This window comes from Podarcis liolepis (genome assembly GCF_965112155.1).
Source record: "Podarcis liolepis genome assembly, chromosome: 10".
Taxonomy (NCBI): domain Eukaryota; kingdom Metazoa; phylum Chordata; class Lepidosauria; order Squamata; family Lacertidae; genus Podarcis; species Podarcis liolepis.
In genome coordinates, this window is record NC_139562.1 from 71,688,119 (window position 1) to 71,902,332 (window position 214,214).

Here is a 214,214-nt window from a genome sequence, read left to right on the forward strand (position 1 = left end):
ATTTCTTTGATGAAAATAGGGATGGTCCTATTCCATCATCATCTTATTATTATTTATACCCCACCCATCTGACTGGGTTTCCCCAGCGACTCTGGATGGCTTCCAACATATATAAAAACATAGTAAAACATCAAACCTTTAAAAACTTCCCTATAAGGGTTCAGATGTCTTCTAAAAGTTATATAGTTACTTATCTCCTTGGCTCGGAGTCACATAACTCCATGCCCTCCAACATTTATCCAATGAAAATAGGGGTGTCCTAAGGAAAAACGGGACATTCCCGGGTCAAATCAGAAACTGGGAAGGCTTCTGTAAATCTGGGCCTGACCCTGGAAAATAGGGACACTTGGAGGGTCTGATTTCCACCTTGGCTACCCAAGACTTGGTGCGAGCTGGTCTGCAAGTTAAACAACAACAACAGAAAACATAAAATATGTTCGTGGCAGAGCACTGAATAGCATTTGGCCAGAAGTAATAGAAACACTTGCTGGAAATGATTCTGTACAAGAAATGGTTCAATGACATGACAGCCTGACGTTACCAATACATCAGGAGTTTGGCAGGAATAAAGGACTTTGCCTTGCCTGAAGTGTCATGTTGCCTAGTTGCATTACCTTGTGCTATATTGATCACACAGTGTATATCAAACAACAGACGGTTGCTATGTTGCATCAATGAGCCACTTGTCACAATGAATATGGCCTTCCATTGAAGCAAGCTAATTACCCATCTTGTCCAGATCTGCTATAAGCGATGGGCAAGGTGTTGTGAGTCTCAAATAGCCAGTGTGTCATAGTGGTTATAGAAGCCTTCTCCAAGCACTGCCTGGGGGTACTAGATGGGTGAAGGTGGATATTGAACTAGCACTGGGGAAACCCAGCATCAAAGACCCACCGAGTCATGTGACCTCTTGGCCAGTCACTTTATCTCTCGTCTTAGTCTAACCTACCTCAAAGGGTTGTTGTAAGGATAAGTGGTGGGGTGAACTAAGTATGCCACGTTGTGTTTTGGAGGTTATGCTGGGTAATAATGTGATCAGTAATAATAATAAATACAAAAATTCAAGGGTCCTGCAAACTACCTTGACTGAGACACACTCTGGACCAAGAAACCAGATTCCTCAGACGAATTTGGAAAATGCGCTAATTTAGAAAGTCAAATTTTCCAACATTATTTAAAAAGCTGACCACAGCTGTTTGCCTGTTAAAGGCAAGAACTGTGCCGTTCGGGGAACATAGGAATCAACGTGCTTGTTTTACAATCCGTGGCAAGTAACCTCTTCCAGACAAAAGGAAAGCGGAGCAGCAGGCCAGCTTAAGCTGTGACGTCAAGGCTGCCTCTTCCTCAGCTGCTTTGTGTTTAGACAGTTCCATAATAAGCAAATAAGGTTCCTGCCCGGCAGCTGTTCAAGGCCTGCGGGGAAAGAGAGAGCGGCCTCCGGCTTCCTCCGATTAGGCAGATGTTCCCATAACAGTTGTCACCATAGCCATTAATAGACAATGGTTTAGTCTGTAATTTGAATTACACATGTTTGGAGAGGCACCAGGACAGGAAAGGTCTTCTGAGCAGGAATAATCAAACTCTGGGGGAAACATGGAAATGAACTGCGCTATAGACAAAATGGCTTTTTCCACCTTTGGCCTCAATGTATCTTGTCTATTAACCTTATTAACTAAGAGCTTGTTGATGTCATTCATGCTTTTTTAAAAGCATGTTTAAATAAGCCCCTTTTATTTTGCCAGAAAAACTGCTGGGCGTGCCTCTGACCTGCTCCTGATCTGAAACCACCCCCTCCTTTTGCTTCCCTCACAAAAAATGGCAGCACCTTCAACAGAGGTGGTCCATTCTGCTTTGCCACTTGAGGCGAAACATGAAGTGCCGCCTTGCCTTGTTTTGCTGTCACTCCCTCCACTCCCTGCCTGCTCCTGCCACCACTTGCCCATTCTGCCTCCGCTACACACCCCACCATATCCGCTGACGGCAGAGAAGAAGTGCCATCACCAGCACCCATTTTGGGCAAGATCACACTGCTTTTAGGTGAGAGCTTGAACAAAACGGATACAATCTTGCCCCAAATTAGCAGCGTGTTTCTGCCGCTGGCAGAGGTGACGAGGCAGACAATGGGTGGGCTGCCTGAGGGGTTTCTGCCGCCTGAGGCAGTGGCCTCACCCTGCCTGATGGCTGGCCCAACTCTGTCTTTCCTATTCAGTTTTAATTCTCCAGATTTCCACCTCAGTGTGCAATTAAAAAAAAAAAGACATCATGAAAATTCACTAGCATTTTAGTGTGAATTTTGCTGAATATATATTTAAACTGCAATTTTGCCTAATATACACATTTCTGTGAATCAATTTCTCCTAAGATAATGCAGTTTTGTATGTCATTTCCACCAATATGTGCACCCCACATACCTTGACACCTACTTAAGCATTTTGCTACAGTAAAATAAAAAACCATTGGGCTTGCAAAGAAAGATTTGGCAGTGGGAGACTTACTTAAGGAACGTAAAGCAGCCTGCATGTTCTGAGGGGGCCATTGCTCATAAATCAGGCCCAGGGTGTTGCGTAATCCAGGAGAGAAGCAGCCTTTACACCAGAAATATATTGGCCATGCCAGAGGTAATTAAATTTCACATTTCACACAGTCTATACATTTCTAATGGCATTAATTTAAAGCAGATCAATAGATGCAGAAGAAACTTGCTTAGAGTACTTTAGGAGCTGCTCTTTAAAGTATGACAAATGTCCCTTCTCTCCAGGCTCTCCCCCTCAGGTCACACACAAAAGAACTCGGCTCAGCATTCCCCCCACCTCTGAATGCTAAATATCTAGAAAATGGAACTTTAAACACTGTAAGTCTAAGGAAATGTGTTCTTTTCCTCTTACTCTGTGACCCAAGTCCACATTCTTTCTCCTGCTGAAACTTGTTGGAAAAGCATGATGTAGGGCTATTCACTGGCGGGTTTGCACAAAATGCTAAACTATAGTTTAGTACACAATGATTTATTTCATTGTCAAAACCCAGGCCAGTGGCTTAACCATGGTTTGTTAACCACAACTGAACCACACTTGTCAGCCATGAGTTGTTGGTTTATAGGCCTTGGATTAGGTTAACCATGACTTAGTGCTATATGCAAATGTGGCCCTGTCTTTCTGGAGGGTGAAAACAAGTGAAGAGTCAGTTGTGGGTAGAATTGCTCCCTTGAAATCCAGTATATCGTACATACTACAGTATATAGTGCAGGGACGCGGGTGGCACTGTGGTCTAAACCACTGAGCCTCTTGGGCTTGCCAATCGAAAGGTCGGCGGTTTGAATCCCCGCAACATGTTGAGCTCCCGTTGATCTGTCCCAGCTCCTGCCAACCTAGCAGTTTGAAAGCATGCCAAAAAGTGCAAGTAGATAAATAGGTACTGCTCCAGTGGGAAGGTAAATGGTGTTTCATGCACTGCTCTGGTTTCGCAAGAAGCAGCTTAGTCATGCTGGCCACATGACCCGAAAAAACTGTCTGCGAACAAACGTCAGCTCCCTCGTCCTATAAAGCAAGATGAACGCCGCAACCCCAGAGTTGTCTGCGACTGGACTTAACTGCCAAGGGTCCTTTACCTTTTTTTTTTTACAGTATAAAGTACAGATTAGACTAGTACAGGGCTAGGCAAAGCCCATTTAGGCGTCTGTGAATTTTATGAACTCCAAGATAACCTGCATTTCCAAATAATTTTATGTTGACTCTTAATCATTTGAAATATTTATCCAGCCCTGGGCTGGGATATTTATGACCTTTCTCTAGTTATGCAGAAGTACATTTTGCCACGCTCTAAATTCCCCTACAACAGCAGCCTCCAAATTTGCCTTAATGTTTTTGCTCAGGCAACATTTGTTAGCAACATGGATCCTAGATCTTATCAACTTTGCCCACTCAGTGGAGAGTTTCTTCATCAGTGCCACATTCACTCCCATCAGAGTATCCAGTGCCGGTGAGGAGGAAATTACACCCAACACACAGCTTGACTAGCAATCTATTATAAAAGTACCATAAGACTCAGTTCTTTCTCCACTCAAGCAAAAGGCTGCCTAGGGAACATCTGACTTCCCAGCAGAGAGGGGAGTGCAAAACAGGTAAAATCAAATCTCTCAAAATAATGTTTAGCCATCTGCAATTTCTCAGTGATGGAAAACAGCCAACAGTGTTGTTAACATTAAGTAGAATATGTCATGCTTAAATTGTTCGGGGGGGAGAAAAAACTATCCAGCCCCTTTAATTACAAAAAAACACCACCATAAATTCGCCAGAAATCTAACATGTGGTTTAAAACAGAATGTGGGAAACAGCAGTGACACTATTATTGCACTGAATCATTTTTATGAAGATATGATAAAGCCATAAAACAAAGAACAAACAAGAAGGCAGTTAACAAAGCAAAGCAGCTCTTTATGTACTTAGCACGACAGTTTTATGAGCGCAATACACCCAAATCGCCATAGCAATAAGAAATCTAATAAATGTAAGTTATACTAAGGCAAAAACGCACCTCCGTCTATAGCTCTCTGAGATTTTCATAAAATGTGCCTGGTATAGAATGATACCATTTCTCTGCTGGAAAAATGGCAGCAGGCATATGGAAAGGCTGCAATATGTGGGCATTTTACTTGAGATCATAAAAAAGCTAGATGGTGCTCACCTTGAAGAAAAGAAGGCAGGCAAAAGCTTTACACATAAAATCACATTCTTTTTTGAAAATCAGACCAAAAGACTGCCTTCCTCGCACAGTAAGCGCCCCAAAGGACTGTTATTGCTGACCTGCCATCTGGCCACCAAGCATAAGCCTCGTGGGTTCCATTTGAACTCCATATTTGAACAGCATATGCAACTTTCTTCCACAACCTTCAGCGATGACTAATCTACCCCAAGTAGATGAGGGTACCTCAAAAGCATCCCAGTCTGCTGACTATCTCTCTAGGGGTATAAAAACATTCTCAATTCATGGTGCAAGGCTATGTACGTTTCTGTTGATCTATCCCTTTGATCTGGAAGGCTTTCTCAGAGAAATATCCATAGACATGAAGGCCTCATTTGAACATACCATGAAACTAGTTTAATGTCATGTTACATACCACTCCCAGTCTCCAAGAGTTGTGAGATTCCAGGGGTTCCAGGCTCGCTTTACCCAGAGTCTGTGCTTCCTTTTGGAAAATGAGACACAGCATATACGATCTGAGGCTATGATGGAGCACTATACATCAAGAGGTTGCGGTTTCCTCCATAGACACAGCTGCCTTGGATTTAAGCAGATCCCATGTTATGTACTAAGCTTGGATGCTAGAACAATAGGCAAGTAGGATCCTAGAATGCAACAACTGATTGGCTTGCAGCAGCAGCCCAATCAGACCCCAGGAGGAAGCTACTCAGCCTATTAGGCTGGTAGGATCCTAGAATGCAACAACTGATTGGCCTGCAGTAGCAGTCCAATCAGGCTCCAGGAGAGAAGCAGAATCAGCCAATCAGACAGGACTCGTTGTGTAAAGAATGTATATATAAAAGCCTGAGGTTTGGGGGGAAATTTAATAACTGTTTTACAAGCTGCAATAAAGAGCATAATATCACTGTAGGACTCTGAGTATATTTCACCCCAACCATTGCTCTCAAATGTTTCTCTCTGACTCACTCTCCAGCCCACTCCATACTAAGTCTGTTGCATAAATCCTTACTCTCCCTCACTAACCAACGCTCTGGCCTTTTCTAACATTGAGAAGCCCCATTCCTTTGATCCTTTGTTGTGCTGACAGATCATACCCCCCCCATCACCTCCAAGGAAATTAATTAGGGCTGCCATATTTTGAAGAGCAAAAAAAGAGGACACATTTGCAGACTTCTACCTTTAACTATAGGGACGCGGGTGGTGCTGTGGGTTAAACCACAGAGCCTAGGACTTGCCGATCAGAAGGTCAGCGGTTCGAATCCCCACAACGGGGTGAGCTCCCATTGCTTGGTCCCAGCTCCTGCCAACCTAGCAGTTCGAAAGCATGTCAGAGTGCAAGTAGATAAATAGGTACAGCTCCGGCGGGAAGGTAAACAGTGTTTCCGTGCGCTGCTCTGGTTCCCCAGAAGCGGCTTAGTCATGCTGGCCACATGACCTGGAAGCTGTACGCCGGCTCCCTCGGCCAATAAGGTGAGATGAGCACCGCAACCCCAGACTCAGTCACGACTGGACCTAATGCTCAGGGGTCCCTTTATCTTTACCTTTACTTTTAACTATGGATCCCTATGACAACTCTACCCATGAAAATGAGGACATGTCCTGGGAAAAGAGGACATATGGCAACCCTAGTAAACACATGTTGATTTCCTTGGATCTGATATTACAGTGGTACCTCAGTTTAAGAACAGTCCAGTTTAAGAACGATTCAGTTTACAAACTCTGCAAAACCGGAAATAGTGTCCTGGTTTGAAAACTACCTCAGTCTAAGAATGGAATCCAAACGGTGGAAGGGCACCGGCGGCGGGCGGCCTCTTTAGGGAAAGCGCACCTCGGTTTAAGAACGGTTTTGGTTTTAGAATGGACTTCCAGAATGGATTAAGTTTGTAAACCAAGGTACCACTGTATTATTATTATTTATTGAATTTAAATACCGCCCTATACCCAGAGGTCTCAGGTTGGTTCACAGAACAGGTTGTGTCTAGACACTTCTAGAAATGTCTTGGCTTAATTAGCTTTACACACATGTTAATTCCAGAGAATTAAAAACATCTAACACGCAGCTCAAATACACATTGGTCTTGAATAGATTCTAACACAAGGGAGTCAGATGCACAGTTTTAACACAAGCCTTCATTAAACTCTGGCACATAATGGTTCTAGAAATTTAGGGGAAGTCCAGGACCCACAAGCTCATTAACAATAAGAAAATCAGAAGGGCCTATCAAGTCCAGCATCCTATTCTCACAAGGGCAAACCTGATGCTTATGGGAAGCCTGCAGTTAGAACTGAGCGCAAGCCCACTCTCCCACACTGTGGTTTCCAGCTACTGATAGTTTAGCATTATGGGTTTCCCCTTACCGTCCTCTGGCATGGCCATGAGAAGGAGATCAGAAACTTACGCAGATAATTAAAAAATAAAAGTAAAAGCTTCTCGTCTGCTACTCGTGGCCATGAATGATTGCTTGGGCATTTTTATTGTATAGCATTTTTCTTTATCCCTGATATACAGTCACCCATTTCAGAGATCTAGGAGAACAGCTACCTTTAAATGCCCAGAACACTGCAGTGTTGAGAGTTTGGTCTTCTGTGCTTTTTTTGTGGAGAATGTTGACAGCTTCTTCTGAGCAGTGCTTTGTGAGGGCCAAATGCACCAAGGGTTTAACTTTGCTTGATTCTGGTCTAATTTACACAGGGAGCAAATTTGGCCAGATGTGATTAAAAACTGAACAAAATGCAAAGGAATCAAGGGAAATCAAGAATATTCAATGAATTCCTGATGCGGGTGTATCACTTTATATCCTAGAGGGCTTATTACTGATGCACACTTTTTGTTTGAAACTGAAAGATGTTCAGGATTCAGTAATGTAAAACAAAGAAGGAACCATACCATGAAGGATTATAAAAATTATCATATATATTAATCTTATGCAGTTCTAGAGACTTCTGCCAACTTTGTAAGCTGGTTAAGTAACTGTTCTCTCTTTGCCCATCAAATGAGAAATATTTTAGGCTTCACTGATTGTGAGGATCTCAAGTTGCAAGATGTTCTGCCGTATTCACATTATTCTCACATTTCATCTAGCAGTCTGGTATTCTTGAGGGATGGAACTGGGATAATAGCATCAAACGTGCTGCCAGTAGCAGCCAAAAATCTGTTTGCGACAGTTGCTGTGACCAGCTAATCAATCTCAAGCTGAAATCAGCCATATATTTTCCCCAAATACCCTGAAAAATAGAAAAACTAAATCCCCACTCACCGGAGAGCCAAGAAGGCAATCACAAGAGAGCCCGCCCTTCCTAACAAGAAGTCAGAGACTTTATTGTTACAAATGATACTGACATGTCAGTTCTAAACACATTTACCGGGAGGTGGGGTGGGGGACCCCTACTGATTTTTGTGTTATTTAGAGCCAATCCACGTGCTTGGAAAAAGAATGGAACACAGCCTTCCTGGAACGCCTGACCCAAGAATGGGAGCAGGGCAGCAGTCACTGGCAGCCATTAGAACTGGTAGGGTGGAAGGCAAGGAGTCCAACAGCAGGTGGCGCCAGAGCCAATGCGAGGCAGAGTCAACTACTCCAAGATTCGCCCCATCCTCCTCCTGGTGAAGTTCTACTCTTCTCCAGCAACAGAAGAGGAGCTGGGAAGCAGGGAAACAGAAACTCCTCTCTCCTAGCCTTCCTTTTCTCTCTAGAAATTCACAGCTCTAGTGCTGCTGTTAACCCTTGCAGAGCCAAGCAGCAGGAACCTCTTGGCTGCTCCAAGCAGAGAGCAAGGAAAGGCACTCAGCTTGCAGGGTATGCATTAACTTGGGGGGGGGGCTCTGCCCCCTCAAATATTTTATTCAGGGGAGATGAAGGGGGCTCAGCCCCTAGGAGATGGTGTCTATGGTGAGAGCCTTAACCTTGTGCTGTATACAGTGGCATAGTGGGGGGGGGGTTGAGGGGCCAGTTGCCCCGGGCACATTTTTTGGAGGGGGACGACTAGGTGCCCCCAAAACAGACTCCTACCAGAGTCTGGCTCTGGCATGTGAGGGTGCTGCCAAGCCACAGCTCCGCTCCCAGGTTAGGTCTGACCTGGGGGCGGAGTGGAGCAACAGCTTCCCTGCCCCTTGGTGCTTCTGGGCACTGGTGGAGTGAGGGGTGCTGTGGGTGCAGTCCACCCAGGGTGTAATCCTGAAGGGGGGTGACATCGCCACCCCACCCCCCTGGGACACTAGTCCCGCCCCCAGGTGTACAGCATGTGTTCTGCTCCAGGTGCTGGAGCTGCTAGCTCCGCCTCTGCTCCCAGGTCAGGTGTGGAGGAGAGTAGGGGGCAGCGCTGACACCCCTCTCCTCTGCTGGGCTCCACGCCCTGCCCCTCTTGAGGGTGCACCCTGGGTGGTAGACACCTACACTCCACCACTGACTGTATACAGTGTCATTGAATGATGGTGTCAATCTGTGTTTGGGTGTCTGTGTTTCAGGGAGTTCCAATGATCTTGCCTCAGTTTTGCTGGTTGTAGGGAGAGTGAGGTATAGTTTCAGTGGAGGGGATGACTACCATCTTGGAGGTCTAGATGTTTGGTGTCCGTCTCCCTTCTCAACCCCTCTGCTCCTCCGGACGTTTCCGGTCGTTCATCCACTGGGCTCCCTGGTATGGAGGTACTGTGATATAATGCCAGGCCAGTCTATAATGAGACAGTGTTCATCCACAAGGGGCTGACCTGGCATGTATTACTGAGACTTGTATGACTGATTTGGGTGGTCATATTGCTCACTCCTGCCTATCTTGGTACTGGCTACAGCCCTGGAGGGTCGAGCGGGAGGGTGCTGGCATTGTCCACAGAAGTACCATCTCACTTACCAGAAAACATCTTGATCTTGGGGTAGATGGGTGGTTTGCCTCTCGGGTTGGGCCAGAGAGACATATTTTGAAGAGCAAAAAAGAGGACACATTTGCAGACTTCTACCTTTAACTATAGGGACGCGGGTGGCGCTATGGGTTAAACCACAGAGCCTAGGACTTGCCAATCAGAAGGTCGGCGGTTCGAATCCCCACGATGGGGAGAGCTCCCGTTGCTCGGTCCCTGCTCCTGCCAGCCTAGCAGTTTGAAAGCACGTCAAAGTGCAAGTAGATAAATAGGTACCACTCCGGCGGGAAGGTAAACGGCATTTCCGTGTGCTGCTCTGGTTCACCAGAAGCGGCTTAGTCATGCTGGCCACATGACCCAGAAGCTATACGCCGGCTCCCTCAGCCAATAAAGCGAGATCAGCGCCACAACCCCAGAGTCGGTCACGACTGGACCTAATGGTCAGGGGTCCCTTTACCTTTACCTTTACCAGACATAGTCTCAGAATTAAGTTACACTGGGGTTGGTAGTGTGGCTGGGATTTCAGGATCATAGGAGTGTTCCGCTCAGCAGATTTAAGTTTGTAATGAAAATGATTAATTAAAAAATATATTACAAACAAGTTAAGTAGCAGCTGATCATCTGCCAGCTTTTAAACAAATCCATTCTCCTCAATTAATAAGTTTTTTTTTAGCTCTTTCTATAAAGTTAGCCATGTTAAATTCTGAGATGATATTTGAAGGTTCATTATTCGAGAAAGAAGCAATGACTCAAAACTGCAGAAATGTGGCTGCAATTCTAAATCAAGCAATTTAGCCAAGTGGGAATAAGGGCAAGGTAGCAGCTCCTGACTATAAAGTAATTACACTAAAGTTTAAGGGAAGCATCGTAGCAAAAGGTTAAAGCTCATTAAAAAGTCACAGTGCTATTTTTCTAGAAAAATAGGTGCCGGAACTCACCATGAACATCTCTCTTATTCGCTTATAATGGCAAAAGTGCCCACCTGAGAGAGGACGGAACTGAGTTCCGGTGAGTTCTGGCTGGAAAAAAGCCCAGGTGCAAACTTTCATATTCTCCACACTAATGAATATTGACATATATAGTCTTCGTTTCAGAAACAGGAATGGTCAGTTTTCACATTAGAGGTCAGAAATGATAAAATTGGTCTGCTGGAAGCACAGACTCAGATTTTGTTGGTGTTGAAGATGCTTTACCTTTCATAGTGCATCTGATTGCACATGGGTGATCTGCTTATAGAGGTATGAAGGAAAGCAAACTGTGCACAGTTCAACACCCCCACACCCCCACCATTATAAAGGGGACAGGATTGTGCTGGGAAACAATAACATTAAAACACTCTTCCAAATAACAGTGGGCTGTAGCGAACACTGGGTGAGCAGCATTTCCTTCACACAATGAGAGATCTCTCCTCTCCTCATGCCACCCCCATATCTGTTCCAGTGGCTCCCCTCACGCTCGGAGCAGATTTTGAGGGTGCGTAGGGGTGGACTGCATGGGAAGAGAGAAGGAAGTTGTGTTCAGCAAAAGGAAGTCTCTTGAGCAAGTGAAATGGCAATGTTGAATACATCATACTACCCAATGAAAATATAATAACCTTATTTTAAAAGTTTATACCAAAGACAAACAACTTCTGTATTCCCAAGGATTATTTGTGGCAAGCATCCTGGTCCCGTTAGAGGTGCTAAGCTTTGGTTTGGGGGGAAAGTTTGTGCCCATTAGTAAAGGTAAAAGGTAAAGGTATGGTGCCCATTTGTAAGGGCATCATAGTAATGACACTGAAATGTTTTGGCATAATTATCATGGCATTATAATCATGGGATGAATACATTAGCATGGCTAGGCCAGGCCATTGTATGCAAGCTCAAATACAACTCTAACATGAAATTCGTTTCTTTTTCCTTATGAGTGAGTCTGTGTTTGATGGGACAGGTCCCAGCCAGCAGGAGGCTAGTTGGCGATTCCCTGTTGAATGCATGCTTTAACGAAGTCATTCAAAATCTCTCCAGAATATATAAAACAGCTGCTCATTTTGTTGAACTCTAAAGATTTATAGATGCTGTACAGATGCACTTTTAATTCCTCTTTACATTTATAGAGCTCCATTATTTGCGTATCTTTCTTAGACCCCTGGGGTATGTCGAAAAAAAGCGGGTTGAGAGTGTCACTGACTTATATCATGCAGTTAACACTTAGAGACAGAGGGATGAGAATTGTCTAATTTGCCTCCAGCCGTGTTTAAATTAGATTCCAGATGGAAATCTCTGATTCCCACTTTAAAAACCTGCTAGCAGTAATCTAGGTCAGATGGGATGAATCCCACAAATCAATATTTAAAACATATTGTGCTTTAAATTTTGTAGGTGTTATTCAAGATGAAAAAAAGCCCAAAGTCTTGATTGCAGACAGAAGCCTTTACGGAGGAAGAACAACATTTTACTCCCTATATATAATTTCACTATGATTACTGTAGAAAGAGGACAAAACAGGCAAGGTGATATAACATTTATTCACCCAAGCCTCTGAACTAGGTCTAATTCTTCCTTGGAATGGTCCCAGACAGGGTCTGAGTTTTCTGTTACATGCATTTGGCACGTGAGCTTCCACATATTCATGTTTTGTTCATTCCTAATATTCACTGTTATGTTTGCCGTCTACATCAGTTGCTGGAGTTTCATGGAATATATCTGGGCTCTGCGTGTCTTTTGTCCCTCCTCTCCACCTGTGCCCTCCAAAACCGGCATAAAGGTGTCTGTGCACACAGAACCTGCCTATTAAAAACTAATAATAAAAAGAATCCCAGGAAGAGTCAGTGTTTCCAGCCTCATCCAGCCAGGTACCATGAGGCTCAGGCTTTTAGGTTGTTAATATTAACCTCCTATCTATAGCTATCTATCATCTATCTATCTATCTAATACTGAGTCTTGCAGAAGGGTGAGTGTAAGAGTGATAAAGGGGTATTGTGCAAAACCTCTGGAGTATGTATATAATTTTTTTAATGCCTGATATAAATATTGTTACAAAAGTTGGGTGCCTCGCCCACTTCTGCAGACACACTAGTCCTCACGCTGCTCCTGGGCACCCTCTTCCACTAGGGGAAATCCCACAGGAGCCAGCTATTCCCCTGGTGATGTTGGTGTTCTCCTCCATTGAAGAAGGCACCATTTCCCCTGGCACACAGGAAACCACTGTCTTCTCCTTGGGGACGCAGGAAACTGCTGCCTTTTCTGTAGATGCTGGCTTCTCCTCCAACTCAAGGAACAGTTTCCAAATCAGAAGGACCCCTCTTCTCCCCTCTTTCTGGTACCTCTGCAGGCACTGGTTCCTCTGGCAGGGTCCCTGACACCTCCATTTTCTCCTTTTTCTTCCACTGCCGGCTCCAGTCTTGGAGTCACACTTCACTCCCCAAGGAAATCTCTTGCTCTGAGCACCCACCTTTGGTTGTGGTTCATCAGTTCTATTGAAAAGCTGCCTCAGCTGTTCTTACAATTGCAGAAGCTGCTCCAGCCTTTGGTTACTTCACTGCCTGTACAGTGGTACCTCGGGTTACATACGCTTCAGGTTACAGACTCCGCTAACCCAGAAATATAGCTTCAGGGTAAGAACTTTGCTTCAGGATGAGAACAGAAATCGTGTTCCGGCGGCGCAGCAGCAGCAGGAGACCCCATTAGCTAAAGTGGTCTTCAGGTTAAGAACAGTTTCAGTTTAAGTATGGACCTCTGGAACGAATTAAGTACTTAACCTGAGGTACCACTGTACTCCTCCCTTGCCTGCTTCTGGTGCTGTTCCAGCATCAACATGGACTGCTCAAACGTTGTTGCTGTTTTGCCCTCCATTTTCTTTTTCTTTCTTTCAAGTAAATTTTTATTGTTTTCCTTCTTTCCAACAAACCATATTAATGCCATTCCCTTTGACTCTGCCGAGTCGCGACTCCCCTCCCTGCAGTTGGTATATTTAACCCCTTTCTATCGCGCACCTCATTCTCACAATAGTACTATCATACATTGAAGGTATTATGTCAGTCCTGCTAGTGTCTCAACCTCTTTACAATTCTCCTTTAAATATTCAATAAATTTACTCCAGTTGTTTTGGTATCTTTGATCTTCCTGGTCCCGGATCCTCCCTGACAATTTGGCAAGTTCTGCATATTCGGTCAACTTCACCAGCCACTCCTGGATGGTTGGTATGTCTTGTGTTTTCCATCTTTGGGCCAGGAGGGTTCTTGCAGCGGCTGTAGCATACATGAACAGATTTTGGTCTCCCATTTTGATTTCCATTCCTATTAAGCCTAATAGACACGCTTCCGGCCTTTTGGGGAAAGTACAGTGGTGCCTCGCAAGACGAAAAGAATCCATTCTGTGATTCTCTTCATCTAGCGGTTTTTTCGTCTTGCGAAGCAAGCCCATTGACGGATTAGCGGATTAGCGCTATTAGCGGCTTTTAGCGGCTGATCGGATCAGCTGATAAGCGGCTTAGCGGCTTAGAAAAAGGGGGGGAGGGAAAAAAACCAGCAGGAACTCGCAAGACATTGTCATCTTGCGAAGCAAGCCCATAGGAAATTCGTTTTGCAAAGCACCTCCAAAACGGAAAACTCTTTCGTCTAGCGAGTTTTCCATCTTGCGAGGCATTCGTCTTGCGGGGCACCACTGTATACCTAAATTTTTTTTTTGAGTTCATTATAAATTGATTCCCAAAATTTTTTAACCTTATCACAGGTCCTTTCGCCCTCCATTTTCAACTTCAGGCACACGTTGCTCCTAGTCCTTCTCTCCAGGAAACACAGATCCCACTTCTGACACCAGTGTTTAAAAGTTGGGTGCTTCCCCCTTTCTCTTCTCTGCAGAGCAGTGGCAAAAGCCCTTGGGGTTCCAGGCACTCACCCAGGGCCTGTGTTCCTTTGGAGAATAGAGACACGGCAGAGACTGTTGTAGCTTTAAGAAATATGGTTTATTCACCTATTTATACATTCAGTCTGCATGGAGTCCAGATCTTACAGGATGGTCATTTCAAGAGGGGCTTGTAATTTATTATTATTATTATTATTATTATTATTATTATTATTATTATTATTATTATTTCTACCCCGCGCATCTGGCTAGGTTTCCCCAGCCACTCTGGGGAAACCTTTTATGTTAAACAGAACATAAAAAACAGAATAAAACTTCAAGCATTAAAAAACTTCCCCACAGCAGTGCAGCCCTGGAGTCCTACAGGCAGGCAGCCCAAGATTCCAGGCTCTCTTCCTGCTTCTTCTTCACAGCAGTCCTTGCTCAAAACTCTCCTTTCCTGTAAACTCACACCCAGTTACCCTGGCAGCCTCCCAAACCCCTATCTCTCTTCGCACCACAGGGTAGTGGGGAGGGCAGTTCTCTTGCATTGCCAGTGGTCCAGGTCATTTTGCATAGGCTAGCCCTCTGCAGCTTGTATTTCTCCCTTCACAACCCAAATCATCAAAAACACACCATTTATTAATTTATAGGGTTTAGGGGGTCCCCCCAATCTATAACACAATATATATCATAATTGCCATCTCCTAGGCAATCCTCTATACAGTGGTGCCCCGCAAGACGAAATTAATTCGTTCCGCAATTTTTGTCGTCTAGCGAATTTTTCGTCTTGCGAAGCACGAAATCCCATAGGAATGCATTGAAAATCAATTAATGCGTTCCTATGGTCAAAAAAAGTCCAAACAAAGCCAAATTTGGTACAACAACAGTTTATTAACTGCTCTTTAAAGTCACACATACTGTAAAGAGCAGTTCAAAAATTTAAGGGAAAATAAATAAACTTTATAAACATGACAGAAATACATTTAAAAATCAACAAAGTACAGTATACAGACATTTTCTAAGACTCTGGGGGAGCACTTGAAGAAGGCTCCTCTTCCACTCTTTGCTTCTTGGTCAAGAACCTGTCCATTGTCTGCTGCTTCATCCGCCTTTTCAGCAGCTCCCTGAAATACGACATGACCCTCGTATCATAAAAGTTCCCAGCGTCATGTGCCACGTGCTTCTCATGGTGGTGTAGATCTGCAAAAGTCTGCACCTCCTTCCACCTCTGGCAAATGTCCCTCAGTCTTTCGGAGGACAGCCGTTCCCCAGTTGCTTCCTCCTCTTCCAGTGAGGCCTGCTCCTGCGCAGCCTCTGCCTGCAGTTCGACCAGCTCCTGGGTGGTCAGCTCGTCGTCGTGCCCCTCTACCAGCTCGCAGACGTCCTCCTCCGTGACCTCCAGGCCCATGGTCCTCCCCAAGGCAACAATGTCCTGCACCACTGTTGACTCTGGTGCATCAGAGTCACTTGGTGCCACACAGTCCGGCCACAGGTTGCGCCAAGCGCAATTCAAATTTCTCTGGCTGATCCCTTTCCAGGCCGTGTTGACCATCTTCAAGCAGGTGGCGATGTCGAAGTGGTCCTTCCAGAATTCCCGCAGGGTGATGGTGGTGCAGTCAGTCACCTCGAAGCATCACCTGAAAAGCTCCTTGGTGTAGAGTTTTTTGAAATTGGCGATGACCTGCTGATCCATCGGCTGGAGCAGTGGCGTGGTGTTAGGCGGCAGGAACATGATGTTGATGAAGCTGAACTCCTCCAACAAGTCCACCTCAAGGCCTTTAGGATGGGCAGGAGCATTGTCCATCAGAAGCAAAACCTTCAGCGGCAGGTCGTTGTCCAGCAGGTACTGCTTGACAGCAGGGCCAAAAGCAAGATTGACCCAGTCCACAAACAGCACACGTGTGACCCAAGCCTTGCTGTTGGATCGCCACATGACACTCAGCCGCTCCTTGTCGATCTTGTGTCTCTTGAAGGCCTGTGGGTTCTCCGAGTGGTACACCAGCAGGGGCTTGATCTTCAGGTCGCCGCTTGCGTTGGCACAGAAGAGCAGGGTCAGACGGTCCTTCATGGGCTTGTGGCCAGGCAGCCTGGACTCCTCCTGAGTGATGAAAGTCCTTTTGGGCATCCTCTTCCAAAACAGCCCGGTCTCGTCGCAGTTGAAGACCTGCTGCGGAACGTAGCCCTCCGTCTTCACAAGCTCCAGGAACTCCGCTGCAAAGTCTTCAGCCGCAGGAACATCAGAACTGGCAGCCTCTCCATGCCTGACCACGCTGTGGATGCCAGATCTCGTCTTGAACCGGTCAAACCAACCTCTGCTAGCCTTGAAGACTTCTGGCTCGGCTGAGGTTCCTGGCTGATCCCGGATGAGGTCAGCATGCAAGGCCTTGGCCTTCTCACAAATGACGGCCTCAGACACTGTGTCCCCTGCACGCTGCTTCTCTTCTATCCAGATGAGCAGCAACTTCTCGACCTCCTCCAGGACAGCTGGGCGGTTCCTCACGATCCTGGTGACTCCCTTGGCTGCATCAGTCGCCATGATCTTCTCCCTCATCTTCAGGATGGTCCCGATGGTCGATGGGTTCCTGCCGTACTCCCTGGCGATGTCCGTCACACGCATTCCGCCGTCGTGCTTCCGAATGATGTCCTTCTTCATCTCCAGCGTCACCTTCTCCTTCTTCCTCTCGCCGGCCACCGCAGGAGCAGTCTTCTTGGGTCCCATGGCAGCACAGGTCCTACCTTCGTAAACTAAGAAACAGGAAAAAAAATCAGTGATGTGCTTCAAACCCAAAAAATACAAAAGCACCCAGCCACCCACCACACAGAAATTAAAACCCAGAACCAAGGCCTTGAATCCCAAGCACCCCAACCCCAAATCCAAAATCCCAAAAACCCCCAAAAAAGTTTTAAAAGTTGAGCTTACCAAATGGATGAAAGAAGTTCTGGAAAAGCTTCAGCAATCAACCACCGAAGTCCTCAGGAACCTCAAATGGCTGTAAAAAAAGTTTAGGAAAAGCTTCAAAAATCACCAATGTCTTCAAAAACCTCAACTGCTCCCACAGACACGCACCAACCCACCCATAACACAGAAATTGCAAACCCCTCCTCAACTGCTCCCCCAGCCCCTCCCCTACTGCTGCAAACCCCTCCTCAACTGCTCCCCCAGCCCCTCCCCTACTGCTGCAAACCCCTCCCCAACTGCTTCCCCACCCAGACAAAAAAAAATTCAAAAAATAACAACATGGCCAGCACTCAGAAATTCAAACTCAGAAAAAAAATTTTGAAAAAAAACAGCCATGCCCAATGGTCACAGAAAATCATAAAAATTCCCAAAAAACCCCCACAAGCCCCCAGATTTCTGCAGAAACCTCCCCCACTGTTCCCCTAGCCAGCCAGCACTCAGAAATTCAAACTCAGAAAAATTTTCAAAAAAAAACAGCCATGCCTAGTGGTCACAGAAAATCATAAAAATTCCCAAAAAACCCCCACAAGCCCCCAGATTTCTGCAGAAACCTCCCCCACTGTTCCCCCAGCCAGCCAGCACTCAGAAATTCAAACTCAGAAAAAAAATTTTGAAAAAAAACAGCCATGCCCAATGGTCACAGAAAATCATAAAAATTCCCAAAAAACCCCCACAAGCCCCCAGATTTCTGCAGAAACCTCCCCCACTGTTCCCCTAGCCAGCCAGCACTCAGAAATTCAAACTCAGAAAAATTTTCAAAAAAAAACAGCCATGCCTAGTGGTCACAGAAAATCATAAAAATTCCCAAAAAACCCCCACATGGTCACAGATTTCTGCAGAAACCTCCCCCACTGTTCCCCCAGCCAGCCAGCACTCAGAAATTCAAACTCAGAAAAAAAAATTTGAAAAAAAACAGCCATGCCCAATGGTCACAGAAAATCATAAAAATTCCCAAAAAACCCCCACAAGCCCCCAGATTTCTGCAGAAACCTCCCCCACTGTTCCCCTAGCCAGCCAGCACTCAGAAATTCAAACTCAGAAAAAAAAATTTGAAAAAAAACAGCCATGCCCAATGGTCACAGAAAATCATAAAAATTCCCAAAAAACCCCCACAAGCCCCCAGATTTCTGCAGAAACCTCCCCCACTGTTCCCCTAGCCAGCCAGCACTCAGAAATTCAAACTCAGGAAAAAAAATTTGAAAAAAAACAGCCATGCCTAGTGGTCACAGAAAATCATAAAAATTCCCAAAAAAACCCCACATGGTCACAGATTTCTGCAGAAACCTCCCCCACTGTTCCCCTAGCCAGCCAGCACTCAGAAATTCAAACTCAGAAAAATTTTCAAAAAAAAACAGCCATGCCCAATGGTCACAGAAAATCATAAAAATTCCCAAAAAAACCCACAAGCCCCCAGATTTCTGCAGAAACCTCCCCCACTGTTCCCCTAGCCAGCCAGCACTCAGAAATTCAAACTCAGAAAAATTTTCAAAAATAAGCAACCTGGCACAATGGTCACAGAAAATCATAAAAATTCCCCAAAAAGGCCCACAAGCCCCCAGATTATCGCAAACCCCTTCCCAACACCAAGTCCTTGAATCCCAAACACCCCAACCCAAAATCCAAAACCCCCCAAAAAAGTTTTAAAAGTTTAACTTACCAAATGGATGAAAGAGAAGTTCTGGAAAAGTTCTGGAAAAGTTTTGGAAAATCTTCAAAAGTGAGCAAAGTCTGATAAAAGGCTACCAAACCACGTGCTAACAGTTGCTCCTCGAAGCCAAGTCGCAACTGCAGCTGCTCAAGCTAAGCACCCTTGGTTTTAACGGTTTTTACACAAAGGAAACAATGTTGCGAGACGTTTTCGTTTTGCGAAGCAAGCCCATAGGGGAATTCGTCTTGCGAGGCAAATCGCGGACAAAAAAACCTTTCGTCTAGCGAGTTTTTTGTCTTGCGAGGCATTCGTCTTGCGGGGCACTACTGTATTTACTGTGGAGAGAGACCTTGGGATAGTATCTCCCTCAATGCTCATATGTATGCCTTGGGCCTGTGGCAATAAGTGGAAATAACTTTCTTTCCTTTGGTACAGGGGCTGCTGGCAATGAAATGGTGATGATGTTGTGCTCAGGTGTCCTCAACAGATATCAGACATCTACTATAGTGCATGCAATCCTAAGCATGCCTAAATCCCATTGGTAAGCACTTAAATTCCAGTTAAACCCATGCAATGAGTTTTTGACATTCATGTTAAAGAGAAGGTGCTTTAGTAATCAAAGTACCTTGACAGCATGAAAGTAGAATATGGTGTACTGTCATAGCTGATAGGAATTTGTTTCATATTGGACTTCAGAATTAGAGCATAAAGCCCTCAATAATCTCTAAATACATAGTAAGCATTAAGATGGTTGGGGAAAGTGCCGGTAGCCTCCCTCAGAGCAGCGTATTCAACAGCAGCCACAGGGGCCAGTATTTCTCTTGAAGCCAACAGTAATGTCAGAACAAATCAGCCAGTTTGTGACTGAGAGAAGCAGAATAAGCAAATAAGACAGAAAGGGGAGGGACTTCAGAAAAGTGCAGGGCCAGGATGAGTAAAGTTTGTTTACAATTAGTGCTCGTCATAGTGACGAGCCCTTTGTTAGTAATTTAATAGTTCAAATGTCAGAAGAGTAGTGGTGTTAAATATGTAGTAGCAGATTTACAGAATCTACAGAAATTCCCTTGAAGGGAAGGATGCAGAATGGGAGTGGTCCTTTTTGAACCTGTAGATGCAGCTGAACAGCAATCTTCTGGGATGAAGGGGAAAGCGTGTGGACCCTTGGTCTAAAGAAAACACAATACAGTGGTGCCCCGCACGACGAATGCCTCGCAAGACGGAAAACTCGCTAGACGAAAGAGTTTTCCGTTTTGGAGGTGCTTCGCAAAACGAATCTCCTATGGGCTTGCTTCGCAAGACGACAATGTCTTGCGAGTTCCTGCTGGTTTTTTCCCCCTTTCCCCCCTCTTTTTCTAAGCCGCTAAGCCGCTTATCAGCTGATCCGATCAGCAGATAAGCCGCTTAAAGCCTCTAAAAGCCTCTAAAAGCCGCTAATAGCGCTAATCCGCTAATCCGTCAATGGGCTTGCTTCGCAAGACGAAAAAACCGCTAGACGAAGAGAATCACAGAACGGATTCTTTTCGTCTTGCGAGGCACCACTGTACTAGCACCCTGAGGCTGCATGCATGGAGTTGTTCCTTCTTTATGCCTTGGGCACAGTGGCAGAGTAAGCCCTGACGGTACCAGGGGCGTGTGTGTGCTTGTCAGCTTGTGGTGCCCCATGGAGTGGGGCATGTGGGGACAGGGCATGCCACCAGGGTTGCGTCTCTCCCCAGATCCCTCCACCTGGAGGGTGGCGTGGTGTGCGTGTGCTGGCCCCACGCTGCCCACAAAAGCAGACTGCCTCACTCCCAAGCTCCCTCTTGCTGGAGGGCAGCTGAGAGGGAGGTGGTGGGCAGAGGCCCTACACTGTCCGAAAAAGCAGCACGGGGGCTGCAGGGAGGGTGCCCAAGCCACTGCGTCAATCCCAGATGCCCTCCAGGTGAATGGCGCCTGGGAGGGATGTGGTGATTTGGACGTGCTGCTTTTGGGAGCAGTGCACTGAACTCGGGGGCGCCTGGGCTTGCGCACCACCCTGGGCTCCAGTGTGGTGTCCCCAAAGGTAAGTGCCGCCAGGGCCCCCCCCACCTGCCCCCTTCCTATGCTACTGCTTGGACACTTAGTGTTCCTTTGTCTCGAGAACAAAAATGGAGATTTATGCATTTGATACGTTGGTTTTAAGGAGAATAAAACTGTAGGCAAACTACTGCTGTCAGCCTGTTAGCTTATGGATAATGGAAAGTGATTGTTTTCTTGGGAGCATCTTTTAGAAGATGCCTGGTGAAAGGGTTGGAAGCCTAGCAGTGTTCCTCTGAAGGGGTGCCCATTCTTTGAAAATCTACCTCAGGGAGCTAGAGACTTGCTTTTATGCGGCTTTGTTCACTGGGTTCCCTCAGAAACAGCAATTTGCATGAGAAAATGACACCGCTCTTATCTTTTTAATTAAAGTGTGTAATGCATCAGTGGCTGGCTAAAAACAAGCACCACAGTCATCAGCTTCACAGCCACACATAACATGTGGAACGAAACACCAGGCCTTCTGCTCTAGACTGCATAAAGCAAAGCATTGGAAGGCTGGATTTAGCATGCCAAAAGCCGGAGGAATATTTTTGGCCTGCACTTCCTCAGTCTCCTCAAATGCCACCGACTTCTGCCTACACAGAAATCTCCCAATATGCTCAGTAGGCCTCGTCCAAAAAAAATCACTGAAATCAAAGGAGAATAAGATGATAGGTCTGTTTGTGTGGAGGGCATATTTCTGCTTGAATATGTAGACTTTGCTCTGGGTACCAAAGCTCATGGCTATGAGGAGGAAGACCATATTGGTGGAGGTGCCAGGGAACTCCCTGAGAGAGGCGCATCTGGCTTGCTCTTATATGTTTTCAGCAGCCTGTGGTGGGTTTTTTGTGGGGGAAGCGGGGTGCAAATCTGAAATGGCCATTATTTGGTGCATGTATTGATATAGTGATACTTGTGTACTTGGCAATTTCCAAAGAAAGGTCTGACAGTTCCAAGAAGAGGAAGGAAATAGAGGCAAGGTCATCAGGGGATGAGTTTCAACTGCACATACTTCTCTGCAATAGGCCTATGCAGAGGTGTAGCGTGTGCTGCTGGTGCCTGGGGCGGGCGCATGCCCCCAGGGGCAGGGGGTTAATGGAGCCTGCGCTCAGCCCTTGCCATGGACACCCTGCCCACCAGAGCCTAGTGGGGCTGAATTGTGCCCCTGCTCACTCGCAGCCATTGGCGGGTGCAAAGATCACACACACACTGCCCTGCCAGCCCCGCGCTGCTTTGCGATTCTGCAGGGCTGCCCTTCAGAGCACAATCCTGTTGCACTCTCCTCACTGTCCTGATCCCCTGGCCCACCAGGCAGACAGACAGTGTGCCAAGATGAAGTTCCAAGCAAAGTCCAAAGATCAGGAAATGCAGTCCAGAGTCAGTCCAAGTAAGGCAAGGTAGAAGCTCAGCAGTCAGGATATAGTCTGGAAACAATCCCAAAGTAGAATCCCAGGCAAGGTCCCTCAATATGGGCAGTTGAGCAGACACAGCACCTCAGCTCTGCTGCCGTCTGACACTGTGCCTGCTGGGCTTGATGAGACCTGCGACCCTCACCTGCTCTCAGCTTGCCTCCTTCGTCACCTCGCCAGCTAGTGAACTAGGCTGCAGGCCCTGGCCTGCCTCTGCTTCCTGGAGTGCCCCAGCCATCTTGTCACCCAGTGGGTACTACCTACATCAACCTCTCCTTTCCCATCCCCAGCTTGCTCCCGTGTGACCCACTCCCAGCTGCACCCCTCACCAGAATCCTCTTTCTCCTCTTCCTTGTCCCCAAAGTCCTACCAGTTCTTGACACTCACGCAGCCCTGCGGCATCATAAAGTGGCATGGGGCAAGCGGGACAGCGTGAGTGTGCCCCTTGGGTGCCAAGGGCCACAGATGGACAGCGGCACAGCAGTACAGAGCTGACAGGGTGGCAAGCAGCAAAATGCACACACCCCCCAATGCTCCCTGGGCCACCGCCCCTCTGGCCCTCCCCATGCAATGCCCCTTTCCCCATATCCCCCAGGTGTTTGGTGCTACAACTCCAGCCAGCACTCCACTCTGCTTTCTCCCCTTAAATGGGGGCCACCAGGTCTGTGAAGATGGAGTGGTTCCAAAAGCTTCCTAGAAAAAGTGCACTGTGGGGAGGCATTTGAAGGAAGTAAAAGAGATGGTGGCGACCTGTGAAGTGTAAGGAGCAGAAATGGAGAAAGGGGAGGGGAGAGATGTTTAAGGGAGCAGAGAACCTTCAGGCTGCTGAGGAAGGTGAAACTGGACATGCTTAGACCACAGGTGTGGGGGGATATAAGAGCAGAGAGATGAGATAAAAGGCAGAACTGAAAGTAATGATGAGAAATGCATGATTATGTTGCTGGCAATTGTTCAGGTGTCTATTGCATTTTAGTGACTGTTTTAACAGCTGCTTGGATTTGATGCTGACGTAGTGGTGGGTGGGGCCAGAGGCAAAAGCGGCCAGAGCAATGAATGTCAAGTTCGCCTTTGCACAGTAGGCTACTTATGTCATAAGTGGACTGTGGTCTGTTTTCCCTCTCCTCACCTAAAGGGGAAAACCATCAAATACCAGCATTCCTAGCAGGCAACCTTTGATGCAGATACAGTGGTGCCCCGCAAGACGAACGCCTCGCAAGACGAAAAACTCGCTAGACGAAAGGGTTTTTCGGTTTTGCGTTGCTTCGCTAGACGAATTTCCCTATGGGCTTGCATTGCAAGACGAAAACATCTTGCGCTTTTTTTAAAAAACCGCTTGAAGAGGCGCAGTTGCGACGGACCATGCTTCGCAAGACGAAAAACATCGCAAGACGAAAAGACTCGCGGAACGAATTCTTTTCATCTTGCGAGGCACCACTGTAATGTTTAACAAAGCAGCCTAAGGTGCACTTGATTTTTTTTAAAAAAACACTGTCAAGAATAAAGAGATTATCTTTCAGCACAGTTTACAGCACCATATGGTGACTAAGCAAGTGGGAAGAATTGATGCTTAATATGCAGGTCTACTGATTTATGCTTACCAAGCTCCTGTGGAAAATTACAGTTCCTTTCATAAAAAACTCATTACTTTCAGAAGGATGTGTTTGCAGACAAAAGTTACATTGACAGTGTACTGTGACAATATATTAATGGTCTGTAAACTACTACAGTAGAGGCAAACGGTGAGATCCATCTTGTTCTGTCCCATTAACTCCCGGTGCCAGGAGTACTGTTCAAAGCAAGTGCAAAAGGTTTTGCTTTTTTTAAATAATAATAAAAAATCACTTATTTAATGTCTTGCAATCAAGGGGTAAATTTAAGCCACGGGTCAGCCTCAAAGTCTGTTTTTGAAGCCTGGACTCTAAACTCAAACATGAAGAAGAGGAGGCTTCATAACCTATGAACACTGATGTCCATTGAGATCACCAAATGGGGCCTTACTTCTTGACATACCCAAAATAACAATAGCAAAGAAATAAGTATGGTAGTACTGTAGTATAATAGTCCTGTTGCACACCACCCAATCTCCAAAAGTTCCAATCTGTTCAAATGTTTATGTAGCAATGAAAGTCATAGAATATAATTCACAGTTAGAAACCATTTGGCGATTAATCAGGTTTTCCAGGATCCACGCATATCCCCTCCCTCTGGGCCCGGGGGGGCTGCTAGACACCAGCTTCACCTTCTCTTTCGCCTTTCATAATAAAGAAAAACATGCAAACAAATGCACTGTATATTGTGAAGCATTTGCCATATTATAGTCTGACAGTTTGCAGTCCAACAAATGTTTCCCACTCCCTTAAAGAAGGGAGGGATTCGCTTTTTTCCCTTTCTGCGGCACAACTAACAAACGGCATTTTGTCCACTCCTTCATCTTTTGTCAAGTCCAATTAAAACATCAAACAGGGGCTGCGCAGCTAAGTAACCAATGGTTGATAGATGTCCACCTGTACTCCATTAAAAAAATAGTTCTTTCTTAGTGAGGTTCAGCATATAAAAGCAAATGTAGATATAAGAGAGGAACATACCGATCACCTCCGTAAATCAAAACACCACGATGAGAATCCATTGAAGTCCAAAGCTTGGGCTCCAGTGACTGTGCAGTTCAGCAGATGCCTTCCTTCAGTCCAGAACATGCCTTTTTTTAGTCCAAATCTTGTTTATTTTTAGAAAACAGGTGTCCCTGCTTGAGAGATTGACTCCGGAGAGTTCCCTGTCTTCCATGCCAGGCTCGGCACCCAGTGTCCTCTGCCCCCACATCTTGTTGTGGGTGACAGATAACGGACGGTCTGTGGGTGAGACAGCCCCCTTCTACCCTGGAGGGGTTGGCTGGACTACTTACCCTCATATTAGCCCTGAATTTCTGGCACGACTGGGGGTCCGATCTCATGGGAGGCAGCCATTTCCCTCGGCAGGAAACAGGAAGTCCACGTCTGGAAAACTCAATACGGTAACAATGTGGCATGTTCAGCTTCCAAAAAGTGTTCGAAAATTGAAGCAGTTCCTTCCAGGTTTTCAACTTCCGAGATGATCAAAAACCAAGGTACCACTGTACCACCCTTCATCTGAAGGGAGTGGCTCACAGGGTTCTCTCTAGCTCTGTGAGCTTCAGCTCCTATCATGTGTCTATCTAGCAAACATGTGTTATTGGTTTGACTACCTTGCATATATCTCACAAAAATCCTCTTGGTGGTCAGTTATGGTTAAGTGATTGGGAAGTAGAAGCAGTGGCATAGTGGGAGAAGCATGAGATTTGTAATTTCAGGCTTGTGAGCTTGAAAGAGTCCTACACTGCAGGAAGTTGGACTAGATGAACCTCGAGGTCCCTTCCAACTCTACAATTCTATTCTCCTACTTGTAATAGTGGTCTAGTGGGGGCGGGATTAATAGTTATTTCTTCTGTTGTTAGTTGATGTATTTAATTCATCAAACTTTTCAATAACTGTTACTGACTCAAAAATGACAAACATATGTACTGTTGAAGACATTTTTATTATTCTGCACCTAGATATTATTCCTGAAGATAAATAAAAATATGCAAAAACAGAAAAAAGTGTGCACACTTATTCCCTTATCAACTTATCCATTCTGTAAGGCCATCTGCCCAGGTGCTTCTCTGTGTGCCTTTTCCACCAAAAGTATAAAGACAATCTGCAAGCGGGAGGCTCTATCAGCCAAGGCATCTTGGTTAAGGAATGCCTTCCTCAAAGGGGTCTGCCTGACCCCAGCGCTGCAGCTACAGATCTCTATCCAGCTAGGAATATACACTTAAATCCACTGCTGTGCTTTGGTACCTGGATCAGGATGTAAACCTAGATAGGACAAGGTAATTTATTTGGGCATAGCTGAGTGTGAATGCCTGCTGTAATCTGGGGGATGTTGCATGGTATATAGGCCATTATTGTATGGCAGGCCAGGTGTTTGACAGCCCTTTTCGGAGTCCTGAGCGAAACAGGAGAGTCTCTGGTTGGCAGCAGGACCTAGCTAGTCAAGTAATCTAGGCTTTTGGCAAACTGAAAGTTCTGCAGGCCTGATCTAGTGCTTCCATTCTAAAACTTTATAATTACAGGATTAAAATCAAATCCAAAGTTGTTGTTTTTTTAAAAAATAGTAAACAAATGTTGATAAAATATCAAGTAAAACTACTCAGTCCCGCTGGAAAACACAAAGATAATTAAGCCTGCTGTTGTCAATTTTCTAGGGAAGAAAGTTACTGATCTCAAGAGATGTTTTTGGCAGTTATTTTTCATCATCTAAGAAAAATTACACAGGAATAAATATATTACTGAGCATATTCATATTTTAGGCATTAATTATCATCAATACAGAAAGGCAACAGTTTCCAATTACAATTCAAATACACACCAAAAGCGTTCTCTACTGATTCCGATCTGCAAAGTTAGTTCTTAACTTTGCAGCTCAGGTTTACTTTTCATAAAAAGACATTCCCCAAAGTATCTTAAATCAGAACAACCCTGAACCTTCTGGCAGTTATTCTGCAAATACTGTTAAGTGAGCATTATAATATTCTGAAACCATCTTGTCTCCATCCAGTACAAACACTTTTCAAGGTTTGTTTTTCTAGCTAATGTGAAACGGCAAAATAATAAATGTGTTTTGCTGCTTGTATTGTGGGAACTAGAAACATCAAGGAAAGTTGTCAATGGCTATCACAAACAGGTTTTTAGCATAACATTGCTGTTGTTGTTTTTTGTATTTTTAATGATAGACTAACGTGCAACAGGAATGATATCCCTGATGCTTAGGACAAACCACAGTGATTGACAAGTCCACTTACCTTAGACAGGCAACATTGAGCCTAGCCCAAGCCACAGCCATGGGGATTGCAGCCTGCCTGCAGATTGACCAATTGTAGGCAGGCACAGGTGCAAGACATGCTTGGAGGGTAGACCCAACCGGCCATAGATGTTGCATGCGTCCGCTCTCAGGGGATGTGGTTTACCCTTAGATGCACTCCCAGCAGGTGGGGTGGAATGGGAAACTGCTGTATCCTGTGCCTAAGCCAAACCATTCACATCTGTAATCAATAAAGTTGTAGCCTATTTAATCCCAATTTATATGTTGTCATCCTGTCTGGTTATTCATTGCTTCAGGAGCAACGGGCTCATGGAATCTTGGCAAGCAATGACCATCACTGCCTGCTTGTGGTTAGACTAGATGTACCGTATTTTTCGCCCTATAGGACGCACCTTTTCCCCTCCAAAAATGAAGGGGAAATGTGTGTGCGTCCTATGGGGTGAATGCAGGCTTTCGCTGAAGACTTGAGAGCAAGAGGGGTCGGTGCGCACCCTCTCACTCTCCAGGCTTCAGGAAGCTATCCGCAGGCCCTGGGAGCCCGGTGGGAGTTCCTGCCGTGCTTCCTAGGCTTGCGGATAGCAGCCTGCATCCTGAAGCCTGGGGCGCACTGAGTAGCGTGCCCTGGGCTTTGGGCAGATATCCACAAACCTGGGGAGCCCAGCGGGAGTTCCCGCCGGGCTCCCAAGGCTTGCAGATATCAGCCTGTTCTGGGGGCAGGGGTCGGGGGAAGTTCGGGCTCGAGCAGGGACCGAGCAACGGGAGCGCACCCCGTCACGGGGATTCAAACTGCCAATCTTCTGATCGGCAAGTCCTAGGCTCTGTGGTTTAACCCACAGCGCCACCCGCGTCCCCTACATCAGTGTTCCCCAACCTTGGGCCTCCAGCTGTTTTTGGAGTACAACTCCCATCATCTCTCGGTAGCAAGACCAGTGGTCAAGGATGATGGGAATTGTAGTGCAAAAACAGCTGGAGGCCCAAGGTTGGGGAACACTGCCCTACATGGCCTTTAAGCATAGGAAAATTGAAAGTTGCCTTATGCTTGTGCTAAGCTGCCATTGCTCCATCTAGCACAGTATTGGTGAAACTGACTGGCAGTGGTTCTCCATGTAATATGGAGTTATTCATTAACCTATTGCCCATTATCCTATTGCCAATTACAGATAATCTGTTTGCTGAAAGAGAAATGGACAATGATATGACCATTCACAGATTGAATTCTATGAGCTTTCCCCAACGGAGGGTTTAATACTGTTGTTGGGAGAAAATAGAACGTAGCAACAGAGATGCCATAAAGATGTAGGTCATGGCTATGATACTCTGTTGCCAGTAGTCGTTTGATAATGGTTAGTTAACGGCACTCGTGGTTATTAACTTTCATGTGCCATCTTCATAGGTTCATTGGACTATGAGAAAGCTCTCACAATGCATCTCCTCTTGGAACTATTCTGTGGCTAAAATTCCAGGCCAGTTTTCCAGCAAAACATTGACATCACTAACTAGCCTCCAGATTAGGTGGTTAGTTGGCTGTAGCCTGTGAGAGATGGTAGCAGCTGTGGTGTTCTTTGAGATGCATCCAAATATCGATCCGATGAAGCACTGAAAATGGGGAAACAGGCTGTCCTGTAGCCCAAGCAGGCAACTGAGTTGAGGGAAAATGTTATTACATGGAACAGGATTCTGTTGTTTGGATCAGTTATCTCTGGTCTCAATGTGACTTACCTGTACTGTATACTTCTGATGAGCGGTGTCTAGAAAAAGAGTCATAAATACCAACTTTTTCATAGACACAAAAACATATTCGACTTGTAGATTTGGTTGAGTGTTTGTTCAAAGCAACAAGCTAGGCTTGAGAAAAAGGAGATTTTATAACGTGAAAATTAAGAGCTTCCACTGTAATGAACAGCATAGTAGATTAAATGAAATCTGCTTCAACATTTCACAGATAAAACCAGAAATTCACATGCATGCTTGTAAAAAAACAACCCTTTTCTCACACCAAGGATCACTGCTCTCCCCACCCGACACATTATTGCACCTTGCTGAAGGCTCATCTCCGCTTGATGTACACTATATGCGTTAACTCAGGCACTGACCACTGCATCAGGTCTATTGGTAGGCTGACCAGAATGCCATGGAATTATGTACTGTAGATACTGATAGATTGCAGCCCTCATAATCCCTGGCAACTGGCTATGATGAGGGGAGCTTGAGTCCAATAACATCTGGAGGGCCACACATGCCCCATCCCTGATAGAATCATAGAATTGTAGAGTTGGAAGGGCCTAACGTGAGGTTCAAACCCACGCCCTTGAGATTAAGACTCTCATGCTGTTCCATCTGAGCTCTGGAAGTCGAAAATGATGACTGCCAAGAAATATCTGCCACAGCAAAAAGAAGAAAAGAAAACAAGTGAAACAAAACTAATGTGAATGCAATTAATGAATAATGAAACAAATGTGATTTTAATCAGTGAGGTATTTTTTGAGCAATACAAAATGAAGCATGAGCAATACAAAATGAAGCATGATCCCCCCAAATAAGTCTTGCACTCCTATTAGTGATTAACTTTGTAAAAGAGCTCCTTATACTTTTAAAATAATGGAATAATAGGTATAATAGGCCTGATAAGTATAGTAGCAGAATCAATTACTTCATTGTTTATGTGTAGAAGCAGGATCTTTAGCAATCAAATGCTGCTGATATGTGCAATGTATGTGCCAGATATCCAGGACTTCCCTTGCATGCAAAGACAGACTCTGGCAGATTGTGGGTCAAGAAGGCAGTTTCTGCTGTAGAGGGAGGTGAGGGGCAGGTGGGGCTCGTCAGCCTGGGAAGGTAGCCCATCTAGGAGAAGAAAAACTCTCCTCCTAAACCTCTGCTGCCTTCAGGAGATATTTGGGAGAGAAAAAGGCTGAGTAAACCATACACAAATCTGGAGGGGAGTTCCTAAAATGGTTGGTGCCTTGCATGCCTCCTTCCAGCAACTCTTGCAGCCAAGCTGGTGCCAGCTGTATTGCTCTGCTTTCCTTTGGACCACATCAGGAAGGCCGAGAGGGGGGTCTTATCGTCTGGGCAGCCTAGGAGCCCCATACAACTGCCCACGCTTGCACCCTGGGAGGTCACTTGGGTGCTGCTAACACAGCAGTTTGACTTCACCCTGGAAGCATGTTCCATTGTCTCTCAAGACAGATATATGCCAGCATATGTTCATGTGTGAAGGGTTGCATTAACAAATGGGTAATTGGCTCAACTCCTAAGAATATGTCACGGCTAAAATGGCCGCTGTTTCTTTAATGTGAATAAAGCTGGGTCAGCATGACTCAGCGGCTTGCAGCAGGCTGTATATATATGTGAGAGATGTTGGTTTGGGGGGTTGGCTGGTGTTTGGGTTGGTTGGTGCTGGTGTGTATTCAGTCGTGTTTTGCACAAAGACTTTTAATAAAACTCTGCAAGGATATTCCCGTGGACTCTTTTTGCGCTGACAAGGAGACTGAGAAGATAAAGGGAGGTCAGAACCCTTTCCTTCTTTTTTTTTTTTGCTTTTTACAAACACTGACAGGTTATGGGCCCAGTGTTTCTGAGCATGTGCAGAGTGCAAAACGACTAACAGCATTTCAGCAAGGAGCTGGTGAGTCCTGGTGGTGTACGGAGACAGTGGCTGTGCGTTGGAGCAGTTGGTGGCAAGCTGTAACTGTCTGCAGTGACGCTGGAGCGGCTAGGATCTGAGGATCAGGAAAGCACTCAGCATCGGCTACTGGAACAGTTTGAACTGCTAGAGGACCACAGTAGGCGACTCACAGAGCGGCTACACCAGTTGCAGAGCCAGGTGGGACCTGAGGGTCAACAGAGGCAGCAGCTAGAAGCCGGTGAGTGCCAGCCAGGACCATCCAGTTGGACTCTAAAGAGAGAGTCAGGAGAGATTGCTGGAGACCCCACAGAAGGGGCTCAGCAAGCACCAGCAGAGATGGCAGATTTCCAGTCTTCCCAAGTTGTAAATATTGGGGGAGGCATCCCTTTTGAACTTCTCTCAGAGAGCAACTGGCTGAGTTGGTCAATTAAAATGCAGCAGTTGTTAAGGAGAGATGGACTATGGGACTGTGTTGAAACTGAGGTTTTGAGAAGGGACTCTGCTGAGAAAAAACGGCTAGATGAAAGGGCCCGTGCCCAAATTATGCTGTGTTTGAGCAACTCTCAGTTATTGCATGTAGCAAATGCCAGCACAGCGTTTGAGTGCTGGAATTTACTAAGGGCAATGCATGTCAGAGAAACTGCTGGAACTATCATTTCTCTGACCAGAAGGCTGTTCAGGACTGTTATGAAAGAAGGTGAGAGTTTGGCAACTCATCTTCAAACGCTGAAATCTCTGTTTCTTCAACTACAACAGAGAGGTAAGCGTTATGATGAGACTGACCAAACCTACATTATCCTTTCAAGTTTGCCTGAAAGCTGGTTGCCTGTGATTAACAGCATGGAGAGTATGCGTCCCCGAGATCTGACCCTTGAGTATGTGGTTGGCAGATTGACCGAAGAAGCAGAAAGAAGGTCAGATAGACAGGCTGAACTCCAAGAACGGAGGAGTTACAGTCGAGGGGGCCAGCAGCAGAATCTGCCAATGGAGCAACGACAAGGTTTGGACTTGGCCATGGCGGTGAGGAGGTGCTATAGATGCAACCAACCCGGGCATCTCCAACGTCAATGCAGGGCAAGACTTCCAGGAGACGACGTGGAGCAGAGACAGCAATCGACACAGAAACGTAAGCAGAAGGGGTTCTCTTCAGGGAAGAAGAACACGCGTTCTGCTCAGTTTGTGTCTGCATTTTCTCGGGAGGAGAGAAAGATACCTCGGGGAACATGGTTGCTGGACTCTGGCAGCAGCAGGATTATCTGCAATAGTCGGGAGGACTTTAAGACCCTGGAGAAGCCAGCTGATGGAAAAGACTCAATTTATCTTGCTGATGGTCGTAGAAGCAAGATTGATGGCCAGGGAACATGTTTCCTGCAGTGCTTGAACACTACTCTACCAGAGACTCTGTTTGTCAGCAGTTTGGACTATTGTCTACTGTCTGTAAGCTGTTTGATTAATGCAGGGTATAGTGTTAAGTTCACGCAGGATGGCTGTCTGATAAAGAATGGAACTCAGGTATGTGGCCATGCAAAGTTGGAAAATGGGTTATATGTAATGCAGGACAAGCCTGTTAAAGCAGCCCAGGTGGTTCAGGATAATTTGCCAGTTCATAAGGGGTGTGTACATCAACTGCACAGAAAACTGGGTCACGCCAGTTTCCGTGTGCTTTCAGAGATGCAAAAGGTGTGCAAGAACCTAAAAGTAAATAGCTGTAACTGTTTCCTAGATTGCAATGTATGTAAAATGGCCAAATCTAAGAGGAAGCCTGTGGCTTCTAAAAGCGACAGAGTATCTAAAGAGGTTTTAGAACTTGTCCATTGCGACGTGATAGGCCCTTTTCCACAGAAGACTGAAGGGGGCGCCAGATATGCTTTTCTGGTAATAGATGACAAATCAGGTTTTAGTTGGCTGTTTTTGTTAAAGCAGAAATCTGAGTGTTTCCCCACATTCAAAGAATGGGTTGCCCAAGCTGAAAAGCTCTTCGCTCGCCCTGTTGTGCAGTTGCAAACAGATAGGGGCGGAGAATTTCTGAACAAACAATTTGGGGCATGGTTGCGACGTAAGGGGATCACTCACCGTTTGACTAACCCTTATAGCCCTGCTGAAAATGGTCTGTGTGAAAGACGTGGGGCTGTGATACAGTCAGTAAAGGACTGCCTGCTAGTGGATGCAGGATTGGGCCACAACCATAGGCTGTGGGGCGAGGCTTTTCTGACTGCGAACTTTTTGATTAATAGAACCTGGTCTAGCTCTATAAAAGATATACCATATCGTGTGTTGTTTGGGAAAGAACCAGAGTGGACAATGCTCCATAATTGGGGTTCTTGGGCACATGTAAACATTCCCAAAGCTCAGCGTCAGAAAGGGGGCGCTAGAGCGCAGAAACTGCGGTTTGTGGGATATCAGTCCTATGGCAAAGGGTGGCGTTTCAATTTACGCCCAGGACGCGTGGTTCTGTCACGAAGCGCAGACTTCGCTGACCAGGACAGATGGACTGCGATCCATGCCAACCCTGATTGCCTACTGCCCCTGCAAGTAAGAGAAGAGGCTTCTTCTCAGCCATTGGCAACACAGGAGCAGAATGAGGAGGAGGCACAGATTTCCCCAAAAGATGTGGCAATAGATAATACTTCTTCTCTAGAGGAAGAGGAAGAAGAGCCAGAGATAAGGGGGGAAGAAGAAGTAGTTGTGCCTAGGCGCTCCCAGCGTTCAAACAAGGGTGTACCTCCTCAGCGTTTGACCCTAGGAGGAGTGAGAGTATGCAATGTGAGTTGTGTGGAACCACAAAGTTATAATGAAGTCTTAGACTTACCCCCTGGGGAACGTGCTTTGTGGGAACAAGCTATGAAAGAAGAAATGGACTCTTTTAAACGTAACAAAGTGTTTGAGGTCATAATGCCGCCACCTGGTGGCAGAGTGGTGTCATGCAAGTGGGTTTACAAAAGGAAAACCCTTGCATCTGGGGAACCACGTTTTCGAGCCAGATTAGTAGCCAGAGGGTTCACTCAAATTAAAGGGGAGAGTTATGATGAAGTGTTTTCTCCCACGGTAAAGAGTGAAACTTTTCGTTTAATGCTTTCCATTGCTGCTGTAAGACAACTAGCAGTGCACCATTTTGATGTTGATGCTGCATATCTGCATGCAAATTTAGATCATGAAGTGTTAATGAGACAGCCCCCTGGGTTTGAAGAGGGGAATGGTGCAGTCTGGCGTTTGAGAAAGGCTGTTTACGGTCTCAAACAAAGTGGAAGGTGTTGGAACCAGTGTTTAAATGAAGCCCTTGTAAAACTTGGTTTTAAAAGGAGTGTGGCTGATCCATGCCTGTACACTAAGGGGACAGGCAACAAATATCTAATGCTCTTAGTCTTTGTTGATGATTTGCTTGTGGCAGGGAGTTCCACAGATGAGATCCAGAAGCTCACAAGTCAACTGGAAAAGAGGTTTAAGCTTAAAGCCTTAGGGCCTGTAAGCAATTACTTGGGAGTAGAAGTAAGGCAGGAAGCAGATGGAAGCTTCCTATTGAGCCAGAAAGAGAAAATTCTTCATTTAATAGAGCAGTTTGGTATGGAAAACTGCAAGCCAGTTCAGACTCCCATGACACCAGATTTCCCAAAGACAGTGTGTGATGATGAATTTGATCAGCCTGAGTTGTATCACTCAAAAATAGGATCCCTGTTGTATTTAAGCCAGTGGTCTAGGCCAGACATTGCATGTGCTACAAATGTTCTGAGCCAACGTGTATCTAAACCCAGTACTGCCGATTGGTGTGCTTTGAAAAGGCTTATCAGATATCTAAAGGGGACATTAAATGTATGTTTAAAGATATCTAGTACACAAGATGAAAAACTAGAAGTATTTGTTGATGCGGACTGGGGAAGCTGTGTAGCTACCAGAAAATCTACAAGTGGAATGGTTATGATGTTTGCCAATTCCATAATTGGATGGAGGTCAAAGAAACAAGGATTTGTTGCGACCTCATCATGTGAGGCAGAATATGGGAGCCTGTCGCTAGCATGCAATGAAATCATGTGGTTTATACAGTTACTAAAAGATCTAGATTGTAAAGTAGATTTGCCTATCCAAGTGTATGAAGATAGCCAATCGTGCATTGCATTAGCGGGCTCGGAAATAATGAAATCCGCATCAAAACATATTGCTATCCGTCATGCGAATGTGAGAGATTGTGTACAGAATGGGGTAATCAAACTGGAGTACTGTCAATCACAAGATAATATTGCTGATTTGTTTACCAAGCCTTTGCCAGCAACATGCCATAATGAATTGATGACAAAACTGGGTTTATGTATATAATGTATTGTTGTATTGTTGTAATGTATGGTTTCTGTTGGGGTTTTTCGCATTTAAGAAACAGAAGGGGTGTCACGGCTAAAATGGCCGCTGTTTCTTTAATGTGAATAAAGCTGGGTCAGCATGACTCAGCGGCTTGCAGCAGGCTGTATATATATGTGAGAGATGTTGGTTTGGGGGGTTGGCTGGTGTTTGGGTTGGTTGGTGCTGGTGTGTATTCAGTCGTGTTTTGCACAAAGACTTTTAATAAAACTCTGCAAGGATATTCCCGTGGACTCTTTTTGCGCTGACAAGGAGACTGAGAAGATAAAGGGAGGTCAGAACCCTTTCCTTCTTTTTTTTTTTGCTTTTTACAAACACTGACAGAATAATAACCCTGTTCCAATCAAACAGTACAGCTCTGACTGTGTCCTTACATATCCAAATGTGAGTCACTCCATTTCTTCAATGTATATTTAACAATGACATAAAATAAGCAAGACAATAGTTCACACTGATTTAATATCTTTCTTGTGCCAGCCATTTCTATAAAAATTTAATGGGTGAATACAAAATGAAATAGTTTAATGTATTCTAGAGAATGTAGACAACTCTGTAAACAATTTTTGGGGGGAGGCACTGTAACAGGCACTGCCAGCAGCATATACAAACTTTATTAAAACAATATATTATTTTAGGATTATGAAAATAGAAGACTAAGGAGTCATATCACTATTTTATTGGCTAGCAGTTTTGAAATGTTCATTGTAAAGTGAAGCAGCAGAAGGTCAATGGGATTAAATTCTATAAATTTTCTTTGCCTTCAGCCTTTACCAAAAATTTCAAAGTCTGCTTGAAAAAGCTAGTGTGATAGAAAGAACATATTTCCCTGTTCTCAGCTGCATGCAACCACTGGGAGTGGTCATAGCTATAGAAAAAGGGATGGATAACCCTTAAGATCAAAATAAGGCAAAGATCTGCACCAGAAAAACCAAACAGAGGTATTGGAGTCCCTGATGTGGCACACATGGGGAGCTCCCATGATATCAAAAATTGCCCTCAGCTTTGAAAACACAGAGTGACATTCTTCACCCCGCTATAACCCTGGAGCACTACCACCAACCATCAAAAACAATCAATAGCTATTTAAACAAGCATCTCCTAGAAACATAGCTGTCAACTTACAGATTTGAAAATAAGGGACCAGCAGCCTCAAAAATAAGGGATCAGCAGGCAAAATAAGGGATTTTAGTCAACCAGCTGAAATACGAAGTTAAAAGGAACTAGGTAATTTGGGAGAGCAGCGCCGATTTTTAGCCCTTCGTTTCCAGAGGTTGCTGCTCAAGACACCAGCCGATGAAACACTGCAATTAAATAACTACAAGCAGCAACCACTTTTCGCGCAAAACGAAGTCCAAGCTACGAAGATGCTGCTGCAGTTCTGTAGCTTTTCTCTCGTGCTCCATCTGCAGCTCTCAGTTCCATCAGGTGGGGCGGGAGGAGGGGGGGAATAGCGCCTGAAGTAAACCCGCAAATCAGACCATCTATGCTAGTCTACCACTACAAATGTATGGGAGAAGCGCTTGCGGTCCTTCCTCCGCTTTCCCCCAATATGGTTAGCCCTTGGAACACCTGCCCCCGCCTCCGCCTCTGCCTCCTCTCTCTGAACTGCTTTCTCTATGGTTGCCCTCGCTCTCCTCGCAAGGCTCCTCAGCAATTCATAGGCCGCGCCAGGCTGCCCATCTCATCCGGGTCCTTTGGCGGTGCAGCGCAGTACAGCCTAGCGGGAGCGGCGGCGATGGGCAGAGGGGAGGCCCCGGGCAGAGACGCTCAGTTTGGCGGCTGCGAGGAGGATGGCGGCGGAAGGGCCCAAGGCTCCCGCCAGTCCTGGTGGGGAGGGGCTCCCGGGGGCCGAGACTGGTGAGAGGAGGCCGGAGGGGGCAGTCCGGGCAGCCATGCAACACAGTTGGAGCCTCCCTCCTCCCTGGCCGGCAAGGAGGGAGGGAGGGAGGGAGAGGATCTGCTTCCTTTGAAACCCGGGAAATTTAAGGGACATCATCAATCCAGGACAGCAGCGAGACATGGCGCTGGGATAAGGGAGTTTCCCGCCAAATAAGGGACGCTTGACAGCTATGCCTAGAAACCAGTGCTTACAGCCCCAGCCAGTATAGCCAATAGTCAGCTAGCATGTGTACTCACTTGCTTAATTATTCTCTTACTTTGCTGGTTTACCATGCACCTCTTTACATGTCTACTCAGAAGTAAGCACTTGGAAAATGTGTACAGAACTGCAGGCTCAGTAGTCATAGCTAACAAAAAAAGGTACCTGTGAAAGCAACTTTTTTTTGATGGGCCTTTGAACTGTACCCATTGGCAGTATTTTCCTTTCCTCTTCTGAGGCGTGTGGTGCAGTTTGTACCTGAAGAAAGTGAAGATTCTATGTGTTGAGAGAAAAACAGTTTTTTCCTCCCTGGAAGTTTCTAATCAGCAATGCTTTTGAAATATACTTATTACAAATGAGCAAACTATCTGTGCTATACAGTAATCCAAGCAAAGTACATCCATTTGGCATATTCAAAATGGCTGAGCGGTTCGAATGGATTGTGCACTTCGTTTCAATTTTCAGACCTTTTTCTCTGTCCTCATGTTGAGGAATCCTATGTAGGTTTCCTTGGAAGAAAGCCCCCCCCCCCCCGGGAGCTTGCTCCCACATAACTATGCATAGCATTGCAACCTTAGCCTTATCCAGTTCCCTTGACTCCAGAAATTCCAAAGTCCAACAGCCACTTTTTAAGAGACATTTGAGGGGGGGGCAGAATACTCTTAAGATGCTTTGGGTGCGGTGGTGCCAAATGCGTTCCTCAACTTGTCATCTATCTGCTCCAAATCTCTACTCCAGTTTGAATGCCTCCCTCTCCACACCATAGTATTCAAAATGCATACCATCCAACATTTCGCTGATGAAAATAGGGACATTCTATTCAATAATAATAATAATAATATTTTTTATTACTCTGGGTGGCTTCCAACATATATAAAAACATTAAAAAATTAAGCATTATAAAAACTTCCCTATACAGGGCTGCCTTCAAATGTCTTCTAAAGGTTGTATAGTTACCTAACTCCTTGGGTTGGTGATTGCCCAACTCCATACCCCCCAACATTTCTCTGATGAAAATAGGAACATCCTAGGGAAAAGTAGGACATTCTGTGATCAAACCAGAAACTGGGATGGCTTCTGTAAATCCGGAGCTTCCCCTTGACAATAGGGACACTTGGAGGGCCTGAAAGTGCTGGTTAAGCAGCAGCCCTTCTCCCCACGCCTATAGCAAATCCCTCCCTCCCAAGACTGCTCTCGGAAAAGAAGGGGCCAGACTCCTAAGACAGACATAAACCAATAATGTGCCGTTCTGCCTTCTAGTTTTGCAACACCACATAGCCAACTGGGGAAAAGAAGTGTTACGGTTCTTGCTCTGAATTGTTAATTAATTGGGCAAACCTTGAGGAAGTTTAAACAATGTGAGTCAGATGAGAAGTGAAGTGACATCCTTCCTCGTGGCACATTGCTTGTCTAATCAAATATTGTTTAATGAATAATCAGTGTTCTCACTTAATTGGTCTATAATTAGGGTGGGCATCTATAAATCCTTTGTTCTGAAACATTTACAACAAAAATTTAAGGCTAGTATGCAAACTGGATTATGTACAGTGGTACGCTTCAGGTTACATACGCTTCAGGTTACAGACTCCGCTAAACCAGAAATAGTGCTTCAGGTTAAGAACTTTGCTTCAGGATAAGAACAGAAATCGGGCTCCGGTGACACGGCGGCAGCAGGAGGCCGCATTTGCTAAAGTGGTGCTTCAGGTTAAGAACAGTTTCAGGTTAAGAATGGACCTCTGGAACGAATTAAGTACTGAACCCGAGGTACCACTGTATATATATAACATAATAATAGCAATCATATTGAAATGAATCTTAAATACTATTATGATGATTAAGCTATAGTAAGCCCACAATTTACATGCATTTAACTTGTGCACATTCAGCTTTATGTGCTTGGCAAAAAGAGAGACAGACGGGGGAGGGGCGGGGATTGAAAAGGGGGGGCGAGGGGCAGGCATTTGAGGGGGGAAACTTTGGTAATTGCACCATTGAACTCACCATGTTTTGATTATATGCAATTTTGACTTTAGGCACGATTTCCTGAACGTCTTCTTCTTTGGCGATCACTCATAGCCGAGTAAGATTGTCTTCCATAAACACGTAACCCCCGTGTAAGCTGCAGGCATCACTTACAAAGTTTTAAATTGTAGGTCTGTCATGTGGTTCCATTGAAAACTATTTTTGTATTATTGGGAAACAAGTGACATCTAGTGGTGATTCATATGACTGAAAATGTTTTAAGAAGGCACTTTGTCTAGTGTCTCCACAATAGCCATACTCAACAGGTGGGTCAGTCCACCTCCTCTTGCTGTTGCAGCCTCTGCCCATTCACTGGTCAGGTGTGGAGAGACCCATAGAGGACCCCCCCTTCTCCTAAGCCTGGCCATTGCTTGCCCATTAAGAGAAGGCAGGTGACAATAAGGAGGAGGCATATCAAAGGCAGATGACTCCAGGGGTTGGCTTGAACAGAAGTAGCATGAATTTAGGTGCCTGGCAATACTGACTTTAACAGGAGGGCTGCAGGTGTCTGTATGTCTGTATAATTGGCATTTTACGTTGTGCCCAAAAAATATAGTTCTGGGAGTGAAGACACAACCAATGAGCTGGTTCACGAGTCAGAACAGCAGACTATCGGTACAAGGGGAGGAAGGAATCCTTTCCCTGACCTGTAAGTGACAGAATCTTGCCCTATAAGCAACTTGAACAAATATGGCCTCCACTGGACCCATGAGGCCATTTTCAGAAAGCTTGAAGGAGAAATGCAAGGGCGGGGGCATGTGGAAGCCCACTGTTAACTTTTCCACATGAGGATGTTTACAAAGAACTATGGGAAAGCCCCAGGGTTCACCTTGAACTCCCGGCTATCATGAAGAAACCCTTTCTTTTATCTGTCCCAAATCTTCCAGCATTCAGCTTTGTTGAAATGTCCATGAGTTTTAGTGTTACGAGACAGGAAGAAAACCTTTTCTTTAGCTACATCATGCATAGATTTTTTTTTTATGTAAATGTTTTTGGCAGTTCTTATTTTTATATCTGTAAGCTGCTTGGAGCCTGTCAGGGAAATAAGTAATATATATGCATACATCCTCGTCGCTTGAGGCTCAGGTTGCCTCAGTGGCCCAGAGTGCCTTCCATTAGCTTCAGCTGGTGGCCCAGCTGCTTCTCTATCTGCACAGGGACAGCCCAACTTCTGTTGCCTCTGCTCTGCTAACCTCTAGGTCAGACTACTGAAACGCATTATATGTGGGGCTGCCTCTGAATATGATCTGAAACTTCTGCTGGTGCAGAATTCAGTGGCCAGGATGCTCTCTGGGGCAAGATGGTTTGAGCATATTATACCGATCCTGCTCCATCTGCACCTGCAACCAATTAGTTTCCGGGCCCAGTCCAAAATGCTGATTTTGGCTTATAAAGCCTTAAATGGCTCAGAACCGAATACCTCAAGGACCACCTCTTTCCATATGCACCTGCCTGGACCCTGTGCGCATCCTCTGAGACGCTCCTTTGTGTGCCTCCTCCATGTGAGGTCTGGAGGGTGGCAGCAGGAGAACAGGCCTTTTCTGTGGTGGCCCCCCACTTGCGGAATGCTCTCCCCAGGGAGGTTTGCCTGGCACTTTTAGATGCCAGATCAAAGCGTTCCTCTTTAGCCAGCCCTTTGGCTGATTAACATTCTACTGCATTTTATATGTGTTGTGGGGGAGGTGGGGTTATTGGTTTGTTTTTGTTCTTGTTTTATGTACTTTGTGTTCTCATTTTGTACATTTATGTTGTGCACTGCCCTTCTTATGAATATACATATAACATAACATAATGAAGTTAGTTGTGACAACTTTCTTCAGAGAGTGGCACTTATTTCTGAATGAAACATTGCATAAAATTGAGGCGCGCACTGACATCTCTGATTCAGGTAAAAAAGTAAAGGGACCCCTGACCATTAGGTCCAGTCGTGACCAACTCTTGGGTTGCGGCGCTCATCTTGCTTTATTGGCCGAGGGAGCCGGCGTACAGCTTCCGGGTCATGTGGCCAGCATGACTAAGCCGCTTCTGGTGAACCAGAGCAGTGCACAGAAACACCATTTACCTTCCCACCGGAGTGGTACCTATTTATCTACTTGCACTTTGACGTGCTTTCGAACTGCTAGGTTGGCAGGAGCAGGGACCGTTGCGGGGATTCGAACCACTGACCTTCTGATCAACAAGCCCTAGGCTCTGTGGTTTAACCCACAGCGCCACCTAATTCAGGCAGCGAACTCCAATTCCCAGCAGCCCCTGCTAAGCGGGCACGCCCTCCCTCCCTCCCTCCCTTCTTTCCATGCGTAAAGAGCTCCCTTCTGGCTCCTCCACAAATCAAGGCGCAGTCGGTATCCAAGCCCCGCCCGCCGCTTCTTCCCAGCGAGTCAGGCTGCGACATCCTTGTGATGGACGGGCCTCGGAGGCAAATGGGCGCGCGAAGGAGGTGCGCGCGCGCGGGGGCGGGCGGGCGAGAGGTTTCTGGGCTGCGCTCTTTGCCCGCTGCGTTGCATCTCGTGGCTGAGGCGGCGGGACCCGGAGGAAGCCATGGGGGCCTATCTGAGCACCGTAAGTACCCTCCGGGGGTCTTTCTCCCGCGCCTTGCAAAGCGCTGCTCCCCGGGCACCGGCCGAGGCAGGGGGCGCCCTCTGCAAATGGCAGCCCGGGGGGGCGCGGGCGCCTCTTCCTGCCCCGCTGCGCCCGGCGCTGCAGGTTCCCGCTGCGGACGCTCAGCGCGCGTTTTGCAAGGGGCTCGCCTGGGCGCCTTGCACGGAGAAGAAGCCGGAGGGCAGCAGCATCTTCCTTCCCTGCACGTTTCTAAGATGGTCAGAAGGCGCTGCTTGGAGGTTGCTGCGCGTTTGCAAGGGGAGGGGGCGGAAGGAGGGAGAGATCCCCCGCGCGCGCACCTCGTGAGTGCATTAAGAAAGAGAAAAAATAGTTGGGGGGGGAGATCGAGATCGAGAGCGGACTGGTATGCAGAGAGAGGCCTGTTCTATCAGCTGCTCCGAAGCTTGCAGGGCGGGGTTTGTGACTCATCGTGCTTTGACAACTCATAGGAAAAACACTCCAGACTTTCCTGGCGATCACCACACTGGAATAGAAAAGGCTTTTTGCCTTCTCTCTGTTGCTAGCCATCAGCAATGGATGGTTTTTAAAGTTATTTATAGAGCTTTGAATCTTTTTTTAAAAAAGGGGGTGTGCCTAATGTACTTTGATGTGTATATATAGACATCATAATGCTGACAGTATATTTTGCGTTATTACATTTTGGTGAGAGGCAGTTAAGAGAACATTATGTACCCCCAGCAACTTCATCTAAAGAAAATTTTGTTTAAGATCAATAGCCCAATTCAGTACATGTTTAATAACTCTTGGCAAGTTGTGTTTTACTCCCAAGTAAATCTACATTGCGTCAGTAGTGATGTAGTAGCACTTACTCTTAAGTAAATATGCATAATGTAGGGCTGCACATCTTGATGGTTTTTAATAGCTCTTACTTTAGCCATTATCTTATTTACATTCAGTGGATTTTTTTAACACATAATTGGTGCCTTTGGAAAGTGAGCATAACAGAAGGCTAACTGTCTTGCTTACAAAAGCACTGCAGTCCTTGGAGAAAAGTGGTGGAGCACATGTTTTGCAGGTGCAACCCCTGGTAGGCCTTGCGCAGCAGGATTAGGACAGACCTCGATGAAATGCAGAGTCAGGCTATGGAGCAAGTTGGACCAAGATCAGAGGTATTTTATCTCTTACCTCCTGAAGAAGCAGTATACAGGAATGGCACAAATGGTGGCTTTGGGAAGGAAGACCAGCCACACTCTCTTCATCCACCTGCAGATCTCTGAGGTTCCTGCTCCCCAAGAGGGGCCTGGCTCCATCCATTGCCCAGAGAACTGCATGCTCCCATACTGTTTTGTATTATTGCAACTTGTAAATCATATTGAGGATTATTCAGTCAGAAGGCAGAGAATTAATCTTCACAATTCAGAGAAGGAAAAGTTACCATCACAGTTCACAGTAATGGGGTTTAATAACTGATCTCAGGGGTTGTTTGTGCATCAGCTCCAGGGCAGATATTTTTTGGTGACCTTTGACGGGGTTGTTCTGGAACACCCTGTTTTGGGGAGCATCAACACAGTGCTGGTCATGAAGGTTTCTGCTGGCATAATGGGGAGGCCACAGCCTATAGAATGGGAGATCCACAGCATCCTACAGACTCTCAGCCCACCCTCCCAGGGAGCATAGGATTACTTATGTATTCCTTTAATTAACTGAAATTAAACATTTACCAGATCTTCAGTATAGGTACTTGATAGGTGATCAACGTGGCGCCCTCCAGATGTTGTGGACTCAGCCCCCATCAGTTCCAGCCAGCTTGGCCAATGGTCAGGTGTCAGGTCCAGCAACACCCAAAGGCTGCCACATTGCTTTGCCTGTACAGTAACACACCACAAGCAAATTATTTTCTGAGAAATAAACTGCTGTAGCTCCTCAGCCATCACCATTTAATATTTGTCCTCAAATATTAATATTAAAATTAAGACTGAACGTTCCATAGAACAAATGGGCACTTATATATAAGTACAGTAATTCTCTTTGTTTTGATTCCGCCTGGGTCTCTCTATGCTAGAAACTTGAGTTATCATTATTTACATCTCTCATAAACATTTTCTGTGTCTTTTGAAGTTCTACAAATCAGAACTTAACACCACCACTTAAAACTTGGTTGAAGAGATGGGTGGTGTCTGGAGAAATTTAATTGGGTACTTCTGTATTGTTTAACTTTCCAATATATATTGTGAGACAACAGCGTTTTCATGAGAGTTATAAATCCTTGTGTAGCCTACTTGCAGTGGATATAATATAGCAGGCTTCCTCAACCTTGGCCCTTCAGATGTTTTGGGCCTACAACTCCCATGATCCCTAGCTAGCAGGACCAGTGGTCAGGGATGATGGGAATGATAGTCTCAAAACATCTGTAGGGCCAAGGTTGAGGAAGCCTGTAATACAGAGTTCAGAGGGAGCACTGTAGCTTCCCATGTATGCGGTTCAAAGTTTTCCATCCTGCATGTTGGGGGCTTAGGCTCCAGGCAGCCCCCAAAGGGCCCACCGAACTTGGCAGGTGAGCAGGAAGGGGCCCGTAGCTTAGGACGGGGTGTCAGAGGCGGGATGGCAATTCTTTTTGCCTGCCTTGCTCCTTATGCTACCCTGAAGGCCACCAGCCTAGAGCTTAGATTCTAACTCTCTGGGCTCTTGAGTGGTTCAGAGAAGCTTGCTGAACTTCACAGCTGATACAGATAAATTCCTATTCAGTTTGTTTTAAAAAGCTAAACTAGGTCACACAATTGTATAAAATGAGTGAGACACCAAAGTTGCAATATATATGTGTTGGAGGAGTGGCACCTTCATGAAAGGGAAGTGTGTCTTCTTGATGGGCTACGGTTCTGGGTTCCTCAAGAAAACTACAGACCCCCACCTGGTCCCCTTCCCTTCCCATCACCTCTGTTGTTCATCTTCCCTTTCCTTTCCCTCCCTACTCCTGGCTTCCAGATTTCTCCTCCTCCTCTCCTTGTAACTTTCTGCTTCCTCTCCCTTCCAAGTCACAACTACTCTTGCATTTTTCTGTTGATTCTTACCAGCAGCTCTCACTTTCGTTCCTAGCTACCTTTAAAATAGCATTTCAGCATGATTCAGGAAGTGACTTATTCAAGGCAGCGAGATGGTTGTTTCTGCCTTCCTTGTAGTTGTGTGTCTCTTCCTCTGCCCTGCTTCACTCCATTTTTCTACTTCCCTTTTCTCTGTTCATTAAGTAGTCAGTAGTGGGAGAAAGTGAAAGAGAAAGGCAGCTGAGAACAGGGCAAGAGAGTGGAGATCACTGCTCCTTCCAGTCTCTTTTCTTAACCCCCACTGTGGTTTTTGCTGTCTACCTTGGCTAGCCTCTCTGGCATGTCCAGCAGCTGAACAGCAGCATTTTAAAGCCTCCTGGTTTTGTGACTATGTCCCACTGTTCTCTGGCTACTTCCAGCCAGCCAGTTCCTTACCCCCTCGCTCCAGCGTTTTCCAAAGGACTGTGCTCCGGGGCAGCTGAGCATGCATAGCCTCCATTGCTATGTGTTGGGAAACCCAGCTGGATGTGCGGGGTATAAATAATAAATTATTATTTTTCTTTTTCTTTTTTGCCCCATTAGTTTTGATCTTTAGTTAGCATTTTGCTTGTACTTCTGCAAACCTTGGGGTTTTCCTGAGACATTCCTCTTGTTTCTTGGTGACTGCTTTGACTTTCTCTCATATCTTTATGTATCCCTGTCGGTAACCTTTGCTTCCTCAAATCCGCCTGAGCTCCCTGTTCACCTTTGATGTCCCCTTGTGTATTGATGGCTCTGTATGAGGACTACATTACACTGAAAATAAGTGTGTCCTTTTTGTAATCAGCTGGATGTATAGAAGGAAAGAAAAAGATATAGAATATATCAGTTATGCATGCTAGATATTAGCCACATGTTTGTAGGAGAAAGGGTTCCATTGCAGAAGTGGCTTGGGAGGGTTGCATCAGTTTGAGACATTTGCAAGACATGGTCTGTTGCAGTTGGCTTGACAGGAGGAACTTGCTGTTTTCGTAGCAGGCATTGTTGGCGTCTTCTTCCCACCATTTTCCCTCTGGCCAGTCTAACTGAATTCCTCAGAGGGCTAAATCTGAATGTGCTGCATGCTGCCAGTAATCCATAGCTGACCAAGGTCCTGGTTAAAGGCTTTGAGAACAGAATGCTAACTGCTCTGCGTTTGTTTCTTAAGAAGACTAAATTCCAAATGAAGGGAGAGAAGCCATATCGCTTTTTCTTCCTTGACAATAATATTCTGATGTTTGAGATGTTGAACGTCTTCCAGGAAACTGATGCAAATATTGTGTGTGTTTTTTGGCTTCCTTCACTGGTTCTTGGTCAGGAAGAACTACTAATCTGGAAACTTCAGCTGGTGGGAATGTGCTGCTTATTCTTTTAACTGAATCTCATGAGGCTCTTAAACAAACTGATTCCATGTAGCAAAACACACATGCCCTCTTCATTCATAAAACAGATAATATAGTAGCAGTGCTTGAAATTTACACAATTGTATTTTATTTATGTTTGTTTGAAGTATTGGTCATCCAGCATCGACTCAAGAATCCCAGGGTGGTTTTTAAGCAACAGGTTTATGTGTTGTAAGTTATGTTGTTAACTTGGAATAACTTGGAAGTGCCATGATACCATATCACACATTTTACTTGCTAGACACAATGAAGGGGCTTGGGGAGAAACATATTTAGAATTGCTGCCATTTGTAGCAGCCATGCAGCTCATGCAACAGTTTGTTGTACTCTTAGATGTTCCAGTAGGATCTTAAGATGTTAACCATGCCTTGGTTGTCACGCAGGCTGCAGTGCTAATCCAGTGGCAATGGCTGCTTTCCCTGCCTTATGTTTGAGAGCCTCTCAACAAGAGGATAAACCAGCAAGAATGGATAAAAAAGTCATTGGCCATTCAAAGTTGACAAAACAAAATGGTTCCTCTGGCTTAAAATTTGAATCATAGAGTTGGAAGAGACCACAAGGGCCATCGAGTCCAACCCCCTGCCAAGCAGGAAACACCATCAGAGCACTCCTGACATATGGTTGTCAAGCCTCTGCTTAAAGACCTCCAAAGCAGGAGACTCCACCACACTCCTTGGCAGCAAATTCCACTGTCGAACAGCTCTTACTGGCAGGAAGTTCTTCCGAATGTTTAGGTGGAATCTTCTTTCTTGTAGTTTGGATCCATTGCTCCGTGTCCGCTTCTCTGGAGCAGCAGAAAACAACCTTTCTCCCTCCTCTATATGACATCCTTTTATATATTTGAACATGGCTATCATATCACCCCTTAACCTCCTCTTCTCCAGGCTAAACATGCCTAGCTCCCTTAGCTGTTCCTCATAAGGCATCGTTTCCAGGCCTTTGACCATTTTGGTTGCCCTCCTCTGGACACGTTCCAGTTTGTCAGTGTCCTTCTTGAACTGTGGTGCCCAGAACTGGACACAGTACTCCAGGTGAGGTCTGACCAGAGCAGAATACAGTGGCACTATTACTTCCCTTGATCTAGATGCTATACTCCTATTGATGAGGCCCAGAATTGCATTGGCTTTTTTAGCTGCCGCGTCACACTGTTGGCTCATGTCAAGTTTGGGTCAACCAAGACTCCTAGATTAGATGGTAAAGACAGCTGAAGACGCTGTATCGTTGGCTCTAGTTGGGCAGCCTGGAGAAGGTAAGATTGGAAGAGCATAGAAAAGCAGTGCCAACTCCACTAGCCTGAGAAGTGGTTGACCCAGCCTCTGAGACTATGATAATATGTTGGGGGTGGAGTGGTAATAGTTTCTGGCAGTATAGCATAGAATGTTACTTGGACCAGGGACTACTGGATTGGAGACCCAAAATTGGATGCCATGTCTGTTGCCTAAACTCCCTGCAGGAAAGGATTAGAACAAAAGTAATAAAATTTAAATTGTATCTGGTTTTCTGGGAGAGACAGGCTCTAATGGGTCACAAACATAGAGTGGTTCACTAGTATTATGCGCAAACGCACCATGTCAACAAGACTGTGGTCAGAATATTGACAGAGAGCTCTCAACTTGTCTTTTTCAATGGGGCATTCGGAATAAGAGTGTTTTTATGTTCTCCTTAAGAACCTCCTGTATTAGTGATTAATTAACGTTAGTGCTAGCCCTGGGAATATCTGATATTGCGGCTAGAGCAAATTGATATTTTTTTATTGCTTCAGCACCATCAAATGGTGCTCTGGATGAAATATATGTCTGACTTGGTGGAATTAATTTCAGCTTATGTGCCCTGATGTGTACAGGGTAGAATAACAGAATGGTAGAGTTGGAAGGGACCCCAAGGGCCATGCAGTCCAACCCTCTACAGTACAGTACTTGCAGACTAGGAGTCTGACTACATCCTCTCTACATCCGTGCCCAGCAGAGCTAGTGAAATCTAGCCTGGCGAAGAGAGGAGGGTTGAGCAGTCCAGGGGGTGGTGAGCGCTTCATTGCATAAGGGGTAGTTGCTGCCTCCATAAAGGTAGCCACTCAGGGGCAGGGGGAACGGCTCTGGACTTAGTAGATTTTAACAGCTATTACCCAGTTGCAGATACCTCCTTTTGGGGGAAGGTGATTGAGGGAGTCATGGGAGAATAACTTCAAGCATGTCTGGATAGGATCTGGCTGACGAGAACAGGGCTTTAAATGTGGTGATTCCAAGGTCCTGTCTTCAACGCTGCACCCACAGTTAAAATAATCTTATATAAAATAAATTGGGCCACTTGAAACCGTATTGGTCCCACACCAGGACAGATAAAGAGAAGAAAATTATCTTCCATTAGATGAACTGGGAGAATGAAATATTGCAAGATACTGAACTTCAGGGTCGTTGTTTAGAAATGTTTTGGGGTTTTTTTAAGGAATACTAAATTACAGTACTGTAAGATAGACTGTGTGCTTCTAAATCTGCAGCACCTTTAAACAAATCATTCCATGAAGTTTGTCTGTTGTATGTGGGGATATTCTCTAGTTCCTTTCCTTTCTCTCGTTTCATGATGACAGATTATCTCTCCTGCCCCTCAGCAGTATCTTATAAGGAATTATAAACCACTAAGGTCAACCAGGCAGTTAGATAAGTTGCCATCGTGTATAATGTTCAAGAGTCACTCATCCAAATCTGAGAAAGAGCTTCCCTTGGAATGAAGAGTGGAAACAAGTTGGAGCAGTCCAGCTGCTCTAGGCTCCAAGTCCAGATCTCATCTTCTGAGAAATGCCTGCTAGCCCTCAGATTACTTCTTCAGAGGAGAGCAGTGGCAGGGTCAGCCCACCCATGAGGCAAGGTGGGGCAGCCATCTCAAGTGGCAGAATCCACAGGGGCAGCAGATCCTGATGTGGATCTTTATTCCCCTTTGTGCCTGATGTAGATCTTCACTCACGCTTCTTCCCTGGTGGGGAGGTGGGAACCATTCTGTGGTTCATCTCAGGTGCTGAAATATCTTGGGCCAGCCATGAGCAATTGCGGCAGGACATGGTGTCAGTCCACCTGAGCAGATGGAGATACAGTCTTGACCACTGTGCATCTTTCCCTCAGAGTGGCCTTCTTATAAAACTGGTTACTGAATTATGGATAATAATGAGCAGCTTGTTACATGATGCACAGATATCTTACACTTGATATTCATACAACTTAGCATATACCCACAGATGCCCTCCTTGTGTGCATTGCTGTAAGTTAGATACTGTGATCGAGTCACACGCAGCTTCACTTCTCATCCTGTATGAGCTGTATTCATTCATTTATTTATTTATTTATTTATTTATTAAATCCATCCAAGTTATTTTTAATTGCATCCTTTTGTATTGTGCAAGTCCATAATGTTTGTTTGTGCTTAGGAAGTTTTGATCATTTCTTGACCCTTGGCTCTGATTCTGGCTCAGAAAAGCAAAAGTCCTAGTTAACACAAACAAGACCTGTGTTTGACATATTTACATCATGGCTGCATAATTACATCCACCATTTGTTTTTTAAGGCAAGCTGCTGGTTCATAGCCCATAAATGTTGGCTAATAGTTAGGAAATCTATGTGTGTGAAATATCAGTTGGGAAGATATGCAGCATGCACACACATTGCGCCGCAGGGAGGGATCAGGTGTGGATGTATGTGAAAAACAAGGGCTGCTGGTTGGGAAGAATCAAACAGCTATGAATTAGCAGACTGTACCTTGGGGATTTGGTGTGCGGTGGTGGATCTCCTGTTTGCTTCCATTTGTGCTAGCATTTTCATTCCCATTCCCTCTCCCTCTCAATGTATATAGGTGGGTAGGTAGGTAGGTAGGGAGATAGGTATTCGTAAATAAAGCAAATATTTTAAAATGCCATAAATCTCCTATGTGCTCTTGGCCAGCTAAACACAGGCACCTGTTAGAAGTAGGAAACTTGCAGAACAAATTACATTTGTGTGTGTTGTTAGCTTCATAATATTTGCCAGAATGTTTATGAGTGTGAGCTGGGAAATCCCCTTGGCCACAAGTTCACTACATGGCTTTAAATAACCCTCCGTTTTTCATGTTCCAAATATTGGCACAACTCATGGGGTTATTGCAAGGGTTTGTGGAGTATTGGATGTGAAGCACAGGACTCTAAAAGCCACTTACCTTCACAGTACAGAGGTGCTATATTTTACTTCATCCCTCAAGAAAATAAGGATTACTTGAACTGTTGTTTTAAAAGGAAAATTATAATATATTTAATGTCTTATGTATTGCTTTGTGATATTATGCTACTAATGTGATGTTACTTGCTATTTTATTTTTTATTTTGCTCATAAATGTTTACTGAAGTGGGCTGTTCATATTTAGAGTCATGGTAGTGATACTGTCCTTTCCCTTTTTGTGTTGCAGTTGGGAAGAGTTGCGCTCTCTCCAGTATATTTCGTGATCAGCTTGATCATGAGAATTTTCTCTAAGCCTCTGCCTCCCATTACCCTGGAGAATCCAGATGTGAAATATGCTCTGCGACTGATTGACAAAGAGGTAATAGTCACCTTAGCTCAATTTTCCCTCTTCTCCCCCTGCCAAGTTAAGATAGAGAACAAAATGTACCAGGATTCCCAAACAATCCATGGAAAACTGAAATGTGTGTCTCCCACTATCCTTATAAGCATGCATGTTTATTTTCTAAGCGAACAGGCAGTTCTGAAACATGGCTTGGCGCTGTCATCTAAACCACCAAGCATCTTGGGCTTGCTGATCAGAAGGTCAGCAGTTCGAATCCACACAGTGGGATGAGCTCCTGTTGCTCTATCCCAGCTTCTGCCAACCTACCAGTTCAAAAGCACACCAGTGCAAGTAGATAAATAGGTACTGCTGTGGCGAGAAGATAAATGGTGTTTCCATGCGCTCTGGCTTCCATTACGGTGTCCTGTTGCGCCAGAAGCGGTTTAGTCCTGCTGGCCACATGACCCAGAAAACTTCTGTGGACAACCCAGATCCCTTGGCCTGAAGTGAGATGAGCACCACACCCCATTGACAAGTTTGACTGGACTTAACCATCCAGGAATCCTTTTCCTTTACCTCTATCTTGGTTATAAATATATGTGGTAGAAGAATGTATAATACTCAAGCATTTGCGCCTCCCTTCAAAGAACTGACTTGCCTGCTGTTCCTTTTTCAGGAGATCAGTCATGACACAAGAAAATTCCGTTTTGCCTTGCCATCCCCAGAACACATTCTAGGCCTTCCTGTTGGTATGTTTTTATTTGAAGAAAATGAACACTTTTTGCAGTGCATCTATCTACCTGTCTGTCTGGGGGTTTTGTGTGTGACATTTGGTTGAATTGTGGGGCTTTGAAAGGAAAGAGCCTTATGATCAGCCCGCCCACCCACTCCTGTACTAAGCCTGTGGCTACGTTTCTCCATTGGCAGATGGAGTACAGCTCAGGGGGAAAGTATGATCTTTTAAAATTGTCACAGCACCCAGAAATACTGCTGCATCACTGAGCTAGATCTGGATCTGGTCAGTACATGAATGGAACATCTCCTGGGAGCTCATGGCTTTAGTTTCAGTATGGAAGGAGATAAAGTCAGAAGGCAATGCCAACAAGTGCAAGAAGAGTAGCTTTCAACATTCCTGATTCTTTATGGATCAGTGTTTTTCTCCTGGAGAAATTGAGTCTTTTATACATTTAGCTAATCGGAAAGATGCCCCCATCTTGCTCTTGGGACACAAGTGGTGGTAAAGGCAGAATGGTACTGTGGCTTCCATTGTCTTCACACAACTAGTTTAAGGACTTGATGAGTTGGTTTACTATAGCCCCTCTGTCTCTGGTTGCAACACAATTTCTTTTCCTTCTCTGGTGTTGGGATGATTTGTCCAGGAGAACAGTTGTACTGTTCATCCACCTCTCTTACCACCTGGGAGCAAGTTCTAACATCTGAGCTTGCAGAAAGCAAAAGTATCACAACAAAGCCACTTGTTAGTCTAACTTGTTAATATTGCCCACAGATTAACCATGAAAATAGGTATGGCCATATAGATAGTACTTTGTGTTATTGATGTGTAGTATGACCATGGGGAAAGTTATCCATTCTGAATACCATAAAACAAGAAGAGTCAATTGTTGGTCCACAGGTCACATTCTGTTTAGTTGATACTCCTGAGGACCTTGGGAAAGTGTTGGAAGAGCCAGAGAATAGTCTCAAGGTCCATAGTTTAGTTCTTCTTGTGCCTTGTGCCCACCTGGGTAGGAGACCCCCTTGGGGCTCAGTGCAGATGTGGGCCATTCTGGTAGCACATGTCTACTGAGAAGTAAGACCCATTGAGTTCGGTGGGACTTAACTCCCAGGTAAGCAAGTGTAGGATTGCAGCCTGAATTCTATGTGTAGGAAAGAAGTACAATAAATTCTTGAGCTGGCTTTATACTGTAAATGTTAAATTGAAAATGTGGAGAGGGTAAGTTGGGAAATCTTTAGTTGTGGATCATTTTTTAAGAAAAATGAAGCTCCACAGATGCTTTGCTGATTTGATCTAGAACGGCCATAACTTAACATAGCATTCTGGGAGAGCGTAGAGTGGTACCAAGTATGCTAAAGGGATGCCAATATCAAGGAAAATGTAAGCATGTTCTTTAGTCTCTTCAAAATATGATGTATTTTTAAAACTTACTCATTTACCTCTAGGGCAGCACATCTACCTCTCTGCAAGAATTGATGGGAACCTGGTGATTAGGCCCTACACACCAGTCACCAGCGATGAAGACAAAGGTTATGTGGATCTTGTTGTGAAGGTAATGGCTGTTGAGAATGATCGCTTCAGGGCAATAAAGCAACAAAATTTGAAAAATCTTGTGACACTCCGTGAAATATTCAGTCTGATTTGAAACCCTCATGGATGGCCCCTATACAGCCATATGCTTGCAGTGTGGTGGTGAAACTTTGTTGATAATTAGTCTAGATTTGCAAAGGGTGTGAAGTGAGACATGTTTCTTATCCTTGCATTGCCCACATAGAAAATCTTAAAACTAATCTGATATATACACTACTATTGTTTTTTTGTTTTAAAGCTATCGTTTTTCTATTCTTTCTCTTTTAAATAGATATATTTCAAAGGAGTTCACCCAAAATTCCCTGATGGAGGGAAGATGTCTCAGTACTTGGAAAACCTAAAAATAAATGACACGATTGAGTTTCGTGGACCCAGTGGACTGCTTGTCTACAAGGGGAAAGGCAAGACTGGTTTTTATAAATAGCATGGGCTCATAAGAAACATCTCATTCCTTATATTCCATGGGTTACCCACATGTTGCACTTCAGATGTTGTTGGAACTCCAGCTCCCATTATCCCTGACCATTGACAAAGCTGGCTGAGACAGATGAAAGCTAAGAGTCTTGCAATATCTTGTTGGCTGGCCCTGCTCTATCCTATTCCTAACTTCCTCTTAAGTGGAATAAGACACCAGTTGCTTTCTTAAGGAAAGCCGGCAAAACAATAAACATGCTTTTAAAAGAAAAGGAAAAACCAAACACTTTGTGCTAGCAGCAGAGTAAACTGGATAATTTGGCCAGATGGAAAGAAAGTGAGAGGGTCTCCTACACGATGGAAGATGTGCAGAATAGGGTTGTGTGGGGAGTGTGCTGCAGGTGCCGTTTGTTACAGACTTGTAACTCTCTGCAGGGAGTTCTTTGTGCACATTGGAGCCCATTTGATACTCTGAATGGGGCCAATGTGCATATAATGGCACACAGCAATACTTCAGTCATTACTGAACAGGGATTAAGAACATCTACTTCCTAAATCAAAGCAGAATTACCAGAGGAACTCTGGTCGCTTTCAGATAGCTGAAGCACAATTTAGTGCTCATGTGCTGTGGTGTCTTGAGCTCAAATGTGTCTCCTCCCCTTGCTTGCTTGCAAGAAAAGAACTTGCCAGCCGTAGCAGAAGCTATGCAACCAGTTTCCTGGTTCAGAATAAGGCTAGTATTATTACAAGCCATGATGTGGTTGGCATCTGTCTATCTCGGGAGACAATGGAGTGCGCCTCCGCGGGCAAAGTCAAACTGTTGCATTAGCAGCCCTGAAGTGACCTCCCTGAGATGCAAGCCTGGGCAGTGTCCAGACAACAAGACCTCCCTCTTGGCCTTGCTGATGTGGTCCCAAGGAAAGCAGCAATATGTTTGGCACCAGCTTGTCAGTCGGAGTGGCCGGAAGGAGGCGCGCAAGGAGCCATCTTTCATATTCTTGCACATGGAGGGGGAAAGAGCGCATGGGCCCAGCTCCTGCTACAGCACGTTCTCTCAGTGCTAAACCCTGGTAGCGCTGTGCCTTCATGCAGCCCCTCTAGTAGAAAGGTGCAGGGATTTCAGTAGTAAGTAAAGCACCACAAGAATTGTGGATTCTAATGGGAATTCTAGCAGCTGCCTTCACTCTTCCTATCACCCTGCCTTTTCTTGCAGAGGAGCACTGGATTAGGTAATGAACTGGTTGGCAGCTCTCAAGATAGCATTTTCCCTAGCTTATGTTTATTTTCTCATAGAGGGCAGCAGAGGGTCTCTTCCTATTCTGCTGAGGCAACGGGGTCTCTAGATGTTGTTAGACTCCCGCTCCCATCATCCCTGGCCATTGACCGTGCTCACTGGTGCTGATGGGAGTTTCTGTGTAGCAGCATTGGAGGGCCACAGGTTGCACATCTCTAGGACAAGGTTTTCTTCCTCCAGTCTCCTAGTTAAGGGTGGGGAAATTGTGGCTCTTATCAACTTCTGCTTCTAGCCATAAAACCACTGTTTGATGTTTCCACAGGCGTATTTGCTATTCGTCCTGAAAAGAAATCTGAACCGGTTCTTAAACATGTCAAATATGTGGGGATGATAGCAGGTGGAACAGGTACAAAATAGATTGTTTGCTATCTTTTGTGTATTGAGTTTGTTTGTGTTCTCTAAGATGTGGCTTTCTTTCTTTGACTCTGCTGTGGCTGATTTTCCTCCCCCCCCCCTTTCTCTAAAGGAATTACCCCCATGTTGCAGCTCATTCGGGCTATCATGAAGGATGAAGAGGATCCCACCATTTGCCATTTACTCTTTGCTAACCAGGTAAATAGATGTCCCTATTTTTATTTTTTTGTGGATGTTACTCTGAAGGAAAGGCAGGATTTTGGCAAGGCTAAGAAAAGCAAGGTGGTGGTGTTTTTTTAAAGGGACATATTCATTGATGTTCAGTGCAATCCTACACGTTTACTCAAGAATATATTCTATAATTTACATAGGACTTTACTCCCACATAAGTGTGCATAAACTTGCAGCCTTATATCCCCCCTTTTTGTACTGCACAGAACAGCTTGCACTGGGTTCCCACAGTGTTCCATCTCAGAAGGTTTCTGGACTCCTCCTTGGCTTCAGCAGTAGAACTAGGTCATGTTCCTTCAGACCATGCCATGGGCCAGGAGTGGGAATCTTTGGCCCTCAGGATATTGCCAAACTGTAAGCACAACCAGTGACAACGGGAGCGGTACTTCAGTAATATCTGGAGGTCCAAAGGTCCTAGATCAACCTTGAGTTTCCAGACCTTGTTGGCCTTACAACTCTTGGCCAGTAGATGAGATGATGTAGTTGAAGTGCAGCAACATCTGGGAACACAAAGTTGGGGAAGCCTGCTCTAGACCAGGGTGGAGAACCTCAAGCCCAGGTGCTAAACGTGCCCCTCCAGGCCTCTCTGTTGGCCCTGGGACTGTGCCCCGGCTGCATTCTCTGCATAGGCCACATCATTTGCTAGTGGCACCATTTCACATCTTCAGTGCTTTTGCCTGGATGGAATGTGCTCTTGAACTGTGAAAGGAGGCCTTGCCTGAGTGGAGAGAGGTACACAGAAATCTCAGCCTACCATGCAGAGGTAAAAGTTGCACTCATTGCTCCACCTAATCTTCACTCAGACCCCACCCAGCGTGGTCATGGCCCACAGAAGGCTGCCCACAAGACAGGGTTGCCCTTGGACTGAAAGTGGTTTTCTACCCCTGCCTTAGATCTTTTGTATCCTTGCTGACGTGAAGAGACTGAATCTAGTTGTGATTTGTGGTGTTTTCATACTCAGTTGTGCTTGATGTCTGTATTGGGATGATATATCAAGCTACATGTGTTGTTAGTCCATCTTAAATCTTTTTTACACCAAATTAAAAGTAGCCCCAGCACTAAGTAAGTGTGCCCTTAAATTGCAACCTATCCCCAATAAACTTACCCTAATTTAGTTTTCTCCACAGGGTGATTTACCAATTTAAATCCTGTAACGTAACCTTCATTGATTTTTAATAACGTGCTTCTGTACCTCCAAGATTCCTTCTGCATTATTTACCCTCCATTATTTACCCAAAGCATCTGCTTTGAGATAATCCCATCCAAGAATAGCTTTCTTTTGATAGAGACAGCTCCAGAAATATGTGTCTTCTCCCAACAACAACAGGTGCAGATGAATCTTTCCTTGTAACCCTAAATATAGCCTTTTGTTTTGTGCCAAATTCCTTTGGATGGGTAATATTGCTCCCTTTCATCAGGCAGTTGCTCTAGTCACTTGATCATTTGGGTTGCTCTTTTTTCTGCACTTTTTCCAGCTCTACAAAATATGCATGTACTATATACAGATGTGCACATCTATATTATATTGATGAGCAACTGATGTGTGCCTAGCTGCAAAAGATACTGACGCTGGGATGGGAAGAAGCCATGTGATATTTATGCGGCTTTTCTGTAAGGAGTTCCTGTCCCCTCAGAATGACTTGTCATCATTAGCCTTCCCTGAATTCCTTCTGGCTGGCTAGAGGAGGCCTCTCCAAGTCACAGTGCACCGAGCTGAAGGGAGCCCACCAGGCAGAAACCAAGGCCTGCCTGGAGCTGCCTTAGAATCATAGAATGATAGAGTTGGAAGAGACCACAAGGGCAATGGAGTCCAACCCCCTGCCAAGCAGGGAACACCATCAGAGCACTCCTGACATATGGTTGTCAAGCCTCTGCTTAAAGACCTCCAAAGTAGGAGACTCCACCACACTCCTTGGCAGCAAATTCCACTGTCAAACAGCTCTTACTGTCAGGAAGTTCTTCCTAATGTTTAGGTGGAATCTTCTTTCTTGTAGTTTGGATCCATTGCTCCGTGTCCGCTTCTCTGGAGCAGCAGAAAACAACCTTTCTCCCTCCTCTGTGTGACATCCTTTTATATATTTGAACATGGCTATCATATCACCCCTTAACCTCCTCTTCTCCAGGCTAAACATGCCCAGCTCCCTTAGCTGTTCCTCATAAGGCATCGTTTCCAGGCCTTTGACCATTTTGGTTGCCCTCCTCTGGACACGTTCCAGTTTGTCAGTGTCCTTCTTGAACTGTGGTGCCCAGAACTGGACACAGTACTCCAGGTGAGGTCTGACCAGAGCAGAATACAGTGGCACTATTACTTCCCTTGATCTAGATGCTATACTCCTATTGATGCAGCCCAGAATTGCATTGGCTTTTTTAGCTGCCGCATCACACTGTTGGCTCATGTCAAGTTTGTGGTCAACCAAGACTCCTAGATCCTTTTCACATGTACTGCTCTCAAGCCAGGTGTCACCCATCTTGTATTTGTGCCTCTCATTTTTTTTGCCCAAGTGCAATACTTTACATTTCTCCCTGTTAAAGTTCATCTTGTTTGTTTTGGCCCAGTTCTCTAATCTGTCAAGGTCGTTTTGAAGTGTGATCCTGTCCTCTGGGGTGTTAGCCACCCCTCCCAGTTTGGTGTCATCTGCAAATTTGATCAGGATGCCCTTGAATCCATCATCCAAGTCGTTGATAAAGATGTTGAATAAGAACGGGCCCAAGACAGAACCCTGTGGCACCCCACTAGTCACTCTTCTCCAGGATGAAGAGGAACCATTGATGAGCACCTTGTGTCTGGTGTGTCAAGAGTCTTAACAGACGAAACCTGAAGAAGTGTCCCTTATGGTGCTTTGAGAAAGTAGAGGGTTATGGGCAGGGCTGAACATCACTATATAATTTCTTCCGACTTCTGGCATTATCAAACCATGATATCAAAGTCGATGGCATGCATCACAACTAGACCTGTTTTGTTATTCCTTGCTACCAAGAGTCCAGTCAGACCTCAAACCATAGCCTCATGGAAAAGTGCGGTGAGATGACAGCTTTCAAATTTACGCCCGTTACTGAACTTCCTTCTTCATTTACTGGTTTGGGAGTGGCTTTTACCTAGTCTTTTAAAAAGGTTTGTACAGTGGACAGCACAGAGCTACAAAAAACCAACAAACCTGTTGCTCCTTTTTTTTCTTGGGCAGACTGAGAATGACATCTTGCTACGCCCAGAACTTGAGGAAGTGCAGGCTCAACATTCAAACCGTTTTAAACTGTGGTACACGTTGGATAGAGCACCTGAAAGTAAGTCCCTTATTCCATGATGGTTATTATCATCTTAGTTGTCCATCTAAAAATATGTTTGTATCTTTGCAAATTTATGTATTGTACAAGTACACCTGTTAAGTGAGCTAGGATTGGTGGTGGCTCGGTGTTGAGTGCATGCAAGAAAACTCCAGTTTGCTGCGACAAATGCCAGGAAAAAACAGACTTCTGTGGAAAATGTCTTCCAACTGTAATCACAGAATTGTAAGCTGGAAGGGACCCAGAGGGTCATCTAGTCAAGCCTCTGCAATGCAGGAATCCTGCCCACAGCTATCCCTGGGTGGACTTGAACCACCAACCTTCTGGTTAACAGCCAGATGCACTGACCCATTGCACCACTTGAAGACGATTGGAAATTCATGATGTAATAGAGATGAGTCAATGTTTGTGACTAACAACCTTTTTAAAGTTAGTTGACAATAACTTCGTGCATTAGCACAATGACTCCTGAATATGTGAAGAGGCTCATTAGAAATGGGTTTTGGGTAAAATGAAATTTCTGCCTGCAGCGTTGGACTCATTCATACATGCTCACGATCACCTGGTTCACAAAATACAGTGAGCCCAAACTATGGCTTACTGAGACAAGAACAAATATGGACTAGTGAGGAGAGAGCTTACTCGTGAACTGTTCAGACAACAGTTCAGTTAAACCTTGGCTTAACTCAGTGTCGTGTGTGAATCAGCCATTCTGTTCTTCAGCACCAGCATAGGACTTTCTCCGCATTGACTGGGAATTAAAATCTTCTTCAGAAGCCCTTCTCTGGTATGCCCTCCCTTGGTAGTAACTACAGAAAGGGCCTCTTCGCTGGGGCACAGGATTTCCTCCGTGTGTGTGCTCACCTGATTCCTTATTCGTCATTTTAGGGACTAGACAAGGTTTGCCCTCTTAGGCTTTTAATGGCATTTAAGCATTGTATTTGTTCTTACACTAAAACAACAAGAATTAGACAGTATTTGATTTTTAATCACCTTGAAGCTGCTTCTTTTTTTTGACAGCAGAATAAAAATCCATGAATACAAAATGTATATATGCATTTATTTTCTTTGGTGTCTATAGATACTACAGTGTCTCATTTTTAAGAGATAACTTTGATTGTGGTCTTTCCTAATTAGGTTGGGATTACAGCCAAGGATTTGTGAACGAAGACATGATCAGGGACCACATGCCCCCGCCCCAAGACGACGTTCTCATCCTGATGTGCGGCCCCCCTCCAATGATTCAGTATGCTTGCATTCCCAATCTGGATAAATTGGGGTATTCCAAAGAGATGAGATTTGCGTACTAAAGGGGAATGGAAGCATGATAAAATCAGAATGTGTAAGTGGGGGAAACAATGGATGGAAGTGCAGGGAACAAGGCAGAAAAAGTGCCTGGGGCCTAGAGGTGTGAAGCTGCGTTCAGAGAGACGGCCAAACTCTCTATACAAGTTTGGTGTCTTCTTATTAGTGACACGCTGAAAATTCTGTAATGGATATCTGTGTTGTATATGGTATCTTTAGCTTCGCTATGCTTAACAAATCTGTTGTAAGGCCACTGGATTAACTCTTTCACAATAGATAGGCAAAATGTAGCTGGCCTCTTGCGTCACCAAAGAGTTTCTTACTGATACAGCAGGCGTGCGTGATATGCAACTGTCAAGCACGCTTGTGTGAAGGAAGAGTTTTCTTGTCACGAAGCTATACAACGAGCAGTTTAAGCATAGCTGTATTAAATACACACTGATCAATAATTGAAATTTCATTATTGCCTTTATTTGAAGATTGGTGGTTTAGCCAGTTTGGGGGCGGGGGGAGTGTTGCTTAGTTAATGAAAATACATTGGAAACCTCTGTATATTGAGAACACACAGCTGATTTATTGTCTCACTACAGAGCAACGTCTTCCTTGAGTTTCTCTTGCTAATCATTCCCAAGCAAAGCTTTGTACACAAGTGTTCCTTAAAATGCTTCCAACCTTCTTTAGTAGTGAAGTGTGTAAAACAGCCCAGTGCTAAACACATTTCCATGGAAATAAGTCCCACTGATTTTTTGAAAATGGTATTTCAGTTGTAATTGTTTTTGGGATGTCGGTCACCTTTGGAATGCTGTGGGACATCGGACAATTACTTAAAGCTCTAAGTGTGTGTCGTATATATCTTCTTAAACTAAGCTTTACAACTGCCAGAAGACGACTTCTACAGATTCCTGAGAGATATGCGTAATACCTATTAACTGCAGAGGTATCGTGTGCATTTTAACTAATCTTTTTATATAGATCTTTTTATAAGTTGCTAAATAGCGTTGTTAAATAAATTAAAATTCTGTGGCCAGATTCCCCCCAAAATTAATTCCACTGTGTGTGTGATGAGGTCTCGCATTCCTGAATGAGTAAGTTCTAGTCTCTTCCAGATGTCCTTTTTTTTTATCTGCATGGGGTACTATCCCACTGCGACATTGGGATAAAAAGCCACATTGAAATGAAGGGAAAACTCTGCAAGCTGCAGCTCCTCTTGGGTGTCTTCTAGTTATTTCGGGGGGGGGGCGGATTGTGCATGAACAACTTTTGGCAGACTCATTAAAACTAGAACTGCCGCCTAGCATCCCTCCCTGTGCTTGTGTAATGAGTGTTTGCGGTTTCTCCTTCCACCTAGAGAGAGCAGGCTCCTGGGTCTACTTGAGCATGCTTCTGTCCTGTCCTGTATGCTGATTCTAAGGCTTTTCTATATCTTGCCCTGAAGCATCCTGTGGGTTCAGTTGATCAATTCCAGGACTCCTGTGTGGCAGTACCATACTTGCCCTTGTTGGGAGTGTTTTGAGGAACAAAAGTAAGCCACTACATATATTTGCTGAAATCTTTTGAGAAGGGAGTGGGAGGGGTTGCAGCCTGATGGAATGCTAGTCAGGTGTGCACAACTTAGGATCTGGAAAGTGCTGGTGGAAGAGCAAGAGGCTGAAGAAGATAGAACAAAACATTAGAATGGTTTTACTTCTGTGTGTGCTAAATTCCTTGACTGAAACAACTCTTGCGGCAGAAAATAAGCAAAGTCCATGTAACTATCTTTTTGCTTAATATTTTTGTATATCACTGTGGGCAAAAGGAACCTTAACTTTTTAATAAATGTATTATTTGAGGTGTTGAACAGCTCTGGCTCGCCTCACACAAACTGTTCTGTAGGACACATCCTACCTGTTCAGCTATTAAATTTTCCAACTGCGACGTGGTAGAAATAAAACTTTTTTTGCTTATCGTTTACTTATTTCATGGATGTCGTTTTACCTTAATGTTGGACTAAATGCTTTAAAAAAACAAAAACCAAAGGTGAAATAAATGTTCTCTTACATGGCTCACAAAAGAGAACACAAAACAATAATAATAATTTATTATTTCTACCCCGCCCATCTGGCTGGGTTTCCTCCTGGGCGCTGCATCCAGCAAGATAAAATAATAGAAGAGTTGGAAGGGGCCATGGGGGTCATCTAGTCCAATCCCTGGCAAGGCATTGAGTCCCATGCTCTACCAACCAAGCTAAGTCAAGAAGTCAAACATATTAATTCTGTAATGATGGGAGATTAATTCAGCAACAGCAGGAGAGACCAAGGTTGCTTGCAATGTGAACCACCCTAATGAAAAGCTCTAGATCACGGGTGTCAGACTCAAGGCCCGCGGGCCAAATCCGGCCCGGCAGACCTCCTCATGCGGCCCGTGTAGCCGCTGCCGGCTGCCAGCGCTTTTTTTTTATTCTCGCTTTTTTTTTAAGGAGAAAGCTTGTGTGTATTCATTGAGGGAAAGACCGGGGCGGGGGCGGCAGCACCGCACATTCAGAGAAAAGGAGGACTGCCTATTTGGCTGCTGCAGTGCCGCCTCTTCACTTTAGCGCGCAGAAGGCGAAGCTCACGGGAGTCCGGCTCACGCCTGCTTAGCGGCTCGCTCTGCAGAGCTCTGATTTCTAAAGAAGTCTCGTTCCTCCCAAGGCACGTGCTCACTTTTTGCAGAGAGGCAGTTGCAAGGCGAGGAAAGCTCCTGGTAATCATAAAAATCCCATAAGGGTAATTAAATTGGGATGGGGAAACTACTGTCGCAGGGTCTATTGTTCAAGAAGTGGCAGTTTAAACTATTTGCAGGCTACCGATCCACATCAGCCGCTAACGCAATGTAAGGAGTTTGTGGATTGGTCTGAACGTGACCATTTGTGCTCTGCGTGACCATTTGTGCTCTGCGAGCAACCCTCGCTGGGGAGAGGCTGTTTAGCGCAGGAAAGACTCTTGCCTTAACCCTTGCAGAGCCGTTGCTAGTCAGCCGTACTCAACCCTGGGAAAGACTCTTGCCTTAACCCTTGCAGAGCCGCTGCTAGTCAGTGCCTGGCAGTGCCAGGCTAGATGGACCAATGGTCCGAATCGAATTGTTACAATACTGATGAGACAAACACACCAGTCGATGGCAAACCTTTATTCTGAATGTGGCGGTGATTTGGAATCACTACCCTGCTCCAGTTTCACCTTGTCAGTCACTAATGTGGATTAAAATGCCACCCACACACGCGAAAGCACGTATTGGAAATCAGACTTTGGTAGTTACAGCACGTTAACCAGTCTTGAGTAAGGTACCAGTACTTACTGCCTGGAATAAAATTGGCGTGATGCATGTGGGTACTGGGAAGACAAAAGCAAAATACTGCTAGATACAGGACTCACGGGATAAATAATAATAATAATAATAATAATAATAATAATAATAATAATAATAATAATAATAATAATAATTTATTTATACCCCGCCCATCTGGCTGGGCTTCCCCAGCCACTCTGGGCGGCTTCCAAAAGAATATTAAAATACATCAAACATTAAAAGCTTCCCTAAACAGGGCTGCCTTCAGATGTCTTCTAAAAGCCTGGTAGTTGTTCTTCTCTTTGACATCTGGTGAGAGGGTGTTCCACAGGGAAGGCGCCACTACTGAGAAGGCCCTCTGCCTGGTTCCCTGTAGCTTTGCTTCTCGCAGTGAGGGAACCACCAGAAGGCCCTCGGAGCTGGACCTCAGTGTCCAGGTAGAACGATGGGGGTGGAGACGCTCCTTCAGATATACTGGACCAGGGCCGTTTAGGGCTTTAAATGTCAGCACCAACACTTTGAATTGTGCTCAGAAACCATCTAGTCAGAAAAGTTAAAAAAAAGTTAATGCCTTGTGTTTGCCATATGTGTAATAAACAGTGTTTGGCAATATTTGGATGTTTAAAAAAAATTACTGTCTGTTACCAAAAATCATTTTTCAGTAAATTGTACAATAATTGTACATTTGAATATCTACTTGCCATTATTCTGACTATGTTTCTGCTTTCAGAGCTAGTTATTACTTACATTATTACAAAAAACAGTAATAATTGAATGCAGTGACAATAATTTATGATAATGAAGAGTGGACACATAGTCCTACAGATACAACCGGCCCTTTGAGGGTGACCAAACTGCTGATGCGGCCCCCGATGAATTTGAGTTTGACACCCCTGCTCTAGAGAATTCAAAGCTTGCACAGACCTTGGTTGACCTAATAAACAGTAAGTCAGATGAACAGACCTTTCTGCAGTATAATTAACAGCAGGCATTGGAGACCAAATGGAGCTACTCAGAAGGCAATTATTCTGTTTCAATTAATTAAAGCTCTTTCAAGCACATTTTCTTAATCCTTAACTACTCCAAAGTACACCAATGTGATTACCTCTGTATTACTACTAGCTAGATCATGGGGGGGGGGGTTGAGTTACTGGAGTCTGTCCACATATAAGCAGTTAGTCCATCTGCACACATTGTTTCTGTTCCAGGGGGTTCTGATTCATACACCCTCCCTTTGATAGATATATGATGAGGTACCAAAAACCCTACCTTTAAAAACATGTTCTTCCACGCAATGGGGACTGGGTGTATTTATAAATTGGAAAATGTCTGGTCTGGCAGCCTCTTGCATGTGGTCTTTGCCCCATCTTGCAAATAGCTACAATATCCTTTAGACTATGTGTACATTGACTAAGACGTTCCCAACAGGGGGACACAAATTCCATTCACAGTATTAACAGCTCCTACATTCACTCCTCCATCTGCCTGCAGGGATAATGGCAGGATCAGCTGAGTCAAGCAAGAGCCATTTCCTACTCCCACCTCCCCCTTTTTATAGCCTTTAGAGCAGAGGAAATGTTTTGCCAGTGTGCCCCAGGCTAGCTAAAAATGGCTCTCTTCCTGGTCATCTGATATTTCTAGGTAAGCAGTACAGCTTAACAGCTGCCATTTATATATTAATTTGGCCTATTACTGTGAGCAGCTGTTGACTTGCACCATGATTTGGCTTAACCAGAGAGGAAACCTGACAACCGGATTGAAACTGTCTTGCCTGTTGCAGCATGCCTTACGTGCAATAGGATGATGAAATCAAAATTTGCAGGGAGCAGATAATCATTTTCTCAGTCCCAGTTCCTTGTATACAAATAAAAAAGCATATAAGAAGCCACAGAGCAGTTATAAAACACACATCACACAAGGTTTGTAATGTAAAAAAGGAACATAAACAAAAGTAGTTTTGAGGTGCGCTTTTTTAAACCCTCTTGCTTCACGAGTGTCAACCATGAAGAAAACGAATGAGGGGATTAAACCATTTCATTAGTCCTGCACGCTGATGGTAAATCAGACACTTGGAAGTATTTAAAAAGAGGCTATCAGAGGTTTGCCATATGCAAAGAATATCCAAGAACTGTCCAGTGGTCTTGGTGGAATTAACAGCCCCCCAACTACCTCGTGAGCGAAAGGGGTTGATAGCCAACAGGCCACCATAAAGTTACCCCCTAACCTGGACTGTAGCCAGATGGGCTGCATTTACCAGGAACACCTGTTCCACTGATTTTCTATCACAGTATCACATCTTACTGATACAGGAAATGGACCAGGGATGACATATCATTAAATGGATACCTCTCCTTTATATCTGGAGCTGAACTGGGGAAGAGGCATCACAGAGCAAAAGGGGAATTAGGGCCCCACAAGATGGTCAAACCTATCCATTCTTAAGGAAATCAGCCCTGAGTGATCACTGGAAGGACAGGTCCTGAAGCTGAGGCTCCAATACTTTGGCCACCTCAGGAGAAGAGAAGACTCCCTGGAAAAGACCCTCATGTTGGGAAAGAGAAGGGGATGACAGAGGACGAGATGGTGGGACAGTGTTCTCGAAGCTACGAACATGAGTTTGACCAAACTGTGGGAGGCAGTGGAAGACAGGAGTGCCTGGCGTGCTCTGGTCCAGGGGGTCACAAAGAGTCGGACACGACTAAACAACAGTTTCTAACAACATCAGCTCCACACCAAGGCCCCTCCCTTCATTTAAGACATACATCATGGCTACTTTGTTCCATCTTAACAAGCAGGCTCTGTTAATTATCATTGAAAGATGTTAGTAGAGTGCACACACAAGTTTACCAGAAAAATTTCATTTAGGGTATCTGTGGCTAGGTGGGATTTGCTTTGTGGATCTTCAAAGCCAAGATACTCTTTTAGCTTTTGAGACGCATAGACCCCTTCTTGGCTAAAAACATCTCATATAACCAGGACATCAGCCTTATTCTCTTGGTTTGTTTCCTGTGATACTTTTTGGCCCATCTTCTTGTCAAGGGTGGAGCTTTCATTCAAGATGCCCTCAAAGTAGTATATTTTTCCAGGCTAACATATAAGTGGTATTTCCCCATTGTTTTACAGCAGAAAACTCTCACTAGACACAAAACCTTGCCATGCAAATTAGTCACAGCTTCCTGAGTGCCAGCACAAAACTGGGTGTCCCCTGCTCCACCTCAGCTAACAGAAACCAGTTGAATGGGCCAGGTCATTTTCACTCCTGAAGTTCCAATACTTTCTTTGTGCTTTATGCATTTTCCATTCCCTTTGGCAGTGGCAAATTTACTCTAGTGTTTAAAAGTCCAAACTAGGGAGGGTGCAAGAATATGTTTCAAAGCAGCAATCCACTTTTCTGTTGTGAGGGTAGTTCCATTTCATTGGGCTGGCCCGTCAGACACACAATGCTTTATTCAAACCAGAACGCTTAAGATCACCAGAAGTTATTTAAAGCTTTATTCCTTGCAATTTTACACAGTTACTTGGGTGTAAACCCCTAGAAATCAGTTGGACTTCCTTTTGGAAGATTTCAAAACTAGGGTGGCAAGAAACATCTGAGTTAAGACTACTACACTGACGTCTGGGACGTGGGTGGCGCTGTGGTCTAAACCACAGAGCCTAGGACTTGCTGATCAGAAGGTCGGCGGTTCGAATCCCCACGACGGCGTGAGCTCCCGTTGCTTGGTCCCTGTTCCTGCCAACCTAGCAGTTCGAAAGCACCTCAAAGTGCAAGTAGATAAATAGGTACTGCTCTGGCAGGAAGGTAAACGGCGTTTCCGTGCGCTGCTCTGGTTTGCCAGAAGTGGCTTAGTCATGCTGGCCACATGACCCGGAAGCTGTACGCCGGCTCCCTCGGCCAATAAAGTGAGATCAGCGCCACAACCCCAGAGTCGTCCGCAACTGGACCTAACAGTCAGGAGTCCCTTTACCTTTACACTGACGTCTGCCAATTTCTACTGTTTCAGACAAACAATTCCATGACCTTTGCTTCAATCCATAGCAATTCTGAGAATGATGATGAATCAGAAACCAATGTCCTGGCTATGCAACACAGTATATACAATAAATCCAATATGGCTGAACTATCCACACCTGTGATGTTGCTTATTTTATGCTAGCAATAACAAATGACACAAAATATGCAGCTGAATCCCCACTGTTCCTTTACCACACCAACTTATTACATGTCTGTGTGTGTGCACATCTACTTTAAAAAACTTATACGAAAAGGAAGATACAAAATGAACAAACATATTTAGCCTAACAACAACAAGAAGCCTAAGGGTGTAAAAAGCGTTAATGACTATTTAAGTGTTGTATCCAACAAATTTGCCCTGTACAGGCAAAGACTTCCACTTGTGCAACAGGAATTTCCCCTCCCTCTGCTCTCCCCTCCCCCATGATCTGGTCCAGAGGGTTGGGGGGGGTCACCCTCAGAACTGATTTGGTGGCATGTACAGGGGCAGGATGAACAAAAGCCGTGATCTAAATAGGTACTTGCATCAGATAAATTCATTACTTAGCTTCACTATACCTATTCCTGTTAGTATCAATACCAACATCAGCACAAGAGCTACGTGATGCATGAGGCAGGACTTGTGCACTTGTTCCCCATCCATGTTCCAGTCATTTCCTCACAGTAAGCGTCCTTTCCTGTGGTGTAACTCACAATACACCATGGCCACACAGGCCTTGTTTACATTTACATAATCGTGGAAGTGCACCCCTCCTGCCATGTGGGCCAAACAAGCCATGCTGTGGAAAACTGGACTTTTTTTTATTCAAAGAAACCCATGAATGAGGAAGCTTAAAAGGAAGCAACTGAGACATCACCAGCTAGTCAAAGCAGCTTGCTAGAGCATGTTATAAACACCAGCCAGTGATCACCAGTGGACAAATACACTGAACGGGTTAAGATAGCACTGGACCATCCACAAGTGATTTGCCACTGCTCTTCCACAAGCTAAGCTTTTTAAAATTGAGACGCCTGTCCAAGCAATATATAAGATTTCAAAGAGGGCTTCTGCACCCCACATATTGATTTCCTGGCCCAGATCTACACAACTTTCACAGGCACAGAGGTCTCTGTTAGCAAATATTTCTCTAGTTAGTGTTCAATGTGAGCGTTCCACTGAATGTTTGCTGATTTGCACCGTCAATGAAATTATCAGAAAGGGTCAGTTGCACATAACTTCTTGGGGGTCTGGACAAGAGAAAGCTTGAGGAAGCTTTGTGCTGCATAAAAACGTCAAAAGGCTGATCTTTACAGTTACGGGCAAAAAGGGATTATTGAAAACCTTGTATATAACTTTTGCAAAGAAAAGATTATATTCCAGAATCTTTTTTACTTCTCCCAACAGGTATTTATTTATCTAGCATGGCAATACATATGTTTATGCTGACTACTTTGTACACACGCATCCAAATAAAATATCATTTATAGCACCCATTTATGCTAACTGCTTGGCTGAATCATGAGTGTTTTATATTATTCTTCCCTCCCTCAATCCCGTAGAAATAATAAAAGAATATTCTTCTAACCAGCAAAATGATGATGATGTTCATCCAACTTCCATTTACATCAGCGTTAAGAAATGAGAAGTTGATGTTGCTCATATGTGCAAGTTAGTGTTTAATTCACTTAATGTTTGTGCATTTGCACTCGCCCTTCTTTGATTCTCTAGTCACAATTTTATCCCTTGTATTTTATTGCGACCCGTGTGTGCCATTATACAAGGTTTGCAGTGTTTTTTATACAAAGGTGAGGCTGCTGGCAGGTGATCTCCTTAATTCATAACTACATTTATTCACAATTAATGACAAAGTAATTGTTCTACCAGGCATGCTATCTGCATTTATTCAAAAGAGCCCAGACGCCAAGGTGGCCATGAACAAATTTGTGGAGTCCATGTTATTAAGGACAGTCAGTCCACACCTGTATATACTGTATTGGCAAATCTCTTTGGATTAAACAGATACCACAATCTGATAAAATATTTGACAACTGTAAATAAATGTGTGTGAAAAAGTGCATACTTCCAAGGATCAGCACTGGTTTATGAAATCAAACTGAGGGGCAGTCTATACATGCAAATAAATTACATGATAGAGGGTTCTATTTTATGATACAATCACTTGCTTGAATGGCCCCCATGGTGGTTGTTTTTTAAAAAAGATTTCTTGCAAGCAGAAAGCTAGCATGTCAGGAAGCAGGCAAGGCCAAGCTGCACATTCAGCTATATATTGTTGTACAGCTTTCAACAACAGCTCATAATAGCTGAGCACACACCAAACACCCAACTTTAAAACTCCTGCAAAGGTCTCTGGATTACTATTTTCAAACTTTTGAAGGACTAAATTTGAAAAGAATTGCTTACATTGTAGATGTCCGAATGTTTGCCACATCATCATTTTATGCAGTTACTAAATTAGTCGTAACTATTTCAGGGTGATGGTGAACTGGAAAGAGAGAGACACTCACACACACACAACACAAGAGTCAGTGTATTCTGCTGAAAGCATCAGCAACCATTTTTTGACTGGCTAATCTGAATTTTACAAGTTTTTAAAAAGTCAATACAAGATGTGCTTTACAAAAAACCAAGTACTATATAAATATCTGTCAATATGTTATATTATGGTCAAATATACTTAAAAGGCAAGATTCCATATCTAAATTCAATACTGTAAAATAAAGTGAATTCACTAATGCTCCTTTTGGTATAAATTTAAAGAACACTTCCATTGCATCAGGTGAGAGAGAGAAAATGGATCTTTCCAAAGGCTGTTCCTCAGTCTCAAAATTTTAAAATGTTATTAAAATCCTATTTTAATGCTGGAAAAGGGACAGCTCAGAGATTTTTCTTAATGATGAAAAAAATCTCGATTTTTATAACTCATTCCTAATGTAAGAATGCAGGCATCACTTGGGGGGTGGGGAGGCACAAGTCATTTATAAGATCAGTCTGACTTCTCCAGTAACCAGCTGGTTTTCAAACTGGAATTCCTCTCTTTAAAAAAAAAAAGTAATCAACTTACACTACAATATAAAATTCTGATTTGTATGTACTCAATACATTTTTTTTCTTTTAATAAAAATTGTATAAAAATAAGACAAGATGATTCTGATTTTGTGGATTATATGAGCACTGGTTTAGCCACCAATGAATACTCTAGTTATTTACTTTTGAGCAATTTGTTCAAACGGGAAACCAGGATTTCCAGGATTAGTTTTTTGCCCTGCTGAAATATATACAATGGATGCCAATTCCAGAGGTCTCTAGTTGAATGGTTTTCTTTTCTTCTTGTACTACTTGAAGAAAAGTATGAACAGAGCTTTCTTTAAGGCGGCATGTGCCCATCTGCTGCACAGCCTCCTCTTTCCCCCTGCCACCACCTCGCCATCGCCGCTTGCCCCCCCATCCGCTTGCTCCCCCCCCACACACACCTTTGCCGCTTCGTTCTCCACCACCTCCTCCAGAGGCTGCCGGCATGGGCTCCTGGAGGTGCTTTGGCACAATGCTTACAATCGCCAAAGTGCCTTCCAGGAAGGTGCCTGAGGAACATAAAAAGGTCACCCCAGAGTAGAGGTGCTTTGGCACAACCTTTTTACAATTGGGAAGCACCTTCCTAGAAGGTGCTCTGGCTCCAGCCTTGGGAAGTGGTGGCCGAGGAGGAAGGGAGGGGGGGTGGCGGTGGAGAGGGGGCATGGGACGTACCGGCACCTATATTTCTTTTTTAAAAAAACACTGAGTAAGAGAAATACAGATATATGATATGGCACAGCTCTGTGAAGGAACATTACAGCAGCAGAGTCATATTAAATATGATACTTGAAACATGTCACAAGTTTCAACACAAGAGAAAAAAATATACATATTTCCCCCACTGGTGTGGATCTTATGGCAACTTTAGAATTGGCAAGTCTTCTTATTGTCTCCCAGGAAAATATGACTTCTAACAAACAGAAGCAAAAGCGACCTTCAATTACATGACGTGGTGTCTCCATCGCATCTAACAGTGGCACTCTGAGGACGATCAGAAAGCAGAAGTGTCCAGCGCCGACCCTGTCACACATTTGAATCCTCATCAGTTATGCTGGCACTAGGGGAGCAAGCAGCAAAGTCTTTGAACATTTCGTCTTCTTTTAACATGTACTGGAAACAGAAGAAAGGCAAGAATTGGGGAACACTGACTGAAACTCGAAGAGCCAAAAAACATCAATGAATTGCACATCTAGCAGCAGGCAGACAAGAGGGCACCGTTCTCTGAGGGCAATGAGGGAGACCTGGGTTACACGACACACTGAAAGCACATGCTCTGCATGGACAGTCTCAGGCAACAACAGGGAGAAGGTCCCAGACAAAAGGGGTGCTGCCAAAGAGACAAACAACCTAGATCAGTGGTGTCCAAACCTTTTTCAAAGAGGGCCAGATTTGATGAAGTGGAGGGCCGACCAAAGGGCCAACCAAAGCTTTTTTTCTTTCTTTTCTTTCTTTAAGATTGATGTTGTTAAGCTTTTTTAGGATTGAAGAGATAACAATGGTTTGGTGCAGTTTAAGATAGCTTCATTTTTCAACCATATCTCAGTGGCAGAACACAGGCTTTTCAGGCAGAAGGTTCAATCCACAGCAATTCCAACTGCCAGTCAAAGTATAGTGGACAATTGTGGACTACAGTGGTACCTCAGGTTACGAACTTAATTCATTTTGGAGGTCTGTTCTTAACCCAAAACTGTTCTTAACCTGAGGTGCTCTTTCGCTAATGGGGCCTCCTGCTGCCGCTGCACCGCTGGCATGCAATTTCCGTTCTCATCCTGAGGCAAAGTTCACAACCCCAAACTTCCAGGTTAGCGGAGTTTGTAACCCGAAGCATCTGTACCCCGAGATACCACTGTAAATGGATCAATTATTTGTATAGAAGACAAAATCATGAAGGTGCTGAGAAGTGTGTCACAAAGCTTAAGCAGCCTCAAAGAATAACCATTCTGAAGGTTTCACTGGGGAAAGCTATGACTCACACCAGTTTAAATTTGCAGTGAATATTTGCCTCACCAGTGCATTATATTGTGTGTGTGTGTGTGTGTGTGTGTGTGTGTGTGTGTGTGTGTGTGTGGATTCAGTGATGGAACTTGGCAGGATGTGGTTTTTGATGACAAGTACAGATGCTACACAGAAGCACAAAGAAGAGAACACTGAGAAGTATATGAGTTCTCCAACAGCCTTGGCTCTCCCTTTCCTAAAAAGGATACTTCTGTACCTCAAAGAACTAGTGGAATGACTTAAGATACAGAAATGGATAATCAGCTCCTTAAGGGTAAAGGATGTCTGCTATATATCTGAATAAGTATGTTTATTAGCCAGCACTAAGCTGGTACTAATGGGGCTTCATCTGGGGATTATCATCTTGCTGCATTTTATTCTTAAATATTTTAGATTATGAACTGGTCTGAGAGAAACTTAGCACAAACATGTGGCTTTCCAGAGAGGTGGTGGCCACTGCACTCCTCCTCCTTGAGCCTAAACTCAGGCTCAATGTCTGTTCCATTCCAGACAAACCATGCGCTGTAAATCCAAGAACAAACCTTGGTTACAGGTCATGGTTTGTCTAGAGAGGGGCAAACTACAAACACAGGTCTGGACAACAAGCTAAGCCAAACTATGACTTGGCTTGCAGCAGTGCCACAGCAGCTGCAGAACCAGAGGGAGAGCAAAGCAGCAGTGATCTCCTCCCCAGGAGTCTTCATGTGTTTGCACTAGGCAGTCGTTTATCCTAGTGTTATGCAGTAACCAGTTTACAATCTTTTTTTGAAATATATATATATGTTAGCATGCACTGTCCCAGGGTGGGACAGATACATAAAATGGAAATAAATCATTTTCACTGGGCATATGCTTTTGTAATAGATACATTAATAATGACACGGATGAAGGCTGCTTTGAAGTTGTCTGCTTATACACTCCTTATTTCTCATTTTCTGGAACCAAACTCAGGAAAGTCTCTTTACTGTGGATGGACTGTGCGTCTTCATGTCCATCTGACAGCATACTCCAGCATGCATCATTGCAAAGCATTCTGGTGTGTACTCCTGACTCAGATGCAGTTTTTCCAACTTGGCTGGGCACCATTAGACTCTATGCTAAGTGGATTGGTCAAAGGAGATTGTTCAAAAATCAGTCTATCACTAAGATGCAATCTCCAAGCCACCAGCCGAACACCTTTGCCATGTATCCTACTACTGAGAATCTCTGTATTGGTCCTAAAGCAGGACTAGCAACATTTTAGGGTGTGTCCATTATATCAATAAGGGCTTACAGTCAAATTGTTGATGCCTTCAGAAAATGCCCCTATTTGCCTCACGGTACCTTCTGAATCTTCCATCTACAAGAAAGAAATAGTTAAGGTAATAATTCATGTAAATTCTTCCCTTTTCATACAAGTGTATTAGCACATACAAATACAACATTAGGCTACAGCAGAACCCTAGAAAGGAACTAGTCAGCTGAACACTTTATTGTAATGTCAGGCAATGTTTGGCTAAGGAGGTGAGGCTAAGAGAAGACTCTGGGAGAGTGTGCAGAGTACTAGCATCAGCCTAGTTGGTAGCTCAGCTGCATCAGCCAACTCCACAGTCTCTGCTCCTATTGGAGAAACCAGATAGTTGAACACCAGTTTATGGCCTTGCCTTTGACCGCTCAGATGTTAAACAAACAAAGAACTCAACAGATGCAGCAGCAGCAGCAGCAGTGCAGGCCAACAAGGAAGACAGAGACCAAGAAAATACTGTACCTAGTTGTTTAATAATTTCACATTAAGGGCACCCCACAAAAAAACGTATGCAGAAGCAAGCACTGAAAAGGGAAGAGAAACCATCTGCGCCACAGTACCTTTTATAAGCTTTGAGGGAGAGACGGGGAGCTGAAGAAAAGAGATGACTGCTGCAAGGGGAGGAAGGCTAAGTGTCAGAATGTCATGAGCAAGAGGTGAGCAGGAAAATGCCACAAAGGTTGAAGGTGGAGCTTGAGGAGCTGTATAGGGGGAGAAGGGCATGCAAGTTCAACTAGAGGATGAGCTGACATGAGAGGAAGTATGGTGATGTGGACAGAATACAGGACTAGGACTGGAAAGACCTGGCTTCAAATTGCTGCTCAGCCATAAAGTTCTCTGGGTAGCCTCGAACCACTCAGGCTCTGTCACAGCTGTTATGAGGGTAAAATGGAACACTTCCCCCACAAAAAATACACACACCCCTGTGGTCCTTAGCAAAAAGAGAGACCATTAATATAAAGAAAGAACTCTCAATTACGCCAATAATTCTGACTGTGGAGAAAACTGAAATCCAGGTTTCTCTTGTTGGTTGATAGCTAAAATCTAGATGCCCCTAAAGAAGCCCTGAACTGGTTTATCAAGGGTTAGATAACAATTTTTAAGTACTAGTACATTACAAGACTGCTAAACACAAACTGCAGAATATGAAAATATCAGGAGGGGGAGCACATGCATATGGAAAAACCAATTGTTTCAACTTACTGCAACAACCATTACCTGCTCCAGTCTGTCCAGGTCGTCCTCATCATACACTCTGATATCTAAAGCAGGCTTCATCCCTTTCTTTGACCCTATTCCAGATGCCTGTCCCAAATCCATCGAACAAACATACTCTTCCCCATCTTCCTGCTTCTTCTTCCTTAAATTTCCAAAATTACTAAAAGCAAGTTTCTTTGGCTGAAAAATACAGACCAAAAAAACTGCTATGAAGACAACAACCAGATAATTTATTTTCCTGATGACATATCTAAAATCTTTTAAAATCTATAATAAAGGCACCAAAACAATCAAGAATTCCTCAAACATATATTCTCACAGAAAGCTGGTTGAAAAAATTGGAGCAAGATTTCCACATAAAACAGAATATAAGATAAAAAAATTAATCTATCATGTTAATTAAGAAGATCCATATTTGACAATTTTGGTTTTGTGGGTGTGGGTGTAATTCACTGTTTGTAATTTTAGTTTTATTTGTACTTAAGCTCAAATACAGTATCTGAGTTATGAGACTTCAAAAAAAGAGGGTTTTTTCCCCAAAGGAGGTTACAAAAAACGTTTGATGAAAACTAATTTTAAAATCTGTATTTGTAAAATGAGGCTTGTAAAAAGCCTATTGACAGTTTTCTGCATGGGGTCATATCTGCCTCTAGCCTCCCAGGAGAAGCTACTTAAAGAGGTGGTTGCTGTTTTTCTTTCATGGACAATGATGCACCACAAATGACTAACGCAGCAGATGGGCTACTAAAGATTTTGTTAAATAGGTTACTTACTTCTGTAAACTTGTTTTTATCTTTCAGTTTTCAGTGAAATTTGAACTACCTGACAAATTTTGCAAGCACCATTGAGACATTTTTTAAAAAATGCATTGTAAGAGGCCGACAGAATTCATATCAGTAATTTTTATAGTGATTAATGTAAGCCGATATCAAAGGCCTATAAAACACACTCTTAAAAAAATAAAATAACTGTTAACGTAGTTTTGTAGAGAGGATATGTGGCAATGACATATATAAGAATTACTGTCTATGCTTTACCGTGCAGCACCTCTCTACGAAACCAGGAAAACTACCATCAGAGTCATAAAACTGTAGCACTGGAAGAGACCACAAGGGTCACCTAGTCCAACCCCCTGAGATTGAGAGTCTTATTCTCTACCAGTTGAGCTACCCTCTGTTCAGAGATTAAATCAAGCCAAGCCAAGTTCTTTATCACCCAACTCATTTTCTATTAGCCCCTTAAAAACCACAACAAATAAAAACATCCTGAAGGTCCCAGGCCTCAGAGAGGTTAGGCTGGCCTCAACTAGAGCCAGGGCTTTCTCGGCTGTGGCTCCAATCTGGTGGAACGCTCTGTCACAAGAGACTAGGGCCCTGCGGGACCTGACATCTTTCCGCAAGGCCTGCAAGACAGAGTTGTTCCACCAGGCCTTTGGTCAGGGCCCAGCCTGACTCCCTCCTCTGGCAACCTGCACAGAACTTTGCTTAACGGTTGCCATTAATCTGATTTTAATTAATTGTTATAATGAAATGTTTTAGAATGTTAGATTATTTGATTGTTTGATTATTTGATTGTTGTTAGCCACCCTGTGCCCGGCTTTGGCTGGGGAGGACGGGATATAAATAAAATTTATTATTATTATTATTATTATTATTATTATTATTATTATTATTATTATTACAATAGGAAGCAACACTCTTGACTACCATGCAAGTCTGTTCCATGTAATCAAAGTACTTCCAAGGCTCCGGCCGTACCTTCACTTTGGCAGTAGCTGTTAAAAGGACATAATCTGGAGATTCCATGGCTTCACGCTTTTGCTGCTGGGCCTCTTGACCAATCAGCAAATTGAAATGGGTTGCCAAGTGCCGCCTCAGGAGGGTCTTGTTGGGTGGGATGTTCAGCAGCTGAGCCATGGTCTCGACATTGAAACGAGGTTCCAAAACCTGCGGCGCAAAACCAGCATTTCAGAACCAAGATTTGTATTACATTTTGATTAAGCAATTTCCCCAACTGTTCTAAAGATCTGAACCACTAAGAAAGGTATGAAAGGCGTGGGTTGGTGGGTGTTTTTTTGGGAGGGGGGTTGGGGGAACGACGAGAAGGCCTGAATATTTACAAAATACCTATGACACAATTGCCATGACTTTTAGAAAACCCTACTGTCAGGGAACTGACATCAGAGCAGAGGGGAGAGGCGAGGCTCCCAGATTCTGCAGGAGAGGGAACGAGTAAGGGAAGAGAGAGAACGTCATCTGGGGAAGGAAGTCCAGGTGACACCAGGAAGAAGGGAGAGGGAGAGAGCATCTCGGAGGTGAGGCTCCGAGACTCTTCCAGTGAAGTCAGTGAGGAGGATGGAGGACCACCACTCGGCACGCCCCCTCCGTGCAGAGAGGCGAGGCGAAGGTTGTCCATTAAGGAATTCTTATGCTGGAGGAAATTTAGGAGACGCCCACTCACGGATTCTGCTAGCGACTGAGCAGCAGCGCAAAAGGGCTGCTCAGTCAGGGAAAGATGCAACCCCCCCTAAGCAGTTTGGAACAGCTGAAGGTTTACACACAAGCAACCCCAATTCCCTTGACACCTACCTAGGAACAAACAAACAAAACTGGAAACAAAACCAGGCATGACATTTCTCTTATAGCACGATTAGATTATTTATTTACTGCCTGTGTCTGAAAAAGAAATATAAAATGCCACACACTCTTACCATTAGCCCTCCATGAACGCCACTCCCTCTCAAATTAGGAGCATATTCTGCAAGGTCAACTGACCGCAACCACTCCATCACCCGATGATTGGTCCACTGTGAAACCTCTGATGGTGTGATGTTATTCTACCAATAAGAACCACATTTAGTTTAGAAACAATGCACTGCTTTTAGTTCTTTTTCTTTTAGTTCTGCAGTTAATCCAGCCTCCACTTTTCTTATTTCAATTGACCTTTCTGCCCCAAAATGCTCAGAGCCAAGCTAGATCAAAATCAGATGATCTTGCAAAATGTGTCCCCCACCCCAAGTTAAGGGTTAAAGGTGTTGTACTGGCTGCTTATAGGCTACCAGCCCCAAGTCAAGGTGTTGACTAACATACTATGCCTTAAATAATTTGGGACCCAGATTCCCAAAGGAGCCCCCCCCCCAGCCTGTCTATTAAGATCAGGAGGAGAAGCCCTCCTTGTGGGTCTCCTGTTGATTCGGTCAGCAGTGGCCGAGGACAGGGCCTTAGCAGAGGTGGTGCTTGAGCTGCCAGCTCCCTCCCTCCTGGGGTACAACTGGTGTCTACGTTGTTCATCTTCTGTTGCCAATTGAGGACCTATTCACCCAAGCCTTTGTGCACGACGATATGGTATAACAACCCTGTTTCTGCAGTCCTAGGGTACAGAAATAGGTTTTTTAAAGCCCCTGGTGGCCTGAAAGATGCCAATGTAGCGTTACATGTGTTGTGCTGGACTGACATAAAAGATGTACCTAATAAAGTTACTATGGAACACCTTCATATAAGTGATGGGATTAATGTGAAACTGCAATTCATATCTGCATTGAGCCATTCTTCCGCCTCCAAACCAAACAATCCTGTATTTATTTATTTTATTTTATTTTATAATAATATTTTTATTGGGTTTTCTTCAAAGGTAACAAAATCACAACAAAACAAGAAAGCAAACACTAACAAATACTACTACAACAAACTAAAAATAAAGGGGGGGGAGAAAAAAGTTTGCATCAAAACAATAAAATCCATAAAATGGGATTATCTGAATCCCATGACTTCTCTTCTCCCCTGGTTCCTTAAAATTCTTTTTAAACTAAATATAATTTCTATTCCAAATTTCTATTTTGACCTCAAGTTTCTTGTACCATCTCTAAAACTACAAGTGTTTTTAAATTCCTGCCAAGGTATTTAAGATGTTCGCAATACTTTTGTAAATATATAATAAATATTTCTCAGCTAAAAGAGCCCTGATCATATGACTTCACACACACACACACACACGTGTGTGTGTGTATGGAAAATAAGGGCTTGGGGCTTTTAAAATTCACCCACTTACTTCCCACATCTTTCAAATGGACTCTCTTGCATTAATTAAATTGTAAAGAAAACAAATCTCCAGGCACAAAGACAATTAGAACAACATGGAGAAGCCAGGAATTCCTCATGCAGTGGTCTAGTTCCCCACCTTCACTTTCACGCCTGACAGTCCATGAAGGGCTTCTCATGGGATATTAACAGCAGCAGCAGCAGCAGCAGCAGCAGCAACCACCAAAGCGCTAATATAACATTCATATTTTCATAGAAATACTAGTGAGCAAATACTTTGCAGAAAGATAACACCAAAGGAGGCAAACTAAATGTTGATCTCAGTTCTAGAGGTTTAAAACATAATAAGGAATAAGGATATTAATCCATACAATGAAGCTGATGGTCAGTGATCAATGTATGGCCTGCTAAACAAAGGAAGGGATCAAGAGTCAAAGTAGGGCAAAATATTCTAGGCAGGAAAACGAAGGAAACACACAAGCACTGACTGCCAGAACAAACATTGCAACGAATCAATGAGATAAGTAAGTAAGTAAGTAGAAGTGGTCACCTCATCCGATGGTCTCCTGCGCAGACAGTTGGGCTCAAAGTTATTTATTCTTAGAACTTGAATGGCACGTTTGATGCTAAGGTGGTGGAGGACACTCACAACTTTCAAAGACAGTAAGTCATCCTGGGAATGGGACAGGACACATAAACGAGATCAAGATCAATAAATGAGACCAAGAAGACTGGAAGAGTCAGATACCAACATGAATGCTGTCCTTAGGATTCCCCTGTATAAGAACATTAAAACACTTCTGTTGTTTAGGCAAAGGGCCTATTTAGACCAGCATCCTGTTCTCACAGTGGCCTACCAGAAGCCCAGCGGAAGCCTGCAAGCAGGACTGAAAGCAACAGAACTTTTCTCACTTGATATCCCACCACCTGGAACTGGTGCCTGCAACTGTAGAGGCAATATTCAGCTTCATTGCCTGGCACTGGGTTAGGAGGCAAAACGGCTCACTATCCATTTTCTCCACATGGTGCCTCATCTAATACACCTCTATCATGTCATCCTCTTACTTGCCTTTTTAAAAACTCAAACAAGTAAGATTGCACTATACTACTACTACTACTACTACTAATAATAATAATCTGTACCTCATCCATCGGACTGGGCTGCCCCAGCCACTTGGCGGCTTCCAACATATATAAAAGCATAATATACCACTTCCTGAAGGAGTGGAGTTGGAAGAGTAAATGTTTTGGGGAGGCATATGGGGCGGAGGATTAGGATACACATGTTTCAGTGGAGAAGGAAGTCAAAATTATGGTACTCTGAACGAAAAAAATGACAGGAAGAAAAGGACACTTGCTTACGATAGTCATATAATGAAGCATTCGGCCATCAACCTTTCCTTCATCGAACTGGGTCTTATACTGGGGTAGTCCAATATCATCCAACCACCCTGAAAATAAAAAGATACAGTCACTATGCAATGATTTGTGGCAATCTGAAGGCAGGCTTTTTCAGTGGTGGTCCCAGTGCTGCGGAATGCCCTCCCTGTTGGAATATGAGAGACCCCCATCTGTACTGGCATTCCAGCGGCTCTTGAAAACACACTTGTTCAATGCAATTGTTTTATTATGTATTTTAAATGTGCAAGAATTTAACATTTGATTTTCCACTTGTAAATTGCAAATTTGCTTAACTAAGTATTTCAGCTTTTTCTCGGACAGAATGTGTGTTACTTAGGTGCACAAGTACACTCTACCTTTCGTTTGTAACAGAAACCGCCCACAAACCTGCCTAGAAGGAAGCTTAAAAGAAAGCATGCACAATGCTACCCTGTGAGCTGCAAAGGGCACACCAGGCTTCCTTGCAAGTGGCTGGGGGACGTACCCAGGCAAACTCTTCACTGCATGGGGGTGAAATGGCAAAAGAAATGAGAAGACATTACTTGTAACCCAGTTGTAATCCAGTTTTCCATGGTTGTTCTCTTCTTCTGATCCTAATGCCTGAAGAGCGAGCTGAAGCTTTTTCCGGTGCAATGGATGCTTTATTCCAAGTTCCTACATGTGGGACAAAAACCAGCCTGCATTTAAAAGATACTTGTATTTGCTGCTAAAACCTCAGTGGAGATAATGGGAAACCTTGTTGAGTATCTCTGTAAAAATGAACTTTACGTGACAGTTGCCCATTTACTTTTATCCCTCCTGCAGAACACAATGGAGGGAAAAGAAAGCTTCCCTCATCCCAAAGTGGGGGTTAACTGCCACCTCCCATCCTGGCCACAGCAAATGGCCCTTAGTGGGGCAACCACTACAGCCAAGGAATCTTCCTCACCAACACCACAGGAGTGCCCTGCTAATTTCTCTACCCAGTCTTGTTTGACTATTTTTTTTCTATAATAAAAATGTATTTTGTTTCCACTGAAAAGGAGCCTGAACGCCTTGTAGCTCCAGTGTTAGAAACTCAGCTACATAAGGGAGGCGTCAAGTGGCTTCTTAAACCAAGGTGGCCGTTACCAAACCAGAATGTCCAGTTGCCATTTGGAGGCAAGACGGCTCTCAAGTCTTATTTTTCAAATGACGGACTGATTGTGATTAATTCTCAGTTAAACATCTGGCTGGTTCAGATGACCACCTTGAGCTAGATTAAGAGCTTTGAGAACTTGAAGAAGAAACGTCCCTTGATCCAGGGACACTCCACATACATATTGGCCTATTCCGACCTCTTTTTCTGAATGGTGACACGGACCACTCATAATGTGTGATATTCTTCACAACTGTGAGCAGAGTAGTGGGATGGGGTAAGTGAAGACAAGCGATAACAATTAGCTATAACATTTTCCACTGTTCCTGCTCAGGCTGCACAGAAGAAGCACTTTAGTTCCTGAAATTCTTTCTGATTGTGCAGGTAAAATATAACGGGTAGAATTCTACAGGATGTGGTCTTAGTGTGTGAACACAGTCCAGAGCCAAGGATCCACAGGCATGCAACTCCAGGTGGAGGTGATGTGAGGCACCATCCTGGTGCCCAGGAATCTTCACTTGGTCGCAAGTGGCTAACAGCCCAGCGCAAAATGTGCCTGATGCCTGGGGAATTTTGAACACTGAGTACCTCCCGTTCACATTTGATTGGAGCAATTGGTCATATTGGTTCTTTTAAAGATGCAAGCATGGACCAAAAAGATTTGTTGAAAAGCAAATGGAGCAGGGAGACCAGGAACGGCTCCTCCATAAAGTCTGGTCCAATGAAACAAAGTGAAGCTGGGGGGAAAGCACACGCTCATTGTGGGGACAAAAAGTGAGAGGCATACATGCTTTGCAACCAATTTGTCACCAATTTCACAGTGCCTTTGCACAGAACCCAAATGGACTGGGGCTGCAATACTCAGGCTAGGGTTTTTCAGTAGCAGTGTTGCAATGACAGAAAACTCTCTTCAAGGAAGCTTGCAGGTGGCCGTGCTACTGCTCAGTTTCGTATGGCTAGTGATAATTGTTTGTTCCAGGCATTTTAAAAGCGTGAGGGTGCATTGGAACAATCTGCATATTGCTGCTATTCTTACATTTTAATGGTTTTTAAAATTTTAATTCCAATCATTCTTGTACAAAACCTTGAGCATTTCTATAGAAAAGTGATGGATCCATTTTTTTGTTTTTCAACAAAATGCAGCTTGGAAAAAGCAGCCCACATCCATTGCACTGCATTTTCTCCTAGCCCAGGCTGCTGTCACTGGCTGATAAAAGGTAAAGGTACCCCTGCCTGTACGGGCCAGTCGTGTCCGACTCTGGGGTTGCGCGCTCATCTCGCTCTAGAGGCCGTGAGCCGGCGCCATCCGAAGACACTTCCGGGTCACTGGCTGATAGCACACCAGTATACCTATCCAGGGTAGTTTCCTTCTGTTAAACAAATACTTTAGCCACCATTTAACATACACAATTGGGTGATTTGACACGATGTTGTAATTGTCACTCAAAATGCATATGCAAGAAACATACCGGATCCTTACCTTTTCTAAATCAGTCTGAGAAGCTTGCAACAGAGTCTGACCAGAAAGTATCCAGTGTTTGCCATGACCTATGTAAGAACCCAAGCCCTGTTCATGAAGCCAGTTGCAAACTTGCTCCTTTGTCCATTTAGCAAATGGCATGTCCAATTCACTAAAATTAAGTTGAGAATGTTAGAGAAGCGTGACACATTTAATGCATTTTCCTCCAACTGCATGCATAAACATAATCTAAAAATTTAAAAGTATTTGTGTCTTACTTATTGGTTTGTCCAAGATCTCTCGACCAGCCTAATCTTGGTCCTGCTGTTGCTCTTATTCCTCCTCTTTTGAACTCAGTCTCTGTCATGTCATCTGGATTAAATGTGGTAGACTGGCTTCTCCTGAGTCTAAGCAAAGGCCAAGATAAGGGAAAGCCATTAAAAGAAGTATACAATTTGCAGTATGAAGAGTGTAAGAAGATCCATCTAGGGCAGATTCCTGTCTGGCACAGACACCAACCAGAGAGGGTGAAAAGCTCACCTGCAGCACTTAAAGCACCGTAAAGGTAAAAGGTAAAGGACCCCTGGATGGTTAAGTCCAGTCAAAGGAAACTATGGGGTTGTGGTGCTCATCTTGCCTGCTTGGCAGGGGGTTGGACTCGATGGCCCTTGTGGTCTATTCCAACTCTATGATTCTATGATCTTGCTTCAAGCCAAGGGAGCCAGCGTTTGTCCACAGACAGTTTTCCGGGTCATGACTAAACCGCTTCTGACGCAACGGAACACTGTGACGGAAGCCAGAGCGCATGGAAGGGGGCAGGCAATCCATCCCTAAGTGTAGTTAAGAAAAGCCCCAACATCATGTTCACCTCGGCCTCAGAGCGGAACTCTGGACTGGCATGCTCTACTTAACAGCATAATGAATTGAGTCATCTCCCAGTTACCTTCCAAACAACTTCATGATTCCTCTTGCTTTCTTTTTGGAGTCAGGAGAAGGTGGAGTCAGAGGCCCGTCTGCTGTACCTTTTGGTCGAGGCGGCAAGCCAACCAAATCAAGGTGGTCTGCAAATCCTTTTTCTGTCTCAGCTATTAAATAAAAGCAAATCTCAATTAATAGTATGTCAGTCTGTAGTTCTTCAACTGGATTACATTAAGTTTCCATTTCTAATTTGTGAAACAACCTTGGCTAAAAAGTCACATGAATGGAAAGAAAGGTAATTTAATTGTGTGCTCCTTGGCATTTAAAGTATCATTCAATTAAAGATCTTCTTAATAAACTAATACTGATTATTATCTCTGCTATGACTGATCTTTATCCCATCGCCCTTTATTACAAAAGTATACAACACACTAACTATAGCCCTAAGGCAAACACATGGTAAAAATGTGTATAGCTTTCTGTGACTGTCTGGAAGGCAAAGGCTTTCAGCAATTGTGTTTACAGCCCTTCATATATCTGATAAAAGTCCAGGAATAAGGAGATATAGTGGATACGGTTAGGTGATCATCAGCAATTAATAATGTAACACTAGATGTGCAAGAGATTGATACAGTGCAACTGTAAAAAACAAAACAAAAAACCATACCGCCTTTTAGACCTGATGTGGGGAATTCATGGCCCTCCAGATGTTGCTGAAGAACTCGCTGTCATCCCTGGCCATGGACCATCCTTGCTGGGGGGCTCATGGGAGTTTTGTACTTCAGCAGCATCTGGAGGATGAAAACTTCCCCACACCTACTTTAGGTGAAAACCCACTTTAGGAAGAAGCTGAAAACATTTTTGTTTTTATAGGCTTTGAAATGTCTAATTTCTGTTGCTATTTTGTTTTTATAAAATGTGTCTGCTGCTTTTAGACTACATAGTTCTAACTTGTATTTTGCGTTGATCTTGATCATTTTTAACTGTAGTGATTACATTTTTGTTTCTTTGCTGTAAGCCACTCTGGATGCTCTATGAACAGAAAAGGGGTTTAAAAACATTAACACTAATAACTCTTCATTGACATTTATGTTGCTCTAGCATCAGCGAAGCCAATAAAGTAATCCAGGACTGGAACTATTTCGGAAGCTGCTGACAATCCCCCTACTACTGAGCAAATAATTTATAAAAGATCATAACATTTAGGATTGGGCAAACAACTTATTTACATACATTTGTGTGAGGGTTTGATTAGCTGCTTGTGCGTGAAAACGTGCTCCCTCAGAGTTTGTGCGACCCCACAAACCTCCGTGTGTGACGGAGCTCCTCAGACATGTCTGCTCTAGTCACTAGTAGAGTCCGACAGTGGCTGTCTGCGGAAGCGTTTCCAGCAAAGAAGTTCCTTAACGGAAACGCGTCTCCTGGACTCACGGCGTGACAGTTTCCTGCGAGGTGTGGGTCTCCCTATGGGAGACTCCGATACCTCCCCACTGTTCTCGCTGGAAGCCTCCCTGAGCCCTCCCTCCTGCTCGCATTCCCTCAGAGACCCACTCCTCCCCCTGCTGGTCCCTGCTTCAGCAGTTGAGTCTCTTTCATCCTGCCTGAGTCCCTCCACCACCTGATGCTCTGATGGCAGTTCCCTGACATCCACCTCCCCTCCAGGGCCCCCCTCACCCCCTCCCAATTCCTCCCCCCTGGGAGGTGAAGGGCTAAAACCCCGAAACGAATCTTCCTCATCTTCTGACGTCTCGAACAATTCTCTCCATCGATCGTCGTCCTGGCCAGCTGAATCCTCCTCCTCTTCAGAATCTGGGAACCCCTCCAACTCCTCTTCCTCGTCGGTGGTGGCAAAGTATTCCCTTCGGAACCTCGCTACAGGCTGAGGTTTACGTGGGAACCTCTGATGAAAAGTCTCTATTAAAACCTCGTCATTGACATCCTCTGCCCTAACCCAGGTGTTTTCCGACTCCGGTTCCCCTTCCCACATTACCAAATACTCTACTTGATCTCCCTTCCACCTGGAATCGAGGATCTCCGCTACATGGTAGCTGTGTTCCTTCTCCTCCATTGCTGGTCCCCTAGTGACCCTCCCCTCACTGTCTCCTCTATACGGTGACAGCAACGACCTGTGAAAAACTGGGTGCAGCTTCATGTGGTTCGGTAACCGGAGCCTGAAAGCCACTGGATTGACCTGCTGTATGACTTCAAACGGACCCAGCCTTTTGGGTCTTAATTTCTTACAACCTCCTTTGAATGGCAACCCTTGGGTTGACAGCCACACCTGGTCCCCCACCCTGATGCTTTCACCTTCCCTTCTGTTTTTGTCTGCCTGCCTCTTATATTCCTCCTTAGCCCTGTTTAAATTGAGTTGGAGCTGGCGATGGATCGCTTCCATTTCTTCCACGAACTGTTCTGCAGCTGGAACGCTCCAGTTCTCCCCCTCCCCCCCTGGGAAGGCTCTGGGATGGCACCCGTGATTAGCCAAAAAGGGGCTCATCCCCGTGGACACGTTCTCTGCATTGTTGTAGGCAAATTCTGCCAACGCCAACTTCTCCACCCAATCATTCTCTCTGTCATTAACATAACACCTCAAATATTGTTGGAGAACCCCATTTGCTCTTTCCGCCTGCCCGTTGGTTTCAGGATGACGGGCCGTCGAGAAATTAACCTCTACATGCAGTAAGCTCATGAGCTTCCTCCAGAACCTGGAAGTAAATTGTTTCCCTCGGTCTGAAACCACCCTCAAGGGGGCGCCATGCAACCTAAACACATTCTCTACAAACAATTTGGCGGTTTCTTCTGCTGTAACCGCATGTGAGCAGGCTATGAAGTGGGCCATTTTAGTTAACAGGTCTACTACAACCATGATGGCTGTTTTCCCTCTAGACCTTGGCAGATCAGTCATGAAATCTATTGCCACTGCTTCCCACGGTCTCTCAGGTGTGGGCAGTGGTTCTAATAAACCAGCCGGCGCCTGCCTCTCCCCCTTGGCTCTTTGGCATTGTTCACACCCTCTCACATACTCCCGCACATCTTCCCTGACCTTGGGCCACCAAAATTCCCTGGTAACCAGCCACATGGTTTTGTGTTGCCCAAAGTGCCCTGCTGTGGGGCTATCGTGCAGCTGCTTGAGTACCTTCTCCCTCAATTCCCCTTCAGGTATATATAACGCTCCCTTATAATACAATGCCCCATTTCTCTCCTCAAAACCACCGGATTTGTCTTCCTCCCCTCTGAGATCCCTGAGTTTCCCCTGGGCGTATGCATCCTGCACCGTACCCTCTACCAATTCCCTTTGCCCCACCAAAGTCGCCCCACACACCCAGCGGTCCTCTGGAATGATATGGGTTTCTTCGGGTGCTCCCTCCCCCTCCAAATATTCAGGTTTGCGTGAGAGAGCGTCCGCCCTAACATTCTCTGGGCCTGGCACATAACAAATCTCAAAGTTAAATTTGGAGAACTCTTGGGCCCATCTCAACTGCCTTTGGTTGAGCACTCGCGCCGTTCTCCAGTACTCTAGATTTTTATGGTCCGTGCACACTTGCACTTTATGTTGTGCACCAACTAGCAGATGCCTCCATCTCCGGAACGCTTCATGAATAGCAAGCAGTTCTCGGTCGTACACCGTGTAGTTCCTCTCGGATTTGTTCAGCTTCCGCGAGAAGAAGGCACACGGACGCCACTCTGACTCCTCCTTCCCCGGCTGCAGAAGAAGCACCGCCCCTATGGCTCTGTCAGATGCGTCTGTTTCAACCCTTAGCTTCTTTCGTAAATCCACATGCAGAAGTTGTTCTTCAGAGGCGAAGGCCCTTTTCAGTTCCTCAAACGCTCGCTCCGCCTCCGCCGTCCATACAAACTTCTTTTTACTGCTGAGACAGTCAGTGATGGGCGCCGTCAGATGGGCGAAGTTGCGGATGAACTTACGATAAAAGTTTCCAAACCCTAGGAACCTCTGCACATCCTTCTTGGTTTTGGGTGTTTTCCATTCCAGCACTGCCTGTACCTTGCCGGGATCCATGGCCAATCCCTTGTCTGACAGGCGGTACCCCAGGAATTCCACCTCCTTGGTATGGAACCGACACTTCTCCAGTTTGACCCACAGCCTGTTGGCTTGCAGTCTGCTCAACACTTCTCTGACGTCTCTCACATGTTGCTCCTCATTCTCAGAATACACCAACACATCATCTAGAAAGGCAACGCAATTCTTGTAGAGCAAAGGGCCCAGCACGTGGTTCATAAAAGATTGAAAACACGCGGAGCCTGCTTGTAATCCAAATGGCATAACGAGGTATTCAAACGCCCCCAAAGGGGTAAACATGGTGGTTTTCCATTCATCCCCTTTCCTTATGCGTATCAGGTTGTACGCCCCCCTTAGATCCAGCTTTGTGAAAATCTTTCCCTTCCTCACCCTGGTCAAAATATCATCAATTCTGGGCATAGGGAACGCCACCGGTTCAGTCACTGCATTCAGCCGCCTAAAATCACATACAAGTCTCGGCTTGTCCGCATTTTTTTTGTCCACAAAGAACACTGGGCTCCCCCCTGCTGCTTTGGACTCTCTGATGAAGCCTCTCTTCAGGTTCTTGTCAATGAACCCTCGCAACTCCTGCATTTCCCTGTCTGACATGGCATACAACTTGCCCACGGGAAGCTGTGCTCCTGGGAGTAAATTGATCTGACAATCAAAGGGTCTATGAGGTGGTAGTTGGTCAGCTTCCTTCTCGCTGAACACGTCGCTGAGATCTGCATACTGTGGTGGTACCTTCACCTTCCCCATTACTTCAGTCCCTGCTAGGGTGGCTTGGGCCCCTGCTGAACCCTTCTCCCCTTTGCAGTGTTCTAGGCAATGTGCTGAACCAAAGGACACCACTCTTTGATGCCAGCCAACCAGCGGATCATGTAGAGCTAGCCAGCTCATTCCCAAAATAATGGGAGCGCCTCCCAGGGTGGCCACATTAAACGCTATCAGTTCTGTGTGCCTTGCCACCCTCATTATCATTGGGACAGTCTGCAAGCGGACTCCTCCTCCCAACAACTCCCTGCCATCAATCGTGGTCACCTGCAGGGGGTTGCTTAAAGGGATGGTCTGTATCTGGTGTTCAGCAGCAAACTCCTTGCTCATAAAATTGCAGGAGCTGCCTGAGTCCAATAGCGCCTTTATTTTTAGGGGGTGCCCATTCTGCAGCTCTAGCGACACTTCAATCACTAGAGCAGGTCGAGGAGCTTCTGGCACGGGCACTTTCACTGCTCTTTGGCCTGGCTGCAGTGCCCCAATTGTGGCAACCAGGCGTTGGCTTTTACCTGCTCCGCTCCCCCTTCTTCTCCCCCCTCAACAGCTCCCACCATCCCTTGCCATTCCTTCCTCTGGGGGCAGACTCTGGCAAAGTGGCCTGGCTGTTGGCAGAGATAGCATTTCCGGGGGCCCTTTCCCTCCTTCTTAGCTCCCTCGCTGGTTTTTGAAAATGCGCGCGCGCGCGCTGTTCCGATTTCCATCGGCTCTGCCGGCGGGAAAGCTGGCTCAGGAATGTCTGGAATGCGGAACTCCTTCCAACGTTCCCCTCTCCCTTCCCGCCTCTCCAAGGCTCTTGCCTCCTGCCGCGCTCCTATGGTCAGCGCAGATTTGGTCAGCTGATCCATAGACTCCGCCCTGGGGCTCCGTGCCAGCTCGTCTTTCACCCCCGAAGAAAGACCTTCTTCAAATAGCATTTGAACGGGTGCCGCCGATAAATCCCAACTCAGTCTGTGAATCAGCATGGTAAACTCAGTCCAATATTCACGGACAGATCGACTTCCCTGCTTACAAGCCATTAGCTGTCTGCGCACCACCCCTTCCTCAATATCGCTGGAAAACATGATATCCATTGCACGAAAGAACTTCATTGTGTCCTTTAGTATGTCATTGTGCGTTGCCATTAGGGGTCGAACCCAGTCTCTAGCCCCTTTCTCAAGATGCCCAATTACAAAAGCAACTCGCGATTCCTCATCAGGGAACTCATCGAACTGCACATTAAGGGCATATTGCATCTCTGTCCTAAAAGCATGGTAGTCCTTGGGGTCCCCCCCAAATTTCTGCACCAATCCTGGTACCTTTCTGGGGAATTGCGTGGCTCTCCCCTTCTTGTCTGCATCCTGAGCCCTTCTCTCCTCCAACCTCGCCGTCTGCAGGGCCAGTTGAACCTCCAACGCTCGGTATCTATCTTCCAAGCTTGGACCAGCTCCAGCCCCTGCTCCTCCGGTTCCGGTTGGTTCGCTCATGATGCCTTCTCTTGCACAGGCAGCGTACAAAGACTGTCGGACTGCTGTGAGGGTTTGATTAGCTGCTTGTGCGTGAAAACGTGCTCCCTCAGAGTTTGTGCGACCCCACAAACCTCCGTGTGTGACGGAGCTCCTCAGACATGTCTGCTCTAGTCACTAGTAGAGTCCGACAGTGGCTGTCTGCGGAAGCGTTTCCAGCAAAGAAGTTCCTTAACGGAAACGCGTCTCCTGGACTCACGGCGTGACAGTTTCCTGCGAGGTGTGGGTCTCCCTATGGGAGACTCCGATACCTCCCCACTGTTCTCGCTGGAAGCCTCCCTGAGCCCTCCCTCCTGCTCGCATTCCCTCAGAGACCCACTCCTCCCCCTGCTGGTCCCTGCTTCAGCAGTTGAGTCTCTTTCATCCTGCCTGAGTCCCTCCACCACCTGATGCTCTGATGGCAGTTCCCTGACAATTTGTTTATTTTTTTAAAAAAAGCTAAGGATATATCAGCAATGCAATGCTTCAGCAGAGATGTGCCAGCAAATGCCATACAAACAGGGACAGAAAACAACAAACCAACAAAATGCCAAGTACCTCTTTTCACATTACACAATAGAAAACCCGGGTTTGCCAGTAGAAGGGCACTCACCAGAGAGCCACAGCACTAACTCCCAAATGACCGCACATGTATGATATGTGTGTTTGCAAACACGTTTGTCCTCACCTCAAGCTCATAGTTTACCATTTTACATGGGACTATTAGCTGCATAGCTAAACATATATGTGTGAACTCTCTCTACAAGAAGCTTAAAAAGAATGCTCAAAAGCAATGACAAGAACGCTACCATATAAAATTATTCAAAGTAATAAACAGTAATGGCCAAAAATGAATTATAATGCATTTATTTGCAAGTTAGCCAGAGCAGCTATGGAAACACTGTGATTGTTTGAAAGAAAAAGTCATTGATACCCGAGATAAGCTATATAGATAAGTCAAGCAGGCTGCTTGGATTATGTGAATGGAGGCCATGTTACATTGTGAATATACTTCACTGTTTTGATTCTTTAAAACCTGGAATTCTTACAGTGGGTCCTAAATATACTGGTAGGAAGCAAGTTCCATTGATTTCTTTGCCCCATGTTGCCTTCTCATTTGTTATACTACAGCAACATGGTTGCTGTGGGCTGAAACTCCCCACAGCTCCACCCAACACGGCCAACAGTGAGGGCTGATGGGAGCTGGAATCTGACAACATCTGGAGGGCATCAGCTGGAGTAAGCTGCACAAGAGTCTGCAACCATCCCTGTGGGAAGAAAGGAACAAGTAAACTGGTCTCAAGGAATACTTGGACTTGCTCTTCTTGGGGCATGATGCCTGAAGCATCTCATCTCCTTCATGCCAAGGTTGCCTCTAGGCAAAAACACATTTAGTCCCTCTTATGTCAGAAAGATGCTGCAATTCACTTGGTTTGGATTTTCTCAAACACTTTTCTATGGCAGTTCTTGTTAGTACAGGCCATTACAACTAAACAATGCAGCCAGATTTTAGTAGTGTGCATGAGCGGCAAAGACATGGATGAGCGTTCCAGTACAGAGGTCTGCATGGCTGTGGCTGAGCAATAGCAGCTCTCAGAACATGGCGCCAATCATGCATGCAGGTCTACTATACCTAAGGTGGGTGCACTTGCACTTCGACTGCGATCTTCAGACATCCAAATAACGCACATATCACACGCAGCACAAGGGGGAGGAACACACCCGGGGCAACAAGATAAGACAAATCAAAACATGACAATGGCAAGGGAAGGGAAGAAGAATTCCCCCCCCAAAACGATGCATGCATAACACAGAGAGCATAACACAAATAGGCCAAATGAGAATTAGCACTTATTCCATTGCTCAAACCAAACAATTCAGGAAGAGTTTTTAGATCTACAAATTTGTGGAAAGATGCATGAAAACAAGCTAACCATAAGAACAAGGTTGAAATTTTGATTAACAGCAGGTTAAACTTAAATATCTAAATATTTGAAAACAAAGTTCAAAATTGGAGATATAAATTCTGAAAATTACACAATAAGATTTGAAAGAAGGTGAAGTACTGCTGAATATAATTTTATAAATGGGAACGCAGGAAAGGGAGATGTGAGGAAGTCCGAAAGGAAGGTTTATGGAAGCTTGGTTTAATGAAAAGTAATTATGCTGTATTTTATTTGTTCTGTGTTTGTTTTTTCTGTTTTTTCTTTTTTCTTTCTTTAAGTCGGTGATGGTGTTTTATGTGTTGGGTGATGTATTGTTTAAAACCTTTAATAAATATCTTTTAAAAAAAACAGAGAACAATGTGCAACAATTACTTTCCCACTACTTCACATTTAAATATTTCCTTGCAGGGTTCTTAAATATCTCTTTCCAATATGATTTGTTTGCCACTATTTGCAGTGGAAAGGCTGCATGACTAGCACATACAGTGGTGCCCCGCAAGACGAATGCCTCGCAAGACGAAAAACTCGCTAGACGGAAGGGTTTTGCGGTTTTTGAGCTGCTTCGCAAGACGATTTCCCCTATGGGCTTGCTTTGCAAGACGAAAACGTCTTGCGTTTTTTGCAAGTTTGTTTCCTTTTTCTTAACAGCGTTAATACAGTTGCGACTTGACTTCGAGGAGCAACTCATGGAACGCGGTGTGGTAGCCTTTTTTGAGGTTTTTGGTGATTTTTGAAGCTTTTCCAAAACTTTTCCGACACCGTGCTTCGCAAGACGAAAAATTCGCTAGACGAAAAAACTCGCGGAATGAATTAATTTCGTCTTGCGAGGCGCCACTGTACTGGCATTTCCCTATGGCAGGCTAGGAAGAAAGGTGAGAGCTGTTTCCTGGTTCTGCTGGATCTCTCAGCGGCTTTTCATACCACCAACCATGACATCCTTCTGGACCATCTAGAGGGGCTGGGAGCTGGGGACACTGTTATACAGTGGTTCCACTCCTTCCTCCTGGGCTGTGTTCAGAAAGTGGTGGTAGGGGATGAGTGTTCAGACCTCTGGGCTCTCACTTGGGGGGTGCCCAGGGCTCCATCCTCTCCCCCATGCTTTTTAGCATCTATGTGAAGCCGCTGGAAGAGATCCTCAGGGGGTTTGGGCTGGGTGTTCACCAGTATGTGGATGATACCAGCTCTTCCTCTCTTTTAAATCAAAACCAGTGAAAGAGGTGAATGTCCTGTGTGAGTGTCTGGAGGCATTGGAGGATGGAAGGCAGTCAATGGATTGAGGCTGAATCCTGACAAGACACAAGTACTGTTTCTGGGGGACAGAGGAATGGCAGGTGTGGGGGACACCCAGGTCCTGAATGGATTAACTGTGCTCCTGAAGGACCAGGTGCGCAGCCTGGGAGTCATTTTGGATTCACAGCTGTCCATGGAGGGACAGGTTAATTCTATATCCAGGGTGGCTGTTTACCAGCTCCATCTGTTACGCAGGCTGAGACCCTACCTGCCTGCACACTGTCTCGCTAGGGTGGTACATGCTCTGGTTATCTCCTGCTTGAACTACTGCAATGTGCTCTATGCGAGGCTACCTTTGAAGGTGACAGCTAGACTGATAACTGAGAGCAGCCATCAGGACGTATAATGCTGGCCCTAAAAGACCTACATTGGCTCCCAGTATGTTTCTGAGCACAATTCAATGTGTTGGTGCTGACATTAAAGCCCTAAACGGCCTCGGCCCAGTATACCTGAAGGAGCGTCTCCTTCAGCTCGGACACTGAGATCCACTCTGGCGGTTTCCTCACTGCAAGAAGTAAAGCAACAGGGAACCAGGAAGAGGGCCTTATCGGTAGTGGCACCCACCCTGTGGGGAACCCTCTCATCAGACATCAAGGAGATAAGTACAACCTTTAGAAGACATCTGAAAGCAACCTGTATAGAGAGGTTTTTAATGTTTAATACTTTATTATATTTTTATATATGCTGGAAGCTGCCCAGAGTGGCTGGGACAACCCAGTCAGATTGGCATGGTACAAACAAATTGTTGTTGTTGTTACCACACAACATACCCAGTTTGAAACATGTACAATAGGTTTTGCGCCAAATTACCACAGAGAATTTACAAGAGTGCAGGAGATTACATGCTTTACTTGCCCATTGTTCTGCGAAAGAACTGGAATCCATAGCATTTAAAATTTTGTTTCATCTACTGATGAAAGTGGTTCTTGTTCATACGTCTGCATCTCCCCATGAAATATGCCAGCGGAGAATATCTTCCCCTAGTTGAAATATACATTGTGAAAAAACTCTGCCTTTACTGAACCTACCCAAGTTAGGTGCACTTGCTGTCCTTTTGCTACTTTTGATCTTGAAAAAGCCTCGCCCAAAAGAAGACCGGCCTTTCCGAGTCCCAAAGGCATCTTCTTCACCTGGGGATTTGGGAGGGAGGGTTCCATATTTGCTACTCTCCATCAATGCTTTGCTCTGTTTGTTCAGGAAAAGAAAAGTTAAAAATCTGCCATTGTACTCAAGGGATCAGCAACACATGTGATAAATTAGTGTTTGCAGCTGGGTAGCATACAAAGTAGCCTTATACTTAATCAGACCATTGGTCCATCTAGTTCAATACTGTCTACCCTGATTGTCAGCAGCTCTCCAGTATTTCAGGCAGGGGTTTCGCAAATTACAGAGTGATATCTTCTGTTAAAAACTATTTTGAATAATTTTAAAAGGCAAATTGATTCATAAAAATGTAAGTCTTTAGAAGAGGGGTTGCTAATCTGCAGGTGTTGTTGGATCCCAACTTCCATCAGCCCCAGCTAAAATGGTCAACGCTCAGGGGTGAAGGGAGCTGTAGTTTAGCAATATCTGAGGGCCACAGGTTAGCTGTCCCTGCTTTTAAAAAAATTAGTAAACAGGAGTAAAAGATACGTCTACTGGGCTTAAGATCTCCACTCCCCCACCCTCGTTCTATGTATGTTCAGAAGGCACAAACACACAACTCAAAGAAAGAAGGCATTGTATACTCTGGTGGTTCAGAATGTGCTTTTTACCAGCATGCTGGTACTGTGGTAAAGGGGAGGAGGTGCTACCAGGATGCTACAGTAATTTGGAGTCAGTGACTGTTTTCTATCACCCAAGGCTTCATAAACTATATGAAACAGTGAAAGAACAACAGTTTTGGTGTGAAGATCCTGGCTCACATTAGGCCAAAATTGACCACTGCACCAGAACTGGGAAACTCTGGCTTAATATTGATGAACAAGCCAAGAAAATGAGCAAGGATATAATCTAAGGAGCATCTAATTCCATCTGCTTCATCGGGATTTAGGTGAGTGCAACTTTCTCTGGATTGCACCTGCAATTTCTTCTTCAACACACAGCACAGAGAAACATTACCTCTTCCTGCTTCTGCACAGACTCTTTGTCCTGCTAGGGAAAAGTTTGAAGCATTAAACACTTTAAATAAACTTTGATTCAATACATCCAATTAATTTCAACTAAAACATGTTAGTCTACTTACAACATTTACCGGAGTGTATTAATTTGGCTGCATTCAGGGCAGCCTATAAAAGCATTTCAGAGGTTTCAGAAACTCCTTATTTGAACAAAACTGAACTGCAATTATTAGAAAAGGGTAAGATAATATTTTCTTTGAGAGAGCCTTTGAACAGAGTCTAAGTCATAAGGATTTATTGAACAAATGGATATATACATCCAAAGGAACGTACAGCCCCGTTTCTTTCCCCATGATTTGAGATCAGACAAAAAGAGCTTGTTTTACATATGCAAGTCATCAGCTGATATACTGCAATCATCATGTGTGAGCTACACCTCAGAGGAAAGAACTGAACGAGAGGGAAGGACAGATGATATTCAACTCAATAGTTGCGCTAGTCCAAGGATTAGCACCAGCGCAATTAGGTTTTCCCTTTCTCCTTCCTCTGTGCCCCACCTCATCGCCAAATCTGCTCCAAAGGTTGGGGGGGTGGAGTCAGAACAGATATAGGGGGAAGATGTGGGGAGGAAAAGGGGGGAAGTATTAATTGCACAAAAAGGAACTCTTGAACTGATGGAACATTTTGCTTAGTGCTATGCTGAATACAACCTACAAGTTGGGTCAGCATTTTTAAGAAACAGCTAACGGTTAATTTAAACAATGACATAGGCCTACGCACATCAGAGACTTCTTTCTTCAAGTTTCCAAGACTGCTGGATTTTTGCAGAGCTGAAGTTCTAGAATCACAGGAAAAGAATAAAAGAAAAATAAGTAACTGATCTTGCATCGTGTACACAATCTTTTAATAACAATAAAGGTTAAAGCAAGATGCAACTTTCTTTAAACAGAGGAAAGGGGGAAGAAAGGGCAAGTTAACGCAAATTTTGTCTCCCTCTCAGCTATAGTGACACCTATATGAATCTGAATGGTTGTACAGTCGTACCTTGGAAGTCGAATGGAATCCGTTCTGGAAGTCCGTTGGAATTCAAAATGTTCAAAAACCAAATCACGGCTTCTGATTGGCTGCAGAAAGCTCCTGCAGCCAATCAGAAGCTGTGGAAGCTCCACTGGACATTTGGGTTCCAAAAAAATGTTCGAAAACCGAAACACTCATGTCAGAGTTCCAGAATGTTCGGGATCTAAGGAATGACTGTAATACCATTTCATTGACCACTACCAGTAGATTACACCAGAAACTGACTTCTAAACCAAGAAACGCCATGGTTCAAATCTTAATTTGTGCATGAACTGAGTAGATAGCTATAGACCTATTATCTTTCTTACCCTCCATCTACAAAAATGAGGATATTAAGGGCTGAACTGTACATGACAAGGAAAACATGTGATTTTCTACTCCCACATATTATTTATTGAAGATGCACGCTGCACCCCTCCAAGACAATTTTAATCATTTCCCCAAAAACTGAAATAAACCTGGCTGGGAGCAGCCTTTAAAGGTGATAATAGGCATGGGAAGGGTTAAGAAACCCTCAGTCCCAGTTCACAATAAAGAAATTCACATGAAAATTCATCAACATCTTTCCTAATAACTTTGTATGTAATTTTGCCTAATATATAGTACACATTTTTGCAAGCAATTCTCACTAATATACACATTCCCCCTTAATATATGCATTTTTGTACAAACATTTTCAGTTTGAGAACTGCATTGCAAAATTCAGGGAAGTGTGAATTCCAAAGAATTGCTGGGTTTTGATTCACATATTGTTGCAGATTGTGGGTGAATTAGGTAGGTGTACATTAAAATGCATACTGAACCATATTTCTTTCCCAACACTAACTTGCAGTGATACGCGCACACACACAGCATTCAACACAAATTTCCCATTTTTCAAGCTACATGCTGATAATTTATACACCCAAAACATCAAATTGCATGCTATTTTTCAGATTGAGGGTATGAATGCATCCAAAACTGTAGCTGTTCAATGTTTCAGACATGCGGTCAATGAGCATGCTTTTCTGTTCTGCATTTCATGTACTTTAGAAGCCATAGCGTCATTCAAAAAGTAAACCACCATTTCATTGATTACAGAGGCTGAAGAAATGTATTCAAAATTGCAACCTAAGTATAATACACATGCTTGAAACCCAGAAAATTGTGTACTTAGCTAATGTAATTGCTTTTTTCAGCCTCTCTTCTCCCCACTGCGATGACATTTGTGCACTTTCCAAGTAACTTAGACCTACAATCCTACACATACCTATTTAGGAGCAAGTCCTGCTGAACATAGTGCAACTTACTTCTGAGTAATTGTGCACTCTTAATTATGTAGCAGCAGAATTGGATTAATGCTGATGTGGGCCATTTTAACTTTTCTGCAAGAGCACCAGCTCAATTCAAACATGATTTGTGATAATCAGGTCGCCAAATATATCGGCCAGCTCAAAATCAGAACTGTTCATCTGGTTTTAGTTTCCATCTGTTCTGCACTCCAGCCTGTAGGGGTGGTAGCCTCCAGAGATGTAACTACAATTTGTCAATTCAGATATACACTAAACCTGTAGTAAAATCTCCTTTCACCACGGTTTGCTTTCAGTTAATGGAATGTTGTATTACCCAGGGCTGGTTCAAATGGTAGTTACAGAGTCCAGTATTTGGCTCATCACACAAAGGGGGTGAATGAATGTGCTTGTTTGTGTGGGAACAAGCAGTCCCAATCCCACAGCTGATTTCCATATCTGAGGAATTGATGGCAGAATTCAGGCCTAATTGCACAGGCCACAATGTAGACACACCATTCCCCCTTGAATGTGCAGGTCCAGCAAGAAGGCCTCATGCACCTCCATGGGATGGGGCCTTCAAGTAACATAGCCCTCTCTTTAGCATCTCCCTAGTGCTGTATTTAGTAACCATTAAGACTTCCCTCCAGAGCAAGTTATTATGATTTCAGCCTCTGTCAAATGCATTCTGAAGGAAATAAAAGTCCACCAAATGCCACTGAAGTACCTCTTACTAACCGCAAACTGCCAAAAGGCACACATTGTTCAGTACAATATTCTTCTCATACTGTCCATTTCTGCTCCGATTCTTTACTATGAGAGTCTAGTAAGAATATTATACTGAAGTAGTCAGTGCAGAACTTTTGGGTTAGAAATTCTGTTATAAAAAAGTGCACCCCAATTCAGCAAAGCATTTAACTAAGTCATTAAATTACGCAAGGGTGATAATGATTAAGAATTTGGGCATACTAGCAGTCCACTATGCCAGCCAATCTCTCCTTTGTCTTAGTGCAAAAGGCAACCACATATACTTTAGGAATATATTACAAAATTCTGTAAATTCCTGGTGCTATATAGCTTGTTTGAAGGCGCTTCATACTGCAATAGAAATGGAAAACTGAAGTAGATTAAAACAGCATCAGGGTGAGGGAAGGAAGCAAGAAACAATATAAACAAGGTATCACATTAAATTGTTCTCAGCTTTTAAACTATCCCTGTGCAATATCACAATTACAAAATACTTACAATTTTGTGTCGCCTAGCTGTGTTTCCACAGACGCCATCGGTGTGTGTTTTTCACTGTAAAAAGCAACAAGTTAGAACATGGTGGATTTAAGGCATCAAATAAAAATATGCCCTCTAATAAGGGTCTGCTTGGGTTACTGGGCACAAAAATAGCTTTTCAGCTCCCCCTCTTGCTTGCTGGCGCAGAGCGCAGGCTCTGGGAGTGCAGGGGATTCTCTCTCCCCCCCTCCGCTGCTAGCTGCAGAACAGCTCCAAGGGTTTGTGTATATGTGATTTTCATGTATACGCAGAACACTTGGAACCAAAATCACCATGTAAGATGTGTTCGTAATTTACTCCATTTTGCCATTTCATTGTCTTAACAACCTTGCATTTTTGGAAAACGTACCACCACCGCCACACTGTTGCTGAAGCTGTAGACCTTAATCTGCTTTATCAAACAGACATTATGTCATTATTCAGCACATTTTTATCACCACAAGTGGCTTTCTTTCTTTCTTTTTCAGGTAAAGTATCCATACCTGGCATCACTTGCAATAACTTTATCAGTCGATTCTGTTGAACGTCTGGATGCTGGTGAAAAAGAAGGAATGGGAACTTGCAAGACACTAGTGTGGATCTGTGGTGAATTCTACAAGGGGGGAAAGCACATCAGCACTCCCATGAGAAGGCAGCAGAGATACACATTAATTAACTGACAACAGGCACACAATGCACTCAAGGCTCAACAGCTTCAAGCCTTCACATTTTATCATTCAGGTTCATCATACAGCCTACACTTGATAGTCATAAATCCTCATAGCCAATTTATCTATACAGTCGTAGATCCTTTGGAAAATACAACTGGAGCAAGACCTCCAAAATGAAATGTTACCTATTGCACAAAGCAGAATACAAACAAGGCATACAACACTTTTGCATCACCCAGAACGCACTCTGAGATCACCTGAGCACTCATCTTAACTACCAAACATTTAAAAGGGCCTTCTGCTAACACACACCCCTTTTCACTTCGCACATAATTCTAACGTAACACCCATCGGTCTACAAGGCAAATGCTTTAAACTTGGTAGGATCAAATCCTCCTTAACTCTATTGTAACATTTGCCATGTCCTATTAGACAAAGCAAAAAGGTAGATTTTAAATCCTCCATTTAAAATCCTCCCCAAGTTATGCTACAAACTGCTTTTGAGGGGGGAACCTTTTTAAGAGCGCTTGCCGTGCAACATAGAATGCTACTATTTAAGAAACCAAAGTCAGAAATCCCTTCTTTTTTCTTTTTGATGTGAGCCATGGCAGTGGGGTGCTGGGGGGGAGGGGCTTCTAGACCCAAAAAGTGACACATTAACTTTTATTTATGAGCAACAATAAATATAGCTAAGGTAAGGCAGGCAGCCTCTTAAAAATCAATTGGCACATGAATTTTTAAAATCCACTGATACACTTTTTTTGTTTTTAGGTGATGAATGCATATGTTGCAGCAGCCTCTGTCTTAGCAGTGGTATCCTTTTCTGCGATGGAGGAATGACTATGATAGCCCCAGATACTTCCATTTTAATAACTACTTGTATTAAAAATTAACCAACCACTTAAAAAAGATCTGCCTTGTGATAAACCAGGTACCTTTTTAAATCAATGTTATTCATCAACTTAATATTGCAGTCCTCCTCTAAATTGGTTCATGAGATTCAATCCTATGCAATTTTTGCACTACTGTGTCCCAAGGCGCTTACTCCTAGTCAAGTGCACAGAGAATTGCAGCCTTAAGTCATGGGACACTTTCGTAATATAAATCATGGCTTACTAAACCAGGAGAGGGCTGTGGAATCATTTGCTCTCTTTCCCCATCTCCACTCACACTCCAGTTTCCTTCCCAAGTTTCCTCGTTGCAGTTAATGGAGATGGCGGGGGATGGGGAATCTGAACATTTGATCCACAGTTTACTCTTTGTTCGGGATGCGGGTGGCACTGTGGGTTAAACCACTGAGCCTCTTGGGCTTGCCGATCAGAAGGTCGGCGGTTCGAATCCCCACAATGGGGTGCGCTCCCGTTGCTCGGTCCCTGCTCCTGCCAACCTAGCACTTTGAAAGCACGTCAAAGTGCAAGTAGATCAATAGGTACCGCTCCGGCGGGAAGGTAAACGGCTTTTCCATGTGCTGCTCTGGTTCGCCAGAAGTGGCTTAGTCATGCTGGCCACATGACCCGGAAGCTGTACGCCGGCTCCCTTGACCAGTAAAGCGAGATGAGCGCTGCAACCCCAGAGTCGGCCACGACTGGACCTAATGGTCAGGGGTCCCTTTACCTTTACCTTACTCTTTGTTGCTGACAAGGGTTAATGCTAGATCTACACTGTCACTAAACGTAACAATAAAAATAATTTAATCCACAAATCATCATGTAGCTATTTCACCTCAAAATCACAAGACCCAGAAAGGAAATATATCTATGTAACAAGGAAAACTGTACTAAGTTAAGCCTTACATTTAAGTCTTTTACAAGTACAAAGTTTAATTTCTAACAACAGCTGGGATACCAACTAAGTTTACAAGAAAGCAAATCTAGAAGCAGGGAGAGAAATATTAAAGAAATACCTTTTCAGGAGTTTGTGTTCCAAACTCTTCGTAGTTTGGAGAGCCTTCTCCTGGTGTAGGGGATGGACTTTTCTCAGATTCGTTTAGAATCTGTTCATCTGACAAAGTCATTGAAAGAGATCCTGAGTTTGCAGACTCCTCACATTCATCATCCTTTCCTAACACCACAGAAGAGAAATTCTATATGAATATTCTCACTCTGAACACTGACTTAGCAATACTCAGGCTGACATTCTAGTCTAGCGATTATGGTTTTGTAACTAAAACAACTGCTGAACATACATTGGTGCTTAAAAGCTAAATCCAATTCCAAGGGATGCATGATATATTGATTTCTTCCTTTGGGCACCTGCACACACACTGCAATTATGCAGCTGCTGACACACAAGGGCTGTGATCCTAACAGGCAACTGCAAACATATCTACTCAAAACTAATTCCAGCTTGGGTTGAATGGGGCTCCCCTTCCAGGTGAGGAGGTACAGGAATGCGGCCTAAGTGTGATAAAAATAGAGGCAATCAGGGGAAATGGTCATGCCAATAGTCTTCCTAACTGCACTTGGGTAGACTAGCTCAAGGGAAGAAATCAACAACAGACGCCCTGTTTTGATTTAGATGACATTATTTCAGCCTGGAAGGACTTTCATATGTGAATGTATTTGCCGTTTCCAAGAATGTGCCAGACCACTTGCAAGTGATAATGGACCGTGGTCTAGAAGCCTATGGGAAGGGATTGCTAGAAGCTTCCACTGTAAAGCACAACCAAGTTATCAAACAGAAACATATCAACATATCAAACAAAGAACTAGGGAAAGAAACACGTACGACAAGGGAAGAAATAAAGGCAGGAGATTGCTATTCTACAGCAGAGACCAGGATATGATGAAGCAAGCAGCACACAGAAGTTTTACATTTTACATTTGAAAAGTTTTATATGTACATTTTTGCATTTTGGTAATATCGCAAGCTGCTTTTATCTAACAAGATTCCCTAAAAAGTTGAGGGTTCGTTTGTCAAAGCACAAATTCAAAACCTTGTTTGAACATTTTAGCTGAATCATCTGTCGGACACCAGGAGGGTTTTGGTCTCATCACCTTTCTCTATTTGAACGATCCCCATTGCAGAAAATGGACGAGGGTAATAATTAATTGGAATGGAGAATGGCAATCAATTACTGAAGAAGTTGAATAAGAAAAAAAGACATTCAACTAACTCATTCAATCCCACAAAAACCAATTGCATCTCATCCTGTTGCTTCACTTCCAAATTAAAGTTTGTAAACCCCACTCTGCCAATCAGCATTTGTCATACAGATTACAAAAAGGGAAGGTTGTGGATTGCTGCAGCTGTAATAAAGAGTAGGTGATTGCTTTGAATACAAGTGGCTGTGACTAGGAAGGGCATCCAGACCCACAGAACACTATAGGCACCATACACAAAAGTTAAGCATTTTAAAGTGTCATTGTATTTAAATGGGAGAGGTAATTAAGCACTGTTCTTAGTCTTCCCATTACAATTAACAGAACTTGACCAATTAATTCTCAATGAAATGTGCCATTAGTGTTTTCAGATTAAAACATTAGCCCCAAATAAATGACTATCCTGAGATGCTAACAGGCAACTGAAGAATCCTTGAGTATCCAGATCTACCAGTTCTTTTTAGGAATGATTTATGTCTTCTGCATGTAAACAAACCTAAACTTGAGAGGTTACTTGGCCATTTCATTGAAAACAGAATGGTGTTACTCAGTTAAGGAGAACAAACATATGGTAAAACATTGTAAAACGACCCATGTGAAAGCTCTTGAGGTACCTTTTTTGACTTGAGCCAGAATCACCATGTCCTGCACTTTCTTATATCGATTGAGAGACTGTCGAAGCTCCTCAATCTTCCGATCCTGGAGAAAGAGAGACTCTTATCTGTTGTAATAAAGATTGGTCTTTTGCTTCCCTGCACTTCTAGGGAATACTGGATAACACCACAATTTCAAAAAATAAAAAATAAAAATGGTGGTGGCAAACAATGGAGAATTGTGAGTTAAGAAATCCAAGGTGTTAGACAAAGAATACTTTAGAATCACTCGCACTAATCAAGCAAAGTCCCACTTGTTGTATTACACTCTTAAACTTTGCCATTTTCATTTTGGGGAATTGAGATTGATTCATACCACTTAATAAGGGCCATAATTTGGGCTCCCATCTTATTGATTCTCTGCAGAAGCCACAAGTTCAACTGCATAAACAAATGTGATAAACATTCCGGTACCTTTTCTTCATTTGCTGCCATTAGAGATTCTACAGCTTTCTTCATTTTCTGCACCTCAATATCTAAAACACAGAAACAACCAAAAGTCAACTGAAGTGCAAGCAGAAAGCTAAAAAGAACCATTTTTAAAAAGCAAACTCTAAAGTTTATAATGTGTCAGAAGCAATCACTTCCTTTTCATTTTAGAACAATCTGAACATTTCAAAAAGAAGAAAGCAAATCAAACACACTTCTTATGGAGCAAGTTATAAGTGACTTTCACACACCTATGATGTTTTAAGAGAGTCTAAAGCACACAAACATTGTTTCCGCACTCTTTGCAACATAACCTTGAAAACCGAATCATTTCCTCCTCCATATTCAAGCACCTCAGGTGACAGTAGCCTCCCACCCAACATGACCATGGCTGATCTGACTAAATACTTTCTTATTCTTAGGCACTACAATGCTAAAATTCGATAAAAATGCAAAGCAACACTTGCCCTAGATCTCTCTCTTAAATTATTAAATGTTATAAACAAGTTCTTAGAGATTAAACCAATTTTAATAACATGAAATGCAACAACACTTCATTGTGCCAGCAGCCAAGCATTCCTTTGAGATACCAACAAGTTCAACAAGAGCAATGGATTTAGGCCGTTGATGGTAATGATAAAAGAAACTGATGGCATAGCGATGCTTAGCCATAACTAAGAATGGTTGTAAAAATGAGAGAATCATGATGGGATGGTATATATATATATATATCTGTTGTGATGAAAAGTCATGCTAAAATGTATAGTTGCAGCACAAATATAAAAAGAGGTTAAAACTTGAGTTCATTATAAACTCTGCTTCATCCTTTATCCTCATTAACAATGAACATTCATACCATTCAGAGTTATAAATTAGAAAAACGTATTACATATCACTCCCTGATTAAAACCTTACAATCTTTTAATTTCCTACTAAATATCAGCTGGGTTAAAACTTATTTCCCTTATGTCAGTTGCAATTCATTCAGAATTTCCTATGTTCTCTCCAAAAACACTCAAGTATCAGTGGAGCAAAGCTGAATATCATTGTATTCCAGGGTCACAATCCAACTGCAACTTGGCTCAGGCGCAACACCAAACCATGGTCTGGTATTACATGAAGAAGTTCTGTGCTCCCTTCTCCCTCCCACCTCATGTGTAAGAGGTGTACTTTCCAACTCTACAATGCTATGATTCTATTCTATGTGCTCCAGTTTAGTTCCTCATTGCCAATTTAGTAGCAAATCATAGGTTGTAGTTACATGCAAAGTAGAAAAGCTATAGTTTGTGCACAAATGACATTCAAACTATGGTTTGTATGACCTAGAAGAGAACTTAATGGACCCAGATGGACACATTCCAAAAATAGGAATGAGAAGGACCCCCTTGTTGTTATATGCTGATGACGTGGCCACCATCTCACGTTCCAGACCGGGTTTAAATTATCTGCTGAAGAAATTTTCTGATTACTGTTCTGGAAATGGTTTATCCATTAATTATGAAAAATCTAAAATTTTAGTTTTCGAAAGAAGCTTCTCCCAGACTAAATGGGTGCTGGATGGCCATAACCTTGAACAGATAAAATACTTCAGTTACCTAGGGCTCACATTCCATCATACAGGATCTTGGACGCACCACTGGCAAACCTCCCTTCAAAAGGCAGAGATTACAAAGCTAGCCATACTCAGATTCTTTTTCACAAAGGGCGGCAAATATGTTCCAGCAGCCTTAAGGGTTTTCAACGCAAAACCCGTTTCGCAACTCCTGTACGCAGCAAATGTCTGGCATAATGGGGACCTGCCAAAGCTAGATGGCTTTCAGGCAAAATTTCTATGATCTCTGCTGCAGGTACCCAACTGCGTCCCCAACTCCGTACTTCTGCTAGAAGCTGGTGAATGCCCAATTTCAACTAAAGCGTGGTGGGCTGCCCTTAAACCTTGGCTCAGGATTTCAGTGTTTAATCTAGGGAAGGGTTTGTACCAACACCTGACCGATGAGGAATTTGTCAGCAAATGGCAGAAAACCATGGCTAAAAAAGCCACCTCTATTGGTCTGTCTCCCCCCCCAACTGTATTACCTGGGTTATGAAGGCGCCCAAAAGATGTTAAAGCAAAGATTATGGGATAATGCACACAGTGACTTGCAATCACAATCACACGCAGTCTGTAGTCCGCTGTTCGATATGGGCATGTCTTTAAGTTAACATCTCACATTAAAAACCTGACAGTACCAAACTACCGAAGGCTTTTCACCAAAGCCAGACTAAATGTCTTTCCTTCTGCAGCGTTGGATGGCAGGTTGAGAGGAGTTCCCTACCAGGACAGACTTTGCTTGTGTGCTCAAAACATCAATTCCATATATTTTGCATTGTGCAAAATATGAGCAAGCCAGGGCTGAACTGATACTACCCTTGCTGGTACCTTTCCTGGGAAAATCAGAGGCTCACTATGTCAGGTTCCTACTGGAAGACCGGACAAATGTTAGGACATTAGCAGTGGCAAAGTTTTTATCGGTGGTTGCAAGATCAAATAAGCCCTATATTCTAAACAAAACGCTTGTTTAACCTGGAGGTAGGCTGTATGAATTGTGTATTGTTTTGTAATGATTGTTGGGTCTCTGGACCATGATAAAGATTGATGATGATGACTATGGTTTGCACAAAGAATTTGTTTGCCCTGTTTTTTCATTAAATCAGTAGTGAGAGAAAGCACTGGAACACGCAAGCACAGGATTCATTCATGCAATGCCAGATCATGGTTCTGCATTAGGTGTGAAACTAACCCACAAAGTTAGCCTGCTGAAACCAATGTCTCTTGACAGCATCCTTAATTCTGAGTGGCCTTATGGCCCAATTGCTTTTCCTCTTAGAGGGAATAGAAAATATAAAATAATAGAAAATAAACCAGAAAGAAAATAGATTGTTCTTGTGAGAATAGAATATATAGATATAGCCTATGCTAAGATTAATCCTGGCAAATAGATTAAAATAGAAGGTTGTTTATTAAATATTTAGTTTATTTCTTAGGCAAGAAATCAATGGATCAAATGCTTTCTAATTTGAAACAAAAAAATTTACTCTTTCCATTTTGATTTCCGTTGAAAATGAGGATGGAAGATGAAGCAGTCTAACAGCATTTTGTTAAAATTGTTTTATATGACACATGCAGAAAGCTGTACTGGAAAAGTGTGTCAAATGTAAGTTCTTGTGGAAAGACACCAAAAACCTTACTTTTGTCTTTGAGCTTCTTTTTACAATTTTCATCTGTGCAGGAAAACCCATTGAATTTGAAGTTAGATGGAGTTTATAAGCAATAAAGCAATTTCAACAGTAATGAAAATAAAGTCATACATAGCACAGTTCTTATTCATGATTCATATAATAAAGTAGTGTTTGAGCTGCATCCCCTTACAATTTTCATAAAAGTGACTCTAGGTTTTGTATCTTATCCCACAAATCTCTTCGCAGATGGAAGAATTCAGCACATTTTAACATACATCCCCATCCCTATCTTGAACTTGCCAAGATACAACTATTTATAATAATTACTATGGTAATCTTCTTATTTATTTATTTATTATATTTGCAAATCATCTTTCCTTTCGAATGCTTATATTCCAGTGGTCTCCCATCCATGTACTTAGGAGATTCATGCTGCCGTAGCCTCACCGTTAATTAATTTTTGAAATATATTGTTTTAGAATCTGTCACTGACACACGATAATACCCAGGATCTCTCAAAACTGCTCAACTTGGGGTTTGTTTACATAATAACTTATCCTCAGATGGCAAAGCTGTATGGATTTCAGTGTCCCTTTGAGACATTTTTATTTCAGCGAGCATTTTAGGAATGTTAATTTTTATCCGCTCGCTCTTAAAACTCTGCTGTTCTGTCTATGATATGTTATTCTGTATTTTATTTTGCTTTAAATCACTTTGAGAGCAATGATTATAGGACAGTCATCAGTATTTAAAATAAATAAATAAGCTCTATTTTCTCTCTTGATTGTATTTTACTCTATCAAGGAATTCATCCCAATCTGAAAATGTGAACATATCTTTTATACCTAGTAATACATCTTAGAGGATAGTAATTTCCTAGAGTAATTTTGCAGATCCATGATCATTGAAACATAACCACTCATGTCAAATAAAGCAGTCCTATGTGGAAATAAAATGCAGACCATGGAGAAATGAATTTAAATATATGTTAATTGTTGCTGTTATGCTTTGTTATGTTGCTAAGCAACAAAGAGAAGCAGTTATACATTGTCCTGCCAGCATTCAGCCAACTTAAATCTCAAATATGCTACTATCTTAGCCATGCAGAAGTCAACATTCTCCAGGTTTGTTCCCTCATTACTTTCCAGAAATAAATTTTAACCTAGTTTGAGTCTTGTGCACCTGTACATAACCTCTCCCCTTTACAACAAACAGAAAGCAACGACCAGGCCACCTATAGTTTACCATGTTTATTGGAGACTAGTATTTCCCTGAGAACCTGACCCATCCATGGGAAAAAATCAGGTCCTAAGGAGATGCCATGTGCAAATGAAGATGGTATGACCCAGTCTGTTTATTACTTTTTCTATGAAGGGTGTCTTTTAAAACGCATATGGGTTGAGATTTGAGAAGTGGTAGCTTCTGGGATAGCTCAGTTGGTAGAGCATGAGACTCTCAATCTCAGGGTTGTGGGTTTGAGCCCCACGTTGGGCAAAAGATTCCTGCATTGCAGGCGGTTGGACCAGACGACCAACCCCCGGGTCCCTTCCAATACGACAATTCTAATTCTTCCTGCAATTAAACAGCAGCAAATGGCCTCAAGATGCATACATCTAGGGTTGCCATACGTTCAATGGTAATTTCAAAAAAATCAGCAAAATGTCTGGGTTTTTGCCAACACAACAAGGAAGTGTGTGTTCGATTTCCCAAAAAAAGCTCAATCAACAACTTTTGTGTCTGGATTTTCACTTTTGAAATATGGTGACCCTAATACACCAGCCTATGTCTGTAGGTTTAACTGAGCCTTTTTCTAGAACGGACAAGTCATAAACCACAGACCACAGTAGATACACCATGGCTTTAGGGAGCCTCAATGCCGGTTTCCTTACCTCTGTCATTTATGTCCACCCCATCTCCTTTCATCTGGTGAGCCAATCTCTCTTGCAACTGTTTTATCTCAGTTTCCTTCTGTTCTAATTTATCTTTTAATGATGACAGTTCTTCCTGCGCAAACAGAAAATCAACACATCTGTTTAAAAACTAGCTTTGTGTTCTAAAAGGCGGTCCTAAACTGAAGTTAATCATTTAAGTTAGAGATGGTCTTCAGATTAAAATTCATTTTAGAAACTAATAATAATAATAATAATAATAATAATAATAATAATAATAATAATAATAATAATAATTTATAACCCTCCCCTCTGGCTGGTTTTCCCCAGCCACTCTGGGTAGCTTCCAACAGAATATTATTATTATTAATAATAATAAAGTGATAAAACATCAAACATTAAAAACTTCCATCCGCCTTCAGATGTCTTCTAAAAGTCAGATAGTTGTTTATTTCCTTGACATCTGGTGGGAGGGCATTCCACAGGGCCCTCATCAAACCTTTTACAGTCTTTACAACAAACAATTTCTCCCTGCATCACAAAATGCATGGGCAGCCTGCCTCCCAATCATAACAATCCCATCTCCAATTTAAATGTTTAATAATGTCTTCATTTGAATTTGAAAAGTGACACTAAAAGGATTTTATTCACCTTTTAGACATGCATGAAACACTTTCGCCAAGTGTTGCATTAAGCAGTCCTAGGCATGTATACCTCTGAAATGAGAGCCACTTACTCCCAGGTAAGTGTGCACTGGATTTCAGCCTTAATGCGGTAAACCAAAAAAACAACTCGAGGCATGCTCATAGCATAAAATCTAATTTAACAGTGCAGTGAAATAATGTATGTATGATATTTTGGGTAGATGGAAGAGGGAAGAATACATATGAAACTGCCATGTACTATGGAAAGATATGGAGATTTCTTGTAAGAACAAACCCCATGTATTGCTCAGGCCATAAATAGTGTTATCCACACACACAACTGGCAATTGTAACATAGGAAGCAGCCTTATATTGGGTCAGACCAGTTCTGCTGACACTGGCTGGCAGCCGCTCTCTGGGGTTTCAAGCCAAAGACTTTTGCAGCCCTACTTGGAGGCACCAGAGATGGAACTGTGGGCCTCCTACAAACAAAGCATATACTTGACCATTGTCCTTCCCACCAAGTGCTGAACAGGAAACTCCACGTGTGTGTGTGTGTGTGTGTGTGTGTGTGTGTGTGCGTGTGTATATGGCTATGGGTGGGTGTATTCATATCCATATCTACAATACTGTCTTATATTAGTATTATACCACTTTCACCCAGTACTGCTTCCCCAAAACACCCTGGGAGCAGGGGAGTAAAAGCAATTCCAAGGATTCTCTGAGAAGACAGAAGTGCTAAACCTCTTTAAGTCTTTAGTGTAGACATGCCCACTATCAATGAATGATCTAGTCAACACATTCATGTTATTGAGGCCGTGGTTAAAAATTCATCCTGGGCACTGACTGCCCTCATTACAGACCCAAATGAAAACTGTTTTTAAAAAAGCAAATGTGCAGGAAAAACACACAAACTCCAACAACAAGGCGGAAACACAAAATGGAACAGGGGGTCACAAAACGCTGTGGTAAAGAAATGAGTTGAAAACCAGGCCCAACCAATCTACCACACCTTTAACATTTGGCATTTTTGTTCCATCCGCTGCTTTTCATACTGCATCTGGCCCACTTTGATTTTCATGCTAGAAAGTTTGGCCATTAAAGACTGGTAATAGAGACAGAGGAGTGAAAGAGAAGTAAAGACAGAAAAGAAACAAGGCTAAAAATGATCCCCCATGAAACACATTTAAGTCCAAATAAACCAGAGTGGATTTCATGAAACTTTCTTCCAGTTTGTCAAAGGATTCTTGCATAAGCTGTGCAACGTTCTGTGCAATGCGTTCTCTATGAGCTGGCCCATAAATACAGCGGGATCACCTTTGGGACTGCTGGCGTGGCTCAAAAATACACTACAATCATGCATGTTGGGGCTGCCATGATGCGACTTCCTATCTGGATGCTCATATGAACATCACCTGTATGTGATCCCAGGTGCAGAAGTGACTTCCCGGCAGTGGGCTACTGTTGCTATCCAGGAGGAGCAAAGTAGCAGGAAGGTCCACATGGCGAAAATGCAATTCAGGAGCGCCTGAGCTGGCTCTGCTGGTTCATCTGCACTACTCCAGCCTTCCTGCCACCTCACCTCACCTCATCCGACCTCAGCTGCTCTCCCTGCCAGCAAGAAACAGCAGTCCCTCTTCCAGGACGATACCACAGCGACTCCACCCTGCCTGACAAGCAGATTCTACCTGGATTTACGACCCTGCACACCTCTAAGGCTACAGTTTGTGGACTGCCACATCAGTGAACCACCCCTTTACAAAATGCCTACAAATATCAAAGTATAATAAAGTATGATGTCAAGCAGTATTGGTGCCCCCGTGATTCTTCTTTCAAAAGCAACCCTCTTTTTATAGGTTCGGGTTTTAAAAACAGCCTTTCAACCTCTCACACACAGCTCACATTACTTACTTTGGTAGATTTAAGCTTTTTCTCATACTGAAGTCTCTCGCTGTCCATTTCTCCTACTTTTAGCCGCAATTCATTAATTTCTTGCATCAAGCCCTATTTAAAAAATATAAGGCAGGAAAAGTAATTGTTATTTTAAACTGAAAATTCATGGGAGAGTAAAGCAAAGCAGTTGGAATCCTCTTTCTAACTGTTCTTACTGGCACTGAAAGAGATCAAAGTTGAATGAGATAGAAATGTTCAAGCAAGCCAACTTTAGTGAATACACACACACACACACACGTGTGACCATGTGTGCACACCCTGGGGCACATAGACACACACACACACACACACACACACACACACACACACACACACACACACACTCAGCCTACTTGAGAGCTTTGTTTTCCAAATGTAGTAAGTTACTAGGTAAAAAAAGATAAAGGTACAGGACCCCAGGATGGTTAAGTCTAGTCAAAAGCGACAATGGGGTGTGGCACTCATCTAGCTTCAGGCCAAGGGAGCCGGCGTTTGTCCACAGACAGTTTTCTGGTTCATGCGGCCAGCATGACTAAACCTCTTCCAGAGCATTTGCTTGCCTGGCATAGCTCAGTCATGAGACTCTTAATCTTGGGTTTGAGCCCCACATTGGGCAAAAGATTGCTGCACTGCAGGAGGTTTGACTAAATGACCCTCCAACTTTACACTTCTATGAATCTATGAACCTAAACCTCATTATTTCAGAGACCTGTGGGTGTTGGGAGTGTGGGAACTCCTGGCAGACAGAAATTATTCACAGAAGTACTTAATCTATGAAGTTCATGGACACCTAATGTGCCAACGGCCATAACTTTATATAACTTTGAATCTAAAAGACAAATTTGGTTAGGAGAAGTCTATGGCTGCTATTGACTATGATGACTAACTGTTCAGAGGCAGGATCCCTCTGGGTACCAATTTCCAGGAAGAGGGAGAAACATTCTTCCTGCCCTCCCTAGAAGCATCTGGTTAGCTGCTGTAAAAAGCAGGCTTGCTAGAGCAGCCCTAGGAGTCGCGCCCTTGCAGCTTTCTGTTTCCCATAGTGAGCAACCAGATACTTCTAGAGAGCAGACAAGAATGGCATGAAAAAAATCCTCTATCTTGTAATAGGTAAAAGTACTTTGGGAAGAGAATCTGAACAATCTTGTCAATTACAAGATACATGAATTCCTTTGTAGAAGCTCCCAAGCAAACTGCTGTTGTACCTTTTACTATTTCTGATTATTCCGATTTCTTTTCTTGATACTTATTTATTACACTCTGTTATTCTAGACCGCATCCAACATAAGAGGGACTGCAAGAAAAATTCCAGTACTTTAACTTAAATGACTGATCAGGCTGAATCCTGGCCCCAAATGCTTCAACTGAACCTCCGGTTTTTGTGATTTGCATGGGACCAGCAGCTCACAATGCGGAACTGGTGGACAACAGTTGCTCTGGCAGGTCACAAGTTGTGCATGTATTTTTGTGATGGCCGATGCCAGTGGTCTTCAACCAGTGTGCCGTGGCACGCTGGGGTGCCCTGAATGTTGATTGGGGTACCATTGGCAACACCGGCTTCTCTCTCTCTTTCCTCCCTCCCTCCTTGGATGCCCCCTCACATCTCTGCCTCCCAAAGGTTTACATAGCTGTTTATTGCAGCAGCCCTGGCTAGAAGCTCTGCAGGCGAAGGGTGCCTCTGGGAGAAGGGCAGCTCAGAGACCAGGGACAGCAGCAGCAGCATCTGCCTGGAGGACTCCCAAGGAGAGGGGAGGGGCAAGGAGGCTGAGGAAACACTCCACAAGGGAGGGTGTTTGGAAAAGGGTGAGAGGCTCCCAGGCAGGCAAGGGGGGACCTAACTGGGCTCCTGAGTCCCACAGGGGTGACGCAGAAAAAATGTGGTTGGTTAAGGGAGCCATGGACTCAAAAAGGTTGAAAACCTCTGGTCTAGGCAAATCCTAAACGACTAGTTTCATTTTTAACAGTAAAAAGGATATAAAAATATCACTCCTCCACCACAAATATCAAAACAAACTTTTGTTTGAGGAATTACAAGATACAAAAGTTTCAGCCATGAGTAATCTACCTTACCTCTGTGTCTCTATATCTGTCTTCATAATCAAGTCGATCCTTTTCCACAGCTGTCAGCTTGAGCTTCAAGTTGGAAACTTCTGCCATAAGGTCTAGCTTTTGAGTTTCAAGGGATGTTCTGCTTAAGAGCTCCTGATAAGAAGAGTTGATTCATTTGAGAGCTGTTCGTTGGATTTTTATATGACCATAAACGTAGACCTCCAAGTTCAAAACAAGAAAAAACCTATGGCAACAGCACACTCCTAAGTATATCTACTCAGAAGTCAGTCCTACTGAATTTAATGGGCTTACTGTCAGTTGTGTGGCATTAGGACTGCAGACCAAGCAAACCAAAATAGCTTCTTGAAAGAAAATTTAGTCAGTGACAACTATTACTACGATGAGATTAGGAGTTTTTAGTTTACTGGCCAGTAAGCAAATGGAACATTGCTCCTATGCTAATCCTATGGGGATTTCAGCAGGTGCAACTGGTTAACTGTGGGTGTTGATGGGTTTCTTGCATTTTAACACATTTATTTTATTGATAATATTTAGAATTTTGAAGGGCAGTAGTGTTTTAAATAGACAAATAAATAAAATCATAGCCTGCAGGAATAAAAAGTGCTCTGGTAAAAATCCCAACATCCCACTTTGCATCTAGTCACAATGCGGGTCTAACATGTGAGTGAATGCAGAGCCAGTGTGGAGTAGTGGTTCAGAGTGGTGGACTCGTAATCTGGTGAACCGGGTTCGATTCCCCGCTCTTCCACATGCAGCTGCTGGGTGACCTTGGGGCAGTCACACTTCTCTGAAGTCTCTCAGCCCCACTCACCTCACAGAGTGCTTGTTGGAGGGGAGGAAGGGAAAGGAGAATGTTAGCCGCTTTGAGACTCCGTAGGGTAGTGATAAAGCAGGATATCAAATCCAAACTCCAAACACTTGCCATTTTATTCAAACTGGTTCACAATTTGAATAGTTTTAGGGCAGGAAAGCCCCATTTTCACTTCCTTTTACATTTTAAATAGACCCATTAACAAAAGCAACATAATAATTAATACTAAAATAGCTGCAAAAAAGCAACAAAGACTGATAGAAAAATGAACTTTTAAAAAAATTACTATTTCCATCAATACCTGCTGCAGCATTTCTTCTGTGGCATTCAGCTTCTCTCTGTGTTCTTCTAGGCAGAGCTCCAGATCTCTTATCTTTTCTCCTTGAGCATCCACCTGGTCAGTAAGGACACTCACCTGCACAAAAACAGGATACACAGATCTATCAATGCACCTCATTTCTAGGTAGGACATTTCCATCTGGAGTTACTTAACTAACTAACTAACAAACAAACAAACAAAAAGATGATGATGGGTATGTTTTATATTTCTGATTATCCGAACAACTACCAGATACAATCAGGGCAGACCTACATAGACAAATCTATAGCAATGGCAAAGGACAATCACAGGACGTCAGGACTAAACTTTCCATCCACATACATAACCAGTTCCCTTAGGAGACATAATTTTCCTACAGACTTGAGTTAACTTGTTCTGATAAACTTAAGTCTAATATGGGAGTTCTTTTAACTTTTTACTTTCCTCTATGAGAACCGCCTATTTATTCTTGTTCTGTGCTTTCTGTTGTTTAAAGGTAAAGGGACCCCTGAACATTAGGTCCAGTCATGACCGACTCTGGGGTTGCGGCGCTCATCTCGCTTTATTGGCCGAAGGAGCCAGCGTACAGCTTCCGGGTCATGTGGCCAGCATGACTAAGCCGCTTCAGGCGAACCAGAGCAGCACACAGAAACGCTGTTTACCTTCCCGCCGGAGCGGTACCTATTTATCTACTTGCACTTTGACGTGCTTTCGAACTGCTAGGTTGGCAGGAGCAGGGACCGAGTGACGGGAGCTCACCCCATCGCGGGGATTCGAACCGCCGACCTTCTGATCGGCAAGTCCTAGGCTCAATGGTTTAAACCACAGTGCCACCCACGTCCCTCCTTGTGTTGTTTAGCCAGTAGCTAATCTGCAAAAATAACCTATCCTTGTTTGCATTACTGCAAAGTTTATTTATGTTGAGACTCTCAAATATAAACAAGGAGGGACTTCCTTTTGCAGAAGCTATGCTGATTCTTCCTCAGCAAGGCTTTTTCTTCTATGTAGTTAATATTTTTAACTTGAAGAGTCCTTTCTACCAATAGTACTTTCCCCTAATAAAGCAGGTTTCATTTACTAAAGACAGAACAGGGGCACAAAAGTTACCACAGCAATTCTTACCATATAACTAAGAACGATTATATTCACCCTTCCAGCAAATTCCTCCATGAGAGTTAAGGGGGAGACAATACTTAATTTACAAATAAATATACCCTGCCACTGGAGGCTCCACTAAGAATACAGTTTGTAAACATTAAATGGACATGGGAACAGCATGCACAGTCATACCGAAAATGTGTCATGATGGACTGCATCATTTTTTATTTCCATTATTATTATTATTATTATTATTATTATTATTATTATTATTATTTCATTTTATCTTGCCCAGAGAAAGCCAAAGCAGCTTACAAAGAAACAGACAGACAGACAGAAGCCCTATACAGATACATTAAAACAAGAGGAAAAAGAAACACAGTCGTACCTTGGTTTTCTAACAGCTTAGTTCGCTAACATTTTGGCCCTGCAAACCTGGAAGTGATTTTTGCGAACTATTTTTTGGAAGCCAAACATCTGACGGGGCTTCCTGCAGCGAATCAGAAGCCGTGTTTTGGTTTCCGAACATTTTGGAAGTGGAATGGATTCCATTCGACTTCCAAGGTACGACTGTACATTAAAAAATCACACCTACTTTTAAAAGGCTACAGTTAGAGGCCAAGGGCCTGGTTGTAGAGCAAAATTTTTGCCAGGTGCCTAACAATAAGTAATGAAGGCATCAGACAAGCTTCCCTGGAGCGGCTCCACAAGCGAGGAGCCACCACAGAAAAGACCTGTTTCTGTGTTGTCACCCTCTTGACCTCTCATGGAGGAGGCACACAAAGAAGCCCTCAGATGACATGAGGAGAGGTAATCCTTTAGGTATTGTGGTTCAAGGCTTTTTAGCTCAAAACCAGCACTTTGAACTGGGCCAAGAAACTAACTGGCAACCAGTGCAGTTGGGCCAGGATCAGTGTTACATGCTGAAGCCATCTTGCCTGTGAGCAACCTGGCCACCAAATTCTGTACCAGCTGAAGTTCCTGAACCATCTTCAGAAGCAGCCCTATGTATAACATGTTGCAGTGATCTAACCTAGAGATTATCAAAGCATAAACAACAGAAGTGAAGCTCTCCTTGGCAGATAAGGGCCACCAGCCGGAGTTGATGGCAGCTGAGAAACGTAGTTTTTTTCCCCTCAAGGAAAATTCCCTTTCTTCTTCCTTTCAAGAACATTTTCTCTACACCTTGATCCCTGCACATCTGATACAGTTTTAAGGAGGGGAGAATATAAACTTGACTGCGTGAACCCACAGTCAAGAGTGATCAAATTGACATCAAAAGCTCTATTCTTCATAGAAACAAAGAAGGAACGAACTTGGAAAAGAACTTACTTGAAGTACAAGAGATTCCTTGTCATTTTCCAAACGTGCAAGCCGCTCTTGATACACATCTCCATTTGTGGAGATATGTCCGTTGGTCTGGAAAACAAAATAAAGGACACACTAATCTGCTGTTAAGACTGTTCCATCAGAACGACTCAAATTATAGAACCAAGTAAAATTCCAGATGAGTGCAACAAATGCTTCAGGATGCAGCACCAATGCTACACTCTCTCTCTCTCTCTCTCTCTCTCTCACACACACACACACACACACTGCATTATTCTATGTGAAAAGGAGCATTCAAAGGCTGATAATGCCATACCCACAAACATTTCAATAATCTAAAAAGCAACAGAGTGATTATGTCATGCGCCTAAATCATAAACTAAGAGGAAGCTAAATGCTGGATGACACATTTAAAAAAAAAAAACATAGGCCAATGCTATCACATGCTTCCCAACAAACTAGAAATAATTAGTGTGAGAATAGCCCTAGACCAGGGGTCTGCAACCTGCGGCTCCGGAGCCGCATGTGGCTCTTTTACACCTTTGCCACGGCTCTGGGGCAGATACTAGTGAGGGGAGGAGGCGCATTGTGCGCCCCGACACTCCCCACTGTGGCGGGCGCTGTACTGGCTGTGATGTCGCATGGGGGCAGTGCGTGCGTTAGACAAGCACTGCCCCGACGTCACCTTCCCGCCCGCTGTCAGATCGCGGCTCCAGAGATATATGTGTTTTAAATGTTGCAATGGTTTTGCGGCTCCCAGTTTTTTTTCCCTTCGGAGACGGGTCCAAGTGGCTCTTTTTGTCTTAAAGGTTGCAGACCCCTGCCCTAGACAGTAGAGTTTTTGTATGTTACCTATTCAAATTTATTCTTCCATTGAGCTAAAGATAAGAATATACGATTTCCCCCCCCCCTTCCCCAGTTTTATTTCCATCTATCCAGAGAGTGTAAATTGAGATTTGTAGTTGAGCAGGTTCCAGACTGGGTCTCCCTAGTCCAGTGTTTCCCAAACGTTTTTGGGCAACGGCACACCTGTTTACCGGGAAAAAATCTCGCGGCACACCACCATTAAAGCCCCGCCCCGTGACGTCAGCGCGCAGCGTCACGCCGGGAGGGACGCACAAAAGTGAACGTTTTTTCCCTTCCCCTTGCCGGGGTGGGAGGAGGCAGCAGAGCGAGGGATTGAGGGACGGCGGCAGCTGAGGCGGCGGCGGCTGTTGTGGTGGTGGTGGCGATAGCGGGCGGAGGAGGAGCCGTCGCCGGGAGTTGCTGCTGCTGCTGTTGCTGCCCGGACATGCCGGCCTCCTCCTCCTCCGCTGTCTCGCGCTCCTCCCTTTTGCGCGCGCTGCCCCGCCGCTCGGCACCAGCACCGCGGAGCCGCCCCCGGCTCGATGCGGATCCTCGCCTTCGCCGCCTCTCGCCGCCCGACTCGCCCGCCTCCCTCCCACGGCACACCAGCCGGTGTCTCACGGCACACTAGTGTGCCGCGGAACACCGGTTGGGAAACACTGCCCTAGTCTGATGAAGAAACATTGCCAAAATTCATAATTAGTTGGGTTGGTACCTGAATCTGTCCAGCTCGTAATGAGTTATTGGGAGATGGGAGTCTTGATTCATGGAAGACCGATAAAAGATACTGAATGAATGAATGAATGAATGAATGAATGAATGAATAAATTTATTACGGTCATAGACCAGAAGAGAAGAAAAAAACATAAAAGGCAGCAATAATTTACAAGGGAATGATGGTGTCAATTAAAAGTTGTAAATTTTACATAAAAACAGTACACATATACACACCCACCCACACACATATACATACTCATATATGCACTACAGTATATGTATGGGCTTAAAAAGGGGGGGGGGGCTTATCCAGGGGTCAGATCTTTTACTTTTTTACAGCTAATGCCCTCCGCTTGATCGCGGCCGCAGAAAACTTGGCCACTTTCAGTGTTACTTCTGGGTTTTTGTCTCCTAGTAGGATTTTCAGCCGCTGAGATTCAGATCGACCTGGAAATTTCTGAACGATAGGGGAGATAAACAGTAACCTGATATCCCCGTAAAGGTCGCAGTGTAACAGCACATGTGAAGCCGTTTCCACCTCCTTCAGGCCACATGGGCAAACTCGTTCAGCATAGGGTGTGCCCTCGTATCTGCCCTTTAGTAAGGCAGATGGCAATACATCAAATCTGGTAAGGGTAAACGCCCGCCTATATTTTGCGATTTGTAGGTCCAGCAAATATGGGGTTAGATTAAACCCTTTTCCATAGTCTTGGATAGCTGGATATTTATCTATCTTGCTCATATGGTCCTGAAGCTCTACATCTCCAATTCGCTGGCTCACCATCATTTTAGCCTTCTCAAAGCCTGAGGCTATGAGTTCTTGTGAGGAAAGCCCCAGGCCCCTCAATTTTTCATAAAGCGACAATCTCCATTTAGACTGGAACGGGTCTAGTAGAGTCAATGGAGCCACTCCCACTGGGAAAAATATGAGTTTTAGCCAGAAGTGAATCTTCAGGATCCATATCCTGGCATTAATAGGGAGTTGGCCAACCTCCAGCCTAATGGCAGTGTTAGAGACACAGGTAGGTAACCCTAGTAGGGAACGATAAATTTTAGTTTGTACAGATTCCAGGGACTTGAGTTTTTGACAATTAAATATCTGGGTGCCATACGTCAATTGTGGAAGTATTTTTGCAACAAAGACCTGGGAGGCAGCAGGAACATATTGACCTCCTTTTCTGTAAAAGAATCTTATGGTAGCTCTGGAAGATCTTTGCGCATTTACAATGGAATTCTTAATCTGATGGCACCAAGATCCCTTCTCATCAAAAATTATTCCAAGATATCTAAAAGATGTTACTTGCTCAATAGGTTGGTTATTAATTTTCCATTTATGTCGGAATTTTCTCTTGGAGAACACCATAATTTTTGATTTAGTGTAATTTATTATTAGGTCTTCAGCTTCGCAATACTCTGTAAGAGCTCGTAAAAGTTTTCTTAGGCCCACACAAGAGAAGGAAATAAGTGCCGCATCATCCGCGTACAAAAGGACCGGGATTGGTGTATTATTTAGATTTGGGGAATGAGTACTTGCTTCCTCCATCTTTCCGACTAGGGAGTTTATATAGAAGTTAAAAAGAATAGGGGCAAGAACACAGCCTTGCTTGACACCATGGGAACTTTGGATTTCCTTTGATAGGTTCCCATAACGGTCGCATCTAACACGGATCCGAGTATTTTCATGTAGTCTACGGATAAGAAGCAAAAGACGTCTATCGATGTTTGTGACATTTAGTTTTTCCCAAAGTCTGTGCCGGGGTATCGAGTCGAAGGCTGATTTGAAATCTATAAAGGCTACATAGAGAGAGCCTCCTTTCTTTGAGGTGTATTTCTCCACTAGATGTTGCAATACCAATCCTTGGTCTAGAGTTGATCTATGTGCCCTGAAACCAGCCTGGGCTTCCTTTAGGATGTGCTCCTGTTCCAGCCAGTTCGCAAGCTTTTCACGTAAGTGAGTTGCATAAAGTTTGCTGATGATGCTTAAGAGACTGATTGGTCTGTAATTGGCTGGATCAAGTTTACAGCCTTTCTTGAATATGGGAACGATGATTGCCAATCCCCAGTCCTCTGGTATTATTGCTGTTTGATCTATGCTTTGATCTATGCTGGTGAAAAGGGTGGCAAGGACTGGGGCCCACCAGTCAATATTGGCTTTGAGAAGTTCAGGAGAGATGTTATCTGCTCCCGGGGCTTTTCTGTGTTTGAGTGCCTGAATAAGCCTCCTAATCTCCGCGACCGACACCGGAGGCCACTCATCACCTGCCGCACACTGTATTAGTGGCTGTGTCAAAGGCAGAGCTGAATATGAAGATTGGAAAAATGCCTCCCAAGTCCCTGCAGGTATAGTATACTCCACTTCTGAGGAAGTAGGTCGCACTCCATTTGCTACCAGTCTCCAGAAGGTGGCCGAATCTCTCTCTCTGGATGCATCTATTAGGCATTTCCATTCTCTTTTCTGTGCCAGGAGTTTTTTGTTTTTGATCAAAATTTTATAATTCCGTTTATCTTCAAACCAACCCGTGGGGAGTTGGGGTAAATTGGCAGATCTATAATTCTTGTATTTTTTCAGTAAATTTAGCTTCATATCCTGACATTCTTGATCAAACCAGGGTTTGGAGTTTTTATATACTGAGGGTTGCCTACTTGGCCTGTTCCTTTTTTCCTTCAGGGGATCTTGAAGGAGTAAAATTAACTCCTGAAATAAATTTATCTTTAATTCATGGCTTGAGGAAGTTATAAGGTTTTCTCTCTTAATGAGGAATTCCTTTGAGCATAGCCTACTTGAAATTTCCTTTTGCAGTTCATCTGTCCATCTAATGCGCGAATATCTGAGCTCCAAAGCTGTAGGGCTCGAATGCTCGATTTTTTCAGCGCAGGATAAATCCTTTCCCGCAGCTACGAGTGCACTTAATGGCAGATGATCACTGTCTAAGCGCTCCTCCACTTTGCATTCCAGAACTTTGTTTTGAAGATCATACGACACGATTATATAATCAATTGTGGAGGCGCCATTGTTAGATATAAATGTGAATTCTCCGACCTTCTCCCCCTCTGTACGGCCATTTAATATAACCAGGTCCAACTTATTGACCAAGTGTAGTAGGCATAAGCCGGCATAATTGCAGCCTTTATCCTTTGAGATTCTAGCTGGTATTGGGTGGGTTTCCTCTATAATGGGGACTGTTTCGTGGAAATGGGCACACAAAGCCTCATCAGATTGTCCAGTTCTGGCATTTAGGTCGCCTGCCATCACTACAGAGGCATCAGGAAATTGATTTAGTAGTTTGTCAAGATACTGTTCTAACTGAGCCCAAGTATTTCTTATCAATCTTTTCTCTCTTTGTGGGGGTAGGTATACATTAATCAGCAGCCAGCTGTGGGTTCTCCACTGTACTTGCACAGCTGTGGCCAGATGGTCTAGTGGGTCTAGTTTTTTAAATGTGGCCCTTAGCCTTGTTGAGATTAAAGTAACTAACCCACCTTTAACTCGCCCCCCTCTAGTACTTAAAAGACCTGGGAGGGAGAACGCAGAAAAGCCATTTAACTCCACTTCACTTGTGCTCCAGGTCTCCTGGAGGAACGCAATGTCATATCTCTGGATATATTTAGCGAAGGATTGGTCAGAAACCCTCTTTTGCCAACCTGCAATATTCCAAGTTAGCAAGGCAAGGTTGCACGTTGTCTTGCCAAAAATTGATCTTAGTCAATTTGCCTTTGAAAGATTTTTTGGGCCTATCTTTTTATCTGTTGGTTGGATTTCATTCATTTTGGCAATGTCCATAGATGTATTATCGCCCAGGTACTCAATGGAATCAGTTGAAGGGTGCAGCGTGCTAACATTAGTGATCAGTACTCCTTTTTTTGGCGAATCTACCTTGAGGTGTTCTATTTGACTGATACCAAGTTCATCCTCATCCAGGTATCTCATGCTGGTCCAAGAGCGTGTTGTGGTTGTCATAGGGATGGTTTCCTTCTTAGATGGTAGGTTGTTGCTGTCCCTTACGCACTGTGTTAGATCTGTTGTTGTCAGGTTTATCTCTGCAGCTGCAGAGGTAATATAAGGGTAGTCTTTCGTGGTTGCCATAGGGATGGTTTCCTTCTTAGATGGTAGATTGTTGCTGTCCCTTACGCACTGTGTTAGATCTGTTGTTAACAGGTTTATCTCCGCAATTGTAGAGGTATTATAAAAGTAATCTTTCATGAGGTCTGTCTTGGCTTTTTCAGAGAGGCTCTCTTTCTTCAATTGGTCCGTTGCCGGTTCTTTTTCCTGAGCATTCATCTCTGTTAACTTATTTCTAAGGGTCTCCAATCTTCTCAAGATCTCAGATTGGGCAAAGAAAGGCAACAATCCAAACTGGTTTATTAATGCCTTTTCTTCTGGATAGAAGTTATCCATCCCCTCATTAGGCAATCTCATCTCCTGTCTTAGTTTCAAGGGCCCTTGCTCAGTATGTTCCAGTTTGTCTTTTGAGTGTCCTCTCTCCTCCTTTGGTTTACAAGTAAATCTTATCTCAGCTGTCGTAAACTCATCCGGGAACAATTTCAAACATGTGCTGTTTTCGAAAAATCTTGTTACCGTTATCCTTTTCTTTGACAGCAGATGTCTTGATCTATATATATATTTAGCCAAGTTTTGATCTTTGAAGGAGGCAATCACTCGCAGAGAATATCCATTGTAGAATATGAAATCTACTGAGGTAATGTCATTTAATTTTATTTTCCCTGGCAGCATATCATCTAAAATATTCACAAAATGCACCGAGCGTTCTTCCTGTGTAAGGAAGCCCTTTGGCTTCGGGTAGTTAAGAAAAGCTAACTTCCTATCTGCCAACATCAGTTTCCATCCTTTATCCTGGGGCAAGTCTTTCCTTGCTACTGGCTCATCTTGAAATCTGCCATAATCAATAGTATGGGGTGAGTCTTCTTTAATATTTATGGATCCTTGGGGTTTCAGCATAGAGCACCCGGGTAGTGATTCCGTTTCCTCACTTGTTTTATTAGGCAGCAATGATGTTTCTTTCAAAGACTTCAGCTGGATCTTTTTTCCTGGATCCACACTGTTGTTCTCTCTGCTGCCATGTGTAGCAGGTTTGTTAGAGTTTGTTTTTGATTTTGTTGGAATCAGCTTATATAGTCTTTTCCAGCATACTTTGCATGCACGTCGGTTTGTAACAGATTTCCTTGCAGTTTTTATGTTCTTACTTTTCTTTTTAGTTTCAGCTTTCTTCTTATGGGATCTCTTACTAATGCCTCGCTTCTTTTGATTTACTTCGATAGGAAATTCAGTTTTAGGGACAGATACATACCGCCCTATGTCCTTTCCTTGGTGTAAATGATTTTCCGCTGCTGATCCTTGTGTGCACTTGTTGGTTGCTGGTTGCTTTGTATATTCTGGCTCTTGAGGGGTGGTTTGTGGATCAACACCATGAGGTTCTGAGCCTTTAGCTTGGAGGGGATAATTTTCCACTAATGTCAGGAGCAGCCCATTTGTTATTGTTAAGTATTTTTTCATAGCTGCCAGATCCAGATTTATAGAGAGCAGCCAGTCTTGAGGATAGCAGTCATTGTTTTCCGTCTGGGAGCCCATAGATGAAGTCTGGGGTTTCTGGGGGTTTCGGGTTTCTTCCTGTAACTCTGAAGATAATATCTCAGCCAAGACTATTTCATGGGCCAGGCTCATTGTATTTCTATTTTGGTTGTTATTCTCTGTGTCCTGTATTCCTCTAGAGAAGGTTGAGTGATCTTGAGCAGCAGAGGGAGGAAGAAGAGCCTCATCCTGCTTCAACTCAGCCATCTCAGCCATCTTTTGCTCATTTCCATTTCCATTTTCGTTGTCCCTTGTGTGTAAAAAGTATTGCGTGATTTTACTCTGTTTCTCATAACACTCCTGGAGCAATGGACTTGTCACTATCCCCAGGTCCCTACGTTTCTTTCTAGTAAGTACCATTTGTGAATCTTTGTCCACCCAGCTATGGGCTAAGGTCCAAAATGAGGCAAGATTTGGGATAGCTGTTTGTGATTTGTAATTTGATAGCTTATAGTTCAGAGCATAACACGGAGTTGGCAATAAATCAGCTGTCGCCCGTTTCCTTATTGTCGGTCAGACTTGAGGGGCGCGGCATCGCGGGGAGCAAAACCCTCCGGGCATCAAGATAACAAGGTAACGAGGTAACAAAGGAGCTCTTTCTTTAGAAGCAACAAACTAAAAGGACTATTAAACTACTTAAAAACTCTGGAGGAGTTAAAATATATTATAAAGGGAGTTTCAAAGGTTGGCTCGGTGTCGAGCCTGTTTAAAAAGCAGATTTAGAACTTGCCTCAGATAACCTCCAGAACTCTGCAGCTAGTTCGGCGGCCATCTTTTCCTGTCGATAAAAGATACTGTACTGCAAAGGTTACACCCCCATCTTATGCACAGGCTTGGATCAGTTGGAACTGCCTGAGCAGTGTATTATGAAGACAGTCTGCTCACACAAGAGCAGGATCCTACATATGATTCTGAAAATTAAGAAATTTCAGCCTGAATCTTATGAAATTTAACCATTTGTGGTTAAATAATACATTTTCCTTGTTGAACGGGAATGGAATTTTATTCACCGTGAAGCACATTTTTATATGTACAAGCAACATCTAAGTGCAAGTGAGGTCATTTCCTAGTTTTTGAGATGCTGAAATATAATCAGCGAGACTGAGGAGGCCTGAAGCAATAACTATATAATTCAGCACCAGAAGGTTGAAGGGGATCTTGAAAATGAGAAGTGAGAAACTCGCCTCCTATGACCCAAATTCATTTCTTGCACATTCAGCATTTCCAAAAATGGCTGCAAGGCAAAGAAATGCAGCTGAGCAGCAAGACAAAATAAAATAATAATAATAATAATTTAAAAACTTCTGAAGCAAATCAAATTGATATGAACACACAAAGGCTGCCTGAAGGCATGACAGGGGAAAAATATTGTTAAATTGATAATCATCATACTGTGTTTTTGCTCTGCAGCTCAATGCTCTACATCTCTTGTTGAAAATGTGTGAAGTTCAATCTAGGTATTTTATTGCTAAACCACACTTAAATTCACGCTAAATTGGATTAAAAGCAAATTTAACTCCAGGCTGAACTGCCCCTACAAGCCTGCTAAACTCCTCAAATTTTATTTCTCCCATTTTTACAATAAAGGACACCTGTGAAAGAAAAAAATAACCAGTGTGTGATCTCCCCTCTCCCATGGCCCTTCCTTTTAAATGGTTTATCAGTATCAATGCACTCTACATACCGTATTTTTTGCACCATAACACTCACTTTTTTCCTCCTAGAAAGTAAGGGGAAATGTCTGTGCGTGTTATGGAGCGAATGCCTGCGGGTGGGGGGGGGGATCTGCTGCAGTCGTGAGCAGAGGATCCATGGTTCCCCTTCCTTCCCTCCTCCGTGCTTACAAAGCATGGATCCACATGGATCCTCAGGATTTTTGCATTGGGCTACTCCAAACTCACTGTCAGATCACATGTCTGTGGCCACAGCATGAACCACAAAAATCATATATCCACTATTTCGTTTAGAATATTTTTTTCTTGTTTTCCTCCTCTAAAAACTACGTGCGTGTTATGGTCTGGTGCGTGTTACAGAGCGAAAAATACGGTAATTGCATGCATGTTTGCATCCTATAAGCTTGACATCCTAGAAGTTTGAGGCGATTCTGAGCTGCGGTTGCACAGACACCTGTCTTCCAGCAGATGGCATCTTAAGGCTAATGAAAAGCAAATCTATTAAGTATTTGCAAGATTCCACTTTGAAAAAGAACCCTTCATGTTTATTGCCACTCAGGATTTGTTCCACATTTGCAAGGAATCCATATTTCAGTGTAGCAGAACCCAGAACTCCCTGTCCACTGGGATTAGGCAGGACCTTGGCTCTACTGTTTTTGGTGCCTGCAATAATTTTGGAACTGAACTAAAGCTGAGGCTGGGAAAGGAAGACAATTCTCAATAACAAGTTGTCCTTACCAAGGGGAAGAGGAGACTGACATGCTCTGCAAAGGACTTGGTTTGCCCTCAGAGGAGCATGAGCTGTAAAAATAGTTACAGGTCTCACAAAGCGTGCAGCAAGCTGTCTTAGTTTAGTCCGGGGGGGGGGGGATCCAAGCAGCAACAGCAGCGCATTATATTTGGGTGCTTCCAGACTCTTGTTAATTTCAAGTGGGATTCAATCACATGCTGGCACATTCAGGGCTATAGGAGATGGGTCATGTGGAAACAAACTCACTTCCCCCAAAGACTGCATTTTGCCGTGAGGAAAGTGATGGGGAAATGGCGGTGGAAAGTTTGGGATAACGCTGCAAACCAGTCGGGATGAATGCTCAATAAAAGGTCATCTGGGGAAATGCCCTTTATTAGGGCCAAGCAGAATAGTCACAAAGTAGGGAGCAAGCTTTTTTGCAATCTCTGGAAGTTGTCTTCAGCCTGGATGTTAAATACCTTGAATAGCAAAAGGAAGGAAGAGCAAAATACCTTGCTTGGCCTGCTAAAATGCCCAAGTCTGTTGTTTGTGAGGGTCTTGAAGTGGAAGGGAGAAGGAGTTTTGCAGATATAGTCAGATTAGACCACGCCTGCTGCAATAATCTCCATTCCCAGCAAGGCATACTGGGACAGAGAAACAATGGCGACTTCCCTTTCAAACTAGAATGTGGTGTATCTAACATTTATGGACGGTGCATTTTTTAAGTGCTTCAGAGAATTTCCACACTCGGTCATCAAGGGGTTGGGGAGGAATATCTCTACTCACTAGGTAACACACACTACTCACTTTTGGCTTTTATTGACTTTAAATTATGCAACATAACTTTTAACCTAGCTTATTTCTAATAAATATTGGAACATCAAACCAGCCCTTCAACAAAACAAAACAAAAAAATCCCACTGTTTTTATTGATCCTAGTTGCATCAGTTTATTGCTCAATCATTAAATGACCACCACTATGTTCAAATAGGCACCAAATAATTAACTACCTTTCATAATAGTGCTAAATGCTTAGAACTGCCTAATCATATATACCATATTTTTCTATGTATAAGACGCCCCCATGTATAAGACGCCCCCTATTTTGGGGGACTCCAAATTAAGAAAACACCCCTCAGCACTACCCGTGTATAAGACGAGCCCCAATTTTAAACCCTTTTTAAAAAAAAAAACAAAAAAAACTTCATCTTATACATGGAAAAATACAGTATTTTTGTTGTTGTTGAATTACATTCACATTGTTTCTTTGCCCTCATTTAACACTAACTATGTCACTAGTACTGGGAATGGTCTCACTGGACCTTGCACACTGTTGCTCCATTATGAAACAAACAGGCTCCTCTTCTCAACAAATTTATTCTCCAGCTGCTCTTCTTCTTCAGTTAACTTAATATAAGCTATTTCCCAGATTCTTTTTAAACAAGCTACTATTGTAGGAGGTTCTAGCTTTTTTCCATTTTTGGCAAATGCCCCTTCAAGTATCTGTTGGCAGATTCATTGCCATTTCTTGATCTTGGGATACCAGTCTTTTAAGATAGCCAAATAATGCAACTAAAGGACCTTCTGGCAGTTGACATCCAATTTTGTTATTATTATATCCAATGACTTTTTTATTATTTCTGTCAAGACTGCATTCCAGTATTCTACCATTTTTGGACCTGTCTGAAGAATATGTTGTGCATGGATTGCCAATGTGTTGCTCGTAGGCACACTTGCACCCTGTGGCTTTCCCTGGTACCCACAGGGTTCCATCGACCCCCCTGCCCTTCTTCCATACACTGAAAAAAGCCTTCTTTTTTTACACTGTAAAGATGCCGTTCCCCCATCAAGTTATCACATGAGTAACTTACGCTGTGAGTTATTCCCCATATTTCACAAAGACCAACCTCTTCCAGAAGAAGATCCTCCCAACCCAAAATGCCAAGTTTCTTACAAATTAAATCCCACAAAGATTCAGTACAGCACTGCTATGTAAAAACACTGTCATGCTCAAGAACAGCCACAAGGCAGATCGAATCAATTGAACCAAGACTGGCGCATGAATTCTTAAAAATATCCAACAGTTTTACCAGGAGTTTCGGCTTTGCTAGGGTTGCCATATTCCAAAGAGCAATAAGAGGACACATTTGTAGGTGGGCCAGGAAAGAGGGGGGAGGAAGAAAAACAGTAGTAATAAGTTTCTGTGCAGGTGTACTGAAATATTTAAATGACATATTGAAAATGAAAATGAAAATGACATACCCTCTAGCATTTTGAGAGAGAAATTCAGTGGCAAAGCTTCGTGCTCTGGCACCGGGGGGGGGGAGAGCAGGCGGGGGGGTGGCGCACGTCCTGGGGGCGGGGCACCCAGCCTGAGTGGGGGGGGCAGCCGCAATGGAACCCTGCTAGGATTGCGCTGCAGGACACTCCCCCCGCACTCCTCTTCCTCCCCTCCAGTGCCTCCCCTCTCTTACCTTCCATTTTACTGTGTTTAGCGAGCAGCCATTACACGCATAAAAACAACAACAATCATACTGCTAATAATCGTGGTTTACATTTCTACTCTATTTCTACCCCCTTTATTACACGAATTTGTAAAGCCTTGGCAAGAAATCTGGATGTTCTAACAGATATATGCCTCTCTACAACAGACTTGGCCTCCTGCTCACGAGACGCTGTGTCTCCAGACGGAGGCGCTGCCAGGCCCAGCGCGACCCCTGAAAGGTCATGGCAGGCGTGGCAGCCATTGGAAACACCACAAAGCCTGGAGCAGCCCTGGAAGGCTGCACGAGGCCTCGCCACTGCGAGTCCTAGAGCGGCCCTGGTAATAATGGTACAGAAAATAAAAAGCCGGACGTTCTGCAAAATATTAAAAATCAGCCCGGATGGTGATTTTACCTTTGCAAAAGAGGACATGTCTGGGAAAATCTGGACATTAGGCAACCCTAGCTTCACACCTTCAAATCAGAAAAATTTGAAAAAGAATGCAGCATTGCTTTTCAAAACAGGGATGAAGACAAAATTAAGTAATATAATGTATTCTGTATCATTGTGAAAGGAACACAGAAAGGAAGCAACCTGACGAAACAGCCTAAGGGAATCAAGCAAAAACACAGCGTGGCAACGTGGGGCTTTGATATGCATTTAGCAGCACTGCAGTATTTGACAATCATTAAGCAGTGCACATTAAGATCAAACACAGAAGCAGTGCACATATATACCCACATTGTATGACTACATACATTGTATTTGCCAATAATCCATGCAAATGCCTTACCATTTGGCTCTGCAACCATTCCATCAAAATCTCTGCGGTCGAATCTGGGACTTGACACCGCAATCCTTCTTTTTCATCCGCTTCCATCATCTCCAGTAAGCCACGCAAATCCTCCACGAGATGCAGCGCTCGCAGGCTCCCCATGAATGGAGAAGTCGGGGACTGGCAGTCAAATATGCCATTTGAATATTCCAGAGCCTTGGAACCTGGACAGCACAAATATTTAAACACTTGACTACAGCACAAGTAGGGAAACAGATTCAAAATAATGAAAGAGCTGCTACAAAAATGGAGGTTAAAAATCAACCCAAATGGGTGATCATATTGCCTGATGAAAGTGGTAGCTTTTGAAAGGTGTGACCAATTTTGTACTGACATGAAGAAAATATTCAGCTGTTTATTTATGTATTCCTCAACTTTGTATACTACGTTTCTTCTAAGGTCTTAAGGAAGAATATAGGTTATCCCATTTTCCCCCCTCCTTACCCTTTATGAGCTGGGTTGAGGGAATGTAACTCGCTCAAAAGTTACCTTGAGCACTTCATGGCTTCGTCAGGATTTAAACCCAGGTTTTTCAGGTATCTCTGCTGCAATACATGAGCTCTCTGTCCTGTGTACTACCATTGATTTATACAAGCTTGCAGTTTTGAATAATTGTACATTAAACACTACAAACCAGATTATGTGGGTGACATTTACAGTGTACAAATGAATTATGACAGTTAGTTTACTGCATAGCAGTGTAGACAGGTCTGCCTAAACCTGAAGACACCTTGTAAAGTGTTATGAAAATTGCTCTTATGCTATATATCCAATCCAGGCCTCTGGTCTTGCTGCTTGCAGGGCAGCCTTTGCAACATATATGGTTTAATTAATGCCTCAATACCAGCCATTAACTGAGCTTTAACACTACAGTCACACAGAAGACATCAGCTGTGACCTCAACAATTCTGAAGAACAGAATTTTTGAGGCATCACAGTATGTTGCATGGATGCAAGGGAATCCTTTAACTATTAGTGCTAGGGGAGAGAAGGCAACGGAAAGCTGTGAACTGTGCTTTAGGCAGCAAAGGCTACAGCTTTTGCAAGGAGAGAAGTTTGAGCATCTGTGCTCCGAAGTCTGATGCCCAGGAAGCAAGAGAAGAGAGCAAGCCCAGGTGACTGCACATGGAACCATTTCTGCGTGAAGGCCGGCTTTAAATTGCCACAGGCCTCTTTGCAGCAAGCTGTTTGTGTGGCCCAGAGACCTCCAAAAGCACAGGCTTCTGCACTCATTTTTTGGTGCCAGTTGAAAACCCATCTCTTCCCTCCAACCAGGATTAACACAGTAAAACGGGTTAAGCATTTCAAATTTGAAATGAATTTACTCTTTAATTGACTGGTTTTGCCTAGTTTTTCATTTGAATGTGCCCTAATCCACAACTGCTTACAATGAAAGGGAAGATATAAATCTTACAAATAGAGTATTTATCTTTCTATCATATTTATATCCTGCCCTGAGTAACTCTCATGGGGCATCTGTTCGGAAAGTGAGGCTGAAAGATATAATGAAGATCCAAGGTCACACAATGACTTCCATGACTGAGTGGGAATCTGGACCAAGGTCTCTTCTGCCCAAGTTCAGGCCATCTACTTCACTAGCATATATGCACTAGCATAATTCAGGTGACCAGCTAAAGGAGGTGTTGAACTTCTTTTGTAAGTTCACTGAGCTGTCTTTCGACGATCCTCTGCTCTGGCTCCTCACCATATTAACCCGTGTATAAAATGACCCCCAATTTATCACTAAATTTTTACAAAGGAAAAAGGTTGTCTTATACATGGCAAAATACGGTATTTAGAGGAAGAGCACAGGTTATTCTTTCTCATTTTGTGGATTTTATTTATTGCAACATCTCATAAGGTGCTATATTATCCACCTTGCTGGTTCAGGCCTCGGTCCAACGGGGCCCAGAAAAATAAGAGCCTGGGGCCTCTGGGAAGCTCACAAGGAGTGCATGATAGCAACATACCTTCCCTGTTCTCTCTCACACCTGCAGTTCAGGGGTAATAATAGTAAATAATAATAATAATTTGTTCCTGAACACAGAAGCTCTGTTTTACTATCAAGGCTGATAGGATTAAACAAATTCCCAGGACCTAAGCCTCCCCCCCCCAAAAAAAAATACCGTTATTTTTCCATGTATAAGACTATGGTTTTTTCCTTAAAAAATAATCTCAAAAATTAGGAGGCATCTTATACTATGGGCCATCTCCCCCGTTTTCTTAAATCTGAGTCCCCAAAAATAGGGGGCGTCTTATACATGGGTGTGTCTTATAGATGGAAAAATACAGTAATAAAGCCACATAAGTTTGAGTATTGATATAAGTTAATATTTTTCAAGTACTTCACTGACAAAATGTGGTCCTTTTTCTACACCATAGTGTTGATAATTTGGATATTTTATTCGTATTCCTTTAATTGCCTTATCAAGGTCAGTCTGGAGACAATAACCTTTAAGGAAATGCAAATGCAATTGTAATATGCTACATTCACATCTGTTGGACACATGTATTTATGATGCAAATCCTTAGAAAATCTATATGTCTGAAGTGAGATGGATGGGAGGAAATAATATGCTATTATCCATTTCAGAAAGTATTTTGCAAGGGAAATAACATCACTAATCTGGAAACTCGGCACCTTCATGTCTTCTGCACCCACTCAGAATACTTTTCTAGTTTAAACAGCTGTTTGCACAGCTTGGCTTGGCATGAAATCAAACCAAAATGCTAGTGTGCCTGGCCGGAAGATCCCTTCCCCTGGGGATATATTTCAGAACTGAGTAAGAGAGACAGTGCAGTTGAGACCTAGTTCTCACAAATAGCTGATGAGGTGATCCAACTGTTATTGGGCTGTGCTGATTCAGATGGGGGGAGGAATGTGGACCATCGATGGGAACATGCTACATCAGTCACAAAACCCTGGTACATAAAGGTAATGCAGGCCTACCCTTCTTATATGCTGATTTGTTATGAGTAGGTAATGTTTATCTCCATGAAAAAGCTGTTCAACAGTGCAATTCCCCCACCTGCCATCTCTGCCATTGTCCAGGCACAATTTTACCACCTCATCCCCCTTTTTGTGCTAACATAATCCAGGTTGCTCCTCGTGGCCCTTCTTCTCCCTTTGATAACCTCCAACACGCACAACACTTTATCCTATATTTGGAAAAAGCACTCCTCCCTCAAATGAACAGTAGGAGCCACATCACCTGACAGCTTTGAAAAGCAGATGGTGAGGGCGAAGCAGAGAGCTTCAAGCAAGTTAATGGTTTGGTTTGAATGAATTTGCAAAGAGAAAAGAAGTTTCGGTTTGATTCTCTGAAGAGAGAAATTCACCATGCTCAGTGGCTTCCTACTCCAGAACACATCCCCTCCAGGAGCAAAAGGGCAATCAAGCAGATCAAAAGAAAACATTGGGTTAATGTTCTACCTGCAATAATGCCATCCATCTGTTCCAAAGCGGCAGCCAGCATCTCACTTGCATCACTCATCATTTTCTGGATTCTGCAAATACCTGAAGTAATGAAGCGACAATGTTAAACATGTTTTTCAACCCTTCAGAAGCCACAACTAAATTAAGCAATCTGCAAACGATCATAGAATCAGAGTTGGAGTGGACCCCAAGGGTCATCTAGTCCAACTCCTTACTTCACTTCAGCATTTGCAGAACAGGATTTTGTTCCCAACCATGTCCACAGGTGCACGTCACCCAGACCTGCTTTAGGCAAGGCTGGGTTGCTTGGGAACCTAGCGTTTGTGTGGGGAGAGAGATTGCATTCCTGCAGAACGCCTATTTCCAACAGCATGCACAGTTATAGCCTGTCTGGTTTGGAGAACATCTGTTCCCTTCAAAAGCTGGCAGATGAAAAGTTAGCTCACAGGAGAACTGAGGTCTTAACAAACCCTCAAAAACCACATATTTTGCAGTTGTGTCCTGCTAGCTACAATGGGATTTATAAAGAGAACAACAAGGTTTATAGCTCATAACCAGCTGCAAAAATTGCAAGAAAAATATTGTAAAACTGAACCAGCACACACAAGTTGCGATTCAGGCAGCACACCAGGGGCATGTGGAGTGCTACCTCCCTGGGACTGCAAAATCAGAGAAACTGTCAAATACTTGGTAAACCAAAGAAAATGGCTGGATGGCTTCATGTGGACTGCTGGTCACCAGTTGCACAGGCTCTACACAACAGAGGCCCCCAATGTTCTCCCCAAGAGCTGTTCTCATTATGTTTTTGGGTTTTATGCAAGATACCACACATTTGCCAGCCACAAGCTTGGAGCTGACAGGTTGTAAAATGTAAGCAGTTTATTTCTGTTAGTGGCTTTTGCTAATCATGCAGAACCATTTTTCTTCTTTAAAAATACATAGGTTGCCACAAACTACCACAACATGATGTGATAAACACTTTTTTAAAAAAGAAGATGCTTTTATTGTTTTATTACTTGTTGTTAGCCATTCTAGGCTCTTTTGAGAAGAAGGGAAAGATATAAATTTAATAAATAAAACAAGAGAGTTTGGAGCCTGCTGTTTGCCAACCAATCAGGGTCTTGTTGCTGGCCTCCATATATGAGCTGAAACATACATTATTAGAAAGGCAAGTAGTACAGCTTTTTGCTTGTGGCCACTTCAAACGAGAATCAAACAGTGAAATGTCCTCCTACAAATCATACAAAACTAGCATGTTACAGAAAGGGCTAGTGCAGGTTTGGTGGAGGGGGTTGGTGTCATTTTTGTCTTTGAAGGTTTACTTTAAATTGCTCCCCCATAAGAAAACAATCAAATCTCCCACCTAAGTGAAATACTAGCATCCAACAACAGATGCACAAGCCATTTCATGTAATGTATTTTGGCTCTTCAACATTCTTCTATTCTATATGCCCCCTGCACATCCTTATTTTCCACATCCCCAAGAACACATCACAATCCAGCCTCTTCCATTCACACCCTCATCCTTGCCCGCTTCTCATCTGCCATGTGCCATGTGCCAGACTCCAGACACCTACGTATTATGAGTGGTGGAAAATATGGTCCTGAATGGGCACTATGTTCAATAGACTACATCAGTGCTGGCACAGACAAAGACACAAAAGAAGATTTAAGCAGCAGCTCCACCGTTGCTTGCAAGGCCACTCAAACACACAGAAGCCTAACAGACCAGAGGCAGCAATCAGAAAGTGCCATGCTAAAGTTCAACTCTCTTGCAGCTTCATTCATAAAGCTTAAATGGAGGATTAACCCTCCCCCTTGTATTTGAAGCCACTGAACGCTGCTTAATCCCTCAGTTTACATTCTCACTTTTTAGAATTTATTCTAACACCTTGTGAAGTGCAGCAAGAAGCAGACATCTCAGTTGCCAAGGAGACAGGGGCGGGATCAAGCCAGCATCTGTGCAAATGACAATGCCATTTTACAAACTGTGTTTGCTGGCACCTCTAAACAAAATTGATGCCTAGATGGGGGGCATCAATTTAATAATTTAGGGTTGATTTTGCGAGTTTAGCCAGCTGTAAATTCATATGGTATACAGTTGCAATTGAAATTATTCAAAATTTACAGACTTTCAGCTGTTTGCAATGAGCAAATCAAACAAAAGCAATTGAAATTGCTCAACACAACAGATGCTTCATTTCCCCAAATTCAGCTGAAAATACAACTTAAACTGGCTTCTCCTGTCTCACTATTATTCAACCCCCTGAATAGAATCTGTAACAACAGCACAAATACAACAGGTTTTTTCTCAAACACACCTGATGTAACCAATCAAGGGCTTAATTAGTTGCACCAGGTGTGCTTCAGCTGCCACACACGAAATACCTGAACTGACTAGGGGTTTGCTGAGTGTCAAATTTGGCTGCATGGTAGAAATATAGGTAGGTCAAGAGAATGGTCCAAGAAGGTGAGAGAAGAGATTATCGCCCTTCACAAACAAGGCGCAGGATACAACAAGATAGCAAAGGCACTGAATGTTGGAAGCATATTTTGCAAGTTCAAAGTTATACTACCTGGACGGGGCAGAAAAAAGAAGCTATCGGAGGCAGCAACCAGATTTCTGAGAGGGCAGGCTGGGGGGAAACCCTCAAGTGACTGCAAAAGAGCTGCAGCAAGACATGGTGGCAGTAGGCACTGAGGTTTCAGTGAACACAGTAAAGCACAAACTAAAACACATATGCTTTCCATGCCAGAACTCCAAGACGTACACCAGTAGTGACCCAAAAGCACAAGAAAAGTCAACTCCAATATACTCAAAATCATATAAATAAGATGCAGAGTTTGGGGATTCTGTTCTGTGGAGCAACGAAACAAAATCGGAACTTTTCGGCTCCTTGGATCAGTGCTATGTCTGCAGGAAGAAGAATGCTGCGTACTCTGAAGAGAACACTCTGCCTACAGTGAAGCATGGTGGTGGCTTGGTGGTGCTCTGGGGCTGCTTTCCATCCTCCGGCACTGGAAGCTTGCAGCGTGTGGAAGGCAGGCTGGATTCATTGAAGTATCAGGAAATCCTAGGAGGATTGTGAAGAAGCTGACGCTTTGGTGTCACTGCCCAAGCATACCTCAAATTCCACCAAGGTCTGGTTGCAGAAATAGTCCTGGAAGGTTCTACAGTCACCTGACTTGAACTCCACAGAAAATCTCTGGTGCGAGGAATGGGCTCAGATTCCTCAGGAATGCTGCTGGAAGCTACTATCTGGCTATGGATCTCGTTTACAGCACGTCACAGCAGCCTTTGCTCTACTAAATACTAAAGATGCTTGCCATGGAGAGGCTGAATAATAGTGAGACTGGACAAGCCAGTATAAGTTGCAGTTTCAGCTGAATTTGGGGAAACCACTTGAAGCACCTGTTGTGTTGAGCTATTTCATTATTATTATTCTAATTCTTTTCAAAATTTCAAAAAAAAATCTTTTTTAAAAACACACACACATACAGTGGTACCTCGGGTTAAGAACTTAATTCATTCTGGAGGTCCATTCTTAACCTGAAACTGTTCTTAACCTGAAGCACCACTTTAGCTAATGGGGCCTCCTGCTACTGCCACGCCGCAATTTCTGTTCTCATCCTGAAGCAAAGTTCTTAACCCGAGGTACTATTTCTGGGTTAGCGGAGTCTGTAACCTGAAGCGTATGTAACCCGAGGTACCACTGTATACATATACACACAGACATATACACTTATTTTAGAAAAAACCATATTCATATCAATACCTTTATGAGGTTCCCTGAACCCCAGGACTTCCTCCCACCCCTCCCCCGGCTTCCAGAATTCTTCCCCTTTTAACTGCCTCTAATTACTTTATCTAACTTTGTTATACTCTATTGTTATCCTTTGTTAATTTAAATTACAAGCATTATGTGAATCCTGCTAATGTTTTTAAACTCTCATAGTGCTCTTTAATGTATTCAATAAAGTTATACCATTTTTTTCAGTTCGTTGTAAATCATTTCCCAGAAGGGCTCAGCTATTTTACATGTCCACCACATATGGTGGAATGTATCCTCCTTAACTTTACACTTCCAACATATGTTGGTTCTGTTCTTATACATTTTTGCAAGTCTTGTAGGAGTCAGATACCATCTATACATCATTTTCATAATGTTTTCTTTTAATGGACAGCAAGCAGTAAATTTTGATCTTTATTCCTTAACTTTTCCCATGAGGTAATTTGTATGTTATGTCCCACATATTTTGCCCAATGAATTATTACAGATTTACTTCTTCATCTTTTGTTTCCCACTCCAGCACCAATTTATATATTTTTGACATAATTTTTTCATTATTTTCCAGCACTTCTCTCTGCAATCTTGAAAGTTCTTTACCAAAACCAGTTCCTTTATCTAGCCTAAAAATATCATTTAACTGATGATATTGTTTTGGGCTATTTCAATTGCTTTTGTTTGATTTTCTCACTGCAAACAGCTGAGAGTCTGTAAATTTTGAATATACACCTGATTTGCAATGGAGCTTGACTAATTTTAGTTGCAACTGTCATCGTTTGTAACACTTAGTGAATGGAATACTGGGCCAGCAAGATATAGATGCCTCTGAAGATTAGTTGTCTGGGGTTGGAAAATCTGGGGGTTGGAGAGAGAGAAAAGTGTCTTCTCCACTCCCTGGGAAATGTTCCAGGTACAGAATTTTGGTAGCTTCATTTTTTTATGGAACAGGAGATACAATTCTATACTTTGCTGTACAGGGCACTGGAAAACTTATATAGCTGAGATACCGTAAATTACTAAGGATTATGCCTGGTACATATTAGCCTTGGGGACGGAACATTTACTGTAAATACAGATACAGCATATAGCTAAAGCAGAAGGTTCAGGCTGGGAGAAATATCTGGCACGTCCTCGCTTCCACTTCCTTAATGAAGGTCAACCTCATAAAACTAACGGAAGCTAGCCATCAAAGTGTTATGTGTCATCTACAGCCCAGGTTGCCTGAGCCTATAGATCCAACTCCAGTTGCATCAGCAAAAACAGTGTCCTCTCCCTGTCAAAGTGCTTTACATTTATCCTCACCATAACTCTGCAAGAAAGGTCATCCTTTTTTCTGCTTTACAGACAGGCAACAGGAGGTAGCAATTTTAATAATATATTTTTTAAATTATATCCCGCCCATCTGGCTGGGTTTCCCCAGCCACTCTGGGTGGCTTACAGCATATATAAAAGCACAGCAAAACATCAAACATTGAAAAAACAAAATATCCTATACAAGCAACAAACAAACCAAGAAATCAATAGAAACAAACAACAACAATAACAATAAACAGCTAGCAGTTATTTTAATTTGGGTATAACTGTAAACCCCAACTAAACATTTAACCAACACCAACCTGACAAAAACAAAGCAGAGCAACCAAAATTAGAACTGTTTAAAACATTTTAGCCCGTTGCCCGAAGTCAAGAGTGGTTCCAGCAATGTCCCTCCAGCCTCCCAGGAGCCTTTTAGCTGTTCAGGGTGAGTCTGCGCTCTGCCTCTAAGCCAGATGGAAAGGGGCCTTGCAGCAGAGAGCGGTCTTCCTTCCAGCACCCAGGCAGATAGATAGATACTGCAGCTTATTCCCAGGGCTGTTTCTCACTTTTATGGACTGGGAACTGGCACGTCTTCTGTTACCAATACAGTGGTACCTCGGGTTACAGACGCTTCAGGTTACAGACTCCGCTAACCCAGAAATAGTACCTCGGGTTAAGAACTCTGCCTCAGGATGAGAACAGAAATTGTGTGGCGGCAGCAGGAGGCCCCATTAGCTAAAATGGTCTTCAGGTTAAGAACAGTTTCAGGTTAAAAACGGACCTCCAGAACAAATTAAGTTCTTAACCCGAGGTACCACTGTACTGGGATAAATCAGTAGCAGCCCTGAGGCTGAGAGTGGCTGTGGTTGTCATATTTCTGTACTCTGGAACCTCAAAAATGACAGAGTGCCCGTGCAGGTGAGCTTCTATAAACACTACAAGTAGGCAACATCCACTGCTGCTTCTAGAAAGGTTGAACTGGAATCTTCTAATGGAGATGAGGGAACACCGTACAAGCAGAGTAATATCAAGGGACTTTTCACAGCATTGAAGCTTGGGTCCAATTCATTTTTTTCCTGATCTCTTCTCTGCTTATTTCCAATGAGATGTCTTCTGCATTTCGACCTCTCGCTGCCATGCTGTGGTTTGCCTTTTCAACCCAAGGGATTTTCTTGGGCACTTGCATTTTGTCTGCAACGCCATTCAACAGTTGTTTATCGCACATCTCATCTGTATCTCCAGACACAAATAGTACAGGAGACTTAATGGACAATAAATCTTCATCCCGAAGTTTAGAGTGAAGCTTTGGCCAATGCAGCAGATAAAACCTTGAATGAAGCTGTCATTATCTTGGTCTGCTTGATGTATCACGGAGGCAGCAGCACACAAGCCACTTGAACAGCCTCCAAGAAAAATGCCAGAAAGTATGTAGTTGCCTGATGATCTTAAATATTCCACAACACCTTTATATGCTTTAGATCAGGGGTAGGCAACCTAAGACCCTGGGGCTGGATGCGGCCCAATCACCTTCTCAATCCGGCCTGCAGACGGTCTGGGAATCAGTGTGTTTTTACATGAGTAGAATGTGTCCTTTTATTTAAAATGCATCTCTGGATTATTTGTGGGGAATAGGTTCATTATTTTTTTCCAAAATATAGTCCCGCCCACCACATGGTCTGAGAGACAGTGGATCGGCCCACAGCTGAAAAAGATTGCTGACCCCTGCTTTAGTTCTATAGATGATATTGAAGCTTTTGCAGGTAAATCGCAGACACAGAAATCTATGAGAGGCCGGGTAGTTTGCCAAAGATACAAGGTGAGAGAAATTCATATCACCAGATGCTCCGTGAGTGAGAATCACAGCATACAGCAGCTTCTTCTCGGGGATGGAGAAAACGGAGTCTAGATATTTGCTTCCAAATGGCATTTTCAACATTGGTGTCTTTTTCCCCCTTTTCTCTTTTTTGTTCTTTTTTATATATGTGTGCTTATCTGAAAAATATGTGTATGTATGTATTTGTATGTATTTTGCTTGTATTTTGTAATAATTATGTTAAATAATTTTTTTAAATTTTTTTTTAAAAATTGGTGTCTTAAGAGTCACCCATTTTCCTGTTACAATCTGGCAAGTTCTTGTCTCAGAACTCTTAGCTACAAATCAGTTTAGCTTAAGCTGCCCAATACAGTCCAAAAATTTTACTTGGATTTGCCATGTTTTGGTTCAATGCTGTATACCAGAGATGACTGACATGTGTGTCTTGTTCCCATCCCCACATTGTTGGACTATAACGTCTTCCATCCCTGAGCATGGGCCATGCTGGGCTAAGACTAGCAGGAGTGGTCATCCAACAACATCTGGACAGAGACAGCTTAGCCACACCTGCTCTACAAAGTACTGTACCTGGACCTGTTTGGAGAGCCCTGCTGGTATGGGCCTTGGAACATAACCTTCTCTCACTTGCTCTCTCCCCAACTCTCCTCCCAGCAGCAATTGGGAAAGAACCCACATCAGATAAGTCCCCTCCAGGCATTTCCAAATGAAAAGTGTTCCTTGTGTAGAAGGTGGTACTGGGAATTTAGTATCAAATTCTGCATGATTCACTTCTGTTTTCAAAAAACAAGAGAACTTGGCCACTTGGAAGCAAAATGATGGTCTAAACTGAAGTCATTTGCTTTTGTGAATACACAGGTAAAATCTTAACATTATGGGTTATTGTTATTTTATTTCAGGCAGCTAGGCAGCTACATGTACAGAGAATATGCAGTCACAAGCTTTAAAAACTAGTTAATCGAAAGATGCCCCATCAATCTGTCTAAAGGAAAGCAGGCTTGAGCATGAACAGTAACCTCCGATTGACAGAGGAGAAAGTTCCTTGCACTTAAAAGCAATGACATACGCCTCTTTCAGTAACCTACTTTCTGAAGTTAGGGAAGCTAAATCTTGAAAAGCAAACAGTAATCTACATGAATGAACTGCACAGGCTAAAAAAAGAGCAGCCAGATTAAAGAGTTGTAAAATTCCACAAGCAGCAGCTTCTTGGGGCATGAAGGCCACATTTGCAATCTCCCTGAAACTGGCATAATAGACCCCTTCGCTCTCTGATCCCATGTGAACAATAAAGAGCCATCATTTCAGGGACCAAAAATAGACAGATGTTAGATACAGACTCATTCATTCAACACAGCTGTTAACAGTTTGATTTCAAAATCTGTCTATCCCTACAAGAGGAACCAGTAAGGTTCAAAACACACCAGGAATTGCCTGCTGATGCTTACATAAAAGTAGACCATGTACTATGCGGGGTTTCCAATATTTAATTGGGTTGTAGCACATCCCATTGCAAAACTTCAGAACAGGTAACAATATACTAATGGTTCTGGTCTCTCCTGGACTATTGGCCACCAGTAGCTTGAATTAAAAAGCCTTCTATCACTTCCAGAAGACCACTCCACCAGGCTCGAGTTTCGGCTAATCTGCAGGGAAAGAAATTATTCCTAGTCTGCATTAAAGGGTGTGGTGGAACAAAGGAGTAAAAGTGGTCCCTTGTACATCTTAGACCCGAGCTATTCAGGGTTTCATAGGCCACCACTAATACCTTTCCTTCTTTATACAATTCGAGTTCAACACAGACCACAGGACTCACATCCAATAAGAAGTTCAACTGATAAAAATAATAATTTATTATTTATACCCCGTCCATCTGACTGGGTTGCCCAAGCCACTCTAGGCAGCTTTCATCATATATAAAAACACAGTAAAACATTAAACCTTAAAAAGCTTCCCTATACAGGACTGCCTTAAGGTGTTTCTAAATGTTATATAATTACTCATCTCCTTCACATCTGATGGGATGGCATTCCACAGGGCGGGCGCCACTACCAAGAAGGCCCTCTGAGACTTCCTGCATGGTGGGCAGGAGTCAGATACAGTACGTTCGGGTCCAGTGCCAAAACCAATACTACTCATTCTGTAACCAATAAAAGTTGTGGCCTTTTCCTAAAATACTGGTGTCCACGTGTTTTATTCATCAAAGGAGGGGGTGCGGGGCCTTGACACACAATTACTCATCTCCTTAACATCTGATGGGAGCGCATTCCACAGGGCGGGTGCCACTACCAAGAAGGTCCTCTGCCTGGTTCCCTGTAGCTTCACTTCTCGCAGTGTGGAACCTGCCAGAAGTTCCTCAGTGCTGGATCTTAGTGTCCAGGCTAACAATGGGGGTGGAGACGCTTCTTCAGGTATACAGGACCAAGGCCGTTTAGGGCTTTAAAGATCAGCACCAACACTTGTGCCCAGAAACATACTGGGAGCCAATGTAGGTCTTTCAAGACCGGTGTTATGTGGTCTCGGTGGCCACTCCCAGTCACCAAACTAGCTGTCACATTCTGGATTAATTGCAGTTTCCTAGTCACCTTCAAAGGTAGCCCCACGTAGAGTGCATGCAGTAGTCCAGGCAGGAGATAACCAGAGCATGCACCACTCTGGCAAGACAGTCCACGGGCAGGTAGGGTCTCAGCCTGAGTACCAGGTGGAGCTGGTAGACAGCTGCCCTGGACACAGAATTGACCTGCACCTCCATAGACAGCTGTGAGTCCAAAAAGACTCCTAGGCTGCGTACCTGGTCTTTCAGGGGCACAGTTACCCTATTCAGGACCGCGGAGTCCCCCACACCCGCCCGTTCCCTGTCCCCCAAAAACAGTACTTCTGTCTTGTTGGATTCAACTTCAATCCACCACTCATCCTCCGACCTTCACTGCCTTCACTGGATCCGGTTTAAAAGAGAGGTAGAGCTGGGTATTATCCGCATACTGGTAAACACCCAGCCCAAACCCCCATATGATCTCTCTCCAGTGGCTTCATATAGATGTTAAAAAGCATGGAAGAGAGGATGGAGCCCTGAGGCACCCCACAAGTGAGCACACTCATCCCCCAACACCACTTTCTGGACATGGCCCAGGAGAAAGGAGCAGAACCACTGTATAACAATGCCCCCAGCTCCCAGCCCCCCATGACGGTCCAGAAGGATACCATGATTATGGTTTGGTTCATAATCCTTCCTCCTAGTGAGGTGTATAAGCTGCCATCTACTGTCATCTATTTCAGTTTTTCTGCAAACTTTATTCAGAATTTAAAGAATCTTTATGCTGCTCTTCAGTTAAAATATTTTCAGGCCATTTCAGATGAGCATCCCCCAAAAACTTTGCCTCTCATTGGCACAAGAACTACTGATGCTAGGAAAAGCCTTCTTATTTAGTTCTGGCATGGTTCGTGTTCCAGATATGTCCAAATTGTGATTCATGCTGAGATGCAAGGGGCATCCTCCTCAGAGTGAGGATAAATATGTTGGTATTGGGAGCTACTGGATGATTCAGCCAAAAGCACAATTCAGACACTGAGTCTAACTGCAAAAAGGCACAGCCAGAGCAGTATATCAAGCAGAGGCACAACAGCCAGACAAGGGAGCCTTTCATCATTTAATTCATTTGTTTTTCACAGAACACTAGCATATATCCTGGAGGTGCAGTTTGGAAACGACAGACCTTTTTAAATTTGGAATGAGCAGCACAGTATAAAAAAGAATCAGAGTACGCTTTAGTATCAGCTTGCATCCAGGAGTTCCATGCTCTGCACAGCAAACGGGGAAAGAATGCAACCCCCTCAATGCATTTTTTAAAAAGGCAGATTAGAGTAGGGGCTGGAACAGCCAGGTACAGAGTCCTGGGAAAAACATTTCTCCCACATTAGTCAGTGCTTTGAAACAACACAATAAGAAACAACAGACTACCGGGGGGGGGGGGGGAGAGAGTTCACATGCGACTCAAGTGCACTCTATGGTACAAGATGCTATAAAACAGTTTCAAAAGGGGGAAACACATTTGCGACAACTCAAAACAGATGCTTTTTAACAAGTGGAAACCTGTTCAGTAAAAATGATGTAATGATAGTATCCCTCAAATCCATTTAATATGCGCACACTGTGAACAGACATGTTCTTGCACTAACAGGGCAAATAAAGTGAGCAGGTTGTGGGGAGTCAGATTTTTAGTAGGCTTATGCTATTTTCATCAGCAGTAGAGAAGATTTAAAGGGGGGGGAGACATAGGTACAAGTATGCACATAAACAGGAAAAGAAATCCTTCAGCACAAAAAATGTCCCAACATCAGTAAAGAGCATCAGTAAGGACTTTGCCACAGTTCATATGCATTTTTCAAATTGCATTGAAGGACCATTTCAAACAGACATTCACTCTTACTTTCCCAAAACAACACAGACAAATAATCCATGCCAATTCCTGCACTCACCACTGAACACCTTGTTTGGCTTAACAATTCGTCAAGGCTAGACAGCAAAAGCCAATTTCAAGCCAAAGTAAATTTTCATTATCAGTCAAGAACTACTTTATCAGCTATTGACATTCCAGTTGCGTTGCGTACCTATACATGTGGCCATTTCTTAAAGATGGCAGAGAGAAGCTTCATTTCTAAAGGATAAATCAAAACCCTTCTTGGCTAAATGAGCTGTATGGACGTACTCTGAAACAAGTATTTATGAAGAAAAAGAACAAAATTCCTGCAACAAACAGCATTGCTTTACACACATAGGATGGAAATATTTCCCTACACAAAGATTACAGCAGTCTGCCTAGAGCTGTGCCTCAAATATGGACTTTAGAACGCAATCAGAAAGGTTTAAACAAATTGTATAGTTTGTCGCTGTGCTGTAGAGGGAAGTGTGGGGCAGAAGAGCCCATCCAGGAGAAGGAAAACTCTGTTTCTAGACATAAATCTGGAGTGCAATCCCAAAGACTGTTGGATGGAGCCTTGTACGCCACCTTCCAGCAACTCCTGCAGCCAAGCGGGTGCCAAAAGTCTGCTTTCCTTTGGACCACATCAGCAAGGCTGGGAGGGGACTCTTGTCATCTGGGCAGCCCAGGACCTCCAGACACGCGGCCCAGACTTGTGCCCCAGGAACTGCTGCTAACACAGCGATTAGACTTAGAATAGAATCATAGAGTTGGAAGAGACCACAAGGGCCATCGAGTCCAACCCCCTGCCAAGCAGGAGACACTTCACCCCCAGAGGCACACTCCACTGTCTCTCAATACAGATGGATGACAACAATAGTCTACCCTGTTTCACCACATCTGTGCCATCCACCGAGTCACCACTTGTTCTTCTTTGCTACACAGCCCCTGCATTCTAGTTAAGGGTGGGAAGAAGGGAGAATTGTGCCAGAAAGGGGAGAATTCTGGACAAGGCTCCCCAATACACTTTGCTACCCAAGATAAAGGAAAGATTGGCACAGATACACACCCCAGTGTCACATACAGAAACCTGGCTGCTGGCCTGACTGCTGACTCTTATCTCAACACTGGTGACAGGATAGTGTCCTCCACTGCACCTGAGCCAAGGCAGACTGCATAACATACACAGGCCTGCCATCCACCAGAGGGGAGAGGTCATGAGGCTTAGGGGGGATAGCCAGGGGGCTGTCACAGCTGCCCCCCAACATCTGCCACTTGAGATTAATCACCTGACGTCACCTAATGGTGGGGCCAGCCCTGGTTCTGAAGCACTCTTGATTTGGGCTATACAGCTGGAAGCAAACTGTTGGGGTCTTATGTACCTGCCTCTTAGTTCTAGGGCAGGGATGGGGAACAGGCAGCCTTCCAGATGTTGCTGGAGTAGAAATCCCATCATCCCTGATCATTTGCCACACTGGCTGGGCAACAACATCTGGAGGCCTGCAGTTTTACTTAGTTAAGCGAGCGCCAGTAAAATATCTGGACCTAGCGCACCTTTCAAGTTGGCAGTGGCAGGGAGAGAGTCACAGCTGTGCCTTGGCTATATTCAAAACTAAAATTGTATACAGATGTACTTTGTAAGGGGGGAGATTTGTACCAATAGGGCATGTTGGATTTTTCAACTTCCAAATTCTAAAAATGAGGGGTGTTAAAAAGCTGTAATGTGACTTGGGAATTCAAAATATATTTTGGTTAGATTAATATAATTTAATTTTGCTTGGTAAGTAAAATATGTGCAAACTTGCACAGAAATCATTAAAAATGATTGCCAAGTATTTGCAGTTCTATTCCATCATAATCATCATCATTATTATTATTAAGCATTACTTGACATTTTCAGAAGGTAAAATCAAAATTCTTTGGTTTTCCAAAAACATTTTATATGCTTCTTCATCAAACGTAGACTTAAAAAGCTAAATGTTGTGCAGTCACACAAAAAATAGTAGATTTGAATTCCTTACACTCCCAATAACATTTTTAAGACCCTGCACTGAATAAATCAAAAATTAAGTTTCACCCCTTAAAATGAGACACCCTATTGTACCAAGGAGTCTCCTGCTCCCAGGAAGCCTGAAGTTATTTAATTCAGTTTATGAGAACTGGGCCTAAAAAGAGGAGCAACTAATCAAAATGATATTCCAGCTTTCAAATGTCAAAGAAGAAAGGAAGATACTGTAAGCAGTTTGTGCCTTTTTTTCAATCCTGCAGCAAAACCAAACCACAGATGCCAAGCAATTCAACCAACCTTTTAACGAGAGAGTGAATATTTTATATTACAGAAAGTGCATATATATATATAGCACGACATTCTTAACATTCTTAGGTGAATTCTAATACCTGTTTAGCTATTTTGCATATCTCTTGCAGGACTGCTGTCCAGAACGGTTGGATTTTAGGGCATTCCCACCACATGTGGAGGTATGTGTGTGTGGAGGCGCAGCCTCTACAATATCTTGGTGAGGTTTCTGGGCGTAGTGGTGCCAGCTTCCGTGGTGTTAAGTACCACCTGTAGGTGAGATGCAGCCCTCTTTCTAGTCAGAGGGACTGTGCTGGATCCTACATACTGATCTCTCTGTGATCTGTATTTAGTGAAGGAGGAAAGGGAGGGAAAGTATAACCTTTTATCACTTCTTGGCCACGGTGTCAGCAAGCTGGTAAAATACTTTCAGAAGTTAAAATTACCCTCAGTTAAAACTATAAATTGTGTCTGCTGTAATTAGAAATTGAATACTTAAGTTTGGTTGAGAATGTTATTTTATTTAACTTTTAAGTTTACTGTTTCTCCTTTCCCAAAGAAAAATGAGTACCATCTGAAAGATAGCATATCTCAAACAGATTTAAGATAACTCTATGAAGATTCTCCAACAGCTACAAAAAAAACCTGGTGTTTACTCATTTACATTCTTTTGAACTTAATCTGGTCACCTCCACACAAACCCCATCCTTTGGGTAAATATACTTTAGATATTTCATTGCTTAATTATGCAGCAAAACATTCCTACTGCTTATATTATTTATGCATTGAAAATCAATATACCCATTTTTCTGAGACATTCTACTTGGATCAGCAGATCTAGAGGGAGGGGGAAACAATCAAACCATTCATTTATGGATCTCCAGCTGCTAATGTAAGCAAGGAAATGCCGCACATTCCCCTAGCATGGTATTGACACAGTCATGAGGCTATGAAACAAACGAGCAGATTATGTGAGCATCTTTCAGAGAGCTCTTCCAAAAGGAAAATAATCAATTGCCTCTCCAATGTGTTACCAAAACACCAAAATCTTTTACTATACACTTTGACAAAACTTAAGACAAAGGCTACCATAGAACCATAGAAAGTAACTGGGGATGCAGGTGGTGCTGTGGTCTAAACCACTGAGCCTTGGGCTTGCTGATCAGAAGGTCAGCAGTTCAAATCTGTGCAATGGGGTGAGCTCCCATTGCTCTGTCCCAGCTTTTGCCAACCTAGCAGTTCAAAACCACACCAGTGCAAGTAGATGAATAGGTACTGCTCCGGTGGGAAGGTAAACAGCATTTCTGTGCACTCTGGCACTTGTCACGGTGTCCTGTTGTGCCAGAAGCAGTTTAGTCATGCTGGCCACGTGACCCAGAAAGCAGTCTGTGGACAAATGCCAGCTCCCTCGGTCTGAAAGCAAGATGAGTGCCACACTCCACAGTCGCCTTTGGCTGGACTTCACTGTCCAGGGGTTCTTTACCTTTTCTTTTTTTAACCTTTACTTGGGATGGAATGTACCTGTGACCAGATTTATATCATCATCATATTTTCAAGTCTTTCTGGGCTTGTGCTTCACAGCGACACACTCCGAAGAAAAAAGTACCAGCAGACTTGGGGTTAACCATGAATGGTCATAAATGTAGAAAGAACCATCTCATTTAAAAAAGGAGAGCTGTCCACACACATAAAGAAATTAACCGCTGATTGATAGCTCAGTTGGTAGAGCATGAGAATCTTAATCTCACAGTCATGGGCTTGAGCCCCCCACTGGGCAAAGGATTCCTCCATGGGGGGTGGACTATATGACCCTCATGTTCCCTTCCAATTCTATGATTCTACTTCATTAACTGTACATTTGAGATGGCACAATTCTATGAAGTATAGCTGGATCAGCACGGTCTAACATGCCTTTTTTCGCAGCCCTCAGCAACATGTGATGCCGCCGTCGTCCTAGCAGCCCCCACACTGCCTTCCCAAAGCCGGGTGAGGAGGTGCTCGACTTTGGGTCCTCCAGACTCCTTCCCAAAACCTAGTTAGCACTTTCCCAGATTTGGGGAGGAGGCAAGGGGGCTCCAGGATCCTGCCAGAGCTGCATACCCCCTTCCCAAAGCCTGATGCCTTGCTCTGCTAGCTTTGAAAAGGCGGCACAAGGGGGTGGGGGTGGTGTCAAATTTTGGCCCCCCTCCCACCCCTATTATTATTATTATTATTATTATTATTATTATTATTATTACCCCACCCATCTGGCTGGATTTCCCCAGCCATGTGACAAGGCAGTGTGTGCCCCCCCCCCCCGCCTTGGTATGAAATGCTGGGTGGCCCTAGGCTAGAGCTAGACACATGTGTGTTGAACCCCTGCAAAAACAAAGAAACAAACTCAAATACAGTCCAATGATGACTGAGCATGTACAGTAGGCACAAAATGGTGACTGCCAGGACAGGAAAACACTGTGTTTGTGGATGAGGCAGAATGGGTTGAGCCCTAAAGGAAAGCACTCCAACTTTTCTTGCAGGGTCCCAGTTGCATATACTAACAATGATCTCAATTATCTGAGGGACAGTCCATACAGGACCATTCACACAAAAGAGGGTGGCTTCAGGAGAAGACAAGGTTTGCAGCAGTATTTCTGGGGAGGGGGGGAACCCAGGGGAGATTTTCCCCCTCCCCTAAAAAAAGCACTGCCATGTGAACTGATCGTGCTCAGTGGGCACAGAATGCTGCCTCACTGCTGGAGGAAAGCAGGGCGAGGCAGGAAGAAAATAATCTCAGAAGCTGACCATTAAACCCCGCCATTACACTGTACAGAATTTTAGAACAACAACTAGAAAACACAAAAGCAAACAGCTGTGGCTTGAAAGAAAACTGAAAAGTCTGTTTGGTGTTTGTCAACCTTCCCCGTCCTGTTGCCCGGAAGTAACGCAGGGAGCAAGGCAAAGTCTTCCCAAATATACCTGCCAGGCCTGTAACACTGGAAGCACAGGGTATTTGCCACTTTTCGCTCATCTTGACAGAAAAATTACACACAGCAGCTTGCGGCATTTTCACTAGACAAGGAGAAATTCTGTTTTGTTTAAATATATATACTGTTTGTTTGGCACCTCAACGACCTAGGTGCTTTTCCAAAATTCGAGAAACCAACTTGTGCCCAAAGCTGCCTACAGCCAACTTCAAAACATGGTGTTGGAGCAGTTTTTCTTGCTCCTCAGTTTTTGTAAGAGGCAGATCTTCTTGTTTTGCCAGCTCTACCCGCAATCAATCTTCTTGTCCTCTGGCACCAGAGGGAAGATTTACACCCAATCTTCTGGGCTTCACAGAGATTTGTGCCAGCTGCAATCTCCAGGGCCCCTTTGTTCCAATGGGCTTCCGTCAAATGGAGCAAGCCCACTGTTGCAAGCGATACACACACCAAGGATCATGCCCCAAAGCCGTAACGCTGGCAGGGATTTCAGACTGTCATCTTCATCTGAAATATACACAGCTTCTCCTCTCACACACATTTTTATCTCTTCGTTCTGTCTCTCCAAGGAGCTGAAGGTGCCAGATGTGAAAGCTACCCCATTTTGCCCTCACAGCAATTCTATGAGGTTTCTTCAGGTAAAGCAGAGATCGGCACCTGTGGCCCTCTAGGGGTTGTTGGACTCCAATCCCCATTACCCAGTGCAACCAATGGGATAATGGGAGTTGTAGTTCACCGCTAAGGGATTGTGATTTGTCCAACATCACCCAGTATGCTTCACAGCTAAGCAGAGATTTCAACCCAAGTCTACCTAGCTGAGAATCATCACCACTCTGTTAATACCTGCTTCACATAGATGCAACAGAAACTAAAATCTCCAGTTTAAGTCTGAATGTCAAAACTATGCTCCACAGGGAAGGGTGATACAACCCTTTCTATAAAGTAGCAGCGGCTGCAGAATTTCTGATTGAAATTTATTCTAGCAGCTGGTGCTTCTACATCTCTTATTAGATGCTCATTAGAATCATAGAAGTTGGAAAGGACCCTGCAGGTATCCCATAAGAGAATAAACCTGTAACCTTGGAGTTTTCAGCACCACACTCTAACCAATGGAGCTATTTAAGACACAGAGACTGCTTAATTTTCAGAAACTATATACATTTGATTCTACACCGTGCAGGCAGTTACTCAAGTAAGAATTTGTACCCTGGTGCAAACAATGGCATTTGGGTCACTATTTATTTCATCAACTATGCTGAATACTAGAACTATGTTTTTCAAAGTAAGAAGGTTAAGTATGTGGTGGGAGAAACAGTTAAGATACCAGAAGAACCTCAACAATGTAAAAAAGGAAAAGAAAAAGGAATATGTTCAACAGTCCATGACAGGCGTGAAACAAGATGTGATTTGTTTTATCTGACCAAAACAAGGAAGTAGTTTTATTTGCAAATGCAACTGAAATTCCTCATCAAACTGAGATATGGGTTCACTTCTTTTGAACAGAAACAGCTTTGTTTCTCTTCAGCAGAAGAAACCCTCAACTGGACTACACCAGTATGCTCTCCAGTACCTCCTATGCTGCCTGTGAAAAGTCTCAATAAATATTCCCTTTATAAAAAATCCAGTTTGCTCTTCCTGCTCAGTTCCTATCTGAACAGGCTCACCCTCTCCTACATTGTAAACATGCCCACATTTCGCTGGATATCAGGAGTGGCTGTGCTGATATCCTCCTCCATTTTATTCTGAGCACAGGAAAAGTGCTCTCTGGGAGCAAGGAAAGTGGCAACTGAGATGCCTAAGCTATTTATGGATCTCCCTCTTTCTCTGCTCTTTTAGGTGTGGCAGCTCCTTTGTATTATGCCACACCTATCCTAAGAGCCATGCTGGATCAGGCCAAGGCCTGTTTTTACAGCATCTGCTGAAAACATCATTTCAGTGGCCAACCAGATACCCCTGGGAAGTCCACAAGCAGAACTCACCTGTAACTGGTATTCAAAGGCATAGTGCTCAGAGGAATTCCCCCACCACCTAGAAAAGCCGCGGAGCCCCTTTAAAGAGCGCATGGCTTTTGCGGGAGGTGGGGGAATTCCCCCATCTCCCGCAAAAGCCCGCAGGAGGGAGAAGGGACTGACTCGGCCAGTCAGTCCCTTCTCCCTCCTTGGGGAAAAGCCCCCAAGAGCCGCTTGCTCTTTAAAGGGTGCGCGGCTCCTGCGGGCTTTTCTAGGAGGTGAGGGAATCCCCCCCCCTCGTAGAAAAGCCAGCAGAAGCCGCGGAGCCCCTTTAAAGAGCGCGCGGCTTTTGCCTGCTTTTGTGGGAGGTGGGGGAATTCCCCCATCTCCCGCAAAAGCCCAAAGGAGGATTGGAGAGCAGCGGGAAGGTGTCGCGCACCTTCCTGCTGCCCCCCATCCTCTGGGGCTGGCGAAGGGGGGAAGCGCTGCTTTCTCCTCCGCCAGCCTCGAAGCCGGGTTGGAGAGTAGCGGCAAGGCGTCGTGCGCCTTCCCGCTGCCCCCCATCCTCTGGGGCTGGCGATGGGGGAAGCGCTGCTTTCCCCCACCGCCAGCCTCAAAGAGCAGACTCTCCTGGCTTCAGCGGAAGCAACGCGAAGCCTCCGGAGCGCAGGCTTCGGAGGCTTCGCGTTGCTATCGCTGAAGCCAATGAGTCTGCATTCGCCCCATAAGACGCACAGACATTTCCTCTTCATTTTTGGAGGGTGAAAAGTGCGTCTTATAGGGCGAAAAATACGGTATTTCACACTGGAATTCTATCTTTAGAGTCAATATTATTTAAGACTCAGAAATAGAATTGTTTTTTAGTGGTGCTTATATTTAGTTCTTAAATGCTCTGTACTTAGTTTCCATGGATAAAATTACAACATTGATGTGAGCTTTCAACTCTCCCCTTCTCATCTTGGTGACGAACAGGCGGGGGGACGGGACAGGAGGCAGCATCTAACTTTTCTATTCTCAGGTTTACAGAATAAAGTGAAAATGCTACTCATAAGAGTATTGACACGCTAGCAGTTCCAAAAGTATAATCGGGTATTTCCAGATATCTCACCTCTCCTTTCAGAGAATAACAAATTTCTTTCCATGGCGACTGTGGCGCTTGCCCCTAGGACGTGTCCATGAAAGGGCTAAAATGGGTGTGGTGTGATTGGCCAGGGAGAATGCAAGGGGGGAGTAAAAGATAGAGTGGGAGGTTTTGAAAATCAGCTGAGGTCTGGGGGTTGACAGTTGAGGTTTGTCAGTTGGGAGTTGAGGCTTGGGGGTTGGAGAAGGACGAGGGTGGAATACGCAGCGGGTTGGTTGAGTTGTATTGGGAGAGAGTGAGAGGAACTGCTAGGGAGTTAGATAGAAAGTTGGGAATAATTCAGTCTGAAGTTGTAGGAACTAATTTGGATTGATCTTTATTACGGCCATTGGCCCGTTACACGACAGTTTCCCATACCGACATATTATACTTAAACCTCCAAATTTAAAATCGCCAAAACTTACAAAAGACAAACAGTAACCGAAGCAAAACAAAAACAAAAACCACCATCATACATTACAATAATTTTGTAACCTATACATCGCCCTCTGCTCATAAATTAATCAGGGATATCAATGGTGATATCGCCTAAAACATAGATCATGGTTTAAAACAATGGTGATATCACCTAAAACACAGGTCATGGTTTAAAGGGGTTGTCCGAATCACACAGGAGACCGTTTCTCTTCTTTAGGGATAGGACGCTGATCAGGAACCTGGCAACCATGAGTGATTTTAGGGGGTCATCATCAATTAGTAGATATCTCAGTTTGGCTTCAATCGTATATTGTAGGAACTAAGATTTAAGAAACTAAGATTTAAGAAACAAGAGAAAAATAAACCGACACCATACGCTTATTCCTGCACTTAAAAATAAACTTGTTTATTTGTTTACGTTAACAACTGTCTGGACTCCGTGTGTCTCCGTGAGAAGCGGGGTGGTGGCAGCGAAAAAAGCAACCGCAATAGACCGTGAAACGTCCGGGGGCCCTGTGTGATCGCCACAGCGACATTTTCCCTGGCCTAGCCAAGCATGGGGGGGGGGGGTTCCTCATTGAGCAAGTGATTCACATCTCAGCCATACATGAGCAGTTGATCAAACCACACACACACACCCCAGTTGAAAAACTCATGTCAGGAAAGGAGGAAAAGAGGCCATTTTCAAAGCTACACATAAAAGACATAAATTACTGAGGGAAAAGGTGGGGGGGTATTTTCTTTTGTAGTTTATTCTTGCTGTTTGTAAAATATAAAAAGTGATGTTATTCATTTTGCAACAAACAAACAACACCCCCCCCAAAAAAAAAAACTGAGGAAGAAAGTCAGCTGGGACCAGAAGATAGAAGCAAAATTTAGTAATGACTAAATATAGCCTCTAGATGTTGTTGGAATGACACCTCTCCTCAGTCACAACCAGCATGTCCAGTGCTCAGGGATGGAGGGAGTTTGAGTCCAGCAGCACAGAGAGACACTCGGGTCTCTTATCCCTGGTCTATACATTCAGAGCTTATTCACACTTCCCTTTCCTTTGCTCTTTCCAGGCACAGTACCGTATTTTTTGCACCATAGGGCGCACCGGACCATAGGGCGTACCCAGTTTTTAGGGGGGGAATTCAAGAAAAAAAATCTCCCCCCCCCGCAGCCCCAAAGAGCAGCGTACAGGCTGCACACAACCTCTCCCTGCCGGAGGGGGTGCGTGCAGCTATGGATCAAGCCAAGGCAGCGAGCGGGATGGATTCCGCTCGCTGTTTTGGCTTCCCCTTTAGCCCTGTGCAGCCTCTCCTTGGCGGAGGGGTTGCGCAGGGCTTTCCTGGCTTTACTGGGAGGTGGGGGGATTCCCTCACCTCTCCCAAAAGCCCGCAGAAGCCATGCAACCCCTTTAAAGAGATCGCGGCTTCTCCTGGCTTTTCTGGGAGGTGGGAGAAGGGACTGATGCGCCAGTCAGTCCCTTCTCCCTCCTGTGGAAAAGCCCGCAAGAGCGCACGGAGCTTGTGTGCGGCTCTTGGGGGCTTTTCCCGCCTGCCTCCCCCCTGCATTCGTTCCATAGGACGCACACACATTTTCCCTTGCTTTTTAGGAGGGAAAAAGTGTGTCCTATGGTGCGAAAAATACGGTATGTGCTTTAAAACGCCAAGTCCGAGCAGCCTATTTTGCAATGGAGCTTTTCCCACGAAAACCCGCTCTTTAAAGCTCAATCTGAGCAAATGGCAATCCACGGACAACCTGACCTGATGTTTGCTCCACCTGAGGGCTAAAGCGAGGGTTTTCAAGGAGAAAGCTCCAGGGCAAAACAAAAACAAAAACCAGCACTCGGACACAGAGCTTTAAGTGTGGACCTGTGCCTGGAAAGAGTAGGGCAAAAGGTAAGGGTCAATGGTGGCAGCTGAACTGGGAATGAGGGCAAGAATTGATTTGTGGCCTGAGGATCCTCATTTGCAGGATGCACAGGACAGAGAAGACAGACAGAGAGACAGAACAGCAGGGAGGAAGAAAGAGGAGCAGCTCCAGAAACTGCCGCATTATAGAGCGTGCCATTTCAGGGGGTAAAACTTAATTTTCACAAATTTCTTCAGTGAGGAGTCTTAAAAATATGTTTTTGGCTGTGAAGAATTCAAATCTGCAATTATTTTTGTGACTGGACAACATTTAGCTGGGTAAGTCCATATATGATTAAGAAGCACATAAACTGCTTTCAGAAAACCAAAGAATTTCAATATTACCTTCCGACAATGTCAGTTAATGCTTAATAATAATAATAGTAATAATAAAATATCAATATAAAGCAACTACAAGTACTTGGCACTCACTTTTAATGACTTCTGTGCAGTTTTACACACATTTTACTTACCAAGCAATCTAAATATTCATTTAATCAAAATATATTTTGAATTCCCAAGTCATATTACAACTTTTTATTAGCACCCCTCATTTCTTGGAATACGGAAGTTGAAAAACTCAACACATTCTGCGTACCATAAAGGCTTCTGTGCAAAAACATCAGTCATCACATTTGCACACTACCAGGGCACCAAAGAACTCAGGCAATGTAAGTGTCTGCATGGTGTACCGAGAGGGACGTGGGTCTCATTAGTCGTCATCTATTGCAGTGAGTTGCTCAATTGCTGAGACGGCTAGAGCACCGGTGGCGGAAAACTCATTCTGAACTGGACCAGACACAGTTAGAGCTCAACGTTGAGCCTACCAAGTGGTGATAGTGATGGCGAATAGGACCTTCTTCACCACCTCTATTGCATCTGCAGAAAACAGCAGCAGGAGACTCTTTCAGGTGGTTCGCAGTTTAACAAAACCACCTTCACCATCGGAGCCTGGTAAGGACCCCAGGATCTCCTGCAATGATTTTGCAAAGTTTTTTTGCAGATAAAGGGCCACGTCCAGAACGTCGTGTTGGGGGATGAGTGTTCAGCCCCCTGGGCTCTCACTTGTGGGGTGCCTCAGGGTTCCGTCCTCTCCCCCATGCTTTTAAACATCTATATAAAGCCGGTGGGAGAGATCATCAGGGGGTTTGGGCTGGGTGTTCACCAGTTTGTGGATGATACCCAGCTCTACCTCTCTTTTAAATTGGAACCAGTGAAGGCAGTGACAAGAAATAAACTGGGATGGGGGGGTGGAATAACAACTCCTAGCAGGGATTGATTTATAACACAGAACACAACTACTTTATAATATGATCATGCGACATCCGAAAAGTATAAAACAATGCAGCTATGAATATGGAAGATTTCCAAAATATAATTATAAATGACAACTAGAATTGTCCTCAGTATCATTTGATGCTATTTCCTCTCTTTTGAAAAGATTTCTATCCAAATTCTGCAAATAAAAAATATTTTGATACTATACTATACACTCTGAACTGTTTAAATATTTCTTTCATTGTCCTTGCATCTAGCCACCACGCTTGCCATCCTCTCCTGCCACAAAGCATGGCATGCCACACTTTTTGAGAACCACTGTTGTAACCAAAAGGAATGCTACGTGTCAGTCTACTGAACCTTATGAAAAGTTTATTCATAAACGGAGATCTGTTTCTTTAATAATGCCTTTTCTGCAGTCCTAATCAGCAAACTTTCTTGCTGCAGTTTCAAAAGTCAAGCACACCCACCGTTTTCATGGTGCATTTTAATGAAATATCACTACATTATTTGGCTTAAAGGCAAAATTAGCCTTCTCTAATGAGATAATCTTAAGCAGCTTTTGAACATAGCTTAGCATTCTTCACATTTGTCTTTGTGCCCTACCGCCCTATTTTAACTTTACTTTTTGAAGACCATTGGATGGACTCAAAGATGGGTAAAGGCACCCAGTGGGGAGGTGGGGGCACTTCTTGTAAAACCAGAATGTTAAAGATGGCGTTCATTAAAATGCTAACAAAAATAATTCAAGCTAAAATCAGTTTAGCCTCCTCCTCCCTATAAACCTAGAGGATCAGTTTCTACTGAAATAGAGTGCTGAGCAGATATTCAATGGCATTCTGACATTTATGCTGATATGCAAAAGCTTCTAAAATGTCATTTTTGATGCCAGCTAAATAAAAAGCTGCTTAAATAAAATTAAATGACCTACATTGTTGCACACTACATCCGAAATACTGACTTTTCTCCCCTAACCATTAGTCAAGAGTGGACTGGCCTTATCTCAACAGAGACCCAGACAGAGACTCATGCCACAAACACAATGGCACAGACATTTGCCAGGTAACCATTGCTTTGAATAAAAGGGGCTGATATCGAGAGCCTCAAAGGCTATCTCCCTTTTCTTTTTTTTGGAGCTTACCAAAATAAAAGGTGCCATGTTTTGTAATCCAAGCAAAATGTAAAAACTGTTTGCAAACCCACTTCTATCTCCAATTGCAAAATTGCAGATTGGAGCTAGTTAGCAAACACAATGATGAACACACTGAAGAGCTCAGCACAGTTACCTCCAAATATTAAAGAGGAAAAGACAGCGACAGGCTCCACAAGCCACAGTTTGGGATACAGAAGAAGTGAGAGAAAGACAATACATATAAACACAAATGGGAAGACAGGGACAGAGTCTAAAGAAACATATTAATATGGATCCTATGTTGCAGATTGGGGGAGGGGGTTAAAGATGTCATGTGTTTAAATGTGTAATTATTGCTGGTAGGAACCAGAATATTCCAAAAGCAGAATTTAACTGCCATAATGTATTAGGATAGACTCGTTCATACAATGCAGAGATAGTATTAGTTACTTCACACTTGTAGCCTTTGCCGGAACTCCTGCTGTTTCTGCATGCATGTGCATTGCGGCTGTCACTGTGCATTCACACATGGTCCTTTGGAATCTGCAAATGTTCTGTGAAATAAAAGGTCACACACAAGTTTGCTGGCCTGAAGCCATTCCACCTTGCTGTGAGTCTCTCAGATCTCACCAAGTCAAGAAACATCAGTCTGAAGTTGGGTTTGAATGAGAAACCTTCAGCACTGTTGCTGTGGATACAGACAACATGTCTGCTGTGCCTAGGGCACTTCCATTGGTTTTCTGTCAGTTTGGGGTTTAAGTCCCACATTAAAAATATCACATAGAAATACTCTAAAAGAGATGCTAGCTAGAAGAAGCCTATTTGTCTTTCTGTGATTACGTTGGATTGACGTTTGCTTCAATAAGTGTTTTTCTTGCTCCATATATCGTTTTTCCAAAGGGTTTGATGCTCAGAGGGGAAAGAAGGGAGATCATAAATCTGTAGTTCTACTTCTACCCAAATGGGCAACAAGCTCAACACTCTGGAAAGCAAGCCTCGTGGAACAAATGAACATGGTGGAAGCAAGGAGAGGGCTCTGGTGAACCCCAAAGACTTGGAAGAGGACTTCCGGTTCCAGTAGCGAGCATGAACAGTCACTCCCTTGAGCTCTCCAGAGTCTGGGGGGCTCTGGTGGGGATATTTGGGGACAGTGGGGCAAGCATTCCACTTAATCTCTCCAATTAAGTCGGGGGCCAAAGTGAACCCGCAGACACCTGTTAATGCCTGCTTTGGTCTTAGACGGAGTTAGAAGAAAAGAGGGGCAGGGGGCTGAGTTTCACCATGACTCCATTCTTGAGAATGTCTCAGTCAATAACCGAGTTTGCTACAGATCTCCTTTGATTTCGGACAATTTGGACACGTGAAAAGGGAACCCAGCCAACTTGATGTAGTCAAAAGCTGCTGGAGACTATTTGACTGTAAATTGCAGGCTTGGAAAGATGTTAATTTCTGCTACAATGGGGCTGTGGAAGAGGGAGAGGATAGACGGTTTATACATATCATTTTATTCGCAAGGGTTCTCTGCAACTACCCTTCTCCAAGGAACGTAACTGTAAGAATTCAAGAAGAGTGGACTTAAATATAAGTTAACTTTGCTAGCTAAAAATTGATGGATCCTGTAGTGTGGGCAAATGAATTGTTGGGTGTTGGGTGGGCAAATCTGCCAGGCTAAGCGGGGAGGAAAGGGTTATTTAAATAAAAATGTTTTTGAGGGATTATTCCTCATCCTCCCCAGATTCATTGAACAAAAAATGTAATAAAGACTGTGGGTTAAAGTTAGATTTAGAGATGATGGGCCAAAGCATTTGGAAAGAGAAGGTGAAGCAGCGTTTGAATCCCAGGCCGTTGTAACTTTATAAAATTGAATATATCTGGCAAAGAAAAATGAATCTGGAACTGTAAAGGACAGAAGATGGCTTGTATGGAGTTGGCTTTGTGCAGAGGAAAGGAATGTATTTAGGATAATGTAGAGTTGCCATATTTCAAAAAGTGAAAATCCAGACACAAAAGTCCCCCCCCCCCCAAAGAAGTTTTTAAGCTATTATTTAGGGAAATCGCCAAAAAACCAAACACTTCCAATTTTCATGGGAATAATGTTCACTCCCCGCACCTGGTATATACTGTGTCAGCATGGACAGAGCAGGCACCAGACACCAAAGCCTGGGAACTTGATATCACCAAGGATTGTTTTGCTGCCTAACAATGAGGATCTGGAGATACGATGGGTTGCTGGTATGTGGGGAGCAGGAATGCAATACTGTGGTTGAAAATATATTGTTTACCATCATCACGTCAGACTTTTGTGCACGTAAAATGGCAGGAGGAATAAGATGCATTTGTGGAATACTGATTTATTACTACAGTCGTACCTTGGTTTTCGAATTTAATCCATTTCAGGAGTCCGTTCAACTCCCAGAACAGTTCGAAAAACAAGACGCTCCTGCAGCCAATCAGAAGCCGCGGAAGCCACACTTCTGGTTTTCGATCATTCAGGAGCCGTAACATTCAAGTTCAAAGGTGTTTGCTTCTGAGGTTCTACTGTAATGATTTTTGTGGGCTGACGAAGTGAAGAGCAATTCTGCTTGACATTTGGGAATATGTTATAGTTACTGTAAATAAATGTCTAAGCAGGAATTAAAATATGTACAGCCGATGGCAAATGAAGAAGGGGGAAAAATAAATAATAGTGATAAAATGCTAAAATATTCCAAGTATTAAAATGGAATTAGGAAATGTATGTCACATTGTGGTGCTGGAGGAGACTCTTGAAAGTCCCATGGACTGCAAGAAGATCAAACCTATCCATTCTGAAGGAAATCAGCCCTGAGTGCTCACTGGAAGGACAAATCCTGAAGCTGAGGCTCCAATACTTTGGCCACATCATGAGACGAGAAGACTCCCTGGAAAAGACCCTGATGTTGGGAAAGATGAAGGGCACAAGGAGAAGGGGACGACAGAGGACAAGATGGTGGGACAGTGTTCTCGAAGCTACCAACATGAGTTTGACCAAACTGTGGGAAGCAGTGGAAGACAGGAGTGCCTGGCGAGCTCTGGTCCAGGGGGTCACGAAGAGTCGGACACGACTAAACAACTAAACAACAACAACGTCACACTGAGTAGCAAGTAAGTAAGGGAAGAGAAACATCAAGGAAGCAAAGTGGGAAGTCAGCTTTTAAATTTGTATTAAATTTGATTAATTTGATGATAATTTGTTAAAATTTTTGAAAAGCAATAAAAAATAATTGCCAAAAGGCCCGGAAGAGGTGGTGAATAAGAGAAATGGGAAACGATGCCAATAAAGTCATCCAAGAAAATGTCACAGGATCAGAGGAGAGACAAAGGAAGTCCATAATGCGGCCTGTGCAAACTAGCTATGGATGTTATAAGACTCTTGGTGAGAAGCAGAAGGGCGGGCAAAAGGGATTTCCAAGAGTTCCAGGCAGGCCAGCCCAGCAAATGCTGGAGGCTGGCGCTGGGTTGAGCTGACTACGCTACTGAACAAAAACAAATGGCCTTTACCTTTGTGATTACAGTAGGCAGAAGGCTTAGGACCAGGCAAACATGTTTGAAAAGCTTGATGAATTCCAGAGCTGTATCTGAAGCTGTGAAATGTAATTTCGGTTTTTACTATTTGCATTTTCTGCTTGGGGCACCAAAACTTATTGCCCAACTGATCCACGAGCCTTTGCTTATCAAAAACTTTTATCTTGGTACAGGAGCAATTAGCCATCAGCATCATTCTTGAGGCTACAGATGCAAAAGGAACACAGTTGTGTTGCAAGGAACAGTGATCTAAAATAGCAAGTAGCTTGCATAGATAGGATTCTATGCAAACAAGGGCTGCTTATTTAAGCTACAAAACATGTACGGTAGTGATGCCCCAGTTCTATAATACAGTCCTTCTGGAAGCATGGATGGCCATGTGACTGTTCAGAGTTCACTGTTTAATGCTGCGCTTTCCAAACATTAGTGTGTCAGCTGCAGTGTATAGATATGTTGTGTGAACGCTCCCCGTGCTCCTTACGGTGCTGGAAAGGGGTTAGTTAAACCTCCGGTTTGCTAGTAAAACTGAATTACTGTGTCACAAAATGATGCATGTCTAAAAAGTGTATCACTAATATGAAACGCCTGGAAAGCTCTGGTAATAGAAATTTGTCCCTCCCTCCCCAACTCTTGGTGGCTATGGCAAGACTAGTTTCTGAGGACTTGGTGGTTTTATTAGTTATGTTGCTGATATTTTACTATTACTTTAACAGTATTCTGTGATTTATACTGTTGTGGCTTATTTCTTATGTAAACCGTGACAAAAAGCAGTAAATAAACACTTTAAAAATATTAATAAAATGATAAACTTTCAAAATATTTTCTGATAACATTTGACTATGTAATTCATTAACTTTGAGATACTCTAGTCTTACTCACTCCATCTCCACCCACTACATGTGGGCATTTGGAGAAAAAAACGGGGACTGTTCAGTCCCAATTCCCATTACTGGATAAATGCCTGAGATAATGTGGAATGAGTCTCCGTAGCTGATTGTACTCCCACCCTTTTAAAAGTGTGAATAACATCTGTCTACTTCATAGCAGGCAAAAACTGATTTATTAAAACATAAACACAATTGCAATTAACTATTATTTCAAAATTCAATTACAGTTGAATTTGTAGAAAGCCTATGTACAGAGAAAACACCACTGTGTTTAGTCCTTTTGTGGGGGCGGGGGCTAGATGAATCGTTTCAGAATGGGTAAAGATTACTATCTGAGAATGAAAGTGCTGCTGGAGTGATGAAACTCCCTTTGTGAAACGCAATCTGTTTAGCAAATGTGGAATGAGGGTGTAGGAGTGGAAACTGCTTCTTGCTTCTTAAAATCTGTTTGGGCTCCTTCCCATAGTGCTCTCCAAATAGCACATCTTCATTATGTCTTTCTCAAGCTGTCACATTTCTGTCAAAATATGTTGTATGATTAACTTGCTATTTCTGGGCATGCCCAGTTCCAAGTGTGGTGGAGAGGGAGGATTGTTTGCATATAGATAAATGGTCTAGAAATGTAAACCGTAACAGCCCATTTTCAGGTGCTGGGCTGAAGTATTAAGGCTGCAGCCCTTATCTACACTTACATGGGAGTGAAAGACCCCTGAACAAAAGTAGGACTTGCTTGCATAGCATCAGACGCCACAACTCATTTAGTCTGTTGCCCTGTGTTAGGACTGGCCAACGTCCCGTGGGAAGCCTTGTACTACTATTTATCAGCCGCCGCCACCTATCTGCACTTCTAATACACAAGGGAGGTTGTACTGTGTGGCAGTCATCCCCACTGCCACCCTGCACACTTTCAACAGCCATGGGGAGGAGCATCGTGCACATACAGAGATCTTCCATGTGAGGGGTTATCCCAGATCATCCAGGATCCCTCTTGCACAAACAGATTGTATGCACACACACGTGTTATGTGTGAAGAGCTAATTTTCCCTGACGCAGAGACATGCATTTTTACAGGGCTGCTTGTTTCTTCAAACTGAAGAGCATTCACTCTGAGCATTCACCAGAGCTGAAACACTCTGGTATATCTTACCAACAGAAACTGGTCCTGTGAAAGCTGCACCCTAAACTGGTTCATATTCAAGCCTAGTCTCACAATTACACTACACAGAGGATCCATTACGAGCCATGTGAATTTCTGTGGGAATACACAACACGTACCACAGATTCCAGATTCCAAAGAATATTAATTTTGCTTTTTTAAACACCATTTTCTAAACCTTGTGGCTGAAGACCAGCTGGGAAGTTTGTGTCCAAGACACGCTGAAATCTCAGCACTGAAAGAGAAGGATGAATGGAGCTGGGAATGGAACCATGTGCACCGCACAGCACACTGCCGCTCTCAGTGGTCAGGGATGATGGGAATTGTAGTCTAAAAACATCCGCAGGGCCGAGTTTGCCTATGTCTGTTCTAAACCATGGCTTAGCTCCCCGTAGGATGGCAGCAGCAAGAGTGGGAGGAGAAGCAAAGCGGCCACGATTTTCTAACTGTGCACCATCATGTGTGCTTGGTTGCACCAGCCCTTAGCACTACGTGAACCAGGCCACTGTGAATTTAAACCTGACTTCCGTTACACACAATGTAGATTAAAGTAGCAGAGACAAATGAAAAGGATACGGCGCTACAATAGCAGGAATCACAGTCATGAATTATCACCATAGTCTGTTTTGACGAATCCCTCCTAGACAAGCCAGTTAACAACTGCTGCTCAGTCAGAGAACTTACAAACTACTATGCAATTTAGCTGTAGTGATTAATTACTTAATGGTGGCTGAGCATTTTAAAGATACAGTGTGTCAGGCAGCTGGCAAATACCATTAGTCAATGGTGAAATGAGATGTCTTCTCTCCCCCACATGGAAGGCAGGAATCATAAACCAAGAGCTGTCCCTCCCCTTCTTCCGCAGAAAAAGAAGTAGGAGATTTAGCAACAGAGCACACAATAATTGCCTTGCTGAGGAAGATGGTGCTGGTCATGGCCATATGAAATTTATGGGATTAAGCATCCAAGGGAATAAAAATCCTCGCATTACCCAAATGGGTTTCTGCTTGCCAGCATAATCTTGTGTAAACACACAGAAATGGATTTGTCACGGCCAGAGAACAAACTGCTATCTTACAAAAAAAGGTTAAAAGGTAAAGGATCCCTGGACAGTTAAGTCCAGTCAAAGGCGACTATGAGGTGCGGCGCTCATGTCGCTTTACACAGCAATGAAAAGACATTATTTCCAACACTGTAAATGAAGCAGCTACTGAATGAAACAAATGGATATTATTTTTCAAAAGATAAAAGAAATGCTCAGAGGACAGCTCCATCAACATAGCTATTAGTAAATTGAACCTCCATGACCAAAGGCAGTAAAAATGTGCAGTACCAGAAACTGGGGATAAAGCCTGTGAGCCTCCCTAAGGCAGCTGGCTGGGCACACAAAATGCAAGATGAAACAAACCCTTAACCTGACCTAGAAGGGCTCTTGATGGTGTGGTTTTGGGGGGTGGGGGGTTGAAAACAAAGTCATGTGTGTGCTCCCTCATCACTCATAAGCAAAGACTTACAACGACCACTTTTATTTCCAAAATGGGCATGCAAGAAGACACACAATAAACGTCTTGTTTGTACACATGAAACTGCTTTATACAATATTGTCTAACTATCTGCCCATCTAGGTCAGTATTATGTAAACTGGGTTAGCACGAACTCTCTGTGCTCACCTCCCGGGACTAAGGGCTCATCCACACTTGTCCTACCACATTCTCCTGGGAAAACCTCTCTACCACTCTCTACCATTGTCAGGGCAAATGACAATCAGGTGTTCCATGGGTTGACTTTTTTTTATTCTTTCTTTCTCTCTCTCTCTCTCTCTCTCTCTCTCTCTCTCTCTCTCTCTCTCACTGAGCGCCATCACATGCATGGAAGTACTGCCTATTGAGTCCAGTGAGGCTGAGGCAAGTTGGGCTTTTCCGCTGTTAAAGTCTCCCTACAAATATATAAAACTTAAATGTAAGGGAGAAGCTTCTGCTAGAACTCTCCTCACGGTTACCTATTTTTCTATATACAGAGGTTTTATTTTTATTTTTAAAGGATGGGGATGTGTCTAATCATGCAATTGCCTTCCTATAATCTGAAATGATACAGACCAGGGACATCTCACCACACAATAAGCCACTTAGCAAGCAATACTCTCGATAAAGTGAGGCAGAGATACCACCATAAATATTACAACCAACAATTTAGCATACACACTAGATATAAAGATAGATATAAACAATCTAGCATACACACTAGATATAAAGGAACATGTCTTCCCTGCACCACGCATTACAAATTCTCAGAGGAAAACAAGGGTGGTATTCAACCAATGTTTACTCAGAGTAGACAGATGAAAATTAATGAACATGTTTAAGACAGGCCTATTACTTTCAATAGGTCTACTCTGAGTAAAACACTGCTGAATATCAACCCCTGTTCCTAGAAATATAGACAAGAGATTATTGTCTGACACTGAAACAACATTAAAGTAGCTGCAAGGTGAGCCTCTCTAGGAAGGACACTCCAGAAGTGAGGTGCCACCTGCTTTATCTCAGCTTCCAGGGGCGTACTTTACATTAGCCAATCAAGATTAGCTGACTAGTAGATGGGATTGCACTCAGGCATAATCCATCTGTGAAAGTGAAGGGCAGACAGCATGCAGCCTCCAGATGTTGCCAAGCACAATCCCCAACTGCCCCAGCCAGCATGACCAGCAGCCAGGGATAATTAGAGCTGTAATTTGGCAACATCTGAAGGGCTACACCACTGGTGTAAACCATGAATAGATGGGTGCATGGTGGGGAAAGTGTTATTTGTTTTAATTCAGGCTTAAATTGGGCTGTTTTGTAAGCCATTGCCTGAGAATACGTATACAGGCAACTCCCGTTTGCACACGTTCAAAGAATGCACGACTGTGCACACACGCATCACCATAACCTGGAAATAACTGAAAAGGGGGTGGGGCTGTCATGGTTTACACACACGGGGGGTCAGGAACACACACAACCCCCGCGCGAAACGGTTGTTGCCTGTACAGAGCTTTTAAAGTTACGTGCTATAATAGCAGAGTAGTCCATGCTAAATCGTGCACAATGTGTGCACATTAAGCTCTTTTGTCCTACATCAATCTGAGGAGTGGGTTATGTGTCTTGTTTGATCCTTTACCACCAGAAGTCATCCCCCTGCGGGAGCTACTCAATTAAACAAAAAGGCAAACAAAACAGAGACATGTATCAGTTTGCAACTCTTGCTCAGGGGCAGCATCTCTCTGGGAACACAGAATACCCTCTTGAGGAGATTATGCCTAATGAAACAGGGATGTTGACCATTCATCACAGCTGATGATGAGCAGAGAAATACAAAGGAGAGGTGGAGATAATAGAACAGACTACTCAAGGTGGAAGGGCAAGACAATGCTGATGTTCACCTGAACTGTAACTATGCAGCTGTTCAGGGCAAGCTGATCCACATATATAGTTTGATACCATGCCCGGTGGTGGGAGGAAGCATGAAGGACAGAAATGTTGAAACCATCTGGGGCTGATTCATGTATTATCACTGGAGTGTGGGAACCACTGCTAGGTGTTCAAGTTCTAAGCCACACCAGTAATATCTGGGCACAAAGACAATGTGGACTGGGCAAATTGTGTGGCAATATGAAGCCTGCTTTTGGAAGAAGTCACATTATTTACCTGCATCACGTGGTTCCTATTTCTAAATGCTTACTGGCTGGACGCAGAAGAATGGCAGGAGGCACCAGAAGGCCCAAAGGAAGAAGGCTCAGAGCCCAGAGAGAAGTGGTGGGACAACAATGAGTGGTCACAGGGAGGAGAGAGAGAAGACTTGGAGGAGAAGGTGTTGGAAGCTGAAGAGGTAACAGGGTTTAGTGAGCAGGGAGACTCTGTGGCAGAAGAGGAAGAGAGGAATCAGGCTGGTGAAGAAGCCAGGGTGCCCCCCCCCAATCCTGTGACAAGTTCCCCACCTGTCTGGTCTCCCAGGACTAGGAGTAGTATGAAGCAGAGAGAGTAAAGACAGGCCTGCCGGCGTAGTCTCAGGTTGCTGGGGGGGGGGGGACCCTGAGGAGAGGAGACTTAGGCAGTGTGGGGATGCAGAGACCTTCAGTCTCCACAACTGCCTCAGAGGGGCAAGACCTATGGAAACGTTCCTCTGCTCATTCATCTCGCTTTTTTGGTTGTTTTTGTTTGCAGGCGGAGGGAAGGAATAAGAGAGAGAGATGAAATGCAAGTATGTACAGAGAAGACAGTAAGTAATTATGAATGAATCATCTGCACCAGCCAACCATACTATTTGGTTTAGAAAGTAATTATACCACAAGGCAAAAATTAAATACTTTGCAACCAGCCCTTGACCTTCTTCATACTACCTGGCATTCCTGGATTTGCCTGTTTTGTACTAGACTAAATAAGAAGATAATGGTAACTTGCAGTTTAGATTTGGTAGGCACTGGAGAATGTTTTGGGACATGCCAGACGTGTTTTTAAAAGTGGCGGGCAGGGTTTACTTGGACAGAAATGGAAGCAGACGGCTGGCGTCTTTCATACTAATCAAAAAGTTGCCAAGCAGCTTTTAAACGGACCCCCAGGGAAAGCCGACAGGAGCTGGGCAGCATCCAGTTCAGAATGAACCATCCCTAGGAAACAAAAGTGAAAATGCTTTCTGCTCATCCAAATGAGAACACGGTAGAACTATGCAATGAGTGTACAGTAAGACATGATAGCCAGTAAGAGGGGCCAAATGGCTTCAGATAAAGGCAAGCGCCAGAGACATTCGGACAGGGACACTAAGACTCTTAATTTCACAGAAGATTTCTGCTTTGCATTACCCTTGTGGTCCCTTCCAACTCTACAATTCTGTTATTCTAAGTGTTAATATACCAATGCTAAAGGTATTCAAGGTGAGAGTTGGTTAGCTTGGTTTTAACAGGAACACAAAGATCTAGTGGGCAGAACAGAAACTTGACGGACTGGAGTAGAATATGCCCCTTCTTTAAATTTACAAATTCTATCCTTCTAGCCATACAAAGATCAAATGCAGTCAAAGAGACCAAAGCAAGGACTGAAAAATGAGCAACCACTACATTTCTTGTTTTTAAACGTCTTTAGTCTGATTTGGTATGTAGCAACAGGATAGTGCTCCAAGTTGTACTCTCCTTTGGATGACCTTCGTCAGAATGCTGGCATACAGACTGGGCACAAATGATCTAAACATGAGGAAATATTTCAACAATCCTTCTGGTTTTAGCAAGATAGATTTAAGCATATATTTAACTCACTCAGGGAAAGCAAGCAGACTCTTAAAACTGCGTATCTTTGGCATGATCTTAGAAATAGTCTAGCATCAAAAGGTGAATTATGGTATTATTGTATATATCCTAGAATTTGAAGAGGTCACTCAAAGCGGGACATGATATTAAATTAGTATCAATGCCACCCACCAACCTACAACAAGAACAAGAACAAGGCGGCACTATATAGCAGCAACAGAGGTTTGTGACCCGGGGGTGGAGAGTAAAATGGCCAAAGATTTAGTCTACAAGCTCAGATGCTGCACCATTTAATTTTCATGTCTGACTGAGGAGGAGGAGTAGAACAGCCTGTAATTGGGCCATGAGGCATACTTGCCGGAAAAATGTTTTAAATAGCATGGGATGAAAATTAATGAATCTGGAAGCTCTGGCTGTGCCTTTAGCCATCTGGAACAAATGCACATGTTTCTCAAGAAAGGTGTTGCTACCAACCAATTCTGCTGGTCCCAAATAATATAAGGAATGATACCAACTTTTACCGAAGCAACATTTGCTCATGGAAAAGAAATACTGATTCCAACAGCAAAATCACACTACAGTAGATGCCCCTTCTATGATAAGGAATGCACACATAAAAACAGTACTATTCCTTTATCTGTAAAGGGGGAGGGGAATGAGAGTAAGCACATTTTCTTACATAGACTGTTTACTTTAAACAGGGTCATGCTAGAAGCGAAAGTAAGAATTGTTACCGTACTGGCCCAAATATAAGCCACTTTCCCCCCCAAATTCCGACCGTGAAAAGTTAAATTGCAGCTTATATTTGTGACCTGATGCCACTGGCAAAGCAGCGCAGCTCCCTGCCCCCCCCCCGGAAGCAGCCCGGGAGCACGGGGGAATAGTACCTGTACTCAGATATTGTCATTTTTCTTTTCCCCCCTTGAATTTTAAAGGTGCAGCTTATTTGCGGGTGCAGCTTATATTCGGACCAATATGGTACATATCCTAGAAGAAATCATACAATGGAGTAAAACCCAGTTAACATGGAAATGAGTGCTAAACTTCCTCTAGATTTCCAAAGTATAAACAATGGAAATTATCAGGTAAGAAAACATCAGAAAAATGTTGTTTGAATAGCTCTCATTCACAACCCTAAACTAGTCGTGTATAGAAGATCCACACCGTTTGCCACAGGTAGGCAGGCAAAAAATAAAGGCAGTGCCCAGAGCTCCAGCCTCGTTAACAACACAGGCTGATTAATTCTGAGTCAGAATGAAGTGTGCTACCTACTGAAGCAACCACCATATCTTGTCATTCCTTAGGGATAAGTCTATTGAGTACCATCATCCTACAGTCAGTAGCACTCAATTTGTGGTTTCAGGGTGTGAATTTAACAAGAGGAAATGACTCTATGAACTGTAAAGAGATATCGACTTGAACCGAACTTTGTATTATAGCTGCGTTACCTGCAAAAGGTAGAAAAGGCAAAGGATCTCAGTGTCTGTTTCCAGTGAAAGAACTCAAATAGCTGGGGAAACCCAGCCAAATGTGCAGGGTATAGATAATAAAATTGTTGTTGTTGTTGTTGTTGTTGTTTCAAAGGAATGAATAGGAACAGAGCAAGCAAATCTATATTCAGGTGGTAAACTGAGAGAGAAGGCTTCAGTAACAGGACTGTTATTCTTTAAAGCAGTACAGTACACTTATATTTTCCTTGCTGCATCAGACAAAGTGAGTACCTAGTCTAGCATTCCACTGAATCTTTAGATAGTAATTTTTTGACTGAATTTGCAAGAATTTCACTTGAACTATCCCAGGGAGCTTCTATGTTCCAACTTCACATGTGACTAGGTCTGCGGCAGACTGCCATGACAGCTTCACTCAGTGGTGTATCTCTAGTGAAACCGTCAGCACTTTTGAGTCCCTCTGCCTCTAGTGCACAGTGCGTTGAGGGAGAAACCAACTAGCCAGGAGCTGGAGGCAAGGGGACTCAGTGGCAGTGGTTTCACCAGCAATATACTGCTGAGTGTTACAGCCATCGCACTCTGCCCCAGCAGAGGGAGAATCAAGCTGAATCGAAGAGCTTGTTCCTCCCTCCGCTTCTTTAAACGGCTTGGCTGAGGAGCCTGTTGCTGCCCTCGCCTCAGCCAAGCAGTTTTATGGAGCCCCAAACCCGCCACCTGCTTGCACGAGCCAGCGGCAGGATGGGGGCTCTGTTTAAGGGCTCCCCCTCCCCAGCTGAGAGAGCCTTGCCTCTGCTCCTGCTTGCACACAAGTAGGATCAGGGCTGCTCAGCTGGGGAGCACAAAGCCTCCACTTCCCAGCTGAGAGATTCCCAACTCCGCCTGCACACGAGAGTAGGAGCAGAATCGGGATTGCTCAGCTGGGGAGCGCAAAGTGCGCCCTTCCCAGCTGAGAGAGCCCTGACCCTGCCTGGCTGTCTTCTCCGGGAGGGTGAGCTGTGCCTTTCCTCCCAGAAAGACGGAGCCCACCCTCCCAGTGGAAGGCAGCCAGGCGGTGTAGGGGCTATTTGATGGTGCTGACGGGCCCAGCGCTCGCCAGCAGCCCCTCTCCGCAAGGCGTTTGCACCCTGCACCTTGCGGACTTCGCCCAGAAGGGTGGACGGCGTCATTCTTCCTGGGGTGGACAGCCCCCCACGGGAGGAAAGAGACAGTGCACCCGCGCAGGCAAAGGCGAAGGCAGGTTCCATGCGCTTGGCTACTGCCACTTCGTCCATCTTTGGGGAGTGAGGGGCAAGTGGGCAAGGTCGCTTGCCTGCCCGCCCCCCGCCAGTGAAGGCAGAGGGAGCTTGGCCAAGGAGCCCCAAGGTCCTTGCTGCTCCACGCGAGGGGCAAGGAACTCAGGGCTGGCTCTGCTGGGGGCAGGAGCCTTTCCGCCCCCCGCCCCAACCTGGGGCCATCTGTATTGGCCACAGCTCACAAGGTGCTGAGTGAAAGGACCTCAGCTCCCACAATGAGAGCAGTGGCAGTTTCACCCAGCATCTTGCCGGCTGGGGCCAATGCAGCTTTTTTCAACATTGCAGTATATCCCCAAACGGCAATGTTTGGCTGGTGATACACGTTGAAAACCCAACATTGTCCAGTCCTACACATGACCAAGGCACCATTCTCATGACCTTTATAAAAATAGCTGTTGACATGATGCAGCAGTTGCGACAGACCAATCTTGTTTATACAGAGTGAGCAAAACCACATCTTACTTAATAGATGGATTGAGCCAAGCTGGCCGTGAATCCAATTGGACCATAAATTAAATTGGACCATGAATCCAAAACATCCTATAAAGATGGCTGCATCAGGCCCACATCAAGCATTAGAGCAGGCATAGGCAAACTCGGCCCTCCAGATGTTTTGGAACTACAACTCCCATCATCCCTAGCTAACAGAACCAGTGGTCAGGGATGATGGGAAGTGTAGTCTCAAAACATTTGGAGGGCCGAGTTTGCCTATGCCTGCATTAGAGTATGCCCTAAGGGAAGCTTCCTGTGTTACTATTTCAAGACACAGAGGCACTCCTTTCAGAATGATAAACACAAGTAACTAATCCAAGAGTGACATATGAGTTGCATTAGACCACAGCATTCTGGTTATAGTTGCATGCTGCTTTGTAGAGTATTTTGTAAGAGCTGCATGCTGGAACTATGCCAAACTTCCTTCTTACTAATTAGGAGTACCTTCATTGCCACTGACTTTTTGCCACAGTTCAGAATTATTGGGAAATAAGGCTTTGTGGGTTTGTCCAGTGTCTAGAGCAGGGGTCAGCAACCTTTTTCAGCCATGGGCCGGTCAACCATCCCTCAGACCATGTGGTGGGCCGGACTATATGGGGGGTGGGGGAAATGAACGAATTCCTATGCCCCACAAATAGCCCAGAGATGCATTTTAAATAAAAAGACACATTCTACTCATGTAAAAACACACTGATTCCCGCACCGTCCGCGGGCCAGATTGAGAAGGTGATTGGGCCGTATCCGGCCCCCGGGCCTTAGGTTGCCTACCCCTGGTCTAGAGCTTTATTTTCTCATTTCTATACAGAAAGGCCATGAATCACTCCCACCTACAGCCAAACTGAAATCTCTGCAGAACCCAAGTTAAAAGGGATATGTTTTAAGTTTAAGCACAACAAAGTTATGAAGGAATGGTTGGTTAAGGAAAAGTGGCTTCGAAAATTCTCAGTTGCTGGATAAGGTTCTTCCACAATAAAAACAAACACTCCCACTCCTTCCTCTGCATAGTAATCTCATGGTGGAAATATGCCAGCTTTTAGAACCTAAATCAACGACTACGTTTTTTCTGATAAGCAAACAGCAGGACTGTGGCTGTATCCTGTGGCTGCCTATATACATGCAATGCCTAAGAGTATGAAGTGGGAAAGATCCAGATCAAGCCTCTGCTTCAGAACTGCCATCACTAGGGAGCCTTAGGAAGGCAAGCCAATGTTCTCTGGGCCCCAGTGCAGATGGTGTTGATCCACATTACAGAGTTGTAAAGATGACAGAGATAAATGGGTATATGCTGAACACACATGAAATGCTGCATAAACGCAAAGCATTGTCATAACAAACTTGTGTGTACCTATCTCCTGTTTCCACACAGGCTGGGCCTTTACCTGTGGCTGCTGTGGGATTGTCAAAGCATGAGCTTTCACATCCTGAGTCAAGGGGAACTGTGAGTAACAGAGCAATCCAGGGCTTCCACTGCTGCTTGAAAAGCTAAAGCAAAAACAAAGGGGGGGGTAATTTTTGTTTAAGTGCTATTCTTCATTATCTAAATTATAGAACATTCCAATGACATAAAAATACAGCCAGCTCAATAGACTTACTTCTGAGTAGACATGTATAGAATTGTGCTGCTAGCCTGAACACAACCCTCTGTCTGCTAAAAGATATGGGTGGCCAAAGCTGTGCTTCAGTCCTCATTGGCACAAGGATCTGAGCGGTGAGAGTATCTGACAGACAACTCAAGTTCGATTTGCCTTCCTTCCCTTCAAATAAAGCTATTCCAAGCACACAGTTGTGTGCGGCTGCTTGTAAAAGGATGCACATGAAAAAGGCTAGAAATACATTTTTAAAGACTGTCTGAATATAACCTTTTTCCAGAATCCATTTAAATGGATAATAATCTGCTGCTATCATTCTCCTCAGAAAGGCATGAGGTCAAGCTTGCGCATTCCTAGCCTTGCAGGCTCTATCCAGTAATGGTAGTTGTAGGAGGACAGATTTTTTGGCACATAAAGATGAGAGAAGCAGGCTACAACCCTAGTTCCTACAATTCCCATTCACCTCACAATCCACCGAGTCAAGGGAAACAAGGACTAGATGCAAGGGGATCTGGATGGGGAAGATTGAGGTTCAGAATTCTCGCTCCATTGTGAAGCTAACAGGAAACACTGGGCACACCACTGCCCACGAGAAAAACCTCTCACAAGGTTTCGTGAGCATAATGGAACAATGATACAATGGAACACTCAGGTTAGAGCAGGCCATTGTTAGAAACTCAGATATATATGCTACTGTAATTGCCAAATAGCAATTGTTAGAAACTCAGATATATATGCTACTGTAATTGCCAAATAGCACCTTAAACCTGGATTGCAGTCCCCACAACAGAATGTCTAGGCACCAATCCCTCCCCCGAAAGGAAGTTGCTGTTGTTGTTGTTGTTGTTGGTCATTTCATTTCTATTCCACATTATATTTTAAAGGAAAAAAATTCAAAGTAGTTTACAACACATTAAAACATCAAATAAAACAATGCATTATAAATTCAAGCTTTAAGAAAAATATTTCAAATACTTCTCTAAGTGACATTTTGCTTTCCCATATTTATTTATTTACCTACTTAATTTATATAGCTGCTCTAGGAAGCCAGTGGGGTGTAGTGGTTAGAGTGTCAGACTAGGACCTGGGAGATCATGAAGTTCACTGGGTGACCTTGGAGTCAGTCAGTCACAGCCTCTTAACCTCCCTCACAGGGTCAATGCAGGGATTAACTGAGAAGTCACGTGAACCATGCGCTCCTTGGAGAAAAAGGTGGGAGATGAATGCACTCAACATTTCTCTTGCTATGAGGTTTGACTGCTTGTACAAGGCTTTGAAATTCTACAGAAAGCTTTCTGTGGCCCCATGGATACAGCTTGCCTATCCTTGGGGTACAGTGTGAAAGAAGTCTAAGGTTATGAGCCAAAGAATCATTAAGGCTAGCTCTTTGTACTTAAACTCCTTTGGAAATAAACAGGAGCTTCAAACACAGATTCTTACATGTCGTGCAAGCCCAAGAACAAAGCAAGTATTTGGTGAACATCCCAAAGACATCTCAACATGAATCATATCCCAACATGAACACAGTTACATGCTTGGTGTGAATTCAGGAAAATCAAGCCATGGTAGCTAAGTGGGTCCTCGGCATTTAGAGGCCATGTGTTGCAAAGAACAAGGGAGATCTGAGGAATTATGGTGACAAACACAACAATGAACAAGATGTCCTTGGTCTGAGCCAGCAGCACTCATGCTCTTAAGGGAATCGCCAAGGAGACACCAGCTGACCACAAAAATCTAGGATTGTGGAGCTACCCCCACCATATCAGCCACTAGGCACCAAGCATGAACACAGCAAAGCAGGACATGGAAAGAGGATGAGCAAACACACAAATATATTTTGCAGACAGGAACTGTGGGAGTGGCATGATGCATTATTTTTAAACACCAAAGGTCAGGAGAGATGCAGTAGCTCTGTCAGATAAAAGGGCCTAAATTAGCTCTGTATGTCTCTTTAGCTCCTTTGAATAGCCATTAGATCACATCACTTCATCTTCCAGTCTAGCTGAGGTCAAGCCACATTTAATTCATTATTTTGTGGTTGCAGCAGAAGATGGTTGAAAAGCGTTCCTTATTTCAATTCAAGGTACCGTATTTTTCGCCTTATAGGACGCACTTTTTCCGCTCCAAAAATGAAGGGGAAATGTGGGTGCGTCCTATGGGGCGAATGCAGGCTTTCACTGAAGCCTGGAGAGCGAGAGGGGTTGGTGCGCACTGACCCCTCTCGCTCTCCAGGCTTCAGGAGAGCCCCAGCGCCAGCCCCACAAGGTCGGGGGACAGAGGGAGGCGGAACGCCGCCATCCCGCTGTCTCCCAAAGTGGTTTGGAGGCTGACGGCGGAGAGAAGAGCGCTTCTCCCCGCTGCCTGCCCCACCACTCCGGGGACAGCAGGGAGACGCGCTGCATCTCCCTGCTGTCCCCGGACCTGATCTCCAGGCGGGCGGGGGGGAGAAGAGCGCTTCTCCCCGCTGCCTGCCCCACAAGCACCTGGGGGGGAAATAATTTTTTTTTTCTTTATTTCCCCCCCCAAAAAACTTGATGCGTCCTATGGGCCGGTGCGTCCTATGGGGCGAAAAATACGGTATGTTTTTCTTCTTAAGGAAGTAACAAGCTTTTAACGTAATAAGCAAATTGTTCCCCTAACCAGGTCTGTACTCTCAAAGGCAAGGAAAAACAAACAAAAAACAGGAAGACTACAAATAGCAGAATATTGGGAGGGAGGATTATATTCTAAGTTATAAAGGAAATATTTTCAAGTAATAAAGGAAACATCAAGGACTGTAGTTTCTATTTACTGTGGTCCAATGTGGATATTAAAGAAAAGCCACATGAATCCCATTACTTTTAGGCAATTTATAATGACTTACTGCTTGAACTTTTGACTAGTTTGATAGTTCCAATAAATGGTAAAGATCCTCAAAGAGAGTTCCTCTGGGGGGGGGGGTGTCACCTAAATGGATTTCCCGAGAGCACTGCACAAATACCAGTCTTGCTCCGCATCATGTAGCCAAAAGATTCTGTGCTTCCTAGGGTGCCCACTCCATTCACACAGGGAAATGAAGCAGACTAAGCCAGCCAGCATTTTGTGTGCGTTGACCACAATAATCTATGCCCAAGAAGCCTCTGCCATGAAGCAGAGCCCAGGAGTCTCTTAGGAAAGGGTAGCAGCTCTGCAGCACAGCCCAGGCTGCTTCCAATTCCAGGTTCAGCCTTGCTCATCTCTACATATGACCGGCTTAAGACTCTGGAGAGCCATTGCCTAACATAAAGACAATTCTGGCAGCTTCCTGTGCTCCCATCATAAAAATAGTTCCTCTAACGCAGGTAGGTGTTGACGCTGACGGCAAGAGCAAGGTAGACCCACTGACTCTTGTCCAAACTGCACTGAAAGAGGAACAAATATCAGTTAAGGAGCAAGCCCATACATCTCTCCCAGCAAGCAGTCTCTGCAATTAACAATCCAAAAACTATGACAAAAATGCAAGCAGGTGACAGCTTGCTGTGTTTGCAGACCAGAATGTTTCACCATCTGTGGTGAGGGGGGCGGGGGGATTTTTCAAGCCTGTGGGCAGCAGCTACTCTGAACGCAGGCAGTACAGCAGTACCAAGACAAATTCCCGCGTCCTTTTTTATTACATTTATATGCCTCCTTTCCTTCAAAGTGGTCACGTGGCTCTCCCCTCCCCACTTTATCCTCCCCACAACCTTGTGAGATGCAATGGGTTAGGCTGAAAGATTGTGACTGGCCCAAGTTGACAAATTCACCTCCCTGACCGCCACACTGGCCTTCACTGGCCTTGCCGTCTTACCTGCCAAAAATGCCTGCTATGTTTCCACTGACAATTTAACTGCAGGATCCATACTTAGCAGATTACTAGCACTGGCTAAGTCATCAATATGAGAGAAGCACAGCAGGAGAAAATACAGCATGGAGTTCAGAATGGCTGTTTCAGTCCTCCAGATCTAAAACCATTGAGAAGCTTTGTAAATTGCTGCCTGACCGTTCTCTGATATTTTACCACTACATTTACTTTTGTTCTTCATTAAATAATCTGGCAACAACAACAACTACATTTTATATCCAACCCTTCAATTTTCAAGTGAACAGGGTGGCCAACAGAAAAGCAAAGCTGACAGGTCAATATGAAATTATTTTCTATGAAATACAAGCAGAAATACAAATACATATTATGTTACTCTTATTATGTTTCAATAATAATAATAATAATAACAATAATAATAATTTATTATTTATACCCCACCCATCTGGCTGGGTTTCCCCAGTCACTCTGGGCGACTTCCAACAGTAGTCCATCAAACATTAAAAGCTTCCCTAAACAGGGCTGCCTTCAGATGTCTTCTAAAGGTCTGGTAGTTGTTGTTCTCTTTGACATTTGGTGGGAGGGCGTTCCACAGGGCGGGTGCCACCACCGAGAAGGCCCTGTGCCTGGTTCCCTGTAACCTCACTCCCCGTAGGGAGGGAACCACCAGAAGGCCCTCGGCGCTGGACCTCAGTGTCTGGGCAGAACGATGGGGGTGGAGACGCTCCTTCAGGTATACTGAAGAGCTGATGGGACAAAGAGGTCTTCAGCTGCTGTTTGCAGACACGTAAGGAGGGGACAGACTGATCTCAATAAGGAGGGAGCTCCGGTTTCCAGTTCTGCGCGAAGGCGGTGGCTCTCTCACGTCGGACAGAGGCTCAGATGAAGGGGAAGGGAACGTTAAATCGTTCCCTGAAACCTCTGGGGGTACAGGGGAGCAGGCTGACCTGCGGTCACCTCAATGACTCGCTCCCACATGAGTCAGCACGGGGGTGGACGGTGTTGAGTCTCTAGCACCTTCGCCATGACGCAAACCCTCCTGACTGCCATCAAAAGCAGAGGTTCTCCTAATGATTGGCTCCTAATTGACATTAAGTAAAGGAGATGTGGGCACTAGAACTGTAGACTATCCAGCTGCATTGAAGTGAGGTTTGAAATCAGGAGAAGATTTTATTCTGTGTTGGTAGTGGTGGATGGAGGAGAGGGGGGCTCTCCGCTATGTTTTATACAGTGCTGCCTCGCAAGACGAAAAGAATCCGTTCTGTGATTCTCTTCGTCTAGCGGTTTTTTCGTCTTGCGAAGCAAGCCCATTGACGGATTAGCGGATTAGCGCTATTAGCGGCTTTTAACGGCTTATCTGCTGATCGGATCAGCTGATAAGCAGCTTAGCGGCTTAGCAAAAGGGGGGGAGAGAAGGGAAAAAACCCGCAGGAACTCGCAAGACATTTTCGTCTTGCGAAGCAAGCCCATAGGAGATTCGTTTTGCGAAGCACCTCCAAAACGGAAAACTCTTTCGTCTAGCGAGTTTTCTGTCTTGCGAGGCATTCGTCTTGCGGGGCACCACTGTACTGAGGAAGGCATTCTTCCTTCAAGTACTTGGGTCTTAAGCCATACACACACAGAGCCACACATGCATATTTACATGCACTTGCAGATGCAGACATTATCAGCATTTCCAGCTGTAATTGGCAAGCCAGGGAAAAGCGGGCTCTCGGCACTCCTGGCCACTGAAGCCACATGGACAGTATGGAATCCTGGCTGCACCCATGAGCAGCAGTACTACCACTACAAAGGAGTACAAGCCTCTTTCGTCTTCAAACTGTAGGTCATGATATATAATGGGCAGAGTGTTGAACTGGGACCAGAAAGAAATAGGTTCAAAAAACCATATAGCCAAGAAGCTTACTAAGCAAGTTTTGCTCACACTAGAAAACACAAGAAAGCTTTCCTAAGCTGCACAGAAGAAATACAAAAGCAGTAAAAATAAATATAGCCAGGATTGCCGCTCTAAGCATACATTAATCTCCACACATACACACAAAAGAAAAACATATTCTACAAATAATGAGTTCAATGTCACAAGCTACATTTTTCATTAACTTCTCCGCTTAGCTGAAGTCCTCTTAAAAATTTACATTAATAAAAAATATTTTGCATAAACATTTATACCAAGTAAATTAAATCAATTTGCTTTAAGGAAATGTGGTATGTATTTGTTGAAGACCAGCACCCCTTTGACCAGAAGGTATCATAGCAACACACATACAATAGTTAATATGGAAAGGACAGAGGAATCAAGTTCTTGATGCATTTATCAGGAAATCATATGAATTAAACAGGTGCTCATAACAAGACAAACAAAGCCTACATATATGAAAATCTAAAATGAGAATCAAAATTTCCCAGGGAGTCTTCAGACACTATAATTCACGCATATGTTTAAAATGTTTTGTGTTTATATCCCCCCCACACACACACACAAAATAAAAAATACAAAGTGCAAATGACGTTTAACAAATCATTTGTGGGATTGGCTGTGGTTCCCTGTCAAGGGCGCCAGCGTTTCCTGCTGTGTAATGTGTGAAACGGCCCTCCAATGACCATTTAAACAGTGAGAATGGGGACACAGGCAAAAGAGAAAATAATTGGAGTCAGAATTTTAAATTAGAGGAGAAACAAAGCAAATTTAACTCCAGAATCAAAACCTGAAACGTTCCCAAGGGCTGTTTCTCTCAATATATATGAGAGAAGAAGAGAAAGCCTGCATTGCTTTGGTTTCTGGCTACAACCTACTCACTCGCCTTGCAGTAATCCCACAGACTTCAAATAGACTGCTTTGGGGAAAGCAGTTAGTGGATGGCAGCCAAAAACAACGCTACTGCAGTTATTTTGGAATATTTACCCTACACTGTGAGGCAAGCTATGTGGGTTAAGCCCATTTTTATTTGTTCTAAAAGGTAAACACTTACTAAAAATAAATACCTTAAACAGGAATGAAGGGCAATAACTATTCAAAACCTAAGTTGCTCAGGACACAACCTCTGTCCATCCACAAAGTAGCTGCTAGTTTTCTATGGAGTTGCCAAAAGCGGCTGACATTGTTTAACTACCAGAAGAACAAAATGGAATCACTGTGTAACACTGAATCCCATGCCAAGTAACATCTGTATACACCATCAGGGATTCCCTATAAAAGACATCTTGTTTGGACTACATTATCCTTTCACATTTTATCATGATTCATTGTACTGTTAATTCAAACAGAAAGTTTATGATCATCAAACAGAGCTGTCTCTCCGCTCTCACTACCACCATACAGTACACAAAGGAAATGTTTGCAGTGAGAAAAATAGACATCCATGCAGGCGACAGGCTTTACTTAGGACTATTTCGCTCCTATCCTATTTGCACATAAAGAAACAGATACCTGGACAAAGAGGAGCATGGTTATATTAGCCCAAGATTATTATGGGTGAATACAGATACCATTTTGTACGCCCATCATCTGGAATGCTATGCCAAGCATTAACAATGCGGTTGCTTTGAGTTTTGACATTATTTCGAAAATGGTTTTTGGAGATAGGTTAGATGAAAAGAAATTTAATGGATACATGTTGTCAGGGAACTGCCATCAGTGCCGGAGGGAGAGAGCAAAGTCCAGAGGGATTCCGGAGAGCATCCCGGGATTGGGAGAGGCAGCCCATCTTCTGGGGAAGAGAATCAGCGTAGCACCAGTGGAGAAGGGGGGCAGATGGGGGAAGCGGCGAGGCGGTCCCATGACTCCTTGCCGGGGACCAGCGGAGAGAGTAGAGGTACTCCGCTGCCTACGCCCTCCTTGCGCAGAAGGCTTCCATGCAGAGAAAGAGGAGGAGGAGACTAGGCGTCAAAGAGCTTCTTTGCTGGAAGAAGTTTAAGAAACGCCCACTGACGGATTCTGCCAGCGATTGAGACAGCCACGGGTGAGTGGCTGCCCGGACAGAAAAGGTTCACTCAGGCAACCCAGCCAGGTGTTTGCACCGGCTTACGCACGAGCAACCCCTAGAACCATTACACATGTGTGGTGAGAATTCCACTGCGCCCTTGTTTTAACAAAATAATGTGCTCAGTGACAAGACTACATGATTCAGCTCCACAAGGTCACAGGTTCTCTTTCCACCCTTTTCCTGTTAAACTGCAAGCAAACATGGTAAGTCAGGGCTCAAGAGCCACAGAATTTTATTCAGCAACTGATCTCTATGAACTATTGCTCAGTGAGCTTTCAAAGTATAGCTGACGCACTGTGAAGTAATTGCAAGCAACCAGCCAGAGCAATTCCCTAAAGCCTAAAAGGCTAAATTAACTGAAGGATTCCTGTGAAGCATCCCAGTGTCTCTAGGCTGCTTCTTGTTGTATAAGCTTTGCCTCGTGATCCTGGCTGCTAGCAGATGGCCCCCAAAACTTCTCCAGCATCACGCTGTCAATTAAACAGTGTCACTAGTTATATTTACAAGCCAGTTTCCAGTGGTAGGGGGGGGAGATCTGTCAAATCCTCTCTTAAGGCTGATGCCCCTTGACAGAATCATTATAGATGGTTTGCTTTTTCCAATTTCTGTGTGCCCTTGTAACTTACTACACGAAACTTGCTTGATGCTTTTATTCACACAGTGGTCAGCTCATAGCATATATCTGCGGGCTTTTCTTACAAGTCAATGCAAGCCAAACAACAGTTTAATGTGAATGTGCAAGCTGCTCAAATGTTCTCTGCTCCTCCCCCACTCCAAGAACCAAGCTTATGACAAACCATGAGTGGTAACTAAGGTTTGTTCTTGGCTTACAGCTAATAGCTTGTTTGGAGAGACACGAGCCCCGGTTCAGACATTATGACCAACCAGAATATGGCTTGTTTCCTGGCAACAGCAGGACAGATGGAGCTGCTGAGCAAGACAGTTTGCTTTTAGCTATGGTTTAATGTGATGTGCAAACTCATCCAGCACGTAAGAGACTAGTCTCTTTCAGATCTCATCTCTATAATGATCACACTTAGGAGGAAACCCCCTTCTCTCCACTTCACATCTGTACTATGGGGATTAACATTGACCTACCTTGCAGAGTTGTTGTGAAGATAACTGAAATAAGGTACTGATGACCAACAATGGTGCAGATTCAATTAATAGCACAGATATTGTAGCTCCGTTGCCTCAGTCAATTATCCCAAGCCAAACTGACTTTGATGCAGACAAAAAGATTTATTAGTGGCCAGATGGACAATGTCAGATGTTTGAAAACGCATGTGCTACGAAAAGCAAAGGACAGCACCTGCATTTAGAAATCATTCAGTTGCACATGCAATTTTTGCCCATGGGTCCTAAACACAAGGATACCCAAGACAATGGAGCAGAAAATGCTCTGGGTAAAAAGGGCAGGCTTCAAACTTCTGAAACACACTGAAGCGGGGATGAGGAACCCATGGTGGTGCTCCAGAAGTTGCTGGACTCCCTTAGCCCACGCTAGTTTAGCCAGTGCTCAGGGAGAATGGTAGCTGTAGTCCAACAACATCTGGAGAGCCACAGGTTCCCCAATCCCACCTAAAGTGTCAATCCACTAAAAGATTAACAAGATACACACCTCTTTATTTCTTTACATAACTTAAGTTCAGCACAAGTTCCAACTACCTATTACAGTAAATCAAGACTGACATTACCCAAGATGAATAGCTTCCAACCACTTAGGCCAGTGTTTCCCAAACTTGGGTCTCCAGCTGTTTTTGAACTACAACTCCCACCATCCCTAGCTAGCAGAACCAGTGGTCAGGAATGATGGGGACTGTATTCCAAAAACAGCTGGAGACCCAAGTTTGGGAAACGCTGACTTAGGCAAAGACGTTACAATATATAGTAAGAGTGTGGTTCATTCTCTGCCCTTCACTCTTAATAGCATAGGTAGCATGGTAACTTGGTTAGCTAGGGCTTTTCCCAGACTATTTGCAAGGCTATATGATAAAGATGCCCTGCTTTTCAAACATGTCCAAAAGACAAAGGCGTGTGTGCAGACTGGCAAATCAAGCATAGGTGCTTTGACGAACTTGCAGGCAAAGCTACTGTAAATACCATGCTTTGGGCTACCGAGTCATGCTGTTGAACTTTCATTTAGTATTGTATTGCATTGCATTTGCACTGTTCATTAACAACCTCCACCCATAAAATCATTTTTAAAAAACCAAAAAAACAACTGAACAAATACTGCCCTCAAGTAGAACTCTGCTACCCAAACGAAGGACTGGAATTTCCTGTGAGTAAATGAAGGCAAACTGTCGCTCAAGTGGATTTTCCTCCAGTTATGGTCTATTTCACAGCTGTTGTAATGCCCAACAGCTGAAATGTTTAAATCTGCTTTTTATGTTAGCAGCACTCAGTCAGAGTTGTTTTGAGACACCCGCGAGAGTGGTTTGCTCTCAAGGGGATCTCATCACAATAAAAGTAATTCCAAGAATCTTTCTTATTTCTACACCAGGCAAGCAGTTTCAAGCTAACCATAATTGCCTTTCATTTCAACCAGTCTCAGCTTTAAAGGAATAACTCAGAATTAGATCTGTTGTACAAATTAAACACTACTCGCATGCTGGGAACTGTTTGAACAGGAATAATACAATCAGCCTGAAGCAAAACTGGCAGGATTGTATATGCACTCCAAGGCATAAAGGAGAGTCTGAAGGTCCAGCTTTGCTCAGAACAGCAGTTTATCAGGGTAAGTGGCCAACAGTCATTCTTTGACTATTCAAACACACTTTTTCATACAAAAAAAGAAAAAGAAAATTGTTTACAAAAGTGAATGTTTTCAGGACTGAGAAAACACAGTAAATCATACGTAAGTCTGTACAAATGAAGCTGTTTCAAATATGGTTGTATTTCTAAACTACAATTATAGACTTTGTTATACTCTTATTTTAAAAGGCACAATACATGTCCATATATATTGGGTGGTATTCAACTAAGTTTTACTCAGAGTAGCCCCAGTGAAATTAAACAACATGACTAAGCTAGGCCCATTAATTTCAATAAGTCTCCTCTGAGTAAAACCTAGTTGAATACCACCCACTATGTTCTGCTGTGGTCATCTTGAGAACTATGCTGCATCAAGTATTTATGGTCTGCATAACAAATAAACAGAGCTGAAAATATGGGGCTAAAGTACATAGGACAAGATTCTTAATTTATTGCATACCCATTTTCTGGGGTTCACAATGTCTCTTGCTATATTCATCATGCAACAGTCCTACCCACCCCCGGATCTTCTCTCCTGACATGGAAGCCCATAGTTGCATTGCATGCCAGAGGCACTCTAAGGGCTTCTGAAGCACCACGTGACAAGCATATATTTGCCCCAGCCCTCTTCTCAAGCACAGATGTGGAGAGGGATCATTCCAGCAGTTACACTGTGTTTGAAGGGCCTTCAATCTGCAGGGACGATCTACCGCTCCCAGCCTCAACTATACTTAAGAAGAGAACTGAGATTATTATTTTCTGTGCTGTGCTGCTTTCTGAGCTGCCACAAGCAGGGCCAGCCCAGGACATTTTGGCATTTGAGGCAAACCACAAAATGGTGCATGCACACCCCAGACAGAGAAGAAGGAGACGGTGAAGCTCTACATCAGGAACAAGGAGAAGAATGAAAATCTACACACAGTGAGTTCCTTGGAGCAGTGTTAGAAACTGGGATGGGAATGCTAGGAGCCATGTGGCTCTTGGGACCTAGGTTGTGGGCACCAAAAAAAAAAAATGCTTCCCCGCTACCAGACCAGGCAGCCCCATAGCAAAAAAATAAATAAATAATGCTGCTGGGTGAATCGGGGGTCTGAACTCTACCCCACCAAGCACCTGATTCACTGGGCAGCACAGCAGCAAAAAAATTTTTTTTCCTGCCAGGTGATTCACGGGGTCTGCAGGGTAGCAAAATAGTTGATTTGCTCGGCAGCAGCAAAAAACAAATACGAGTCTTTAGCTGCTGCGCTACTGGGTAAATCATCTGTTTTGCAGGGTAGTGCAGTAGCAAAAGATAAGTCTGCCCTGCCCAGTGCCACCAGGCACTGAATCACCTGGCCAGGGAGGTGGAGATGCCAGGTGCCAAAGGCAGCAATCACAAAATGCAACTGGTGCCGGCTAATTTTGAACCGTGCCTTGGAGGCCGGACTTGCTGCCCCTCTGTATACTGCCACCCAAGGCAGTCACCTCACCTTGCCTCATGGAAGGGCCGGCCCTGGCCCCAAGCACCTTGAAAGTGCAGAGGTTTGTTCCTGACCCAGCACCACATTTCAGTTGTTCCTCTCGACCCTTTGCTAAAATCATGAGGCAGGTTTGCTTTTTCGAATAAAAATATTTTTTAAGCATTCGTCTCACAACAATCCCCACAGAAGAGCAAAAAGCAATTGAGTTATCTCCGTTGAACAAAGCTACTTAAAGTAAGGGGTTTACAAAACCATTCTTGGAAATAGAAGCCAATTGTATTATCTCTTATCTTGAGGATAAGCCCAGGGCAAAATCACATTGCAAGACAACTAGGGCAAAATCCATTTATGCTACTGGCAGTGAGACAGTGAACACATGCCTGCTATTTGTTATTACAGCAATATCTAAACTGCAAAAATTGCAACACTTTTTAACATCTTTGTACTTACAGGACCCAAAGAAAGAAAGTAGTTTGTTTTAACACAAAGCATTCACACATGAAAATGTGTGAGAGGTAGACAGAAATACATTAAGAGAAGAAAAAATGTTGTGAGCATCAGCACACCTTTTCATTCCTATTCTCCTCGTAAGGCTTGACTGGAGTTGCTCAGAGCTAGGCTGCCATTGTCTGCTCCAAAAAATGGGTCCTGTTCTTCCACAACTTCCAGTGCAGTCATGAATACAGTCATGCAGATTCTTCCATCCCAGGATTACAATAGGACAGGCCGCATCCCAAAACAAAGGATGCCTATGAATACCCATCCTAAAGATAGATAGATAGATAGATAGATAGATAGATAGATAGATAGATAGATAGACAGACAGACAGACAGATAGACAGATAGACAGATGATAGATAGATCAAGTGGTGTATAATTTTTAATGGAAATAAAATACGTATCAAGTTGGGGTGGGACTTAGAGACAATGACAATAGAGACTTTAAAAACACTGGGAACCGTTTATGCTGTATTTACAGAAACATCGTAAAGAATTGGACTCATTAGTAGGGTTTGAGTAAACACTTACAATTCAGGAAACAAAGGTAAAGGTTAAGAAACAACAACTTGGAAATTAAGCAGAAGTAGCAAATATTCAAAGAACCAGAAAGGGAAGCTGAGGGAAGTCATAAGGGGGGGGGGGAATATCTGGATTCTTTAATTATTTTTCTTTTATATGATAAATGTGTGGAATATTAAATTGTAAAGCTAATATACCTCCATCTCCCGTGGCTAGTCTCCTAAAGATATTTTCTTGAATCACCTTTAGTTTTCAGTGGAGCCTAACAGCACAGTAATTCAACTGTAAGCCACCTTCTCAAATAGTCTCATCAGAATGTTTCAGGCCCCGCATATACCTCTGAATACACAAGACTGGAAGAATCCTGCCAAGGATGACTGAGGTGTCCCACTGCTGGGCTTTCACATCACAGCACTTGGGTGTACATTTTGACCTGTTTCTGTAAACCAGCTGGTCCTAAGTGGCCCCCTCCATATTAACATTTGAAGCTGCCTTTTACCAAGTTGGAAGAGTAGTTCATTCAACCTCAGCTATAACTATATACAGTGGTGCCTCGCAAGACGAAATTAATTCGTTCCGCAATTCTCTTCGTCTTGCGGTTTTTTCGTCTTGCGATGCACGGTTTCCCATAGGAATGCATTGAAAATCAATTAATGCGTTCCTAGGGAAACCACCTTCAGACCAGGTCCGGGGACAGTCTGTCCCCGGACCTCTTCTGAAGGCTGGGGGGGGGGGACAAGGGCTTTTCTTCCCACCCCCAGCATTTTAAAAAACCCCAGGACAGCGGAGGACTTCTCCGCTGTCCGGGCGATCTTAAAATGCTGGCGGGCGGCATTTTAAAATCGCCCCGGGACAGCGGAGGACTTCTCCGCTGTCCGGGGCGATTTAAAAGCCCCTGTGAAGGCAGGCAGGGGGGATGAAGACTTTCGCCCCCTGCCCGCCTTCAGAAGGTGTTCCCGCCCCCCCGCTTCGGGGCAGCGTTCCGAAGCGGGGTGGCTGGGGCAGGTGTTCCCGGCCCCCCGCCCGGCTTCGCAGCACCGCTCCGAAGCTCGGCGGTGGGGGCAGGTGTAACCGGGACCTCTTTTGAAACAAGCGGCTGCGGAGAGAAGCGATCTCCCTGCAGCCGCTTGCTTCAAAAGAGATCGGGGGCAGCTTTTGAAGCGGCTGCAGGGAGATCGCTTCTCTCCGCAGCCGCTTGCTTCAAAAGCTGCCCCCGATCTCTTTTGAAGCAAGCGGCTGCGGAGAGAAGCGATCTCCCTGCAGCCGCTTGCTTCAAAAGAGGTCCGGGACCTCTTTTGAAGCAAGCGGCTGCGGAGAGAAGCGATCTCCCTGCAGCCGCTTGCTTCAAAAGAGATCGGGGGCAGCTTTTGAAGCGGCTGCAGGGAGATCGCTTCTCTCCGCAGCCGCTTGCTTCAAAAGCTGCCCCCGATCTCTTTTGAAGGCTGCGGAGAGAAGCGATCTCCCTGCAGCCGCTTGCTTCAAAAGAGATCGGGGGCAGCTTTTGAAGCAAGCGGCTGCAGGGAGATCGCTTCTCTCCGCAGCCGCTTGCTTCAAAAGCTGCCCCCGATCTCTTTTGAAGCAAGCGGCTGCGGAGAGAAGCGATCTCCCTGCAGCCGCTTGCTTCAAAAGAGGTCCGGGACCTCTTTTGAAGCAAGCGGCTGCAGAGAGAAGCGATCTCCCTGCAGCCGCTTGCTTCAAAAGCTGCCCCCAATCTCTTTTGAAGCAAGCGGCTGCGGGGAGAAGCGCAGCAGCTTGCTTCAAAAGAGGTCCGGGGGCAGCGGGAAGCGCCCGGACCTCTTTTGAAGCAAGGGGCGGTGGGGAGAAGCGATCTCCCCGCCGCCCCTTGCTTCAAAAGAGAAGACCCGCTGTCCCCGGGGCAAGCTTCGTTTTGCGAAGCAAGCCCATAGGGAAATTCGTCTTGCGAGGCAACTCGAAAACGAAAAAACCTTTCGTTTTGCGAGTTTTTCGTCTCGCGAGGCGTTCGTCTTGCGGGGTACCACTGTATGTCAGCTATAACTGGGAGCAGCTCTCCACAACCATAAGCAAAGATATTTCCCAATCATGCTATCAGACATCCTTGCAACTGTAAAAAAGGCCAGGGATGGATCCTCAGGCCTTCTGTGTACAAAAGCTAAGCATTTCCCCCACTAGCAGTGTGGTATAACGGTCAGTGTGTCAAATGCCCACTGAGCCAAGTTCACTGGGTGACCTTGGGCCAGCCACTGTCTCAGTTCATCATATTTCACAAGGCTGTTTCGAGGATAAAATGCGGAGGCAAGAACCATGTACACCCGGCATCCCCAACCTTCAGCCCTCCAGATGTTTTGGCCTACAACTCCCATGATCCCTAGCTAACAGGACCAGTGGTCAGGGATGATGGGAATTGTAGTCCAAAACATCTGGAGGGCTGAAGGTTGGTGATGCCTGAGGTACACCTTTCTTGCGTTCCTTGAAGGAAAGGGGGGCTCCTTGAAGTAAGTATTGTAGAGGCAGAACCATGCAACCATCGGCACTACAAACCAACATATTTAACTTTAATTTCTTTCTACACAAAACCTTATAAAGATTCTCCTGTTAAAAATCTGAGACATCTTCATAGTGCTGCAGTTCAATACCCTGTTCTACTTAGCTGGGAACCACAATAGTGAGAGATTTAACCTCATTCAGCTATGTACTGTAAACCAGTATCAAGTGGCCAAAACACACTGGTATTTAACTAGCACTAGCCCTCCTAAACACTTTACACAGTACAGTGGTACCTTGGGTTACAGACGCTTCAGGTTACAGACGCTTCAGGTTACAGACTCCGCTAACCCAGAAATAGTACCTCGGGTTAAGAACTTTGCTTCAGGATGAGAACAGAAATCGCATGGTGGCAGCAAGGCAGCAGCGGGAGGCCCCATTAGCTAAAGTGGTACCTCAGGTTAAGAACAGTTTCAGGTTAAGAACGGACCTCCAGAACGAATTAAATTCTTAGCCCAAGGTACCACTGTAATCATGTTCAGCATGTGTACACCAATGCTGCACTGGTGCTTATTATTATTAACATATACATTATGAAACCATGAGCTGCATTTCCAAACTCTCAAGGACAGATGCCAAGGAGCCATAACTCTGTGGCACATGTCCATAACATTTGGACTTTGCACACTACTAACACCAATTGTAGCCCTGACTAACACAATTGCTCCATAAAGCACGGAGCATGCCCCTGGCTTTCTGGGCAATCAAATCACATATTCCACTTCACAGGATGATTTGCCAAGTATTACAGGATTTTATTAAATACAGACAAACCTTTTGCATGAACAGGGAAGTGATAAGGCATATAGCTGTGATCTGTTTTACATGAACCATGTCTTTTCAGGACAGTTAACCTCATAGCTCCTGTTTCCCTTGGACAATTATCAGAAATGTTACTTGCAATTTTAAGCACTTTGGCATCCATTCTTTTCCAATCAACAGCCAAAGAAACAAATGGAACATCTGGGAAGCTACACGTGTGAGAAAAAGACTATATGCCCACAGAGGAACAATACACAGCACAAGGAGACAACCACAAGATTTATCTGGATGGCAAGACTCATTTATGGAAAATTCCAACACAGAGACACAAAATAGAACATGACAGCAGCTATGATCACTTTTTCCCTTACAATTTGGAAAAAGAAATATAATTTAGACAGCCACCCTCCCTCGACTGAGACAAAACCAAAAAATACCAGTCAGCTTGCTCATCTGGGTAAGAACGAAGAGGCAACTTCACAACATCGCAAGGAGTTTTCACAGCTGAATTCCCTTTGCAGGGTATGTCATTAAACTAGTCAAATGGGCCTGCACTGGAAAAGTATCGGAAGCAAGAGGACTGTGAACATTATCAGCAGTGTAGATGGGAAAACAGACACACGTCCACCACCACCCAATCTTCAAATGAGAGGTAACCTGCTGGCAAACACAGTTCAACATGGTAAGGCAACTGGGTGAAATCAGTAATTTCAAACAATTCTAATTACACACAAACAAAAGCCATGATACTACTGTAGATTTTCACTCTCAACGACATAAATGGATATTTGTTTGTTTTCATTTCATCCTCACAAAACCCCTGTGTGGCAGGTCAGGCTGAAAGAGAGGCTGGGGGAAGACTGTCCCGGGGGGGGGGGGATTTTGAACCCTAGCTCAACTCCTGCCCTCTCTGAATGCATCACGCGGATGTCATAAACATGATGTGAATTCTGGTGCATCATCCAAGCACTGTTTCCACATCAATTAATAATAATAATAATAATTTTTATTTATACCCCACCCTCCCCAGCCAAGGCCAGGCTCAGAGCGGCTTACAAGCAATAATAAAAAGAAGTTGAATGAGTACAAATTAAAAACAAAATTAAAATACAACATTAAAATATGGAAACATTAAAATGTAGCCTCATCGTAGGAGGAGAAGGAAAGGAAAAAAGAAAGAAAGGGAGGGAGGGAATCAAATTGGCTCCAAGCCAAAGGCCAGGTGGAACAACTCTGTCTTACAGGCCCTGCGGAAAGAGATCAGATCCTGCAGGGCCCTGGTCTCATGAGACAGAGCGTTCCACCAGGCCAGAGCCAGTGTTGAAAAGGCCCTGGCTCTGGCTGAAGCCAATCTAACTTCCTTAGGGCCCAGGACCACTAGGGTGTTGCTATTTATGGACCTTGAGGCTCTCCGTGGGGCAGACCAGGAGAGGCGGTCTGTAGGTACGAGGGTCCTAGGCTGTGAAGGGCTTTAAAGGTCAAAAGCAGCACCTTAAATCTGACCCTGTACTCCACCGGGAGCCAGTGCAGCTTGAAAAGCACTGGGTGAATATGCTCCCATGGCAAAGGCCCCGTGAGGAGCCTCGCTGCAACATTCTGCACCCACTGGAGTTTCTGGGACAGCTTCAAGGGCAGCCCCGTGTAAAGCGAATTACAGTAGTCAAGCCTTGGAGGTGACCGTCGCATGGATCACTGTGGCCAGGTTGGGGCGGGAAAGATAAGTGTTTAGGGCTGCAATCCTACACTTGTGTGGAAGAAATGCCCACTCAATAACACTGACACTTACTTCCAAGTAAACATGCATGTACATGACTCTAATTTATAAAGTCCAATGAACTTAATAAAAATGGGGGGGGGACTTCTACTATATTTATTTCAGCTCCACTTCTAATCTAGCCACAGGCTTCTCACAAGGCTAATTGGCTGGACAGTAATCCTCCGTTTAAGCACCCATTAATACGGGTTAATACTTATTCTGCTCATTACCTTAGGAAGCAGGTATTGTTTATGAGGACTGTGAAGGTGAGTGTTGACAAATGAGGCCTCTAGTTCACAAAGTGGTTTTTTTTCCCCCAGTTGCTTATATATATTCAAATAGTTTCAGATCATTCTATTCATTATGATTCTAGGTAAAAGTGTTCACAGTGAATTTTACCATTGTACAGTAGGCTAGCGTCTGCACATGCCAACACTTCCCTCTCTATCCTCCATCCAGGCAAGCAAAGGCAAGCATTATCAGAGTTCAAGATCACATTCCAACCAGGCAAAAACACTCGAGGAGGGTACAAAGCAAGGCTGGAGAAAGGTGTGCCCCCAGAAAGTCCCAACAGCCAAACAGAGAGGCCAGAAGGGCTGTACTTGGCTAGGAAGCAGAGGGCTGCGGTGATGGGAAAGCCAGCGTGGTGCGAACACATGGGCAAAGCCAAGTGAGTTTCCCGTCAGTGTGCCTGCACCACACTAACCTCCCTGCTGCGTCACCCATTCCCCTCTTCTTCTTGGGAAGAAGCAGTGAGTCAGCTCTCAGGAGGCAAGATGGGCACTGCCACCCCACCTCACCATCTGCAACTGAGTGTAGTTTGATGTAGGAACCCCAAGTTCAAATCCACAGCTATCCTCCTTGTGGTTTGGCGTGGGCAAGCCGTTGGTCATACAAAAGCCCTCACACATTTAAACCCATCATGGAGGAATTGTGGGACTGCATGGGCTAGCCTCCCCCTCAACACTGACTTGCCCACCAACAAGGCCTCACAACCATGAGAAGGGAGCGTATGGACGGAGTGCCTCCAACAGGATTGTGGGGAGAGAATCCTGGGCCAACCTGGATCGCCACACGCACACATATGGAATTTTACATGTGTTCTTCCAACACATGCATGGTGCTCCTTCTCAAGCTCACAGTAGGGCCAACATAAGCCTGTAAACCCCCTCAACATGTTAGAAAATTTCAAAATGTCAGCTAAAAGGTAAAACATAATGAATACTTTAAAATAAGATTGACAGACTGTTGTGCAGTCCTATGTAAAACTAAAGTACACATCATACAGGCAAAGCCCGCAAAATCGAACATAATCTTTTATATTTGATGTTTTTAAAGAAACTGAATATATTGACGCATACTGCTGTTGAGATACCAGAGAGGCAACACCTTTTAAAGAGGTAGGAAAGGGGGGAAGGAAAACAAATGCACTGAATATCATTTAACTATGTGTAAACCGTTTGCACCACGATTATCAGATTTCTACTTAAAAAGGTATCTTCATGTTGCGATACACCTAAGGCTGATCCCCAATAGTACTGAGGCACGACTGGTACAACTTGTGGGGCAAGCACACTACTACTGCAATCTGCACCATCATGGCAACGCAAAACACAGCTCCCGCCACTACATGCATCATGGACCCACAAAAGTCACCAATTCCATTTCCCCACAAGCACAGCAAACTTTTGCACTGGGCCCAAGTACACAGGCCAGCCAAAGTAAATAATGAGCACTTCTTGTGTTGAAGGTCCATAAACATTTTCAAACCAGCAGTTTTGGTCAGGGCTGTTTCCCTTTCAGAAGGCTTCTTAATATTCACTGCTTCCAGAATATTGCTGCAGGGGATTACACACACCCAAGATCTTCTGGACACTCCCAGCAACACTGAGACCCCTTTCCCCCCAACTCTCATCTGGGTTGTAATTTGGTGAAGATAAGAAACAGCAGGAGCACTTTCAAGTAGCAGGAGAGAGACTCTCTTATTTGGCCATACTCCAGTGAAAACTCTGCCAAGCCAGAAGATTCGGGGAGGGGATGGCAAGGAACACCAAAAAACCCCAAACAACTGGATAATAAGCAAGTCAGCCTTAAGTAGGCCCTATATATAGAGGGCACACCATTACATTCTAGCTGCTCAAATGCAGAAAGACTCAAACTACGATGTGTGACCTACAATGCAGTTAAGAAAGAGCGGAATCAGGGGCAGAGAGCAGAAGGGGAACCACTGCTGTCTGTCAATCCTTGTGATATACAGGCCATCCCACCCCACATACATTCCAGCTGCCATGGTTATGCTGGTAAATGATACTCCTTCCCTCTGCTCACATTTCACTCGAGGCCAATCAACTTAGCGAGAAGCCATTTGTTTTGCATCCCTCATTTGCCTCATAAACAAAGAGGCCCCAGGAGATCTCCCTTTGACACCTTGAAAGTAATCCTCGCTTTCCCACAGGGGGTGTGGGAATGATCACATTCCAATTTCATAAAACTGTAGGACAGAACTAGGTCACCCAGTAATTGTGTAGCCTTAAAGGGGCAGCCGAGTTTGGATTTCACTTTGAAGTCTGAAAATGAGGTCAACATCACAGGAAGGGGTGGGGGTGGGGAAGAAAAGGCAGTCTTGAGGGGACATCTCCTCTTTTGACATGCATACCATCCATATGAGAACCTCACGCTGTGGCCCTCATTCCTGAACGATTTATAAATAAACACAGAGACTGTACATAGCTGGGAGCTTCACGGATCGAGTCTGAACATTGTGAGCATTTCACACAGGGCTCTGGTTTTCCCCCCAAGGTGCTGCCCAAACATGCAATAGGCTATTTTCTTTAACATCTCCTTCTGCGTAACCAGTGCCTCCCGGCTGGTAGAGATGGGGAGAACACACACAAGTTTTCAAATTGTGTTCAACTTCTGGCCGGTCCTTGAAAATACATTCAGGGTTTCCTCAGTAAGATCAGGCAGACAACTTGCCCCCCCCCCCCACTGCCAGCTTTCTCCTGCAGTGTCCAGGCCCAGGAGTACATTGGGACCTTCAAGGATGCGCTCTCAGGTGATATAGGGCAATGGTGAGGCCTACAACTGGTGCCCTGCATGAAGCGACTCGCATTGTGCTCTGTACGTGTCCCTGGATCCATTGCAACATGCAAGCCCAATCCGTAGATTCCTCAGTAGGCAAGGGTTTCCTAAAAGAAGTTTTGAGAACCACTGCACCTAAAAAATTGTAGTGTCTCAGATAACATTTCTGAAGGCAACAGCCGCCTCACTCTCTTTTGGTTTCATCAGGAACTTAGAGCGTTATGAGTGAAATCCTAGTGGCATTTGTGTTGATGGCTTAGGTGACAATCTTTTGAAGTTGTAAGTCCTGGATGCTTAATGGGCAAGTCCATCGGCAGATTCCAAGAAGAAAACAGAAATTGCTGAGGAGTGATATGACCGGATAGCAAATTTTCAGGGTTAAGAATTCACTGGCAGTTTTTCAATGAAGTGTAGTTCTGAAACCAGAAATTAGATTGTTCCCTCTGTATATAGCTGGTATATGCAACAATTTTGGCCATGTGTATACTTAAAACTGCAGATGCAACACAATCTCTGGAATCAGACTTGTTTCATATAGTTTATAGGACTGTAAGACATAGAAAACTGCTAAGATTTTAAATGCATACTTAATAGCTGTGGAACAATTAGACCAAGATAGATGAGCATCAGTTCTCAAATATGCTTACATGTAAGAATCAGTCGTTTCAACAAACCAGTGTTGAAAGTTAGCTTCTGTAGAAGAAATCAAGCAAAACTTTGAACTGCAAATATGTTTAATGAGGAAGGAAATGCCATAGACTAACCTCTAGGCTCCTTCTTCAGGTTTAACAGGAGTTAAATACATAACAGAATGTGTTCTAGGACTTAAGACGCTGAAATGGAGAATGACACTAAAACCATACTAAGGATGTGCAACACATACACTGGCCTGAAAGTGTGGCATATTTCAGTGAAGGATAAATAGTGGAGGAGCATGTTAGTTAATCGCATGAACTGTGTAAGCAGGGAAGTATTTGGTTCAAGTATCAGTTCTGCCACAATCAAACTGGATAACCTTTAGCAAAGCCACCAACATATGCATCAGACCATGCACTAAATGACTGTATAATGTATTTCAGTATTTGTCACAGAGACAGGAAAAATATAGTTGTCCTTGTACAATAAGGTGGAAAGCAAGCAGCATAACCCTAGCCATTTATGAAATAATTTGGTAAATAACATACTATAGTGGATGCTCGGGTTGCGAATGTGATTCGTGTGGGATGCACGTTTGCAACCTGCGTCTGTGGGTTGCGATTCGGCGCTTCTGCGCATGCGCAACCGCTGAAACCTGGAAGTAACCAGTTCCGGTACTTCTGGGTTTCGGCAGTCCGTAAACCCGAAAAAACGCAACCTGAAGCGTCTGTAACCCGAGGGATGACTGTACAGTTAAACAAATTAGGAAAACCTTAATTTCAACATGTGCCATTTCCTTATTGGCCTAAAGCAGTTATTTTCTACATGAGAAAATAACTTTAAATGTGACATAAATTCTGTAATTTTTCAGAACCCCAAAACTGTGTATAAAAGCTAAACTCAATATACACTCGGACCCAGCTGTAATGCAAGGAAGCCAATATTCTAGTTGGCTGCCATGTTTACCAATGTCATGTTGTCAACAAGGCAGTAAATGCAGGGGGGGGGGGTATTGGGTTGTTGTTATTTTATGGTTTTATATTTTGATTTTACTCTGTGAACCACCCTGAGACCTCCAGGAAGAGGGCAGTATAGAAATTCAATCAATCAATAAGGTCTGGACTGTATCACTTAAGAAGACTGCAGATGGGGATTCACATAACGGGATGCTCTGCCAAGCAAAACATGCCCGACATGTGGAAAAGTTGGGGTATTAGGATACAATCCCCAAGATGCAAGTCATAAGACTACCTTAGTAAGAACTAGTTCTCAAATATGCGACCAAGTGCAAAGTTGACATTCAGCCGTCACCAGTAATTTGTTTGCCCTCAGTCGTTTGAGGAGGGGGTTACAACCATAGCTCCCAAACAAAAAACCTGAAAAACAGCATAGGAAACCTGAAACATACGAAAACTAAACCTTCCACAAGTATAAAAATCCTCTTCTAGAGCTGGCAGTCACTTACGACTGTTACTGTGACACTTCTCATCCAGTAAGAGTGAGAAAATGTTGGGGTTTTGGAAGAAGTGAGTCTCACTCTCCTGGGAAGGAAATGAACCATCCAAGCAGGCCCCCCCGTCATGGGAAGGGGGGGGTGACACCTTTGGGATCCTTGTTCCCTCAAACGTATCTTACCAAAATGTATCTTACCCAAAATTGCAGCTTTTGTTTACCGATATAAAGGGGAGGAGGGGTGCTGCCAGTATTTCACTCCCAAACTTCCAACAACAAAGAAAACTGCTCCTGGCTTGCAAGAAGTGTACAAACTGAGAAATTTTTGCTGTTCACCCCCTTGGGGCAGTCTAGAAATGTTTTTATAAACAAATAGGCACACTTTTTTGTTTAAATTGTTAAATGAATTTGGCAACTTCACACTTCTTTAAATGGGGCCTACATTTCATAAAATCTTCACTTTCACACCCCCAGTTCCCCCACATCTCCAGTTGTGGGCTTGTTCCATTGTCATGGACTATGGAACAGCTGCTGACAGCAATACTGAAACCAGTATGGATGAAATAAAAGCAGAAGGCACCCAAAGAGAGCCTACACCTCTCAAAATAATTTTCCTGCTTAAATAACTTTCTCCTTAAACAGCCTAAGCTCTCCAGGTGAGAGACTAACCAGCCAGTCAGCAGACTTGAGCCAACTGTTCTGTTTTGAGCTACTGAAGTAAAATCTCATCTTTTCCACCTCCCTGGCACTTCCCACTTCCATTGACCATCTGCCCTACTCACCAAACTTCCTGGGGGCTTCAGAATCAGCAGTCCCACCTTGACCACCCTGCCTGAGAAGGGCTAGACTACAGTCTCTAGGGTCTCCCAAACACTCACTACTTTTCCTGGTGCTTCTGGGTGCAGAGTATAAGGAATGCTTGCAGAGTGCAAGGGGGGCACGGGGGTGGAGGGAGCATGCATTTGTGTCCAAATAAACACTTGCACCACGCACAGACAAATGCCCATCTTTACACATCCAGGGTCAGTTTATCTCCCACGGTAACAGCACCCTGAATTCTTTAGTTTTTCCCTATATATGGAGAGAAACATTCACTTACATGTGCAAAGCAAAGGAGACCACAATTCACGTGGCAGTTCAGTGTGTTTCTGAAAAGCAGTTCTATTTGCACAGCTCCATCCTTGCTCACACTAGAGTGTAACAGAATGTTAGTATATTTAAAAGGGTGAGAATGTTACAGTACATCAAGACTTTTTGACTTCAGGTATATTTGACTGTTCAGAATATCTGCACTTATGAGCACCTTTGTTGTTGCACTGAAGTTTCAGGAATAGAGATATTTATTTTGCTGATCACTTATGCCCTTCTGCATGTTCTACAACCAACAGTTCACAGTGCATATTTTACTGTCAAAACTTTGAACGAGGCTAAAGGAAAAAGAACTAGCAATGCTGACTGCGCCATAAATCCTTAAAAATTGTCTACAGATTAAAAACATGAGGTAAATTTGAATCAGTCACTCCCCATAAATATGCTTTAGAAAACTGCTTTAAGCTATCCTTTAGAATCAGAAAAGCTACTTATGAAGAACACTGTATTCTGCCATTTATTCAGCTCTTCAAAAACAGCTTGGGGTTGCCAGCCTGTTTTGGCCCCCATCTCTTCTGCACACATTACTGAAAACAGGTAATCTCTTAAAATGCCATCCAAGAGTCCACTCTAGTACCAAGAGAATAGGGAAGAAAGAAGATGTGGCTCTTCAGCTGGCAAGACCGGACCCACAAATGGGTTGCGCTAAGCATTTAACTTGTGCGCATTCAGCTTCACGCGCTTGGCAAAAAAATAATAAAATAAAAGGGGGCAGGTACAATCCCCAGAACATAGCATCTGCCTAAGTTGCGGGCTTACTTTAGACTTAGTATTTATGGATTGTTTTTCTTAAAAGTACTTCCAGTTCTTGTCAACTTCAGCATCAAGACACAGGGGAAGAACCTTAGAATCATAGCACTGCCAGTTGGAAGGGACCATGAGGGCCATCTAGTCCAACATGGAGGAATCTTTCTCCCAACATGGGGCTCAAGCCCACAACCCTGAGATTAAGAGTCTCCTGCTTTACTGATGGAGCTATACCGCTTTCAAACACTCCAAGACACTTTATATATATTATCCCCATTATCTTTATAATATGAGGTCCGCTACCTCTACAGTGGTACCTCGGGTTACAGACGCTTCAGGTTACAGACTCCGCTAACCCAGAAATATTATCTCAGCTTAAGAACTTTGCTTCAGGATGAGAACAGAAAGCATGCGACGGCGGCACGGCGGCAGCAGGAGGCCCCATTAGCTAAAGTGGTGCTTCAAGTTAAGAACAGTTTCAGGTTAAGAACGGACCTCCGGAACGAATTAAGTACTTAACCCAAGGTACCACTGTACTTCTATATTGAAGGGGTCGTGATGTCCTAATGGCTATGACAAAACTTGAAAGAGGAACCCCACAGCTCACACTTTTAGCCACAAGACCCAGCCCCAGATGTAGCGCTCAGTGAAAATGCCACCACGCCATCAGCAGGTGTTACGTTAATGTGCAACATATTAGTCACAAGTCAAACCATGATGAGAATAACAATTTGATCAAGCCACCCTGGAGGCCAACCCCAAAGCCATTCTAAATTGTTCCAATCCCTCCTCCTCCTCCATGGTGACATACGGACTGACCACCTCCTCCTCCTCTGCTTATCCACAGCAGCTCATCTCCTCTCAAGCTGGTTCATAACAGGCTTTCATGTTATCAGGAACTTGACAGAGCCCAGCTTTAACAACTCTCTGGTCTATGACTACTACTTATGAGCTACCACTCTACATGCGAGGGGCATTCACACATTTGGGAGTCCTCCGTGTCTAAAGATGCTATTCCTAGTTGCCCTGTCTGAAACAGAACAGTATGATTTTATTGCTTTGGCTCATTGTTACTGTATTAGGCTTTTTACCATTTTAATGTTGTACGTGTTATCCGGTTGATTTTATCAGGTACTACATGCTGCATTCTGAAACAAAGTCTATTAAATAAATGAATGAACTCTTATTCGTATGAATAAACTTGTTAGCCTGGAGTCTCAACAGAAAGATGAATCTGCCTTGCACAGGATCCCACCATGCTTATTTCACTGCAAACCACTCTGTATCCCTACTACAGCTGTACAGGATTGCCTCTATCCATCACAACAAAGCTTTATTTTTCAGTTCCCTGGGCTTCCCTGCTCTTTCTTAGAGCCAAGATTCTCAAATGGAAGTTGCAAGTCACTTGTAGGTAGGACAGACAAATGCTGGGCCTGCAAAAGGGATCTGCTGCTACTGAAGACCAGTGTCCTTTCTCTCTTTGAAGCCGGGGTGAGGCACTCCGAACGCAGCAGATAACGGAAGGAACTGCTCAGTTCCTGTCTTTTGGGTCAATCTGGAGCAAACAAGCAGACCCTGTTGCCAGGAAAGAGAGGACAGCGACAGGAGTCTCTATTTTCCAACTCCACAGAATTCATATGCATCAACACTTCTACGTGCAACAACCTACACACAACCCCCAACAAAACAGATGGTTAATACAGGCCTGGTTTGGGGAGAGGGAGGGTACAATTCAGAAGACGGATCACCATATTTTTCGCGCCATAAGACGCGCCTGACCATAAGACGCACCTAGTTTTTAGAGGGGGAAGGCAAGGAAAATAATATTCTTTAAAGGGAGCGCTGAGCAGAGCCTGTAGGCATCCCAGGCACTGCTCAGGGCTCCCTTTCACGAGCCACGTGGAGTGTGTGTGCGGCTCTTGGGGGCTTTTCCCTAAGGAGTTAGAAGGGCAGCCCATCAGTGATAGAGAGTCTTTCTGTCAAAAAATGATTTAAATCAAGTCTTACTGACTAGTAATTTAAATCAAATCCACCCTGCTGGGATCCAAGTCACTGGGAATGAACAGCTTCCCAAAACTGTATTTTGCACAAGTGTAAAAGGTGCAAGTGTTATAGGATTTCACCACAGTTTACACACACAAAGACATATGCTGCATACATCCCAGAGCAGAGGTTAAAGACACCAAACTGAGCCAACAACCCAACAAGCAGACGCTTCAAAGAGAAGCTTCAGTCAGTCTTTATTTTACTCTCTCCCAACTTCCCTCAGATGGTGCCGCCCAACATTTTTACTGGTCAAAAGAAGGTGGGTTTGTTTTGCTCCCGTGAATAAGCAAACGGCAGATGTCTAGCTGGAATATATGGCAGCTTCCAGTTTCACAGGCAGGAAGAGAAATAAAGAACTCTGTGTTCGCAGGAGCCCTCGCTCCCCACTGGGCAGAGACAGCAGAAATCTGACAGGCTTTAAAAGCAGCAGAAAACATAGCAATATTAAAAACACAAAGTAAGTACCTATTGTACAGAACAACCTCTCCCAAAATAACCCTTATCCCAAATTAATAAAACCATGACTTTTTAATTCAATTAAACTGCAGTTCTCGAGCCATTCACACACTGCTGAAGCCAAAACAAAAATCAATGCGGCTGATCCAGAAGGAATCTGGAAAGTTCACTTCCACTAGCCTTGAAACTGTATGGGGTTTGATTAGGCATGTTGGTTTTTAAAAAGCTACCAACTTAAATTAAACCTCAAGCAAATTTTTATTGGCACCAACAGACCGGACTAATAAACTTCTTCCCTCTAGTCTAGTGAAACATAGAACCTTAGCCTGGGAGACATGAAGCCAGCAGCCAAAAATATTCTCTCAAGCATGACAAGGTTTTCACAGTATCCTGCTAGATCCCCACCACTGCAAGATCACCTTTTCCATTTAGCACCAGTGTGAACATAAAAGTAGGCCGTTCTTCCCAAGCTGCATCTGACCTGAGGAGGAGGTCTTGAGCATATACCTTCCTTAAAATCCCCCCCCCCACACACCTTTTACCAAATCTCATCCATATTCATCTTTAATATATTTCCCCATGCTTTCATCTACATGATTTTCCACAAACACACACACTGCATGCATTGCCCAATCATCGCTGGTTTGAGAAAAGACTCCAATTTCCTTGGCGTCTGATCAACCTGTTTGGATTCTACCTGCAGATTGGCTCCCCCCTCCCCCCCCTTCCGGGCAGCTGATTTAATAAAGCCCAGGAAGGATCCCCCCCCCGCCCTCAGCCTTCAAGTTTACATTTCTCCACCCTTCGGAGGACTCCTCCTTCCCCACCTTCAGCCCCCATTAAGGACCCAACTCGGCGCTTCCTGCCGATGGCCAACAAGTGGGGAGGGGGCGCTTGGCAGCCCAGACCCGGAGGGGGGGGCAGAGTGTTCCAGGATGAGAGAGAGAGAGAGAAAGGGAGAAATTAAGCAGCATCCCCAATGCAGCGTGTCCAGAGAGCGGCCGCGCTTGCAAGCCAGGAAAAGCAGCCGGAGAGCAGGCGAGCTCCTCCTGCACACGAGGAGACCAACGGACTTACCCAAGTCGGAAGCGGACCGGGACTTTCAGCAGAGAAAAGGCCTCGCCCCTCTGTCCAACTTTACAAAGCCATCCCCTCTCTCTCTCTCTCTCCTTCTCCCCGAGCTCCTTCCGCCTCGCGCCCCGCAGGATCCCCGCAGCAGAAGTGATCCCGGGGGAGCGACCCACGTCACTCCCTTTTCCCAGGCTCCTCCCGCTCCCGCCCCCGCAAAGGGAGCGGCCAAAGGGACGGGAGGAAAGTCCGCAGAGCCCGCCCCCGCCTCCCGCGGATTGGAGGGGGAGGACGTCGCTCGCGGGAAGGGGGCGGGGCTGGGGGTCTGGCCCGCCTCCCCATCGACATTCCAGGATCCCGGGAAGCGGGGGGGGGGGGAGCGCCTTTGCAGCGTCCGCGGGGAAGAGGCGGCGCGGGGAGTAAACAGCGCGCAGCGAATCACGGGGGGGGGGTGTCGCGAATGCAGAGTGCAAACGGGGATCTTTACTACCAATGCAAAGTGAAAACTGGTTTTAGAGTTTTTCCATGTTGAAGATCATTTTCCCCTCGTAGTTTCCGAAACTGCGTGCTCTCGAGGCGGGTGGGGGGGGAGAAGAGCCCCAGGACTTTCAGCAACTGTAAAAAACCTGTGTTGTCCTGGAAGAAATCTGCCTGCTCCAGCCCAGGGGGGGGGGGGGGGATTGGAATAAGGCTGCATTTTAACAGCCTCCCCGCCGTTTGGCCCGTTCCTTCGCCCTCGCGCTCCGCTTGCAAGGCTTGCTCTTCGCAGTCCGGAACTGAAATTCACTTCAGTTTGGTTTTACAATGGACGTTATTCACACAGCAGCAGCAACAGCGAACACCAGCCAGTCGCGCAGCCAAATTCTGAATGAATTGCAATTCAACTCGGGGACTGTCGCTAAATCATCTTTTTTGTGTGTGTTTTAGAATTGGGGGATCAAAACAAAAGCTTCTCAAACTAATTTTAAAAGGTCTGGCCTGAGACAGGAATTATAGAATCAAACAACTGTGGAATTAGAAGGGACCCCAGGGGTCATCTAGCCCAACCCCCTGCAATGCAGGAATCTCAGCTCAAGCATCCAGGACAGAGGGACACCCAACCTTTGCTTAAATGCCTCCAATGAAGGAGATTCTGCGGCCATTCCACTGCCAAACAACTTACTGTCAGAAAGTTCTTCCTGATCTTTAGTTGGAATCTCCTTTCTAGTAACTTGAAGCCATTGGTTCCAGTCCTAACATCCAGAGTTGGGAAAACAAGCTTGTTCCCTCTTCCACGGGACAGCCCTTGAGATATTTGAAGATGGCTATCATATCTCCTCTCAGTTTCCTCTTTTCCAGGCTAAACAGACCCAGCTTCTTCCTTCATTTCTCATAACACCAACAACCTTCTAGCAACACAAAACACAGAGCTTAGTACAGTGTTTCCCAAACGTTTTTGGGCAACGGCACACCTGCTTACCGGAAAAAAATCTCGCGGCACACCACCATTAAAGCCCCGCCCCATGACGTCAGCGCGCAGCGTCACGCGGGGGGGGGGACGCACAAAAGTGAACGTTTTTTCCCTTCCCCTTGCCGGGGTGGGAGGAGGCAGCAGAGCGAGGGCAGCTGAGGCGGCGGCGGCGATAGCGGGCGGAGGAGGAGCCGTCGCCGGGAGTTGCTGCTGCTGCTGTTGCTGCTGCTGCCCGGACATGCCGGCCTCCTCCTCCTCCGCTGTCTCGCGCTCCTCCCTTTTGCGCGAGCTGCCCCGCCGCTCGGCACCACCACCGCGGAGCCGCCCCCGGCTCGACGCGGATCCTCGCCGCCGCCGCCTCTCGCCGCCCGACTCGCCCGCCTCCCTCCCACGGCACACCAGCCGGTGTCTCACGGCACAGTAGTGTGCCGCGGCACACCGGTTGGGAAACACTGGCTTAGTACACACACACACACACACACACACACACACACACACAGGCAAGCAAAATGCACTTTCACTGTCCAGTGACACATTATAACCAGGCAAAAGCCCTCAAGGAGAGGTTTGGTCTAGGGCTGTGGTGTCCAAACTTTTTTCAAAGAGAGCCAGATTTGATAAAGTGAAGGGCCGTGAGGGCCGACTGAGTGGCCAACCAAAGTTGTTAAGCTTTTTTTAGGATTGAACCCCAGGAAATAAACTGCCACGGGGGCCGCCGAAACAGACTTTGGACATGCCAAAGAGTCCAAGAGCCAAACAGACTGACCTCGAGGGTCACATGTGACCTTCATGCTTGAGGTCCCTCCCGCTACTCTAGACTTTCAAATGTTATTGTATAGGAGTTCTGTCCTCTTTTGGACTCTGCCTTTATACATATGAGGTACAGTAAGAATATACACATTCCAGCACTGAAGCATTTAGAAGTGTTCAAATGAATCCCACACACATTTAATGAACCACAAAGAAGCATCAGGAAAACACCTGCTGGCTACGGTCGTTGCATCCTGACACTCCCACTGGCTACGTCCCACATACAGTTGCACATAGAGTCATACAGTTGTAGAGCTGGAAGGCTTCCAGTGGTCATTTAGTCCAACCCCCTGCAATGCAGGAATCTCAACTGAAGCATCCATGACAGACCCCCTGAATGCTCCTCACTCAGCAGCATCAAGGTGGCAGCAGGTGGTGTCCATTGGGACTAATGAAGTGGAAGGCAGGGGCCCCAGACGGCAGGTGGAGCCCGTGAGACACAGAGTCCACTCATTCTCCTTTTGCCCCCCTTCCCTGCCAAGTTTTACAAGGGCAGACTGGGACTAAGGAAGCTAGCAGCCCCTGAACTGGCTGTGAAGTGGCAAGGTGTGGGTGCCTGAGAGCAGCCTGAGTTTGGGGGGGAACTTCCACATTGGCCCGAATGGAGCAGCCCCCACTGCTTCAAGGGACATTACTGATGGGTGCTTTCTCACCAGCCATTCACTGGCTCTGTTTGGGAGACCCATCTCAACACCACTTTGGTCAGATCTAAATACGGCTTTGATACAATGATAGCGCAGCACTTCATTTTGCCAACAAATTGTGCTGCTCTTCCTCTGAAAATTAAGCCCCAGGTAAGCTCTTCTTTGCATAGATTTTATGCCATCACTTTAACAAAGTGAAAATTAGCATAGGACAATGCTACTAAGTCTGCAGGAACCTTGAAACTTTAACACTTGGATGTGAGAAAACTGCTAATATTTGCACTGTGGTGCTTAGTCGGGGTATTTTAGGTTTAAGTTTTAGCACTTCTATGGTATTTTAACAGCAGTAGGTAGCTAAAGTATTTTAGGAGTACTGTGGTTGCTTCTAGTCTATGACTGTTTTGCAGTTTAGGGGTATTATTTTTCCTTCCACAATCAAATGGAAATGGAATAAAAATGGTGGTCTATGTCAGTGTGGGGTTGTTATTTTGCAGTACTCACGGGTACACGGTAGTGGCACCTTCCCCCCTCCCCCCCAAATGGCTTCTAAAGCAAGCATGCGAGGAGGGTGCGCCTTTTCTCCTGTGCCCATGATGGCAGGCCCCTCGGCACTGCCAGCCCCGGCAGTGGCACTTACTCCTCGTCCTCATCCTGCGGTAGCATAGCTGCAGGAAGCTGCTGGGCTGCCACTGCACCCGCCACTCTGCCAGCTCTAAGGCTAGCAGAAGGCACTTGACACACAGCAAGTGGACCAGTCCATGGCGGCGGCAGCAGAATCGATGGCAGGGCCAGGCAGCGCCAGGCAGCGCCAAGAGGACTCCTGTTTCCTTGAAGGCCTCACATGTGGCACAGAGGTGGAGGGCCATGTCTCCTGGCATTCGCCCCACATCGACCCCCAGCCTGCAGCCACAGCCAGTCGGCTGAGAGGGGTATTTCATGGTAAGTACCGGCACCTTTTCTCCCTAGAAAAAAGGCACTGGTCTAAACAGTACTTAATATAATGCCATATCACCCAGCATTGCCATGGCAAAGACTCTTCTATATTTATTCATAATCTAAGTCCTGTTCAGCGAAGCCTTCTTGCAATTTTAGTCTGCAGCTTCCTTTGTGTAGTAATTCCCCACCCGTAATTCCTCCCTGCTCAGCATAGTGCAATCTTGCCGATAGTCCTGGGTGATGTACCAATATATCACCCAGGGGCAGACGGCACTAGCGGCTTCACTCAGCAGTATCTCATGGGTGAGACTGGCACTGCCCCTGAGTCCCTCTGCTACCAGTACCGCTTTCAGCATCGGACCACTGCTAGCAGAGGGACTAGAGATGGGAAGGCCTGGAAAAAAACTGGAAAATTGGGAAAGAGCAGCCCCCCCCCGTTTCCCCCCAAAGTCGTTTTTTTCGGGGGGGGGGGTTGATATAGTTTGAATATTCCACACACTATTCCCCCCGCCTATTTTTTCCTGAAAAAAATGGCTTTGGAAAAAAACAGGACAAAACCTGTCCCCCCCCTCAATTTTTCCATTTTTCTTCCAGGCCTTCCAGCACCCCCACTTTGGAGCTCCCAGGCAGGTGCTCTCGCTGTACTCTTTCCGGCAACTGCTCAAAACGTTTTCATGAGGGCCAGCCCATCTGAACATGTAGAAGCTGCGTGCAATTTACTTCCTTTTAACCATCTTTTAAATCATCTTTTGAATACTCTTAAATACCTGCTTTTAACTGTGTTTTATCAACCATTTTAATGTTCTGTTGCATATTTTTGTAAACTGTTTAGAAGCTCTCTTACCATCATGCCGTTTATAATGTATAACAACAAATTCAATTTAACACACACACACACACACACACACACACACACACACACACACACCCTTTTCCTTTCAGAGTTTGAGCCTTAGTGCAACATACTATTCAGTAACTGGGTGTTGATTACTTCTGGATCTGGCATGCAAAAAAAAGTGCCTTACGCTTTGCCCCGGCTGTCCTCAAGTAGAGATGGGAAGACCTGGGGGGAAAATGGGAAAATGGGGGGCGCAAGTCCCCCCCTTTTTTCCAGAGCCAATTTTTAGAAGTCCATGAGAAAAATGACAAAGAGGAAGAAATGGAAAATGAAAGCAGTAGTTCAGAAAATGAGATAGAATAAACTGCATGTATATGTTGTGTCTTCTGTGGGTTGTTTTTTTAAAGCACTACTCAAAAGGTAGACCTTGTATGGAGCTTAAATATTGAGGTGGACCTTAACTTTATTTGCTGTTGGTGCTAAGGGGCAAATCTGATTATTTTTTATGTTGATGGTTTCTTGCTTTTTTGTTGCTTTTGAGGGAAAGGGGGTGGTGGTTACCTGTTTTATTGCAAGAATAATACTTTTATATACACTATTTGTAAAACTATGCCACACTGAACTTTTTTAAATTTTTTCCAAAAATTTACATTTTTTCCAGGGAAAAATAGAGGAAATTTTTTTTTCCTCATGGCTTCAAAATTTCTGGAAATTTTACATCTCTATGAGGGACTCAGGAACAGTGGCAGTTTCATCCATGATGTACTGCTGCCTGAGGCCGCCATCGCTCTCTGCCCCTCAGACGGCAGAGGGAAGAACCAGCTGTATCGCCGGCTGACTGGAGGCTGCCATGAAAGACAGAAGAGAAATAAATTCTCCTGACCCAGAATAGGCTTCATGGAACTGATAGCCGAAAAGCAGCATTTTGTATGAACTTTGCTTAAAGATACCTGTTGCCATAGTAATTAGGGGCAGGCTGTTCTGACCAATGAAAATAGTTTTAGGGGTCCACAAGCTGTCCATGTGTTCTGTTACCCAATCATATTGCTGAAAAGGATTGTGCACGAGGCGATAATGCATGTAATTGTTATAAAAGTGTCTTGAATTTTGTATTTGTGGTCCCAGCTTTTCAGAGATATCCATTCTAGATTTATGCTGCAGCAATAAATATACAGTAAACTATTTCTACACGCTGAGTTTGTCTTCTTTTGGCTGAAGGATCAGCATTTTTATTCCACCCACCCTTGTATGGTAAAAATTGTACAACCAAAAACACTAGATTCAATAACTGGAGAGAGGTTATATGAAATATTTATATTATTATTTTCAGCCTGACTAGAGCTCTCCAAACTGCCTCATAGAATGTAATAAAAACAATATAAAAATAACCAATTAAAACTGTGCCATAAATAATTAAACCATGGGCAATACAATAGTGAAAGCAGGTCTTTAAAAAGCATTAAAAAGGGGGGGGAGAGAATAATACTTCTAGATATTGGCAGGGGGCTAAAAACAGGCTTTCCAAGAGAAAACAGTATATATAAAAAACAAAAAGATAAAATAGAAACAAATTATGCACACCATGAATCACACATTACACACAAACAGCTGTACTCCGGGGCAGGACTAGGTGGCTTAACGTTCTGGCAGCAGTTCTGTAGGTGCAGAAAAAAAGGTCTGGAGGGGCTAAAGTTGGTGTCCTGATTTTCCAGGGACAGACCCAGACTTATGAAAGCCATCCCGGCTTCTGATTTGATCCCAGAATGTCCCTACTTCTCCCACCAGGGCTGCCGCCGCCACTGAGCTCAGAGAGGAGAATGAGCCGGCCCTTGTCCGAGCGACTACAAGGGCTGCTGCAGGCGAGGGGGCATCCCGTTGACTCTCCTTGGGCAGCTCAGAGCGGCGGCTGGAGAGGAGGAGGAGTGGCTCTTGCCCTGAGGCCGAGCTCTGCATGATGCCCCGGCTCTGAGGGGCAGGCAGAGGGCAGGAGAGCCCCGGGGGGAGGAAAGGGGAAGCAGAGCAAGCGCAAGGAGTTTTGATTTCTTAAAAAAATAATAATAAAACTTTGTACATCTGCCCCTTTCTAAAACTTATTTGTTGGTGTGTGCTTTTGTAAATCCTTTTTTTTTTTATAAAATTTTTATTGGTTTTACAAAGTTTTTTAAAAAAACAGACAAACACTAAAAATGACAAACATACACGTATAGTTTCAAACATATTTTCATAAACCTCTTTTCTTGGACTTCCCCATACCCCCCCTCTCTGCATCCCAATGTCCAAAATTCAACTAGCAACTTCCAATTGTGACTTTCCAATCTTTATCATCTTAGTCCTCTTTTATAGTCTAACCTTGTATCCCTGTACCCTTTTGCTTCTGGAAACCACAACATTTTAGCATTCATTAAGTTTATGGTAGTCCTTAAGATACCTTTTAAATTTTTTCCACTCTTCTTCCACCGTCTCTTTTCGTTGGTCACGGATTCTGCCTGTCATCTCGGCCAGTGTCATATAGTCCATCACTTTCATCTGCCATTCTTCCACAGTGGGTAAATCTTGTGTCTTCCAATACTTTGCGATGAGTATTCTTGCTGCTGTTGTAGCATACATGAAAAAAGCTCTATCTTTCTTTGTCACCAGTTGGCCGACAATGCCCAAGAGAAAGGCCTCTGGTTTTTTAGGGAAGGTACATTTAAGTACCTTTTTCATTTCATTATAGATCGTTTCCCAGAAGGCCTTAATCTTCGGGCATGTCCACCAAAGGTGATAAAAGGTACCTTCAGTCTCTTTACACTTCCAACATTTATTATCGGGCAAATGATAGATTTTTGCCAGCTTGACTGGGGTCATGTACCACCTGTATACCATTTTCATAATGTTTTCCTTTAAGGCATTACATGCCGTAAATTTAATACCGGTGTTCCATAACCATTCCCAGTCAGCTGACATAATGTTATGTCCAACATCCTGAGCCCACTTAATCATAGCCGATTTAACTGTTTCATCCTGTGTGTTCCATTTCAACAGCAAGTTGTACATTCTGGATAAATTCTTAGTATTGGGTTCTAACAGTTCGGTTTCTAATTTTGATTTTTCCACCTGGAAACCGATTTTCCTGTCCTGTTTAAAAAATTCCATTATTTGACGATATTGGAACCAATTTTCTACTTTATGCTTCAATTTCTCCTGACTTTGTAGTTTGAACTTATCTCCATCCTGTTCTAAAATTTCCCAATACTTCGGCCATCCGACCTCCATATTGAGTTTCTTCACTGCTTTAGCCTCCACTGGTGAGACCCATCTAGGGGTTTTGTTTTCCAATAGATCTTTATATCTTACCCAAACATTAAACAATGCTTTTCTGACAATGTGATTTTTAAAGGCACTGTTAGCTTTATCATACCAAAGATATGCATGCCAACCAAAAGCGTTATTGAAACCTTCCAGATCCAAGATGTCCGTGTTCTCGAGGAGCATCCATTCTTTGAGCCAGCAAAAAGCTGCTGCCTCATAGTACAGTTTCAGGTCCGGCAGGGCAAATCCCCCTCTTTCTTTAACATCTGTCAATATTTTAAATTTAATTCGGGGCTTTTTGCCCTGCCAGACAAATTTCGAAATGTCTTTGTGCCACCTCTTAAAACATTCCATCTTGTCAATAATCTGCAAGGTCTGAAACAAAAATAACATTCTAGGCAATACATTCATTTTGATTACTGCAATTCGGCCTAACATTGACAGTTTCAAATTTGACCATATTTCTAAATCTTTTTTGATTTCTAACCAACATTTTTCATAATTGTCCTTGTACAAATTCTGATTCTTAGATGTTAAGTAAACCCCTAGATATTTAACCTTCTTGACCACAGTCAAACCTGTTTCCTCTTGAAATTTCTCCTTTTCCATATCTGTTAGGTTTTTCCCTAAAACTTTGGTTTTTTGCTTGTTCAACTTAAATCCAGCTACCTGGCCAAACTGTTGTATTATTTCTAATACCTTTTTCGTACTAGTGTTTGGCTCTTGCAAAGTCAATACTAGGTCATCTGCAAACGCTCTTAACTTATAATGTTTAGCTCCGACCTGCACACCTTTGACCTGCTGGTCATTTCTTATCATGTTCAGCAACACCTCCAGAACTGAAATAAAAAGTAATGGGGAAATCGGGCACCCCTGTCGTGTTCCTTTTTCTATCTTAAGTTCCTCAGTCACAACATTGTTTACAATCAGTTTAGCTTTTTGTTCAGAATATATTGCAGCCATACCATTCTCAAAACCCCGGCCTACCCCCATCCCATGAAGATTCTTCTTCATAAAACTCCAAGAAATATTGTCAAAGGCTTTCTCCGCATCCACAAAGATCAATACTGCTTTAGTGTTTATATTCACCTCTAGCTTTTCCAGAATGTCTATTACATTCCTTACATTGTCTGCCAGGTGTCTTTTAGGGAGAAAGCCTGCTTGGTCCTTATGAATCTTCTCCATCAAAACTCTTTTAAATCTTTTTGCCAAAATGTCTGCAAAAATTTTGTAATCCACATTAAGGAGTGATATTGGGCGGTAGTTCTTGAGTTGGGTCTTTTCAGTCTCTAACTTTGGTATGAGTGAAATATATGCCTCTTTCCACGATTCAGGCGCCCTTTTTCCCTCAAGGATCTCATTACAAACTTCTCTTAGTGGTTGAGTCAACCATTCCTTCAGCGATTTGTAGTATCTGGAAGTCAGTCCATCTGGTCCCGGAGATTTGCCCAGTTGCATATTCTGAATGGCAGCCTCTATCTCTTGTTCTGAGATTCTCTGGTTCAAGTCCATCTTGCTTTGATGAGAGATGTTTTGTAATCCATATTTTCCAAGGAATTTATCTATATCTTCTTCATTTTGCGGGCCTTGAGTGTAGAGTTTTTTGAAATAACTTAAAAAGCAATTTCTGATTTCATTGGGTTTAGATATATTCTTTCCATCCACCTCAAGGCTTGTAACTGTATTTAGTTTCTGCCTTTTCTTCAGTTGCCATGCCAAAAGTTTACCACATTTATTTGCTGATTCAAAGGTCTTTTGCTTCATTTGCTTTATCTTCCATTCAATCTCTTGGTTCATCAATTCCATGTATTGTGTTTGATATAGCTTGATCTCTCTTAGAATGTCTTGAGACTTTGGTTTTGTTCTTAATTTCCTCTCTCCTTCCTTTATCATTTCCAAAATCTTCTCTTTTTTCTCATTTTGTTTTTTCTTCTTTATTGAATTTTGTTGAATCAAAAATCCTCTCATAACCGCTTTGCTTGCATCCCAGATCACTCTTTTCTCCACGTCGGTCCTCAAATTTATTTCAAAATAGTCTTTTAGAGTCTTTTGGGCCTTCGTGAGAATCTCCTTATCACAAAAGAGGGTGTCATTCATTCTCCATCTAAATTGACCAGTTATTGTGAGTTTCATCTCCATCTTCACGGCGTTATGGTCGGAGCAAGTTTTTGGGCAGATTTCCACTTTCTTAATCTTTGGAGCCATTCCACTAGTAACCCAGATTTGATCGATTCTGGTCCAGGTCATCATTGCTTGGGAGAAAAAGGTTCCCTCTCTCTCCAGAGGGTTCCTTGTTCTCCAAATGTCTATCAAGTCCATGTTTTCAGTCATTTCGAAAAAAGTCTTAGGGAGTCTCCCTTCTTTGGTGACTGTTAGTCTTTGTGCCTTGTCCATATTGGTGGAGACCACGCCATTCATGTCTCCCATGATTATCATATTGTAATCCAAATAATCCATCAACGTTTCATGAAGTCTCTTAAAGAAGTCGGATTTGCCTTCATTTGGTGCATAAATTCCGACAACTAGAAATTTTTCTCCTTGTACTTGTATCTCCACAGCCAGATATCTCCCTTGTTCATCTTTGAATATCATTTTTGGAGCCCATTTCTCTTTCACATATATTACAACTCCTCTCTTCTTGACTTTGTCTGATGAAATAAATTCTTGTCCTAGCCTTTTGTTTGTAAGTAATCTCCTGTGGGCTCTAGTTATATGGGTTTCTTGTAAACATATCAAGTCCAGTTGTTCTCTATTTAATACATGAAATACTTGTCTTCTCTTCAAAGGCCCATTGAGCCCATTACAATTCCAACTAAGGAATTGCAGAGCCATCTTTCTATTTTTCTGAGGCTCCTCCAACAGCTCCCAATTGTTGCTCTTCTTCTGATGGTGGTGGTTTTTGTCCAAACGAGAGATTCAGGATGTCCAACGCTCTCCTCTGTTCTACAAGTGCGTCCACAGTCCCCTTCTGTAAATCCTCCTGGTATCTTGCCAAAAATTTGTCTTTATCTTGAATTGTCTTTATTTTCACTTTGTTTGCCTTGTAATCAAATGACAGCCCTTGTGGGAATTCCCACCTGAAGCGGATAGAGTTTTTCTTTAATAGAAGGGCTAAATCCTTATAGAAGTTTCTTAAGTCCAGAATGTATTTTGGGATGTCTTTGAAGATCTGTACAGCTGAATTTCCAATTTGCAAGGCCTTTTCAAAGTGTAGTCCCAATATTTTATCTCTTTCCTCCTTGGATCTGAGTGTGATCAAACAGTCTCTCGGGGTCTTTCTGTTTTGCTTTTTGCCCAATCTAAAGGCAGTCGTAATTTTGAATTCGTCTTCCTGGAGGTCCCAACAGTCCACAAACTCCCGTGTCAAGTATTCCACAAGGTTGTCTCTTTCATTCTCCGGAATCAGTCTTATTTTTAAATTTCTCTCTTTCCTCTGTAACTCCCACAAGGCCAAAGTTGCATCATGCTCATAGACCTTCTTGGCGATCGGCTCTAACTTCTCCTGTGTCTCTCCCGCAGTAGCTTTGGCGTCTTCGGCAATTTGGCGCGTAGTGGCGTTTTCCTCCACCAATTTATTTATAGATTCTGTATTCTGGTTTAATCTTGCTGAAATTTCTGTTAGTTTTAGTGTATTCTCTGAAGTCTGTTTTGTCAGAGACTCCAGAGTTTGATTTATCTTGAGCAGAGCATCTGTCACAGCTTCCATGGAGACGGCTGCTCCTTTGTCTTGCCCTGTTGTTCCTGTTGATCCAACTGTTGCGCCTGAGATTGAGCCTCTTTTCTTTACCTGTAGCTGCTGCAGCTGTT

At 44.0% G+C, this 214,214-nt stretch overlaps 3 protein-coding genes and 1 long non-coding RNA gene across 53 annotated transcripts; 2 read left to right on the top strand and 2 right to left on the bottom strand.

The window, feature by feature from the left end:
• The first annotated feature begins 41,837 nt into the window (after window positions 1-41,837).
• On the top strand, window positions 41,838-62,091 carry LOC310688046 (NADH-cytochrome b5 reductase 3-like). The gene is made up of 9 exons (XM_083464116.1): window positions 41,838-41,958; window positions 50,840-50,971; window positions 51,612-51,684; window positions 53,117-53,223; window positions 53,533-53,662; window positions 55,232-55,315; window positions 55,436-55,521; window positions 58,737-58,836; window positions 59,974-62,091. Exons 1-9 carry the CDS (start codon window positions 41,938-41,940, stop codon window positions 60,144-60,146), a joined length of 906 nt encoding a protein of 301 aa, XP_083320242.1. The 5' UTR covers window positions 41,838-41,937; the 3' UTR covers window positions 60,147-62,091.
• Window positions 62,092-68,820: 6,729 nt separating this feature from the next.
• PPFIBP1 (PPFIA binding protein 1) lies at window positions 68,821-202,655 on the bottom strand. Of its 50 annotated transcripts, none has more exons than XM_083463965.1 (31): window positions 202,448-202,625; window positions 133,643-133,726; window positions 130,168-130,373; window positions 117,341-117,427; window positions 114,893-115,006; window positions 113,781-113,912; window positions 111,690-111,782; window positions 110,791-110,883; window positions 109,135-109,249; window positions 107,255-107,287; window positions 104,012-104,073; window positions 103,559-103,643; window positions 101,747-101,904; window positions 99,676-99,785; window positions 99,155-99,208; window positions 98,957-99,007; window positions 96,345-96,402; window positions 95,566-95,595; window positions 94,494-94,650; window positions 91,863-91,895; window positions 83,982-84,123; window positions 83,317-83,445; window positions 83,060-83,210; window positions 81,005-81,116; window positions 80,424-80,512; window positions 79,612-79,734; window positions 77,735-77,860; window positions 76,782-76,970; window positions 75,010-75,204; window positions 73,795-73,860; window positions 68,821-71,636 (listed from the first exon to the last, which is right to left on the bottom strand). In XM_083463965.1, the coding sequence occupies exons 2-31, from the start codon at window positions 133,704-133,706 to the stop codon at window positions 71,550-71,552; spliced, it is 3,144 nt and encodes a 1,047-aa protein (XP_083320091.1). In that variant the 5' UTR covers window positions 133,707-133,726; window positions 202,448-202,625; the 3' UTR covers window positions 68,821-71,549. The 50 variants fall into 50 exon arrangements, with proteins under 50 accessions (XP_083320091.1, XP_083320090.1, XP_083320087.1 ...); XM_083463964.1 differs by having other exon boundaries at window positions 95,566-95,598; XM_083463961.1 differs by lacking the exon at window positions 202,448-202,625 and adding an exon at window positions 153,289-153,404 and having other exon boundaries at window positions 95,566-95,598.
• LOC310688058 lies at window positions 107,300-108,602 on the top strand. Its single transcript, XR_014516751.1, has 2 exons — window positions 107,300-108,369; window positions 108,461-108,602. It is a non-coding gene; the product is annotated as an uncharacterized lncRNA (long non-coding RNA).
• Window positions 137,897-140,689, bottom strand: LOC310688151 (testis-expressed protein 30-like). The gene is made up of 2 exons (XM_083464274.1): window positions 140,354-140,689; window positions 137,897-140,068 (listed from the first exon to the last, which is right to left on the bottom strand). The coding sequence occupies exons 1-2, from the start codon at window positions 140,663-140,665 to the stop codon at window positions 139,769-139,771; spliced, it is 612 nt and encodes a 203-aa protein (XP_083320400.1). The 5' UTR covers window positions 140,666-140,689; the 3' UTR covers window positions 137,897-139,768.
• Window positions 202,656-214,214: the final 11,559 nt, after the last annotated feature.

Excerpts from the sequence above, each read along its gene's own strand:
- LOC310688046 (XM_083464116.1), top strand. The coding sequence starts at position 41,938 with ATGGGGGCCTATCTGAGCACC. Across the intron at positions 50,972-51,611 it reads TGCGACTGATTGACAAAGAG|GAGATCAGTCATGACACAAG; the intron begins GTAATAGTCACC and ends TTCCTTTTTCAG. Across the intron at positions 58,837-59,973 it reads GTTGGATAGAGCACCTGAAA|GTTGGGATTACAGCCAAGGA; the intron begins GTAAGTCCCTTA and ends TTTCCTAATTAG.
- LOC310688151 (XM_083464274.1), bottom strand. The coding sequence starts at position 140,665 with ATGTTGAAAATGCCATTTGGAAGCAAATATCTAGACTCCGTTTTCTCC. Across the intron at positions 140,069-140,353 it reads AAAATAATGAACCTATTCCC|CTTCATTCAAGGTTTTATCT; the intron begins CACAAATAATCC and ends AGATAATGACAG.
- PPFIBP1 (XM_083463961.1), bottom strand. The coding sequence starts at position 153,322 with ATGGAAAGAAATTTGTTATTCTCTGAAAGGAGAG. Across the intron at positions 117,428-130,167 it reads AATGGTTGCAGAGCCAAATG|ACCAACGGACATATCTCCAC; the intron begins GTAAGGCATTTG and ends TTTGTTTTCCAG. Across the intron at positions 94,651-95,565 it reads CTGTGCAGAAGCAGGAAGAG|AGCAAAGCATTGATGGAGAG; the intron begins GTAATGTTTCTC and ends CTGAACAAACAG.